Source organism: Falco biarmicus, chromosome 4, assembly GCF_023638135.1.
Source record: "Falco biarmicus isolate bFalBia1 chromosome 4, bFalBia1.pri, whole genome shotgun sequence".
Taxonomy (NCBI): Eukaryota; Metazoa; Chordata; class Aves; order Falconiformes; family Falconidae; genus Falco; species Falco biarmicus.
Window position 1 is genome coordinate 18,405,297 of NC_079291.1, and position 278,858 is coordinate 18,684,154.

At 44.3% G+C, this 278,858-nt stretch overlaps 4 protein-coding genes and 2 long non-coding RNA genes across 11 annotated transcripts; 2 read left to right on the forward strand and 4 right to left on the reverse strand.

Annotated features, from left to right (window-relative positions):
• Window positions 1-491: 491 nt before the first annotated feature.
• On the forward strand, window positions 492-81,023 carry AOAH (acyloxyacyl hydrolase). Its single transcript, XM_056335282.1, has 22 exons — window positions 492-672; window positions 1,100-1,254; window positions 15,677-15,772; window positions 20,233-20,293; window positions 21,372-21,471; window positions 30,312-30,371; window positions 36,030-36,100; window positions 38,398-38,458; window positions 38,970-39,040; window positions 40,273-40,321; window positions 40,755-40,803; window positions 41,947-42,041; window positions 50,452-50,543; window positions 52,945-53,027; window positions 59,491-59,527; window positions 60,579-60,653; window positions 66,168-66,340; window positions 69,046-69,104; window positions 69,183-69,242; window positions 70,841-70,937; window positions 74,697-74,773; window positions 80,669-81,023. Exons 2-22 carry the CDS (start codon window positions 1,101-1,103, stop codon window positions 80,795-80,797), a joined length of 1,749 nt encoding a protein of 582 aa, XP_056191257.1. The 5' UTR covers window positions 492-672; window position 1,100; the 3' UTR covers window positions 80,798-81,023.
• Window positions 70,901-80,657, reverse strand: LOC130147720 (uncharacterized). Its single transcript, XR_008821309.1, has 3 exons — window positions 76,843-80,657; window positions 74,686-76,433; window positions 70,901-73,566 (listed from the first exon to the last, which is right to left on the reverse strand). It is a non-coding gene; the product is annotated as an uncharacterized LOC130147720 (long non-coding RNA).
• A 1,318-nt stretch (window positions 81,024-82,341) lies between the features above and the next one.
• ANLN (anillin, actin binding protein) lies at window positions 82,342-112,870 on the reverse strand. Of its 2 annotated transcripts, XM_056335280.1 has the most exons (25): window positions 112,736-112,870; window positions 108,043-108,196; window positions 107,376-107,660; window positions 106,600-106,946; window positions 105,695-105,917; window positions 104,590-104,786; window positions 104,347-104,454; window positions 103,732-103,852; window positions 102,789-102,905; window positions 102,002-102,228; window positions 101,295-101,446; window positions 100,840-100,987; window positions 100,050-100,185; window positions 99,548-99,730; window positions 97,776-97,902; window positions 96,764-96,812; window positions 96,628-96,684; window positions 95,095-95,133; window positions 94,720-94,741; window positions 93,638-93,750; window positions 91,955-92,008; window positions 90,155-90,241; window positions 88,488-88,595; window positions 86,231-86,403; window positions 82,342-85,827 (listed from the first exon to the last, which is right to left on the reverse strand). In XM_056335280.1, exons 1-25 carry the CDS (start codon window positions 112,751-112,753, stop codon window positions 85,704-85,706), a joined length of 3,369 nt encoding a protein of 1,122 aa, XP_056191255.1. In that variant the 5' UTR covers window positions 112,754-112,870; the 3' UTR covers window positions 82,342-85,703. The 2 variants fall into 2 exon arrangements, with proteins under 2 accessions (XP_056191255.1, XP_056191256.1); XM_056335281.1 differs by lacking the exon at window positions 91,955-92,008 and having other exon boundaries at window positions 112,736-112,768.
• Window positions 112,871-124,402: 11,532 nt separating this feature from the next.
• On the forward strand, window positions 124,403-154,855 carry MATCAP2 (microtubule associated tyrosine carboxypeptidase 2). Of its 2 annotated transcripts, XM_056337146.1 has the most exons (7): window positions 124,403-124,695; window positions 131,596-132,278; window positions 142,589-142,732; window positions 144,858-144,990; window positions 146,170-146,475; window positions 146,988-147,085; window positions 152,395-154,855. In XM_056337146.1, the coding sequence occupies exons 1-7, from the start codon at window positions 124,671-124,673 to the stop codon at window positions 152,554-152,556; spliced, it is 1,551 nt and encodes a 516-aa protein (XP_056193121.1). In that variant the 5' UTR covers window positions 124,403-124,670; the 3' UTR covers window positions 152,557-154,855. The 2 variants fall into 2 exon arrangements, with proteins under 2 accessions (XP_056193121.1, XP_056193122.1); XM_056337147.1 differs by lacking the exons at window positions 124,403-124,695; window positions 131,596-132,278 and adding an exon at window positions 140,907-141,050.
• A 9,011-nt stretch (window positions 154,856-163,866) lies between these two features.
• EEPD1 (endonuclease/exonuclease/phosphatase family domain containing 1) lies at window positions 163,867-226,788 on the reverse strand. 2 transcript variants are annotated; one of them, XM_056336251.1, is made up of 7 exons: window positions 225,721-226,787; window positions 192,130-192,181; window positions 174,774-174,884; window positions 171,315-171,449; window positions 169,994-170,126; window positions 164,467-164,661; window positions 163,867-164,358 (listed from the first exon to the last, which is right to left on the reverse strand). In XM_056336251.1, exons 1-7 carry the CDS (start codon window positions 226,572-226,574, stop codon window positions 164,159-164,161), a joined length of 1,680 nt encoding a protein of 559 aa, XP_056192226.1. In that variant the 5' UTR covers window positions 226,575-226,787; the 3' UTR covers window positions 163,867-164,158. The 2 variants fall into 2 exon arrangements, with proteins under 2 accessions (XP_056192226.1, XP_056192227.1); XM_056336252.1 differs by lacking the exon at window positions 174,774-174,884 and having other exon boundaries at window positions 225,721-226,788.
• Window positions 226,789-242,973: 16,185 nt separating this feature from the next.
• LOC130149167 (uncharacterized) lies at window positions 242,974-261,025 on the reverse strand. Of its 3 annotated transcripts, XR_008821818.1 has the most exons (4): window positions 260,913-261,025; window positions 248,501-250,732; window positions 248,076-248,465; window positions 242,974-247,410 (listed from the first exon to the last, which is right to left on the reverse strand). It is a non-coding gene; the product is annotated as an uncharacterized LOC130149167 (long non-coding RNA). The 3 variants fall into 3 exon arrangements; XR_008821819.1 differs by having other exon boundaries at window positions 242,974-248,465; XR_008821817.1 differs by having other exon boundaries at window positions 248,427-250,732.
• Window positions 261,026-278,858: the final 17,833 nt, after the last annotated feature.

Below are 278,858 nucleotides of genomic sequence, written 5' to 3' on the forward strand. Positions count from 1 at the left end.
ACATGTTTTACTCTCTGCTTTTGCTTCAGGCTGGGGAATGACTGGTTTCTGCGTTATCTGGGGGACAAGGAGAAAACAGAAATGAGGAAACCTTTAGTTGTTGTGACTGCCGAAGCGGGAAAAGCTTAGGATTTTTCAAGCCTTGCAGGCAGCTGGGCGCTGCAAATGAACGTTCTCACAGCTGATGAGGAGAGGGGTTCAGCTCCCGCTGCTGCCCTTATGCTGGCAGCTGCCTCTGCCCCCCCTGGCTCGACCCCAGCAGAACTAAAGCCCTGGCAAAACCCCAGCATGGGAGCCCTGTCCCTCACACCCCTGTGGCTCCAGCCCAAGGGACCGCTTTCTTTTATTTTTCACACCCTGCCCTCCCAAACGGAAGCCCTGGTTGGAAAATCTTACAGAAGCTGCCGGAGAGATGTGTTTTTTTTCTTGTCTGCGGAGGAGGGCAGAGGAGCGACAGCGGCGGCGTGGGGGGAAGGGATTGTGAAGTTGGTTTGGGTTTTTTTGTTTTTGCAACACTAGTTGTTCAGGGGAGTGTCTTGCGTTATTAACGCTGAGTGGCTCCGGCAACTACCGTGGTTTAAGGTCGTTAGTCATCCGCTGCGGCCGCAGGAGGCACGGGAGCGCTGAGCCAGAGCTGTCGGTGCAACCCTCTCGGTCCTCCCAGACCGGCAGGTTGGGAAGAGCTGCAAACGGGGGGCGGGGGGGTGCGGAGAGCAGCCTGGGGCCACGGGGACATCCTCCCAGCTTGGCCACGGCATGCCCACGTGTGTGGGACTTGCCAGGTTGTAGTGGGTGACTGCATAGCACCCCGAGTGGCCTGAGAGGGGCTGAGGGGTGTGCGAAGTGCAGGGGCTGGGAGAGCACCTGCGAGGGGTGAGTGTGGGATGCTCCACGCACCCTGTGGGAGGGCATGCGTGTGTGTCCCTGCCTGGGAAGCGGTCCTTGCGTTACACACAGCTGCACACAGGCACACTGGTCTCCTTTCACCTCAAGCTGCTAATGAGACAAGGATGCAGGATGCTCCCTGAGCATTAAGGGAATACAGGTCCGCGTGCACCCTTCCCACCTGATTTCTTCCTTTTTTTTTTTCCTGCCTTAGGATGAGGAGGTCTAGGCAAACATCCCTTAATTTATTCTGCATCCTCTGGCTCCTGCTTCTGCTGAAGGCTGCCTCTTCCACCCCTCTCCCCCATGGAAACAATCCACCACCCCCTTCGCTCCTCTCCGGGCTGTACAAAGGACACACCTGCGTCGGTATGTATTCAGGTTTTGTTTGCCTGCTGGACTAGTTCATTTTTTACTCCACCAGTGAGCTGAGAATTGCTATGCACATCATAAATCACTCCTTTATCTATTTCAACAGCTGTACTGCAAAATACTCATAGTCTTTGGTGAAATAATCACTGAAGATTATGCAAGGCCAGCATGGGGTCTGGAGTTATTTTATGATTTTGTTTTTGAGTGGCTGCTTCCCAAAGTTCATGTTTTTGCTCTGTGGGGAATGGCATCTGAAAGGCTGGCTTTAACATCTGTAAGTCTGGGACCTGGAAAAAAGGTGTTACGGGGTCCCGGTGTTTGTTAGGGTTTGTGATGCATTTTGCTGAACTGCAGGAAACGCCCAGGGTGTCCTCATTGATTTCATTGCCTGGGAAACGGTTCTTAAGAATGGTTGATCCGTGCTTGGGCCAGAGAGCTTTGTGGTCTGGTTGGTCATCTCCGGACAGCCAAGTTGTGAGGGCTGTTTCCTCATGTTTCCTTTTCGTGACTGCTCATGTCTGCACAACCTGTACTAAAGTGGGGCGAGTGTATTTTGTCAACCCCACTCTGGTGTGACTTCAGTGACTGTGGTGATCTCCACAGCAGCTATAGTTGGAGGTATCCCATAGTCTCAGCTGACTAAGCGATTCCCAAAGCAAGAGCAGTATCACCAAAGTCAGTGTGAACAGGGGGTATCTCTATGCCAGAAATGCCCTTGGTGTGAGACTCTGTGTACCTAGAGAGATGTGATAGCTTGTATTTTTTAAGTGAGCAAATATTAAATGATGGGTATGTCTTATGCATTATGTTCAAAAGTTTTATTTTGTTGTCTTTTAGCTTTTCATGACACTTTTGCGCTGTAAACATAAACCCTGTCACAGTTACAAATTGCTTTCACTGGGGATCAAAGAACATAATTGTAAATAATAATCCTAAACTTGATAGAAACTTTTTTTTTTTTTGCCTCCCTTCTGAGCCATCCACAGTGTCCGGTCAGATTTGGCACCGGCGAGGCAGGGTGAGGTGGAGCGGAGCGCAGCCAGGGTGTGAGGCTTGCGCAGCCCCCGCCAGGCTTCAGCCACCAGCCTGAAAATGAAAGCAAGTTGTAAAAAGTAGAAATGGCTATTGGGGACTGGCCTTGTCTGAGCCGGCAGCCACACAAGTGGTGACCGAACAGCTGCCAGAGCAAGAGGGAAGTGGGTTTTAATGACGAGATCTTTAGGCAGGCATGGTTTCAGTGGTGCAGGAAAGGCAGTGAGAGTGCTCACCCGTAGTTTTACACTGGTGTTTTTAAAATGTCAGGTGTGAGTGTTGCATGCCCTTTCCACCCTATTGACCCAGCAAGGCTCTACATTCCTAAAGTGACTGCACATTGCATTGAAGTTGCCTTGCACCAGATAAATTGTCCTTTTTTTTTTTTTTTTTTCCCCTCCCAAAGGGAGAAAGGCTGCACCAGCCCCATCGTTGGGACCACCCAGCACCTCCCCAGCGTGGGGAGATACCAAACCCCCGCCTCCCACACAAATTTCTCTTTCTGATGTGTCCCTTCAACTAAAAGCACCCATGTGAGCTCGCCTCAGGACCAACACAGACTGTCTGTGCCTCTGTAAAGCAAAGCAGAGCGTGAGGCGGGCAGGGGCCAGGCAGGCAGGTGGCCGGTGCTCACATGCAGGCCGGCGAGGCCAGACAGCCACCTCTGCGGCTTCATGGATGAGCTCCTCTCTTGACTGACTATTGAGAACCCTTGCGAGCCATCTGCCTCTTACTTTTCACCACAGGGAAGGCACAGAGGAGCTGGTAGTTACCCCTGCCATGGCGCGGGGCAGGGGTAACACCCGCTCTTGCGGCTGACTCAGTGCCCAGCCCTGTTAGGAGCAGAAATTAAGTCGAGATCAGCCTCATCTCTAGGGGGAAGACCGTGATTTCTTCTCAGCAGCTCGCCCCCAGGCCCTGCCAGCTCAGTTTTCTGTCCAGGCAGGCACTGGGAGAGAGCCGTGACAGCTTCTGCTGGGCCTTGCCTTCTAGGCTGAGGCAGCATTTTTAACAGGAGAAATGCCTGCTGCCAAATGCATAGGAGATTTTCTTGAAGAAATAGACTTTTTCATGCAAGTTAAATGTGTGGTCAGGTGTCTAATCTTTCAAAGTTATCTTCCTCTCTTTTCTGAGGGAAATGAAGTGGCTGCACATTGAATAGCCATTCCTGATTGCCGCTGTGTGCCTACCACCTGCACCATCGAGATTGCTGTTAGCAGCCAAAGCTGGTCATGAAATGGATTCCCTTTCAGTAAGAAAACCAAGCAAACATTTTCCATTAAGCCTTTTCCCTGATAGTATCATGCTTCTTGAAGAAATATGTAGAAACAATATGACAGGAGAGCGAAATGCAGCTCTGCTACCTCCATCGAGTGCAATGCAAGTTGGTTGCTTCCTTCTTCTGTTCCCCTTCTAGCAGCACGCTCCGGGCAGGCACCATCTGCCCCAGTATATTCTGACCATACCAGGTAAGCAGCTGGCTGCTTCAAGGGACTCCCCTGCCCTTAGCATGTCCTGGGAAATGTATTTTGGGCAGGCACCCATATGCCGATATGGACCAAGGCTGGAGGAGAAGAGGGTATGCGTTCGGTGAGGTGCCACCGCAGGCTGAACAATTTGGGGTGGCTCATAGAGGGAGGCTGGCCAAAACATTTCTGCTTTCAGATTGTTACTTGTCTAAAACAGAAGGTGACTCTTTTGCAGCAAGCCTAATTGTCTTAGAAAACATTTAGACAGGAGTTTTAATCAACCGCAGTAACTACAGAAAAAGTCTCATCATTTTTGCTACATTTTCTTGAAAAATTTGGCCACTTCATTCAAGGAAAGTCTTTTTATAATTGACTTGGTGTAAAAATAAATCATCCAGAAAATGTTCCCACCTAAAAAGGGAACATTAATACTGCTGCCTTTTAGAATTACGGAAAAGAGGGAGAAAGGACCTGATGATAATCCTTGCAGCCACAAGATCAGATGTAGTATACCTAATCAGTTCCTAACCATCTCTAACCTTCTCTTAAATAGATACATGGTCTTTCTTTGGCCCTGTCAGTAGAAAAAAATTTCCCAACATCAGACAGCCTTATATCTCCATCAGTGTTTGTGCCTCCCCAGGCTGGAAAAATGCCCACCTTTTTGCATACTGTGAAATCAGCTCAGGCCCTTCCTCTGGGCCTCTGGCACATTTTGCATGTGGTATTTTCATCTGTTTTTTCCTTATGGTTGATAAAAGGGCTTTGGTATGTTTTCCTGCATGCAAAGGCCTGTGAAGCTGTTTTTCTGCATGTAAAGATGGTATGTTTTGGCTCTGCGTGATGGTTCGGGAGCTGGATGCTATGTCTGGTTTTTGCTTCTGGGTTTGTTACTGACTGGCAGTGTGGCTTAAGGGATTTGTTCAGTACGAGACCCAGAAACCCTTTTGCTAGGTGTAGCCCGACTGTTTCAGCAGGGCATCCTGAGAACAAGATGCTGTGTACTTTTCTCTCAAAAATTAAGTATGAATGAGCCCTCCAGATACTCAGGTCTTTGACTTTCCCTATCTGTTGAATGAGGAAAATACTGCCCATTTCACAGGGCAAGCAAAGTTTTACTTAAGTTAATGTTAAGGTACCCAAAGACAAGTACAGTAACACTGGTAACTGTTGACACTGGTGCTAATGGGTCATCATACCTAAAATCCTGTTCCTTATTTTTCTACTATTTCTGATAAATTTTTAAAGATTTTATTCCACATCTCCCACCGCCTTGAATTACAACAGAGCCAGCCCTTAAAGGGTCTTTGCAAATTGCCCTGTTGTCTAACAAGGGTGACTTCATCCAGAGTATATGAAACCTCGGGAAAGATGGAAGCTGCCTTGGAGAACACAGAAAGCAGGGGAGACACTGAAAGACAGGAGGGAACTACTGTATTCATCTCTCTGTAACATGGTGAAAAAAGGAAATCTGGGGAATTGTAGATTGTCAGTTAAACATCAATGCCTAGAAAAATCCTGCAATACTTAATAAAACCTTATAAAAGCACCTTTCAAAAGTAAATACACATAAAAGCCTCACTGGATTTACCAAGGAGAAAGTGTCAAATCAATCTAATTTTCTTTGCTGATAAGACAATGGCATGTAGATACAGAAGAAGCAGTAGATGTTACAGCTGGACTTTAGTAAGGCTTTTGGCACCACCTCAGCCCTCATCTAATGGCTCAGAGATACGTGACGTTGATTAAGCTTCTACAGGGCAGGACAAAACTGGTGAGTGGCCTTGTTCAGAGAACGATTATGAGTGGCTTGCTCCCTAAGCAGAAGGATGTACAAAATGAGGTCTTTCTTGGACCTAGTAACACTTCATATTTTCATTAGCCAGGATAATGAAGTAGTGTGCTATTAAATTAGCAGCTCATATAAAGCTGAAAAGGTTTGCAAGTACAATGGGAGGGCAGGATTAAATTCAAAACAGTCTTGACAGCTCTGAGTACTTTCCCCCCACACTTCAGCAGAAATAGTCAATGACACATGTAGCAAATGACCGGCTGGGTAACATCCCTAGGGAAGATCATCTGGGCTTGTAGTGGCACAATGATGGCATGCTGTCATGAAGCACACACATGCTGCATACACCAAGACATGTGAACAGAAGTTAGCTTGCAAGACATGTGAAGTAACGCACTACCTTTCTCAGCATTGACAAAGCCTCAGAGGAATCTCTGCCTTCCCTTTTGGGGCTGTGCATAAAAAATGATGCAGAGTGACAGGAGGTTTTGGAGAAAAACAAACATGAGCTATAAAGAGACCGAATAAATTAGAGTTAATTAATCTGGAGAAGAAGAGCTTGAGAAAAGACATTATATTTGTCCTCGAAAACTTTAAAGGGTTGATCCATCGTCCAGGTTCATAACAGCTATGGCAAGAAATAACAGAAATGGATACCAGTAGGGACATTCAGGTTAGGAAGAAAATTTTCTAATGGTAATGGTGAGTGAGCAGTGTCATCAGCTCCTGAGAAGGCTGTAGAAGACCTTCTTAGAGATCTTAACAGATTTGTGTCTACCCTGTCCCCTTGGAATGGCATAGATACCACATATGGGCTGCTAGGGCAGATGCCTGTGTAAGATGACTTCTTCCAGGCTGGCTTTTCAGGGGTTCTGCACGGTGACCACAAGAACCATTTGCAAATAGCAGGGTTTATTTATTTTCTCCTCAGCAGCAGGCTGCTGCGCTCTTTTGGCGATTAACTTTGGCTGCCCTTTTTGGAATGAGGCAATTAGTCAGGGAGCGCTCAATACAGCCGGACAGCAGCGCTTTCCATCTTTACTGGCAAGCGGAGATCCTGTGGGTCAGCAGCCGGGGAAGCAAATTTCCCCATCTTTGTGCTCAATATAATGCCATTCTCAACAACCTTTGTGGTTCATCTCTTCTGTTCACCCACAAGCACATAATTCCTAGCGTCTGAAGAAGCATGTTTTTGAAACATATTTTCAGCTTTGCTTACGTTAAAGAATGGATGTTTCCAAGCTTCCCAGCAGTGTTAAACACAGACCTCTACCTGGGTTGATTTGTGTGATAGTCAACGTCCTCAACAGTTTGCCTCCGTCTAGCTGTGCATGAGTGCAGGGATGAAATACACCCTGCGGAGTGGCAGCAGGACCGGTGGCCTTTGGAGTTCCCAATAACTTCACACAATGGAACATGCCAAATGGAGTTGGAGGTTTTTAATAACTGCGCTCAGACAAAGTGGCTGTGCACATATTGTCTGGGGAGGCACCATGACAGAACATATAATTTACAGCTCAGTGAGTTCTGTAAAAAGGCCATGCCCAGTATCAATGTGGCACTACAATGCATTTTACTCTGAAAGGCTGGGAATCAATTTTGATTACAGCTAAACCATCGCCAAGCCACAGCACCTCTGTTCACTTCACTGACATTGCTCAGTTCACTCAGTGGCAGAATTTGGCCTGATGATCAGTAATAAATACCAAATTTGACCATAACATTCGTTCCTATGATTATACTTTGGATAGAAAAAACACAGGCGTGTGAGTAGTACAATAGAGATACTAAAGCCACTATTAAAATAGGAATATTTTCTACAGGGATTCATATTTTTCAGCAATTGATGGTAAAAAATTTCATTTTCAAAATCACCCGAAGTCTTACTGAAAGTTTATGACTGTAAAATGCAAATATAACCATTGATCACAATAAAAAGGTGTGCTTAGCATACCGACATATCTGTGTGTGTAAATACACAATGATATATATTTATATGTGCATTTGTAGGCATGCATAGCCTCATACGTTTTACATTACTGAGGCTTGCTTTTAGTGTAAGTTTTCTCTTATAGTCTTATTTATTTAGTATTGAGTGTCTGCAGCAGTTTGGCTGCTGATTACCACAACGTGTGTGCCTTCAGCTCTTGTTGATATGGTAGCCCTATACAGAACTTCTCTATGTTTAAGGCAGTCACTTTCAGTGGTTATAGGAACTGTATATCTGAAAAAAAGTGCATTTAGAATTAAAATGGTCAAAACTTTGTGGCAAGGATGAAGTTACCCAGCTACATTAACTCCCCCTACCACCATTCAGGCTTCAGTAAATTTTTAATATCCTTTCCTGATTAGGAAAAGAAAAATATGTTAATGGAACACATACACACACAGTTGGGTTTTTTCTGTTAATTAATGCAAAAAGCATTTCGATTGGAAATGCCTGGGGTTATAGATTTTGTTAAATAGGGCTCTTTAAAGTGTGATGTGGGAAACATTAGGGATACGTTTGGCTGGCAGGTATGGATACCAGAGTCTTCCACTAGATGGAAACTGAATTTTCTGTACCGGCCTAACCATGCCAGAGTCCTCATTGGGTGTTTTAAGGAAACAGTAATGAACAGAGCTCTGAAGTCGGGGGTCTGAAGTGCCTCACTGCTACTGGGTGAGCCGCAGCAATGATAATTGGTATTCTGGGGTTTGCTGGTTTTGTTACAGAGCTACCGTGCACTCAAAATACTGCTATACTGGTATTAATATTTCAAAAAATGCCTTTATCCAGTATATTATATGTAATTTTATGCCCAGTGAAAGGTTTGGTGATAGTGTACCATTTATCATTTCTGAGGTATTTTATGGCACTTAGCAAATTTAGGGGGAAAAGGTCTTGCATATGCTAACATATTTGAATATGGATACCTATAATTATATTCCATCACTTCTGTATCTCTATAAAATACATTAACATTGTAAATGAAATGGGAAGCAAAGTCTGAGTTAAAAAACTTTTACACTCGGATTTCTTTCTAAATTACCTTTCAAAGCAACAAATCCTCTGGCTGTATATGGGAAAATAAGTATCCTAACTCTGCATATACAGTTATGTCATTTGAATATTTCCACATTGGAATGAAATCTTAAGGTTATAAAGGGCTGTTCTTTGAAAGTATCAGCTTGGCGCTGAGAAGCAGTGAAAGAAGGTACAGTGGGTATTGGGAAGTATTAGGAAAGGAATATATACTGAAAAAAAGGTTGTAACTTTGCGTTGTAACTTTGCATATCCGTGATCTGCCTGCACCTAGAATATCCACGTACATGTCCCCATCTCAGAGGAGAAAACCTTTTTTCTTATTAGGTCCCCAAGTGAATGCTCTTATTTCAAACAAGAATGTCTTATTCCAGGTTGAACTGGAACTGGACTAGATGAATTTGGAAAGAGGTGTTTTTACACCAGATCAACAGCACGTACACGAGGAGCAGCAGTATTGGCTTTTGTAGATAGGCTCTGGGGACCCCTCATCTGTAGTCTTTAAGAGTTGCATTGGAGCCTCTGATCATCTATAAATGGAAGAAGCAAAGACGGTGGTTTTGGAAAACCTTCATCTTCTGTATAAAACCTGGAATATGATAGATGGGTTCATTTATACAGGGGCTTGCTGCTGCAGACAGGTATTTGAAGCAGAGGTTTGCTGCTTTGCCAAGCGAGGCTCTGGCTCCTGCTCCACCGGGAGTGAGCGGGCTGACCACAGCCTGGCTGGCAGGGTTTGTGGAGAACTATTTGTGTCCAAGGCCACTTTTGGGGGCTTATTTCCTCCTTGTACTCCAGGGAGTAGGTTTAATTTATGGCTGGGGAATGGCTATATGGTTGGAGGGGCGAGAAAGATCTCCAGCACCCAGGACTGTGAGCAAAGGATGGCAAAAGATGTGCCAGGTGGCAGAAATCCCATTTAACAGAGTTTTACTCAGACAAATATATCTACAGATCTGAAACTTAGAGAGGCAGCTTTCACTATCCAGACACTTCTTGACATCCCTAGGTATAATTCTAATTATAGAGCCTTTCAAATGTGTGCGGCAGAAGTGGATTAAGTTAAATAGTCTGCTCAAACTGCCGGAGGCTTCACAGCTAAGAAATGAATTTCTCTAGCTCTGATTTTATTATTGGGGTATGATTTTTTTTTTTCCCCCGAGCTTATTGGAAATGTCATTTTATTATTACTATTTTCAAATGCATGGAGAGAAGTACTTCCTGACGTGTGAGTTTTCAGATTACCGCTGCTGAGCAAAATGGTTATGGTTTTCTCTTATCTCTTCAGAAATTAATAGCAGATGGGACAAACTATCACTAAAAGAGACAGGCATTTTATTAATACCACAGTCTAGTTTCTAATGGCTAGTAAGCATTATAATACCAAAGAATTTCTTCCAGAGAAAACATCCTTCAGCCTATCAAGGCATTGAAACCTATTCTTGAAGTATGACAGCACAGTCAATTTCTTTGAACTTGTTTCTAAAGAGGTGATATGCAACTATAAAAAATTTAGAGCTTTTTTTTAACCTTTAATTATGAAGCCTATCTACATTGCCTTGTACGCGCCCAGCTCATGATGAGAAATAAATCGCATCTAAATATCTACTAAATTAAAGTAAGCAATAGTTGCTAATAACTGTCAGGACCTAGAAGTGCTTTTCTACAGATGCCAGAGTATTAAGGAGTTTATGTTCTCACGCACGTTGTAAGTAATGAATGCAGTGAGATTTCTGCAGCCAAAGACAGCTGATTTCCCTCTGTCCTTTTTAGCTAACTAATTATTTTCCATTTTTAGCCAGCAGAATTAAGACCCATTAAAGGCTAGAATAACTGGTTAGCATTTCCGATTATATTTGGTGTGCAGGGAGATTTCTGTTTATTTCATTAGAGGTAGTGGCTTCTTAAGCTGCAACCACCAGTAAATTCTTTTTGTTACTAAATCCAGAGGAAGATGATTAAAAGAGAGCAGGTTTGTAGTAGGAGCAAGGGTAGTCTGAATTAACTTTAATTTATAGACACTAACCTCTTGAGGTTTTGCCTATAGCCCAACACAGGAGATAGGTTCTCCTAAAGGATGAATCTGAATTACTGGGGGACAGCAAAATTTTATCCAAAAAAACAGGGAGCCCGGGTGGGTTAGACTCCCTCAACTACAGTGAATCCCCTTAGAAACTCCTTCTCCCTCCTCCCAGGGTTCAGACTTTTTCCTGAGTAATTTACAGTCTCCATCCCAAAAGCTGCTCCCAATGTCATCAGTCTAAATGAAAGGCTTTGAGGCCAGCAGAGCCAGAACTCAAGCCGGCGATCCCTGGGACATGGCCCACGGCAGGGCGATGAGAGATGCCAGCAGACCATGAGGAGTGAAGAGAGGTGGACCAAGGACACCTGATGAAAACCCAGGTAGATGAGGGAAACAGAAAGCAGATCAGCCGACGGCACGCATTGGTGGCACGTGTTCCCAGGGAGCACCTTTCCCACCGGGGGGTGGGAAGACTCCCCAAATGCAGGTCCAGAGACTTGCATCTTGGTCCAGGACCATGGTGCCTGAGGCTAAGGATGCCCCAAGTGGAACTGCAGATCCCTTTGAAAATCAGTCAAACTTTCTTAATCAGCTTGTCCTGTGAAGCGTAGCGTTTGATCTGGAATAAGGGCATTCGTGGGGGAGCATTTGAGTAACTGAGGTGTGGTCTGTGGGTGCCCGAGGTGGGGAGGGTCTAATAGCGTGACCAGAAGCATCTTCTCTGTGATGGTAAAGACTAGTTTATGAGAGCAAACATTTAAGTTCAGCTCTGTGCGTTTTTCCCAAGTAGTCAGGCTATTACTATTGTTGTTTACATTCATATAGCATCTAGTAGCCCAAGGAACTGCATTAAGTACTGCACGAACTCAGCGATGGCTCCGTTAATTCTCATGCAAGGCAAATCTCCTTTTGGGCTTGGTTCAATAGGCACAGAAGTGTCTTACTGACTTAATCAACATGAAAAATTTCGATTTAATTGCTGGGAGACCGCTCCATGAGTAGGGTTACCTGCATGATTGTGTTTGTGATTAAGAATTCTGTTTCTATCTGGCAAAGCCGAACAAAAAATAGTTGGGTTTTTTTTGTCTTCCCTCTGTGGTACTTTGACAAACATGAGAAACACATCTTCAGTGGAGACTGTCTTCTTGCATAACAGAGAAAATGGAGCACCAGGGGTATTTTTTATCCCAAGCCCAACTTCCTGGATTTCAAGCACTCAGACCGTTTGCCCGTAAGCCCCTTTCTTTGCATTGACTCTACTGGAGGTGAGAAGACCTCACTGTGGTAATGAAAATGAGAATGATGGGGGCAATGTCTGAGGCAGAGAGAGAGGAGCCTCTTTGCACCCCCACCCTGAGATGAATCATTAGGCAGGCTGCTGAGCCTGCGCTTGGGGTGAGTAACTCTATTTCAGAGAAAAGACATGCTTTCCTCACCTGCCTCATCTGCAGCGTGGGGCCGTGTTATGAGCTGGTCTCTCCTGTTCAGAGGGGGTTGACTTGTTACATTGATGTTTTTATCAGGCCAGATTTTACACTGGAATAAAATCTCTCCTTGCAGCACTGGAGCCAATATTTTGGCACCCAAGGATGCTGCAGCTGAGAGCAGAGACATTGCAGAGGTTGATATCTGCTGGCAGCTGGAGCAGACCTGCCACGACACGGGAAGCGTGAGCTGCAGTGTGGGTGGTGAGGGCAGGCGGGCAGCATCCCGCCTCCATCGGCAGCGGTCTGCAAGTTGCATTGCAGTGGTGCCTGGCACCCCCTGGTCCCACAGTGGATGAGGGCGTGCTGGAGGCAGGAGACAGACTTAGAAACTAGAGCCAGGCAGAACCCCCTGTTCCCGTACCACTTGGTGGGGATGCTCAGCTAGCAGGCCAGGTGGAAGAAGTAGCAGGGAGGATGGGGGAGCTGGGGTCTGAGAGAGGACGACTCTGTCCTCTCTGCAAAGTGTGCTGGCAGGTCCTGACTGAAGGTGCAGGAGTGCTGGGTTACACAGCACAGGCAAAATGAGCTTCATTTCTCTGCTGCAGTTGGTGACACTGTCAGCTCCCTGGCATGACAGGTTACTGAGCCTCAGGGACATGAAATCCCATATCACCTCAGTTTTCACCCACCCCCGTGTGTCTGAGCTCACACCTCTGCTATGGGGGCTTTTCCCTTGCTTTCCACTCAGGCTTGCAATTTTGCATTCTGGTCAAGCCATGCTACTCCTCAAGCTGCATTGGTGTCTGCTCCATTGCTGTTGCCCACTTGCCCATGTGTTCAGTTCTGCGTCAGCCTGTGTTTTGGGGACTGTTTGCTCTCCCAGCGCCTCTGCCTGGTGAAGCATCATCCTCTCCTAACTTTTCTAACCTCAGTGTCTCCTGAGTTTCCTTCACTTCTCCTTATCTTCATATCTCATGGACTCCTGGAGCCCTGTCTGCTAAGAGCTGGCATATCCTCATTCATAGCTTCCTCAAGCTCCTGGTGGAAAAGAATGAGAGGTAAAACAGCAAAAGCTGTCTCCTTTAGGAAATATCAAAGGACTAGCTCCTTTCCCATCTTTCTGCTTGGACTTACTCCTTTTTGTCTTTCTGACTTCTAGACAGCAAGATTGTTAGATGAAGGTCTGACCTTGGTAACAGAAGAAAGACATCTTTTATCCACATCAAAAAGCAGTTTTTTGGTTAAGACATTATTTGGGTCATCTAATTTTTCTGAGCCTCCATCCTCATGAATAAAACAGGCACAGAAGGCAGGGGAAGGGTAGTCTCGGTTGTCTGTAGGTTGCTCAGGTGTGTTAATAATGTGGCCTTGTGAGAACCAAGTTATGCAATGGCTTTTAGGTGTGTTTCCAGTGTGTTTTAAGGATGTGCACTGCTCTCTCAGTGCTAAGCAGTGGAGTTGGTCCAGCGTGTCTCTGCTCACGCTACCCTTGCAAATAAGCCAGGGTCTGTTTTCTGTCTCTGGAGCCAGTGCAGGGCATGGCTTGCACCCAGACAGCTGAAGTCTCTTGCAGGGTGCAATTCCCCTGCTGCCTTGACTGGGTGTTCTTGTCCAAGCGTGCTCTGGGGAGTGGTCCCTAGCACAAGCACAGGCAATGTCTGGGGCATGGCATGGGATGAGACTGTGCTAAGGCACCTGCTGGTGGTTAACCAGGGACCAGATGGCCCTGGGCTGTTCTTCAAACCCAAGTCCTGTGCATGCTTTAGCCTCCAGCTTGGATGTCCTCTTTGGTTTTAGCCTGGGTCTTTATTATTCTACTTTTTTTTCCTCCTCTTTATGAGCTATCGTGTTTTAATTAACTGCTAATTCCTTGGGTTAGCCTCTGGCTATTTGGGGAGGGGGGTGGGGCAGAGAAGAGAATGGCTTGCTTCAGGGTTTTTTCTTGGTTGCATCTGTCTCCATTTATTCTCTTATTCTTCTAGGCTGACTGGAGGTAATGGCTCTTAGCATGCTTTATAAATCATTCCGCAGAGGACTTTGAGTGAGTGTTTTATTTAATAAGTATGGAGAAGTGGGCTTTTATGCTCGCAAAAGAGATGGCAAGTTCATTGTGATTTCCACTGGATTACTGTATTTGGGGTAGAAGAAGTAATAGAAGACTCAAAGGTATTGGTCTTACAGCAAGTTCCAATTGTATTACCTCCTCTATCACTTGCTACTTGATCCATAGGAGCATCAAAGTTATTTACGTTGAAAAACAGGACTTTGATTTAATAGCACATAGGCATAGGTACCTGGAAGGAATTTAAAAGCTCACTTTGAAGAGTTGTGCCAGTCTGAAAACCTGAACATTAATGCTCTTGAGCTTTGGAAAAAGGTGGATCTGCAGCGACATCCAAATGCTGCAGCTCACCTCCATTTCCAGACCGTCAGAGCAAGTCCTGAGCACTGAGATTTCTTGCAGAGGGGAGAAAACAGGGTTCAGCTACAGGGATGTCAAAGAGAAATCTTTATTCAGGGTGCTGAAAACTGGTCCTCCTGCTGAAAACCCAGCCCCTCGTCTCCTGGCTGCCTGGGATACCCACTTCTGTTATACAGGTTCTGAGTCCAGGCAGGGACCTCACCCTGGTTACCAGGTCTGACTGTATTGGTTAGACTTTGCATTACCAAATGTAGCTTCTTTATAAAATTGTGAAGCCACTGCAGAAAGAGAGAGCACAATGCTGGAGTACAGCATTTTAAAACCAACTCAATATGAACCACTTACGGTCATGATGTGGATTTTGAATGATTGCTATGTGGGGATTGCATTGAACCTGCTTAATCCCATAAACATCAGAAAAAGTGCTGCACATCCCAAGAAATGCTTCACTACGATGTGCAAGTTCTTGGGTCTCAGCCACAGCTAGTCCAAGGAGCAACTAGGCTTTAGCACTGCTTGCACCCAGGTTAGCGGTGAGAAAGACCAAGCTTCATAAGTCATAGGAAATGGTTTCTTTTCAGTCACGAAGGAGAGAAGGATGAGCTCTGAAGACAGTTTGGCTTTAGGAATTGTGTGGCTGGGCCCAGCAGCCCCGAGCATGCTGAGCAGCGCTGGGCTTCAGAGGAAAGTCTGTGAAGAAATGTAGCCACGGATGCTTTGTGGTGTTTAACACATATATCTGCTTCATGATGTCTCTTCCGCAGGCAGTCATACCCATTCGGTTTTCAGTTTCAGTAGCTCTGTGTGACTTGTGTGGAGAGGTATAAAAGCCCTATCAAGAACAGACCTGTGCCTTTTTTCTTGTGAGAAATAACAAGAGAGCAGGTGGCCAAGCCAGCAGCTGTAACAGTGGCCACCCCCCTGGCTCCTTGATTTTCATCCTTGAAAGGATGGAAAATTGTTTTTCCAGGAGCAACATCCAGTGCTGTAAAAGCCAGGATATTCTGTGCCCTCCTCTGGCATTGGCATCCTCTCTTACAGGATAACTTACAGGTTTTGAGTAAAGACAGTAAAAGACAGAAATTCATGGATTTTCCCCTTGAACGCTCATCTGCCCCAGAGTATCTCAAGAAATGAAATGCCCAACGATGCCTGAAATACTTCTGTGACATAGGGTGCTTCATCACACTTCACAGATAACCATATTCACTTTTTTTGTTTGTTTGAAGGATGTGTGCTTGTGGTGTCTGTAATCGAACAGCTTGCACAGTGGCACAACAGTACAGTAAAGGCAGCCACGGAGAGACTGTGCAACTACATACCTGGTAAGTACCAAATAATACACTATATGTTATGTTGGTACTGCTGTATTTCTCTGTTAATTAAAAACTCACATGTGGAGTCTGAAAGAGCTTTATCTACTTCTCTTGCAGCATCTCAAATGAATGTAGCTGAAAGACAGCAAGGTGCTATCCGCAGGGAAGTCAGTGTCATGGCTCACTTTGCTTCAGAGCTGAGATTTTGTCCCAGAGTTAGAGTGAAGGGGGTTGTATTAAGCCCACATACATGTGAGCACCAACACATGCAGACCTCTTCCCTCCCTGTTCCTCCGCTTTGTCTCTTTGTTAGCAGCTTAAGAATAGAGTCGCTGTATGGCCCAGCCACTCCTGTTTCTTGTTGATACAGGGTTTTATAGCAACTGTGAAGATGAAAACATTTTCAGCAGGTATAGGAAGCCACTGTTGTAGAATCTCAAAAATGAGCTGAGGTTGACAGGTGTAAGATGTGAGCATTTGGTCTGCACAGAAAAACTATTGAAATGTAACTGATGATACAAATTTCAAAAGCAATAGCTAATCCATGTGAATATATGTAGATTCCCCTTTTTCTGCCCCTTATTTTATCTGCCCAAAGGACCTTAGCTGTCCGAATACACAGCCCTAAATAGAGAACAGTTTGAATGCCAGAGTAGCTTTGTGCTTCACAGACCAATCCTATAACTATTTAACTAGATCTCACATATCTTTTTAATGTTATGAATGTAAAAGGATGGCTTAGGATTCTTCATTAAAGTCATTTTTATAGGACTTCACAAATTGTATCTCTGAGAAACCATCTTGCTTTGTAACCCTAGTTTCACAGAAGATGTGTGTAGAATATTAATCCCCTCCTTTCCAAGAGAGAATCGCCTGATGCAGGATAGGGCAGGGAGGTAATTGCTGGGATTCATTCATTGATAGAATGATGCTTATCTGATTTCTATTCCATAAGTCATATCCTCAGTGTTTTAAATTACAGGCACATAACCATGAAGTTACAATTAGAAGCACTGATCCTGCTATTAAAATACAGTCGTCTTCTTTAAAATATGACATGCTAGCTCTATGTTCGTGATTCACCTGGTGGACCTTGTTCTGCTGACGTGTCAAGATATTTCTTTTCAGCTGCCATTCTTTACACATATAAAATCCTATTATCCCTTTAGTTAAATCTGTATAATCCAGTTACCTTCTATGAGATGCATGGATACACCCAATAGAAAAGAACTGACCCTGAACTTGAAAGGAATGAAAAATCCTATGGATTGTGTGGGAGTTACAGTGTAACCCAATTTATCCTGTCCCGGGAGGTGTAGGCTTCCTCTTGCTGCTTGGAACAATAGGAAAGTTTTGGATGCTTACAAGGAGCAAACCTACCAAAGCAGGACATGCCATTTCACCTGAAGGAACAATTTCATTATTGTTACATGATTGCAAGAACTGATTGGAAGAATAACAGCGACAAATTAATAGCAATGGGGCTTTTCCTAGGGCCAAAAAAGGAATAAGAACTCATGTGGGATTTTCAAGGGCCTCCTGTAATTTCAATTGCAATCAAGTTGGGGTTGGATCAAGCCTTTGGTAAAGTTATATGATGTTCAAGAACAAAAAAAATGTTTGGAGGAAAAGAGAGAAAAGTTCAGTACCCATCGATCCCACTCAATCCCATAGGCTGTGTAGAAAACACAATCACATCCTTTTTATATGGAAATATTTGCAATGTGTGTGATTCAGGCAACATGGCCAATAAACCTATGAAAATAAGAACAGTAACACCATGAGTGAAGGAGGCTCTTGAGAAGACAGAAAGGCCATGTTTGGGGGAATGGGCAGTATTTACAGTGTAAGAGATGCTGTTAGCAAGAATGTACCTGGATACTGGCTGTCTGCCTGATGAAACAGAGGTGTCTGATATCCGAAACGTGCTTTGAGACCATCTGCCTCCGGCATTGCCTCTGAGTCATGCATTGCTTCTGTGGTGGCCACTGCTGTGTAAACACCTTAGAGCTCAAGTGGAAATGGCAACATGATTAATAACATCTTTCTTGCAAATATTTATTCTCTGGGATTCAGCCAGAATTTGTGTTTCTCAGACTGTGAAGCTATAGAGGGAAACCTTCCAGACTTTTACCACTTAAGAACAGGACAGTTAGGGGGATCTTTTTTCTGAAGCAGGGCAAAAGCAAGCATACTTTAGATTTTCTCTAAATTTTCCACCTTTTAGTTTGGTTTAAGCTCTTCCCTTGCCCCTGAACACTCAAAGTTATTCATCATTTTCTCTCTCTCTCCCCCGCTCCTTTCTGACTTGCACAGCTTCTTCCTGACAGAGCTGTCTCTCTGCAATATCCCCTCGTTGTGTGTGTTAGCAGAGCCAGAGGTTTGTGACCACATGAATGCAGGCTGGCTTAGAGGGAGACTCCTGTAACTACTGCCCGTGGCTTGGGTTTGTTTTGCTGGAAACCAAAGCCTGAATGGCATCTGTATCTTCCAAGAGGGCTCTATGGGCTCAATGATAATATTATGTTATTGCTGTTCTTCTTACCACCCATCATTTTTTACACCATAGGATAATTACATGTCAGGCTTCCTATATGCATAAGGAAATCAGTGCCTGGAAATCAGCGTGACCAGCAGACCCCACCATCAGCTCCCCAGAGCTGACAGCCAGCCAAATCCACCACTCCTCACAGCCACCAGTACAGGTTACAGCAGCCAGCTGGCTCCTTCAGGGCCAGAAATGTTATGGAAACCAGCTGGTTTGGGAAGCTCTTATGGAGACCATGGCCTGCGATGCACTGGGGACACGCTGGGGAAGCCAGCCACCTTCTCCCGTGGGCTACTGCAGGGAGCCAGGTGCCCTGCTGGCAAGCTTCATCAGACGGTGTTTTAATCAGCAATGATACCAAATGCAGGGTTATTGATGTCTGCAATGTCTTTCCTTTTAGGTGAACAAGAATAAAATCTAATTCTAGCCAGGAGACCAATTTTTAACTTGCAGATTGCTTCTAAAGAGCCAATAGAGAGAAGTTATGTGGCAAAGGAGGCAAAGAAATGAAGCTAATAATTTGATTGAAATGAAACACCTGGCATAGGATAAGAAAAATCAGCTATCGTAATTACAGAAGCTGCCTGCAACACCCTATGAGTAGGAGAGTGTTGGGGAAATTGTCTTTTCATTCCCTGCTATGTCTTTCTGGTCCCAGTCCTCCTTTCTTGGGTGCAGGTTGCCAGCCAGGTTGCCTGTAGTCCTGGCAGGAGAGCAGCTGTGGGAGTGAGTGCACACCCAGGCCCACTGATGGGGTCAGAGCTGTGAGGTGTTGTGCCCTCCCCAAAACAAAACTACCCACCTTGTATGCACCAGATCCCTGGCTCCGGGCATGAGCAGCCTGATACTGGTTAGAATTGAATATTCAGCCCAAAGTTGGAAGGGAGAGGTTGCTTTGGGGGTTTCTAAGGCTTTTCTTGGGGAAAGATGAGGACGCTGTATGTTTTCTTCCCCAAGTACAGATAGTTATCTGTCCGAGTAATAGAGACGCAAGAGAAAACAACATCTCGGGAATCTCAGAAGCTGCAAGTTTGTTGTCACTGTGCTTGTATGAGCCTGCCTCTTCACGACTTTTCCCACCACCACCCCTGCCAAAACAAGACCTGACACCTCCTTTGCAGGACACGTGCATGGTTAACCAGCTCTCATGTGTTCAGGCCAAGAAACAGTCAATTTTCCTTTGTGGGAACAATCAGACCAATGTTACCACCATGCCCTACCTGTATTCAATCTCTCCCACAAGTGTCTTTGCTCGGGTGCAGGAAGTGCTTTTTTTTACAACAGTACCTTAAAGAAATCTCTGATGAGCTGTCTTATAGCAGGCATACTTTACCCAGATTAAAGAAAGCCACCTGAGCCGTCATCCCATGTCACATGGCTACAGGCTGTGAAAAGAAGCCAGATGAAAAATGTCAAATATTTGTTTGAATGCAGTTACTCTTGCACAGCTCCTGCTCTACACAAAACATACTCTTTTAATTCTCACAACCCCCTAGAAGCTCCAAGGCAGCTCTAGCAGTAGCATCAAGCCCTACATCACCTTCTACGCTTTGAGTTATGTATTTGTTTTCTTTCTTCTTGCAAGCCTACTGAGCTGTTTGTTTAAACTGCTTAGAAGATGCTACGGCATGCATGTTTTGACTTTTCCATGATGCCATGCTCAGAACATTTGGAAAATACTAGTTATCCTTTTTAGCCTTTACCATGTGGCTTGTCAAAAGCCAAAGAAGGGCTTTAGGCAAGGTTAGAAGTTCAGGTTTTTCCATTTTCTGGTGCCGTGCTGAGGTCGGAGATTCACACACCTTCCCCTAAGGTAAAGATAAAGCAGCATTCACCTTAATGAACAACTCCTGCTGTATTTTGACTGTTACAAATCTAGTTTCACTGTGCTCAATTACTTTATAAAAATTATGTTTCCTAGAAACACTGCAAGGTTTCTGTTATGTACTTGCTGAACTTTACGGACCGCACATAGCTGAACTGTAAGTATTGCTGCATCCTCTCAGATCTTTGCTTACTTTGTTCTTGACATGTACTGATGTGCTGTCGAAGTGTAGGGGTTTCATTCTTAAAATCATGGTGTTATTATTAAAGCAGAGATTGCTTGAGAGTGATTCTGGTTTGGCATTTGGCACAGCTATTCCTGAGTGAATAAACACAGACTGTCACTGGTAACCATTTTCATACTCCATTTGAATCTCAGATCAGGCCCATCTGATGTAATTACCTTTTGAAATTCGGCTTGTTTGGCTGAGGCAGGAATTTGAATAACCCGTGTGTGTGTGCACAGGTTCTACAGAGTCACACTACTGTAATGCTTGGCTCTTACTTTCCCTTACCCTTAATGTACCTTACCCCTACATCCTCTCAGCCCCGACCTTGATGCACACTCTTGGGGAAACCTCCTAAGTAATGAAATTGAAAAAATAAAATGTAGGTCATTTTATTCCTCTTTGAAAATTCTTAGTTTAATTAACAGAGCTTTTGCTAGACCTTCTTCCTCTCTAGGGTTTTTATTTTTATTTTTAAAACTAGCCAAGGGACTGCAAAGTGCTTACAGGACTAAGAAGTGGTATAATCAAACGTTTTAATTTAATTCCTGATTAGACCAGAGGTGTGTCCCAAAAAGAAAGAAACAATGCTAACGCTTGTGCTGGGTGATTAAAGGTTAAGGATCTTTGAAGGATTTCTGGCTATTTTCTTGAGTTAATGATTGAACATTCATATGTGCCAAATTGCATATCCGTTAACTTTAACCTTTAAATCTTTGTCAGACTTACGATTGATTAAAAAACAGTCATAATGTATTTGATTCAGGTGCTGCATATAAAGCACGGTGCTTTTTCATAATCCTGGGATCCAATTTTAAACACTGAGTAGGATGCTGTGGCAGAAAATCGTTAGGACCCAACACTGTATGAGCAGCAATTATGAGCCACGGTGAAGCGAGCTAAGGTTATTGTTTGGTGTTGGGGAGATTTAGCTTCCCATGGAAATACCTTCTACTTTCAAGCACTCAGAAGAACATAACAGTCTTTGTTTATGCACCATTTCCTTCAGCATAGACAAGGAAATGAATGCCGATGTGGTCTGCCATTCCTTGAAGCTGTGTAAACCGGATCCAGGACAACCACTTTGTCATCTCTACCCTCCTCCAAAGGTGAGTTGGTTTTCCGCTTTTTTCAAAGCTACTGATTGTGGAAGGTCTTGTAAGCTGCAACTGAACAGTACAGAGGCTTCCAGAACACATGCATTGTCTGGGAAATAAATGTCAACATTGTGAGTTTGGACACTTTTAGAAAATGTCCGTTTGAATGAATGGTACATAATACGTTAGCTGTGTGGACCATCAACAACATGGTTGTTGAAAAGTGGGAATTACAGGGCCAAAGTCTCTTGTACCAGCCTGAGTCAGAGAAGAAGAGCAGGGCAAATAAAATCTTATTTTCTCCAGACTTTATTGTTAAGCAGTACAATAGCCCCAAACCAGATACTCAGCTGAGGTTCTTTGATACCACTGCTTTACCATGGCGTGACAAGTTAGACCTACGTTGCTTGATCTGCTGTAGCAGCCTGTGTAGGCACCAGTTACCCGATGCAAATGCAGGGCTATTTGACTTGGATTAGCCTCCAGTGCAAGAGGCTTAAGCTAACGTGCAGAATCTTTTGCCACAGGCTGGAAACATTTATTTACCACTGCTTTTTTGATGTACAGTTATTTGTTAGGCCACAGTAACTTGATTGCATGCCCTAGACCTTTGCTACTCAGACACATACATATCTGTGTAGGTGTCTAGTTTGTTTGGGGATTATTTTGGTTGTGGAATTTTGGTTTGTTTTTTACAAGTCATCATGCAGCCCCGGTCACACTAAAACCTGTGAGTGATGGTGGTTGTTTGGCAGTGTCGAAAAGCCAGTGATTCACTTGGCATCTATTTTTGTAAACCTTTTTCCCTGCATCTTGATGGATAAAGACATGTTCGATTTCTATAGGTTTGCATAAGAGGTTTTACACAGGGCCTCATTCAACAGCTATTGAAATCAGTCGAAGCCTTTTTATGGGCTTCGGTGAGCTGTACTTCATCTCCAAGATGGATTTAGTTCTGCTGACATTAAGACCTGGAGAAACACTTTTCTTCCAAGAATGGCAGTAACATTTGTTTTATAGCAGGTGTGTGTTCTATATGACTAGTATGCTCTGTGCTATGCCAGCATAGATATATGGGTGTGCAACCAGGCAAGGGCGAAAGAAGAAGAGTGCAGACAGCAGAGAGGACCCACACTAACTTAACTCCACCAGGATGTTGCCCAAACTTTATCAAATGGGTTGCTTCAGGAATCCTGCATCTGAACTGGTAAAACAGTTCATGGGTCTTTCCACCCTTTGCCAAGGTACATCAGAGCTACCCTACTGCAAGCTCTCCCAGAATAATTGCCAGGTCTTTACTCACCCTGCAAACATTCATGAGTCTCCAGCACTTTCTGCCCTGGTGACTGCATGGTTTTTCCCTCCCCTGCAGAGCAGCAAAGACCCTGTCTATAACTGTGGGGCCTTTTTTTTTTAAAAAAAATAATTGTTATTTAAATGAGGAATCCTGAAGGTAAAGGTACAACAAAGGCTGGCAGGTTTCCCCAGCCCCCAGTGTCACAGGTCACCCAGGAGGACAGCAGGAGCTGTAGCAATAGCAGCTGCACATACACCACACTGCCACCTGGGAATTAGATTTTCATATGGACTCACTTGGTTGTGGGGGGGAGTAAAGAGAAGTAGACACCAAGCTGCACCCTGCCTTCTCCTGGTAGCAGAAGTACAAGGTGCTTCTTGAAGTAAAAGAGGATGCAGGCAACAAACTGCAGAGAGGGATGGACTCTCCGTGGCTGCACAGTGAGCTGGGCTAACAAGTCTGGAAAGCAGAGCTGTTTAAATTGAGCTGGCTCCTGTGCAGAAATTAGAAGATCTATGATGAAACGCTTGGCCTATCAGCCAGAGGGGACAAGATGCCACTCGTGGGGTTGCTGTCAAATCTTTTGGTAGCTCTTCCCGTCTCTCAGAGCAGGTGAGAGACCAAGCTGTTGATTCCTTCCACCTCCAGCAGCAGCTCCAGTGGCTGCGCTTTCTGCAAGGAAAACAACTGAAGACGGTGGTTTTCCCTTTTGTTTTTTAAACTCGATTTGGATTCATATGCATGACCTGGAGGCTGTCCATCTGAGTGACTGGCTCAACCAAATCCTCTCCCTTCCAAGTAGTAGTTAAATCCCTTTCTGTCAAGGTGTGTTTCTTGCCAGGAATAAGGGAACTCTACCAAGAAAATGATTTTTCTGCCCTGACTGTGCCCTTCTTTATAGCTTGTCTGGTGCCCAGAGACAGCATGAGGAGGCTGGGGGAAATGGGAGAAGAAGAGCAGTGCTTAGAGTTATGCTCAAGTGGTTGATAAATTGTCGACAGTAACTCTGTGACAAGTCAGCCTGAGTAAAGATGAATTATGGGTGAAAAAATTAATATACAATCAGAGACAAAAATGCATAAAATGCAGTTTACCTCACATTTGCTTCTTTGGTTTGTAATTTGATTGATCACTTCAGTTATATGAACCTGCAAATGTTGGCGCAGTCCCCTGCCAAGTGTTTGAACAAGACTTTAATACTAATGACTGTTTTGTTCAACTCTATTGATTTTCAGGTACTTTGTTTATTCATTTAGAATTCTGGAGGCCCGTTTTCCCAGAATTAGTATCATATTTGTACTGGCAGAGGGAGTAAAATAAATATAGAGTTACATGCCCTTAGAAGGCATTATAATATTCAGGTTTTAATTGCCTTTAAGATAGTAAATATCAGCGTGTAGCTGCTTTCTCAGTCTATAGTTTATCTTGTTCTGTTTCTGTGATGTTGTTCTAGTGAGATCATTTCTTGAGGAAGAAGGAGCCCCTCCTTCAGAGGCCTTGCAAACTATCTACATAATGGAGACGCTGCAAGCCGAGTAAATGATACGTGCATTATATTACATACTTCCCTGGTCTCTGACAAATTAGCCCAAATTAATTTTTTTTTGCCAACCTGCCTGGAGCCATTAGCACTCCGCAATTATTCTAGGAGACTTGTCTCTAATTATGAATAAAAAATATTGCTCCGTTTGCACAGAGCACAAATGCTTCCAGTGTGGAGCTGGAGGAGGAGAGCACCTAACCGGAGTGAGGGCAGCCCCGTTGCGGCGGGTCCCTGGGGGCTTGGGCAAGGCAGGCTGCCCTGCGCGTGGGCAGTTTCAGGAGCAGACCCCTGACGTTGGTGGGTAAGAGTGGAAGGGGCACTCCTGGATCACCAGAAGGGCTGTACGAGCAGATGTCACTCGTAATGGGGTCCTGTGAGTCCCGAGTTGCCACCAGTGGCCTGTAGAGCAGAACCTGGGCCAGGGCTGCAAACGCAGGGAGATGCACATGTGTAGGCTCTCCCGCTGCATGTTTCTTGCCCAGTGAGAGATTCTCCTCTACCTTTGGTATGAGGGTAGCAACCTTGGGAGTCCTTCAAGTCAGGAAGCAAAATAATACTGCTCATTGGAAGTGTAGGCTTACCACAGGGAGCTGAAAACCGGGCAGTTTGTAAAGCTGTTGTGATATGCCTTGTGGTTTAAGCTGCATCAACAGCAAATACTCTAACATTGGCTTCAGCACTGCTCCAGAACAGTGACAGTGGGTACAGGTATCCAAGCTGGCTGGTTTAGGATGACTAGATGTTTTTTCAAAAAAGTTTATTAGCTCACATGGTAGAGGGCTTTCTGCACAAGGTCCTGTGATACCTTTCTCTAGCAAGTGGAAAGGGCTGAAATAGGGTGAGGTGTTTTAGGCACTGCCTACCAAGTTCCCCTTCTGGCCCCAGGAGCAAGCAGGTTTGCAGGAGATCATTCTCAGCCTGTCTGCAGATTGTTTTAAGCCAGCTGGCCGGTTCAGTTAAATGGCAGTACTTTAATTGATTTTGTTGGGGCCAGAGTAATGGCTTGACTTCACCACTGGAGTCCTGCTGCTGGCAATCTCTTAAACGGTCTGTGTTGGAAGGAACTTGTACTTCTCTTTCTGCCTTTCAGAGTGCCTCTTCTGCTCCCCATCACTTTTCTGCACCGGATTGTTAAAGACCTTGTGGCTGCAGATTTTAACTTAAGCTCCAGTAGCAGGATTTTGCTGGGAGTCATCTTACATCAGAAAAAATATACATATTTATGCTAATGACATTTTATCTTATCAAAATAAGCTTCATTGCCACAAGCACTCAAGCTGGTTCATGTCGCCTCCATCAGGTCTTTCACTGACTTTGTAGAAAGCAAAAGCCACATCCCTCACGGACATTACTGCGGCCAGCCTGTTCTTTGACAGAGTAGGAGCCAACCATGTCTGATTGGAAAGAAGAAACCCTTTGAGGTTTCATAAAATATAAATACACCCACTGTTCTCTCTCATCGCTCTCTCTCTTTCAGTGAAGATGCGAACTGCTTCCCGGGAGGTGAGGCAGAGCTGGGCTGTGGGGTGGGAGTGCTGCTGCATTCCTGGTGAGAGCACGCTGCCAGCCCAAGGCAGACCTTGTGGCTGAGACCCGTTTCCTTCTTTTGAGACCACAGGCTGCAAAGCAAGAATCTGGGAGGCAGGCTAGGTCCTGGGGAGGAAGATGCCCTCCTGTTAGCCTTTCTTTTTGGAAATAGGTAAATCTACTGAAATGTGAGTTGTTTCTGCTGCAGTCAGAACTGAGCGCTGAAGAGACAAGTTATAGATGAGTGATAGCAGAAAGCACAGTTTGAGCCACTAGTTCTTCCTTTTTCACTTGTTTCCCACCATTTCCCCTGTTCCTCTTCATTGGCACAAAATAAAATGAAAGGAAAAAAAAACCAAACCAAAAAAGCAAACAACCCCAAAAGCCAAACCACACAACCCCAAGCTTCCATCAAATAAACCCAAAGAAAACAGGGTGCCATGGGGGTTGCAGGTTGCTGTGTGCAGCTGTGTCATACCAATGCAGATGCTGCCCCAGGCATGACCTCTGAAAACAATTCTCAGAGGTGACCATTGGTCATGATGATGATGGCAAGGATGTCCTCATGATGTGAGGACAAGGAAGCATTGCTCATGGATGCTGACTGTGTTTTGCAGAGGTAAGGTAGAAAAAGTAAACCAAAATGTTGAATCCAGAACACACAGAGTCCAAGTCCAAAAGAAACAAGTGGCATAAAATGAGCAGAATGAGCAGAAGTCAGAGACTTGCCCTTTGAGAAAAAGGAACAGAGTCAGCCTTTGTGTGTTTTAGATCTGGGCTTGCAGGGAAGGTCAGTATTTTGCATCCAGACACATATCATTTGGTCCGGCTGTCCCATCTGCAGATTGAAAAGTGGGAGTCGTTGAACAAATGTGTTTTGCTAGTGGTGTTTATCAAGCTTTGCAGTGTTTTGGTACCTTGTTATGCATATTCCTAGTAAAATGATGATGAAAATGAGTTAGAAGGGAAAGCTGGGAGTGTTTTGTAAATGTCCGCTCTCCTGGGAAGGAGCTGGCTAACAAGGGTGATAAATGAGAACTGGAATTGGTTTGTGTGTTTGTTTATGATGAGAAATAGGTCTGTTTGCAAAAAATTCATTACTGGTAATACATGGGCTCTGTGGAAAGCATTGAAAGAAGGCAGTGAATGAAATCCCAGTGATCCCCCTGCCCCATCCATGATGTGGGTATCTGGTGTACGCTGGGTGGCAGGGCTATGCCCATTTGGGCAGATGGGGCTGGCTGCTCCCCATGACCTCCGCACACCCTCCGGCAGCAGCTGTGAGTTTGTCCATCAGCTGCTGGAGCCTAGGGAGCCCCTTCCTCAGCAGCGGAGGAAGCAGAGGAGCTGTAAGAAAGAGAGGAGGCTGCTTGCTTAGCAAGAGAGGTTGTGTGAGCTGCATGGCCTTTGTTGGCAGGTTTGTCATGCTGGTGTCAACCAGGGATTACAGGTGGTCCATGAAACTGAGTGTTTTCGCCTGGATGGGTGTTTCAGCTTTACAGCTGACCCTGAAGTCCTGGATGAAATAACTTTTGCAGCAGGAGAAGATCTCATCGTAAGCATTTCAGAGAGAGCATTATCTGCAGGCAGGGGGCATTCAGCCTTTCCCCCCTTGCTTTCTGCTTTCTGTGCGCAATATTGCTGTAGCTGCCCAGTGTGCATTTCTCTTGCTCTGCTGCTGAGAACAAGAGTCTCTCCTCCCCTGCCCAGCAGAAAGGGATTGATAAATCCTACTTCTCTGGAATTTTTTCATCTATCATACTCAATTCTAAGCCACTTTCTTCAGCTGTCTCCCAAGTTATTTTATTGCAGAAACTACAGCAGCTGGTAATGTACAACATAACTGTAGTAAATGCAATGTTTGGGGTTTGGAGGAAGCAATTGCCCAGGGAGAGGAAACCAGGAAACTGTCTTGGCTCATTCCTAGCATCTCTCATCTATTGGTGACGTACCCAGAATTTTATAATACTATAGACACGATGAATTAACCAGATATTAAGCACATGTATTAATGTGACACATATATTAAAAAATAATAACTTAGAAGTCTGTGTTCCTTGCTGCTTATGCTTATTCTTCCTTATCCCTTTATATTGTTCACTATACATTTCTGACCCTTGTGTACCACAGTTAATTAATCTGCTTTGATCACTGCCTAAATCATTTATAATGACATGCTAAATTTTATCCCCAGCAAAAAAATGTCAGTAATGGTTGCTTTAAATGCAAATATATGCTGCTTTAATATTCCAAGCTGGCATGCCCGCTGTTCAGTAAGGTGCCATCACTTGAGGGATATTTTCTTTTTTTCCAAATGCTTTAATGCTATCACTTGGCGAAGCATACTTTTTTTCCCCCGTGTTGAGTTGCCATAGCTCCAGCCTGATAAATATAAACTTGCGCTGAACTTTACCTCGGAGCCCTCAGTTAAGCCAGCAGTTATGTCCTTAGGCTGGGCTGTAGGAGGGACTGACGGCAGGTCATGGTCAGACAGAGCAGTTTGTCCTTGCTAACTATTTTGATCAGAAACAAGGTGCTAACGTGTTTGTGATACACCAGATTTTTCTTTCCGTTTGAAACATTTTCAAAAGTAATTAATTTCTATCTCCTTTTAAAATTTTATTTTATTTTTACTGATCCTTAAAGCCTATGGAACAAAAGCCGTTACTCCTCCTGAAAGATAGTAAATGGGCAGTATTATCAGCCGCCTTCATGCTGAGTGCTGAGGGGAAGGACAGAGGCCATCACACAGACACTGCCTCACAGATATGACTGTTTGCAACATAAATAAATGGCATAATAAATGTAGGACAGCATATGGGAATTATCACCAATGAGATGGAAAGATATTGTCCAAAAGTGAAAAAGGAGCAGCAGGGTAAGCACACTAGTGTTACCCTGACAAAAGCAAATGCTTTCACCTGAAGTTTGCACCTAAATCTGCAAGCTGAGCTCATCTCAGGGGCACTCAGCAAATGGCCACCTCATGAGCAGGGGACCCATAGTACAAACTTAAATCACCCTCCCAGACCTCTGTGGCCGTCTTTTTTCTTTTTTCCCCTATATTGAAGTTGTGAGATCTCTTCCTAGCCATAGGAAGATGTAGCTGGGTTTAGAAAGTGTTGTTCATCAGAGTTATTATACAGTTGTTGAACATTTTGGACTGCATGAGCATATCTGGAGCATCTCCTCACCTCCGTGACTGGGAAGAGTCCTTATGGCAGGCAAACCAGTGTGGTCCTTCTGTGCTGTTGTACAGGACAAATTTCTGAAGGCCAGGGGTAGACACTTAACAGCATGGTGCAGAAACAATCCCTGCTTATTCCCCATGCCTCAGCATTTAGCCAGGCAGGACGCAGGGCTGTAGACCCAGGTGGGCTGCAAAAATGCATTGGTTGAGGTTTTTGCAATGGCAGAGCCTTGAGGAAGGCTCAAGAGCAGGACCTTGGCAGTGCTTGGCAGTTCCTGGCTGTGGCAAGCGGCTGTCGGTGTGCATTTGACCACAGCCCTGCTGCACCACTCATGGTACATCTGTCCTGCTGCCAGCGATGCTGGCCCCTGGCTGTCACTCACACTCACAGATGGTGCCCCTTGCACAAAATGTCCTCTCCTCCTTCGAGGACCATATGTATAAAGGGATTTGAGGAATTATTGGGGTATCACCAGTAGCTGATTCTGTAACCCATGGCCTTATGATGGCCAACCTCTTCTCCTTTGATAAGGACGTCTTTCCAAGATCTTGCAATAGTTCTCCCACTCTTACTTTGTATTTAGGTGTAAATATCCTCATTGTGGAGGAATCCCCAAATGCTGCTTCAGCACAAGTCTTCATGGACCCAACAGAAGAACAACCTTGCCACTGTCAGTGAGAACTTGCCCTCCAGGGCAGGTATTTGCAGAGTAAAAAGCTAACCTTCCTAGACTCTAAGCATCAGATTTGCCTTCCAAACTCTATTCCCTGTTTTGTACCTTCCAGCATATCAGCTGTTCCCCTGTTGAGATGAACCTCAGCCATGTAATAACCCTTACCAGTGCAAGACCAACTGTTTCCTCTGTACCCTTCTCGGCAAGTCAGACTGACATTGCACGTGTGACCCTTTTTTTTGGCCATCTAATGAATGAGTTGTTCTTCAGGAGGAATCACTGGAGAAGTCTGTCCTCTGCAGCTCTGCAGCTCACACAGTGCAGTCAGGATATGAATCTCAGCTTTTCAGCTGATCTGGACTTTTGCTTAGGAAATAAATGATGCCCTGGAGCAAAATAAATGAACTCTTGCAACTGGAGTTTCATAAAGGGTGATTGGATAATTGATTGTTAGTTCAATAAAAAGTAACTGATGATGATTTTGTGAACTCATACATCATTTTTTGTCCTGTGACTGATATATTTAAAAAAAAAGGCAGGAAATAGGGAGAAAATTCGGTAGGATACTGTGAGGCTGACCTGTTTTGATTTTTTTGTTTTGTTTTGTTCTTGCTCTTCTAGGTGGGGCTGAGTACTGCAATAAGAAAAGCAAAAAGGATTATGAAGACTTCCATGGACTTGGTAAGAAATCAGTGGCATTAGGGTGTTTTACACTATACTTTCATTTTATCAGAAATGAGTCCTTGCTTATTTTGCCTGATTGTGAATCCACCTGATCAGGTAATTAAACTGAATGCTGGCTCACTCCTGCTTGGTGTAGGACCTGCTCTATCAGGTGACACTGGGAAGAAGGAGAGGGAGATAATAGAGAGAAAATACTAAAATATGGGGAGAGCAGAGAAAAACCTCATTAAAAATGCAGACTGCTTGTAGAGTAGGGATAACTCTCTGTATCTATCCAAGACATAAATTTATGTCTGAAACTCAGGCAGCAGCAGAGGATCTCATCTGTGAGCACCACAGTTTAGCTCCACGCTGAGATGCTTGCTTGTACTAGCCCAGTTTGCCTTTGGTGGGGCAGCCAGCCTTAAAACAAAATATAAGTAGATAGAGATTTTGTTTAGATTCTTTTACAAAAGCAGGAATTTCCCACTCAGCCTTGCCCTGTGTTTTTCCACCCAGAGAAGGTTCCTGCCTTCCTTCAAACTTCTTCTGGTGCTTATTATTGTTCCTCCTTGTTTCATGCTTCTTCCTTGTCCCTTATCATCCCTGCCTTGTCCTTGTGGGGGCATATGTAAGAGGGAGCCTCATGAATCAAGCCACTGCCTCAGAGCACAGCCACTGCACTTTGGGGTTGTCTGAACTCAAGCAATGGCCTAAATGCAAATTCTGCATATTTTTCCTTTATTTGTGAGAGGCTGCCTTTGCCTCTTGAACTTGAAAACTGGGATTTGAAATCTTCCCACCTCCGCCAGTTTTCAGATTTATAGAGAATCTCTAACGGGCAGCAGGGAAGGGAAGGGCAGCTTTTTTTCTGCTGGGTTCACTTATATGAGTCAGCTTAGCCATAGGTTTTGCTTCCAGTTGTCTTCAGGCACTTAATGCAGAGCAAACGTTTTAGCTGTTTGTGAAGAAATTATAGATATTGCTTCTTCATGAATTCTTACTTTGATGCTACTCACAAAAGTGAAAATTGAGGTGGGAAATTAGTATTTGGGTAATTGCCAAATTGCTGAGCCAGGGAAATAAATAATGCGCTGGAGAGACGGGTCTCAGCTCCTGCAGAACAGCATCCAGCAGGATCTTATTCATTTTCCTTCCTATTCGGCACTGTGCTACTGATGGCCTGAGATTTCCACTCAAATTACATGAAATGTCTAATCCCCTTGTGCTGGGTGCAAGTCCCCTTGTTGACACCTGCAGCAAGATGCCTTGAGTCGAGGAGACCCTCTCTGTTAGCCAGAGCCTGGATGCAGGTGCAGGGATGAAGAGGGATCAGCGCGCAGGTGCTGCCCCTCAGGACACAGGGCTCCTTTGCTCCCTTGTGTGTGCTTCTACCCTTGGCATATTCGGCTGCACCCCTTGCATGGCTGGGTCTGTCTGGCCTTCGTGGACCAAACATGCCGTGTCCTTTTAGGCTCTTCTGGGTAGCACGGCATGGTTGGCATCAATCTTTAGGTGCAATGGGGTCTCCTTCCAGCTTGCCTCTACTCTTCCATATCCCCAAAGCTGCTCAATGCCCTCATACCTCTCAGTCTCCATTGCAATGCCCTTGACCCCTTCCTGCTCCCAGTTGCCAATTTACCAGCGGGAGGGACAAGCAGACTGTGCCCTGGCTATATACAGCAAGGTCATAGTTGTGTTGCTCCAGTAAACGTGTTTCTAAACCTACATAACTGCACAATACAAGGTCAGCTCAAACTAAAACCAGTATCATGTGGTTGATTTGGCTTCTTCTGCAGTTATTCCTAGCATGTTTCCTCTAGTGACTCTTGCTGAAACTTATTTTAAACCTAGAAAATTAAAAATAACAACATTTCTGGAGGCATTACTGTATCTCTCAAATTCCCCTTCAACCAGTTAATTTCAAATCCAGAAAAACAATGTAATAGGAAACACAAAGGAAAGATCTCTAGGAGAGAGCACAGCATGTATCAGGCTTGAATAAGTCCCATATCCCAGAGCGGCAGCATGTGATGAAATAGTAAGAAAATCACCTGCACAACCTGAATGTTGCCAAATCAGGGTTTTTTCACCTTCCCAGGCAGATGTGTGTACCAGTGAGCAAAGGCCAAAGCAGCTGAGGTGCTCTCGCTGCTTTGGGAGAGGGTTGCCTACCTGAATGTGTGGCTGATGATCCAGAAATGCCCTGTCTGTAGTAGAACATCTCTGCATCCACACTGCTGGAGAGAGAAGAACGTTCACCTGACCTCTTTTATGCTCTGGCTGATGCTGGACAGAAATACCAAATTATATCAGTTCAATCTTCCCGTATCTGCTGCTTTTGCCCTATTGCATGTTTGGGGAAAGCCTTCTGAAGAGGTTCTTGCAAATTAGCTATCCCCATTTTTGCTTGGCAGCTGTGTGTGAGCATAAAAAAGGAGATGTGATTATGGCTGTTGGTAGAGGGAATGGGAGGTTGGTCTGGGTCCCAGGGGTTCATATTTACTGGGCGTTTCTTAGGATCATTGTGGATTTGGGAAAAAGGAAAGGTATTTTCCAGATGTAGAGATGCAGTGAAAGTGGCAACAACCCGAAAAAAGTCTAATAAATGTCTTCATTCATTGAAAGTAGTGAGCCATCTGTGAGCGACTGGCTTAAACCAAACACCAACAAGCATTAGGGACTCATAATTATTCTTTTTTGTAAAATCAATTAAAATAATTATGGAAATGCCATTAGGGAATGTTAACAGACAATTAATAAAATACTGCTGTTATCAATCACTGCGAGCACCTCTAGCTCTAAATTTTCTTATGGGTGGAGAAGATACTAAGAGGCATCTTTGGGCAACAGCAGTGAAAGAATGATTAATAGAGTCGTGGCTGTAGCATTTAATAAGAGTGAGCGCCATGTGTGCAATCCTGCCGTGACTACATGGTCCCTGCAAGTCGCGTCCTGGCAGCAGGAGAAGTGAGAAGCCACAGAGGGAGCAGAAGGGAATTGCAAGGCAGAGGGGAGCATGAACCAGTCTCCTGCTCACCCATTCACGTTACTCAGGCACAAGTAACCCATTTCTGCCCCAAAACACATACTGCAATTGTAGCCAGGCTCTCCTGGGAAGGACCCTGTAGTGCCTGCTCACCTGTGGCATCACCCATACCACTTCCAGGTTACCATCGTGCCAACTGTTCCTACCAAAGTTCGGCAGTCTCTGGGGCTACAGGATAGTTTTCCTTTAAAACTAATGGAGATCTAGTTGGCAACAATTTTCAAATGACTAGCTGAGGAAAAGGCAGGAAAGATTTTATTCTACTTACAGCAAAGGGTAGACTTTACATGCAGTCTGTGAGCAGAATGAAAGGAGGCTTTATTTATGTATATATTTCTTGCAAGCCCTGTAGTTTTTCTTTCTGGTGCACTTTCAGCTCCAGATGCCTTAACTTCAAAGACTTTGCATGCTGTGACTTAGGCTGAAGTGAAAAGCTGACAGCTCAAATGAAAACACTGCAGATCTTAGCCTGATGGAAAGCTTTAAGAGCCTCTAGTGCTGTTGTAGGTAGGATTAGTCCTACATGGAGGAGGTGGGGGGAATTGGCTTTCCTCCTCTTTCCAGGAAGGTGTACATAGGTTTGCAAAGCTCTCCGAGAAAAGCTGGCGTCCTGCTTGTGTGCCTCTCATGCTCTCTGCCTACCTGGCCTCACATGCATATGCACACACAGAGAGCAAGGAGGAGGGTTTCATCCCTACTGTGCTGCAGGACATAGCCACAAGGCAGCCAGAGGTGCAGAGGGATGGGGAAGAGTGCAGGGCAGCTGGAGCCTCAGCAGTGGGACCAGGTTGGTCTTTCCGCTCAAGGAAAGGCCCCACTCCCTGGCTGCTTTTGGCAATTTCCATCCATTTCTGTGATTGTCTGCTGGTTTCTCCTGTGACTCCACCAATACCCCTTCCACCTCATGGCCCCCTCCAAGCTGGTGAGACGCCAGCCTTGTCATTTGAGTGTGTTGGACGGCACTGAAGAGAGTTAATTAGCAGGGGGTTTTTTTGCAAGTTTCTTCTCTCTTGTCTCCTGGATTTTCCTCCTTTTTTTCCTCTGTTTTCTCTATTGCATCCTTCAGAAAGGGCACCGTTACAGCTCCATCTCCACTGTAGGTCTCCCCCACAAGGTATTACCCTTTTTCTTCTTCACCTTGCTGCTTGGTCACTTCAGCCACCACTGCAAATGTTGGCTACCATCTTTGTGCTTGGGGCTCTATCCCTTCTTCGTTACCCCAGCCCTTCTCTCCACACAGAGATCCTGGCTGTGACATATTGCTGTGGCTGAGCTCCTGCTCTGGGCAGTCTGAGACCCTTATCTCCATCACCCCTTGCTACCTGTCCAAACACACACATCTCTGCCTTCCCTGGAGCTGCAGGGCAATGCCCTGCACACGGTGGCCTCACTGCCCAGCAGTGCTGCCTTGAAGTTCTCCTTTGTCACTCAGAGTTTATATGCTGAGGTTACTGCCCCTCACGGTGAGTAATAGCCTTTCGTTGTCCTCTCCTGAGCTGTATCCAACCTTTATCTTCTCTTTTATGTTAGATTTGGGTTGTAATCTCATTAGGGCAAGGACCGTCTTAATTTTTTTCCAGTGAATATAAAGTGTGTAACACAAGGGAGTTGATCCAAGGACAGAGCTCTTAAGTGCTATGGCCATATAAATAATTACCCCTGTTTGCATAAAGTTACGAGTATGCCCATCTGCTCCTCTGCTCCATATTTACATGCTGAATGCAGCCTTCGTGAATACAGTTAATTAGACTGTGCACCGACTAGCACTCTGTATTTATAGATCACTTGAATGTCCTCAGTGTTTAAAGGCACCTGAACTTACAGTGAAGCCACCACACGAGCAGCATGTTTGTGGAATTGGCTGCCAATGCAAAATGCAATGGTTCCACAACGTGAACATTCATTGGGAAGGTCTCTTTCAGCTTCTGAAGCCACCTGGCTACCTGGAACCTCAGCTGGATTGGCCCATGGCTTTGGTCTACTAATACTGAAAACTTTAAAAATATTGAAAAAATTATTATCTTGCAGCAGCTGTCTTTCACAGCTTGCACATTTGGCCAAGATAAAATGTAGTAATGAAATTTCCAGGTAAACATCTCATTAAAAAACCAAGGCCATTCTATGCACGTGCTGGATCCTCCCATTTCTCCTCTCTTTGGAGTTGTTCCTGACCTCTGACTTATCCACCCCTCCCTGAGTGTGCAGAAACCAGCCTCATGGCTCACGATGTGTTCCTTTCACTAGTTCTGCACTAAGTGTCAGATACCATCATGTTTATTAAACATAAGAACAGTAATTTTTACAAAGAATGAAAAAAAAACCCCAGACCTTGGGTACATGAGAGGAGACAGTTTCATGGGAGCTTCTTCATTCCTTTTTAATTTGACAGCTCCTTGAAGCAAGAGTAGTTGGTTTGTAAAATGTTCAGTCAAAATCCTTAAGTTGACTGCTGTGTCAGGTCTAAATCCACTGGCATGTAGCATCCTTAATGGCATCACTGGAGTTTTCAGATGTTTCTAGGCAGAAAATACATGATTTAGCTCTGGACTTCACTGATGCTGAGTATCCAAGCCACACCACCACTATGAACTAATGCATCCATCTTCTTTTATCTTCTTCCCCTCCAGAAAAGCTTCACGGGGTTCTCAAGTGTTTGTGCATTTCCTCTTCTGGCTAACCTGTGTGAGAAGATTAAATAGTATGTATAAAATTTTCAATCCTTAACCAGAAACAGAATACGGTACATTTGTTTCTTTCAAAAATCATCCTCAGTTAACAAAGCTTCCTATACTTTACTTCTGTTGGTTTCCTTCATAAAACCACTGTCCAGGTAGCACAGAGGGAGGCTGCACAGAGTTCAGGTAAGCAAGATTCCTCAGAGGGATCCCTGTGCTTTTTCAGCACTTAAAATACTTGTGTAATTTTAGCAGGTCGCAGAGGTCAAATATATGACACACTCAAAGATACACCACCTCCAAGAGGGAACCAATTTCTCCTGAGGTTTCCTGAGCCCAAGACACTCCTCCGTTTCATTTCTCCACCCAGCTGTGGTGCCCATGGCTCAGCACAGGAAGCCACCAGCACCTATATAACTCTGTGAGGAACACGAATTAAGTGGCAGTTGCAACATGTAGGAGAATCTCAAGGTATTTAAGAAAGCCGGGTGGATGGTGGACAGGAAAAAAACTTCTGGCAGTGCTGACTTTGAGTCAGTTTCTGAGAAAGGCTGAGGGCATCAGCTGGGCTATTACTCCTAAAGCGTATTTATCAATGTACTCCAATGAGTTGGAGGATTCAAGCAAATTAAGACTAAATCAGTACTATCAGCAGTATATTTTGACTGATTTGACTTCCAAGATTAACTTGCTCACCTATTTCTGCTCATTTAATTGAAACTGCAAATATCAGGAGTTTATTTGGAATGGATTGATTAACATGAAATGTCTTGTAAGTGCCTTTGAAATGTAAGTCAGGACAAATAATCTGGTGAGTTCAGACAGTGGAAGAAGGAATCAAATTGTATAACGTGTTGGATCGAATGTATGCAACTCTTTGGATCTCTTTCTCATGGACTCTCACTTGCTTTGGTTTTCTCTTTCTTCTTTCTGTACCTACAAAAAACTGGCAGTTGGAATTTTAGCTGGTCTGGATCTGTGCCAATTCCTTGCAACCGAACCAGAGAGGTAGCCCAAAGCAGCATGTGGAAATCATTGACCACAGACAGATTAAAGGTTATAAGCCCCACCAGGAGTGCATGCCACCTGTCTTCTCTGCGTGTTTTCTTATCCTGATGCTCATGCAGTCTGAGGAATCCATCCTCATTGCACCTATTTGCTCGCTGAGACAGGTTCAACATCTCTTATGAGTTCAGGAGGTTGAAAAAACTCAGAAAAAACTTTCCAAGGAAAGGCTGACTAGCATGTCATTCAAAGAGTGCTGCCCACTGGGCCAGATATGAAAGGCTGCTCAATATAGGTGAGCTAAGCTCTGTCCTGTAGCCAAAAAGAGATGCCACGCTTGGGCAGCACCATGTGAAAGCTAATACATGTCCCAGCTAAAACAAAAGCGGCACAGAGCTGACACCATCATTTTAACACCTGCTTCGGGTACTGCTCAAACCTATAGGGTTGCTGAAAACAAAAGTCACAATGGAAAAAAAAAGATGTAATTTTCAAAGGTTAATGTAATTAAGCGCTGTGGGGGACCACTGAGGGCTCAGGTCTCCACTGCTCAATTCAAGGTAAAATACTTTTCTCAAATATGTTTGAGCATGGCGAGAAGTTTGTGGGTCTACATACATATATTGCAAGATAAGGCTCTGATCCTCAGTTAAAGCATAAGGCCACCTGTGCATTCAGTGTGTACGGTCTTTCTTCATATTGAACCCACTTTTAGCCTGTAAAATAACATTATTTTTCTTTATACGTGTAGCTGCAGCCTTGCATGCTAACTGAGTCTTCTAGACTGAACACAACAGGAGAGAGACGGTGTAAAGACTTGAGGGATGAAAATGAGAAAGGATATTTGCCATTTGTTTTTAACAAAAGAAGGAGGTTGGTCTCCATCAGCATGAGGCCCTATTGGGAGCTGTTTCCCAGGTAGAAGAACTTCCATTAGTTTTTCATATCTGGCAGATTTGCAAGATCTGCCAGGCTGAGTGTAGTATTTATTTCCAAAAAAATTATAGTTACTTTTACCACAGATTTGATGTCCTAGTTTGTTTTAGAGACTGAAGGTTTGGCATTGCAGCCATACAGGAGCCCATCAGCCTCACCTCCACAGCTCAGTCAGCAGATATTGAAATAAATCAAAATTTGCTCCTTCGGACGGAATCGCTTTGCTGAAGTACAAGCACAGAGCTAAAAGTGAACATGGAGCCATGAACAACGTGCCAGCTGTTATCTGTTCTGCACGCTTTACCATGTTTTTTTTTTCTTTCTGAATAGGTTCCCTTCCATATGTTAACACTTTGTTTGTTTGTTTTGTTTTTTACAGTGTTATAAGAAATAAACTGCCTTTTGAAGATTTTGATGGAGATAAATTTAGTACTTTCCCGGTAAGTAAAGCCTTTCCTTTGGTACAGTGATCCCATGATAATAAGAATGTCTATAGGATTCCTCCTACTTTCTGAAAAGCCTTATTCATTCATGTGAAAATAGATATAGGAATGAAGTGAATGAAGGGGTTTTTTTCTCATAAAAGGTGGGGGTTTTTTTTCTGGATGAAAAAACCAATCATTCATTTATGCCACCTGGGGACATGCACACATAAAGCTGTGCTCCCTGCAGAAACAAATTGCTCTGCTGCTGAGTGGTCTGTTTATTGAGTTAATAAGAGTTGAAGTAAATTCATATACAAAACTAAATTAAATTGCCAGCTTGTCTTATTTCTGCACCAAAGTATGCAAGGTGTCATTTATTAAAGCCTAGCAAAGGGATTCTGGAATACAACCCATTTACCGGGTTTTATTTTTACACCTCGAATTAGCGTTTCATTTTGGATATTTTAAACTGAAAACACAAGCATAGCAATGACCATCCTATCTGTGTGCTTCTCCTGGCTTTTAGACATTGAGGGGCTATCACTGGCGAGGCAGAGACTGCAATGACAAAAACTCCACCGTGTACCCTGGCAGACGGTAAAACTTTTCGTGATTTTAAAGGCTTCCTAATAATTGTGACTTCTTGAAGAATGAGCTCCAGATTTGGTTTTGGCCATAATCTAAGAGAGCATGCCACTGCTGGCTGCCTGATTTCACTGTGCTGGGGACAAGAGGGGATGATCGAGACCAGGGATGTGGTGCATTAGCAGGGGTGGTGCACAGGTTTCTTTCCTTTCTCTGAAGCATCTGCAGCCAAAATTGGTCAGACAGACCGAAGATGGGGATGGAAACCAAGCCGCTGGGGCTTACAAGCCTTATGCCAGTTGAGCTAACGCGGGCTGTGCCTGCTTTAGGGAGCAGCAGGGCGGGAGGGCAAAACAGCGGTGCTCATGGCTGGCTGCTGAGCTCCAGCATCCAATCCTCATGTTAAGTTGCTGGAAACATTGAGCTAAATATGTGCCTTTCTAAGTGAGTATCTTCCAGGTGAATACCTCCCAGCTGCCTGAGCATGGACTTCCAGGCACACCTGAAATGGAGAGACAGCCAGTTGTAATAACATGGCCTTGGTACCTCACTCTTGCTATTTCATCCTGAGCTCAAAATATTCTTTCAAAAATAGAGCTCTCCTGTACCATGGGTTTGTTAAGAAGTTGTTAAGCAGGACTGATTTTAAAGCATAGGCATTCACTGGCTTGTGACTAGATAAGTTGATTTTGAGGGCATGGGTTTGGAAGAATTGTATGCCACCAGCCTGGGCAGCACACCTGCATTAGCAGAAATGGGCTTACAGAGTCCATGTGTAGTGCCAGACTGAATAGATGGAGTCTCCCTGTAGAAGAGGCCTGAGCTAATTCTACTGTGTTACGGGCCAAAACAAATCTTCATTACGTGCACTGAATTTGGAGCGAGGGTTTTGGTGGATTTCAGCAAACACTTAAAAGCAACAAAAAGGCAGGGAAAAAGGGTCTGTTGTCTTAGACCCTTCTCGTTATCCCTGTTCACTTCATGTAAGTGAATATGCAGAATAAAAGGGTAAGTTTCATCCAGCAACTTCCAGTATCATCTTTAAATTAATTTTGCATTTTGCTACAAAAAGTTGCCTCTCCTGGATTCAAATGGGGGAAAACCCCCCACCCTTCTGTGCAGAAAGGAATTTCTAATTATTTTGTATTCTTAGTGAAAAATGGCACGAAGGATCTGATTTCCTCAAAAGTCCCTTTTGCTTCATTTTCTGTAACACTGTATATCCTTATGTAACTTTGTTTTAGTCCTGATAATTGGGATGTGAAAAGTGACTCTAACTGCAATGGCATATGGGTAAGTAAATGAATTTGCATCTTATACTTCCTTTCTGATGCTGCGTCTCTTTTTTTCCTTCTTTTGAATTAGTCTGCAAATGTTTCTTTTTTATTTATTCTGGTTTATTAACTGATTGGGAATACTCCTATTTATTTACTGCCTTTGATATTCCAAGTAATAAAACCGTATTTATTAAAAACTAAGGAAACATAGGGGAAGCAGTTATGAGCGTTTGTTTACTGATGCTTAAGATTATTTAACTACAGCTATTGTAATTAATTTAAATGTACACATACTCATTAAAATAATGTAATGGAAAGCATCGTTATTATGATGCAGTGCTTCCTGCAGGCAAACATTCAAAAAAAGCTAAATTCTCAGCCTCTGTTTTGTATTGCCATTTTCAGGCACTAGATAGATACTATCATCTGCCCCTTCTCTCCTCCAACAGGGTGTGGATCCAAAAGATGGAATTCCCTATGAGGAGAAATTTTGCAAAGGTAAATCTTTACAGTCAATACAAGAAACAATGTCTCTTTTCTTTTCATTTCATAAATGCTTCAATATTTTCATGGTCATTGCCAATGTAGGGAAAGATAATGGGCTTTACGAGTCATGAGGAATGTAAAATGGCAAAATATATTTTATTTTTTTTAATTTGGAGGATGGGCAAAGATAAAACGTAAAAAGCACAGGCTGCCGCTAATTTACTGTTAAAAGCCAGCTCAGTTATGAAGTTAAAATACATGGATCAGGGACAGCAGCCAATGGAGATATCACCTCTGCATTTTTTTGTGATGGCTGAAGCCTAACCCAGAGGGATGGCATTGAGATTCAGGAGAGCAGTTTAACATCTGTGCTTGTCCAGTTTGACCCGTTGCTGTAAATACCAGTAATCATGCTGATACTTTTCCGGAGAAGGCCTTAAAGAGGGGAAGTGATGGCATCAGCTGACCTCCCTGACAGCAACGTGGGTGCCTGTGTATACACATATGCACAAATAACACCCTCACTAAACAGCCGTGACTACAGTTGCTGCTCACCTTGCCTTACATTTAAATCAGCATCCTGGGGATGAACCATTGCCTGGCAAGATTTTTCAACAGCTTTAGATGAAAGGCAATCTACAAATGCTCAGTAACATTAATTATAAACCAGCCAGATTGTTCTAGCAGAAATATTCTTATGAGTAGCACATCCACCACCAAGTCATGTTATAAGGAGCTTTGAGCAATTTCCTGGGTAATCCGATTTCCCTAAATGTTTAAGTACTTTTTAATGCATATTCTATGGGTAGTAAAATAAATGTTGGCTGCACAGCAGAGCCTCTGCTGAAATAGCACATCCATCCTTGAATACAACCAGGATTTTTTCTGATTAGCAAGACCTCTCCCTGTTTTTCATGCCCATTCCCCAGCTGTTTCTCTAGGGTTGTTGGCAGGTGTTTCTTAGCCAGTTTTTGCTGCAGATGAAGTGAAAACCCCATTGTAGGGTCTGAATGTTTCAGCCATGTGAAGAGTGATATAGCCAGTCACCCCGTGACTCCATCAGCTGCCTCTGCTGTTGCTCTTTAAGCATTGCTCTCCATGCTTTGTTTCAGTTTGCTCTATCTGCTCATGCGACTAACAAAGTGCATTCATTAGGTGCGGACTCGCAAGGGGTCGTGCTGTTGGGAGACTCAGCCGGCGCTCACTTCCACATCCCTCCCGAGTGGATGACCGTCACACAGATGTCAGCGGTGAGGAATCATGTTCAGGTTGCCAAAACTGCTATCACGCTGGTTGCCATTGGCTTTCTCCCCTGTGCCACAGGTTGCCAAAGGGAAACTAGTGCAAAATGCTTCACTGCACTGGAATTTATCATTAAGGTCTCATGTGTGTCCGTCACCTCCTGCAGCTGCTCTTCTGAAGATAAAACCCCATAGCCCTGTGCTACTGCTGCTCCTCCGACATCTGTGCAATTGGGTCAGGGAACAGTTTGGCTCCAGCTGCGCAGCGCTGTGCCAGAGACACAAACCAGGACATCTGGCTTTCCATGCACATGCCTGTGGTTCAAGGAGGCCTGCGCTGTCTGTGGGATCAGTCCTGCTCTTGGCAGCCTTATTGGTATGGCTCCTTGCTGTGTAAGTGTTGCAGAAGTGACCCTGCTGACAGTCTGGAAACTTCTCTTTTAGGCACCTGGCTTTGAAATTACATGTCCTGGATTGTTTTCCCTCATCTGTGGCATATATGAAACAGGTCTAGTATTCCAGTATTTAAGCCCTGAGCCTTTTTGAGCAAATACGTCTGCAGGTGTTTGAGGGTCATCCAAGGGTTTATAATGGACTTGTCCTAAAGGGAAGAGTTTCTGTAGTGACCATAAAATGTCACTACCACACTGATGTCTAGCTTTGGGCAGTATCCCAGCATTTCCCATTTTCAAACAACAAAATGTGCCTGGCTGTGAATTACGCTGAGCCTCAGCTGTTGCAGTTCACTGGCATGGAATGAAATAATCGAGGGGAAAAGGTCATTCCAGCAAATAGCAATTGGAGGGTGGAGGTAAATGCACAGGTATGCTCCTGTCCTTCCCTATTGCTTCCTATCCTGAGCCAGTGTCACTCCCTACTCAGGGAGGACTGTGCGTTGTCCTTCTCTGCGTGAGGTCTGTTGCACAGGGGTAAGCAGATATATCATCATTGCCTACGTTCCCTGGTGAAAAACTACTACTCCTCCACTGGCCTCTGTAGAAGAAGGATGTGGACATTTTCTGGAGAACAATACTTATCCAAAATGTCAGTAGTTACAGTGCTGTTGGAGGTCTGAGAGTTTCATCTGTTTTCCCACTTCTGCTCCCAGAGCTGAGCTGATTTAAATGTTGCAGATTAGCAGTTGTTTTTCTTTGTTAAACGTTTATGAGCAACAGTTAGATGAATGACACTGATGACAGAACTGATGATGAGCATAATCAATTAGCACTAATGATAATTGAGATTATCTTGTCTAATAAAGATGGTAATAATACTAATGGTGATGATGATTCTGGCAGCAACGCTGGTAGCAGAGCCATGTAGGCAAGAATAGTTTTAGAGTATGTCAGCATTTTATTATCACTGTAGTGAAGGTTTAGAACACATTTGTCTTGCTTGAAGCTTGCTGGTCCACTAGCTGGATGGGCTGAGGGCTGGTAATGGTATGCAGAGGCAGAAGCTTCAAGGTTGGGAGCTGGAGTGTAGATGATAAAGTGAGTTTTGATGGCACCTTGTTGCTGTCTGATGAGTGTAGAACAACTTGCATGGGAAGGGAACTGGTGCTCTCTGTGTCAGGCTCAATATATATGTGCTTTCAGTGCTCAACTCCATCTGGCTAGTGTGTGTGGAAGATCAAGGACTGGTTGGAAAGGGAAAAGTGGGCTGCTTTCCTTTGCAGAAAAGGTGACTCCTGTTTAGAGCTGGTGCCCTGCACTGGGGCGAGGAAGGCGAAGAGAGGTGTGCTCAGTCTCTGGCGTTTTGTAGTCACCCCACTCACAGTATATAAAATAAGACGAGTTAAGACATCACTGGAATTGGAGAAGCTAAATGTAATGTATGAGTAAGTAAAAAGGAAGCCTGGACTTCACACACAGACCCAGAGCTGCCACAAGCCAGTCCCAGGAGAGACGTCTCTCCTGCACCAGTGCAAGGCACCAGGGCTGGCATCTGTTCTGAGCCTAGTAACGAAGGGATGCATTAAGGTATTGCTTAAAATACCACTTATGGACCCAGGAGAAGAAGGTACAAGAGGATAATATAGATAACCTCCTGCTGCTTCGGACGCTGGGTACCCTGAGCTGGGCAGCATCAGACAGACCCATGACGGGGGTACGGCACGGTGTGTTGGTAATGCAGAGGAACTCGGAAAATCAGTTATAGCGAGCCAGGACAGAGCACGGCTGGGCTAGTTACCTTGCAGGGAACGCAGCCCTCCTACAGCTAGCTGAGCTCTACAGAAGCATGCTGCACGGCCACCCAGGTGTCTGGGGTATGTGAGATTCGGGATAGAAAAAAACAAGTTCTTGTCTAGGACTATTTGCAAGCTTTCCTAACCAACCTGGCAAAAATACAGCAGTTAAATATTAACGCAGAGATACAGAGACTTCAGTCGTATAAAAAACCCAGTATCTGTATTTAAACTCCAGCAACAGTAAAAACTTATTTAATTTGCAGCCCACCTTAAGAAAGTAAGTTGTTGCCTGAGCACAAAAGTGCTAGCAAAAAAATTCCTGAGCTAATTCAGGCTTTGTCACTGCCTCTTCCTCTTGCTTGTCCTGTGTCTTGCTTTCTGTGTGTAGAATGACAATAGCAGCAACTGAGCTGCCTCAGGGGTGTAGAGGTGTAATACTATTGTCTCTTGGTGTGTAGTATTAAATACCACTGGCAAATATCCTTCATTCATAGGTTTAATTAGCAAATTAACTGGCTTTGATCTTTTTTCAGTGGAAAGTTTTTCTTGAGGAGAATTTCTAAGTGCGTCCATGGTTGGTTTTGCGACCAGAGAGAGTGCAGAGTCTATGTCCTAATCTCACAGAAAACATCCTTAATCTGGGACGACAGCATGACTTTGAAGTTAGGGCTCTGAGAGGGGAAGGATAAGGCATTAGCCTCGTGTACCTGCTGTTCTCCACTGTGCTGTCAAGCTCGAGATGCTTCTCCTTGATTCTGTGAAAATTTCTTTGATAAGACACATAGAAAAAATAGTTTATCAGTTGGTTTTCTCTACAGTCAATACTAGAGTCAGTTTAAAGCTTTAATTTCACTTTCAATGGAATCTCAACCCTCTACATGGAATTCCAAATAGGAATTTCCCCCACTCCATACACCTCATCCAGGATTTTCATCATGTGTACAAGGGAAAAGTTGTGTGCCTGTTAATTCAGATTTATTAATTTTATTATTTTATTACTTTCATGTTTTTCTATCTTTTTACTTACCTATTTTATATACATTATATTTTCCTATATTTCTTATCTATATTTATCCTTATACATGTTCACATATACAAGTGTAAAGTAAAATTTACACTTGGTAGCAATGCTGTGGACCCTTCTGTTAATCATCACTACATCAGTGGCAGCTGTTAATTCCCATTTTAAAGCTAATTAGGTAGGGAAATAATTTTCCAGGAGAGATGCTGAGAATTTAGTTGAGAGGCTCTGCAGAATGGTTGTTTCCCTTGATTATGCTCCACATAGTGTACCATGCCAAGGAGCAGTAACGATGAGGGAGGAAAGAAAGAACATGAATGAGAAATTTCCTCACTGAAGCAGGCTCAAGATGTCATTTGGGTAACCAGATGATTAGCATGGGGGTGCTGAGATGGATATTTGGACTGAACAGCTTTGGAATTCAGGTGCCCACGACATCATCTCAAAGACCATTGTTGGGAAGCTGTTATATACTGGATTTTGGATTTCCCAGTCTGATTGGGAGCTTACAGCCCTTGGCATTAGCCTCTCACAGGGTAGTAACTCCCCGTGTAATCCAGTGGAGGGGGACATGCTTCTGTCATACATCCCACGTCAAGAAATGCATCAAGTTGCATCATTCCCTTGTTCCATATCAAGACCCCTAGCGCCTTCCTGGTCTTCCTGTTTTCTTAAACTTAAGTGATCAAATGCAGAGACCTGAATCATGTTCCTGCATTAAGCAAGCATGCTGTTTTATGGGGGAAGCTTGCAAGCACCTGAGTGTCAGTCTGCCTGCACCAACACAGCTGCAGGCACTCCCAGCCCATTTTGTCTGTTGCCAAGCCTGAGATGTGTGCTCAGAGTGGGGACTCACTTGTTCCAGTGCTATTTCCAAAACCTTTGCTCATCCCTTTTAGAGTATGTTCTTCCCAGAAAGAGCATACGGAGACACTACTTGGTGTGGAAACTGTCCACCGCAAGGTAGACGCATCTTTGAAAGCCATAGCTCAGACATGTTATTTCTCCAGTTAAAAAAACAAACCACAAACAACAAAAAAACCCACCCCACCCTATGTAGCACTAGAGGAAGTCGCAGATACCTTGATTTTGGAGATTTTGATCAGTGTGGTACTGTTGAGTCCTAAAGTCTACCCTACCATATAGAGATCTAACTGAGGTGCAGCCACACAGAGAAAATTATGTTGGGACCGTCACTGCGTATACCTGCCTGCATGTTCCCGCAGAGGCAGCCAAGCACATGATTCTGTCCTTAACCTGCCATCACCACTCCAGTAAATCTCCAGACACCCAGAGTACAATTACAGGACAAGAATTATCCAGCTGTAATAAGGGGATGAGTCAGCTTTATTTTGGCTTTCTGCTTATCAATTGGTTTTGGGTTTGCCAGGCTTTTCGTCTTTTAAAATGTTCAACAAGAACTGAACTGAATGTTCGTTCCTTTGACCTGAAAATTCAGACACTAAAAATGAAGTGTAATGCAGTAGACACGCACTCTATGAGGTTTAGCAATGCAGAAGAAATACTGGGGTTTTTTTTTGAGGTGGATCATTTTTGCTGAAAGCTAATGTTGAAAACACTGGTGAGTCTAGCAATGGATATTGTGCTCCTGCTGCTCTGTCCATCTGTTTACAATTGACTTCCAAATAGCTACTAAATGCAGCATTTTCCTGTTATATGTCTGAGATAGAAGCTTATTTTTGAATCTCATTTTAGAGACAATTTTGTCTTGAGATAAAAGCACTGTATTTATAAATGTGCTGAAAATTATACCCTTTAGAGGAAGATGCATTTTAAAACTCTTGGATCTCTATTTCATGCTGAATAAAGAGAAAAATAAATCCCACATCTATTTATAATACAGTAAATACCTATTTGCCCACAAACTCAAAGGGTTCTCACGTTTCACTAAAGTGATTTTTTCATATTATCTTTTTCCCATTGAAAAGATTCAATATTTCTTTAAATGAGGGTTCAGGATGCCCTAAACACTTATCCCACTGACTTCTTTTTTTGCACCACTAGAAAAAACAGGAGTTTGATCTGTTAAAATCTTATTTAAAACATTCTCTAGCTTCCCTCTGTAACCAGTGAATTGCAGGCAAGTTTCTCCCAGCTAGTATCATGATGACTAAGATGCTGCATTTTGTGGGAAATAAGGTAATAATTTTGCTAATTTCAAACCTATGCCCCTTGCAGCTTTAAAGAACAGAAATGCCACACATGCTTTTTAACAAGATAGGCTGTACTTTCCTCAAGAGCTCTAAGGCTTGCTTATTTGTATACTTAGAATAAGAAAGTTATCTGTGGTACTTGATACTGTCACAAGGATTTGAACAGCATTAAAGTCAGTATAAAAACAATATATGTTGTCTGCTTCCATAGAAGTAAAAAATAGCAGGCTGATGTGAATGAGAGACTTTGCATGTTTTCTAGTAAAATAGACTGCATTGAAATCTTTTCCTTGTCCCTAGGGTGAGTCCAGATCTTCATCCATGCAATTCTATTTTCTAGAAATTATACTTTAAATCCTTTATAAAAAAATAAAATAATTTAAAAAGTAGTATAAACCCAATTCCCCTTCAGATTAAGGGATACTTCAGTGCTTTCAGGATTTCTGACACTGCATCTCTAAAGGCTTATATTAGCATTAGGTTCCCTATGCCCTTTTGTGTTCTGATTTTGAAAATCTCTTGCCATAGCAACCCTGCACCTTCTTCCATTCAAGCACAGCTTGGCATGTGTGCATTTAGCATCAGCCATGGCTTTGGCTGCCCCGTATTTCAGGCAGGACACATTTAGGAAGTGAGGATGTTCCTTCGAAAGGAAACTCATCTAGAGCATTTGAGGCTAAAATATGGCATTTGAAGCCAGGCTGGAATAACTTTCTAATCATTCTGTGCTAAAATCTGGCATGTAGGCTGAAGCATGGTTTCTCAGCCAGAATAGTCTAGAGAATGGTATTTAAACAAGGCTGTGCTCACAAGAGTTTTAAGCTAAAAGTCAACATAGATCCACCTCTATAGTGGGACACGGTTGCATGTGAGACTAAGCGAAACGCAGTCTGTTGGACCATGTTTTCCATACTACATTGCTGCAGAGTTCAAGGTCTAGCATTCTTCTGAAATTTCCATTAACTACTCATCTTCACCCTTTGGTCCTGAAATATCTTCAAAAGTCTGGCTTTAAAGTGCTTTGCTGGAACAGTGTCGATGCTAAACGTATATCAAATTTTCAAATGCAACTATAATTCTGATCTCAAATGTTCTTTTCCAAACCAATTTGCAACTCAAATAGGTTCTGGCTAATTCACATTTGAGTTAAGTTTGCAGGGGAAAAAGAAAAAAACAGTTAAAAATTATTGGGACCTGTCCAATGAAAATATTGTTTTGGAGAGCCAACAGGAAATTGTAAGAGAATTGGTCATAGAAGGATTTTTTTAAAAAATATTTAATCTTTTGGGGGCTCTTTTTATACTCTCCTATGCTGTGACTTATAAGAGATCATATCTCTAGTTTGTTCTGCACTAAGTGACTGTTTCCATATTTCTGTCACCTTTAATGCAAAGCTATGAGGAGGCAAATATTGCAAATGGCCAAGCCATGCTGTACCACTCCACTTCTCCTCGTAGCTGTGCCCTTGGATTAAGTGCTTGTTTGTACACAAAACTACCAGATTTGAGGGTGACAGATTTGGAAGTTCCCTCCAGTCTGAAAAAAATAAGATTTTTTTAATATATTTATGTATATGCAGATACACACAAGGACACACACACACAAATATATATCTGTGTGTGAGACAGAACCAACTGAAAGGTAATTAAGCCAGACCCATTTTCACCTTGGTAACTAATGCAATGTAAGTAGGTCAAATATGCTGTTATATGCTTTAAACTGGCATCTGCTCTGCATTAGGCTGCTCAGAGCCTGGCTTCAGGATTTCTTCCCCCTCACAGCCCCTCATTTTCATACATCTTCTCCCCTTTCCCTGCATCTCCCCCCATCCTCTTACAGTCAAAACCCAGCGTATACTCAAGCGTAGCTCCCATTCACTTAAACAATAATTTTCTGAGAATGAAGACTTGGTGGGAACTACAAGATTTAGATCTTCTGTGGCTCCTCAGTTATCTCTGACCCTCTTGGAGAAAGAATTACCCCCCTGCTTGATGTTTATAGCAGTGAGGGTTTAAGGAAACGCCACAATTACTTGAAAAGAAGATGAAGCTAATAATTTACATGGATTAAATCAGCCAGTAAATTATCTGGGTTTATGTTTTGACCTTCTTTTGGTTATTACCTTTTTCATCAGCAGTTTGAGCACACTGGATTTATGCATTTGTCTTTGTGAGCCTATCCTAGACTAGGAGAAGCTGAAAATTTACTCCATGTCGTCATCCTTCTGAGGTAGAACAATTTCTTGAGGCCATTTTTTTTGCCTTTCCTGATTTTTGACACATTCAGAAATCAAAGTGGAAACAAACAGGGTGCTGCGTTTTGAATGTGGAACAGAGCTTGCATCTGAATAGAGGCTTTTGAAGAGGCAGTCGCTTAAAAAAACCGTGAGGGACTAATACCAGCAAAAGCAGAGAAGGGTAAAGGTTGCATCTGTTTGCATGGGAAGGTTATGGCAGACCACGTGTGCTTTTCTCCCTCGTCCCTGCCATGTTCAGGGGCCTTTCTGACTCTGCTGCTTAGTGCTGTCCCCAAAATTTGCAGTGAGGACCAGGCAGAGGTATGTAGGGGGTCAGATGCTCTCAGTTCATCCTGCTGGAGAGTGCAAGGGAGCTTCGAGTGAATTTGATGTTGTCCTTCTGCCATATCCACTGAGGACATCATGCTGTCATCTCTCCCTGTGCCCACAGACACCCACCTTTGGACAGGACAGATGTTGCAGCAAACAGCTGCTACCTTGGTGGTCTGCACCTGCAGGACATGCTCCACGGCAGGAGAGGGTTGGGGCTATTCGAGAATGAAAGACTGCCTGGAGATGCAATTCAGATATCTCTTCTGCTTTTCCTTTTTCCATCTCTTGATATGCCCCTCTTTACAAAAGTAAACTTTCTAAGTATATGCTTAATTACCTCTACAGCTATAGTTACAATTGCTGCTGTCCGGCTAATGCTCCAGCTAACAAGTGCTCGAGTTTGCTGAAAGGATTTTCTTGTCTGTGATGGTGAAACCATGTTGATTTAAAAATTTCTCTTTCAGAAATCATTTGCTAATCTCCCAATGGCTTTCACTGACGAGCTTGACTGGCCCCAGTTCTCCGAGATCACCGGATTTCTGAACTCCACCATCGGGTAAGCCAGCAGGCGGTGGGCCAAGTCGTAGCGAGTCTCAAGGTCCCTCAAAGCATAGCAAGAAAGAACCCAAGCAGTGCTTGAAAGGAAAGATAAAAATGCTAGTCAGCTCTGCTTTTACTCTTTCTAAAATCAAGATTGGCATGGGACCTAGGGATTTTAAAAATCTTTTAAATATATAGACAATGCAGAGTACTCTAGCCCAGTCTTCCTGAAATTCAGGATAAGTTTTAGAGCTGTTTAAATGGTTATTTAGAAGGAGAAAAAAAACCCAAAGAAATAGAAAACAAACTCACTTTTTTCAATAGGCCGCAGCAGGGAGAAAGGGAGCACTGATGGAGCTAACAAAAATCGGCATTCTACTTTTCTTAAAGGTTTGGGTTTTTTTCTTTTTCCTTCTTCCTCGTGTTTCCTTTTTGCTGCTGAAACAGTGGAAGAAATGGTAATCCCAGGGTTGTTTCATGGTGTTCCCTTTTTTGGAGCAATCTTCCATCTTTCCCCCCCCCCCCTCCCCCCTTTTTTTTTTGGCCACACTTAGAAGGAAGTAGCAAAAGAAGAATTTGGAAGTGCCTGTGACATAATTTTCTGTGTTTCCACATTGGCTCATGTGGATGGGAAAGGATGCAGGTATAGTTGGAAGAAAAGAAGTCTCTGCCAGAAGGGAACGAAAATACAGTCCAGACACAAAGAAAATACCTTGAAATGCCTGCAGTTTTAACTGTGAAGTTAAAAAAAATATTCACAATTTTGTTAATCATCTTTCTGGCCAGCATTAAGAGGCCCTTGCCTCCTGCCAGAACTGAAGGATGCAATCATCAACAGTGGCCTGAGTTTCAGATAATTTTTATTTTACATGTCTAAGGTCATGAATACAGTGAAATGCCAAACCAAGCATGAGTCAAGCCTAAAGAGGCGCTCTACCAACAAAATTAAGAAGTTGGCAGAATGTATTTTTTTCCAGGAAAAATATCTGTTGCACCATACGCTTGTACTTTTTGCTTCTTTTTTTTCTCCCTGTGCAAAACCCAAGCTCAGCTACATTCACACAGTGTATGCTTGAACTTGACAAGCCAACAGAAAAGATCTATGCAGCCTCCTCTTTCAGCGTCTTTAATAATCCATTACAATGTCCAGCTACTCAAAACACAGTGTTTAACTGGGCTCCAAAGCATCTGAAGTTCACCAGTGATCAGAGCTTAGTATTCACCCTGAAGTTGTCAGTGATAGGCCTTGGGTTGGTGTTCAGTTTTTAATCTCTTTTTTTATCTCCACCACATCCGGGAAAAAAAAACAAACCAAAACAAAACAAAAACTGTCTTTGGGACTTCAAGGTGTTTTTAAGAGAAATAGCTGAAAATCCCACACTGCAATGATTAAGCTTGGTGGGGACTGGTTGGCAATGTGCATTGGGGGGCTCCCCTTCACTCTGAGCCTGTGAAAGTAGAGACACAAACTGATGCAGTCCATGCCCATCTTTCCCACCCCTGATGGGTGAATGGGGACACCGCTTTTTAACTAATATCCTCTGACCGAGAAGGTCTGTTTGCTTCTTCTTGTCCACCCACCTGCTATGCTGAAAACTGAAAAGCTCAGGCATTTCTTGTGTAGCCCATTGCATGCTGACTGACTGATGTTATCATGTGTTTCTATGTAGGTAGTTACATTTTATTGCTGGTTTCAAAACTTATTGTTGCCTTCTGTTTCTATACATCCATCCTAATTTGCTGTTCTTAAGCCATGCTATTTAAGTTATCTGATTCCTTTGGTGTCTAAGTTCAAACACAAAATCAGCAGCCCCAGTGGGTAGAGATGACCATGTATGCATGGCTGGGGAGTGGTCTTCTCCTCAGCTTCCCTTTGGGCTGCTCTCCTTTTCATTTGCATTTTCATTTTTCTCCACAGTGCAAAGTATAGGAGAGAACTAATCACAACCAAGAATAACCTGTTTTCTGATCAATCCATCCAAGATTTATGGCATTGGGAAATGGATGCCCTGCCAATATTTCTTCTCTTTTATTCACTGTTCCATAACAACTAATTGAAAAGTCAATTAGTGAGAAATCAACAAGATTGTTTTTATAAATGAAGTACAACAAAAAGGTTTTTAAACACTTTATCTGCAAGACCAGGATAAAAGTACCCTGGGTGGAACAGTTTCAAAGAAACTCTCCATCAGTTTATAGTTTCTGAGAGGATATCTTGGCTTCCATTTTAGGCCACCCTGTTCAAGATTAAAAACATTTATGACCGTAAGTAAGAGAGATGGTGAAATGGAAGGATATACATAAAGGGGCCACAGAGTTGTTCGGGGATGAGAACACACTTCATTTTTTTAATATCAGCTGTATTTTCATCAGTGTCATACGAGTTTAGCAACTTGCATTTTCTCAATTTATCTCAGAGGCTGGACAGACTCTCTGTATCTACGTTTACGCAGGAGAAATCGCTGTAATCACAGAGACTTACAGAACATTTCCCAAAATGGTATGTTAAGTTTTTTTCACTTTTTTTTAACCTTACAAGTCTGATACTTAATGTTGCATTAATTAACATCTTTCAAAAACAAAGAGAAACCCCTTCCTAATTGCATGCATTTCTTAAGGAAGAATAGAGAACAGCGCTTATTTAATTGGCGTCTCTTCTTCTGGTTCTGGGAAGGGAGGTGTATGGCTTGATCACTTTTATCCATGCACTAATAATTTCCACTGGGCTAAAAATCAATGTACCCCGCTGTAACTCTGGGGAGCGGGGGAGGGGGTTGGCCATGGCCAAAAGCAGGGATTTAGGGCGATGTCAGTAGTAGTGGTAGATCTAAAAACTGTGCCCTCCATCTCCTCTGGAGGCTGTGGCATGGTCCCCCCCTGCTCTGCACTCCCACAGAGGGATGCCAGGAGGGCCCCACGCTGCAACCCATGGTAGCACAGGGGACTCACAGGGCTGCCACACCAGCAGGCAGTCAGGGCACAACACGGTCATCAGTCTCATAGCAAGGGTGTCCATGTCATCCTGTGACATCCTTTGGAGCTGAAGACCAGCAGGTATCTTAATGTGCTATTAGAGCAGATTTTAAAGGAGTAATCAAGGATACAAAATTGCAACAAAACACTGTGAAGTTTTAACTGATTAATTAATTTTGTGAGGCTGGCTTAACAGTTCTTTCTATGAAATAACATCCTGTGTTGCCAAGGGTATATGCAGCACACCTCACCCCCCTAGAATTAAGTGTCTTGCATGGTACCTCACAGGAAATGTTTGTGTACAGTGAAGAAGAGGAAGATTAATACAAGGAATAAGAGGTGGGTAGAGAACCAGCTAAGCAGGGAAGAGCAGTGGGTTTGAGAGAGGAACCATGTCCCTCATGCATCTCTCCTGATGCTAACACTGCTTAACATTTGGAGTGGTGACCTTAGAGCAAAGACCAAGGTGCATGCTTGATGGCATCTGTGAATGATGCAAAGCTACAAAGTATTAACCGTATTGAAGCGGGTCACATCCTTACACAGGAATAATTTAGATAAGCTTGGGAACAGCAGTGACAGCAATTACAGCAAAGGCAATTGTACAAGATGTGCATGTCAGAGCTAATGAGGAGACTCTTGTCTGTAAACCAGTGGCTCATTGGCCAGAGATGGTGGAGGGAAGGCATTGGGGTGCAAAGAGAAATTTCAAGGAACAGCCAGGAGTGCAGGATAGAGCTGGAAAGAGACTAAGGAGGTTGCAAGAGGCATCATGCATGGCATTTTCTCTGAAAACAAGGAGACAGTCCTTCCTCACATAAGCCACTGATAGAGATCTCAGAATTTGGTCTCCTTTGCCTAGAGAGGACCGACTTTGGTTGGGATACAGAGAAGGGCTTTGGGGACAATCAGGGCAATAGAGTCTTCTAAAGGGTTGTTAAGACACCTTGGCAATTGAGCAAAGCAAAAACTAAAAGGGATTATGGTTTTGAATCCTTTCGAGACATAAACACCACAGAGTGGGAAGAATGGTTTCAACTAAAGGATCGTTCTCATACAAGAGCATGAGTTTTCATTAATCCCTCTGTTTGGAATGGAAATTAAAGAAAAGAAAAAGTTACTATCAAGGGGTGAAAACCTAGAATAGCCCTCAAAGTGGAGGAGTAGGGGCAAAAAAGAAACCGTGAGTTGTTTCAAGACGATTTGATTTGTCAAAAGGATTGTATGAAGGGATGACATTAACCTGTTTTAGAAACGAAGATTTATGATGTTAGCTTTTGTGTGTTGGATTAGGTGATGTCCCCAACAGCAGGTTTAAAAGATACTTGATTATTCTGTGATTATCAAATTGTGTTTCTATTGTATTTAATTAATTGTCGTGCTTCAAAAGACTGGCTGCAGGAGCTTGGGAAAATTTATCCTCCTTGAGTAGATAATTTGGCTTTATGAGACGCTCTTCCTGTCCAACGGAGGAGTCATGTCAGCTGCAAGTCAAGAGCACTGCTGCCCCTAATGCTACTTACAAACTTGTTAAATGCCTGGGAATTCCAGTGACATTTAGGATCAGAAAGGGTCTGCCTCAGCCCCTCACCTCTGGCAGACAGAGATCTTACCAGGCAGAAGTTGCACAGACAGGTAGCGTGATGGCAGGAGCACTTCCAGGCTCAGGTGGACATTTTTGCCTAAAATATTGCTTTCTGGTGCCAGCACCAATTCCACTGGCAGTGCCTTTCATATGCCTTCCTCCTTCCTGTGCCACATGTGCTGCTCCTGAGGCTTTTGGTCTTCTGCATAAGTGTTTTACAATGTGTTTGGTGTCATGGGTCGGGTGCTTCTGACTTTCTCATCTGTAAGTCACAGGGCACTGTAGTTGGTGGCTCCCATTATTGCAGTCCTCCAGATGCGCTTTCTGGTGAGAGAACAAAAAAAAAAGGCCAAACTAGATGGTTAACGGATGACTAGGTGTCAATGGTTCTTCTAATTTTATATCCAATTCACCTCAGTACCCAACACCTATTACCTTGTTCTACTCTCTTTACAGTAATATGGGTTACACTTCCTGCTCTTCCTTTTTGCTGATTCCCTCAGAGGCTTAAAAAACCCAAAACTCACTGTGTGCATCGTCCTTTTTTCTCTCCACGTATCTTCTTTCCACTTACACTACAGACGCCTGCAGGATATAAAAGGAGGTGAGGCTGTATCAGGTCAAAAGACTGAAGAAAATTGAGAAAGAAATTTTAAAAAGGGAAAAATTACAAGTGATGGAAAAATCCCAGGATATCTTCCCTCAGTATCTTCTCTTAATCATTGCACTGACACCACATTGTAAAGGCTTGCTTTTACTGTCTCTTTGGCATAGCATTTTCCCCGAATGGGAGGATTTAAATGGCCACTTCCAGTGTCAGTAAAGCAAAAAGCTGCCCGCCAATCTGACCTAGCCCCACCTGGGAAAACTTAACCTGCCTCTGAAAATGATGCTTCGCAGCCCCACATATATGCAATGAGAGGACAAGACACGAGATGCGGTTCTGACAGGGGAGGTGTGCAGCTGAGAGCCAGAGCCCAGGGATGACAAGCCGGCAGGGGGACCAAAAGTGATGCTTGTCTCCAGCATCCCTACAGAAGCACTAGCATGTGTCAGGGTTCACCACGGAGAGACTTTCCTTCATTGCCTTTCTCAGGACATGCATCTTCAGCCTGGAGGAAGTCAACCTCCGTGCTAGCAGGATTTCTGCCTTCCCTTTCTTGAAAAATCCCGTTATTCCCTGGAGATGGTGGACCCTGCCTTCCTCTGCAGCTGGCTGTGGGGTAGGGTGCTCAGCCAGGGCCAGGGAGGGTGCCCCTCAGCTCTCCGTGTATCTTACCCATGGCCCATGAATATATTCACATCAGAATTGCTGATGTTCATTTTGGGTGACCCAGCTTTGCTCACCAGGCACCCACAAGACACTTGGTATATGAGATACAGGTTAATAATTTGTAAGAAATCTGTTCTGAAGGCCACTGTTACTGCCTTCAGCTTGGGGGTGCACAACAAGCAGCTCACAATCTGATTTAATGCTTTCCATCAAAATAGTTTGCTGAACAGTTTTCTATAGGGAATTTTTATTGGTTCATTGTTTTTGGTGGGGTTTTGGGGTCTTGCCTTCCAGCAGCTTCACACAGGGTTGTAGGCCATGTGCTACTTCTGGTTTTTGGCTGGGTGAGTGGGATCCTCAGGTGTGGATAGCTGGGCATGAACACGTGGAGTTAGAAAGTTCTTCTAAATGTTTTCTAGCCCTTGTTGAAGATCCCTTGTTCTGATAGAAGCATCCTGGTAGTAAAATGTGTTGTTAAAATATACCAAGAACTCATTAGATAAACATGGGGAAAGCGAATGCCCTCAGAATTTCTAAATAATTACAGAACAATCTTGCGATTATCATCCGTGTTTTCCATTACATACTTAGATAATGTATGCTGTTTGAAAACACAGATATTGTATATTCCTTTGTCATATGTAGTCTGCTCTGTCTCTTAGGATTCTTGCCTTTGACCAGAAAAATTAGGCCATGTTTACATCGAGCCATCAAACACCAGGCATCTCAATTGGCTTCAAATTCAGTTAAGAATTATTTTTTTTTCCTTTGTCTGTCTTGGAATTTCTAGTCCACCTGGAGTTCATTTTGGGAAAACCAGAGTTTTTTCTTTGCACCATTACATTTCAAATTGCTTTTACAATTTGAGAGCAAAAGATTGGAAGCCGTTCTTGTCCACACAGCATTTTTGGCACTCTTTCAGTGCATGTTAGTGCTGCTCCCTGTCAGCCACAAAAGGTCTAAGAGCAAGAAAATCAAGAACTGCAGCTCAAGTATTCCAAGGTTTATGAAATTTGGGGTTGCTCACAAGCAGAAACAAACACAACCCTGACTCCTCAACCAAACCAAAACAAAAAAAACACCCCACTGGTCTGAAAATGTTTGGAAAGCAACAGAGAGAGGGGCAGGAGAGATCCAGGAATAGCCGACAGGATATTCAACAGTATAAGGGTAACTGCTCTGCCCTATCTCTTTCTCTCTCTTGAATGTTTTCAACACAGATTGCATCCCGTACCACAAAAACTTCCTCGAAAACTCAATTTACCCATCGAAACAGTTTTCTAAAAAAATCCCTTCATTGTCTTGATGTTTTTACTTATTCTGTAATTGTGCTAATGCTCTCTACAGAGCTGCTTATAACTACCTACGCTTGTGGAGGTAATACATACCCGAGAACAGCTTCTTACTTTTCTGTAAATACCTTTCTAATTTCTAGAGATCCCAATGGTTTATTTGTGCTGGAACTGCAGCCCCAGTCCAGGAAGCCAGGCAGCAGAATGGCTTAACAGAGGGGTGTCGAACTCTAGCTAAAAGAGGGGCTATTAAACAGAAAAAATCAACTGGCAGTAGCTATGTTCCAAGCCTTATTTTCTAAGGATTTTGTGGGGCTCTTATTCTGCTGAAAAGAGCTTCTCAACAGAAGGACTGGATTTTGAATGGACCAGCAGCCCTCAGGAGAGAAGCAGCAGACAGATATATTCGTTTTTAGCTTGGAAGAACTGGATTATTTAAAACATAAAGGATTTCTTGATATATGCGGTTGGCATCACTGTGAGTGATAATAACAAAAGCATCGCTATTAAAATGCAGTGTATTATTGCTACCTTAGGGCTTATCTCTTAGATCTTTCCTCTATACCAATCCAGCAGGGATTTAATGATGTTCTGTCCACAAGTTTGCCCCCACGAGCTGCAGGGAAGACAGGATTTGCTCCTCAAAGCAAACTTCAGAAGCACAATGCAGAAGAGGAGAAGAAAGAGACCAGGGAAGAGGGAAGAGCTGAGTGAAGAATAGAGGGACTGTGGTACAAGGGGAAAAGGAGTAAAAAAAAGAGGAGAGTGAAAATACTGAAAAATATAAGCAAGTACAACCTGTCGGGTCTGCTTCTCTGAAGTTTATGTTTCTGTACGTTACTGTGAGGTGAGCTTCTTGCAGTCACAGTCCTAGTCTCATCTTAAAGCATAAAGCCTTTTTTGGCTTCTCGTTTGCTATCACTTTTACACTGCAGGTGATGGAGTTTGATTTGTGTGCGCACAGCCTTTAAAGACCTGCTAGCAAGTTTTATGCATAAAAGCTTTCCTAATTGGGAATGCTTTTCTCATTCAAGACATAAATGAAAGATCATAGGCACTCACAGATGCTTAGGTGTAGCTAGCTCTTTTGCGGGAGGAAGAAAGATTTGCATCCAACCGTTTGGCTGCCTTGCCATTGAAATGCAAAGCTTCTCAGGAGGGGTGCAGCTGGCCTAATACTACTTTTTGTAAGTCTGCCACTCATGGGGAGAGCAATGCAGACACCCAAACGCTGGTGTCTAGTGCTATTTAAGATGCTTTACAGTATCTTTCCCACCTCCAGCTGCCTTTCCAGAAGTGCACAATCCCTCAGGCATCCTGTGATGTATCTGCCAGCGCTGCTGCAGGTGTCTTGGATACTCTGGGATGTCAAAAATGGTATTTGGTGCCTATGTTTAGGACCTGAATCAGTCCCAACATGGTATAGCTGTGAGACGCTTGCTCTCTCAGAAGAGTGAGAACAGTTCCCTTTGCAATTTATAGGGAAAGTTAAAAGTAGATCGACTGTTGACAAGTCAGGTTGGCTGGTTTACAAGAGACTACTATGTTCAACAGATGGGAAGAAGCTGCTAGATCTGGATTAAAAGCCAGAACCAAACAACGCAGCACTTAAAAGTATTTGATTTCCTGAGTCCCTTAAAGTGTGGGACTCAGGTAGATGTAGCCTTACTTCCTAATGCTGGCACTCGAGAAGGTTACAGAGACGACTTGTTGTTCCATTTTTACTTTTAATGTTTATACATTTGAGGAAATATACGATGAAGTTAGGTTTTGCACTTCATTTTGTTTGTCACTACAGTGATGTTGTACTATTTCTCTTATTCCAACTACATGTGATCAGGTGGTTCTTCAGGAAACCTCCTCTATTTAATAAAAAGGTGAGTGTTCAACGGGATTAAAATGCTGGCTGGGGATACAGAAGCATTGCTGAGGTCCTACTTCTTCAAAAGAAACAAGCAAAGTACTGTAAGGAATGCATTATCCACAAGTACCCTAAAAAAACAGTTTCCCTTGGCCACAGTGCTCTGAAGCACTGGCTGTTTCTTCTGTAGTATAAATATTTATCAACAGAAGAAAAACTGTTCTAAAGTATGGATGTCACTGTCTCCAGGGTCTTGATCTCGGCCCAGTGAAGCCAACATTAAGCCAGGATTTCAAATTATTTTAGGGACAAGACTACGCCTTTCCCTAAATCTGTGCTTCATGTCTCCTAGGTGTGTTACTCCTAATCTGTACCAATGTAGGTAGACATGGGCCGGTCCATGTGTTATCTCCATATGGATACGACTGAGTAGCTACTGGGCAGTGAGAGGCAGCAGCTCTCCTGTTCAGGCAAATTTGGGTGGGCTGTGGGGCAGTTGGGGTTTGATTTAGTTTGCTTCATGCTGATACAATTCACATCCTAAGGGATTTATTGTTCTTTTCTCTGGAAAATGCAGTAATGAATCCTTGCCCTCTAGCACTGATCTTCAAATCCCGATTTGATCCTGAGCCTCATCCTACCTACATAAACCTAATTGTTAGCCAACGTAGTCTTCCTCTCCCATCTCTGATTAAAAACTTCCCATCTTGATTTATGTCTTTGCCCCAAAATGAAACTGCTTGATTTTGCTTCTGAATAATACAAAAAAGATATAAATCCAGCAGGAAAAACAGTGGGCAAGACAAGTCCATGAGGGGCAAAATGGAGAAGTAAAACCCCCTATATTTAAGAAACTTTACTAAAATGCAAAACTATAGTAAAAAAACCCAAACAAACAAACAAAAAAAAACCCAAACAAAAAAATCCCTCTTCTAAAAGTAAAGTAGTCATCTGAGCATTGGCCAAAGCAAATCCAAATGCGATCTCATGCAAGTGTAGTGCGTGTTTGTGATTCAGACATTGAAAACGAATTTCCCCATTAATAGAACTGTGTATTTTTCTTTTAGCTTGGCCAGAAACCAGATGCTGGACAATCCGGCCATAGTTATCTACGCTACGATTGGGAATGATGTCTGCAACGGGTAAGGTGTAAACTTAATTCATATTTACAGTAACATAAATTTGGCTTCTTTAGAGTACTGCTGGCTGCTTGGACATTCATGTTCCATTACTTTGCGCTTCCCCATGATGGCATTTTTCTTTGCTATTGGTCTGTGCTTCATTCTTACTTTTCTGCTGCAAATACTGGTTGTTGCCTTATCTGTATTTGTCATAGCCACCTACCAGTCCTCATTTGGAGCTTGTCTTTCTTTCTTTCTTTCTTTTACAAGCCAGTGATAAAGTGACAAACGGTATGTCTGAAGTAGAGTATTTCTAACTTCGCAGATGAAATGAGGTATAACAACAACAGGAGGGGAAAAAAAGAGTTTAAAAGCATGTATATCTGTCTTGCCCAGTGTGTCACCTCCTGTCAGGAGGGAAAGCGTGACTGGTTTACCTTTTCTGAGGAATGACAACACCGTCCCCTGTCGAGGTCTATTTTCACCCTGCCTGTACTGTGCGCTGCCTGCAGTCTTTGCTGTGCTCTCCTGACAAGGTGTTTTGTCTTTTTGGCTTTACTCGCGTCACGAGCTCAGCAGGTGAATGAACTGAAGCTTTCAAAACTAATAGTTCTGGCATTATCCATTAGCAATGTTCGCAGGGTCACTAAGAGGTCACTAGTTGGATGCTTCTCTTCTTTCCAGTAGTGAGAAGGCAGAAAACACCTTGCTGCCAGGCCAATGCACAGCACATCTGTACCACGGTCTTGATTTTGCAGGTGGTCCGAGTGCTGTTAGTGTAACATTATTTTCACCATGATGAATCTTCAGGTTTTCTTTTAAGTGGAAGAAATAAATCTGACTTAGGCAGAGACTTTCAAAACACTCTTTTTAATCAATGACACAGTCTCAGCTAAGTCTCCTTCTAAAGCTTTTGAAAAGTCCCACCCGCAGGTTGTATAATGAAATTGGAGCTATTACACAGGCTGTCAGGCTTTGCCATTAAAATATCCTGGGTTTGGTATCCTAAAACTTTGCTTAGCAGCAAGTGCTTGGGTTGCAACTTCACACACCAGGTGTTGCACTCCAGAAGCCACGGCCAAAGGCCAGGCAGGGCTTTCCCTGCCACTGTGGTGCTTGAGAGCCCTCAGAAGTGGGCTCACACAGCAGAAGTGGGACCTCAGGGGCCACCTTTCAGGCCTTTCCCTGGCACCACCAGCTCCCTGGTCATGTGCGGGCCGCATGAAGAAATAACCTCCCATGAAACCTTCATCCTTGGCATCTCACCCCTGCCCAGAACTGCCAAATCTGCCCTCAGCACCATCCTCTTTCCTTGGGAAGGATGCACAAATCCCCAAAAGTAATGCCACCACCCTTTGACTGAGTGGGAAAAGCAGTCACAGAGCTCCTGCTACTTGCTGACCAGACTGTCCTGGGCATCTGATTATTGAGAAGCTTATGGAGGTATCATTACGACCACCCCCAGAATGATGAGCCCCTCCCCAAATAGCACCTTTGCTGAACTCTGTGGCCCCTGCCACAGGGACTTTTGAGGTGTCTTCTCCCAGGCTTGGCTCAGGATCTGTTGCACATATATTTGAATTCTGCTGTTTCACTGACTTTGCTAAAAGCACCTCTTTTTCCTTTGTTTTATTCCTCATTCTGCAGGTTATTCTTTTCACTTCCCCTGTCTCTAACTCTGTTTTCTAGTCTTGCCTGAAGCAAAAAGAATTTTTTCACAAATTTAAACCATTTTGGTCTTGCCTCGCCCATTTGTATATTTCAAAACAGTATTTATTACTTGGAACTCTGCTGTCTTTTTATCCCAGCATCCATTACCTGGCAGAGACACTTTTGTCTGCCCAAATTCTGTCTAGTGTCTGTTTTCTTCCAAAACATTTGCAGCATCACAAGAGGCTATCAGGCTGTAGCAACCCCTGTGACTGCAGCAAGGGAAGATGCTTCAGCTTCTGTAGCAACATGCTGTTTCCACTGAGTGGGAAGTACAGCAGAGAGAGATTTTTTTCAGTGTCCAGTCATTGTATGTAGCTGCCCTGGCTCTGATGTAACCACAGAGGTTACAGAGGATGCAGAGCATCCTATGGGCTTGACCTCAAATCTAGAGTTTGACAAATAAAAACCTCTTCAAGGACAGCTTTAAACTGTAGTAATAGAGCCTTTCTGGCCTTATCCTGTATTTTACCTTCAAAAGAGTGGTGTGCTGAGCACACTGGAGACGCAGCTCTTAGCCAAAGCATTGTTAAAATGCCAGTATTTCATCCCATGTGAAGAGTGGGGCAATGAGTAATATGGATATTTGTAGAGGAGAAAGATAATGAAATTGGCAGCCTGTGTTACATGTTCCCAGTAGTCTCCACACTGTGGTGTCCAAACAGAGGGGTTAGAAAAATAAGGACAGATGGCAATGGTATCTCTCAGCCCACTGAGGTGTAAATTTGGGACACAATGTGGGACACACAGACCTAGAACAAAAAAAATCAGACAAGAAAATAATGAGCACCAGCCGTTTCAAATACTGTACAATTATTGCATGTATTAGTTGAGCCTGGGCTAAGGCACTATTTCTCCAGCCTCTCTTTCCCAGCTTTGCAGTTATGACATCAGCAACAGAGAGGTGACAGCAGCAAAGTGGGGTGAGCAGGCAGCTGCCGGGAGGGAACCTGTATGAAACAGCACTGGCATCCAAGGCTACCAATACCAAAATACTGCTGCACCCCTCTGGCCCTAAAAGTAGCATGTGAGCCTGAAATACCTCTAGCTCCTTTGTCCTGGGCATACCAGCCCTCTGCAGCGTGCTGGAGCTGAACTCCTGCACTGCAGCTCCAACCCTGCGTGGACATGCATGTGGCATGTGTCAGTGTGTGCATGTGGTATGCTTGCTTGCCAGCTGGCCACCTATGCCAGTAGCCAAAACCCTGGGCATGTAACAGCATGTGGCTGGAAAGCAGATAGATGTATGGCTGAAACATTGGCTGGGGGGATATTTATTTGGGCTGGGGTCATGGGGAGGGGGCAGTCGCTGCCCCGCAGGGTGTGGCAGGCCAGGCCCATGAACTCTGTGCAGAAGGAGGGCGGAGAACTGTGTTTGGACTATGTCAGACCCTGTCACAAGGGACTGAAGGAGGTCTGTGTGGCCAAAAGAAGCTTTTCTCTCTGGAGAAGCTTTGCACACATTGCACGAGGCTGTCTGGTCCGTCTGTGTTATGTGTGTGAACAGCTAGGGTACCCGTGGTGTTAGGGCATCCCGGGAGCTGTGTGCGCATCCAAGGATATTACTGTGTATTTGTGTATTCTAGGGGGACAGGGAGTGTTAATTTCCTAGCCTTGCACAGAAAAGAAATGTGAAGAAATGCCCTGAAATATCTGCATGACTTCAGCGGAGAATGACAAGAGAAAGCAGAGTTATTAATGTCGTATTAATTTTGGCTCACACTGACATGTTTACTTGAGGCAGAGGACTTACATCAGAGCAGTATTTTGAAATCAAGTGCTGCAGCACCTGTAGGCAAAATGATGTAATTTAAGGGGAAAACCAGTCTTATCACAAAACTGCCTTGTTTGGATGGCTGTCGCAAGGATAACCTGAATCTTAATGCTGTTTTTCAGTTCTACTTAACCAGAGAGTCTCAAACGCTTCAGCAGCACGTACTGCATTAAGACATATTTCTGGGCCTAGGGAACTCATCTAATTATTATTTTGTGTGCAAAACACAGCCCACTGAAGAATCCCAAATCCTTGCCAGGGAAAGTGGTTCTCCCACATGGGACTCAGCACCCACCACAAACATTTCTAATGCTTCAAGACAGAAGAGCAATGCTTTTGAAAGCTCCTGCTTCCACAGCATTCGTTGACAAGAAAGCCTACCTGATTCCCCAGAAGCTCACCTGGCGCTGCAAGCATCGAGTTTGCCCTTCTCTTACCCCTGGGACGCCGTGAAAGAGATTTAAAGGCCTTTCCAATGGAAAGGACCTGGATGGATCCTCCTGGCTTCCTACCACTTTCCTACCGGCCCATGAGAGAGATGGGAGCCACTAAAGCCATAAGGATGGACATTAGTACAACCTCATGCGCTACTTGGAAGGACATCCCCTGTCTTTTTTCTTGAGCAAGGAGATCAACTCCTCGGTGGGTGTTGAGGCTTTCTCTTTGACCACCTTGGTCCAGCTGAGCTGCACCACCAAGGCAGGCCCGAAACTGTCACAAGAGCCTGCTTCCCAAGGTGCATGGTCCACACATTGATGTGCTCCAAATCCTGGCTATGGTGTCCTTGCTGCTATTTCTGGGGGCTCTTTTTAGAGCTTATGCTGCAAAATGCATGTCTTTATTGTCTTTCCCAATTCAAAAAAAGCAACTTCAGGACTTAAACGCTCTGCTCCTTGTGTCCCAGGGAGGGCCAGGGAACCCTGGAGCTGCCTGGGGTTTGTGGAAGCATCCTTATTTCCATCCCACTGACTCGTCACTCTGAGAGAGGGCAATGGGGCATCTCTGGACAACAAGAGGCTTTTACCCAGAGCTGGCTCCCCTTTGCCTTCTAGATGTTGCCGGAGCAGGGCCTTGTGGAGCTGGGGTCTCCTCCATGCCAGAGACCTGTGGATCCTCTCTTACTGGGATGGGACAGCCTTCTTGGGGCTGTGTTCACCTGCTTGCTTATAGCCCCTGTTATGGACCTGTGCACCATGAGAGCGTGGCGATGGCTCTCAGGCAGAGAGCTGGTGGATGGTTTTTCTGTAATAAGTGGTTGTTTTAATAACATAACTAAAGCAGTGTTCTCTAGGCAGCCTGGGGTGGTTTTGCTTGCTTGTTTTTCTTATGTAAGTTAAATTCTATTTCAGCTTCAGCATTCCACATCCCCACCCCCCACCCCTGTGGCTTTTACAGAAAAATGCAAGAGCTTGGGAGGGGACACAGCCAGGCAGATGACCCAAACTGACCGAAGAGGTAGTCCATGCCAAGCAATGTCATGCTCAGGAACAAAAAGGGAGAGGAAGGGATTTCAGGGGCATTGGCCATCTTTTGCTCAGGAACTGGCTGGGCATTGGTCTCGTTATGGGAGGTGATGAGTTGTTGCCTTTGTGTTACTTCTTTTGCTTGCTTTCTCTCTTCTTCTACTTCTCCCTTGCTTATTGAACAATAACTTTTTTTTTATCTTGACCTCCAAGTTTTCTTGCTTTTGCTCTTCCTTTTCTCTTGCCCTTTCTCACTCACCAGGGGTGAGGGAGAAGCACACAAATGTCTGTGTGATGCTTAGCTGCCCACCAGGGCTAACCCACAACAGGAGGCCACTCTAAAAAAGGGATGCAGCTGTCTGTTTATAGCAGGGACAAGGGTTGCACTGAGGGAGGTTTCTGTATCGTTTCTGATTTTAGCAATAACACTGAAAGACTAAAAGAAATGGCAACATTTTTATAAGGTTTTACTTAGCTAACTTAATGTGAAAGAGCAGCAAAGAAGAAAATGCAGCTGGTTCAGGTGCCTTTTTGGGGGCACATTATTACCTGAACACAATGTCCTCTTGGCACCCTCTTTTTCTGCAGGAACCGTGACACGCTGGCTCACATGACTACACCCAAAGAAATGCTCTCCAACGTGATGCAAGCTCTGCGATACCTGGACTCCCGTCTTCCAAACGGCAGCCATGTGATTTTGACAGGCTTGGTAGATGGCCGCTTTCTCTGGGATAACCTGCATGACCGATACCATCCTCTAGGTAAATATGAGGTATTGTGGGGCTCCTCCTGGTTACCTGCCTGCTTGTGTTGTCTTCTCTCCCTAAATAATGTATTACTCCATTGACAATTTCAAGAAAACCTGATAAAGTGGAGTAAATCTGAGAAATATGAGACAGATATTGGCTGTGCAGTAGAAGTAGGAGAGCCAGTTTACCATCCTGCCTGGTTGCCCCTCTAGCCAGACCCACTCAGCTCCAAATCAGGCTCAGCACATGTTGTAGATGTGGAAACAAGCTGTTCTGCCTCAGCCTTGGCCAAACATTGTGGCTGGCCGGCTTGCACTTCATCCTGGTTGCTGTTACAGGTGGAGCTGGACATTTGGTGAACACCTCCACTCACTGACTGGTGGATGTCTTGGTAAAACTGGATGTGGATCAGGACAGAAGGTTTAAGTCAGGGGATTGTGAAAGACTGGTTAGATATTAGAGAAATAAATTTTCTGCCAGCACTGGGTGCCTGCCACCTCCTATGCCACCTACAGGTGTGATGACTGAAACTTCACACCACGTGCAGGCATGTTTTGGGGCATTCCCTCAGACTCCAGTTGCCGTAAGTACTTTCAGGCAGTGTTCTCAGAGATTTGGAGGCTGCCTTTGGGAGCCTGTAATCTCAGAGCATGCATGAAACTGTATGTGTGACCACTGATGGACCACTTGCTCCTTGGCTTCATCCTGTGCCAAGCAGTGGGGAGGAATGTCATCACAGGGAGCTGCATTCACATGCAATGGTGTGTGACGTCCATCCTTGGTGAGTCTGACAGCTATGCCTCTGATTTCGCTGGGGATGTGGGATGTTGTGGGGTGAAGAAGCTGGGACGTTAGTTGCAGAACCCCTTATCTACAAGTTCATACCACCCGGCAGTGGATAAAGAACGTGAAATACTTTATGCAGATAGCAAAGAAAGGTTTTATGCAAACAGCTGAAGTCAGTCAAGTATATATACAAGGAACAATTGTGGACATTCTGCTGCCAAATTTTAGACCTAAAGCATGTTCTTATTTGTATTAGATAAGGGAATCTCTTTTGCATCTGAGCAAGTGGGAAGTTGTTGTCATCTTTGTGCCCATCAGCAAAGAGAGAGAGAAGTTAAAACACATAGTTAGAATGGTCGATCACAGCTTCAGATGATTTTGGCAACCACTGGGTACTAAAGCTTTCAGCAAACTCTGTGCTGTGGTTTCCCCAGGGTTCCCCAATCATTGCCAGTATCCCCACAGCTTCTGCGCAATCTACTCTGGGTTATTTTGCCCCTCAAAAAGTACTCAACTCTTCTCAGGAAGCCTGAGGTCTTAATTTCTATTCCTGATACCCGGTTACATTTTTCTCTAATAAGCACTATACTGCTACCAATGAAAGCAGAAAAAGTAAAGAAAAATCTTGTCCCTTTCAGGGCAGGGGGAGCTTGTCATAATTATTTTTTAGCCACACAAACACATTTCTTTCCTTGAGTGCACGCTTATCACAGGGATGGTTCCTCTACTGGATATCTAATTATCAGAGAGAACACGTAGAGTTTTTTGGCACAAGCCAAATCGGGAGTGATCAGCTATATGACAAGTTGGAAATTTTCCAGAGGGGCTGATTTGCCTTGGAGGGACCCAATTAATCCTAAACAACACATTTTGCAGCAAGAGATCACTTCTGGCAGATCCTCCGATAGGTTGCAAGCAGGCTTCCCCACTTGGCTGCCAGTCAGGCGTGACCAGACGTTGGTCTGGCTTTCTGCCGAGTCCCTGGTCCCCTCGACAGCCCATCCCAGGGCCTGATGCTTTCAGGCTACATGGGTCTGGGATATCCCACTATCCAGGAGGGACACTAGATCTTTGAGTTCCCCATTTGTCGCTGCCCAGGCAGCTGATACTGCTGCTGGGTGATGGGTGGCTGTGAGACACACAGGATTCACATCTAGATCAGGGAGCTGCTGCGAGGCATCCTGAGGAGCCCATTTCACTTGGGAGAGTTCCCAAAACAACAATAAAATCAGCGCTGCAAAAACAGCGAGGCCTGATGGAATCATCAGTACACTACAAACTCAGAGAACTGAGCGGCCATCTAATTTCCATCTTGGTTGTCGCTACTAAGGAAGTAAAAACATAATGAAATGAGTGGTTTCCTTGGCAAGCCAGGCTATTGCATAGTGCATTGAATTTTAGGGAATGTCAGCTGGGTTTTTGACTTCATGTTTGAATTTGCTCACCCACACAAGCATAACCACTCTCCTCCATGACAGCAAAATTGTTCCTCCCTTTTAAGGCTAACCTCTCCGAGGTAAATGTGAAACTCAGAGTATATACAGGCATCTTCAATCTTCCCTCCAGCGTTGCAACCTCTGCCTTTGGAGAGCGAGGGACACGTTAATGGATAAAATATCAGTCACGCACTTCAGAGGTTGGGGCAGGCTGTGATAACTAAACCCATGTGTGAGACGAATCACCCGTAAAAGGCCAGAGGGAGATGCAGGAGAAGCGAAAGTAGCCCTGCGTGCTGTAGGGACACGGGCGCCTTAGCAGGAAGGGTGCATCGGTGCCACCTCTGTTGCACCCTGGCTCTGGTGGTGGAAGGATTACCAGGGGGCAGTTGGGGCTCCTGGGGAGGGGGGTCTAATGCATGGGAACACAGACCTGCAAAACAAAATTACATTTGGCCATCAGACATGTGACGTTTCCCTCTCTGTGCTTTGCAGGGCAATTGAACAGGGATGTCACGTACAGTCAACTTTATTCTTTCCTCGACTGTCTCCAGGTAAGGTGGCTGGCTGTAGCTTACCAGCTCCCCTTTCCTCTTGGCGTGCTGCTAACCCTGCTCCTCGTGCCTGCCCAGGTGAGCCCCTGCAGCGGCTGGCTGACCCCCAATGAGACCCTCAGGAATTTGACCTCCGAGGTAAGTCTCGATGAGGCTGCAGCGGGACCACCCTCTTGCACAGACACTCTTCCAGTTTGTCCCTGTGTCTGAGGATATAAGCCTAATATCTCAAAGACAAAGTGTCAGCACACTTTTCCAAACGTGGAGGTAAGATGCAGAAACATCCGCACCCACGTAGCCGTCCTTCCCAATGCTGTCAGGCTCTGGGAAGCAGCATGGAATTCATAAATGTATTCCTTTTCCAGCCTCTCAGCTGCCCAAATTTATTCTCAGGGGATGTGATCTCCCTGAGACAAAACCATTCAGGTTCATGTTCTTTAAGGAGAAAATGTACCTGAAAAGAAAGAGAAAGCTTGCAAATCAAGTAGCTGTGAGTATGAAAAGCCAACTGCATAGATTTCGCTGGCAGTTGGAACAGACCTTGAGAGCAAGAGCCTTACCCTGTCTTCATTTGGGATTTGTGCTAATCTTCCTCAGACACATTTCTGTGGACTTAATCGCCAGATGGTGTGACCAAGGAGCATCCAGGCTGAGTGCAGGAATGGGAAAAGACAGAACAGAGATGTCTTAAAACTCACCCTAAAAATCTGGCTGCAGAAATGAATGTCACATAATATCAGCCACTTATTCCCTTATGGTACAAGCTGATTTTTAATCCCACCACCACCCACCGCAGGCACATAAAAGAGACAGTAACCAAATATTGTCAAAGATGTCATCTCTGTTTATAGTCATATTAATGTTTGCATTCACTAAACAAAAAATATGGCCTTAATTTTACCAAGGCTTACATACGTGTTTCTTTTTATGTCCTGTCCCCCTTGACTTCAGAGAAGGCACTTAAGCGCTTTCCTAAATCTTTGCAGGATTGCATCTTATATATTCGTACCAACAATACAGAACATACAGTACCCGTAACTTCTGTCCATGAACAATGCGTATGTCTGCGGGGTATGAATTAATCTTCTTTGTGAGCCCCTGTCTGAAACTAATTGTCTATGTTATTATCCAAACTGCATGATTTAAATATTTAGGAGATTCCGATCTCTGTTACAGCTGTAGAAATCACACAGGATATATCAGTTAGTAGACACTCAATGGAGGTAATTGAGTCTGCTGAAAGTAGGGGCAGAATTTGATCTGAATAGATAAACGTTAGCATCCGTAACACAGTAATGGGAAGGATAATGGGAAAGGAGAACATTTTTCCTGTAGGAAAGTTTCAGTTTTCTTTAAGCAGCATGAAAATGACTGGGCTGCCACTCATCAAGAGGCCTCCAAACCCAAGAAATTCAGAACATTTATATAGGCATAAAGACACTACTCAAAGTCATCCACAATAAAATAACCATGTGCTGTATTAAACATATTATGTCAGCTGAGGCCTCCGTGCAACCTGCAGTGACATATTACATGGTGAGCTGGGTAGCCCCAAGGCTGCTGGCACTCATGCGAGACTATGTTATGATGCAGAATCCCATCTCACCTCCTTTTCCCCAGCTAAAAGGGCAACATTAGCTTTCAAATTCCTGACAGCGCATTGGTGACAAAAGCTGAATCCACGCAAAACAGCGTGAGCCTCAATGACTCATCATTCAATTGCTTGATTTTTGCAGAGAGCTTTACAACTTTCCAACGTCCTGAAAGAAATAGCGAGATCTGAGAAATTTGCCAACTTTGATATTTTCTACATGGATTTCCCACTGAGACAAAGTAAGCTGTTTTTTCCTTGTCTGTTTCATGCAGCATTTAGTCACGTGCTGGGCAGCTAACACTCTCTTTATGTTTTAGCTCTGTACTGGGAGAAGGGTGGCATAGCCAGCCAGCCGAGGTGACCCTGCTGTCAGGGCTGGGGCCAAAGGGGGACCCTTAACACCATCTCCAGCTTCCCTGGTTGGGGTAACCGCAGACCTCTGCCGAGACAAGACCCCACCACCAGCCTTGGGACCACAGCTGCCTCGCTGCTCCCAGCCACCGGCACCCACCACCCTGGTGCACAGCGACCCGACTATTTGCACTTGGGTGGCAGTGGGTGTTGGTGGCGAGGTGATAGGGATGGCAGCTAAAAATGCTTCCTGCTGGTCCACTGCAGTTTCTCAGATTGATGAAGAAACAAAGAAATCTCAAACCTATCTCGGTCCATAAGATTTGAGTTTATTTTTGATCATTGCTTTTATAAGCAGATCGTCTAGGCTAGAGATGGCATATCTGCAATGGGGAAGGTAGTTTTCATGAGCTGTAGTTCACTACATCACTGCCCAGGCCTCATACTGCCTCCTCCGGGATGAGCAGTGCCTCAGGAAGGTGAACTTTTCTCAGCCACTTTTCCTGCCTGAATAAGCCGTCTTCTCTTAACTCACTGGTTTTGAAAGTAGAAGTGCTTTTCCCAGGAAGCACCTTCATGTGGCTGTAACTTTTGACTTGAAGTGGCTACAAAACTCATCCTTCTCTGACCTTAAGTGACATTAGGTAAGCACTTTACCTAAGTCACTTCCTTCTGCAACTCTCTCTCTCTCTCACACACTCACACACTCACACACACAAAAAAAAAGAACTGGAAATATTTCCTCATGAGCATGAGTGGACAGTGTCCTTGGGAGTCTCGGGACAGGTTCCTGGATCCCTCTCAGCTCCCCTTCCCTCACAAGATGTGCCCGAGTCCAGCTTGAGGCACCACCCATCACCAGCCCAGCTCCATCGCAAGGAGAAACACACTCGCTCTTTCTTTTCCAAAAAAGGATCAGCATGCTGTGATCATGACTGAGGTGGGCAACATAGTCAAGTAGTTAGAAGGTGATGGAAAAGTAGGAAAACAGCTTTTACCCTGTATCCAGGCTGAACCTGCCATGTTTCAGCTTATGCCCACTGTCTCTCCCCCTCCCTCTGGGTGCTGCTGTGAAGAGATTGGCCCCGTCCTCATCCGCTCCCTGCAGGCTCTTCCCCGGGGTGGACCATCCCCATCCCTCAGCCACTTGTGGGCCCTCCCAGATAGCAGGAATTTTTATGTTCCAAAAATAGTGTATAACAACTGGGGAAAAAACCCTGATCTGTATTTCCTTACTTTTATAGTCACATAAAGAGGTAGTTCTGTGTTGCTCCTCCTTGATAAAATTTTGCCTGGGGACTGTATTTAAATCCCAGCACGCAGATAGCTAACAGCAAAGCCACGAAGGGGCAGAAGCACCCTGGCAGTACTTTAAAGTGTACATCTCTAACATCTCTCCTCTTCAGTGCCTGGCTGTCCTTGGAAGCACAAAGCTGCTGAGGCACCTAAGATTATTGCAAAAATCTCATGTCGCAGCCAAATCCTATCAAAATTCATGAACTTATTTTATCCTACGTGATCCGATTCAGGCAGCTGGTTCTGGGCCTCACACAGACCATACTGAGGAGGAGGTAAAGAAGGGAGGACGGGAGAGGGAGCCTTTCTGTCCAAAAGTATCTCAGAGAGGTGGGCTCCACTGTCAAATATCATAGCACAGAGTTTCAGGATGTCCACATCTCTTTGTGGCTTTTGCCTCAGCTTCTTAATATTTCACAAGTCATTAGGATTTGGAACAAACTACCTGCTGGGTAGGCAAATTACTTTAATAAGTTAAATGACTAACTTTAGGTAATTTATTTGCTTTCACGAAAAGAAACAGCTTAATATAATTTGCTGTTCTTGATTACATCGTGTTAAATAAATGAGGTAAACAAAATCACACATGCACATACAAACACCAGCTCTGAAAGACACTTTGCAAAGTTTCCTGCAGCCCTGGAGCCAACAATTTGAGCTTGCCATCAAGAAAGCTGTCAGTTCATCAGTGTGCTCAAAAGCCAGCTAAGGCTGCTGACCTACTTTTCTGGTGTTTCTGAAGCAAGCATAAATCCTCCTCTAAACTCTCCAGACATCAAATATTTAGCAGTGGTTGCGCACTCTGATGAGTACATTGATTTCAGGCTGGCCTGGGCATATATACACACAGCAGCTCCCAGCTTTCTTAGGGTAAAATTTGAGTACACTAGCATTTATTCTAGGTTTAGAGGGGTATTCAAGCTCCAGCGTTGCCTTTGGCTGAAGAACTTTGCGATTCCTTTACAAAGCAGTGCAATAAATAGGATAGGGGTTGTTTGTTTTGGCTTTTTCTTGGTGTGGATGGGAGCAAGCTCTAGTCTAGTCTAGCCAAGGCAACAGGCATTTTTAAGACAAAGTCTGGACATACTCAGTTGGTGGGTATTTGTTCAACTGCTCTAGGATTCTTGAAGGTCAAGTATAATGGTCTAAATTCATCTGTCTTGATATAAACCTTACCTATCTTGCTCCTTTGTTGTTTCTGGCACCGGAATAGTAGTCCATCTACAAATGAAAACACAACCACAAATTAAAACACAATAATCAGCCTTATACTCAGCATATAACATCATACATGAAGAGTTAGGCAAGCTCACTCTGTGCATCTATATTTGCACTCCGTGGTGTAAGCTAAGGTGAGTATGTGTTGTGCCCAACGCACTGCAACTTTGAAACAGAGCTTCAAGCCCTGTGTCTTGAAACAGGTGACTTGGGGTGTTGACTCAAGCATCTCGGGTATGTTTCTATAGTCAAAGCAGGAATATCGCCCTTCTGTGAGTACTAAGTTAGCACGGGGACCCAGACATCACTTTTTGACACGATAGCCAGGGTCCAGCCAACAACAGTGAGTCTAGGTCAGAACTGTGGTGCTTGAACGGGGAACATTTCCCTCCTGACAGGATGCTTGCATAATGCTATTAAGAATTCTTAGTCTGTCATTATAAAAGAAATTATTGAATTTACAGTCTGTTAATGCCACATCCACGAGTCCCATGTTTGATCACTCCACCGCCCTTTTGAAGAGAGAGAGCTTTTTACTTCTCTAATGGCTCTGGGGCTTACAGCACAGCATCATTTGCATTGAATGTCATGCCTGTGTAATTCAAAAGGTTATTTTGTTGGAGTTGAAAAAGACCGCTCAGAAGAGAAGTAACTGAAAATGACAGTCTATTCCTGCAGACATCAGCCCATGTGAATATTATGTTACCATCTCTTTCTCTAAAAGGCACTGTTTTCTTTACCTTTTTTTTTTTTTCACTGCTGAAGATGCAACTAAAATGGGAAATGCAAAAGTATTAAATCAGTATTAAATAATTTACAGCTTTCCTCGCTACAGCATCCATCTTAGTTGGGAGGGAAAGTGAATTGCTTTACGATTATTTATGTTCAAAGCGCTTCCTTGCATAAATATTGCAGAGAAAAAAATTAACAATAAAGGCTTAAATACTGCCCTGAGGAGAGGGGATTGTACACAATATTGGCTCTGACAACTTTATATGAATTATCATAATCTTCATGCAGAGCTGTGGTCTGCTTAAAAATACCAGCAGTGCTTTGAGGTAGAGAGGGGTACCTCTCCGGGCGGGTACCTACGTGCTCACTGGTGATAACCCCTCTATTTACATTATTTGCAGCGGCAGAGGAGTGGCACAAGATGGGAGGTGAGCCCTGGCAGCTGATTGAACCAGTCGATGGCTTCCACCCCAGCCAGGTAAAAATCCAGCCCCCGGAGATGGGTTGGAGCAGGCGGGATGCCAGCGCCCATTGCTGCTCCAGACACCCGGTCAGCACACCGCAGGGATGCAGGTTTGGGGGATTTCTCTTCTGAAAGAGAGGATGGCTTTAGCCCCAGAGCAGACATCTCCGTGTCAGCTGGCTGCTTTTTAACTCCTGCAAGATCTTCTGCTGCTTTCTTTCACTCACTGCCCAGTACAGTGGCCAAACAAGTCTTCAGCCACAAAAACAGACCCTTGCCACATAGGCTGGCTACCCACCTGGTCAAACACCTGCAGAAGTTTTGCAGGGTCAGGGCAGTGATACAGCACTGCGAGGACCTGAGAGGTCCCCTCCGAGGCCACGGGTTTCCCCGTCACAACCCAGAACAAAGCTTTCCTTTTGAAGCCATACACTTAAATTGCTTCATGCTTTGCAGCTACATGTTATGAAGTTTTCTCCCACTTGCCTGGCCTCCAAGGACAGGTAGCAGGGGAAGGTTTACACTCAGAAATAAATGAAAGGGAAGGAGAAGCAGCTGTTCTCTAAGTCCTTGCTTGGGTTCGGTAACCTAGTGTGAGGTTGCCTGGTTCCCACCACATTAATTTCAAAGCAGTTTTTTTCTAACTCTGTAAAACGCATGGAGAGAACATGTTTGCAATCAGCTACAAACAAAGCCAACTGGTTTTCTATACACTAGCTGCAGATTTCAAACACATATGCAAAGCAGAGCAGCAGCCAGTCTTCCCCATACCACCCTGAGAAAAGCTGCGTGTGAGCTGAAATCCCATGCGCAGCCTGTAGCAGCCATGGCTTGCACCAGCAGGCACAGCCTGGCCAGGGCTCTGCCGGCCACAGTACGGTCATCCCCAGCCGCCAAGTCAACACAGAGCAGTGGACAGGTCCCCCCAAAATAAGACCACTCCTGCTTCCCATGCTTTTCAATCTTGACGCTTCAGAGCAAGAATTAAGCTGGGCTAAATTTCGAGGGGACAAATTGCAAGAGGTGGACGAGATGGACAGCACCAGCAGAGCTGATTTCCCCCCTCCTCTGCCAGAGGGCTCTGGCAGCAGCAGCGGCTGCTCGCCATCCCATATACTTAGCAATGGGTCCAGAAGTTTCTTGCTGCCTGCTGCTATGAAGGAAATGCGCTCCAAGCAGCTGGCTGCACTTCCAACATCCCTGTCCTGCCCAGGGGCACAGGTCTGGGCAGTGGCTGGGAGGAGGAGTGATGTTCCTCAGTGACGTTTTTGTGGTGCATGGTACTAGCTCTGTGCCACGGCAAGAGCAGTTTGGAGAAAGCTGCTGTCTAGGGCACCACTGCCTTCCTCACACTCCTGGCTATGAGCTCTCGTCCACCCCGGTATGACCAAGCCATGCAAGCGAACCCCACCACGCTGCCCAGCCACTTGGCAGCTCCCCCTGCTCAAATGCACAGGGTGAATGTATGGACTGGCTTTATATTGCGAGCTAACACCCTGCATATATTCAATCCCACACCCCCATCACCAAATAACCTGATGCGCTGCTGTCTTGCGTGTTGAGAAAGAACTGTCCATGGAGAAACTCTCTGATGGCATGCACTGCAAGTACTGATGGATTCCAACATTTCAGCAGCTTCCCCATTGACTGTGCTGTCCGTTGAGCCACGGCACACCTGCAGGGGGAAGTCCAAAGGCAAAACACATGCTTTAGTTTCTATCTTTTACACCCATGCTGGTCAGCTGGAGCAATACAGTGGCTTGCTTAGCCTTGCCATGTCGAAAGAGCCTCCTGTTCGAAGAGGGACTCCGGGGCATAAATTCCTGCCTGGCTAACACACAGTACCAGGAGATGGATGCGTGAAAGTATGAACTCACAGCCTGGGGACGTGGAGAAAGTGTGTCTGGATTTTTTGCTGCAGCCCTTTTGCAAGGAAGCAATTAGAGAAAACTTGGCAAATGAAATGAGAGTGAGAACAGCGATGAAACGAACCCCATTCCCAACCCTGCCATCTGGGGAAACTGTGCAATAGGAAGAGTCTGGAGTGAAGAAGAAAAGATCTTTGCGTTATTTTTATGTCTTACCCTGAGGCTGGCCTGAGGCTTCTTATAACCCCCAGCAACAGCCCACCGTGGGAGCCAGGCTCGCTAGGTCACAGCTTTTCATCCAGGCTCTTGCCCACAGCCTGTATCCCACCAGCAGCTGGAAGGTAGCGCAGAGGTGAAGGCAGCAAATATTTATCTTAAAAGGAATCCTGCCTAAGCCGAAAGAAAATTACAAAAGGGCATTGAAGGGCAGCTGCAAACCCACACACAGCCCCCGGAGTCCCGAGCTGCAGGATCCAGCCAAGCGCTGCCATATTTCACTCCCGCTGGACCTGGCATCCTGCAGTGGTTATGATCTCCCCCTCCTGCTCTTAGGATGACGTTAATGCTTTTATAGGTACATTTTCCCTTACAGTCAAGGTGCCAGCTGTAGATATGTCTCACTTCAAGTGAGTTATTGCCCTTCTAGGATTTATTAATTAGCCTTATCCAAACATCCACTCTTTAAATCCATTTTTCTTTTCCTTCTAGTATAGAGAAGTCTGTTATCAACATACCACTATTTGGACTGAGACGTAGCACTCTGCTCTGAAAGAGTGGCTCTCAATAAAAAGAAGAGGAAGTGTGAGCAAAGAGTGATATTTAACAGTACGCTTGAGAGAGATGATAAACAATTCACTTATTCCTCGTACTAGTTTTATTTAAAGTTTTACTTTCTACCAAGGTGAATGCCTCTGGGCAGGTACAGCTATCATGCCATGTAGAGCTGCCTAGCAGGAGAGGACTGATGCTGTGCAGCTCATCAAGTGAATGAGGGCTCTTACTTCAGTCTCTGCAGCTATTCCCCACACCGCACATTCCAGCTGACAAATAAATACAAGAGAGAAGATCTAGCCTCGGCATTTCTACTGAATTTTTTCTCTGAAGATCTCAAAGCACTTGACAAATACTCACAACTTTTTGAATTGAGCAGCACTCCAAGGCAGGCACAAACATTTCAGTTCTTACCTTCAGATGTGGAGAAACTTTGGAGTCTGGCATACAAGAACCGCAGTGCCCCTCTCTGCCAAGGATGAGCTGGAAGTGTACCACAGTCCCTCGTTGTTATGGTACAGCAGTGGGCAGGATGAGCCCGTGTCTGATGTCAGCCCCTGCATTTCACCTGCCATTTATCTGTTGTCACCTTAATTTAAAAAAAAAATAAAAATCTATTGGCATAAACATGGCAGAAGCAGGTATCAGCATGTCTATCTGGTGGTCCAGTGGTCCAGCCGTGCAGCAGGGATGTGGGAGGGAATGGAACGTTTCTGAGGCTTGTGTACTGATCATTGCAAGAAGGAAAAGAAAACATGGAAAGAGGCAACACTCCCCTGTCCCATTACAGCTATTCTGGTCTCCCATGGTTGGAAAAAGCTAGGTTAGGACACTCAGGCGGGAGCAACTAGTCCCTATAGTCCCCACTCCAGGCAGTGTTTTATATTTAAAAACCCTTGAAAGAAGGGATAAACACCAAGTGCTCATTTGTTTAGCCAGGCCCAGAACCACATTCTCTTAGTGAAATATTTTTGGTGGGGAAGGGGGGTTTCTTGCATGTTTTTGTTAAGTTACAAAACAGAAGGCTGCAAACAAAACACTAATTCTTAGGGTAACTGCATTACTCTTAAGTTTCAAAGCCAACATGTGGCTCTATGAGGGTTTTTTTTCCAAAACACCCAGCTCAGGCCATAGGTGAAAGAAATTCACACCGTTTACTTTTACCACCTAAAATCAAAGTACATCCCTCAGTCCTCTTAGGTTCCCTCTAGAGCTGACTTTGAGACAACATACCCCAAAGTCCAGCTTGATTATCCTTGGAAGAAGTCTTTCTTTTCCCATTGACTATAGAGGGAGCCCAGGGATTTTCTTCAGCATCTCTTCCTTACTACAAAATCTCACTGCAAATCCCCATGAATGCCAGATGGCTTCAAAGACATAATTTCTCTCTAGAACAGCTCATTGCTTTGTTTGGATGACAGGGCCATGCATTTCAACAGGATGCTGCATAAACGGCTTAATTTCTTGCTTTTATGAACTTACTAGGGAGAACACGAAAGCCCTGAGCATCACAAACTGGAACCTGAGATGCTCGGAATATTCTTAATGATTATGTACTGGCAGGAAAGCACAGCTTGAGCATGATTAGCTTCTCCCTTTTTTTTCCTTAAGTCATAGCAAAGCACATTCCAGCCAGAAAAAAAAAAAAAGAGAAAAAGCTGAAGTGACGCATATCAGATCAGTTGGGTATTTACACTTTGCTGAGAAGCATGCCCATCGCCAGTTTGGTGCAGAAGGGGAAAACAGATAGCCAGAAGCTACCGAAATAACACAGCTACCTCCCAGCCAGTCACCCAGAGTGCTATGAGGAATGGCTTATATTTCCTTTAAAAAATTAGCTTGCTTAGGCATTGTCATCTTCACTAAACATTAATTGCAAAACCCATATGAATTGCAGCAGGTCTCAAAGCATAGTGGCTTTGGAATTTAATAAAGATCTGTAAGAGAAGTGATTTCTAGAATCATTAACCTTTCTCTGCTGCATGACTTACCCACAGTAAATTATCGAAATCCTCAGGATCACTTGAAACGGTGTCTGAGCAGGAACTATAGAATTTAGGGCAGTCTAAGCATATATGCCTTGAAGTGCAGTCAAGAGCAGTCTGAACACTGCAGAGCATACCTCCGGGGCTACCTTTGCAAGAGGGTGCACCATGTAAAGATGGTAGGGTTTTTTAAGCAAACCAACCAACCCTGCTAAATTTTCTTGAGTATTATTATTTTAATTATATTAACTGTATATTTAATATATATTAATTATAATAATACAGTCACCGCTGTTAGAAAACCAAAACAGCTACTCTTAATGGAGACCCTAAAAGGTCAGGGTATGACATCAAAAGTGTCATGGAGAAACTGGTCAGATTAATTTCTACTGATGGGTGCTTAAGTGTAAACATATCAAATATACCTCTGACAAGATCATTTTACTCTTTTTAAAACAACTTGTAATAAAGAATTTCATCTTTCTAAATGAAGAACAGTCTGTTATCTTAAACATACACAATATTAAACAAGACTCTTGTTTTACTTCAGACTGGAAAAATATGCCAGGGACAGTCAAAGTCAACACAAGGCTTAGGGACTGGTGAAGTAGATCTGGGGACTTCCATGCCAGAATGGACCACTCTGAGACGGGTCTCAGCTCTCTGGCAGCCACAGGGTGTCCCAGAATAACCAGCTTTGGTCACATCAGAAACTGTGACCAGGAGTAAACACCCTATTGCACAATCTTCCTTACCCTTCTCCCCTGCCTCAGTTCCTCTATTAGCTTAACAAGATATCCAGGGACCAGAGCCCAAGAGCTTCCACTCCATAATGTGTCTCTTTGCACATAAGCTCTGAATAAAAGAAAGTTTTTGTCTCCCGGCCCATCACTACAGCTTTTTCCAAAAACACAGAATTAAAAAACAGCACATAAACATTCCCCAAAGGTTCCAGTCTGTTCCCAAACTCCAAAACAACCGCATTGTAAGAGTTAAACCTTATAATTACAATAAATGTCAGAGTGAGTTTTAGAGTTGAAAGTAAAGTTACCATATAAGCCAAATAAGCTGAAGGTGTAGGGTCCTCACCTTATTTTTACTGTTCAGAAGGATTTTCCCTTGTTCGAGCAGCTGGAACAGGGTATGTTCTTTGGTTAGATAGAGGTTACGGTCCATCACGTGGCTATACAGGTGAGTCTTCTTTACGGTGGTGTCCCCTAAATGGAGGCATGAAACAACTACACCACAGAGACACAAGAAAGTGATATTACTTGTCCTGTTTGCAGATTGCTGCTGCTCTCGGAACAAGCATTACCTGGCAGAAGGCGCTGCACGAATGGCCTCAAGTGCTCGGAAAGGAGAATCCATTCAATGACCAGATTGAAGCTATATTCAAAGATCAAGGTGGACACTGACTTTCCAACTGCTGGACCCCTATCACGGATAACGGTGATGCTTCCCAGTGCATTCCAGGAAACAAGATGATTAAAGACAGACACAAAAAAAGGGAGAGGGCAAGTTATCAGAGCCAGTAGCAGCAGGCGTAACACAACAGCGTTCTTTTCAGTTTGTATCTCACCTGCACAAGTAGGCTATGCTTTTTCTGTGGAGCTACAAAAATAAAAATCAAATGATACGTGCCAGCTAGACTGTTTGCTGTACTGGTTTGCGAATCTGTATGATTTTTTCCCACATATAGCAAACTCCTACCCCCCCCCCCCCTTTTTTTTTTTTTCCCACTGTAGAACATTATTTCTGGGCTTTCCATTTGTACTGTTTCAACTGTTAATTTGACCCCAAAACGGGGTGGGGGTGACCCCCAAACTCATTACTTTGCTATAAATTGTGCGTATGTGATCACCTTGACTGTCAATACATTATTTAGCTGCCATTTGCTAATTAATACGTGCCAGGAATAACAAGGCACTAGAATTTCGGTTTGCCTGAGAGCATTAGCACAGGCTGGCTGAGCACAGGTTCTCTTCCCCCCCATTAACAAGATTGTAACATGACCACCCTTCACGTATTTAAAACAGGTTGCCTTTTCAACCTTTAATACACCTTTGCTCTTTTGCTTCTGAACAAATATGATATACCCAGTCCCGTATCTTTTACAGGCACGACCCGGGGAATCACTGAAGATACTGGGCAGCCCTTATCTGCTCTACTTCGTACACAGTCTTGAAGGTTGAGAATTACTAGTATTATTTTTTTTAGCAGCTTATGCAATGCTCTTAGCAAATTAAATAAATAAATCTTTAAAAAATAAGAGACAGCTTTACCTACTCACAACCTTACTGGTGAGGAAGGGATCAGACCACATAAAATGTCATTAATTACAGGTGGGAAAAAAAATCTGGTGAATAGAAAGTGTTAACGCCACCCGAAGCTGCGGGCCAAACTACAGCAGATGTCCTGGCTCCGTACGGACCTGGGACCACTGGCCACGGCTCTGCATCTTCTCAGCATTTTGAGCAGGTAGAGGATGACTTGGCTAACGCTATTTTGATTGAAGCGTGTATTATTGCTATCCTAGATCCTTTTCCTTCTTTTAGAGTACAGTCAGTACCACTGCTTTTATTAAGATAGAATTCCTTTGGGACAACCGCTAACATTTAAGTAAATATTCAAGTCATCTACTTTAGGAAACCAAAAGGGAATACATTCCTTAATTGAATGATACTTACTAATAAGGCCCCAATACGTTCAAAGCGTTTAGACGTTACCAAAATATCCGGTCTCCCAAGAAACTGTTTCAATTCCACAGAGGCATGCCTGAGGAAGGCTATTTAGCATTAGAAGGAAAAGGAAATATCCCTGCTTCCTACACAAATTCTCTCCACCAAACAGCACAACATTTGATGCACACCACGCCAGGCAGAACACCTTCTAACTATTTTTTTATTGCCTAGTCAGGCTTCCTATCTTTCATTAAAAACAACACCAGGACAGAAACAAGTGCATCCGCATGTTTTTACTACACACCAAGTACAGCACAGACAATAATTACAGAATATCAGATAATTTCCTCTACACCAAAATGCAGAAATATAGCAATTAAAAGGGGGAAGGGAACAGTATGTGTTTAGAAGCCAAATTTTCAGGCAATCTTGTTGCAAATTATATTTCATTTGAGTTTCGGATTTAATAACACCAATTAGGAGTTTTACAAGCCAGTAAAACTGAAATTTCCTCAGCTAAAATAAGCTTCGTTGCCCAGAGCATTTTCCATTTATAGACTTTCTTATTAGTGAACATCCTGAATTTCTGAACAATCAAAAAAAGCTTTCTTGTAAAATTAGAACATCTTCCCAAAGAGGACCTGAAACCCCCACAGCCGAATCCCAAAGAAAAGCGCTTTGCCCAGCATCATTGCTCCGTGCTGGATAGGGGGTCTCTGAGGGACTCCGTGAGATGGGCTTGCCACCAGCTGAAGGAGCATAACCAAACCACATACCCTCGTGCTTCAGAGGCGAGCTTTGCATTCAGAATTAGGCTGCACGCAGACACTTGATTTGTAACTAATGCAGTAACTATTTGCAAATAAAGATGAATTTTAGGTCTGTTAAGCCATCAGCCTTTACAACCACTATGTCACTCCATTATTTCCAAGAATGCAAAAAGCAGCTGAAGATCTGCAACCCCAACCATCAATCACTTACCAGTACCGCTCTAAAAATAAGTGTCCTATATTTAAAAAAATGCCTCTGAAAAAGCTTACTTATTCTACAGTAGTAATGAACCATGAATCCTAGTCTGTTCCATTAGTTTAACTGTCTCCTGGTGCTTAGATCAGTTGAAGGTGATAAATGCATGGGAAAGAGAGAAATAAGCAGGGGAAAAAAGAAAAAAAAAAAAGGTTATCTTGGAAAGCTAAGTATAATTCCATGAAATTCAAGCTTTATGGCAGTACAGATTTCAATAACTGGTCTATCAAGGTCTTTTTGCAGGGAGAGTTAGAGCACATGAATATGGGAGGGATTATGTCACCAGCTAGTTCCAACGCACTGTACATGAAAAGAGGGGTTTTGATGCTATTCCGTCTATAAACTGTTTTTACAAAACTTAAAGCTTTGTTTGAAATCAGACAGTAGTAACTATTTTTGAGGTATAGAACATCTATATCTACCAGAAGCTATTTGAATTCACACAGTCCAGCCTCTTCAAAAAGTATCCGCTACAAACATGGAAAAAAAAAATACGTTTGCCAACATTTTTGAAAATTTTTCCACAGCTCACCCTTAAAAGAGCAGGGGAATTTGGGAGGGGCAGGAGGACACAGCCATGCAAGTCAGTAAAGCTGTAAATGCAGGCTTGGTGCCAAGCTAGTGTCACACACTGCTGTTGGCTGCAGTAGCACATCATCACTGACAGCTTGTGCCTAGAACCCACAACTCAGGTCAGTTTTTCTAACTTACATCACCTGTTGTACACTTCATCTTTCCTTGACGAGGGTAATTTTTCCATCTTGGACAATGAACACACACAGATTAGTTTCTACAATGGAGAGCAGTCCAGTTGGCCTAAATAAAAATGTCATTGCCTTGTATAGATCCTGTTCCATTCTTAACACCTTTCTGTGGACTCATTTCATAATTAATGATTTTTATTAACATACACTTGGAAGGTTAAGCAGGCAGCCTACTGTGTATCCACAAAGGTTACTCTTCCACTGTCCATGTTGTATTGCTGCTCTGCTGCCACAACTCTTCTCTATCACAAGAGAAAACAACCACCTCTCCTCTTCATACTTGATTAACTGCTCATCTCCAGCAGCTTCTACATTCACATACATTCCATGAAGTTCATGGTAACCACACATGGGCAATCTGGCCTCCCACTATAAAATTTAGTACTGCTACCCCTGAGGCATCACATTACATTCCTAAATCAAGGGGTATTTTGGGACACACATACTGAATAGAATCTTTTCTTAAGCATAGCCTGGAGCTCAGCTTTTCTTCTTCAGCCTAAAACTAGTATTTCAAATGCATAGGTGACATTATGGGGGGAAAAAAAAAAAAAAAGCGCAGAAATGTTTTATTCTTTATTTTAAATGAATAAAATAAATCTCAATACAGAAGTTTAAAAATATTTCTAAAGACAGACAAAGGAAACTAGATTTAAAAGCAAGTACAGAAGTGGCAGGATGAAAACAGTACAACCTAACAGAATTTAGTGTTTCAAGTGTGAATATTTAACAGCAATAGCAATTTTAAGTATGCCACTATTGCATTTGCAACAGTGAAGTAATGAGACAGTATTTCACTAAGCCCACTGAAAAGCTGTGAAAATTGCAAGTTTTAACTGCAAAGTTTTGCCATATTAATAATGGATCAGAAGTACTGTTATCTGCATTTATGGACATGTCTACGGGGGGGGAGGAAGACCCATACTTTTGGCCAGCAGAGTATTAGTTGGTACATAGCAGCTTTATAGTGTCTTATTAAAAAAAAAAAAATTTAAAAAAGCACTTTTACAACCTATTCCTGGTTCTCAAATGGAGAATTCTAGCTTGTACAATCCAGGACTACCAGGAAATACTGACATATACAACCCTAAACCTAATTTCTTTTATATAGCCATCCTAAGAAGAATATTCAAGACCTTTCATTTCTATCAAAGTGCAATATACTGCATATGTAATCCCTGTAAATCACATAGTATACATGTCATGCACTTATCCATACTAGTTTGTATAAGAAGTTGCAAGAGTATGAATATATTGTGCATGTCTTTTGTTCTGACCACAAGGACACTGTGCAAGCAAGAAATACCTATGCTGCATGTGGTAGAATAAAATTTACTAGTAACTTCTATGCCTGATCATTACAAAAAAACCCCTCCAAACCCTCCAATATTAAATTTTGTGCTTCAGCGCCATCCTTCCTAGAAAACTCTGAGCTATTGTTTCTTTCAGGGAGTTACCTAGTAAGCTTGGGTTTTAGCTCTAGTTTGTCCCCCCTTCCTGCCCTGAAGCGTGATTTCCTGCAATAATTTAGTTGTTTAAAGAAGAGAATGTACTTAGCTAAAAAAAAAACCAAACCCTTCCAAATAAAGAATTATATAAATATTTAACATATTTAGAAACAGCTAATCTCTTCAAACCATACTCAAAAGCTAGGAAGTGACAAAGTTTTAAAATTCTTAAAGTGAAATAAAAACACTGCATAACATAGTCCTATATAATGTTAAATACTGTCTCAAATTTAAAGCATAAGTGACCCAGAGGACTTCCCACATTTTCATTTAAGTTGTTTTTGTGTAGTTCACATGCAGGGTTTTGCATATGTATTTTCTTTGCTATTTCCCTTCTGGAGTTTAAAGCTTTCCAATAGGTTTGTAGCAGGCATCAGGCTGCCACATGCGAAGGTCAACAAGGACTTGGTTGAGCTTTTGCATCCAAAGGTTACGCTCTTCTTTAGTATCAGCAGACAGCCAGTTCCTAAAAGGCAAAGAACCCAATGGTTTAAGTACATCTTCTCCACTTCTACTTAGTTGTTCTGAAAAATGTCAAATTGATCATCTATGGAAGCCCAAACAGCAGGGGAATAATTAAAGTCAAGCATGCCACAACCTCACTACCAAGATACCTGGCATTTCCACTTCTGGAAGGGTTGAGTTCTTTACCCTCAGAAGACTGAAATAGGACAGCAAGACAAAATAGGACTAAAAGTGAACCAGACAGTTCAAGTATGGTCCCAAAGTCTTAGCATTTAAATGAGCTTTGCATTGGCATGTCAAACTCGTAAAGCTCCGATGTTATTAAAACTATCACCTGAGGCAGAACACCCCTCCCCACACACGTCCCATAACCTCCCACAAGTTTCACAATTTTACCCACTCACTTTGTAACACAGAGCGTGTCTCTGCATTGGCTGACAAGAGTCTCTCTGTCATCTTCCCTTTGAGGTCGGACAGTTACTAGTTCAAAAGTGTTGGGACGGGCACAGAACTCCCTGTTGGCAGGTTCAATCTGATGATTAGTGCAGTTAGCCAAGTTTATCCGGCCCAAAGGATGCTGGAAGTGAAGTTAGTCTATCAGTCAAGATTACTGCAATCAAGAGTAATTCTTAACAATGTTTTGACAATTTTTGCCATGTGAGGTGACAAGTCCCCCCAGTCAATTACTTCATACAAAAAGAGGGATTCCACTTTCTGTGTTTAAGAGCCATAGCTGAAGGAAGCTAATATAGTCAATGGAACATTCCCTGCTCAGCCATGTGCAATACAGCTAACAAATCTATCCCCTACCAAAGGCTTAGGCTTTAGAAAGATATATCCCCCCCCCTTCTCTTTACTCCTTAAAAAAGGCTTTTTCATTCTCAAATTTGAGAGAACTTCATAATAAAATCCAGATACGTTATCAGTATCAGACAGATACTGATAAAAATGATAGAATAAACCCAGTCAAAGCCTACAGAAAACCAGCACTTTAGGCATGCTTGCATCATTCTTTTCAAAACCTATAAACATATGGATTAGTCTTCAAACATTCAACTAAGGTACCTATGGGCTGAGTCCAGCTGCTTTAGCTCCCTCTATAGTCAATACCTAGACCCCCTCAAAGAACATTCAAGGCAGTTATCTCTTTCTGCTGACTACAGACAGAGGCTCAGCTGCATGCCTAAAGTTAGTTACAGACTTTGGCTCTAATTCTTCACACCTACAGAATACCTCATCAGAGAAACATCACAAGCTGCTCTTGGCTTGGAAGAGAGTTTGCTATTTGTTGGGCATGTTCACTATACTATTCATAGATAGTTAAAACAACATGCAGTTACAGGAAAAAGGATAGCTCCATTTTAGGAAACATTAGGAAATGGGTTGCATGTTGGCAATATATGTACAGCCATGGGAAATTTATTTTAAAAACACGTCGTGATTTCAAGCAATCAATGTCCAATAATGATAATTCTGAGCTACAGCTATCCCTGCAGTGATAGATCAGATATAGGAGAGGTAGGGAAAACATTTAGTAAGGGTAGAGTTTAATATTACTGCAGAGGACAGCATATCAAAAGAATACAGCTGACCCTTTCTCAGAATGGTAGCAAAACAAGCTAGAAGTTTTTCAAGAACAGAATCTAGAAAACAAACCAATGCTTCTTGCAGACGAAAGCAGAATAAGAACCTTTTTCTTGCTTAACACCATTTTTTTGCCTATCTTCTATTACAGTAGGCACAGATTTTTTTCCTCTCTCCTGGCAGGGAAAGAAAGTACATTGATATATTTTGGCAATGTCAGCTATCAGCATATGGTCTTCCCCTGTTAGCGGGGAAAAAACTAAACTCAGGCATCTGGATTGGCATAGAAGACCCAAAAGGACCAGAGTTTGCCACAGAGTTTGGGAAAGAAAGTGTTCTGCCAACAAACAAGCAAGTGTTTAATGGTAAATTGCTTAAGTGAGTCAGAGAAACCCTCTCTAAAGCAGTCTTTAGAAGGACCTGGAATTATTTTGGTACATACTACAAGAACAGGCTAAGGAGACAAGATGGTTCACCTCAATGACAGATGAACCTCTCTGACTGGTCTCATTAGCCAGGCAACAACTTAGGTTTCCATGAAAACCATTTAAAAAGTACTAGTTTCAGCTATGATGTGAAGCTGCAAGAAAACAATGCCTGCAGCTAAGAGAGTCCATAATTACAGCTATGCTTTTGCAATATAGAAAGATTGCCCACTCTAATCCTTTACTGTATTAAGCATTAGAGTCATCATTTTGTCTAAATCTTAACACAACTAGATACAGTTTGCTTATTAAGCTGTACAAGTCTGATCAATTTCAATTAAATAGTCATCTGACAAGCACAATGGAAAGCCTTAAGACTAAAGGGGAAATTACATACAGATCTTCCTCTGCTTTTTCCCTTTCCCTTACCTATTACTAGATAAAGCAGTCAGTTTCTAGGTTTGCCCTGATTTAGGTCAGATTTATGAAGAGAAGTCCCCTCCATTCCCCCAGAAAATGTTATAAGCTTGAATCTCATGCTTTGAATATACTTACCTGTTGTAAGCCTGAACATTACTGTCATTAAAAATGAACAGCTCGTTGTGTAGGGCACTACAGAACTTTTGACTTCAGCTTCATAAACCAGCATTACCTTTCTTTTTTCATCATCAGGATATGTCCAGTAAGATATACAATTTCCAGACAGCACACACCAGCGACGATGCCACGCTCCGAATCCACTAACATCTTCGAACATAGTCTTAAAAAAATATTTTAAATTAAAAATGAGGTAACGTTATACCTTGAGCTTGCTCTGTACTGAACTATTTTTCTACTGGAATGGTTCTGCAAGTACAACCCTTCATAGGAGTAAACATTAGAGAAGGAAAAAATATATACTGGCAGAGACTTCTATTAGTATATTTATTTTCCAGATGGCACAGAAACAGGCTTACACTATCATTGTCAAGTTTGTAGCCTTTTGCTCAAAATGCACTTATCACTGCTACTTCAAGTTACCATATTTTCATGTTGACAGCGGTAAGCGTTGCCATTATTTTAAGGTAACGGAGATATAAGAACTTATAGCAGATACAGGATGAATGGTACACAGAACATGTATTAGTATAACAATTTATTATGATTAGGTATTTAAGTCTTCTTTGACTTACAATTCAGAATTACAAAATGTTTGGCTGTTCTACAGGCCACACTCAGGAGTCCAGTCAGTTTAAAAGAAATTAAAAATTGATTTTTAAATGTTTGTGTTGGCAGTTATTTTACTGGATGCAGGATTATGCCAATTTCAAGCCCCATTTCCTTAGCACTGGAATGGAAAGTTTAGTATTTGACTTCTATTCCCGATCCCTCTTGAACTTCTACAGAACTTTTATCTCCAATCCATTTGTGTGTTGTGTTTTTTACTTTTCACAACTGGGTTTATATTTTTTAACGGCACAGGGAGTTTCCAAACCGTTATTCTGAAAAAATATTTAATATGCATGTACACCATTCTACAGGCTTTACGTATTGCACAGCAGAAGTAAACAAGGACATTCTTAAATTAGTACATAAAAATATGCGGTAACAAATATCATAAGCATGTGAAATGTTTACATCTAACAAAATCTGTTCAACTTCAATTAAGTAAAGGGAAAGAAGACAAAGAACTGCTTGAAAAGAGTCTGAAGAAATTCCGATTTCTGAAAGCACCAAAACAGTAGCAAATGTTCATGTTTTGCTGAAGCATTTTCATAGCACATTTACTGCCATCTGCTGGGCACCATCTCACCAGCTCCAACTATTAGACCCAAGTATCAGCTGCATTTTCTAAATCCAATTTTAGAGAGAGAAACTGCTCAAGATGTTTCTCAAAAAAACACCATCGCTTCCAAAGTCTGTGAACGTGGGCAAGGGGGAAATAATATTTTGCTAGCGAGAATTTGGTTTTACTAGACAAAAAAAAAAAAAATCCAAGATGTCCTCTAGAAGTTCCTGGCAGAGAAATTACAATCTCATCTCACATCAGATTATTGCAAGAGACTTAACTGAAGTTCAGAAGAACAAATTAACAGTTTAGAAGAAAGATATACAAACTCCTAAAGGGTAGTTTTAATTTTGGGTGAGTTTAGAAGATAAACTGGGAAAGCTTTGAGGTCTGGTTCAGAGAAGGGAACAAAAAAAAAAAACAAACCCAAAAAACCTCAAGCAAGTTTTAAACTTCACAATTACTACAAATACATGTGTGAAGTTGAAAAAGCGTCTACATTTAATAGGACCTGTAATTTCCAAGGAAGGAATCTGAAGTGAATACCTTACCAAGAATCCTTTCTCCTCCACAGAAGAGTCCACTTGGCATTTTAACTTCAGATATATATGACCTTCCAAAGGAGACAAAAAGGGAACCTGCAAAGAAGTAAAACAATTAGTAATAATTTTGACACCTCTCAACTCTACCATTTCAAGCAAGCCACCTGCACCAGGATGTTAGCACTGTCTTGCTCTTAGGATCTCCAACCAGAAAGAAGCAGTCAGTCTCAGGCAAGACAGTAATAATCACTTTTTGTTTTGAGTTCATTTAGAAGCTTTTCAAGACTTATTTGCTTATTAGTTTGCTCAGGACTTATGCACAAACATGCTTCTGTCTAGAAAAACAGGCACCCCAAGCATGGTTAAAAATAACACAAAGCACCAGTTCACAACCTGCAAGTTTCTGTCTCAGTTTGACATCAAGCTCTTTGGAAAATACCAAAGTGGACTTAAACAGGATTGGTACCTGGATGCGATAAGCACTTCAGGTTTGTGGGTTTTGCATTCTTTTCAGATTTATGTCAGGAGAGAAGAATCTACTTTGTGGATTATAAGGTTTACCAGTGAAGAGCTGTGTGCCAGTACAGAAAAAAAATAAAACAAATGGAACACAGCAGTTACACAGAGCCTACACCACTATTACAAAATAAGCAGGTCTCAAAACAGCCTCCTGTATACATAATGATAAAATATTACATTTTAGCTAACAAAATATGTCCCTTTCAAAGGCTAGCGGGGTGGAGGTGATAGAAAGAAAGCAATTGTTGAATATCCAGCTAGATGAAGAGAAAACTAAGACCCATGATTAGTGTAGCTTGCATTCTGGAGTGGTCATTCAGGTATCTACCATAAGAAGTTGGCTTACTGTCACAGAAGATCATCTGTAAAGACAATCAAGGTAACTCCCAGGAATTTGCAAAATAATTAAAAAAAAACCAATCTGTTTCTTCAGAGACTTTTGATTACAAATAAGAAGTTACAGGTGCTAAAATTAACACCTGCTTAATTTTGAGAGAAAACATGTAAAAGTAACCTAAAACACTTTCTTCTGAGGGATCTCAGTTAATAGTCTATATTAACTAGATAAAACTATTTTCACACATTAAAGACCAAATGATTTTAAGTATATCGATTTACATAATTCCTAAAGCCAGAAATTTATACACCAAGCAAAACATTTAATTGCACATTTGTGTACAAATAAGAATGTCACATTTTGATATGTTTAGTACTTTGAAAACTTTAGTTCTTTATGATCACTTTTTGCTTAAAAATCAAAGTCTTAATAGGTCTCGACAGAATATGGTCTCAACAGAATAAGAAACAAGATCCTGTGCGATTTTAATTTTCTTCAGTGGCAAGAAGTAGAGTTAAACCAATATTGAGGCCACCAGTCTTTTTTCCTGTTTCTCTATCAGCAGAGTAGCTGGTTCTGTGCAGTTCATCAAGAAGCTGACTCAAATTTCCTAACTAGTAATCTTTAGGACACAATGATTGTTTTGAAGTAAGATTGCTAGAGGAGAAGGATTTTTCTAGGAAGACAAGAGACACACCCTAGTTAAGGAAAAACCTGAGATGGACTAAATAAGTTTGAGTTTTAGCAGCATGCTTATTACTGCAAAAGACAGGAAGTACAATTCTGCAAGTCTTAAAGGCTCCTAACAATTACGTTTAGTTAGTAAATCTTTGTAAGCATTTTCTTAGAAGAATCAAAAAAATAAATACTGCAAAAAGGCCAGACAGATGTAAGCAACATGCATTACCAAGCAGTTTCCTATTTTATGTTATAAACTAAAGGATCATAGAAACCTTGTCCTGGAACATATAGCCCAGCAGGTCTTTTTCCTCCCCTTCAAAATTTATCTAGGGAAAAAAGAAACATGCTCAATGCGATTAGTGTAGAGTTAAATTTTACAAAAAAAAGGATACTTTGGTCCTTTGTATTCTGAATTTTAACAGGGCATATAAAAGGGAAGAATGAAACTCAAAAAACCACTGTGGCAGCCATTTGTTCCGTATTAGAAATGCATGGAGCAAGTTAAAAAGCAGCTGTTTGGTACAACCACAGACCAAGTCAAAACTGAAGCTTTACAGAGACAGTAACTTTTTTGTTAAATTATCTGACAAAAAGAGGAATTATTCTAACTGTTGAAGTTTGGACCTGGAAAAAGTTAACCAAGTGACTGTTTCCCCAGAATTCTTTTTGAACCTTGTGCTTATGCTACAGTTTACTAGTTTAGTCCAGTGTTCTGCCCTAAAGAGTAAACTAAAAATGTTCAAACCCAGACTGCTGAATGTAATCTAAAAGCTGATTCCCATAACTCCAAGAACAAGCAGTTTCCACTAACCAAGCCATACACAAAATAACTAGAATTCTGAAGATGAACAGTTATGCTGAAGAACCACCGCCGGTACTTCTGAAGTTCAGTCAACAGTTGAATTGCACTGATGTCATTAAGTTCTGCAATCTGGGCCAGTAAAGGAGTCTGTTTCTACCCACACAGAGTAAAACTTCTAAAAAGCAAGCTGGGATTATTGCAATATTTTGTTTGTAATCTTATGCACAAACACAACCAATTCTTATTATCTCATCTCTCACCAGAAGCTATAATTGCAATACTACTATCATCACAATAAGACTTAATTAGCCAAGAATAAAATTCATTCTCACACTGCTGTTTGAATAGATAAAGCTGTAATTTAGTACTATCATAAGCTGCAGTAACTTTTGAATTAATTTGTTAGCTTAGGATAGCTACTGGCATAAACACCTATTAAAACAGGTTTTAGGTATAATGTATTACAAGGTTAGAGATTACAATGAATGTAAGAATGTATCTTTTTAACTTCTAACAGTAAGAGCCAATAAACATACTCTGTTTAGACAAGAAACCAATAGTATAAAACTCAATAGCAGCTCTGAAAAATATTAAGATAGTTTGCTTCTACAAATTTAATTGGGATATGAAAGGAAATTCATACTCCTGACTATATCCAAATGGCAATTTTTAAGTCAATTAAATACAGATTTGAAACCTCATTATCATTAAAACACACTTAATGTCTTATTTAGAGATAACTGCAAGACTGTAAGAGCAATGAACAATATAAAGACCACACACAGAGATGCCAATTGCATACATCAGTTTTTTCATCAGTGAACGCAAATCAGTAACCAAATGCCTTCATTATCTTTGCATAACCATACCTTACATTGAGCTACAGAAAAGAAAGAACATCTGGCATAATAACAGAAGCCTTTTTCTTTTGTATCTCAAAACTACATTTCAGTCATTCAAACTTAAATTAGTAAGAACTATACACAATTTTTTTAATATATAAAGTAAAAGCATATATATATATATAAAAACCTGTATGTTCCATTTTTAGGATGGTAATGTCACCTGAAAACAGTAAACCCTGACTTATTTTTTCTAGCAGTATACACAGTATACAATTACCTTTGGATTAGTAATCAATAATTTCCATTACCTTGTCCAATACAAATTTAGTATTTCCTACAGAAGACAGCGATAGCTTGTGCGATCCAACAAGGATGAAATTAGTACTGCGAATAGCGTTGGGGCCACCTGGACTGGCCATGGCTATGGAGAAAGAAGTTAAAGTCAATTCATAACACAATAAACAATCAGGATGCTGCAAGGCTTAAAAAGGCTTTATTTGTACTACTGCATGCGTGCCCTACTCAGTGCTCCAGGAGAAGCACTCTGCAGCACAGCCCAGCAGCACGTTCAGACAGGATTTCGATGCACAATAGTCCTTCTCAACAGATCTTTTCTTTCAGAAAGTTTTGAAATATCCACAAAGAAGGAAACAAAGCAGTCTAAGAAGTGTCAGAGGGACTGAGAGCACTCTAGGGCACACTACAAAGCACACATGCTCTGCAGTAGGAACTAGACTTTCAAATCTCAGCTTCAAGTAACACACTGCAAACTTCCAGAACCTGTATGCCTGTATTCTGCTCTGCACTTGTATCAACAAAACAAGCACTATAGCTCTGGCACTGGAATCCGACTAGTTGCAGCAGCACGATAGACATTCCAGAGTTAGTTCATGAGCTCCTTATTGCTGCAATTTGTGCTAAAGGTAGCTCAAGTGCCTCATTCTCTAGGCAGACAAGCATATAATACATTTCTACGTAGTTCGAAAAACACTCAGAGATGCTGCTGTTCTCCCCCAAGAGTCAGAAATATATAAACATTTTAAAACACTAGACAAGCAATACTTCAGAATCTGTTCATGTTTTCAGGTTTACTCTGTATCATTTTGTTGACATCAGACTATCTTAAAATTAGTTTGAGTCCATCTTTTCACAAAAAGAATGAAAAACACAGTCATCTAATTCCACGTACTAATTTTGATTTTGTGAACAGATCTTCCATTAAACATAATGATAACTCAGATATAAACACAGGGTCACTTTCTGGGCTGGAAAACTGACATAACTGTTTATTACTCCCAAATTATCATCTATTACAAGTATTATTTATTAATATACTGTTTTAGGCAGCAAGTGTAGGTTATTCTTCTTGGCACGTTTAGATTTTACTTACCTGGAGTAAGAAGGGTGCTTTTCTAGAAAGAGAAAGAAATAAAAGCTTAGTGGAAAAGTAATTTCTGACAATTTCTACAGACCAAGCTAGGTTAGAAAGAAACTAGATGTGAAGTACTTAAATTAACCCAAACACATACAACTTGAAAAGAAAGTCCAAATAAATGCATAGTAACTGCATATTTCCAGCATTACATATTTAGAGCTATGTCTTGAGCTGATGACTGAATAGTTTGGCAGAAAGCTCGACAGTTTACAGAGTTTCAAGTAAGGGTCACAAAGAGCCTACTATGGGCACAGCCTTATTCAGAGTAAGAATATGGCCTTTAGAAGTGGTCATAACCAGATCTTGTTCCAATACTGCATTCATACTTACAGAGGTAATAGATGTTAACAATCTCTTTGGAGTAATAACCTACAAAAGAATATAAGAAGATAAATACATTTGCTACTGAATTTGTCCACCACATTAGCATGAAAATTAGACAGTGAAACTAACAAAGGCTTATCTAAATAAATTTTGAATGGGTACTAGTTGCTGTAAGGAGTAAGTCTTGGTTTTTGCCTGGATGTATTTCTAGTGAAGTATGTTTCACTAGAAGGAATGCTACATATCAAATATTTAGTGCAGAAAAGTTTAAGCATGCTTTAGCTTGGGACGGAGAGCATGCATTTGAAAAAACAATCTTCATGGACTTTTTTCCTTCATGTAACAGTGCTTCAAAGTTACATTTGTTAACTCTCGTCTTTAACACACAATACAAGTACAGAGATGTTCAATGTGCTGCTGTCATACATTATCTATATGTCAGGTAAAATTCTGGAAGTATAAGTGAGACTGTATATTAAACATGAACTGGAACTATGTACTAAACTATTCTTGAAACTGAAAGACAAGTATAAGAAGCTTGTCAAAGCAGATACAGGATGCTATCACATCAACCTATAACCTCACATCAGTGATTTGCCTACAATGTCACAAAAACATTCAGTTTGAAGTAAAGATTTCTCTAAACTACAGCACAGGAGAGAAATAAATCCTGGACTTCAAACTGGTTTTATGGGGGGATAGGTGGAAGCGTGCTTTCATTGTGCCAAATCAAAGTAAAGATTAAAGAAGTTCCCATTTCTGTTTGCAAAGACAGGATTTAAGTACTCATTCCAACTGTTCTGGAAGACAGTCAAGTTCCTTGTTTTTATTAAGTAATAGATACCTTGACAACGAGGAAGTCAGACCTAAAAATCATTAAAACACTGTATGCCCAGCTATTGGAATGAAAGACAAGAAAAAACAAACAAACAAGACACTAAACCACCAGAACAAAAACCAAACCACCTCCAGAAAGCTACTGGCTTGTTTGGGGTCACAAAGCCTTAATAAAGCACAAACACTTGAAATGCACACTCTGTCCAAACTGAAATGTTCATGTCCAAGGAGTTACTAAAACAATATTTGCTTTATAAAATAAGTATCTAGATTTTTTACTTAACACTCGTAAGAAAGAAGTGTTGCAGTTTATCAATAGAACTTTTAAGCCAAATCAAACTGCAGGGTAGGGCATATTGACTGGTGTAGTTAAATCAAGTGGAGAATAAGGGCATTAAATCACTATCAGAGGCGTCACACCTAATAAATAAGTTTGCAAAGGATAGCATTTTGCAGAACTAGTAAGACTTCTCCTTCCCCTCCAATATATTTCAGACTCAACCAAGCACTGCAGGTCCAATATACTAATAGCTTCAGGACTCTACAATCCATCTGTCATTGCAGATGTTCCAAGAAAGAACAAGACGAGTAAAAGTAAGCAACAGATTGTCTAAAGCTATTAGTCAGTTCTCCCTGAATACTGCAGTCTTCCTAGTGTACCTTCTGTTGAAATACAACATACTGATTTCACGTTTCATTTACCTTAGATTTATTTGACTTTTTCCTTTTATCAGTGCTTGTAACTTCTTTTCTCTGCACCTGTAAGGCAAGAGGGTATTAAGTACATACAACACATCATTCTCCCTTACACATCCTCTTGACAGGAAGAGATACATACCAAACTGTAAACTTCTAGATTTATTTCAAAGTCATTTGACACATCGCGCCTAAGAGGGAGGAGGGGGGAAAAAAAAAAGAAAAAGTTACACAGACTGAAGCAAAAATGATTTTTTGTTTTGTGGGATTTTTTGGGGTTGATTTTAAAGTTACTCTTTACATCCTCCCTCCTTCCATTCCTTAAAACTGTCCCGAGAGCTAGGTTCTATGCAAAAGAAGCTTAGCCATAGTGCCAATAGCCAATCTCTTATCAGTAAGTCATTGTTTGTTCCTGTAGGCCAATAGGGCTGTTTGGGATCCTTTCACTTCTACGACAGTACTCTTCAGTGCAAGCAGCACTGCTGTTTTTAAGACTTAAGTGTATTACTATTTCAAGATACTTTCTAGACCTTAAAGACCAAAAGAGGAAGGAAAAGGGGCAGATAGAGTGCATCTACCATTGCTTAGATTGCACCCTTCAGTCAGTCCACTGCTGGCACATTTCTAGAAGCAGAGGTTGTTTTTAATTTTATTTTTTTTTAAATAGCTTTAAGTAAAAATCCCAGTTGCGCTGGACTTCAAGAACGAGTTTGTTAGCAAAACTCTAATAAATAAGCAAACAGCCATTTTAGCTCACAACACTTAACAAATAAGAGTTGAAGTTTTAGGTTTAAAAAGTACTTTCTTCCAGATACCAAAACGGTTATATAAAATGTTAGTTGCTGCAAAAGAGAAAGACACATCATCTCAGGCAGAGCAATCCATTTGTCACTGCAGGTGTTCCAGGAAAGAACAAAAAGTAGAAAAAGCAAAAGAGAAATCACCTGATGGATGGTAGAGTAAGTCTAAACTGCTTTTTGAGCAAAGTGCATTCCAGCTATTTCTTGAAGCAGGAAATACTCGATTTCATCATACAAGATTTCATCATATTAGCTTACAGAATATGACATCCTTATACAAAAGTTTTACATATTTTTATGCATGTTCCACCATCAGAGCTGAAACCGGTTCCAAAACAGTTTCTTTATACTTACATATTAAATGTCGTAGTAAAAGTAAGAGCATCTCCGTTCAGGGAGCTAGCAGTACTTGCTAGTGGAGTTGCAACCATGTTTTCTGCTCCAGATCTCAGTATTATTACATAATAGTAATTTGCTGCATCTGTAAGTACATATCAGATGGTTTTCTTAGCCAGAGGTGTCCAAATACCTAAAACTCCTCAAGTACTGCATTGCCATTGAATGCATCTCTGTTTCAGCCCACTTAAAACACTTTGTTACAGTCAAGATTTGCTTATAGATTTACTCTTAAAAGAAGGTTTTACCCTCTACTGTGTCCACTAGTAAGACTGTCTCCACAGGATTCCCAATTGCATTGCTGCCTGGGGCATCTCAGGCCAGAGCTACACTACCCAGTGCGTGAGAGGAGAGAGGAAGAACTCTCAGGCAGATTCAGCGCTTAATCTTGGTTCCTCACACTCTGTTATTCTCTAGGCCCACCAGCTTAACTGTCTATCAGCTTTCGCTACTGCCCATTCTCATGCTTTTTTCAGTCCTACGAAGGAAATTGTTTATCCAGGCAACTCATTTCGCTAACTTTTCACATCAGGGGAAAAGATGACCACAAGCACACATCTCAATAGTGTCATGAGATAATTCCGAGTTTGTGCAGCAAACTGCATAACAGTAAAGCAAGAGCATTGTATGCTATCATACCATGTTAAAAAACAAAGCCGCCCACCAAAACAGTTTCAGTACTCTGCTGTACAGGAAAAGTCACAGCTTTCTGAACAACTGTTGAAGACTCCAACAAGTAGTGACTTGTACTCTTTATATTTTATGCTCTCTTCACAGACGAAAGCGATTAATAGAACTTCTAGGGCACAATATATAGCAAATACTGCACTTCCAGAAATAACTTTTGATGACAAGTAATTCTTAGTTGTTTGTTTAGACAATTTGGTTTTAAGAATTACTGCTAGCAACTAAACTTATATTTTTGTAACAGTTAGAGAGGCTTTCCTATAACAGAGATGAATTTTCTCAAGCAACAAGAACTGTAACGTGTCCGGAGTAGGGTGGGGGTGGTAAATTAGGTCAGATATTTACATTTATACTATTGGCTGTGGTTTTATTTGAAGATTTAAAAAAACCACACTTTACGTTTCATAGGACTGTTAAAATGTAGTAGCCTTTTGTATTTTGTTTAATTCATTAGAAGTTTTGCAACCAATGTTAAACAAGACTCTGTCCAAGGACTTTTGTCCTCAAGTTTCAGTGACAACTGTCCAGCTACAAGCATATATAATGGAAAGCTAATCTTTGTAAATTAAGTATTTTGGGATATTAAAAGTCAAACTAAATAAAAGAGGCTTAATGAGCATCTCACAACACTACAGAGGTCAGAATCTATGTAATGATATTTAGTACTAGACTTGCATCCATCAAAAAAAAAAATTCCAAAGCACAAAGAGAGAAGCCAGTCTGAGATACAGAATTCTGCTTCTTCTCCAAAAGGTTACAAAGGACCACAAAGATCTTTAAGACTGGCTGGGAAAGTCTTGATAAGTTTCTTGAACCTCACAAACCAGAAAAGGATGCAGCTAAAACGACCATGGATAATATTGAAGGCTTAGCCAAAAATCAGATCAATTAAACCTAATTGTGAAATTTTCATTGCGCCCAGATTTCTGAGAAACATCAACCAAGAAGACAAGTCTGAGAAGACAACCAAGGAGAATGAACCATAAATATATGTAGCAGGGATGGGGGAGGGAAGGGGTAAAGCTTTCAGTTGCTAGTTTTACCTGGCTTGTGAATTGTACCACAAACAAAGTCTGCTTTTAGGGGTAGACGCATTTCTGAAATGGAGACAGAACCCCTGGATGGAGCAAATTCAGTGGATGAAGAAGCAGCTTTATTTCTTTTATCATGAGGTCCCTCACTCTTCAGTTTATTCAGTTCTTCCAATAAAGCAGTTCTCTTCTCAGCTGCATAGAGAAATTAAAGTTTTAACAGGAGAAAAAATTAGTATTGAACAATTTTGGGGTTCTGCCTTAAGTATGTGAAATGCAACAGAAATATTATCTTCCAGCAGTAGGAATATTAGGGACAAGAAAGATACCAAAAATACCCTCTACCCTATAGAAGCTGAAACAGAACAGGTATTGTCATCTCCCATTTTCCAGGCGAAGAACTATAACTAAGCAGCTATAAGGTAGCACAATAAATGGATTGTGAGAGTTCATCAATTATTCCCCAAAGTCTTCATGGCAAAGAACTGAACTGGAGTCTAAAAAAGCCACCTACTTGCAAAGAGAAGAAGTCTCTCTGCTTCTGCTTCTTCTTGTGACCCTTTTCCATGTTCCTCATCAAAACAGCAGTTCAGAGCTTGACTGGCTTGATATATCACCGTCTGCTGCATGTTGATCTCATTATTCAGCTCCTAGTAAACCAGTAGTAAAAATAGTTAGCAAGAAGAGAAAAATTTAGTGTTACATTCAAATAAGGAAATGTCTTGAGATCAGCATTTCCAGGGCTATGCATCAGAAAAAAAGAAAATCAGAACATTTAGATAGCAAGCTACAAAACTCTTGCAGTTTACAAGCATATTGCAGCACAGCTTTTTTTTTTTATTTTTACTTCAGAGACAATGTAAACTGTCTCTGTGTGTGTGAAGTGAATTACTTCTGTGTCTGAACACTCCATATCCAGTCTAGTCTTCCCTTCACCAGAGAAAGCAGCAGTTAACCAGAAATTCAGCAATGTAGGTGAACAAGGCACTAGTACAGATCAGAATATTGCCTACTGGAAGTATGTAGTTATGAATCCTGCCTAATTCAAAGTCAGCAATTAGACTGAAATTCCCTGTCCCCTTCTCAAAACGATGGCTTGCTCTCTCCAGACTTACCCTATAGCATGATCCTTCCAAGAGATCATTAGCTGTTCAAATTATGCAGTATCATTCCCTACCATTAGGTATTTATGCTAAACAACCTAATTTTGCAGTTCTAAGCAGCATGTTAATGTCTTGGACATTCACAAGGGAAATTAAGCAAGGAATTAGTAGATCAGAAAAAGGATTTTAAGTATTAGATACCTGCATTTTCTTTTTTATATTGACTTGATCAGATGGGCCATTCTTTTTCATTTCTAATTTGGAAGAAACATCTTCTTTGCGAACAATTATTTGCTTTATTGAAGGACGATCTGTTTCTTTAAATCTTTGAGATCTGTAGGTATCAACGCTTTTAAAAGAGAAAACCCCATTAAATGTTTCAGAGGAGTGCCAAGCTTTTCTTTTTTTAAATATACATACACACGTATCAGGTATTGATGTTTTCCAACTTGCCTAAATGGCTTTTAAAAGGCATTCTATCAGCCCGCTTTAAGTTTAAGCAACAATGACTACACATAGACAATACTTGATAAAGCCCAAGATCTTGGAAAAAAGCTCTGTTGGTAGTTTAAGCAGTGTGCATCATTAGAAGAGTTAAAAAGGCCAGCGTCTTGAATTTGCACACTTACAGAATCAAGGTTTTTTATGTTTGTTACCTGTATGGAAGGTTGCGATCTTCTGACACAGAGCCAATACTGTCTGCAGATTCTGCCCGGGGAACTTTCGTCCTTTGGAACTTTTCAGACTTCAAACTTACATCACTGATACTGCTACCTTCACCAGTTGACTTACAAGGAGAAACAAAGGCCTGGGGAGAAGAAAAGGTTTTATTACAGATACCTGTCCACATTAATCATTACCCGTTTCGCTCACTTTTACTTGATCTGCATATAAACAGTAAATTTGGAAGCTGCTCAATACTATTTAACAGACATTTTTCAAGTATTTCCTAGGACATGGAACAAGCTAATTAATTTATTTTAAAGATACATAATTACTTCTCTTCAATGATCTTTGGTAACTGTGCCAATTTGGAACCTAAGGGTGAAAACTCCTTGAGTTCAATGAAGTAGTTTCTGATGAAAATCTGAATACACATATACAACTAGAAGACCAGCACAAGCAACAGATGTATATATTCAACCTTCATTTAGCAGAAGTTAAACCACTTGTTTAGCAGAGCATCCAACATGCTATTTGCATAGGAAAATAACTTTACTTCATCATGTTTTCATTAGCAAAATGTCATTTGTAAGTTCTCTATTTGCCCAGGTATCACAATACAACAGAATACTAATGTTCACAAGCAAATTGCACATCTCTGTGATAAAGTAGCCCTTCACCACCTCCCAAAAACTCTCACCTCTGGACCAACGGATTCCACTAGGGGGGTTAACAGAGACATTGATGAAATATTCAGTGACTCTTCCTGCTCATCCTCATCACTTTCACCTTCCAGGCTTATGCTCATTTCTTTCTTCAGCTTTTCTATGTCTGGACCATCCTCTTGAAGAACTTCAAAAATTTCATTTATCACTTTCGAGCTGTTCATATCACCATCCATATTCATTTCGATTTCATATACTTCATCTGAAGGGTGATGTTTTAAAAATATTAGCAGCATCAAGACTAAACTCTTCATTCTTATTAAATTAACAGAGATATCTGTTAACAGATAAGCCAACTATTTCTGCTTTTTGAACAAGATTGATTAAAAAGCACTACTTACAGTCAGGCATATAGAACCCTAAAGTATACTTCCAGCCTTTTCTTGAGGTATTATAATTGATGCATAATTGATACAGAGAGGGAATAAAAAAATGCACTTGTTTGAACCAAAATGTTGAAATTTGTCTAACAGATCTGAAATTTAATTGCAAGTACCCATAGTAGAGCAGTCATTTCTGTCCTTTCCCAATAAACTTTTAATATCAGCATCTTAATATTCCTTGAAGACTTTAATATCAAAAGAAACTTCTTTGATCATAATCCTTTTCTCAATTTGTTTTATACAAACTTCATTACAAAACACACGAGTGTCAGCAGATGTATGATGAATTCATTGTTCAGGCTTGAAGGATATTAACACTCTGCTGGACAAGTGGCAACAGATAGCTAAGTACGTTACCATACATCTACTCAATACAAACCTTTTGGTTTCTCCACAAGTTGTTCAAGTTTTGAGACAGACATCTCTTTTACAGGACTCTTTGGGTCAGTGATCTTCAGAGGACTGGGTTTATCAACCTCTTCACGCTTAGGAGCATCTAAGTAGTTTATAAAAAAAAAGAAGTCATTGAAGATTATGTCTAGCCAACAAAAAAAAAAAATTATTGAATTTTGGAAGTTTGATAACACAGCTGACAACTTACAAAAAGCCTGCTAAATGAAGTACTCCAGTTAGCTTGCTGTCAAAAAAAAAAATATCAGAATACTCTCCATAACTCATACAACTAGACTTCTGTCTTACAATCAGAAAATTGATAGCACAAGAAACAATGTTGAAACCATAAGAGTGTAGCCACTCAAGAGCAAAAAGGAAAAGTTTAAAACACAAACAAGAAAACCACCACATCCAAACCTGACCCCAGAGCAGGATACAATCTTGCCTTTCTAGACACACATTTGATATATAAGAAGCATTAAGTTCACTTTCACAGAGAACTGGAGCCTCTTCCACTCAGTAAGAACCAGAAAGGATGACGCTAGCATCTCAGAATTCTTTTCATGTCCACTGTTAGAAGAATTAATATTGTAAGGGGATACTGATAAGAGAAGAGTTCCATCCCGTGAAAGATTGGATATTTAGGTACAGTATAGATTAAAACTATAACCAATGATTCTCATTCACTCTCCCTACATTTAATATATGTGAAAGTATGAAACACAGGAAAACCCACTGAGAAATGAAAAGGCAGTCTTGCCTTGCCAATCTTTCAAGTGATATAGGAGCGCAGAATATTATCGTATGAGAAGATTTAGACAAATCAGTAACCAAGTAAGAGGTCTAGCTATATATGTCAGTGCTACTAGCCTCTTTGTCAAGCACAGTGCTTCAGTATTTAGCCACAGGCAAACAGTGACAGTTCTTACCTGAAGACTCCACACTGGGAGACTCTGCTGGCGTATCACCTGCTGGTGTGTCTTCTGCTGATCCAAAAACAGTGACATCTGAACTAGGAGGACGTTTTGGACTAGCCTGAGATTGGCTTTCCTGGTAAGAATGAAAACATAGTACATTCCGGAGGTCACATTCAAAGTAACTAAAAAACTGCCAGAAAGAAATACATTTTAGCACCTGCTGCGAGAAAGAGGTTGTCTATCCAAAATAAATAGGATCCTTCTTGATATATGTAAGAAATTCAGCTGAGTACTAAATACTAAATTGAATCTTTATGCAAGAAGCTTTGTTTTGCTTTTAAAGTTATAGAATATAAAAACCCACATACTTAACATTATCAAAAATAAATCAATCAATTGGCTCAAAGCAGTATCACTTGTCTCCTTAGTTGATTCTGCATGAGGAAAAAAGTAATAATTTGCTAATAATCATACAAACCACTTGCCGAGTAGTCTTGCACAGCCTGGGCATTCACAAAGTACATGTTTTTGTCTTTTATTTACAACTGCACATCTATCCCTGTGTTCAGAGCATAGTAAAGCAAATCACAGACGGTCTTCTTTTGATACATGGAGGTAACACATTACCATTTTAGGTTCTGGAAGTTTTTTCTTCGAACTTTCACTTTTTTCTGCACTCCACAGATTGCCCCTATCAAACCGGCCACGAAGGCATGCAAGTTCTCGTTCACGTTCCTAAGCAAATAAAGGAGAATGAGGGAAAGCTGACAGCTTTAAGATGTCAAAACACTTCAGATTCCGCAGTTAAGTGTGTAACAGTAAGAATATTCCCCAAGCTTATAAGCAAGCTATGAATGTAGCAAGTCATACCTGCTTAAGCTGAAGCGCTAAACTGGCAGTAGAGGAATTTTCATTTTGTTTGAGAAGCCTTTCCTGGATTGTCCTTGTATTTGGGGTAACAGTGGGTGTTCTGCACCTTGGAGTATTCGTACTCTGTACACTCTGTGTGCTACGCTCTTGACAGCGCTCCCCAAAGCGTTCCAGGAAGGGCTTAATTCCCGATCCCCCTACAAGAACAATTATTTTGCCTTGAAAGAAACTCTCAAAAACACAGAAAGAGATCAATGCAGTTTTGCGTCCTGCTGAAGTTTCTCAACGAAGCAATTAAGCTGTCTGCTTTACAGCTCTTACTCCGTTATACTTTATTACACACTAAACCTGAAGTGCAAATCACCACAGTAACAGAACACTGAAGTTAATAAAGCAGCAAATCAGAACCAGTAGATGTCCTTTTCTTAATGTCCATATGTGATCTACCAGCTATTTAAACTAGTTTACTTTTTCAACATTTCCTCTACAACCAGTCTCACTTGCATCCTTCATGTAAATAAGCATTGTAGTACATAAGGCGGGTACATTGTTTGACATCCACTCTGCTTTATTGAGTTTGTCTTTATTGTCAGAGACACAACTCCTGGCCATCATTTCAGAATTCAAGCTATTAGTCCAACTTTCTAGCCCAACAAGCAGTTGAACTCAAAACTGGGGATGATCAGTGCTACCACTGAAAAGACAGACACTATAGCATTTCTATAGCATTTAGCTCCAATTTCTTCTAACACATGCAGACTCTTTATCTGATATTGACTGGATACACGTAGTATCCAACATTTTGAAAGAAGCTTTGAATAGTCTCAACTGATGTTAGCAGGATATGTTTTTACATAGAGAGAAAAGTTACATTGATTTTGCTCTCAAGAGTTGCTAAAACCACATCCAAGAAAATACCCTTGCAAAATATGGAAGCTGTACATTTAGGATAATTATCTTCAGCTCTTCAGGACCTTACTCAAGTTACAGCAGAAAATAGGCATTATCTGATACATTACTTCAAATGCTTAACTAATATGTAGTTTTCAACACAGGACAAGCCTAATTTGAGCAAACATTTTATTGAAGCTGAAAAACAGCTTACCTGGTGTTGTGGGTTTACCCTTGGGTTCAAGTTGCACATGTGTTCCTTTGACTGGCTCTTCTTTGGACTGAACTGGTTGAGGCAAAGTTGATTTTGCTGTTTGTGTATGCTCTTCAGTTTTCTGAGGGCTGCAGGGATTCTCTGTTAGTGGCTGTCGTACTTCAGATTGTTTAGAACAGGGAACAGTGACTCTTGAGTGTTGTGTTAAAAAATTGTTTGGATCCTTAACAAGGGAAAGGGGAATAACATTAAGATGGGACTGTCTCTCAAGAAGAAAAAGAATGAAAGCATTCTGCACAGCATACCACAATGTAACACACCTATTCCATCAACAATAGAAAAAGCTGAGAATGAGCATTATAAGCTTTTTGCAGATTTTTTTAATCCAGTATGTCAGATACTTTCAGCATCTGATTCCAGATGCTTTTGCCAGCCACTTTAACTATTTTCCCACGTTTCACTGAGACTGAACATGGCAGATATTGTTCAATTTACACTTTTTATGAAATGACAATAGGCATTTAGTAATACTAATTTCAGCATTCTGACTGAATTTTTATAGAGCAATAATATACACAATTTAAGTCAATCAACTATATTAAATTACAGAGTGGAACCCAATATCTCTGTAAGAAGCGCCCTTCAGATGGTCAAGAGCAGCAGTCGATTACTTCAGCACCAACTTTTACAAGACTTCTAAGCACACTCATGTTTATGTCTCACGAAAAGCTGTTTCAGGCCTGCTATTAAAAAAGGACATGGGGGATTGCAATAAAGCAAAATTCATAAACAGGCTAAGACTGCTCACACCAAATCTTTACATCCAGATTAAACAGTTATGACTTAATATTTGTCCCCCCAACACTCAAATCAATTTTTAATCAGCAATTAAATCAGACACTCACCGCTAGCTTTGAGTTTGCTGGTTTATTAATAGAAGCCTCAACAAGCCTTTGAGAACAGGATGCAGCTTCCTGCTTTACACTGCTACTATTGATTCTAGCAGATGCTCCACTTGTAGTGGACAATTTGGATAAACAAGTAGTGCCAGGCTGTTCTTGTGCATTGTTTTGCTTTGCAGATGGATGACTTAGGTCATCTTCCCAGGAGCCAATTGTAGCAGCAAGGTTAGCTAAACGGCCTCTTCTCCCAATAGGGGTATCACTTGCCAGGGCATTAGATGTCTGCTTAGGTGGAGAAACAGACAGATCTTTTGACTGGAGAGGAGACAGAGGAACACATTCAGAGGGATCTGGAAAAAAGAAAACACATTTATTTTGCTAATAAAATATATTGAGTTATATTTGCATCTTAAACTATATATTAAGTGTATCAACAGCTAGGTGTTCTTGCCATCAAGAGAATCACGCTACTAGCTCTGAAGGCATTGAGACTAATCACATTAAAGCTCATTGCAAAGCCAATACATTTTTAAACCAAGCAGTTTCCCAGTTTTATGCCACTGCTGTGATAAGCAAGACATCACATTAGCAGAGAAAAAAAAAAAACAAACTTATAAAATTAAACTGCAGTCAACAGTTTCATTATTTTAGGCCTTCCCCAGTGCTAATAGTTCTTTATGAAAACTTTAGCATTCACCCACAAAATTATCTTCTGCTAGCAAACAATCATCAACACAAACACTGAAAAACACCAATACTGTTTAGCAAGTGAAAGATACCCTCGCTATCCCAGCAGCGTCTCTGTTCCACCAATTTCTGCATACGCGTCTTGACTGAAAGGGCTGCAGGAGTTTCTGACTTCATGTCTACTTTTCCTTTCTCAACAGGCTGAACTAATGAAGGCCCATTAGAAGCAGGTACATGCAACTCTGAAGTCTTCTCAAGTGAATGACAGCTCATGGAACTTGAAGGAACTGGCTGTAGGTTCTCTGAACTGGAAGCTTGAATCTCCATATTGTCAGGGCAGAGCCTCTTTGATGGCGAAGGCTTTGTACCAGGTTTCACTGTACAGGTCAGAGTATTCAAGCAAATTAGCATTCAAATAACCTAAAATATTTTCAGAGATGGTACAAAACTTTAACACAAATAAGAGTATGATTTATGAATACCCTGATACACCTCCCAAAAACTGCCCTTCCAAAATCTACCAAGCACAAGGCACTATCTTTGGCATTATACAATCATTTTTAAATAGCCTACTAATTACTTAGAGCATCTGCTCTCAGGTTAAGCTAAACATTAGCCATATTCAGTTCTAGTGGTCAGGTAAACTAAGCAGCGATGGATGCAGTTAAGATAAACACTGAGGGTTTTCACTTGCCCTTAGGAAAAAGGAGTTGGGACTTGTATCAAAATACAATCTTTATTAAAGTTGTTGAAAAATACCTTCTTCACCAGGAAGAGGTGCCTGGTTACCAGTTTCCAACAAAGGTTCTCTGACCCTCTTGGTCTGCATTGTGGGTCTTGCTCCCATCTTGGGCCGCTCAGCCATTTTCTTCTGCAGGTTCTCTCGCCTGGCACGGGTTCTTTCAAGGAGTTTCTGAGTAGTCAATAAATCAAGTGTCACTATATATTGCAATAAGCATGTTAACTAGGAATAGTTCAAGTTAAAAACATTTGAATTTTATATAGCATATACTAAGATCCACAATACCAGAAATTATAGCGAAGGCTACATTATGGCAAACACAGCTCTCAGATGATGCTAACTGATCTACTATACTGCAATGTGATAGAAATATTCAAAGTTGGGTTTTCCGACTGGCTATCCCTTCTGAAAGCAGAACGAACAAAATATGTTTTCTGCACTGCCAACTACGTGGGTTTTCTGTCTCCTTTTTCTCACTGTAATAGCCCCTGATCACCCTACTTGGATTTTATCCTTGCAACACTCACAGCTACTTGCATTTTCAACAAATACCTGATAGAAAAAGGTAGCTCACACTGTAGCAAGTTCCAAGCTACCTTCTTGCTATCTGGCTAGTCAGTACATGTTTGCAGGTTAACTGAAGTTCTTTGGCCTACCAGACAGACAACAGGCTGCAGCGTTTTCTTCACAGAGGCAATGGTTTGGGTCTTTTCACCTAGCCACAAACTTACAGGAAAATTGTAGAAACAGTTAAGTTTGAGACACCTACTCTTTTATTATGAAAAGGTGAAGCTACCCAGAAAACAAACTTTGGTTCCAAAGTTCCAATCATTAAATCAACTAGTGTCTCCCATTAGCTTGGCTTTCAAAGGAAATCAGGCTAAAGAGACACAAGCAATAGCAAAATTAAAATGGGGGGGGGGGGGGGGGAGGTGAGGAGAGGAATCTTTCTGTGGAGCCTGAAGTAGTCAGAAATGTTTGAAAGTAATTCTGTTTTTTACTGAACCACCACATGACAGTCTTGAACTGTCAAGTCTTGCTAGTAGGCCTTTTTGACACATTGCTAAGGCCTATGGCCAAGCCACCTGATTGGTACTAACCCTCTAAGAAAATACACATCGACGTGGTTGCCAGGCAGTTATAAAAGAAAATTCAAAATTAAATACATGGCTGTTAATATTAAAAAATAGTTGTTGCCATTACATCTTCTAAATCAAAAGGTGAATTTCTCTTCCTCAAGCCTAAATTTTAAGGCTATTTATCACACTATTATCTGTATACAGAACATGCAAGGAGATACCAATTAAGCTACCAACAGCATCCTATTTCATTCCCTATCCACTGGAAATTTGAGTACTATGATCATATTCCATAAAAAATAATGTTTTAGTAAATATCCCACACTAGTTAGAAAGTGATTCCTTACAGCATCTGTTAGAAATAGGTTGTGGGTTTGTTCAAGTACTGCATTCATAAACCATTATCACTCAGTTTGATCACATCGAAAGGATACTCACCTACTCCTTTGATCTAGGTTTTAAGATACTATGAGACAAGCAATTGTGTGATTGAACTAATGGCCTTTGAAGGCAAGCATATAAACTGCACTTGTTTGGTGGCACATAAATTATCGTGAGAACTGTGCCAGCCATTATCTGTCCTGTTGCACAGCAATTAAATACACATTTCACATTTTTAACTGTCTAAGGCTGAAGTCTTAAACAATGTTCCATTGTAGGGCAACACAGGACAAATGGAATGCTAATCTCAACAGTTTTTTGTGAAAGCAAAAATCAGCTTCTCTAATTTCCATGGAAGAGGAGGATTTTTGGGGAAAGGGGAGTTGGCAAGACATGTCACAGATGAAATGCCAGGAGTGTTTGCAATGTAAGTTTTCATGCTAGTTGCATCCACAAGTCAAGTTTCCTTATGTCGACCTACAAAAGGCAGAGCTACAAAGTGCATGTAATAACCACATAAATAAAATCTTGAGGGCTATATAAATTAACTGTTCTTCTTGCCCAAAGTTGAGTATATCTTCCACAACAGCATTTCTACAGTTCTATTCAAACACAGTCACATTCCTTTGTTTTGTTAGTACAGTGAAATGGAGTTTCAGTTGTTACAAATAGGATGTCACTTCCCAAGAATGCACATGTCTGTTGCTGAGCTCCAACTCCTATTGGCTTTTTGTATCTCAAGTTTTCCATGCAACTGCCGCAATTCAAACTCTGCTATTACACACGATGAGTAAGCCAGTCATCATAACTTGAGGCTTACTTTTCAAGTTCATCAACAGGGTGTTTGCTACAAGTACATTCTCCTAATCAGGAAAGACCTTCCCACTTTAACTGTCGATGGACAATCTTGGTTTTTAAAAAGTATGTTTTAAAGTATATATTTAGCAGCATTAGAGAAGATACTCAGACCCATGTGTGACGGCAAGAATGTGTTCTTAACTACCCTGCTTTACTAGCAGAGTGCAGCAAAGGGAGCAAGTCTATCCACCACATTGAAGGAACAATTAGCTTCAAGTTTCACATATGCAAACTGTCCTGAGCAACTGCATCACTTATTTCGCTTTGGTCATCTTCCATACCAGCAAACCGCACTTTGCTCTATGAATGTCATTAAGCACTTTGAAGTACAAAATAACCTAGACTATTTCTAACATTCTGTAGTACCAAACAAAGCCTTTGCACAAGAAAGGAATTATACAATCAGCAATACACTGAAAGTCACGATTAGTACATTCATTGTGATCCCAAAAAGGTATACACTGCACCATCTCCTCAGTGCGCCCTGCATTAATAGTCTGGTTGAGATTCAGAAGGTTATTAGTTTTTACTTGCAAAATGAATCAAAATAAACATTATTTCAGAACTGTCTGATTTGAAAGCATTCCATTGAATCTCACAGCAAGATTTATTTGAGGTTAAATTCAGTGAGACCAGGACAAAATTTGTTACTGAAAAAGTGATCAGCAAACATTGAACTAACAGCATGTTTTGGCCAAATAAAGCTTGAATTACAATGCTTTATATAATCAACACTTACAATGTCTCACCAGTTCCCTGCAACTAACAAAGCATGGTAATTTGTAGATAAATATTACCTGAAAATAGTTAAGTATTAAAATGAAAAAAAAAAAAAAAAACCCAAAACAAAACCAAAAAAACCCACAACACTTCCTAGGAGGTGGTAAAACGCTTTCATTTCAGAAAGCTATTTTGAGCAAAGTTATTAAGCTTCAACACTAATATGGGTCAAATTTGTACACAACAGCAGAATACATATTTGTTTTAGTTTTTGTTGGATATGGATACCTCCGCAGCATAAACATTCTTGGCAAGTCAAGATTTTTAGGCACTCCACAGTACTAGCCAACATTGGAATGAAGTTTACTCTGAGGAGTGGCCTCACCGTTGATCACAGCTTTTGAAAGTCAGCTATCTACAAGAAGGGTGTGTTGAGGCTGGACTAACTCCCAGCACGCAAAACCATTTTCAACTTTGTGCAATAGTCTGGACTTGAAATTTATTTAAGACTAGTTGGATCATGTCACTTACTACCAATTAAGGAAAGAGGTTTCGAATGTTTATACTTAGCAAGCCTTTACATGGGGATATGTTAAATCTGCCTTGGCATAACACATTCAGTTGGTATATTCAGACCGACACATTAGGCTCGGCTTTTTAGATCAGATCTGTGCAGTCACCTGTTTTGGGCACTCTATTTGAAGTATGTCAGTTTGATATACAGATCAGTTTCAAGGGGAGAAGAGACTATTTCACCAAAGTATTTTATTTGGATGTTTTTTTAAAGTAGTTCAGGTTTTGTTTAGGCAGACTGTGGACTGAAGGTCATTTTTACTATGAGATTTCTCAAAGCAGTTACAGAACAGCTCCACAGCTTTACATCTGTCAAACACAGTCAGAGTACAGCACAGCATCTCCAAGAAACCTCTAACCTTCACACAGGTTTAAGATGGTCAATTCCATTCAATTTCACCTCAGGCACACCACACACAAATCCACCCTGACAAATTACTTCCTTTTTTTAAAGGAAAAGGAGGAACTGTGCCTGCCGATGAAAGCAGCCAACCATAGCTTGCAATCATGTCATATAGGGTGCACTTTTAATCAGATAATCACTGCTTTGGCCAGACTTCACACTCAACCTTTAGATAGGGCAGGCTCAAAGCATGTCACTCCCGTTAGCTCCCGGGGTCCCTTCTGTGTCAGCCGAAAATCTTATCGGCCAGACACAGGCGAAGGACAAACAGTAAGGCGCTGGGAAACTCAGTCAGCTCTCAGCTCGGTTTAGCTGAGGCCCTCTCCTCCGCAAAGCCTGCCGTGACAAACCGCTGTCCCCAGAGCGCTGGCGGCCCACAAGCGCCCGGGCGGCTCCAGCAGGGCAAGCCCCAGCACCAGCACGCCGAGCGGCCAGGCCGAGCCTCCCCAGCGCAAATCAAACGGCCCTCCACAAGCAGACGAACGCCCGGAGTAACGTGAACGGGGCCGAGGGACGCTGACAGGCCGGAGCCAGGGCTGGGCGACACTATTCCGCCCCAAGGGCACGTTCACAAGGAGCCGCGGACCCCGCCGCCGCTGACAGCTCGCCCCCGCCCCCTGCCCGGATCGAGCCCCAGCTGCGCCCCCTCCGCAGCTCACGACGCGGGGGCCGGGCCGGCCCACCCCGCGCCCTCACCTCCGTGAACGGGTCCATCGCCGCCGCCGCCCGAGTAGCAGAACTGCCGCCCCAACCGCTCCGCGGATTTGAATTTCAGCGCGCGCCTGAGCTGCGCAGGCGCGAGGCGGTGCGCGGCGGGGGCGTGGCGGGAAGCCGCGCGCCCGCGTGACAGCAACCAGGGCCGTCACCGGCAGAGGGAGGTGCTCGCGCTTGCGCACAACCTCCCGCCCGGCGCCGCCGCGGCCATTGATTGACGGGAAACCTATCCAATCCGACGACAGCCTGCCCGCTCACCCCCGCGCGCTGCCCGCCCCCTGAGGGCGCCGTGTGCGGCCGGGGGTGCCCCGGGGCCGGCGGGCCGCCCTGCTCTCTGCAGCGGGCCGGCTCTGTCCTTGCGGGCTGCGGGAGCGGGCCCGGCCCGGCCTGGGCTGCAGCACCCCGGGGCCGGGTCTGGCCCCTGCGTGCCGTCGTGCCGCCCAAGGTGCCCATGCGGTGGGAGTGCCTCCAGCCATGGCAGCCCTGCGCCGCCTTTCCCACCTTGCCAGCCCGGCCGTGTGCAATCTCTGAGCTTTTTTAAAAGAAAGCTGAGGATTTTACCTCCTTTACGGGCAAGGAGAGCAATACTGCCTGGTGGACCCCACATCTTGCCGCTCAGTAGGAGTGGCCCCCGAGCCCTTTTCATTTGAAGTTTCATCTTTCAGCCGGCATTGACAGAAAAACGTGATTTCAGTGTTACTTTCTGAAGGGAAAGGGCACTCACCTCAGTGCTGTTGTGAAGGTCGCAGCTCCAGCTCACGTCTTTGACGTTCCTCCTTGAGTTACAGCCCATGGTCTCCCCAAACCTCACCTGCCAGTTCGTCCTGCCGTCCCCTTCACCGTTTCACTGATGGTTCTTAACGTGCAGGTGTTGGGGATGCTGAATTGGCAGAGTCCCATGGGGTGCTCAGATTCAGGTGCCACCTCAAAACCCCATAACTGTGTTGAATGCGGTGGCAAACACAGCTTGGGTTTTCCCTCTGCTGTTCCCCCTATGAGGCTGCTATAGGCCTGACTGCCCAAATGACTAGGCCTTGTCAAATTTCCAGTCTTATCCATACATATCGCCTCCCTTTATACCTTTTTGCATGTGTGCAAATTGTGTGAATGCCTTTCTTACCTACTGCTGTGCTTCTCGCCTCTTGGATTATTTATAAGCAGCAGTGATTTCTTCTTCCAACCCCTACTCTGCCTTGCTAAACAAATTGTACTCTTCTAATTGTCCCCCATGAGCAAATCTTTCCAATGCCTTATTTGCAAACAGCATAGCACCAACATTCAGCAGAATCTAAAGATATAACACAAAATAATCTTTTTTCTGAAGAAATCTTCAAGATTGGACACCCTGGCCAACAAATGTCCTTGCACTGTTCTCGGATAATTGTGGGTTGGAGCAGCCCGAGATCCAGTGTCAGAACTTGCTGGCACACCAGGCTGAAAACTGGGACTTAACCTGATGGGACTTATCACTCATTCATAGTCCATGAACCAACCTGTACACTGGTAAGAAGGCACAGGCATTGCTTCCTTCAAGAGGAGCTAGGTACAGCTATCACCGGGAAATAACGGAAACATTCCTTTAATGGAGCAGTAGAGAATCAATGCGGGCAGATGCCAGAAGACAAAATAGCCAATATGGACCTCAAAGTCATCGGCAGAAAATAAAAAGAATTACCATCAAATCTGTTCTTTCTCCTGCCATCCCAAAGGACAAAAAATCATGCACAATTTGAGCCCTTTAAATATTACAGAATTACTGCAATTTAAACATGCTTTCTGCTTTTACATGTGGATCTATGACATTTATACAGTGCAGCCTCAGCTATTGTTGGTGCATTTCCAAACATGGCTCCATCCATTGCTGTCGTCTTTCAAATGACATGGGATAGTTCATGATGCTCAGCCTAGGGGCCAACCAAAATGGTGTTAGCTGCACTGTTAGTGCACATAATAATCTCATCTGCTATTTAACATTTAAAAAGAGGGAAATAATAATGCTTTTTTTCTGTAGAGTAAATTTCTTGTAAAAATGTTTCTAAAAAGTATATTCTGAAAAATGAAATTGAAATTCCTAGGTGTGTATAACTGCTTAAAGCATCAATGCAACGTGCATATGATAAATGTCCTTTCCTTTTTTGTCTCTGCAGAGCCACTAATTTCCTCATCATTTTGATCCAGACTCTATGTGGCCCTGCTAGAAATAAATTGAATACTTGGTTTCTCATCTTCTCAAGGGGTTATCTGTCTTCAAGAAAAGCAATGGACAGTAAATATATCTTATCCTTTTAGCACTCCAAAGAGCCAAAAAATAGTCAGTCTTTTTTAAGAATGGTGCTATAAAATGGCTACAAAATCCACTGTCTGTCTAATTGTGGGGGGTACAGCCCACAGCAATTGGATTTCCAGAGTTATGTTTTTCTTAATAAATTAATAAAACTATTTTCAATTTATGGGGAAAAAAAAATCAACTGATGTTTCACAATCTGAAAGCATAAAGAAAAAGAGAGGGAAAGAAAGGAATGCCATGTTGAAACCAGCAGCACCATGAGCCAGCTCTGCCTGTGGAAGAGCATTGTATAACGTGCCAGCCTTTTGCATTCAAAAATTATGAATCACACCCTTCACTGTCTGCTTACTCCACGTGATATGGTTTAAGAATTCTTCATGCCAGGGGTAAGCTAACGAAAAGTAATCCTTTCTGTAACGATAAATAACACAATACAAAGCACTTGAGGAACAGCTTTTGCTGGCTTGCAGTTTTCATGGGAATTGACAGCATAGGCATGGAAGCCAGTCATTTGTCTTTTAACATGGCAAGGAAAAATTTTTACTTTCCCAAGTATTCCTTCAAAAATTTTTAGAGCCTATTGACTGTTTTCAGGGATGTATTTTCATTTTCAGCACATTATAGAAGTTTGCATTAGCACTTTAACAAGAATGGAGCACTTTTTAACTAATAAGGAGAGCACTAGCCAAAGTTTATGTAGCTCTGGCTTCCTTACAATATCAATACAATCGTAAATGTAAAATATTGAAGGCGAAAATGCTGATCCCAATGTAGTCCGCTGTACAGCTCCATTCTGTAATCCTCAGAGAATGTTGCCTAAAACTTTCTGCAGAGAGACTGAGTCCATGATTCTGATTCCAAAGGAAAGATAAGCAAGATACTTCCTTAGACTCACAGAAAAATCTCAGTAATCCTGTCATTTAGAGAAAAACACCATTTTCCAACTTGTAATTTCCTTTTATTCACAATTAAGTAATTAAAAGTGAAAGTTGATGCTCATCTATCTTGCCCTTGCAAGCAAATTCAATCTATTGCACAATAATACAGTGCATTATAATGCAGTACGTTGTAGTGTTCCTTGTAGTTTAGATTTACCTTCAAAGTGCATTTTTTAACAGAATATTCACTCTTCTGCTAATCAGTTGGAGAACTGCCATGATTCTGTTACTCATTTCACAGTTAGTATGATTGCATAGGATGCCATAGTGAGGAGAAGCAAATGTATAGTCTAGTACACAGTGTTGTACATCATTATTTCTAGACCGTAGTACCATTAGAATTCATTTTTCCCAGTGACTTCAGGCAAAGGATTTAACCATGGGGAAGAGGCAAGGAGACAGCCCTTGCAGAGCTTCTTGAGGACTGCGCCACCAACGTTGGCATCCCTTCCCTGAGCCCACCACCTTTTTGCCTCCAGTGGATCCTGGAGGATGCATGGTGCAGGTCTGACTCTCTGTGTCTGGGTGCCTAAGATGGAGCCAGGCTGTAAGAAATTCCCCTCTTCACAAGCCCCACACCAGGACCCTTGTTATAAGGGAATCTGCACTACAGAAGAGCAGTAAGAAATATAATATCCATCCTTTCCTCAGTGATTCTGAACTGAAGAGAAAATTATGCCCTCAGATCCTTTTGAGTATCCTAGCATGCCAGAGATTTGGTTTGGGAAAAGGCAGTTTTGCCCCCAAACAATGAATAGAAGGGCTGGTCCACAGTATGGAAAAACACAGCAGTTGGATTAAACTATGTTTTCTATTGCAAATACTACATAATCGGACAGGTTTTGATGAGCAGCATTTAGGGTCTGTTCTTTGTGCCAAGCCAAAGGTGATTATACTGCTTTTGTCAGCTCCTATGATAATCATAGATGCAACTTAGGCTGACATTATCCAGTAAAAGAATATATTTATGTCAGGAATAAGACAGGTTTCGTGAGTCAGTAACCCAATGTGGGACATGGATTTAAATTAAAAATGCTCAGACCACAGGTCTCTCTTCTAGTAGCCCGAGTAGGGAATTGATAACCAGCTCAACCAGGCTAAAAGAATGTGAGACCCCACAGCCAATATAGTCTAAACTTTCAGCTGGGACTGTGCTTTATCGTACTAAAAAGCTGCATTTATTACTCTGCCTTGGTAAGTGTAGCTGGGGGAGAAATCCTTTAACATTTGCTGGGGGAAATATACTACATTTTCAGAATGTACAGAATTTATTTCAAACAGTATGAATTATTTTTGCTCCCTCACTTCTCATTTAAAAATATGGGAGGTTCTCAAGAAAATGCAGGCTCACTGAAGACACCATTTATATTAAAGGTTGGAAAAACACACCATCATTTCTGTTCTACACTACATTACTGTGTGATGACAAGGATGGATTAGTATTAACTGCTGTTAGAGCTGTCTTATATGAGGAGTGATTGAGGGAAAATCACATAAATTGAAGCTGGAGGGAAAAGCAAAAGCATTACAGGGAGAAAGAATAAAAAAAAAAGAGTGGAGAATGGCAAATAACAAGGGAGGATAACAGCAATCAGGAGGAAAAGCGAGAAGAGAAAATACATTCTAATGGAAAAATAGTGAAACAAGGAATGAGAGAAAACTCTTATTTCATAGACAATAAGAGATGGCTGTCAAGTGAACTCAGTTTCAGAAAAAAACTCTGGATGGTCGAGCTCTGCATTTTTTACAAGGCTGTGGGAGTTAAGAAACATTTGCCTGTCATGCACTCTGAAAAGATTTATTGTGTTCACAGTTTTCTCTAGTATAATATTGCATTTGTATCACTAAATCACGGAAAGTTTCTAAGTTTCTCAGGACCTTTCATTTAGATCTCCTGACTGATTTACACAAGAGAAAGGGAATTCCTTCTTTTGTGTCTCAGTTATAAAACACCTGCTTTTCTTTCTTTATGTATACGTACAGCTGTACTATTTGCTGACATAGAAATTCTGACATAGAAAGGGCCTGAGAGTACTTAAGTGCCATTACGTTATTTTAGACCATGATGTTAATTTATGGTACCTGAGACTTCTTGCAACTCTGCAGCATAATGCAAACACACACATCAGCAATTTCACCAGCGAAATTCTATCACATTTTATATTCTTGAAAAAAAATATTAATTTTATTTATTTAATCAATAAATAAACATTATTTGTAATAAAAATAATTAATTTTCTGAAAGATGGAGAAATTAGGAGATTCTTGTCAAAAAAACCACTTCATCAAAAATGTTTTCGATCAGCACTAGTTTCTTTTTTTCAAGACTCAGTATGCTGTAAGCTCAACAGGTGATAATTTTCTGACCTCATTCTTGCCATCTTATTCTTATATTTTAAATAAATAAAAACTATAGGACACACAAAATAAGTCATAAATGATGCAAAGGAAGGCCAAGAATGTTACCTACAAATTTACGTTAAAGTTTTTAAAACTGAAGTAGGTGCTCCACGTTAAGCATAGCCTAATAGCTTTACTAAACAAGGAAAGACCTAAGAATATGAAATGTTTTTTACATGAGTTCAGGATATTAATTTTTTTCCACATTACTTTTCATTCCTCTGAAAGAAATCTATACAGTAACATGAAATATTTTCTGCAGTATGAGCATGTCTACACCAGAGGGTGTTACGTAGATAGGATTTTAGACTGCTTAGTGTTTTCCTTTGGAAATCTTTCAGTATTTGTGGGGAAAAAAAAAAAAAAAAAAAAAGCACATCTGAAATAAGAAGCAGCTGGGTTTAGAGAGAGAATTTCTACTGACATTTGAACAAATGCAATTAAAATGTAACGGTGATGATCTTTTCCACACACATACCCATGAGGGACACTGGTAATACAGTCATCTCAGCTTCAGTAGAAACTACATATATAACTACACTGAGACACAAGTAAATATCCCTAATCTTTCAGTCTGCTTTTGCTTAAAAACTGTTATGACATGGAAAATCGATTAACTAAAGGAATAGGAAAATAAGATCATGACTCACTGTTAATGAGAGGGACAGAAACATCTGATGCAGTAGAACATAAAGTAGCAGTCTATAGTACAAGTACAGTGTCACTGAATGTCTGGGTGGAATACAATGGAGGGTTGCCTCACCTTGCAATAAAGCATGAAAGAAGGCAAAGGGAATAGAAATGGCCAAGAGGTTATTGTAAATAATTTTTCCCTTGTCATTCCAGTGGTGGTGAGGATTGTCAGAGCCCCGAACATGTCTCTCCACATCTCCAGGGGCTTTGGCTGCCTGGAATCAAAGTGTACAATGAGATGGTGGAGGTCTTGAGCCGTGAAGAGAGCTGCTGCTCCCTGACAACAGTTTGCAAGTGGCTTGGTATGGGCAGCTTGTCTTCTATGTCTCATCCCAAAATGTCTTCTGAACTCAGTGGATCTGTAGGGAGGAAAGACCAGGTGTGCTGTGCACTGCCTCCCACTCAGAGGCTCTGGAGCTCCAACTCTGGGACTCTATGATAAACTGGTACCCGGATACCCAGGGAATATCTAAAACCATGCATGAGATGGAGGAGAATAAAGTCTGAAAAGAACTTTGTCTTGGCTTATGCTTCTTCCAAGCTTGAACACTACTTCCATCAGCTGAATTTGTCACTGGTACTATTTGATAGGGTTTATTCACTATGGAGTAAATAAAGTAGTCCCAGCTGTTTTATAGTTCCATCTAACCCCACAAACTATGCAGGAACCTGCAAGGTAAAGCTAGGTAGCAGTGCCAGGCACATACTTGGAAAAGAGAGGAGGCTTACACCTGGGGTTCTGCCTCCCATTAGGTCCAGTGCTTTTCCTTGAAAACAGGACTTGATAGAAGACCACCATCTCCAGGCCAGGCAAAGCCCCTTCTGCTCTACAGATCCTGTCCTAAGTGAGAGGATCTAGATGTCCATGAAATTAAATGCTCTGATGAAGAAGCAGGTTACTGCTTTTTCCCCAGCTGCTGGGACTTTTGCCTACTGAGGTCAACTGCGAAGGGTCCCCTGCTCCCAGCCCTGGCACACCAGCTCTAGGAGAGCGCTAGCCCACGCATGCAGGTGAGGGCTCCTTCTCCAAAGCACCATGCAGTCAGACCTATTACTGCACAAGTTGCAGCTTGTAAAAAGCTGCTAAGGCAGTGGTTTGTGTTTTTTAGATATCCCCTTTTCATTTTCTAAGTCTGCTGTACAGCCTGGACCAACAAAAAATAGGGGATCAGGTAGGCGGTGTGGAAGAGGAAGGGATAAGGAAATGAATGGCAATAGGAAGAGGAACATCGTAGTTTTCTCAGGTTGGTTAAGAAACAAGTGAAGCCCCTGCCTGACCAGCCAAAAAGGGTGATGCATTGCTATGACAACATTTGCTTTCAATTGGAATTACCCTAGCACCGCAAAACAGTTCGAAAGGAGGCAGACTTCAAAAGGCCCAAAGGCAAAATACGAACATTTAAAAATATCTCATTATTTGGGGGCAGACTGTTGTTAGCCTTACCTGCTATTTGTGTTGCCACAGCAGGGTACCTGTGACTCATCTGCAGGTGTTTGCAGTTCCTGCAGGATGGCTGCCTGCCAGTCCTGCCTGCCACTGCCGAAAGCAACACCCTGCCATTCCCAGAGGGACCCCTGTAGCGACAAGACACTGCTGCAGAACTGTGCAGACTGTTAGACAGGTCAAGAGGGGTGTATCAGTCCATCAGTTCATACTGTGAGCAGGTGTATGCTTTACTGAGACTAATGTATTTATATAAAGCAGTTCTTTGCCATAGAAATGCAGCCTCTTTTATCTTGGTAGGTATAAGGGCATTTGTAAGTGTACAATAGACCTCTCTGATTTTTTTCCCCATGTGATAATGGATGTCAGATACGTTTGTAGGTTCACATCATGAGGATCTTATACTGCTTTGACTTCTCTGAACTGTACTGCAACTTTTGCCTGCATTTTGTTTCCCTGTGTTGGTCAGGGTTTATGGTATTGAGCCTCCTTAACATAAAGCAGGAACAAATTCAGTGGATAAATCAATTTGAATACTGGAGCTGTATCAAGTTGTGCTCTTCAAGGCATCTTAAAATAGCAGTCCCATTGAGCAAGACTATGAGTAAGCAGCTCCCACAAGCATGTGCTGCCTTTTCTGTGTACTAGAAACGTGGGGCCCAGCTGGAATCAGACGGCAATGTCAGACATTTCTGAAGGAGCCCCTAGAAAAAATAGGTCTGGAAGGACGGTCAGTTGGAGTCACATAGTCAATGAAATTGTATGGTCAGAAGATACTCAGCTAGCTATGAGTCATTAAGTCGGGGACAGGAGGCTAACCTTGCCCTGTGATAGCCCTGAGGCCGTGCCAAATTATGCAGAGTTAGTTAAGGACTCTCATTCTCAGCTTTCCCAGTTCCTCAAGGATTCTTTCTTGTCAGCACAGAGAAGCGGAAGAAAGATGTTTGTGTGAATATGGGGGAGGAACCAAATAAAACCAATGTTAAAAAAAGTGTGTGTATATATATGTATATGCATATTTAAAATCCAAATGCAGATATACACATATATATTTATATGTGTGTGTGTGTGTGTATTTTGCAGTGTTAGCTTGCGACAGATGTAGAGATGAATAAAATGTATCACTGCTCTTCCAGACTGTACATGTGGAAGACCTTATTAATGCTAATATTCCTATATTCTTCTGCATGCAAGATATTGCAGTATTTTTAACGAGGTGAATATGAGATCATCTCTGAAGACATGACCAGGTAAATCTGAAATTGTCTCTGGAAGTAGTGTTATGTTGAAGCTGAAAGACAAGATGCATGTCAGCTTTAATTCTGTCTCCTAACAATGGATACGTGATACCAAGATACAGACCTATTTGCATTGTGGAACTGTATTATTTAAGCTGCATTCCACCATGTGGCTCATCTAAACCTTACCATTTGTCCCCATGTCCTCTCACCTTGCTACAATAGGATCCGTGCCAGTTGCACCAATAGCTTCCAGGATTTTTTTCATGACAGAGTAGCTTGACTTTTTCCCACTGTCTGTCTGGACAGACTTGCAAGCTAAAATGCTTTTAAGGTCAGAACTGCTAGAGGTACATTAAACATATATACAGCATTCTTGTCATATTGAGATACTTAGTAATGTCTTTCTTCACTGAGCTTTCCATGTTATGCTTTTAATCAACAAATGTGACAAATCTTGCTCAGAGCCAAAGCAGAAAACAAGGGCAGGTGGCCTTTTAGCATCCCTCCTCTGCGCCTTCTGCTACTGCCTTTGGCATCCTCTTGCTAGAGCCAGGCACTAGCATGATCTAACAAAACCTTCAAGCCATCCTCCAAAGGAAAAAGACTATTAGGAAAAGAAAACAAAAAGCAGAGGCAGCAGTTTCAATGGCGACCAAATGCCCAAGCGCTTGGCGAAAAAGGACTTACAGACACCAGGAAGAAGCAGGCAGATTAGAAACATGGAGAGAAGGCATCCACTGGAGTGAGCAAGGAGAGGGGATAGATGTGTAGAATACACATCAAAAGCTGGAGTTACCCATTTAATTCCTCTGGCTTCCAAGCATATTTAAAGTACCACCTTGTTACAGGAGAATTTATGGTCTAGACAGCAAAACCACTGGGGAGTTATGGTAAAATGGTACATTGACTTTACATTGCAGCAGCCCTCTATTGTTCCTTCATCTGCTGTGCTGATTATTTGCAGCATTTGAACTGATTTGCTGTTCTGGTTTTGAGATTTTTTTGTAATTGCCATGTATCACAAGCAAACAGTAACCCATTAGTGATAGCTTTGTCTCTCTAAATTTAGAAGTGTTTATTCAGTTCCTGCAATTTGAGATTTGGAGACAAGCCTGAGGGTTCCAGAAACTACACCGTTTGCAAAGTCCTTTAAAGGATATTTTTGGTTAAACTTAGACAATGTTGGCAGAGCACGTATCTTCTCTGTTCCTCAAAGAATTCAAGTTAAAAGAGATATCAAATCTGTCAGCTAGGTAGAAGTGTGTTTCAGCACTAGCTCTTCATTAGCAAACTGAGAAAAATGACACTTCAGTCTTTTCATAGCTAGTCTTTAAGAATGCCTGTCTTTGACTCTGTGTGAGGCAGTAGTAAATAAAATGAAAATATGTTCTTTAAGCTTTTTTTTTTTAAAAAAAAATATTGCCTGTGAAGAGTGACATGAAAGCAGACAGAACTATCTCATCTACATCCGCCTAGTCGCATGATTGCATACGTACAGGTGTCTACAAGGATTCATGAAGTTCAGTAAACTTTTCCAGGTAGGACTCAGAAAGAGGTTCTCAGAAGTACCGACAATCTGTGATCTGGTGGAATTTCCATCCCTGCAAAGTCATGGTACAGCTAGGTCTTATACCTTACAGGACAATGTTATGGAGGGAGTCTGTGTACAGTGCATCGCAGGTATGAATTTATTGATAGGAGGGAAGGTGGCAGACATTTAAGCTATTCAACCAAAGCAGTGCACAACTTCCCAGCTCTCCTCTCCCTGGCATATCACTACATTCACATAATGTACGTTGAGCACTATTGCACTGTTGAGTCACTTGCAATTCAATTGCTTTCTCCATTAAGTATTTACCATTTAGAAGAATCAAGGCATTAACACACTCAAATCTGTTCTTGTGCAATCTGGCTTCAGTGATGCCCTTAAGTCTGCATGAAGAGTACAAAATCTTCCTACACTATACCTACGTTAAATGATTACACAACTGTAATTGCTAAGGTAGAATAACTTGTTTCTATTTGCTGTTCAACAGGCATTCTAAAAGATGCAGGTTAGATTTCAAGGAGCGGAAGGTTTCACAAGCAAAGCAAGAGGTTGCACAACAAGAGCAGAAGGTGCAATATAAAGTCTATCTTCTGCTTTAAATTCTGTTGATTAGCAGCGTACGGTAACCTTGTTGATTACTAAAATGAGTTACTGCCCCCAACTGTTGCCTCTGATCCAGTTCCTCCGTTCTCTTTAGCATGAGACAACAGCTCCTTGTGCCCTCCCGGGGAGAAACAGTCCCTGCTGAGCACCCCTGGCCCCTGCGGCCCCCGGCCCCTGCTGAGCACCCCTGGCCCCTGCAGCCCTTCCTCCGCCTGCCTCAGGCCCAGCAGATGAGCAGCGATCACCCCGCTGTTACCAGTCACGCCAAAGGTGACAGCTGGCAGTGACCCATGGATTCAGCGCAAGCGACACCCCCCAGGCTCCTGCCACCCCGCCGGCGCCTGAGGCCGGGCCCGGCCGCGCCGCCGCGGTGCTCCCGGCGGTGCCTGCGGGGGCAGCTGGGCGCCCGCCCCGCCGCCCGCCCCTGCACTACAGCCCCCGGGATGCAGCGCGGCCCCCGCCCCGGCCACGCCAGCGCCGGGCGGCCCGCGGCCCGCCGGGACTTGTGGTCTGCGGGGCCCGGGCGGGCGCCGGGCCGGGGCTCCCTCAGCCTCCGCGCGGCGGGGCCAGGCGGGCTGCCGTGAGGCGTCGGGGCCCCGGCACGGCCCTCGCCGCCTCCGGCGCCGCTCGCTGCCCTTCTCCCCGCCTCCTCCCGGGGCTCCCCGCCCAGGAGGCGGGAGCCTGCGGCCCGCCCCGGCCGGGCCCGCCGCGCAGGGGGAAGCCGGCGGGGCAAGAGCGGCGGCGACTGCCCGGCGGAGCACGATGCTGGAGTCCATCCGTGTCACCGGTGAGTACCGCCCCCGGGGACGCGGCCTGAGGCGGGACCGGGCACCGGCTGCGCCTCGGGGGCGGCTGGGGCGTCGCCGGCTTGGCGAGGGGCTTGGGGCGGCGGGAGGGGGCAAGGTGGGGCCGCTTTCGCGCGGCCCCTCAGGCGCCCCCGGCCCGCTGAGGCAGCGGCCCGCTGGCACCGGCTCCCCCGCGGGGAAAGCGACGCCCGGGGCGGCGCCACGGGGCTCCCGTGAGCGTACGGCGCCGCGGGGACGAGGGACGGCGCCTCGTCCCTACCTGCCCGGCAGGGAGGCGACCGCAGCTCCGCCGGTGGCCGGGCCCGGCCCCTGCGCGGCGAGGGGGCGACACCCGCCCGCCGTCGGTGGGGCGAGGGGCCGCAGATGCGGCTGAGAACGCTAATAAAACTCTTCCTAATTATATCTGGTGTCTCTGGCTCTTTGGCTCGCCTCTTGGCCGTGTTTTCTGGGAAGTTAACAAGCCTTTGTCATGCATGTGTATAAAGACCTGTATTACGGCTGTATAAGGGTAATATGGAAAAGTGTTGGTTACCACACAGAACTGCCCTCCCCAGTGCTGCCTGTATGTGGTATGTAGGAAAACCTACAATACAGCTGCTGCAAAACAGTTTTTTCACGCCGATGTTTACCTTGTTTAAATTTGACGTCTTTTCATGTGTCATTATTTCAGCTGCTTCAAGCCACTGTTACTACAGGGAAATCTATGTAGAAGAGATCTGGTGGAGAGATGGCTTAGCGTCCCCTCACACAATACTGTTACAATCATTATTAAGATTTCTTACAAGTGCTCTTTCTCTGCGTAATTTATATGCCACTCCATCTGCCCACAGATATGAGTAGGGTCTTATTTCTGGTAATGGGACAAGAAATAAAGTTCATGGAATTGGAGCATCCCTAGACATGTACAACAGCAACTGTAATAATAAAGGATGGAGATTTCTTAAAAGGAAAGGTCGTTATTTTGGGTCCATGCTTCTCCATCAAATATTCCTGAACACACCTGTGCTGCAGTAGAGCAAGCTAGAGATCTGCTTGGATGGGAGTTTCATCCTGGGCAGGTCTATCTGTAAATCAGTGTTTTGTGATGATGTCCTGAGTCTATTAAGTCAGTGGCAGTTTGTTACTTGATTTCATTAGGTCCAGGTCTTCACTTTTGCTGATTATTACTGCACTCACATAATTTAATTTGAAGAACCTGAATTTGGAGTCAGTTACATAAGACCGTATCACAGTGTGGAAACATGCAAGAAACTGCTTGCCAGTCAGTCCATACTTTTTGTGTTTTTTGAGTAGAAACGGTGCATCTTACATATCTTGTAATTTTAACAAAGAAAAAACCAAACTGTAAAGTCCAAAATCATGCCAATGAGTCCTATAAGTGCTGGATCTTTCAGAGTTATTTACAGACATTGGCAGTTAATGAATCAGACACAGAAACTGGCTCATAGTTGAAACTTGCGCTTGGTTTTGGAGCTTAGAATTAAAGCTGAATGACTAATATTGTTACAGGAGGAAAGTAAATAGGTGGGTAATTTTTTTTGGAAAAAAAAAAGCACCTTAGATTAAATGTCAAAGTTCCCAACATCATACAGGCTCTAGTTAATAATCAACATGCAGAGAAAATAGAAAATAGCTCAGCGTTAGTCTTTTTACAGATCACTGGCTAATTCTACAGCAAAACCATTTTCAGTCATTATAGATGGTACTTCCAGTGCTGTGTAATTCAGGTTGCTTGATGCTTCCTGTTCAAAGCTTGAGTGTTTGCAAACTTTAAGGGTGTTTATAGTGGTGAGGAAATAGACTACAGGATTCTGATCAGATTCTGTTACACCACAGACATCAGCCTGAAGTAGCTGAGACAGTGGAATGTCACAGGTTCATATACAACATGCTCTGTTGCCTGTTTTATGCAGAATATTATTTACACACCCCTCTGTGCACACAAACCATACAGTCTAGAGCTCATAATGACAGGTAGTTGTTAATCTGTTCATATTACCTGAATATCAAAGATGAATATTTTTTTGTAATGTACACATTTTTTTGTAATTTGCAAAATGTGTCAAAGGAGGAATCTTACTTGTCACATCTGTATGCTTTCTTCTCATTTCTTAGTTTCAAACTTCACTGTTTTCTTACTTGTAGACAGATCACAGCCATTATTTGCATTTCTCTAAATTCAGAAACTCAAGTCAAGCTATTGGGAGTGGTTTCTGATTGTGAATAAAAAGAAAATCAAGCATATTCTAAGATGGTAATGGTGAATTAAATGGTCACTAAAAGCAGTGGCTCAGACCATTATAGAGTAGGAGGAACTACTCCCAAGAACATCTTTGCTAAGCACCTTAAGAATCATACCTGTGGTTTGGAAAGGATTTGTCCATTATGCATATATAACCTGAGTGACAGCTGCTTGAAAACCGCAGGAGCTCTCTTTTTTAGATCAAGGCTAGCTGGACAGAGAGAGATCTGTGCCCACAAATATCTGTCATTAACCTCATTCCACCTGTGGAACAGGTGTTTAAGAAGCTGCCTGGATAGTAGCTACCCAGTAACCTAAAGGAAGATTTTTCTACAATAGTCTCCAAAGTCTGGAAGAGTTCTTACATTTTACCACACATATGATTAACATATAAAAGATTAGCTCAATGTGTCAATTTCTAAAGGATGGAAACCAATAATATAACCTAGCTCCTGAATATAACATCTTTTTCCTAACTAATAATCTCTGACAAGATTAGGCAGTGTCTGCGGTGCTACAAGACTCAAAGCTAGTGACTGGGGTGCAATTTAGACATGGAAAGCATTTCATTAGTGCAGATTTATAATTAGATTTGTGGTTCCCACATATCCTCTGTTAGCAGTCTTGGGGTACATCCCTTCTCCAGTACTGCTGTGATAGTGGAATAGCTACACGCATATAAATGAAGTTACACTGGGGTAAAACTCCCCTGTTGGCAAAACCAAGCCTGTGGCATTTTGTATTGTGCTGTGACATGTAGTACATTTGTATCTGCACAACGAAGTGAAGCCAGTCCTGCCAATTCTAGCAGGTATCTTGAAAGCAATGGGATTTTGGCTAGGGCACAGCCTGCTCCTGTGGGGAGAGCCTGTAGACACATGGTGGGGTTGCCTCTGGCGGGCTGCCCTGCTAACCCACCTTACAGGGCAGCAGAAACCAAACACAGCAGCTCCAAAGAGCGGCAGAGCTCTACTCTGGCCCAGGACAGACCAAGTTTCCATTGAACAGGAGGGGTTTCTGCCCTTTGGTACCCTAATGATGTCAAAATGGGGACAGGCAGCTCTTTTGCCCCCTCCTTCTTGCTTCTTTCTACATCACCTTCCGCTCCAAACCTGTCAGATTGTTTCATTTAGAAATTCACCCATGTCTCTAGGACCTATGCTTTTTTATTACAGTGTTGTTGCTGAGAGTAACAAAATATAAATAATGATGGGAAATCTTTTGGGGGGAGGCTGTGCTAGTTTTGTTGTGGATTTTTTAAATTGTTGAAAGGCTTGGGGCTTTGTGACTGAGTGTTTGAAAGCGAGAGTAACGCAGGGGATCTTTGTACATAAATTACATGTGTTAGGCTCTCAAAGGTAACTGGAGGCTTGGGCATATGTTCTTTGAAAGTTTGCTGCTGCAAAAACTGAAAAATGTAAAGTCAGGAAGTTCAAATTTGTACTTCTCAGAGCACATGTGGATGAGACACAAAAGATAAAATCTGTATGATATGTAGCGTGATACGCAGGATAGAGTTATGCCATAGCATGGTGATTTTCAGTTTGCCTTTTCTATACCTTTAAGAAGTAATCTATTGATGTCTGTTCTATGGTACCCAGAGTTTAAACGATGGAGATCACTGCTAGCAATCTGTGTAATTAATGTGAGTTGATAATCCATTCTCTGACTGGCTGCTTTATAGCAGTATGGTATCTCAGTACACTGAAGTGTGTTTTCAGAACACAGGCTGTGCAATGAATTGGTTTTATAGTGAGGATACTAGACCTCTGTTTCAATCGCCAGACACTGCTAATTCTTGGAAACTCTTACATACAGTTTAGTAAGTCAAGTTACCTAGAAGACATATTTTAATTTGATTGATGCTGTCTAACTTACAGCTGTGAGTTTAAAATTATAACTATTACAGATTAAACAAATGTACTAGAGAAAGAACTTTAAAATTTGGCGTTTTGCAACATGATTTTGATGTCTCAAATATTATTTTCTAATTTATTTTGTAAAATAGTGGTGGTCACAGGGCCAATCAAAACATTTAGATCAGCAGTTAAATGACTTCTGTGAAAACTGAAGTGTTATCTAATATAATCTTCTAAATCTGCTGGATTATCTGTTTATTCTAGGTTTCCAACACAAATATGCATCAAACAGTATTATTCTTTAATCAGAAGAAAACTAAGGACAGCCAGACTTTGTTTGGCAGCTGAAAAATCACTTTTCTATGAGATGGCACATACAAAGTAACTACAGAATTGGGGACAACTATTTTTGATATCAGCCATGTGTATGTGAAACCTGCCAGTGTATATTCAGCACTCAACCATCATTTGTGACACTTGCAGTAGAATTGACTCGTGATTTTCAGAAATTAACTAGATATAAATACACTTATTACTGGCTAACTGTACTACTTAGCTCTGAAAGCTTACTCTCATAAGTTTTTGGTATTGGATTAACACAAAATCTTGGAGGGGATTAAGGTAATTTTGAGTTATTTAAATTCTGTTTCTGGTGGGTTTTTTTTCTTTTCTATTTATCGCTTCTTACATACATGTGTGGTATTAATTCAAATTATTCTCTGTGTAGTAGCAATTTATGGCATCTCTGCTCTTTGTGGCTTTTGATAATTGATCAGTAGAGAAGATGAAGCATTACTGCCACTAGCATTACATTATTATCTTGTCTGTATTTTAACAAGTAGCTGTGTAATTTTCAACTTCAATTTTGTCTACATAAGCAAATTCACATGCTCAGAAATGGGTTCAGACATTCTGGAAACCTTGCTTTTCATTTATCCTTGTAAAAAGTAACGGTACAGGTCTGAAGTCAATCTCAAATATTTGCCAAGAAATATGTGAGAGTGGTCATCCTATTCTGTTGTCCAAAAAAATGCAACACATTTTATGGTAGTTGTTCTGATGTTGTTTTCCTTGTGGTGGGAACTACAGTTTCTCATCACAACAAGCAAGAGAAGCCACGTAGGCAGGTTGTCACGTATGCGATAAGAATGATCTGACAGAATTTGAACAGGAATGCCAAGGAGCGTGTTCCTGCACCAAGAGCAGAAAGGGAATTTGCAAATTTACTGTGAAACAAAACTGAGCTTGCATAAGTTACACATGCTTTAGTAGAACAAAATAAATCTAATGCTTTTGTCTTTCTCTTCCCAGTAGAGGAAACACCCAGGCTGCATATTTTCCATTGTATGTTCATGCAAATAGGACCTCAGTCTTTTTGTTTTTTAGGAAGCATCTTCAGGAGAACTGAGGAGCACAGATTGACATGGAACTCACAGAGGTCCAACAGCATGAAATAAGTTGTCATGGTGCTTATGTTGGGAGCAAAACCTAATTTTATTGTGAAAACAAAGCTGAAATTAAACTACATCAAATTTTTTCCCCTTGGAGGCATTTAATGATCTCTTGCTAATGTCCCATTCAGAATATAATTACTGTATGTAAAGTAATTACAGCTCAGCTATGTATTACTGTGGGCTGAAGCTCAAATCCCTTTTGCAGGCTTTAATCAAGCTCCGGCCGATCTCCTGTTCTGTGAATCCTTTCATTTTAGGTGCAGAAGTAGGAAGCATTTCTCTGTGACAGCATTTATTTGTGTGCTTACTTTCTGCTCACCTAATGTTCTAGGATGAACTGGTTGGCAAGAGAAGGGGATGGTTAGAACCAGTGAAGAGAGGTCACTTCTCTCCAACAAGCCAGCTCAAATTACAGTTTCAGTCCTCAATCACTTTTCCTTGCAGCTGCTCTGCACCAGGGACCTCCCCTGAAAGCTATGCTTAGGTGTTAAGAGCAAGAAAGGAGGATTCATTCATTAAAGGAACATTATTTGCTTCTTGCATTCATTTTCTTCTCAAGTGTTTTCTTAAAGCTAGCAACTTTGACTAGATGAAATGACAGCGTTGTCTTAAGGATACTCAGAGGTGTGTTTGTAACTATCTGGTTTCTCCTCTTTATATATAGCTTACTGTCTGTATTAAGAAGGAATATGTGAAACTGAAGTCTTCTTATACTACTATTCATATGGTGGTGTAAAATGTTCACAGTGGCAGGCCCATTCTGATGTTCTCTTCTTTTCTGAGAGTAAATTCTGTGAATCAGATTTTGCAGATGAGACCATACCAGACTGCTTATATCACAGCACAGATCCCTGTGGGACTGCACTGTAAATACTGCTCACATACTCCTATACAGTTTCCTTTTTTTTAGGTTATTCTTTACCCATACAGAAAGCCTTCCTTGCATGATACAGGTCAATCAGATTTGTTGATACGACAGTACACATTCATAAAGTCCTCCACAGGGTCTTGTTTTAAACAGGCTAGTTCTTAGCTGCAAACGGTGCACTCATGCATGGAGATGCAACCATAAAATACTTGCTTAGCTGGATCTTGCAAGTCCCAGTCTAGTTGTTCAAAAGTGATATATACACACAATTCTCCCATATGTCTAGAAGTCAAGATTAACTTGATGTGACTGCAGTTAAAACAAGTTCTGTGTTTCATTGATGTTGCAGTTTTGAGTCCTTAAGATTAGTATTGCTGTATGAAACAATCACATTTGTCCTCAGCTTTTCCTTTTTTCTTTTCCCACCCACACCCCACCCCACCCCGTCCTCAATGCAGAAAAACTTCACTGGCGTAAGACAGAGCTTTCCAAGAAATCAGTCCTGAGTCCAGAAGAACATAAGCTGAACATTAATAATGAAAACAGCCTCCAGCACCCACCATCTGGGATCCTTAAGGACATTTTCACGACAGGAACCAGTAGCTACAATGTCCTTCTGCAGAGCAAAGAGGAGAAAAAACACCACGCTCAAAAGCAGTCATCTGCTCACCACAAGAAACACAGAAAAACTACAAAGTCTTCTACCACCTTGCGAGGCAATGAGCACCGCCGAATCAAAGTCCCACTACCCTTGCTCAGCGGCGGGTGGTACCACACAAACAGACAGCCCTCCATCATTGTCACTAGCCCAGTGTCTCCCAGCATGAAGTTTACAAACAGTATTTCAGTTGCAGGGAGCAGCATAGGACTGCCATCTCGACCCAGAAGTAGAACTATGAGGCATTTTAATCTAACAAAGCCAAAACAGTCACAGTCCTCAAAAAGCCATGGAAAAGAAGGTGATGGCTCCAGCCGAAAACTCTGTTTACTGACTGCAATCAAGCCTTCCAACGTGGAGAAAGAGAAGATGAAATTCTTCAACTCAGATTTCACATACAATCCTCAGTTTGAATATGCAAACCCTGCTCTGCCAAACGTGTTAGCTAAGCACAGCCATGCATCTGACAGATTTCTTAAGCAGGTATAGTTACTTTTTTCCCTCCTTTTCCACTGTTTATTTTTTTCTACGCCTATTAAGATGGTGTTTGACTTTGTTTGTATCAAGTTGTTTGTCCTTATCATCCTCCCCTACTGTTTGAAAAGCGCATCAAAGATGAGAATACAATAGTAGAACCAAAAGAAAATATTTGTGATTAAAAAACAAAAGCCTTCCTAATATTTACCAGATTCTATAGGATAAAGGCACTCTTCCTTATAAGTTATTTAAGAATTTAATTTTAGGCAATGAAGCAGCGTCAAATACAGGAAAAATACAACGCCTACGTAGGCTTTAATAAACAGAGGAAAAAAGCAGTGTAGAAATCCTGCCAATCCTCTTGGTGACACAGGAATTGGGAGGGAATAGCAATTATTTGAGGTCATGGTTATTGAATAAGCATATGTTGATGTTCCCTGTTTTAATTAACTTTGAAAGGATATTTGCATATACATCAGGCTTTATCAAGCAGCAGAAAAATTCCATTCTGGAGAGAGGTAAAATTTAAAAAGACAGCCCCCACCCCCTTTGTTTTTTTTATACTATGCAGCCACACTGCTAACATAGCTACAGATGTTCCCATTCTGTGTAACTACCCTGTCTTCCTACCTGCCTTTGAGTCACAAATACCAGAACCCAACCAGAACAAAAACCTGGTTTCAACTTTGACCTAAGTGACAAAACCCAGTGCTTATCTATATAATAACAGAAGCAGTCCTGTTCCCACTTTTGCTATTTTAAAATGGTTTAGAGAGATCCCATAAGCTTTTTTAAATAAAATATGTCGTTTCAAGTGATACTTAACTTGAGAAGAAATCCTGCTATTCCATAAGTTTCATTTATTTGTGTTATGAATATTTCACTGACATACACATACACCACACCATCTCAATTCCTGGTGAAAAGGATACATGAATTAAAGTACCATGGATTAGAATAACTGACCCTTGACTTCTGAAGTATCTGGTTTTTTGGTTTTGTGGGGTTTTTTTTCCCTCCAAATCAAAAAATGCACATGGGTGTTATTACCCATTAAGTCATTGGATTGTAAGGTTTGGTCTGCTTTTCATATTAAAATATATAGATATTTTAAAAACTCAGTAGTTGGGTTTTCATGAAGAGTTTATTTTCATTACGAGAACAGCTGTTCTGTTCTCAAAATCAGCTTCCACATTTCTAAACTAAATCATACTGACACCAAATAAAACTACTCCTTGACTAGCACTTTTTAGCAAGTTTTCTTTATTTTTCATAGCAATATTAGCAACATTAATCATAGATTAGAGCAAATCAACAATAACTAATTTGCCAAACTGAATTTAATACAAGTGATCCCTTTCAGTGTGAGTTAGCAAAGCCTTAAAAATCATTTTATGCATGATTATTTTACAGAGGAGGCCTGTCATTGATTTACTTTAAACAAAACCCCCCACACTTAAATAATGAATTTTTTAATAGTGAATGATTCCTCAGTTTTACTCCAATTTGTAACTTTTTTCCCCTTTATCTTCAAACCGTGGGAAAATAAAGGCTTTATAACACCTCTATGAAAAGCAGGGAAGGATTTAATATTCAATGAAGTATGATATGTCTGAAACTTACCAAGGAGGATGTAAATCTTTTCATAAGATTTAGAAGCTCTTAGGAAGAAAAGTATTTCTTCAGAGTTCTGTTCCTAAAAATACTGAACAATATATTGCACTTCATATAAATGACTGAAAAAACAGCTTTAACACAGCTCCAAGCCCAGCAGGTGGCACACTTTCTTTTTTTATCTGCAACTGGCTTTAAAATTTTTCATCTCCATGCAGATTTGAGTTTCACTGCATGCAAATTTGCTATCCAGAAAAAGCAGCATTAATCAAAATTTTAATCAGCACATATTGTATGAGCACTTGCTTTTTCTCAGTATTTTTTTTTCCTCTATGCAGATTTTACTTGTCAGAAGAAACAGATAGGTATCTTATAGGAAGTATGAAGTTCAGGAAAGATGACTTCAGTTGCAAAAAAAGTATTTACAGTTACAGTATAAAGATTTGGGTCTTCAGTGTACAACTGCATGTAGTTATCCTTTATCCTGCAACAAGGATAAATTCAGTTTTGTTTTCTAAAACATTTTTGGCTTTCGTTTGTTGCTGCACTTATTTTAGGAAGCTTTGCTTTCTGTGAACATAATTATTCCTGTTTTATTCTGTAAAAGGTGCTTATAGCAACTTAGATTTGCTTGCTCTTCTATGACTAATATCTCTGTAAAACCAGCTTTTTACTGACAGAACTCACCAATTTTATAGGGGACTTTTAGGATATTTCAGTGAATTGAGCTCCAAACCCGACATTTCAGAATTATAGAGGATTTTTAATAATGTAAAAAATATTTTTACCCACAGCTGTGCATAGCCTGCTAGGACTTTAAAACAGATTGTGTTTTCTTGTTGCCCTTTCTGCTTTTGTGCATGTCTGTGGAATTGGTTAATACAGCATTACAGCAACATATCTAGAAGATGAATCACACCCTGCCCCACTTATTTATGTATTTATTTATTTAAGGCAAAGAAAACTGTGGATTTCCAAACCAGTAACACAGCAATGCTGCAATGGGGAACACGCAGGCTTGTAAGCACCCACTTTACCTCCCAGTCCTCTAGTCAGATAAAGATTTTAAACCTTGGGCACAGCCCAACACTTCTATTGATTGACTTTTCACAGACAAAGAGTAAACATTTTTGAATTATTAATACACTTGAAAATAATGTTTTTAGCGTCTCTTCTCGTACTTTGTTCTGTTTCTTTTTTTCTCTCTTCTACTTTATCTTGCTTTCTTTATAATTAAGTTCTTTCATGAGTCACACAATGTGTGGCTTTAGGGAAGAGAGCTTGAGAATAAAAAATATTATGCAGACTTGCAGCTTTTCACATTGATTGACATATCTAATATTACATAAATTAATTCTCTCATTCCTGTGTTTCAAGGTCAGCGCAGCAACTGCACGCTCTAAGTGCTATGAAAGCTTTCATATTAGCACTCCTTCTGGCTCAAACTACTCATCCTTCATTGTTAAGTTCTCTTTACACTTAGAGTATTTGTTATTTTTGCAAAGATGATAGAAGTGGCAATACTTAGCTAGAAGTAATCGTCCGTAGTGTTTGCAGAGCAGATGACTTAACCGTTGCAATTTGGTGAACTAAAATCATCAAGGAAGTTGCAACTTCAAGTAACCTGCGTGTTAACACCTGTTTGTTTGAACTGTACATGAAGGCAGGAAACCTATTTGTATATACATATCTATTTAAAAAAAATCATTTGGTTGATTTTCCTGTGAAGGAGTTGTACATCCTTTTCCCTTGTACTCATAAAAATATAATATTTTTTTTAGTTAATAAATAAATAAATCAGTTGTGCCACATTGAAGTGTTTGTATTATACAACTTTTAAGTCATTAAATCAAGTACCCTACAATTAGCAAATTTATTAGATGTTGGAAAAATAGGTGGAGCAGGAAGAGCTAAAAACATGACATTCAACACTGAGTAATTCTTTGCAACATTCAGGTGACATCACAGTTTAGGCATGTTGAAGATTCAAGAACATGTCACTGGCTACTAAGAGCAATTAATTGTAAAACAGCTTGTTCTCCACTACTAAAAAATTCCCTCCAAAATAAGATTATAGATAAAGTATGTTAATATATGACAAAAAGCACATCAAGCCATTCCAGCAGCGTTTTCAGGGTCCTATGCAAACTCTGTCTTCCACTAGAAGAGTCTATAGACCACAGGCCTATTTCAAGACAGTTTCATACAAAAACCAAATGAGTATTAATTTTTAATTCCTTACGAAGTATTTAAAAAGTTTTTAATTAAAAATATTTCTACAAGCTTTTAATTACTTAAACATGTTCTTTATCACACCAAGAACAAACACGCAAAAGAAAAAACACTGCGAACACTGAAATACCACAGCCTAAGTAGTCTGTCCTCAAAAATCTGCTCTTACCTTTCTCCCAGCTTTCCACTTGACCCAAAAAGGAGGGCAGCCACCATTTTATGGCTGTTGATTAGACTAACAAGTTCCATCTGGTACATCTTTGTGTTACCTGAAGATGCACCTAGGGAGCTTTTGCCCCTAGTGACTTAAGCTATGCAGTGAGGAACACAATGGTGCCTGCAAGCCTTGTCTGGCTTACAAATCTCAGCAGAGACTGCAGCCCTTTTGTAGCAGAGCTGCTTCTGAATGTAGGATGACCTGACTGAATGCAGGGGGCTGACGCCTATGTCACTGAGCCCATTTTCTAATTTGGTTGTCTCAAATAATTCAAAAGTATGGCTTACCAGCATATGTATCTACAATAACTCTCAGGTAACTAAGCTGTGTTGCTGCACACGGGTGACTTGGGATTCAGAGACCTACTTGGCTGTAAGTTATTTGTTTAAAAATGCCAACACCACCACAACCTAAACCTGTCAATTAAACAGAGCATTGTCTTGCTCTTCTTAGTGCTTCTGTGTCGTTAACTTTCTTGAGCATCAGCAGAGTTTGCTGTGCAAGGGGACTTGGGACCACTACTTCTATTGGCACTCTTTGGTAGTAATAAGAGGGGTTAAATGAGACCTTTCAGGTAATAATCAAAAGGAATTACTTCTCCTAACCAGTAACCTCGTACAGCCACGTCGTCCTCCTTTTCTTCCGTTCTTTTACCTGTTGCTGAAGAGTTTACAGTTTGGCCTTAGGAACTGTGGCACTATAAGTGTTCTACTGGCCCAGAGGCTGGAAAATAAGCTCACAGTTGGATGCTGGAATAGGCAAGAGCTGGCATGCTGGTCTGGATTTTCCCTTTCCCAGTAACTTCTTGCAACACCTGACTTTGAGTCATCTCACCTCAGAGGCAGGTGCAGAACCCCAAATGAAGGGTTCAGTGTTGTATTTGGTGCCTGGGATCTAAAAATATCCCAAACCTTTTCCCTTCAGGAGCCACCACCAACTGGATTGGTTGTGGCCAGAAGTGTCAAAACCAGCAGGTGTGTAATGACTCAACCTGTTGTTTCAGTGCTTCCAGAGTCACACCTGCCCACTTGGAAAGAATTATCGGGACTTCTTCTGTTTTGCTTGAAACAGTCATGGGAGAGCTGATAGTGCTGAGCACTGTTAGTAATTTCCTAACCAAGAGGCTGTTTTCAGCAATGAGGAGGCTTAAGCTTAATGGCTTTCTCAATATGCATGAATTTAGGCTTGCAACATCTGTCTGGAGGTGGCTGAACTGCCAGGGTATGGGTTACTCAGCATGGCACGTAAGGCAGTGGCAGCACCCTTCAGTACCCTTCCCCTTGCAGCTGCAAGCCATGCATCGGGTTGAACTGGGAGAGGCCAGTGCGGTCTGTGCTTCTGGGGGTGTATTTCTGAAAACCTGCTACTCATATTGTGCTGTTGATTCAAGTGTCTGGTGGCGTTTTAGGAAAAGCCTTGAGCAGCCCAGGAGGAGTGCAGAAGGGTGCGGGCAGACGGGCAGGAGGAGCTAGAACTTGGGCTAGTTGTGCTGCCTGCCTTGGCACACACGGGTCTCAGCTCCAGGGAGCCTGCTGTTAGGCTGCCAAACGGGAAGCTTGACGTGCATTCAGTGCTCGTTTTCACATTGCTGTGATAAGGTGGTTTGAAAAAATACCCTGCACTCTGACGAAGCTAGGAGAGCCCTCTGAGATAACACCACCAAATAAACCTATGTAGTGCTGCATCTCGTAGTAGTGGTGTGTTTATAAACAGCGTCAAAACAGAGAACTGGTTAATAAAGTTTACAAGCCCTTCTCAAACACCCTTATTTTTTTGAGCTTTCACATTGAGAAGAAATGTGCTCTGAAAACACCCTTGCTCTGAAACAGTTTTGGCAGTCCTTTGTGTCATCAAACATCTCATCTACCCCTACTCGACTTTGATCACCACTCTAGGTTTGTCCTATTCTTTTCAAAAAGTATGTAAAGTATCTTTGCTGTTCTTCAAGTCTGCTTCTTATCCTTTGCTACCTTTATTGGCTTCCTCCAGTCTGTGAATTTCACATGCCTGTTCTTCTCCAGCCAAAGGCTTTGCTTTGTTGTCGGACCTTAACATTTGGTTTGCTGAGAGGCAGGATTGGCATCAAAATGCAGTGGCCCGCTTCTGCTGGGAGCCCAACAACCACATGATCCTTTGGCTATGGCCAAATGTTGCCTGAGAGAGGAGTGCCGGTTCACCTGAGGTGACACTGTGCCTGGGGGCCTACCAAGCCATTCAGGTCCATGGGTAGACCCCTTCCAGAGCTTGAGCCAATATCCTGGTCTTGCCCGATTTACTTGCAGAGAGATGCAGCCCAAGTGCTGGGTGCTTTCTGAAAGGTGCCTTAAAAAGGAAAGGACCAAATCCTGGTGGCTTCTGGAAATAAATCCATCCCTGATTCAGTTCCTGCAGTAAATAACTTTCAGAGAATTTAAAGCCAAACTATTCCACCCACAGGACCTGGTGTGTTTTAAATCACGTGATTGAAAACATTTGAGGGGAACTGCTGTTCTATACAACCATATATTTGAACATAGGAAGACTTATCTCAGGAAGTGAGGGTCTGGGGGATGCCATGTAGCGTACCTGCTCCACGGATTGAGGTTCTCTGGCAAGCCCTGTTGCATCTTAATTCTTCATACCGCTGTGATTTTTCTAAAATGCTATTAATTATCATGATTTTTTCCTCAGAATTTATAACTGAGGGATAGAATTGGCCATGGGAAGAGACAGGGGGAAGAGGAACAGAAGGAACAGATTCAGGAGACAAAACATGGTGCTGCTGGGCAGCAGGTCTCTCTAGGAATGGAAGTCACTGGTGTACATTCAAAGGATTTAAGCATCCAAGAATTTAAGTGGGTACTTAATGTGTTTAATCTAATAAACTTAATTTAAATTTAATATCAACAAGTTGTGAAGACAAATTTCATGCCAGAAGATTAATTCAGAGACAGCTGCTTTCAGAGTGAGCAAATAAAGTTAATTAAATGCTCAGAGAAATCAGATACACCAAACAACTAGTAGGTAACAAATATCTTAAGGATTTGGCACCTTGCAGAGGAAAATGAAGAACTGTTATCATGAGTTACTCAGGCTGCTGGCTGAGAATTAACTTCCTGGGACAAGGGGCAGGAATTTTTGGGTTGCTTCTTTAACCAAGGATTTTGTGTGAGGCAGGAAAATACCCCAGCCTTTACAGACACTGAGAAACTTATACATCAGCCAATATTTTTAGAAGTTAAAAACTCACATGTAATTAAAAAAAAGCAGAAAAAAGGCTTTGGGAAAATATACAAGCTATTAAACAAGAAGTAGGTTTTGCTCTGATTTGTTCTTTACATCTAGCCCTTGGTCAAAAGTTTTGCTAGAAACAATTATTATTAGTTTCCAGAAACATTAGGCTTTGCATGAGGGACTCATGTATTGCTTCTTTTAATACTTAGACACTAACCTCGTTTCATTTATCTGAGGTCATTTTTAAATGACAAGCGATATTAAGAATTGACACAAGAAAAGATATTATTTACTGGCATAGAAAGACCTCCCCAATATCTTTTTATAATCTTTTAGGCCTTGCCACACCTATGCATTTGTACAAGAAAGACCTAATGTATGGGGAAGTTGCTGGGAACCAAAACCCCATTTACCTCGTAGGTCACCAGTACAGATGTGTAGTTGTCCTTACTCATATTTCTGTGCAATAAGGTAATGGAGGTAACAGCACTGAACCCCTGTCAAATACCTACAGCAGTGGGTCAGCAACATGATGCTGGAGCTACCCGTTTTGCACCAGATGAGGGTGTATCCTCTATTTTAAATACATGAATCCTGAAAAATACGATTTGTTTTTAAGTTGCAGAATGATGCTGCAGTTTTCACAGCAGCAGTCCCAATGCCTCCTGTCTTTAGGAGCAGTAGGATTTATTTTCTTTGCAAGCAATCAAGCCAAAGGTCTGCAAAGGTGCCTGTTGATTCTCCTGGGAGTTACCGATTTCACTGCTTTGGTCACCCACTTTCAGTGCCTCAGAGGGGCTGCGTAACATACAATGTGGAGCTGTGCTGCCGTCTGTGCTCATTGCAGTGTTGTAACAGGGAGAGGCAAAGCCAAACCATTTGCCATGGCTCAGGTGGTGGCACAGCATTCCTCTTTTTATGATACCTCTCTTCAGACAGCCTGACACCTGATCTTTTAAAGAAAACTGGAAAAAGAAAAGATAGCGTGGTCCTCTGCGGTGCCTTTCTTCATACCATACACTCTTCTTACTCATGCTAGCTTCAGCAAGTGCAGGGACACAGCTGCCCAAACGGGTCAGATCCTGGGAACCAGCTAAATGTCACCAGGTCCCCAGTGGGTCCAGTATAAGTCCTGTCAAGCCTGAACCTACTGCTGGATTACCGTGGTGGCTAAGGGAGTTTTGGCCACACAGGAGGCAGTGAGAGGAGTCAGGGTTCATGTAACAGCGCTGGGTGGTTTTATGGTGACCCTGTTTCTACCAGAGTCGTTCTTGTAAGGCCACGCACACTGACTTTTTGGCCCAGTTCTGTGGGTAATGTATTGCAGTCCTGCTGTTCCTGGTGGTATAGATTTTGGAGTAACCAGTAACAGATCTCTGTTCACGCTTCACTTTCTGATTTGCTATTATGCGAATGGCACATGCTTTTTGCTCTCACCTAAATAAAAACTTAATGTGGAGACTCAGGTGCAGTGGGAATAGAAACCACAACAGTGGCACACAGTAAGTAAATTCTTTGCTTCCCAAAACAACAGCTTTCATTAAACTAATCCCCCTTTTTTCCATAATCTGTGCTAAGGTAGAAAATTATGCTGCTTTCTTCATTCTTGAAAAAGAAATTCAGATATAACCAGGAGGCCCTTCAAATTTAATAACAAGCATTGGAGGCAGACAAAGAAATACTAAACATTAGGTGCATTCAGGTAAGTGATCTTTCTCTCGTCAAAGAGCTACAGGACTTTAAGAATACATTTAGCTTGCATTTATGGCTTTCAGTAGCAATTACTCAGGGTTGCTTAGTTTCAACCTGAAAAAAATTAGAACAGGTTTTTTAGTAGCTGTGAGAGATACAAAATGAATCCTACTTTTGTGGAAAATAAGCCAATCTGACAATGTCAGAATCACATCGCTGCAAATAACAAGCATGTTATCAGCTTCATGCGTGGATGTAAGTGTACAATGTAAAAAGAGATTCAGTCTGCAAGATTTCCGCTTTCATCATTAGTGGTATTAGCAAGAACATTCATTCTTTAAGGTAATATTTTTTCTCTTAGGAGATTCTTGGGAGCTCCTGCTCTATCTATGAAAAAAGCCCTTCCCTGTAGCGGGGCAAGAATTTATTCTATGCCGTATATTCTTTCAAGGGTATGAAATGACCCGTTGGGAAGTAGATTACTGGGGATGAGCATTTCACACCCCACTAGTAACATCTTCAACACGCAGTGTTCAGATCACGTTACAGGCATCGTGCTCTGCTTTCCACCCACACGGGACTTCTAGCAGCAATACGTAAAAGAATTGATACCACTTTGTTTGTGTAATGAAACATGCCTCCTTCATTTTGGGGGGTTATAAAGAAATACTGTGATTCAAATGGAAGTTCTGTGAATAAAGTTCCTGTTCTCTCTCCTCCTTGCTGAAAGCCATGGTACAGAGCATTTCTTTGTAAGAAGATGTTTTTGGTAGAAATATTATTATTAAAATTATAGTTACACATCTGCTAATCACGGTTCAGCATTCCTGAATTAGAAAATAACAAGAAATGAAGCAAGATGACAGTGATAGCTGATCTTTGTAAAATTCTTTGGAAAACCAAAAAAAAATAAACATGCTGACAACTTAAACTGCAAATGTCCTTGTGACCTGTTACGTCTGATTTACAAAGCGGTTGTACAACATTCCCAGAATTAAAGGGGAAAATGGCTATTATTTCACTAGACTGATAAACATCTGTGTCATGCTGGTGTATGTAGGTCCAAGATGAGTTGATCGGAATCTTTTTTCAGTACTTTGACATTAATGTATGTCTGAAGACGGTATAAATTGATTACGGAGTATGTCAGCCTGTATCTAATGACTGCAGTTTGATAGCAACTCCCAATATGTTAAAATAAGAAGAAAGATTAAATTAAAAAGTTATTAACTTAAAATAAATTAAGTTAAAAAGAGAGAGTGATTGAGAGGGAGAGAAAGAAGACACATGCTAGTCTGACACGGGGGTCTTACTGCATTCGTATTTGCTATGCTTTTGTATTTTATAGTCCATTAACATTATGCAGCGGACATTGCAGAAATACGGAAGCTACGAAAAATTTGAACAGGCCACTGGAGGCAGCTTGCTGACCAAAAGTCGCATCTGGAATCACGTCAGGAAATATATGGTGAAAGAAGGCTGTCTTGGTGAGGTAAGTTGTACACTGGATCAGGAAGGAAACATTTGCCTGTATCTTAGAAATTACACATGGATGGACTTGAGAGACTACTCGGGAGACCTTTCCTCCATAACAACGATATTCCTTACATGACATTTTTCTCATGGTTGTGCCTAGTTTAATTTTTGAACAATTGAAATGATGCAAATTCCTTGTGAATGCTTCAGCCATCTCTCTGAATGTGTTTCCTGATTCATAGATGCTTGTTCTTAAATTCACCTCTTTTGGGAGTACCCTAAACCGACACCCTTCCTTCCCTCCTTTTTTCAGCTACTTGGAGACTAGCGCATTTCCATTTATTCATCAGTTCTGCCATCTGTTCTCTTGTATCAAATTATTTACACCAAAGGAAAGAGTTAAGAAAAGGCCAAGAAAAATAAGCAGCAGCCCAAGAGACTGATTTATAAGAAACAACACAAATTAAAGTGACATAAGTGAATAAAAACGTCTGAAAGAGGTTGGCTTGTTGAGTTGGTTCAAATGCTGTTTTTTCCTGACTTTAACCATCTAATCTTTTAGAGTCCTGTGCAAAAGTGTGATTTCCTATATGCAGGATTTTAAAAGTCCAGTTTGACTGAGTTACATAGAATTGCTTGCAAGAGTCAGATGAAATTGAATGTATAAAAATAGATTTATTCCAAATGAAAACACTAGCTGACACAGTCCAAGACTTGGATGAGATCACTGACAGTGAACAAGAAGAGTCTGGAATGGGAGATCAAGACATGAAAATTAGTTTCCCAGAAACTGTGTTTAATTAGTAAACATCATATTATTAGAAGAAACCATTAAACTCATCACACCTTTTTGGAAGACTGTAATTTAACACTGGTACCAGACTTTATCTGTGTTTCTGAGAGTGAGGTTATAAAACTGCAGTTTGGGGCAAGCAGAAAAGAATTGTATTTTTGGCCTCAGCCATGCTTTTATCTCCCTTTGTGTTTGTTTTTGTCTTGGTTTATCTTCATGGAAGCAGGATCCTAGACCCTCATCAAATATCTCATGTCCTTCTTAATGAAATGCTTTTTCTGCAAAAATAGGGTTAATACATCATGCTTAGTATGGTCTAAAATATTATGAAAATACTGTCTCCTGTTGGCGAGATGTTAAAGCTAAGTGGCACCTTTGCTTTAAATCTAAATTTGGGATTTACCTATCTTTCCAGCATCTTAAGTAAGAGTTTTATAGGACTGATAGTTTGCTGTTGAACTTGAAGCTGAACAATAGGTTTTGAATACAGGGAAATGTCACGTTCTTGCCTTTGATCCTTTTTCGTTAACTTTGATATTAAAAAAAACCCCTATGTCTCTTGTAGGTACTCTCCCTTGTACTCTTCTGTTTCTTTAGCCATTACATGAAGAGGGAAAAGTGCTTAATCTTCAACGAAGAGTTTCCCTTTTCCCTCCCAGTCACTTGTTTAAAAAGTCTTTTTGAACTCAAATAACAAAATATATCAATATGCATTAATTTCCTTTTCTGGCAGTTTTTGTTTTGATGACCAGTTTTCCAAGAGAAAACAGGAAAACTAGAACTACATTCCTGGTTAAACCCAAACAAAACGATATCAGTATTCTAATAATATTTCAAGTCTGCATCATGTATCAGGAAACAAACTACACAGTGCTTCCCCCGTCATTCATGTGGCTTTAGAATTGCAACTAAAAATGTTTCAGACAGTTAAGTGTATAGATACCTAGTCAGTTTATGTGTGCTTATCTATATTTTTCAGTTCTCAGTAATAGTAAGATAATTAGACACAGTTAAAAAAATGGAATTTTCTCGAATTTACTCTGCATAAGATTGCTCCCCGCCCCCCAGATCTAGTCAGTGTTACCATATAAATTTTTTTCCGTCTCATGTCTGTCTATCTTAACCCTCCTGCTGGGTCCCACTGAAGTCTGAGGTTTTGTCAGCAGCACAGGGGTCTAGGGTAGCTCTGTGGAGTCAGAATTGTCTCTCATAGGTGATTGCGGGTAGCAAGGAAGAGCTGTGAAGGGCAAGGCACCAAAGAGAAATGAAATCATGAAAGGGCCAAAGCAAAAAGTAGGAACAGGAGTGAGAAGAGAGCTCTTTGCTATCTGAACTCTCTCATCTTCAGATTGTGGTCCATCTCACGGAGGACCTGCTATCTCGAGCCTCAATGACAGTGGTGAATGGCCGCCCCACTCTCACTATCAATATCTCCACTGCGCGAGAGCACTGGCTGGAAGGGATGCTGAGACATGAAATTGGTATGAGCATGACATCAGTTCTTCAGGCACAGGGGAGTACTTGCATGCGTTCTTATTTATTTTGCAATGATGGGCCAGGCACTGTACATACACGGAAGGAGGAAGCGTTCCTGTCTAAAGAACCTGTGCTGTAGGTGTGCTGAAGGGAAGAAGAAACATATTTATCACTGCAGCATGCAGTAAAAGGATTCCAAGGGTTCATGTACATTAGCATTTTAGGTCAGATCAGGAGCGAGCTTTTGAAGTGAGTCTACAGCTGCTTCCACTTGCTGCACTGAGATTCACATGCCAAAGGAATCTTGGAGCAGGCAAAGTATAATCCTTTCAGATGATGCTAGCCCAGAGGCTGTGCTCCAGGGCGTACCTTCTGTGTTGTCACTGCTCAGGGACATTTTGCTCATGAGAGCAATTCAGAGCTAGTCTGGAGTAAAAAATAGGGAAATAAAAATAGGGCAACTGTTCAGCCTCAGCACCAACCATTTCACTTTGCAAATCTGCTTCTGTTATGCTGCACGTCTTGCAAATGTAGCATGCTTTAGGTATGAAGAATTTACCCGGCAAATCCTAAACTGTTGTAAGGTTGCCTTTATTTTGCATTAACACGGTTGGCCCAGCCCTGTGGAAAATTTCTAAAACTTTTCAGTGAATCCGTTTTAATGAATTACATTAAAACTGGTTAAACTTGGCTAATGCCTGAAATTCAACTGAAGAATAAGCCCTGCAGTTGTCTCGAACCACTGTTACTCACATTGTAAAGGCACATAGCCTCTTCCAAGGCAGCAGCAGGGCTGTTTAACCACCTTCAAGAGGCAACATTTCTGCCCCCTTTGGTTCTCCTTCCTTCTGTTCGCTGCAATGCCTAGCCTATGCTAGAGACATTCAGCATGTAAGACACACTTGAAAATTCCTTTCCATGGATTTGGGAACTCCAGTCCTGCTGACATTTGTATTCCGTAGGCATTTTTGGGAGTCCTACTTGCAGTCAGCAGGTGAACAGTTGTACCATATATCTACCTCTGACAAAGTTCTCTGTTGTAGACAAGGCTAGAGCTGGCACTTTTCCCAGTGCTCAATTCTGTCTGTTCAGAGTTCTGAAATGTGCATCTCCTTCCATATTTTGTAATTTTTTTTCAATCATTAGATGCTACTGTTCTAAGTCTCATATTCCTTTCTTTTCAGGAACTCATTATTTTCGGGGTTTTAACAACAACAGCCAGCCTTGGTGCAACTGGAACGGACGTAGAAAACATGGGTTAAAACCAATCAACCCTACAGAAGAGGGGCTAGCGAGCATTCACAGTGTCCTGTTCCGCAAAGACCCTTTTCTTTGGAGAGCTGCCCTGCTCTACTACACAGTGTATCAGGCTAGCCAAATGTCCTTCAGTCAGCTTTTCCAGGACGTGGGGAAATTTGTCAAGGACCCCAATACTAGGTGGGATTACTGCGTACGAGCCAAGAGAGGGTGGACTGACACATCACAACCAGGTGGGTTCCCTGCATGTCTTCTCTATTTTTGTACTTCAGAGAGGTTTTCAGAACATGCACAGAGCCCCTTCATCATTTCACACAGTAAAACCTTTGCAAAAGGGAGAAATGGGATTGCACTTTCTGAAATGAGGCAGCATGATTTCTGCTATCGAAAAGAAGGCTGAAAATGCACATCTGTGAGACTTTCAAATGGAATCCGTAATGGAGGGTTTTTTTGGAAATGGGAATGTAAATTGTGAAGCCATAAAAAAGTTCGTACTCAGTTTGACCTTCTTTTACGTTTATTACAAAAGGTGTAATGCTGCTGTGGATATTCAGAGATGCCATCTTCTGTGTTTGATTTCTTTGGCTAGTGGGTTTAGCCTCTTAGTTAGTTTTTGGGAAGGTTTTCAAAGTCTGGGATATAAATACCCAGTTTTTAAAAATAGAATTGTTCTGCTCATAATGGCTTCTGAGAATATGCCTTGAACAAACCCTGACAGAGTCCAGCGTATCTTGATTCCTTTTAGGCTGCTTCAATAAGGATCAGGTATACTTGGATGGCATCCTCCGAATCCTGAGATACAGGGAGTCCATTGATTTCCATCTTCTGACAGCCCTGGGGAAGGTGAGTGGTCTCATTCTTACCAAAGGGTACAGTTTTATTGTTTCAGCAAGCCTGCCTGTAAAGAGCTATGAGTCATTGCGCTCTGGTTTACTTTGATCTAGACCTCTGTTCTGTACAGCACCTTGTATGACACAGTGCAAGTTACAAATATTTTGAGGTCCTAAAAATTTCTACCAGTTTTTCCTCATTCCTCACTTATCAGATTAAGATTTTATGATCATGTTTTTTCACAGACTTTCCTTTCCTCCCTTTACAGGGTACTACTATCTGACTTGCAGTACAAGGGACTGCCTTGGGCAAGCGGGGCAGGTGCTAGATAGGGTGGTGGTCCTAGCAGAAAACAAAAATAACCATTTGATGCTAATGCATCCCCTTCCACCACAGAGTTTTTCATCTCAAATTTCTCTCACTGATGGCACCTCTGATGTTCTTAAAAAAACCGGGTGGGGTTTTTTTTTTCCCTAAAATACATGGTATTTCTATATTGACAGTACATATTTTATGTCCATTCTAACTGTCATTGCTTTTTTGTTCTCAAAATTATACTAAGAAGTGCAGAAACTTTGTCACACTTCCTAAACCAAATCCTTGGATTGCTAAGTTTCCACAGTTTATAAAGCAGGGCTCATACTCACATAAACTAGGATTCAAATTGACGTTGTTACACTTGCCTTTAGAGCTGGTATACCAATATTTCTGCCTACTTGGCAATCAATGGGTGATAAAGGGAAGTGGCATGTTATAACAGAGGGGTTTGATCCACATTTAAGAAGTTTTGCCTTTAGTGTCAGAAATATCCATACTGGTGAGCAGAGCTATTTAGGTAACTGAACCAAGTTAGGAGGCTTTGAAAATAAAATCTCACTGTCAGATAAGTCTCTGCAACTTTATTCTCCAAAACTTCCTTGTGCTTTAAGCCTGCTTAACTTCACACAGCTTCTGCCTGCTAAATTACTGAACACATACTGTTCCTGTGCTGCTTTATGCATTTCTCTCTTCAGGGAGCCTGAAGAATTGTCAAGCCACCTCAAAAACATATAAGTCATTCCTCATATAATTACAGATCCCACCATAATCCACATGGCAAGGCATCCACATTAAGGGTCTACAAAGCAATTTAATTCTAGCAGTATGATAATTTATAAGTGCTTGACTTTACAACTTATAAAATCAAGGGATCTTAAAGTCTGCTCTGAATGTTTTTGCTGCACACATCTGCAATCAAACTGGAAATTTGTGTATAAGAGCAGTATCTGCTCTCAGCATCACAGATTGGTTGAGGTCTGCAAGGACCTCTCAAGATCATCTAGTCTAACACCCATGCTTCAGCAGGGTGAGCTAGAGTAGGTTGCACAGGATCATGTCCAGTGGGGCTTTGAATATCTCCACTGATGGAGATTCTACAACCTCTCTGGGCAGCCTGTGCCGGTGTTTTACTACCATCAAAAAGTGGTTTGTGTTTGGTCACAGTTTTGTGTGTGGATTGCCTCATGCCCTGCCAGTGGGCACTGCTGAGAAGAGCCTGACTTCCTTGTCATTCCTTCCCATCAGGTGTTTATACACATTGGTAAAATCCCCCTGAGCTTTCCCTTCCCCAGGCTGAACAGTCCCAGCTTCTCAGCCTTTCCTCATAGGAGAGATGCTCCAGTGCCTTAATCATCTTGGTGACCCTTCACTGGACCTGCTCCAATATCTCCAATCTACTCTCAGGAAAAACAGGTTCTGTGAATGTAGAGAAATAGGAAACTTACACTGAGATCTATCCTGTGGTTATTAAGAGTTTATCACTACTCTAAATGGTGATTTATTTGTTTGTTTAGGTTAGAATAGGAGGATCAGGTTGTTCCAAAGGGAGTATTAAGCTCAGCTGCCATGTCTTCCAAGTTAGAATTAAAAGCACAGCATTTATAAACATAGGGAAACTCAGCATTTAGTGTGAAAATTTCATTGCCTTTTGAAAGATTTTCAGTGTTGTATTGTAACAAGTGAGCTCAACTTTCTCAGCATGCATATTTTCATTGCAAATATAATAAAGGTATGAACATAATAGGAAGTGAAAGCAGTCAACTATAATACTGACAACAAATTGCTTCTGTGCTTTAGTGGGTAGTTAACACAGTTGTAAAACCAGAGCACTGCTTTCTCATGTGAATGTATTTAAGACAGAACCGTGCTGAACTTTGTCTTCTGTGCTCATCTGAGTGCTAGAAATAGAACTATAGAATGGTTTGGGTTGGAAGGGACCATAAAGATCATCTAGTTCCAACCCCCTGCCATGGGCAGGGACACCATCTGCTATACCACGTTGCTCCAAGCCCCATCCAGCCTGGCCTTGAACACTGCCAGGGATGGGGCACCCACAGCTTCTCTGGGCAACCTGTGCCAGTGCCTCACCACCCTCACAGTAAAGAATTTCTTCCTAGTATCTAATCTAAAAATACCCTCCTTTTGTTTAAAGACATTACCCCTTGTCCGAACTCTATGGTCCCTTGTAAAAAGTCCCTCTCCAGCTTTCCTGTAGGCCCCCTTTAGGTACCAGAAGCTGCTATAAGGCCTCCCCAGAACTTTTATCTTCTCCAGGCTGAACAACCCCAACCCTCAGCCTGTCTTCGCAGGAGAGGTGCTCCAGCCCCCTGATCATCTTTGTGGCCCTCCTCTGGACTTGCTCCAGCAGGTCTGTGTCTTTATGTGGTGGCCCCAGAGCTGAACACAGCACTCCAGGTGAGGTCTCACAAGAGCAGAGTAGAAGAGGAGAATCACCTCCCTCAACCTGCTGGCTATGCTTCTTTGGATGCAGCCCAGGATAGGGTTGGCTTTCTGGGCTGCAAGCGCACATTGTTGGGCCATGTTGAACTTTTCATCCACCAGTACCCCCAAGTCCCTCTCCTCAGGGCTGCTCTCAATCCATTCTCCACCCAGCCTGTATTGATGCTGGGAGTTGCCCTGAACCAGGTGCAGGACCTTGCACTTGGCCTTGTAGAAGTTCACGAGGTTCGCATGGGCCCACCTCTCAAGGTCCCTCTGGATGGCATCCCTTCCCTCCAGAATGTCAACTGCACCACTGAGCTTGATCTGACTGGTGGAGGCAGCTGTGCCTTGCTGGTGCTTCTGACATTACTTACAGTGTAGAAGAGAGCGGTGCATGGAAACAGAACACGTGCAAGCTGTTTGGCATACCTAGAAGTAACTAAGGAAAGAGCTTGAAGCCTGAGCAAAGATGCTTTTTAGAAGGAGCAGTTTTAAAATTCTACAGGAAAGAATCAAATATGGGAAGCACTGTAAAACATTCATGTAGGAACTGCATGCAAGTAATAATAAAGAGAAATAGAATGCAGGTATTGGGTGCATTTCGATATGGCGTAACCAGAGTTTTAAAAAGCAAAAGCAGCAATATGTCACCTTCTATTGTGTTTCCCAAGAACATGAACACATTACAAAGAGCCTAAGTTAGCCTGGTTTAGCCTCAGTCTTTTTTACCTAGTACAATGATTTTTAGCTGCATGTGGTAATGAGGACAACCTGTTGCCACAGTAGGATGAGGTTATGTTTTTGATCTCAGAATGTCAGCTTTTGTCATTCTTTAGCAATTGCAGGGACTGAGGAAATACATCCCATTCAAAGCATACCTCAGATCACAGATACTTGTTTCTTGGTTGCAGCTGTAACAGAAACCCCTGAACATAAATACAAGGGGGAGAGGGTCCTTTTGCTTTCCTTTGTTTGGGAGCAAAAGAGGTGGAATTTCAACTTGGGACAGGAGGGAAGGTCAATATTTAATCTCATTTGGTGCTGTGTCTCCAGACTGAGAGGAGATGCTAAGATTTTGTATAGCTCCTCTGTAACTACTTCTAAATACATTAATCAGGCATAATGCCACACCATATTCAAACAGCAGTACCTTAGTGACTTGAGTAAACCTGGGCATGGGTGTGTGTTCATTTTGTTAATCAGGATGCATCTTGTCATGACGGCTAGAAAAGCACATGTACACAGACGAAGATCCCTTCTTTTTGTGGACTTTGTTCCCATTATCAACAGTGATAATGCACCTATCTCTGACTGCCTTTATGGATCAGGTTTAGCATTACACTGTCCTATCTTTCTTACACATGGGTGGATCATTCATGCTCACTTTAATCTTTTCTGAATAGAAACCATCACCTGCTAAGAGAGCAGGCTGTTTCCAGGGAACCCTGACTGTGCAGCACTCAGCTCCTTAGAAGAAATGTGGGGTAAAAAGGTTGGAAGGAGCAGGCTCAGCTCTCGAGCCACCTGGCACAAACCTGCTGTGAGGAAATAGGATGTACCAGTTAGCAAGCACAGCCAGGCTTGTGGGTTTTGCCAGTACATATGCTTCTTTCTGTAGGGTATCCAGAACATGTAGCTTGTAGACAAAGCAGCTACCACAGAATTTTCATCACACTGGATAGCCCCAAGGAGTCCTGCTTTGTGCAGGGAGCTTACATAGCTATCGCACAGCCAAGTATTCATCCTTTCTGGACCATTATTCACAGCATCTTGAGCTACTGCAAGCTCAAGACTTTAAGTCCTAGCTTGTAGAATCATAAGGCTAAAGAGAAAAATCTTGGATTTCATTAGAATAAAATGTAATAGGCCCTGTAGTAGCTGGAAAATGTTGGAGAGTTTCATACCTATACCCAGAAGGCTCTGATGCCAAGAGGCAAAACCAATCTCCACCCTGCTATTGAATGGGAAACAAACAAACAAACAAAAAGAAATTGGGATGCTTAAGGGTTGCCCGTGCTGTAGTTAGTTACCAGAAGTGCACTTTAATTTAGCTTTGCATAAGCACATTTGCTAGCGAAAATGAAAACATCAGAGTTAAGTTCAGCTGGCAGCATTCCTTTCCCAAAGCTGGAGCCTGCCTGCTTCCTGTGCCATGCCTGTCCCACACTCCCTTTCTAGTTCCCCAGTCTTTGGCACAGTGTTTCGTCCATTCTCATATCAATCTTCCCACCTCTTTGAGAAAAGACTCTGAGAATCACATGTGCTCCATCCTTTCTCTCTCTTTCCTGCAACTGCTGTAGGTCATTCTCATTCAGCTTCCTACGAGTCTGTTCACTGACTGAATCAAAAGCAGAATCAGGAAGTATGGAGGCATTTGCTAAAATTACATTTTTTTGCATCTTCCACTGAGGCACATGGTTACTCATGTTTTCAAAGGATTCTCACAAGCTTTTAAATCCCCCTGCTCTGATATCTTTTCTCACCTACAAGAGAGGATTTAGAGCCACAGCGGAGAAGTAACAGGACTATAGTGGAAAATTAACGCATCTCCTTCCTTACAGATCTCCTATGAGGATGTGGATCGCTTGAAAGGATTAGCTGTGATTGAGAACATGAGAGTACCGCACTTTTTGCAAGACCATGCCCGGTATATGGAGCACTTAGAAAAGATCATGGAAGTCAATGAACTGACTGATGAGGAGCTCCAGGATCTCATAAATTAACAGTATTAGCCCACCATTCACTTACTCTGTGAGGATGTAGAACTGGACTTTGCAGAGCTTGCAAAATGACTTATGAGGGGTGGGACAGGAGGGAAGGGTGGCCAGAATATGTGGTATTCAGAAAAAGCCCCTTTATGTTCTTTGTGCATTGTGATTGTATACTGATTATTATTTTTAAGGGTTTGTGCATTTCTTAAAATTTGGCTTAGGAATTCCTTTGGAGTGATCTGTCCAATCATCTGCTCTGTTCTGTATGCTAGGTATAGTGCTTGACACTGTCTTTTGTAACATACTGCCTTTTCTCACCCAGGTTTAGAGGTGGAGGAAGAAAGGAGAAAGAGGAGAAATTCCCCCTTAGTTCACTTGTGTTTGCCCTGTCTTTGGTCATAGGTTTCACAGTTCAGAGCAATAGAACTGCTGTAGGTTATGCTGCATCACTGTCTGTGTAACTTGTTCCTGTTTGTTCATCATTGCGATGAAAAAAGAAAGTTTAAAAACACAGGGCACAGAAGCAGGTCTTTGTGCCATAGGGTCAGAGCTCTGTAATGTTATAAAATGTTTTGTTGTTGTTTTCTTTTTTACTGGGAGACTTAACATTTAAAAAAAAAAAAAAAGTATTGCTGTTTTAATGACTGTCAAAGTTATCTCCCTTTATCCCCTCAAAAAGTTACATTGTTCTACATCTTTATCTGTAAAGTATATATTTCAGGAAGCTGAATTCTGGGAAGGGTCTCCCTCCTTTGAGAACAAGCATAGCATGTCTAGGAAGTACCAACACGGCAGCGTTTTGGAAGAAGGATCGGGCAGAACTGTGATTTCATGACTTATGTGTTTTAAATAAATTCAGGAACACAGGGACATGATTCAGCACAGCAGGCAACACCCACTTCTTCTCTGGGTCACCTGAGCCTACTTTTAAGTCAACTTTTCAAGCAGTACCTCCATGCTACAGCAAGCAAGATCTTGAAGAGCTCATTGAAGAAACAAGATGTGAGTAGGGGGAAAAGACGACTCACAAGTGCCCTATTCCTGCATTCCAGGAGATGTGCTGCACTGCTCTGAAGCGACCTTACCTCTGTTATAACTGCTGGTGCTAGATCCAGAAGCAAGAAGAGAAAGCACCTTACTGCAAGGCATGGCTAGCCGCGTCATAAACAGCTTAGATGGTGTGGGAGGACTTACTACATAAACTGCATATTCTGATTCCAGACTATTATGGAATTACCTAGGCAAATTGAGTTTTGCACCTATAAGTATTCTGACCAAGGGTTTTGTTTTAGTAGAAAACATTTTACCAGGGCTCCTCTAAACTCCTGGGAAGCAGCTATGGTAGGAGAGGCTGGGCAGAAACTAGCGAGAGCCTTGGCCAGGGTAACAAGCCTAGTATTGGGTAAGGGGACTAGAGGGAGCCAAGGTTTCCTCCACACCACATCTGCGTGGACTTGAGCCCTGGTATCCCTCCCTCCCCACTTATCCTGTTCTTTAATGAAATGAATGGAATAACCTCCCACCTTATTTTACACCCAGGGCGTTACCAAACATGACGGCAAAGTCTTGAGCACACATTTTCTGATCTATAAGAAAATCTGTGAGGAAAAGCTCTCAGCTGGTTAAGAGGTCTGAAGGTTTTTGGATAACCCCATAAAAGCAGCTGCCTTTCAGATAGTACTGCAGGTGCATTTGCAGCAGCTTTCTGGCTGAGTACTTAAAAAAAAAGTGCACAACAAGCATAAATTTACTAAATTTGGTTACATTCAAGGCAGGGACCTGCAGCAGCCTTAATTTTGGATTGCCAGTATTGTTCAGGAGCTGAAAGCGATTCAGCCTCTGTATGCTGAAATAAAAGCCCTTTTTCTCGCCTGCCCCCCTTCAGGCTGGCTAGTTTGAACACTGGTGACTTTGCCTGCCCAGCTTTGGTTTTTGTGTTAGAGCTGCTCCGAGCAGGCACAGTGTTCCAGCAGCCTGACAGGAACCATTTGCAGTCACATACTCGTGTGCTCCAGGTTTTGGTTCCTTTGCCAGAAGCAGCAAGAAAATCACACGTGGCTGAGGGTGAGTCAAAGACTGCAGTCAAAAGCTGGCTTCGGAGGAAGTTGGGCAGAGATCATTTGGGCTACACCACGGAAGAATCTGGCTTACTTTGCTGACCAAGGGGTACGCAAAAGGGCCAGTCCTTTACGAAAGGGACAACTTTGAACTGATCTTTTTCTTACAGTAGAGACCCCTGCCTTCCTCCAGTGACTTCTATGTAAGCAAAGTGCTTTTCCTTGTCCCCCAGTAATAAAGTCTTATAATCTAAGTGTACATGCACAATGTGTCCTTGAAACCAGGAGGCTGTGCTCGTCACCCTGCTTTGCCACAAAAGGCCATGCTTACAGCCCTTCGTCCAACAGCCAGTTGACTCTTACCATTTTGTAGCCCTACGTACTACTACAGGCCTTTTTACTTTACTTGAAGACCCACGTCCCATTTTCTTCAAAGCAGTAGGTGCCATTAAACTTCTGTCCTTCGTTGTTCTAGAAACAGATTTGCCTTGTGTAAGGTTGGAGTCTGGAAGTGCTCACTGTCAAGTAATACAGTAGCAATTGATGAAGCTGTCAGCTTCTGTTCTCAGCACCACCTTTGTCCCTTCTCCTTTGTAAAAAGTGTTTCAAATTTTGAAGCGTAGCTTTTGTAAATTTTCCCGATTTGTTCCCCCCCTGTGAAGAGGCTGGTTACTAATTCATGATACTGAAGTTCTGTAATAAAGCGTATGGACAGCAGCGCACGTGAGCTGATGTCACTGCTAGTTTCACGATGTCAATGATGCGATGACAGCCTTTCCTAGCAGTCTGGCTTAGTTGCTTTGCTGTGTATCCAAGTCTTACTACTTCTACATTATTCCTATACAGAAACCTGGTTAACATTGGAAAAGCCTCCCTGTTTCACCAGACAAGTTTTAAAAGGCATTTTATACAACTTTTGCAAATAAAGGTAAATCAAACAGTGGCAGAGACGAGTACTGAAGTGTTACATCATGTTGCATGAGAGCGTTACGTCTCTTTTGACGGCATTGGCTCTATGGCTGGGCAGACATCACAAGCTGTGCATGGAAGAGGTGGCTTTCTGATGCAGTTTTGAAAAACATCGCTCGGGGTTGGAGTCATGAAGGATCTGTTGAAGGCTTACACTGGGTGAAACTCCCTCTGCTCGGTCAGAAGGCCTGGCTGCTCATGAGAAAACTACACACCCTCCCTTCTTCCAGGATATGGTCTGAGGCATCATTGGAGCCACTTTGCTGCAATGGGTATCTCAGCACCATCCATGTGGGAAAAAGCAACTGCAAATGTTCTGCTTTAACATTTTGGTCCACCCCCTGCCTCCCCCTGCTGATTCATTTCAGGGTTTCTTGTCCCCTCTCATTATAAAATATGCTTGCTTATCTCCAGGGAGTCCTCTCATCTCCTTATGGTTCAGCTCCCTCACGTATAAGGATAACATTTAAGAATTGTGGGTTCTTTTTAATGGAAATACTTTAAAAGTCATTAGCTGATGTGCCTTGCAAGACAGTTTATTATTGCATTACATTCCCCCTCCCTTGCTAGCTAGTTCAGAAAACTCAGCCTGAAATCTCCCCCCTCTTCAGGCTCCTGAATCACCACAGTTCTCCCTTGCCCAGTGCATCCCAGTTACCCTCTCCACAGCATCAGCAGCATGAAACATAATGCTTGAGCTGTGCTGGGCAGGTATATTTCAGTACTGACTAAATACCACATTTGTTGCAGGTGATCTGCGGGACTACTGCAATTCTGAGATCTTTTCCAGCGCTTGAGTGCCAGGCTCATGAGGCTAGATGCCCTGCAAGCAGCTTCAGGAGCAACTCGGGCACCGAGGGTCTCAGTGGGGCTCCTGCCTGCCTGGTGAGGAGGGAAAGCTGGAAATCATATATGCTGGAAACCAGGATGGAAGTCTGACAGCACATGAGTCAGTGTAGATGTTGAGAGAAGCACTGTCTAAGCCAAGAGAAAAGCAAAAGAAAACAGCTAGAACGATTTTTTTCTTTTAAGGAAGTGTTCATGTAGAAGTGTCTTAGTAGTTTTCATAATATATTAACACCAAATTAAGAAGTTCTTTGATTTCTTTTCAGTTTGCAGTTTAAAATGAGATTGTGTGTCTTTAATATAAAGAGGGCAGAATCTATTTTGGTTTTGTTGAATGATTATGGACTTTGAACAACTGGAAGTCTATATTAGGTTAAATCTGGAAAATCTGGATATTGCATTTTAAGCCCATTCATATACATTGATTCTATAATAAAAAAGATGACACCACAATTATCTTTCAAGGCACAGCCACACCCTTCCCATTAAAAAATTGGCTATATTCATTTTTTATGGTGCTGCTGAAATATTCTGTATCTTCCCCAGTCGCGTGGTGCCTCTGAGACACTTGGAAGCTTCTTTTCCTGAAGTGTCTGTGGACACGCAGGACAAAGTACAGCATTATTTCAGCTCTTGAGATAATGAAGAAACCAAGGGTGAAGTTACAACTACTCTGGCCACTGTATGAAGCACGAAAGAACATGGATGGAGACCACACAGTCAAGGCTCACGTGAATGAGCAGGACTGGGTTGGACAGACATGGTTTGGGAGAGGAAAAAGTTGCTAAGAAAATTTGGTGGTGGGAGAAATGTGGCTGGTGATGTAGGAGTGGCTAGCTCCAGGCCACGGTGCTCCTCTGGCTCCACAGGGTCAGAACGGTGCGGACACCTACCCAAAGGGACCCTCTCCGCTGGCCTGGGTGATGCTGTGGGGCTTTGGAGGAGAAACAGAGGGCACACGCCAGCACCAGCCCCCTGCACAGCTGCCCTGACACAGCAGAGTTGGGATCATGTTCAGCCCCTGTCCCAGCAGCGCCCTGAAAACTGCGCTTGGAGGGTCTCACATACATCCACCAGGGCCTGGTTTCCATCTCACACCACACCCCAAGCAAATCCTGGTCAGGCTGTCTCCTCCAGCTTATTTGCTTATTTCTCCTGCTTGGATTTTGCCCTGGTCTCTAGCACTTATCCTTTCAGGCTGTGTTTATTTCATTCCAGTCCTTCACCTTCCTTTTTAACTCAAGAATGCATTCGCTACAGCATCATCCATCTCTGAGCCTAGGAAGTCAGTCAATTCACTCCCACCCACCAGAAAAATCCATACGTGATCTATGAGTCAACCTCTTCTCCTTCCTCTCCACCCAGTAATATTTTAAAGCTGAGGTCCCCTGTATTTTTGATCTTCCTTTACAGCTTGCAGAAAAGAAGCTTTTCCAGGTTTGGGCAAGATTTGTCACCAGACACACATAACCATGTGGAGAAGCCTCCAGTCATGAGTCACTTCTCCATCTGCTCTCCCATCTCCATCCTCCCTCCTTTCCCAGCCCCTCTCTGCCCCACACTCCTCCAACTCCCAGTGTCCTTGCTCAGGCATTTCTCCACCCTTCTCCTTAGGGCCCTCCATGCTGCGGCGATACCCTAGATGTGCACCACTTTGGGGAGCCCCCCACCATTCCTGCCCGTCTGTTGGCATGCTGCCACTATCCCCCTGCTGCCGGTGCATTCGCAATCTCTCACACATTCCCCCCCACCCCTCACCCTGACTCTTTGAGGCTCCTTGACAGTCCCAAGAGCAAAAGAAATCTTCCTGCTGTTCTGAAGTTAAAACATGGTGAAGTGTCACTCTGGTCACACCTTCCCCATCCAGAGCCCTGCCTGTTGCATCGCTGCCTTCCTACTGCAGACAGAACGGGGCAATGGCAGGTCCCCAGCCCGGTGGGACAGGCTTATTTCTAAGCACAAAGCAAAGCACAGTGCTACAAGCAGATGCACTACTCTCTCTGTTGCAGAAGTAACAGACAGGAAAAGCACGGCGTGTATCAGCTGACTAGTATTGCCACCCTGCAGGTCACCACATAGACCTCCGTACGTGCTCCCAGGTGCAGCACAGAAGGCAGGCAGGAGACCTAGCACCTCCTCCTCCGGCACCTTACTGAGCATCTGGGGAAGCATCACGTGCAAAGAGTAGCATGACCACAAAATTACTAGGAAAATGAATAACAGAATCAGGTTAAGGCTCCCCTAAACGAGAGTACACAGGAGTACCAAGGTGCCCAGCCAGGCACACACTGCGAGCAATCTCCGCGGGAGCACGCCGGCAACCTGGCGCAGTACGACAAGTGGGGGCATAAGCAACCACCCAGCTGTGAGGCAGCCCCTCTTGTCTGCCAGCGTGCCAAGGGATGAAGGAGGTCTGAAGGGGTGGTCTGGAGAACAAAGAGCCTCCTTGAAGGCAGCTCCCTCAAGGCTGGTGGGAAAGTGCTCCGAGAGCTCAGTGCTGGAGCTTCTCGTGTTGTCTCTTCACACAGGTTTGAGCAATATTGCAATTCAGGTCTGTGCACATTCCATTTTATTTTCTTTTTAAACAAGGCCAGTGCTTTCACGCACCTCATAAAGAGACACCTTTGGACATCCCTTGGGCTGAGAACATCTCATCAGGCAGGGTTATGAGATGGCCAGAAGGACAGGTCATCAAAGGGTCACCTAGATATGTATTTCCTAAGCGTATGTGTAACCTGTGGGTACTCTGGAGTAAATCCTTTTAGCTACTTTGATTCTATGCAGGAGCTTTTTTACTTGCAGGTACGGAGGTAAGAACGACTTAAGACTTCAAAACCTAAAAACCTAAACAAACAAAAATCTTACCTTCTGTTATAACCTGATGAGAAAAGGGTTTGCCTAAACATGCACGTGTTTTTATATTATATACCATCCGATATACGTGTGGCGTCTCACAAGAGGCACCTCCCTGCAGCGTTGCAGCCTCCTGACGTTACTTACAGCCAAAGCAGTAACCAGCGGCAGCCGACACGTTGCTGAGAGTGGAGAAAGTTTGTACCAACACCTCTGTGAGGGTACCGGCCATTCCCTCCTCCAAGGTGTGTTCTCAGCGGCTCCAAAGCCATACGCTGTTCAGCCTCATTATCTCCTGGGGCGTTTTAAGGGGAGGGAGGGAACAACCCAAAGGCATGTGAAGGAGCAGAGGAGCCGGGCAGTGACACAGGCTGGGTAAGGAGCCAAGGGCTCCGTCTGCACTTGCAGTCACGTCCTGCTCTGCAGAACATGGGGCACAGCCCAGAACTGCCGAGAGGTGACAGGGAGAGCTGTGCAGCCTGCTGGCAAGGGACTTCAGTCGTGCCCCGAGAGCAGCGCATTCACAGAGCCACTGCTGCATCTCTCCTGAGGATGAGGAAAGCTGTTGCAGGCTACACTTACCGTGACAGCCCGGCTTCACAGTCAATGTGACTTCTTGCACAACGGACAACTTTGCCTTTTGCTTCAGAAAAACAAATGAACACAAGCCTCCTAAGAATTTTTTCCCCGTTTAGAAACTCTGTATGAAAGCGTGAAATCCAGGAAGTCAAAGGCCAGGAAATACCTTGCATGGCTTTGCCTTGATTCCTACAGCTAAGGAAAAGCTCATAACCTAAATATGGGACATTTCCAGGCAATTTCTGAGTGCTTGAATTTATGACCTGAAGTGCCGCCAGGGAACAGCAGCTGCTGCCCCAGGAGCTCTGCTTCCCATTGTGTCCGGCACCTGCCCATGGCCAGCATGCTCCTTTAAGACACCAGTTTTAAAACCCAAAATCAAATAATTCTCAAGAAAAGGCATTTAGATATCGAGGAAAACCTTGAAATCCTCTGGGCTGACCCTTTTCTGTCCTTTTCTAGGAACACTGAGCACTGATTCCCACAAGGGCTCAAGAGTGCCAAGACCAAGGCTGGTTATTTTTTGTGATCAAACTTCCACCCCTGCTGCACCAGGATTCATTCAACGTGCTGCTGCCACAACCCGGGTCCTGGAAATTCAGTTAAATTCAGGAGTTATTTCACTATGCCTGCTCCTCAGAGGTTCTTAGCAGCTCTCCAAATTATTCCTCCTGTATTGCAACTCCTTTGTTTAGATGGTTTGCACCACTGCTTCATGCAACACCATGGCAAAGCCAAATAAATCCTCCTGAAAAGCCCACAGGACAAAGCAGAGGCTTCGCCCTAAAGCGAGCAGATCAGACCAAATACGAAAGGAGACTAATTTGTCTGTGCATATTTTAAAAGCCTTCACAATGAGAGGAGACCAAACACCAGGCGTGCCCCCCTCAGCCTCAGTGAGCTTTAAGCTTTTATTCCAGCAGGTGCTAAAAGGTAGAAACTCAACTTGAAAATCCCACCATGCCCCACCAGGAGCCACCTCTCCTCTCGGAGGTTACCAGTGGGAGGACAGAGCTGTCCTGCAGAAGCCACCGCTGCAGGGTCTCACCAGCCACAGCCACCACAGGGACCATGGGCTGTACATCAGCTGTCACCATGTCACCTGGCCAGGGGAGATCTGAGGCTGGCACGTGTCAGGAGGAGGTAAGAGGCAGTGCTTTGTTGTAAGAAAGCAGCCAGACTCCACGCACATGAGCGGAGAACTCCACCACCCTTTGCCATGCACAGGTAAGCCAAGTTGCCTCCCAGAAGTGACCACCTGGACCAAATCAGTCTGTAGCCATTGGTGACATTACTTATGAAGCAGAGCCCAGCCTCACAAAATTTGGGCTCCTGAGAGTATCCCAAAATATGCAAGGCACAGAGCCTGTATCAGGCATTTTGCAAGAAAGACTCACTGTTTCTGTGCCGTTTCCATTGTTTCTGCCTCCCTTGATGCTCCCAGGACAATACAGCCACAGGCAGCTGGGCTAGACTAGCTTCTACTACAGGTGTCTTCAAATAAAATTGCTATACGGGCTTTCTCCTGCAGTCCCAGGGGGAAGCCAGCCACCACTTCAGCTTCTGAACCACCGTAACATGACAAATGCTCTTGGGATCTCCAAAAATCCATCACACTCACAAGTACCTTATCATTCTCCAAGGATGGATACCACATGCAAAAAGCAAAGCAAGCTTTTTAAAACCAGTGAAGTCATCAAGATGGTCAGACGCTCCTGATTCCCAGCACGATGTAACCAGGCACGTACCTTGTACTGATGCTCCATGCAAGGCAGAGCTCCACCTGTAGGTACCAAACTCCTCTTTCCTCCTCCTTCTGACCCTGTAGGGCCCATCTTATTCCAAGGCATCTTTCTACTCACCAGATAATCACCTCTCCAGGCTACAGACCAGCCTCATTAATCTTTGCTACACTCACACCTGACTCACGGGAGGGGCTCAGCTCCTTTCCCCACTGGCAGCCCATGCTAACAGGCAACTCATCAGCCAAAGCAAGGGCCCCTCCTGCAACTGCGAGTGCTGCTGCATGCAGACCACCACCCACGCAGGAGACTGCAGGTGCTTCTCTAGGCTTTGGTGCCTCTGCATTTGTTTACATCTGCAGCAGATTAAATGGGATCTGGCCCTTCTGAGTTTTATTTCTAGAGCTATAAAGTCATTTCAGCCTCCAAACATATTTATTATGGGTAGGGAAACACTACCGAACACTGGATGGTACAAGAGAGTGAGTGCGTTCTTGGGAATTTCATTGTTGCTCACATCATGTGATATTCATTTGACTGAGGCAACTCTATTGCACCCTCACCTATTTTTTGCAGTGGTTCAGTGAGAGTTTCTTGGGGGATCTGGTGCTGCTCAGATTAAGCAAGGGGCAGAAAAATTGTGCATGGTGGAAAAGGACAAAGCAGCAAGAATATGGAATGAAAGCTGGAGCCAAGCTCTACCACTGGTTTCTTTAATGACAGGGACAAATGCCTGCACATCCCATTTTCAACAGAGAGTGCTAAGCAAGTAAAGATACGTTATCGGTCTGATGCTCTGAACTGTTAGTCATTCACTTAACCTCTTGAAATGTCAATGAAACCTCCCTCAGTCTGAGTCACACCCAGGCTACTCCACCTTCCTCCAGGTTTGTTTTTTGTGTATAAGAAAAGCTGTCTGAAGTATTCAGCTGTGTGTGTTTGCATGTGAATTTATTCATTTATTCATCTACCCGAAATGAGATACTACTTCAGAAAGTAAAATAATGAAAATTTTACAAGAATAGGACACTTTTTTGCTCTAAACCCCTCAGTTATCACATCTCCTATCACATCACAGTTATCATTCTCAGGAGTAGTTTTCCCTTTGTTGCCTAATGAGTCATGCCAGAGAGCTTTCCTTTCCGCTCAGCAGCAGAATGTGTGGCCATCTGCAGCCCAGAGCAGAAGGTGCCAGGCTAGCAGGCAGCTCAGCACCTTTCACAGTCAACTGATTTCTTCTGCAGATGCTGAATTGCTTTTTCCAGTCCTTATATGTTCCTCTTCTAGGTCTCTGTTCATTAGTTGCTACTTGAAAACATTTTATGTAGGTGGCAAATCTAATGCTCCATCCCTGGCACTGTCTGCCTAAAGTCCTCCCTGCCCAGGACACACAGAGAAACAAACCTCCTCAGAAGCAGACCCCACCCCTGCCATATGCATGCTGTAGTCAGACTCCCTGTTGCGGTGCCCGGACCAGGCTTATGCAGCAATGAAGCTCAGGAAAATGATGCATAGCTGCCTGGTCTTCCAGAGGGAGACACTGAAAACCCTTAAAAAAAAAAAAAATCAATGGGCAGAGGCTGGTGCAACTCATGCACGAGCCTTTGCAGTGATCACAGGAATGTGGTCTCGCCTATACGCTTCCCACCGATGTATGACCTATTTCTCCTTGATGCAGAGCCCTGCTCAGAACACCAGCTCCTCGGCAAAGATTCAGGGCTGCATCTCCTCTCTGATGCCGGCTGCAGGCTCAGAGGGCAAGGGCTTTCCCTGTGAGATCCCCAACAGGGAGCAAAGCAAAGGGCACCGGAGAAGTGCATTAGGTTCTGCAGAAAGACCAGTCAGTGGTTTCCTATCTCCTGAAGGCTGGCGTGCAGGGAAAAACCAACACTGAATGCTGCACGCCAAACAAAACGTCAAAGCTGAGCTGCAGGAAGCCTTTCTGGGGCAAAATGCACCCTGCTGGGAACATGGGGAGAGAAGCAGGGAAGGACAAGAGGCAGCCACGTCCCCATGGGGCTGTGGAGGAACAGAGCCTCTCCAGGCTGAGCTGCAGGGACCACTCGGGCCTCTTTTCAGGTCATGTAGGGACCAGCTCCAGCAGCTTTTGCAAGTGCTGAACGGCATTTGCAACTTGTCAAGAATTCCCATGGTCTCTCTCTTTCTGGGGCCTCTCTTATTCCCTCGGTTTACAAGGAGGCAAAGGAAAATAACCATGACTCCCCCTCACCCCCACAGCAAAGCCCTGCTCGGTTGCGTTTTTAGCGAAGATCCCATACAGTATTAAAAGTACACTTTATTTTCTGTACAATTCTCATCCACATCACCAGGCATGGAAATGGCCACTGTGTCCCCAGCAAAAGTTGCAGATTGCTCCACTGCCATGAGACACTCCACAACTGTCCAGGAGGAACACAAAGCCCCCCAAATTCAAGTGCTGCTGCTTCCTAGGTGTGGGGAGGAGAGCGGGAAGGAGGGAGAGGGCCGTCCTGCCCCGCCGCTGAGCCGCCAGCGAGCAGAGCCTCCAACTGCGCCCTGGGGAGCAGAAGAGGCATCCCCAAGCTCACATCATCGTTCGTGCTTAGCGTGGGAGTCGTTGCGTTCTACTGTCACCCCATTCCCATTCCGTGTCACCTCCTTCCTGTTCCAGTCCTTTTCCAGGTAAAATTCAGCCAGCACGGGGCAGTGGTCCGAAGCCACCCCACCCCAGGACCAGTTATCAGGGATCCACGGGTTTGTAAGACCTTCTCGCACAACAGCCCAGTGGCCTGCATGCAAAAGAATCACAGAGATAAAGGTAAGTAAAGTCACCCGAATTTGACATGCACCACTAACCTAGGCAACGGTTATGTGATCTCGTTAAAAAGCAGCTTTACCTGTGAAAACCTTTTTCAAGCTCCGACTGATCCAGATGTTATCCAGCGACTTGCACCCTTGTGGGTTCTTTGTGCTGATGTTGGTGAAGGTGCTGGAAGGGACCAGGTGATGGAACTTCTCCTTCCTCAGGATGTCGTGGTCACTGCTGTCTGGGGCCTGGTTAAAATCTCCAAGGATGATTACGTCTTTTTCTCCTAGAAAACAGGAAAAGTAGAAATGGATGGGAGGAATGGACATCCACCCATCGCTTAAGTACAAGTGGGAGTGAGGATAAATGGGAGGAGAAATAGAAATACTGAGTAGCAAAGCTGTCTTCACTCTGAACGCCTGGAAGAAATGCTCTTTAAAGGCTTTTTCACTGGCTGTTTACTCATGGCCTTTCTCCTCATGACAATGAAAAAGAGCCACTATGCATTTCATGCTTGTTTTTAAATATTATCTCATTTATATTGGCCTCCTTTGCTTGCTATTCACTGATAGCAACAAACTCAAAGACCAGCAGTTCTGGTCTTAGAGGTTTTTAGAAATCTGTGATTGTAAGCTTACTTTTTTCTTTTTCTGCAAGAAACACATGAGCTTTAACTTGTCCTAACATTGTCTTTCTGTAGATTTCCTTTAAGTCAAGGACACTTTAGTGAGGATCCCAGGAAGACACAGCCTTAAGCTGGTATAGACCAGAGTCCCAAAAGTGCAGTGCTTATTCTAACCTTCTGCATGTAAGACATCCCAAAGAACAAGCCTGTGGAGCAGCCTGCAAGCCTGACGGCAGAAGGTGAATTCACAAACCACACGGACACTCCCTGACTACAGCAGCTTTCCTTTGCCTGGCCAGCTGAAGGGATACCGCTGAACTTGGGATGTCTTAGATTTTGTCTAAGGCTGAATTAAAAAAAAAAAAAAAAAGAAAAAGAAGGGAATGAATTGAAATGCTCACCGAACAATCCTACCTTCATGTGAATAGAAAATTACCTCGGTTACATCTTCCTTCCAACCCTAATGAAGTGAGAAAAGAAACTCTGGACCCTAATTTCATATCCACAACATGTGCTCTCCTAGCTCCACAGCTGCAGATGGAGACATCCCAGCTGTGCACTGGGGAACGAGGACAATGCACATGTCCCAGTGCCCATCTCAAACCACTGCCAGATTTTTCATCAAACAAAACAAACTCCAGAACGTTGATAGCTGAACGGAGACGTTGCTGAGTTATACCTTGGTACTGGAGGAGGAGGATGTTAAAAGGAGGCGCAAATGCACCAAAAGCTATCCCAAAACTGACTTCAGGGTAGCGATGAGAGTCTGGAAGCTTTTTCCTTCCCGGGATTGAGGTGTGGGTGGAGATGGTGGAGATGGGGTGGGCTGACAGATTGCTTTACCATAGCTAGTGCTCACCGATAAACCTCCTCGTTTTGCATTGCTGCTGCAGAAATAGCTAGCCAGGAGAGGGAGCGCAAGTTCAACAGCAAAATCTGTTCCACTCCTGTCTCGCACTGCATGAAAGATGATTTGGGAAAGGGCAGGAGAGCAGCGAGACTGATAGTGTATGACTTACAAAAACAAATACTTCAAAGCATGCTGCTTATTAAGATGCAAAGAGGCGATGAAAAAATAGTGAAACTGTGGTTTCTCTACCCTTTGCAATTCACAGATCATATTGTAAATGACATGAGGTTTAAGTATTAGTTTATAAAGTGTTCCTGACAGTGGCCTTCCCACCTTTAAAAAGAAGCAAAAAACCCCAGATCTGAACCTGAGCTATTTTAAGCTCCATCAGAACCCAAAAGAAAACTCAGCGCTTGCCTAATAGGACAATAGTTAGTGCTTGCTGGGAGCTGGTGGTTTCGCACACATCTCATTGCAAAATCCCAAGATCTGTTTGCCAGGACCAGGAAGCCTGAAACGTGACCTCACCAGCTTGGACCTTCAGGACTAATGCTTGCTTAATGGCCCAGGCAGCACTCGGCTTCTTCCATGCTTTCAGTTCAGCCGGAGTGAGTGAGGAAAGGCCGTTACAGAAACCTCTGGAGCACATCCTTGGGGCGCAGTGCTTGCAAACGACAGAGAGGCAAGGATCTTAACAGCAGTATCTTGATCCCACACAAAACAGATTCTATTCTATTCTTAAAATACTGACACTTTTTTTAGCAAATCCTCAAGCCTATTTCCCTTATATGAAAAATCTGTGGAAAAAAATTCTCACAAGTGAAAATTTTAACTGACTGCTCCATTCTGGACAGATTAGAAGTAACAGAGGCTAAAAGACCCAGCACTTGAACATGTGCTCAGAAGGAGGGAAGGAGTCAGCCTGCAGCACGCCCAGGGAAGGAATCGCTGCATTCCTCACCCGTTTAAACTTTTGCGTGCAGAATAACTAAGCGTAGAATCCTAATGCAGTGTAAAGTGGACAGATGGAGTAGGCTGGGGCATGTCAAAGAAGCTGAAACCCCATTTACCACCGGGGAGGGAAAGGGTTGCTTCTGGTCCTCTCTCACAGGAACTCCTGGGGTCCCCCATGACTGCGAATCACCGGGGAAAAGGCCAGGCAGCCCTGCGCTCAGCAGGAAAAGCAGGCAACACCAATTTTCGAGATAACCACCAACTTTATTTCCTTGTCCTGGCGCGCTCTCAGCCCTGCTCCTGCCTCTGCCAGCTCCTGCGACAGCCATGCCATGTGTGATGGCACAGCAATCCTGCATCTTGTCTGCCTCCTGAGACCCCGACAGACGTCAAGCCCCAACAGCTCTTGGCAAACTTAGCAAAAGGTCCAGAAGAATTCATGCCCTTGCCCATAATGAGGGATAACTGATAAAAAACTGTGGTCGCAATGTCCACAGTTACAATCAGCTGGGGGGAGAAGGAAAACAGAGGCAATGCTACTGGTGCTGTGCTGTGATTTTGAGATTTTGAGACTGGCAGGGCTTGTTCCTCCTCAGGACCAGGGCAGCAGAGGCTGCCTGACCCAGAGGCTCCTCAGCTGATGCAATCTGGTCCCTCCTTCTCCTCCCACAGGACAGAGCAGCAAGCGCTCCCTTGCCAACCCAACTTTTACTGTAAAGGTCCCACACTCAGGCTGCAACCTCCCACAAAGACCCAGAGCCTCCAGCTGGTGGGACACGGTGGGATACAGCCCGCAGCAGACAGGCATGCGTCCCATTACCCCTCAGGGGTGCCCCCCCCCATCCCTCGCCTTCACACCCATCAGGCTCTAAACAACCTTGCCCTTGTCAACAGAGAACTCTTCAGATGAGGAAAAAAAAGCCTGGTCTGTTTTCAAACGCATCTGCAGATTCACTGCAGCACCAGCGACTTTTAGCACTGCCCGCGGGGGGCTCCCGGCCAGCAAAGCAAAGCGCTGCCACAATTTAGCCCTGCTGTGCCAGCAGGCAGCTGAGGGATTTCCAGTGCCTGCAGAAAGTCTGCAGTGTTGAAATCTGCTCTCCTGCAGCAACCAGGAAACGCTCCTTTGCTTCGTGGCAGTCCCAAGTAGGACGCTCTCCCCAACTTTCCCATGCCCTGAAAGAGTCCCCTTGTAAAGTAAACAGACCCCTAAACCTCTAAATCCTTCCTGGAGACAAGGAGAAGCAGACGATGCGAAGGATGTGAGGCTCCCTACCACCATTCAAAGGTCCAAGCCTAGTGCCTGGTGCATGGGTAACCCACGGAATATGGCCAAGTCAGATGGGAGAAGATGACCAAGCCAACACCCTGGTCCCTGGGTCCAAGCACTACCAGCACACCCAAAACAGCATCTGTGTGCTGCCATGGTCACCACGCTGAAGATGAACTGGTGGAGATCTTAAATGAAGGCAGAAAGGCTGCTGCAAAGAGTTAGCTATGAGCAGCCAACAGCCACCGCATCTCTCTGGTACTGCTGAAGGGAAAGAATGAGGGGGGGGAAAGGAACAAGCACCCGCTGCTCTGATGGGAGAAATATGGGGACACCAGTGCTCGGCATTACAGCAGGCTGTGGGTAGTGACCAGATTTCCTTAGATGTTCATGTGCCTCTTCATAAGAATGGAAGATCACAGAGTAGGTGTCTGTTAGCAAAATGGGAGCAGAAACTCAAATCACTGCAGTACCCACAAACAAATCAGTTCTTATCACCCGTATTTTATGGATTGACTGGGAAGAGATTGAAGGATGGTGGTAATTTTAGGTAGGACATTCATTTTGGTGGGGTAATTCAGTACTTCAAAGTAACATATATGCACTACCATTTGTTTAGAAAACAAGACCTGCATCCCACAAGTTTGGAGGAATCTGAATCTCTTCTTTTGTGAAAGGCTAAGCCAAGAGCAAGCATGCACTAGCATGCCTATTGTATGAAAATAAAAACATGAAATAAAGGGAAGGCCTAACGCCAACAGTCTAAATTTAGATGCAGTGGAAATGCACCTTCGTTGACTTCAGAAGAGCTACACATTTATCTGTGTCTCAGTTCAGCCTTTGGGGATCAAACAAACAATCCTTTTGTTTACCTTCATCCTTCCCAGTTTCAAGGTACTTGGACAAATACTTCAATCAGTAGCACGTAAAAATAGCTCTGACTGACTTCTTGCAGCTTAAAAAGAAAAACAATAGTACACACCTAAAAACTGCAAATACCTCGTGTTATAGAAGAGGGACATTAATGCTTCCAAGTGACCAACCTTGCTAAACTTGGCCAAGCTGAAAATCATCACACATAGCCTTGTAACCCTTATGCATCTTTGTTAAGCAGTAAACAAAAGGCTAGATTTTTCTGTTCCTCTAACAAGATCAGCAACATTTAGAATCTGAACCATGCTGCTCTGCTTCATAGGAAATTGAATTTAATTTGCAAGCTTCAAAGTAAGAAACAAATTCTCAGAAATGAAGTAAGGAAATTCAGCTGCCTATTACAATTCTCATGTTCAGATCTGCATTCTGATGTCCTGCATCCTGGTGTAAAACCAGAGCAACTTACCTGAAATCAGCAAAATTATCCTGAATGCTACACCCAGGTACCAAAGCAGGATTTGCTCTCTTTTCTCATTAGCAGCCATCTCCTGATTTGCATTGGGTTTTCCCAAGTGCTTCCAATTATCCAAAAAGTAAATATATACAACCTATTGCTTTTGGAAATAAAGCCATTAAACTTTGTTCTGACAGCAGGTAGGTGTAATTTCCACAAAGCACTTGGAATAGGTCTTAACCCTGGTGTCGTGTCTTTTTCTTTTTTTTCTTTTTTTTTTTTTTTTTGGCTGAACTTGCTCTTACACTAGGGTAAAACAGAAGGAACTTTGTTTGAAAAAGTAGTGTCAAATCCAGCAGGATCCCCCATGCTGTTTGTGTTAAGTAGGAAAGACTATAAGATGACGAGCAAGGGAAAAGCACGTTTGCTACGCTGTGCACCATTCAGATACAAATACCGGTGAAGACAGTTGCTGACAAGGATATTTGTGCAACTCGCACTGAGACAGATTTTAGTTGTTTAAAAATTCCTTTTGACTACATAAACTGGCCAGCATGTGTGTGAGAGCTGGCAGGAAAAAAACCTGCCCTACCTTTCAGAGTCTCCTGCAAAGTCTGTGCAAAGGCTGCCAGTTTGTGGCTGTCGTGGTTCTTGCCGGTATTCTCTCCCGTGGAGGACAACAAGGCCAGGTGAAGGTTAACCAGCGTTAGCTCGTTCATCCCAACCTGGGGGAGGAAGGAGGAGAAATTGATGCCATGCAGACAGGGCACAGAAGGTCACAAAGCAAAACCACGCGCCTCTTCCCAGTACTTTTGGTAGTAAGACTGGGTGACTAGGACTCGCTTCACTGTGTATGTGGTGTGCTTTGGTTTGTCTCGTTTTTGGGAGGAAGAGCATTTTGCAGCTTTGTTTTTAATAATGTGATACCCTTTCAGTTCTGGGGAAACTGGTTTGATAAGCAAACAGCTTCGTTCGACCACAGTTGCAGAAAGAAGTTGGCTGCTTATGAAAATCAGTTTATGCAAAACCAGTTGTTAATAAGCTACAAATAATGTCATGGTCATTACATGGGCTAATTACTACTCTCTTGTGATTAGCCCTGGCTCGTCACAGAGACTAACCAAGAAACTTAATGTACCTTGAAAGGAGCTGTTGACTCCCTGCAACCTTCTGCTTACCCTCTGGGACTCATTTGGCACAAGTAATACTTACTCCTGTCATTGGCCTGTTTACCTTATTAATTAATAAATATTAATAATCAATAATTTATTTATCCGTAATTATTTTATTAAGGCTTCTCTCAAAGCATTACCAGACCCCACCATCACAGCCTGTGCAGAGATGGGCTCTCTCCCTTTGCACGTTCGCTTAAGCATGTGTACAAGAACAGCTTCCAAAACACATGTTCTTTTAGATGGGTTCAGCCTAGTGAAAAAGCTTTAAAATGGAAACTGCAGGATGCCAGCGACATAAGATAGATCAGCTCGAGTCTCCCAGGAGCACTGTGCCTTCTACATATACATCTATCTCATCTGGGTATGCACCTCGTCCTTGCTGTGGTAATTTGGTAGAAGCAGAACAAGGTGACTGGTGACTTCTGCCACACTCTCAGTGGGTGTGGATGCTACTGAAGATCCACTAACCCTCACGTGCCCAATGCTCCCTTAGGGTAGGGTTTGCTCCCGCAGCAGCAAAGGCAAGGACTGATTTTGCTGATCTGCCACACATATTAAGGCTCACTAAGCACCTTCCTATAATCAAGTCATGACACAGTGCTGAAGTGATGAGATGGGTTAAAGCCTCATTACAAATTTTTATCTGTTAGAAGACTGTGTCTCTTTCCATCTTATCTTTTTTTTTTTTTTTTTTTTTTTTTTTTTTAACAAAAGATGAACCCTGCAAGGGTCGATTACCTTGAAATGTGCAAGATATGGGTGAGGGTATGAGTGCTTCCCATTGCCATTAGTCTGTGCATTCTCCTGAAATGAGGCATCTTTCAGTTCAATGCCAGCTGTTGTATCCCAGAGGAAGCCAGAATATTCAACCCCCTGGAATTTAATAAAAAATAAAATAAAAAAAAAAAGAGAAAGAAAAACTAGTAGCAAGAAGGTAAAACCAAAACATTCTGCCCAAATGCAGCCCCCTGGTTGAAACTTTGACCCACAAGTTTCAGTACCACCGTTTCTGTTGGCAGTGGCATACATCACTCCCAAAACACGCAGTGGCAGTAAAATATGATGCAGGTTTATATCTGGGCTTAGCGCCTGCTGAGGGCAAGAAGCCCAACTCACTGTGCACAAGTGTAAAGGAGAAACAGCATCCTGGGCTATCAGCAGGAGATAAAAAGAGCAGGTGGAAAGGCTTCTTTGGCCCACCCCGGGCAAACCCCCCTGAGATGTGGAAGGTGTGCTTCCCAGGCAGCTCCACTGACTTCACTGCAAACTGAGTGCACCGAGCTGAAACACACTGTTCTGCTCCTCACAGCTCCTTGCGCCTGCAGGCTGGCCATCACACACCCAGGGAACTTCAGCACTGCTCGGGCCAGCCAAGGATTTTATAAATTGTATTATCTTACACAGGTGGAGTGCATTCAGGACCGCCGCAGGGGTGACAGATAAAGATGCTGCCTCTTGTGCGTGTGTTTGGGCTGGTAGTGTCCTCGGTCCCCTCCTAGTCCAGGCAAGCCACCAGATTCTTCTGAGCGTGCTCAGTAATGAGGTAGTTTGTTACCCATTTGTCTGACCCTGAGCTCAGTGCCTCGTGGTCTCAATGGGTGACTGCTAGGACTTGCAGTAGACGATGCTGCATGCTTTGTTCTGTCCCGCCATGCCGTATGCCACCTTGCAGCCTTCTGTCACCCACAAGCTAAAAATACCTGAGCTCATTCAGTCTCTTGGTGTGAAATATGGTCTAGACCTCTCAGTCCTTCTCTATCTCTTTTCCAGCTCAAACATTTCATGCTCAGCTCTTCACTCCTTTCAGCTCTATCATCCTGCATGGTTGTTTTTGGTTTTGGTTTTTTTTTTATTACTTTGGGATGTGGAATTAGCATTTTCAGAAAGCTTCCCACCCCAATCACACCAGCAGCAGTATTTAATTCAAAGCCTGACAGCCTCTCCTCCCACCACCCAAACACCATTTTCTTTGGTATTACTCAAACCCTCTTCCCTTAGCGAATGGTAATTAAATCCATCACAAGGAAGAGGGGTTTTTCTATTTCAGCTGCAATAAACAAGTGCTCTGCTGACTTCCCATAAGCCTTGAAAGAAAACATTAAGGTTGCCTAAAATCCTTTGCTAGCTCCTTTGAATAACTCACCTTCAAAATACCGACAAAATTATTCCACCAGCTGGAAGTCTAAGGTCTGAAACTGCTATAGGAAAAGATGTGGAAGAGTAAGCCTGCTGTCAACAGCTGTTTGGTATTTCCTGGCTGCAGCCTTCACGTCCACATGGTGATCAAAAGGCATTGCTTGGTTGAAGGCCAAATGCCCACGGACGGGTGGAAGCACCAGCCTGAAGCACCATCCACCACTATTTAACCCTGCAGAGTGTCCCGAGACCAGCTGGTGCCAAAGACACTACGTACTCAGGGTGACACCGTGTTACTTCACTGCATTGCATTTGTGTCCCCGGTGTTCAAACCGGACAGACTCATTAACCAACCCAAGGGGTAAAGAGACTTCTTGGCTTAGTGGAGGGTTCTCCAGCACAGCCGGATTTTTGTTACAGCAGCTAAAAGGAACAGCCACACTTCTTACCTTGGCCACAGATGTCTCCCATATTTTTGGGAACCATTCATGCTTACATCTCTACCAGTAAAACAAGACAGATGATGATTTTTATTTACTCGGCCCACAGTTATCTTTGGAAACATACTTTATCTTTTCCAAAAGAAATATCTTTTGGAAACAAAAAAAGGAGAGAACCGACTAAAGATTCTGGATATAGAAACTCTGAGACAATTATTCATAATTCTTGGAGGGGAAAAAAAGAGCAGAGGGAACAACTTCGACCACTTTACACAACTTTTTAAATTCAGTGTTTTAACGATCTGGCCTAACAAGAGATTCCAAAGGAAAATTGTAGCCAGGAATAAAAATGTCCTGAAGGGGATTTACACTCTGCATCAGAATTAAATGTAAATTGCATTAAACCTCAGACAATTCGCACCCTCTGTGTCTTTCTAGTGGCAGCCAGAGTCCAGTCCTTGCACTGCTCACATGGTGGGTTTTGCTTTGGTGGTTTTTGGGTTTTTTTCCTCATTCTTGGATTTTACTCAGAAGGGCAATGAAAGGAGATGCACCTCCAAAAACATCAGTCTAAAAACAGTGAATCGTGATGCAACCTGATTTGGAAAAGTCAAATTAAGGAAATGCAGATTCTGAGCAGCGATTACGGGAGACAACTGTAGCCACATGTTTAATAATGACAGTGCTCAGAACAGATAGAGACAGTCCTATGTACTGCTGGGCACTATTCATTACATGACAGGTCTCGGTTCCTGCTTCTGCCGAACAACAACATCCACACTGCAATAACTTCATCATCAGAATGATCCCATTCAGCAGCAAGCCCTAGGAGGACCTTGCTCTGAAAACTCATTAGCACCCTTAAAGGGAAAAAAAAGAAACATCCCTTGGGAGAAACTGCTTTTGGGCACCGTTAGTGGTGTCCAGCCCGATGTAGCTATACCTTGAATACTGTCATGGGTAGCAGGTGCAGCTGTCACCACCTTATAAATGAGGACCTCACTGCAGCACATTTCTATATTCCCACAGCAGAAGATGCTGCAGGGAAAAGCACAGAGCAGCACGGTGCAGATTTCAAAGGGAGTCTAGCATTTTAAACACCTGCGCAGAGCTCTTTGGGGAACACATAAGATAAACTCCTCTTTCAGATGAGGATGGCAGGCTGCACAGCTCCTCTGCGGGGTCTTCACTTGCAAACTAGGAAAATGGGGAGCCCTTCTGAATGCCAGCCTGCGAGGGGCTAGGGAACAAGCTCAGGTGCCCAGCACAAAAAAATTCAGAAGTACTGCAGCCTGCCAGGGGCAAAACCAAGGACTCTTTCCTTCTCCTAACATGTAGCCTTTCTTCTGTATTTCTATGCTGCTTTTATCCACCATACCTCCCCCAAACACACACACACCTTCCTCCGCAGAAGTGTGCCACAGGCTGAGGAAAACAATTCTTCCAAAAAATCAATCGCACAGCCAAATTGAAAGCTATAAGAGCAGCTTAAAACACAAGAGATGCAAACACTGTCAAAAAAAAATTTGCAAAATGTTTTGCCTTAAACATTCAAAATACGCCCTTGGTTAAAGGGGACAAAAAAAACAAAGCCACAGTTCAGACTTGGGGATTAATGTACCTTGTGTAGCTGGCCTGAGGGTTTTTCGGAAACAACACCCTTCCAACATCCTCTAGGGCCCTTCCACTTGCGGATGTTTGGCAGCGTTGGCTGGTTCAGCTCCATACAAAACTAGAGAGAGAGGAAAGGGGTAAAAAAAAAAATCAGCTTGGTAGGGTTTTAAAAAAATTGCAAAATAAAGCATGTAGCAAGGCATTGGTATGAGATGGGGGGACAGGGTGCACTCTCTGCCCTCCCTGAAGGTTCACAAAGGAAATGGTCACACCCCAGGCTGACTCACCCCCAGCTGGAAGTTACATGAAGATAAATAAAAATTAAAATAATTCAGTGAAAATGCCACGAATAAATAATTTCTCCCTCAGACTCTTTTTTTTTTTTTTTTTTTCCCCTCCAAAGCCATTTGTTTGACTGGAAAGGAGGCTCCTCTGTGCCACCTCCAAAGATGCTGACTGCACCGCATCCCACCCCCCTAGGGGCTTCACCAACAGCTGCTGAATCCTCCCGGGGGGCAGGAAGCCCCCGTGGTGTGGCTGGATCCACTCCAACACTGAAGCCAAGGTGCAACACAAGAAGAGTAACCAAGCTCAATAGCTGGCGTTTGGGGTTAAGGCTCCTCTGACTTTACACCAGGGACACATGCTTGAGACTCACCGTGCACAAAAGGATCAGCTGCACATTTGCACCTGGATCCAGCAGATCCTTCTGACACCATCGTGTGTCCAAGCACACGGTCAGAGCTATAGAGGCTGCGCCCTAATGGCCAACACAGCAGGGATGCTGTAACTGTGGACACCACGGAAAGCCCTCAAGTCCACCTGGGTAACATCTTGGGATTGAAATAATAATACAGCTACTACGAATAAAAATAATAACAGCAACAACAACAATAATAAAACCAGCAACAATAATGAGAAGAATAACAACAACAACAACTATGCCCTGGAAATTCTGGAATCTGAAACCCCTTGATAAGGGCAATATAGAAGACTTTTTGCCAGGAGTTTCAAAATAAAGGGGTTTTTTTTGAAGGCAGGAAGAGCTACAGCCTTTTGCAAAGCTGCTGTCAGGACCAGCAGCCTGGAGCTGGCAGCCCAGCACCCCAGCCACGCAGCAGCTCTGGCTGAGGAGAAAGGGGCTGGTGTAAAGTAAATCGCTGTAGAAGGGCAACGGGGGCTTCCACTGTGCCTTGTTTTGTTATACCTGACGCTGGAGTACCTGCGTTGAAACACAGAGGTTTTTCACAATGAAAGAGTATCCTCAGACAAAATCTTGTATCCAGCGTGTCCCTCCAAATCAAGCAGCAGTTTAATGCAGAGAGGTTTTCAAGGCGAATGGTAACCTCCCCTAGACAGTGTCTCTTTGCAGTAGGACATGCCAATGTTCATATTGCCAGAGTGATAAACTGCATGGATGTAAGTGCTTCCTACATGGGTATCAGCAAAATGATGGGACAGCTATTCTCACGTTTATTATATCTTTTGACTCAAAAATAAAAACCAAACCCTGCTCTTTTCCTAACTGCCTTGTCTGCAAGTTCCTGGAGGCTGAAGCTGTAAGCTTCTCAGATACGCGTAACCCCTTTTTGCCTCGAAAGGCTGAGTCATTTTGGTTGCACACCCAAAGTGAAAGTGCTTGGCACATGTTTGAAAACGGTTTTCTGAAATGCAGAGATCAGATGGGGCTTCTTATTCAAGATGCCACTTTAACATACCGCGTTATTGTCTGCTATATACCTTCAGGCAGCACTAGGGCTGGGCTGATTTATGAAGTGAGAAGGCACACCGGGTGTCTGCACAACCTGGGAACACAGCTCTGCTCTCAACCGATTACCAGGTGCTGCCCTAATAGACACAATAAATCACAGCAGCAACAACTTTTCATTCCTGATGTAATTCGGATGACTTTGAACAGCATGAATTCGGTGAATGAGTTTTCTAACATTTAAATAACTTAAATGAGAGAAAAAAAAAATGGTTGAACTGTAACCCAAAAAAAGAGTTAACTTATCTCTGGGTTGCAGCTGCCTAAAAAGTCCAGCCAGCATAAAGTATACAACAGAGCTAAACAAATCCTACAGAAACAATCACCTTATTAAAAAGAGCATCTGCAGTCAACTAGTTTGAATATTTTGTTTCTGCCAAATTGACTTTTTGTTTGTTGTTTGGGTTTGTTGGGGTTTTTTTAGGTCTTGATTTAACTTTGCTCATACAAAAAGATGAAAAATAAGATTACACGCTTTGCTCAGAAAAAAAGCCATCAGCCCATTCTGGGTATGGTTGCATCAAACGGAGAACTTGGCCTACAGCAGCTGACTTTAATCTGTGCCCATTTTCCAGGGTTTACAGGCACACAGATTTTTAAGCCGTGACAGCATACTTGCTTAGGTCATGTTTTTTTGCTGAAGTGAGAAGGGCATTTCTCAAATCATGTTGTTCTGCTCACAAAACCCAATGTCAAACAACATTACACTTTCCCTCATACGGTAAAAATATACAGACAAGCTCCTAGCCCACATTGGAAATAAAAAAAATGCCCTTCCTCCTCTGCAAAGTTGAGTTAGAGCTATGCCAATCCCTTTGAGAAGCAGTTCTTCGAGTGTAAAGAAAAATCAAAATTAAAATCTCAGTCAGTCAAAACAACCTTTTTTCCCCCCCAAATCCTCCTAAGGAAAAAGTTCTGGTTTTCTTTTTCTCTAGAGCCTTTCAGGCTGCAAGTTAATCAGCTTCTTCATTAAGTCCTACACATACTGAGTCAAAACGCACACACATAGTAATCTACCAACAGCACCAGCGCTTATTTACAAGGATGCCCTGGACTACGCCTATGCCATGGCCGCCTTTCTTGCTGGGTGCTGGTTTTTGTTGGGTAGGCCGTGCTGCTGGCGAGCGGGAACTCGGCAGCGCCGGGCCCCAGGCACGCTCTAAGCAAAGAGCCGCCTGTGCTCTTGAGGGGTCAACCCCCTTGTGCCAGGTACCTGCCCATTGCCCCCATGTGGCCTGCAAGATGCCAGCATGGGCCCACCACCCCAGGAACTGGGACAAACCCTGTCGCCTTCGCTCATCAGCAACACATCACTTTCCCAAGCAGGGAGGATCCAAAGATGTAATTACCCTTTGTCTACCCTGATAAGAAGCCAGTGCCTGTTGCTCCCAGCCGCTCCAGAAGCGGAGACAGGTACAGGAATGAGCTTGTGACTGATGCTGGAAAAGAACAGAGGGCAGCTGGAAGAAGCTGGGAAAACACATTTGAGGAGGGACTGGAGCGTGGAAGGCAAGGGGTCTTGGACTTGGGAGCAGGGAGAAGAATGTATCCTGGGCAGGCACATGCTAGAGGTTATAACAGAGTTACAGACTCCCTAACACACCCACCTGCCTCCCCAAGACGCTCCAAGCACTGCCAGCAAGAGCATCTAATTTATGCACTAAGCTAAATCCTTTCCAGTGCAGTAACTGCCCCGCTAGGAGAGATGCCAGTGAGCACCCTGCAGCAGCCCATGAGCAGACCTCACCACCTCTTGTTCAGGATGCGACTCCCAGGTTAATCTTTGTTTCAGGTTGTGTTTGTGCAGCCAGTCCCAAACCAGGCGCAGCAGGGTCACCTCTCCCAGATGCTGACATCGTTCCGTGCTGTGTCACGTTATTCCTGTAACACCAGCACTGGGGACCACACCGAGCCAGCGACCTCCCTTGAGGTGAGTACCTCTGCTCAGAATGAGGGTGCACTGCCTCTAAACCCTAAGGAAACTAAATGTGACCCAGAAAAATAATGTCTTAGGGCTTAATATATTACACATTTCTTACTAGACAGTGATTCCTCGTTTGAGGATGCTTTCACACCAGACCTGGAGTCAGAGCAGAGGCTGTAAGGAGGGTGAGGAGAGAAGGGACAGTGAGGAGGAGATTCCAGGGTGAGCCTGCTGTTATGACATGGTACGACTCAGTGCAGTAATCATTGCCTGAACTTTAGAAAGCCACTCAAAGCAATTAACTGTTCATTTCAGTTAATTACCGCAGAAGCTTTCAGGCCAAAAGGGCACTGCAGTAAACGTAAACAACAACTTCATTGAAGCAAAGGTGATTTTGATTTCTCTTAACTAGGAGGAGAGATGAGAGCTAGGGAATAAATATTACATTTCTAGATGTCACATACACACAGTTCCTTTATTTTTAAGTAGAGGGGCATGAAAGGTGAGAGGGAGCAGCCTTTAATGAGTATCAGAGATGCACACCAAACAAAGGAAAGGTCAAAGGCTTCAGGACTGTTGTCCTGGTGCAGCCACACATGGCAATGCAAAGCAAGCCAAGAGGGGATGCAGGACACAGCATGGCCAGGATGCTCAACGTGCTTCTGCAGTTGAACAACACTGCATCCACTTCCCACAGGCAGAAGCAACTAGGAAGGGGACACAGAGGAGCACCAGACCTTTCAGTTCCATCTGGATTCTTCCATAACCAAATATAACAGCAGGGAAAGGAAGCGTTATTATGGCTAAAGCCTGAAACAGAGACTCACTGTTGGATCCCACTTCCCACCGACAACAGTGTTGGCCTCAGGCCTTCGCTGCCTGTTTGCCTTTCCCCCAAGTGCATCCCTTTCCTGTTTGCAAAAGTAGCCAAAAAATACACACACAAGAAATATATGCATGCACTGGCATGGGGGATGCACTCACGAACACTATTCAGAGGAACCATACAAATAACATGAGAGAAAATTGGTGTGGCCCTCTGTTAAGACAAAACATTTTTCACCCATTCAACCAGTCCCTTCTAAAAAGGTTTCATTAAAGACTGCATAATATTTACTGTTTGTGTTGCTCAAGCATTGATATTACATAAAGGCAAATGAAACTTGGCAGGTGGATGGGGGTCTGATAGACAGATAATTATGAGTGTTTTCAAAGGAGAACCACCCCCCTCCAGGGAATCAGTTTCAGTCTCAGCCATATCTGCACATTTGTGTTGGAAAAAGTTTTCTACTTCTCCCTCTTGGGTCATACTTGGCCAACACCATGAAGTTAGAGCTGAAAAGACAAGTAACCCATCTACTGAAAGTGTAACAGCCACAGAACTAGTCTTGGAAAACTCATCTGTCCCTTCTGCCACGCTAGAGTGTCCTCTTTGCACTGGGTCATCGAGACCTGGAGCAATACTTTCCCATCCTTTATGTACTGGTTTGTTGTTCCTAGAGCTGAACCAAACCATCCAGACCAATGTCCAAATAAATGCTTGCCATCCTCCATGTTATTCACAAACATTACCTAATGCATCCTTCAAAGAGCTCTATGAACTCATTGTCAGCAGTGAAATCAAGGCAGAGCCCCTCAGCAGCAGCCAAATCCTCAGAAATGATACAGTACCTATAGGCACAGTCACCACCTCTATGTGCCTTTGCACGTGACGGACATACAGAGCTCATTTGTTGGACTCACGTGCATGCATATTGGGAGCCCGAGCCCTGGTCCATCTGAAGGCACCTACAGCTTTTTCATCAGCTTGAACAGGAGTCATTTCTTATGGAAAATGTGCTGCTTCTGCTTGTTAGAGTGCATCCCAGCAATTCAGACGGACAGAAATCCTTCCTTTGGTAATCAGATTCTCGCTCAGCTCCTAAATGACTCCTCCAGGCACCACGTTACGGACTGGAGAGCAAACATGCACTGCAGCCTCACCGCCTGGCAGCCCCGTGGCGATCCCAATTCCCGGCTTTGCACTAAAGACCACTTCTAAGCTTAACACTTCAAAAAGGCAACTTCTGGGACTGAGCTCCTCCAAGGAGACAGGATGAGAAAGGCTTATTTTTCAAGCCCAGCTATACATAACTAACTAACTATATATACATATACACACACATATATATACACACATAAATAACTAGAAACTAAGTCGTCCAAGCCCGCTCTGCCTGCTTCGGACGGGGGTAATTCTGGGTCCACAGAGAGGCACCAGGAGCCTGAAAGCAAAGCACCAGAGGACTCCATCATTCAGGCACCCCTGGGGTGAGGTAGCAGCTACATGATGCACGGCAGGATTGGAAAGCTTTTCAAACGGAAGGCATCGCTTCCTGCGTCAGGTACCTGAGCCCCTGCATCAGCCTGGTCCTGTTTTGAACCAGCCCGTGGATGCAAATCCAGCTGGACAGGTGCCTCTCTTCCCACCACTGCTGTGTTACTCACCCATTGTACTTCATGACTGTGCGGGAAATAATTATGCTGATAAGCTTAACATTGTGCATGTAATGATTTGTTTCCATATACGAACTTGTTTGAATCAAATTAGATATTTATTTTTTTAAGTCAGGCTTTACAGAATCAGTTGGGGAGTGGTAGTAGCCTAAGTTTGCACTCCCAAGTTATTTGTTTTCTTTTTTGAGTGCTTATTTTGGAAAAATTTAGCGGTGAGTTTCTACACTGCCCTCCCAGATGAGTTACAGCTCACCACAGCCACCCAACTGCTTAATTCTTTGTAATATCTAAGAGGAAATTACTTTCTTTATCTTTGAATATATGATTAAAAAAACAGATTTAGCCCATAAAATCAATTCTCTGCTTGCCTTTAATCTTAGTGTTCCCAGGACAACAATGCAGATCATTCACGGGTGTGTTCTCCTACCTTCATCCTAAACAAAAGTGATTATTTATATAAACAATGTCTTTTTATAGATCTTCAAAAGGAAGACGCGGAAACCTTTGGTGCAGAACAGCAAAACAACTGAAAGAAGAAATGCCATAACTCCCCTAACACATTTTAAGTGCTGGGTCCACTGCTGAAGAATTACGGGATGCTCAGCCACCTACAATCAAAATGGGACACACAACATCTTTCAGTCAGTTTGCCGTTTAATGGGAAGTTGTCTTCACAGATGCTTGGTAGAAACCTGTGCTGCCCTTCCCCTGTGGAAAAGAGCACCCACATTTGCCAACCTCCATGTAGGAGTTTTGTGGGTTTTTAATTTTTCATGTTTCCATTCACAAGCCGAGCTTTTTCCTTGTACTTCATGGGACAGACTCATTTTGCAGAAGATATTTCCTGACTACTTCTTTTTGTACCCTTAAGGACTTCTTTTATTTTTAAATATAATACAAGACTGAAGGCTCAAGAAGTTGGCAGGGATGGTCACAAATCTTTGCAATCTATTCTTGAAGCCTTTGCAAAAGAGTGTTTTGTTCTGCATAAGTAGGCGGTGTAATCATTAGCAGCAATAATGGCATGCTAAGGGAACCGGTGTGATATAAAGAAGAATAAGAAGCAGCCTCATGACTATGAGGTTACCTTTTTCATCAAGCTGCTTTTAGGAGAGATGAATGGTTGAATTCAAACACTTTTGCTACACTTTTGTTGTCATAAAACAGCCTGCTCAGCTGGTTAGCGGTGCTACCATCATAGCCACTCCAAGACTGAATTATTTACTTAGTACAATGTTGTCTGTTATAAATACGCAGGTGCTTTTCCAAGTTTTTTCCCCCAACTCATTATTTCCAAAGGAAGAAGAGTAGCTTCATTTTGCCACTTCTGCCACCAGAGATAGACCTCTCTGGGAACACAGCTATATGCTTAGGGAAGGTATCACTGAGATCAGCAGAGCGGTGCGGCATCAGATATTTCAGAAATACTGCTGCAAGTGTATTACTACAGCTACTGCTTCAAGCAGTGACCGACACAAGGAGATTGCACAAAGTGAGCTACTGCACTTTTAGGCAGAGCCCATGTACTTCGCTTTGACCTGTTCTGCCACTGCTCTGCACGGCCAGGGACTGTGCAGATGCTCAGAGACCAAAGCGGCATGCTCACGTGCACTAGATATAAGGCACCGGGCAACCAGGAGTCGGTGCCTTTCTGGGAACCCCTCATTATTTTGGTTTTTTTTCCTGCTTAATTCCCAGGCCAATTCTTTTCTCATGAAATGTGAAACTCAGGAACCGATTTCTGCGGTGTGGTGTAAAACCATAGCACCGCCAGTATGACCTTACTCACCTAGGAACTGCTCACACTACATGAGGTGAAAATCAGTTTATCAGAACCTAGCCCTTAATATGGAAAGCAAACGGGAAATCATCCTATGAAACATTAGACCCAAATAGTCTTGTTCATAACAATAATAACCAAAAAAACCCCAAATAAAAACAAACCAACAAAAAAGAAACCATCCAGTGAGCTGTATCGAATTGCCACGATCAAAATCTCCTTACCCGTACATTGCCTTCAGCCAGAGGAAAAGAGGAGGGGAAAAAAATGTGCTAATACAAAAGAAGAACAAACAAACCCAAAAGGGAAAAGGGAGATTACAGCTTTGAATGTTATTAATCAAGGAAAGCTGCTTGAGCATGTAAAATAACTAGGTCTCCCTCTCCACTCCCATGATAAAAATTTACTAATTTCCAGAGGTGCTGGAAAGTGACTTGGGATTTTTTTTTTGGTGGGTTTTTTTATTTATTTAAAAAATTGTGCCCTCCTGACATGTGCATGGTGGTAAAGACAGATGGGACCGTGCTGATGTGCAGTATGAGAAGGAATAAAAGTAGGTGTTAAGAAAACTGCTGTGACACAAGAAAAAGGCACAGCCCTCATTATTACAAGGTCCCCATTTGGCTGCCTCTACAGTGCCTTGCATCAAAAATAGTTATTCACTGGGCATTTTACTTCCATCCATTTCTTTTCTACTGTTAGTATAACTGTTTTCCCCAACAGATTTACATCTCTGCTTAGAGCAAGCATTCTTTCCTGTGGTACGAACACAAAAACAAGGAAGAGAAAAATATAAAATATGACTCACAACCATTGCCAGTCTCAAATATTTATTCTTACTTTGGGCATTGGTTATGCCACTGTACAGAACACTGTGCCACCTTCTGTAAAGTTATTTAAATCTATCTCACATCCTATTCCATTACTTTTTTTAGAAGGATCTCTTCCAGGCTGCTAGCATTAGGACATGTCATCTCACCCTTTTTAAAAAAATCTCATACACATCTCAGACTGTTTTCCACACCTCTAGCCCCTAATTTAAAGAGCCTGATTTGATACTGATTCCCCTCTGAAGTTGCACATTCTTTACTTATAGGTCTGCATGAGTAACAGATGGTTTTCTGTCTTCATGCACTACCGCACCCTCCACAGAGTCTACGGGACTGTCCTCCAGCCCTGACCAAAGTTCTGCTCTAACAAATGCCATGGGCTCTGGCTCCCCACAGAAAGCATATGCATTACTTAACGATTTGGGCTGACATTAAAACACCCTTGCTGCTATGTTGGCCTATTAAAAAGGAAAAAAACCCAACCCACTCTTCCCCAAAGTTGCTGATAATTCTTAGAAGTGGTCCTGTTCTATGAACTTGCTTTGCCATCTGCCATCTTCTCGAAGAAAGCCAGAAAAAGGACTGACTAAGGACCTCTATTACTTCTACCACCCACAAACAAAACTTAAACACATACCAGCATTTGTAAACACATTATTTTCTCTTTCTCCTTGTTCCAGAAGTGCAGAGAATTACTTTACTAATGGGTGAGGTTTGCTTCTGTTCAGGGACAAGATTAGATGCCTCACAAGAGCATGCCAAGCTAGTGCACCAAGCAATCTCCACACCACCACTTCTCAGAGAGGTACGGCCATGCTCTAGGGGGGCGGAGGGCATCTCCTAAAGGACAACATTTTAAGAGCAATCTGTGCTCTCCACGGCTCCCTGTGATGTCTACAGCACGGCTTCTAGTGTTTTGTTTATCGAAGTCCACAAGATCATCAGAACATTGACGGACAATGCAACTCAAGATTAAAAATTCCAGCCAAGACCAAAGATGCCAGAGATATTAGTAGATGAGGGCCTGTGCTTCCAGCACCACTGACCACTTGATGGTAGTTTGCAGCAGAGGGGCCTGGAAAGACAAGGTCCCATACCAAGAGATACTGAAATCATCACGGAGCTGGCCAGAGCTATAAGGTCCACCAACACATCTCCTTAAGCTTCTAGCCATCTAGATGCCTCCTAGAGGACAGAATGGAGGAGAAGAATTGAAAAGCCAGAGGCAAACACTATATAGCTGCAGGGTTCCCAAGTCAATTTAGTGGGTAGGATAATCCCAAACAAGCCTCCTGTATTGCAAGAAACGGTGTCAACACTGTTTTCAGGTCCACCCAGCCAAAAATGGTTCCTTCACAATAACAGCTATACTTCCCTTCGCCCTGAGATTTCTTGACCTCAGGGGGTGAAGTCTGCGAAAAAGACTTTGCACCCCAGAGTCCCACCTGCACTCAGATAAACAAGCAAGCCAAGGGAAAGAGATAGGGGGAAATACAGGAAGGGTGCGGGAGAGCAAAAGGGTAAGTAATAGGGAATAAGATAAGAAAAAGAATTAAAACAAAATCAGTTGGACAATTTGTAATAATCTCCTTTTGCTCTGAGCGGTCAATCATGGACTACATGATGGCTTTGAAGGAACAGGGCAACCTTCTTCAGCTGATGAATTATGCAGAAGTCCATCCCAAGGGTTAAAAAGGCAAAGGAGACAGTGAGAGACTGGACTCTACCTCTCCTCTCTAGAAATGGGGAACAGAAAAATAAGGCAGCAACAGGGCTGGAAGAGACTGATGAAAGGTCCCGACTGAGCCAGTGGCCACGTCTACACCTCCTTTTTCTGTTCTCTGAAAGCAAGACTGCCATTTCCTTAGCTGACTCTAGAGGACATCCACATGCACTTAAGTTTCAAATGAGTCAACCTCTTTCTGGAAAGGATAGTTCTAAGAACAGGCAGTAAATATAACTCATTTACAGCAACTAATTCTTTCACTGCCAATTGCCTTATCATTTTTTAACAGCTCTGAAGTGAAGCAAGATTGCAAGATGGGCCGGCTCACAGTGTACGGGGAGCTCATGGCATTTAAAAATACGCACACACTCAGTGCTGAACTAACTGCAGTTCTGGGGTACACGCCTACTGCAGTAAAAGCAATTCACATCAAAGAGGAAGGACTGTCTTGGCGTTAGAAGAGTGCCTGGGACTCAGGAGAGTGAGGTTCACTTCCTGACTCGGCTCGGAGTCGGTCATCTTAGGTGATTCTGCCAAGATCATGTGATTTCCTTGCAACTCCAGCACGCCTCCATAAATCAAGGATAACAATTCGTCCCTACCTCTCCGGGATGGCTCTGTGACTGCACTCTCCAAAAAACTAATGGCAGCAACAGGGCAGGACATTTTGGCTGCAGGGGCAACAGATACATCCCAGCAGCTGCAGAGCTCAAACAGCAGTGGTAGACCCTCGCCCTGAAGTGGGGTGTCAACAGCCCTTCACCACTCTTCCTCCAGGAGACATGGATGGCAGCTCCCATGCCAATGCCAGCTTATACACAGGGCACGATGCTTGCCTGCAAGGGCAGCACTGACTGCACGACCAGCCACTGGGGGTTTTCACTGAGGACACGGTGACGGGCCATCAAATGGCCTCAGGTGACCAGCTGCTCCATGTCAAGGCATGTTACAGCTCACTTCCAACCGCCCTAGCAAGTGCATACACAAACATATTTATATCCTTGCCAACAAGAAGTGATGTGCCTACACTCGCCACTGCAAAGGGAAACAGCACCTCTCTTCCAAACGCCGACGAGCTCCTAGGGGTAACCGTTCACAAATAAACAACCTGCTCCGAGAGGGATTTTATAAAGAGCAGAGATTACAATGGGCTTAATCATGATTAAACACTGATCTGGCTCAATCTACTCAAATAGCAGACAAAAGATAAATAAAAACCTCCAGCAGATGCATTTCATACTGGAAATTCTGGAACCTCAATTGACGTCATACTTTTTATGTTCAGATAATATCTGGAGGAAACAGTACACTGGATCGAGAAAACAAAAGCAGATTTTTAGTTAAAATTCTCTGTGTGCTGCGTAGAAAGTAGAAGGCTGCAGCAGGGAACGCACAGGGCAGCTCAGCATTTTACAAACCCGTTTTTGACTGCCGCTGAAATGGCACTGTTAGAGCGATGCCACTAGAAAGAAACAAGCATTCCCTTTTGTCCTCATCTCCCGGGTCCTACCCTGGAAAAGCGGGCAACATTTGTCATTGTGTTTCCCCTCAGAAAAAAAGCTGCTTCTGATCAATGATGGGCAGGTTAATTTTGTTAATTTTCCTTTACTAAAATAATGCCAGCTCCTCAGTATCACCCCAGTTGTGGCTCCTCGACTCCTCAGGCACAGTATGGATATTCTGCACAAATGGGAAGGGGTTGCATCTAGCAAACACCTCCCAAATACAGATACCTGGGCTTTCCTATGGGCGCAGAAACCTGGGAAGCAGATTCCACATCATGGGAGACAAATCCAGCCATCAGTACTGCTGAGGGAGGTAGAAAAAATAAAAAGAGCACAGATCATAGGGATTGCTTGCTTAACAGTGCTAAGCTTTACATTTTATTCCACAGGGTAAAGATGTTCTCTTTGAGGAAAGAGATATAACTCTTCATATGGGGCAGTGGGGGGGAAATCTATGTGGAGGAGGAGGCTGATCAGAATTTTCTCATTCTGTCATCTCAACTCTTCATGTCCACACCAGTAGAAATGCCCATGTAACGTCTGGCCAGCTGACAGAAGAGACCCCTTCCTGTACTAAGAAGGCTGGAAGCTATGTCGCTGCCTCTCCCAGTGCCCAGCAAATGTATCCTGTGATTCACAGCTACAGAACCTCTACTTCTGAATGCCAGGTGAAAGACTTCCAATCCCTTTTGATTTGTGACCTCCAAGACTTCTCCAGTGAAGGTAAAAACCCCTGTACAGGCAATGTAAGCCCACTGGTCATTGCTTTGTCCTTCTCACTTTCCTTTCACTGACCTCTTGGATGGACGTAGCTCACGGTGCATAAATTTGCCATCACCGGCACAGACTCGACAGCAAAACCAATGTTACCGACCCTGATTTTCAAGCTGCAAGTTATCATCAACTTCAGAAAAATCATCCCTGAACCAAACCACAGTTCTCACCCCAACTCCCTACCGTGCTTCAGCCCACCCAGCATATCCCTCATGCCAGCCTAGACAGATCACTTCCAACTTCAAGCAGAATAATCATCACTTCGCAGATGAATTCCACACTTCCACAAACTGTGGATCAGAGTTACATGATCTGCATTTCCTAGATGAGAAGCCAAACCGCTCTGCCTGTGGAGTCAAGCGGACAGCCCTTTCTCATCTCAAGTAACAGCAGATGCACTTGCTTATTAATACTCAAATAGGAAAATAATGGGTTCCTGTTGCTTGCTCACAAAGCAGGCATACCTTATAAAAAGCTGTCAGGGGGTTACTAAATATAACATTGTTGTACAGATTATTTAACTTGTCTCGGTAGCCTACCTCTGAAGGAGAAATGAGCTCAAGAGCCTGTGTTAATGCCTGAAAAGTGCAGCGGGGAACATTTGGCAGAATGCAAAGAATATTTTTATTTTTCTTACAATACAGATGACCCTTCCTGCACATCCTACTGGCACCAAGCACCAATGAGAACAATCATTTTGGCATACTTGTTGCCTATGGAAAAGGATACAGATTTAAATGTTAAACCAGCAACCAATGTGAAATGTCACCTGGCTAGGCAGTTCAATCTGCTAATTACTTAAACAGATTTATTTTTAAACTATAAAAACAGCATGTCCCTCAGGACAATTATTTTCTTCCCCTTTCCCAATACAATTAACACTTGCCAAGTAGAATTCTTCATGTGCAATTAAGGACTTCCCCAAATTAGACTCAGTAAAGTACTCAAAAACATGCTGGGGCAAGAGCGTCCCTGGGGGTCTCCCCCAGAGCTGTGCTTCTGCAAAAGGAAGAGATGCTTCACACAGGACACAGCGCCAACAGACCTGCGTGACCGAGATACTTCATTCTAAAGCCTGAGAGGCCTTGAACCCTTGTGGGGACAAGGCTGTCAGGACCGCAAGCCGTCCCCTGACATCTTGCCATCTGTATTTGTCGCTGCCCTTGGCAAACGGCAGCGGCACTTCTGAAGGAAAGGCACAGCAGCAAGGCAACCCCCCAGCCCCAGGGCAAGCTCAGCGAGGAGGCTGGGGGGTGGAAACAGATCGATTTGAAGGTTCAAGGTAAGCTTAGTTTTAAGCTGACAGTGAGAGCGCTCACACTGAGTACGTGCTGGAACAGGTCTGATGGGCTATGGCCAAAACAAACGCAAACAAGCCTGTCTCTGACCCAGAAATTTCTTCAGGTAAAGATTTGTGTTCTTATATGACCTAGTCCTGTTTCACAGAGATAAATTACTACTTTTCCGTTCCTCTTAATGACAGCAAGCACAGTGCTGGGGTCCAGCTCCACAAGCAACAACCCCTTCTGCAGTGCTTACAGGCGCCCGTGGCACCCCAGAGAAACAAACCAGTTGATGAGCAGCATCCAAGGGTCACACAAGCTTGTCCCAAGCCAGGATGAGCTGTAATGAAACCCTGCCAATTACTCCTCCTGTCTCAGCAACCCAGGCATAAATGCAGCCAGGTGTGGTAGATCTTTGGCATAAAGGGTCACATTGGCCAAATTTGCCAGAGCATTAGGATTTAGGAAATTAAACAAAGACACAATTGTATCTTTGCATGACACAAAGCTTCTCACGGCATGATCAATTTATTTTTGATGGCCAAGGTGGGAAAAACATTTAAAGATAACAAATTATCCAAGACAGTCAGAATGGCATTAAACCCCTCTGCTGTAAGCAATCAGTAAATAACTGATGTGAGGCTTTTGAAGCACAGTGGCACTCTGCTACACGAGGGCAAAGCTTACTGCAACATGCCCACAGGGGGTTGCCATCTTCTCAAGACCCCAACAGTTCAAGTGGGTTCTCCCATCCTGCTCTAACAGCCTGCTGCTTCATATGCCTTGTCTCCCAGACCGTCAACCCATTTCAAATATGTGATGGTAAACTGCGCTTTGCAGTGCAAGATAATTTTCTGATATTGTCTCAAGGTCCTGGTTCTCAAGAGACTCGCTACACGTGCCCTTAACTTCAATGTGATTTGATTTAATGGAGCTAGTCTGCAGCACAAACACCAGTGTGTGCCCCTAAGCCATTTCAGGGGGCACTGCTGTTCACCAGTGTGCTGCTGCTCAATCTGGGTTCCCATGCAAATGTCAAAAAGATATAATAAGACTTTCAAAGCTAAGCACTGAATTTTAGAAATAAGGTTACAAAAGTTCAAAACCATCTATGAGAGACTAGAAAGTATTCTATAGAAAAACACTTTCAGGTTATCATGTCCATAGCTACTTTAAAGAAAACTCCCCTTCAAAAACCAGAAAAAAATCAGTCTTGCAATGAACATTAAAATATTATTATTTAATAATATTCTGTATTCCTGCAATATAACGTAGATACATAATGATTTACAAATGCACAACCCAGCACGTGTTCACAAAACCTGACTCTGCAAGCAGGCAGGACAAGGGATTTTGTTCTAGTCTACTATTTTTTTCCCTCCTGTACTTAAAAAATAAAGAGCAAATGTCTTTGAACTTACATAATTCCAACCTTGTTATTTTCCAGAGGGCTAAACTGGCCTTTTAAATTCTTTAAGCTTGGCATTGTATGAAAGCAGATATCAAATATTCAGAGAGCTCAATTTAGAAAGATCATTTTTTCTGAGGCTGAGCCTTTCTGAGGAGCTTCCTGCAGAGCTCCAGAAGATGCCTCAAACAGCCATTCCCACTAGGCTGAGGTCACTCACCCATGCCAGGCTGTGCTTTAGGAGGCATCGTGCTGAAGGGAGTTGCAAGCTCAACAGCAAGGTGAGCAGTGTACAGGGCTAGAGGTGCCAGAGAAACCAACTGCTGCAAATGACAACAGTTTGTGAATATTCACCAGTTTTGCACAACGAGCAGTTGAGAACTGTGTCTTCTACTCATGCAGAAAACTACAGTATCACCTGCCTAGTCCTTAGTCTCTGTCTTTTAAGAAAAGCCACCTCTTTGGGTCAAAATCTGAGTTCATGAAAGCCAATGAAGAGATGCCCCTCTTGAATTATCTGGGTTGTACGTAGGACCTCTGTGAAACGCATCTCCAGTCAGGGGCAAAGCACGAGGCTGAAGCACCCACTACTGCTGGATTTCGTTTTACCCAGTATGTTGAGAGCACCTAGCAGACGCAGCCCTTAACGCAGTGCTGCAGAACCTGCGCTTTCATCACACAGGCAGGATGTGCTCAAGGCAGGAGAAGGTCTCCTCCTTCCTCCCCGAGCCTTGCCAGGTCACTATAGGTACAGAGGGGCAGCACCAGCTCAGTGACCACCACAAGGCAGCAGTTTTCCCAGCAGGGCTCTGGATCCAGTCATTTTCTTTGAATCCTACCAAGCCTCTCCTATCGCCATGCTGCCTCCCGGCTGGCTCCTTGGTCATCTAGATTAAGGAGCTGCTGCAGAAAGTAAAGGGAACCCGCCGGTCTCAACATGGGCACTGGGAGTCCAGTCCTACCCTCCAGGCCAGAAAAATCATAAACTAATAAGAAATACATTTGGTTCTTCACGCAGCAGGAAATATTTAATCTATAGGGTACTCCTGTGTTTGCAACAGCCTTGGCTGAAGGGCAACAACAGGTTTTATTATTTACAAACCCTCCAGCCTTTTGAGGCTACTGGTATTGCTGGGGCTCTGCAGGTGGGACGTCAGGCTGCTGAGGCACCGGTGGCTTGGCTAAGCCAACGGGAGGTCTCAGGCGCTGGACCAGGGGGATGCTCCCCCTGTGTGGGAGCACATTGCTTGGACGCAGCAAGCCCCGGGCTCGGCACAGCTCCTGCTCTCTGCCCCCCCACAGCCCAGCATGGGCTGTTTGTAAACCCCGCCGTCCCTGGGGTGGTCGGTGGATGGCATGCCCCTCGGATCCCTGGAAAGCAGGGCTTAAAGGCGGGACCACCCCCGTGCAAGGCAGGCAGGAGAGCTCAGGCTGGCAGGCACCACACGCGCTTTGATCCTTTCATCACTAAACAAAACCACACTTCTGCCAAGGCATCTCCTGCTGTTCTCCTGAGCTGGATGTTCAAAAGAGGCTCCTCAGACACGCTTTCTGCTTCGGAAGGTCATCTTTGTTGGTTCAAATCATCTACTTATTCTAGCTGCTAGCAAGGAACTGATTCTGCAAAAGCTAATATGGGCAGTCTAGAGACATCGCTTACCCCGAGCCCACTGCAAAATCAGAAAACATCAAAAGCATGCAGTCAACTTGGACAAAACATTGCCCCTCTGATTCACATACTATGTAGCTAGGAAGATGCCCTGTTTTATCCTGCATGATTTCCTATAAAGTTAGGAAGCCTGACTAACACTAAGGACTTTAAGAACTTAGATGTATTATGACAGTTGTATAAGATATATTTTTAAATACCTTTTCCAATGCTTCTCTATCGACCAGCTCCTGCACAGCCAAAAGCTTGATGCTGTAAGAAAAAAACAGAGAGGAAAAAATAATGAATCACTCCATTGCAAGCATTACAGAAACACAAGTAACAGCAGAACTGAAGCTCTCTTTTTAACTTCTCACTTCAAAAAAGAGTCTATAAAGGTACAGATACAAAAAATGTACAAAAAAGCAAGAGAGAACCCGTGTTACTTTCTTCGCTTTGAATTAGCTGTCCGAGAGATTTTCTGGTTTCCAACTTACAAGCATACCCGAATTCACCTTACAGAGAAACTGCATTAATTGTTACATTTTTAATACCTTAAATTTACACTGAAGGATCTTCTGAATGACAGAGAAAGACTCTAAACATTTCTATCATTTCTATTCAGCCTTGTTCCTCAGTATCAACAGGTTTCTATGAGTCCCACGACAGTCATTCCCAGGGATTTTCTGTATTATATATGAGGTACAGTAACTAAGACAACCCAGCTCAAGAAAATTGAGGGAGGTATGAGGGAAATGTGCATAACTGTTTGAAAGTAGGGCAGAGAGATAATCCATAACTATTATTCCTGTAATGCCATTTGCTAATCAAAACCAAATTTCTTCATCTACTGAACCTTTTCTAAGTTTACTTCTAGGAGCTAAATCCTGCACATGGAATTTCATTCACTTCAAGATTATGAGAGTTACTCAAACAGGATTTTGCCCTGTAAGACAGCTAAAATCACAGCTAAAGTCAAGGTACATAAGAGAACCTTATATACACATCTATACTTCCATGATCTGTTTAATGAGTAATTTGAAATTATCCATTCTCCTTCTGCTTCAGTTACTTGCACATTTCCCCACATAGTGGAAAAGCCCAATCCTTTCTACACTAAGGAATTTCAGGAAAGGATCTTGTTGCATCCCCAGGGAGCTGCAGGGCTCACAGGACAGGTATGAAGCTGAGGAGTACTGACAAAGCATGGCCGGCAGGTCTGAGGAGGTGATGCTCCCCTGGCAGCAGCGCTGGTGAGGCCACACCTCACATCTCCCCATCCCTGGGCACTTGCCATCAACGGTCCACAGCAGCTGCCTTGGCCAGGGAGTAGAAGGGATCAACAACACATTCACTTACAGAGCCGGGCATCTGCTTTAGGATGGTGTGGTTACAATTCAGCCCACCTAAACTTTAGCTCTCTACAGCTTTGGTGCCTAACGAAGCTAATGTTTAGGTTCACTATATGGTTAATGAAATGAGGGGGGAACCTCATTTCCTCAGGGCAGTTCAACCCACCTGTCCTGGCATCATCCCCTATGTCCTCCCATGACGGCAGAAGCTGCTGCCACACCATGCTGCCCCAAGCCAGGCTTGCAGAACACTGGCGGGCTTTTTACTGTGCACTAGACCATTATTGCAACTCTGACTGCTCACCTTCCTTACCCAGTCTTGAAACCAGTCGCTTAATATATTATCCTTGGGCTCCAGGGGGTAATTTCCCTTACCTAGGGGTACAATAAAATTTGTGCAGCAGTAGAAGAGTCAAACTATACATATAAATATTGTTTAAAAGACTCTTAAGACTGTAGACAGACACAGCAGAGAGCCAGTGTAGTTAAATGCGCATATTCAAGACTCTGCGAACAGTCAACATAGAGGTCTGCCAAAGGATATAATTTGCCATGTACTACAAGAAGTTTTATTAGTCTTTGAAAACCTCAGAACAGCATTGCATAATTCTTGAGCCTCCATTGACTTCTTATACATTAATTATGTACACCCATCCAGTAACAGCCACTGGCAAAATGCAGCTTTAGTCCTGTCCTTCCACTCTGTTACAATTCCTTCTGCTACAGGTACTCACAGCCTAACCCCTAAACACAAATGTATTTCTATTAATGTATTTCTAGTTTTCAGATGTCTTCAAAGCGTCATAAAAAGCCTAAATCCAATGAATTATAAAACAGCCCCAGACCACGCATTTCCAGTCTGCAGAGGCCACCACTCCCAAGACAGAGAGGGTGGAGATGCTTCAGAAAACAACGGGATAATCAGGAAAAAGAAAAAAGTATTCCATTAAAGCCCAACCACTACAGTAGCAGGGGGCACACGGTTTTCTGTTACCATGTGGTGAACACACTAGCCTGCACACAAGCATTCAGCTGAACTGGAGGCAACTGGGATGCTCACAGCCAGCTGGGTCACTGCAAAGATCGGTTCAAGTCTGTGTGTACCTTCTGCAATCTAACATTTTGCCATTCCCTTCGGCAAGCTGTACAACAATGTGGATTTTGTTATGCAAATTACTTTGGTCTTTTTCCTTTTGAAGCCAGCGACTTTTCCATTGCTTAATCATCAAAAGGTAGAATTTATCAATCCAGGCTGCTGATGCTTCTACCAATTGACTGATTTATTTCTAGAACATTAATCGTGGATTATCTGACACTCAACACCCGCAGAAGAAAGACACAGACTGACCCAGATGCAAGTGCTGTTTTCATCAGAGATTATCATCCTTCTGTACAAACCTACCCTCCTTCCCATTTACACCAGTAAAGCCCCACAACAACTCCCTCAACTGGTATGCTTTTATTTAAAACAAAGTGTACAGAGTTGCACAGAAGCAAGCAATAAAACAGGGAGCAGGAATCTTTTTGCTTTACCTCATTATATTTACAGGAATGCTGTACTCTTGTTCAGAGGTGAAAAACCCATACAAAACGTTTACGTCCTGTAGAGATACTGCATATGCCGGGCCAGAAGCAAATCTGAATTCAGTGTTACATGATGTCTATCAACATGGGTTTGACTCTTGGTGAGAAAAAGACTTCCCTCCACTGTTACAAATATTCAGAGGTCAATGTTTGCCCAGTACTTCACTCTTTCCTCCTCAGGTGACTCCAGTATTTTTTCTGGGTCAAAAGGAATCAGCAAATTCGAACATCAGCCTTCATACAGCCAGCTGCACGATATTTCTCCCCTTGAAGCACCATCACAGATGCTGTCTCTGCCCACTGGATTACAGTCCACTACCTGGAAAACTGCTCTTGATAGCCAGTTATTTACTGCTATTTCTTCCAGCAATTCCAAGCAACATTAGTATGTGCTACCTCATACAATGGTGGCTTGGAAATGCAGCTTCTTTCAAGGCTGCTGCTTTGGAGGTTTGACGCTTTGAAAATAAATCAGGCTGCTTATTCAGGCACTACATCAGCAATCCTACAAACACTGAAAGCAGTTCCTAACTATGTATGCTGTTTGTAGCTTGTGTGTTCACAAAGGATTTCAGAGTAAATGGGAATATAATCAGCAACTGAGAGAGCAGGGGAAAAAAAACCTCTGATAAAGCAGAAATGCAAAGTGAGTTACCAAAAGCCAAAGCTGAAGCCCAAGCTCTTGCCATCTACAACACAACATTTAAGTACTCTGTTTATATGTCGTGGCGTCACTGCTTTCATCCTCACCTGTGGTATGCAAACACTAACTTATGAACAAAGTTGTAGAAAAATCATATTTCCTGACAAAATCTTTTGGTTCCTGGAGCACCTGCTCTATCTGCCAGCTTTAAAGTACACTGGTAGGAAACCCGTAATACAAGTAACTACACTGACTTGCTGAAAATGGCCCTGCTTGTATCTAAAGCCCTATTAAAAATAGTCACTGACTCAATTACTTACATGATCTACTTAAACAAAGCTATTGACATTAATATCCTGGCACCCCAGGCACACTCAAAATACTTGAAAACATGCAGTGATCAGGATGAAGGACTCTCCTCCAGCAATAAAAATATGCAAACATGATGTGCTGTCAAGGAAACTCATGACTCCCTCTTTTTCTGGCTGCGGGTGGTGCACAGCATTCTCCTCTAAGGGAATTCCTTTTGGTTTCCAGATTAGTCACAGTGCTGAGCAAACGCCTATAGCTACAGCACAACTCTATGCCTCAGGGTAGCATTGCAATCCTTTCCTCAAAGTCTTCTTACTTAAAAACATGTAGCACTGGGTTCCTCGCTGTAATCCCACATAGCCAGGAATAATTTAAGCCTTTTTAGCAACCTTTTGCAATACTGCAAACTTGCCAATAAGGCCCCTTACTGGTTGGTGCATCCCCATTCACCATGAGCCATCATTGTGTTTTATTCGCATTGAGCTTCGCTTCCCAGCTTGAGATCACATTGCCCACAAAATCCCAGCTGCTCCTGCGACAGGGGATGCCAGGGCCTTGCTAAGAACCACTGCAGGGTCACCTGCCTGCAAACCAGCAAACCTATGGTTCTGCAGCAAGGCACACAGGATAGACAGCAACTGCCATGCAAGGCAGATCCAAGATGTCTCCATACAGAATGAACCGAGGTCTTCACCTGAGGGAGAGAAGCTGCTTCCTCCAAAACCAGCTTGGAGGGTGCTCTGCTATAGGGGTAGAGAGGATTTAGGATTACAGCCCGCTTCTGGACCATCCCTGCACAGCAGTAGAATTCCAGCCATTAGGGACACCGGTCACTTGGTGACCACTATCAAGGGAGAAGGTCTCCAGAGCAGCGCCCTGTATCAACAAGTACAGTGACCTGCATCTAGGGTGCGGCTGAGGATCCCATCCAGTGCAGAACCTGGTGATTTTGAGAAAATGGGAAAGAGGAGGAAATGAGGAAAATGTGAAGCATTAAGTTCAGTGCTCAGAAAGTCGGTGAAGCAGTTAAGCCAACGCTTGGCTTCACGATGGCATCCCACAGAAGCTGCTCGGTGCTGTGACGCAGGGTGGCTGCAAAGGTAGAGCAGCAAGACCCTGGCTGGAAGGTGGAATTCCCAGCACCTATGCCTCAGCTCTCCACACCTTGTTAGCCTGCAAACACCTGGTGCACGGTGAGTCTCCAGGCATGCCAGCACAGCCAGATTTACTACCACTTTGGTCTTCCTTCCTGCAGCCAGCCTCCCTCCGCAGCCTGGAAGAGCAGAGCTCCCCAGACAGCCAGCGCTGCCTGGCTCCGACCTGCAGGCTGGGATGGCACAGGGCTCATTGCCAGTCATGACCAACTCGGGGCTGTCAGCCAGCAGTGACCTGAACTGAGCATCAGTCTCAGTTTGCTTTGCAAACTTGTACATATTTGCTTGAGGCCCGAGTTTTTTCCCCCCAAAATCATGCTTTCTATCAGTCAGCGCACAAGCCTGACTAAAGTTAACAACATCAAGAAATGTCATTTGACTTCTCTTAGTTTTCTGGCTCTGTCTTCAGCATACAGCTGTACCGAATCACGCTTCAGCTAGGCTCACAGACATTATTATAAATAGCCTGTGCAAAAACCACTCAACTCCAAACAGTTATTTTGAATATCATTAAATCATTCCCTCCTCACTCCCTTTCAGTCCATAAACTTTCCCTCTTTGTTCTTGAGATAAGATCCCGTAACCATGTTACGGCCCACAGCGAAGTTTTGTGGATGATTTACATATCCAAGAGTAGAGCACGGATGCACGTGACTGGAGTGCTTGATGACAGGCTCACATTGGGGTTAGTTAGCAAAAAGAACAGGACAAGACCCCTTGGGTCATCAAATCTGTGTGCTAAAGCTATATTGCATATCCACACAAACTTCCCTCACTCACAAATCAGTTCTGCTTTAAAGAGATAGGCATGAAACACGAGTGTTGGAAGCAAAAAAGCCCAAAAGAAATGCAGCTGAGCTGTGCTGATGGGCCTTGGCACCTAGGTGGGAGCACTCCCCACCAGCTGCCCACTCTCCTCACACCTGACCTCGGTCCCCAGCTCTCCCACCGAAAGGGCACACGCCGTTTCATCGCCATTCACACCGCAACCCACAGCCCCTGCTTCTCCCTTGGCGCTTGCCAGGGGACAGGGTGAGCAACGACAAGGATGGGGCAGCAACCGGCGCAGGTCCGTGTTCACCAGGAGGGCTGTGGCACCGCTCCGCTGCGGCCAGCTGTTGACCGTCTGAGGCTCAGGGCTGTGATTAGCTGCTTGCTAATTGTTTTAAGCCCAGGCAGAAGCTTAGGCACTGAGCACGTGCAAGTACCTGGAGGGTGGGGAAAGAGCCAAAAAGTGACAAACACAGAAAAACTTGCTGCTTAAGCAAATGGGGAGGAGACACCTGGGGGATGGTGTCGTGGTGTTTGTGGGGTTTTTTGTTTGCTTGTTTGTTTTTAATTCCACATTTGGAATTGTCCCTTGCTGCTAATGTCTAATGAGACCTGAGGTTTGGTTTCTTGGCACTGTTTGCCCCAGTGATTCCATCATCGATGCATGCACTGTGAAAAACCATCTCATTTTTGCTGTCGTATCCCATTTACCAAGTTGTCTTTCCCTGCAAGACCCTGTCCATTCAAACCCCAGCAAAAACAAAAGCAGACAGAAGAAAGAAAAAAAAGCATGCTTAACGACTTTCAGCCTCATAAACTTTCTGCATCTACCCCTATGAATTCTGACAAGGAAATAAAATCAGTTTCTCCCTTTTCCACTAAAAGCATCTGCGTCTTCTCAATCACTCCTTAAATGGAAGGAAAAATCGTGTCCGCTGCCACGTCTTAACGGCTGCTGGAAGCCACCAGAGAGCTTATGAAGTAAGCTGACGGGCTTGGATGGGAATACCATGCCATATTGCTTTGGGACTAGCTGCCAGCTAATGACACAACAAAATGATTTGGAAGATTCTCAGGAAAAATACATCTACAGTAAGTGCAAATTAAGATAAAACTAGGGGGCTGTATTTCCTTTTTTTTAAAAAACCCGGTATTTATATTTACTTTATATATATGCATATATATATTTTACATATATATTTCTATAAAGACATTATATATACTTGCATGTTAAATAGCTATTATAAATCTTATAAGTAATTTTCAAAACATATATATTTATATATAACTATATGTATATATGTACGTTTTTATTAGGCCACTTTTTTGCAGTTTTCTAGTTCGGATGAAAGCAGCTGTTCTTCGATGTCTAGTCATCATTGATTTGCCTGCAGAATGGTTTGAAACTCAAAAGCGGATCAAGGCACTGCAGCTGCGAAGGGAACCAGGAGTAAATGGAAGGAGCAGAGAAGCTGAAATCCATCAGGCAAATTGGCGGTGCAGCACAGGCCAGGCGAACACTGTTCCCCCGATGTTTGCATTCACGCCTCCTATTACATTATGTGAGTGATTGAAGTATTTTTCTCGGGGAGAAAGGAAACTGTAATGGAACTAAAAGGGGGAAAACATGAATTATGGATGGTTACTACTGAGAGCGGATGGGGGGAAACAGCAGCATTACCCAGGCTAACAGGCAGGAGGCAACTGAAATAGTTCTCTGCTCTCTTCTTCCATTTCAGCACTTCCCTGGGTCCAGGGATGCTCTCTCAATCCTCTCTCACATGCAGCTCTCTCCTTGCTGCTCTCTTTCCTATCCCTGTGCATCGTTTTGCAGGACCTAAGAACTTTGCATTGAGGGCCTGATTTATGTTCAGCTGATAGTGTGGTTTCAGCACAGCTATATCATGGCAGGAACAGAACGATGATTCATAAACCCTGGACGCTGTGTATTCCCAATGCATGACTGCAAAACCAAAAAGGGAGGTTGCAAGAACAGCAGACTTCTTCCTAGCATTCTGACAGGAGTAAGAAATGCTCACAAAATTACCCAAGCCACAGCCAGCTGCAGAAAGCATGTGAATGCCCATGCATAATGAGACCTGGAAGCCACCTTGGCCTTCTCCTTGGGAACACTTGTTCCAAGCTCTTTCCAAAGGGATAAAATCCACACTGCTGTGCATAGAGACATTTCCTACATCAGTAAGCAGAGCAGGTCACGCACAGTGAATTTAAGAGAGGAGCTGCTCAAAATTCCCAAAGTGTCTGAGTGAAGGAACTGAATTATTTTATTTTGTTATACTTTTTTTAGCAGAAGGAACATCATTCTTTTCTTGTCCATCTACCTGGAAAAGGTGTCTCCTGGGTTGTGAGGCACTGATGCTGAACAGGACACTTGTGCAATTTCTGGGGGGTTCCATCATAAGAGAGGATAAGAACAGCAGGGAAGGAGCCTGTGTAGCTCCTCCTACACATAGAGGATCACGTCTCAGGCCTAATTCTTTCCTTCTCCAGGTAAGAGGGAAGAACTCCGGACATTGTCTACTCATTTCCACTTGCATAAAGTTTCCCTTTCTGAAGATTGCCTCTAACTTTTAAGCCAGAGAAGCTGCAGAAGGGGCACACTTACGGGTGCATGCCATGTGCGCATAAATCCTTTCATTCATGATTATGTTCATAACGATTTGCTAACCCTTCTCAATTTGGGATGCAGAGTACTGAAGACATGAGCCCTGAGCTAACTGCACTTTTTAGAAGCACTTTGCTAAGTGTTATAGGCCATCCTACGGACTTTTCTCTAGGTGTCCTCTTATTATTCTTTCCTGCCCTTCCCCAAGTCTCCTTCTGCAAACAGGTGCAATGCCAACAGAGTGGTAGCAGTTAGAAAAGTAAAAGTCATGGAAGACTTCCAAGATTCTCAGAAGAAATGCTGGTTATTAAAGGCTGGGATACATTGCACTTGATTGAACAGAACCAAAGCTGATTCCTGAGAGGCAAAGGTTAATTAGACAAATGGCTCAAAAGGATCAATCTGTTCTAACTCATTATTTGTTGATTTAAAAAAATAAAATAAAATTAAAAGAGAGTCTGAAATAGACTAGGCATCTGAAAATAATCCCCAAGTTCCCAAATGGATGAGACGAAACCACAGAAGACCTGAGACTGCCAGTAACAGAAGATTATAGAGTCATAGCCTAATGAATAAAACAGAAGCAAACCAAATACCTATATTAAAGTATCTTGAACACAGCAACCTTGCCTTGTCTCTGCTAACAGGGACCAGGTACAGGCAGTGGCAATGCAGCTTAACTTCCAACACCATGCAAAACTCAGGGTGACAATCCAGGAGACCTCCTTGTCACCACTTCCACCTACTCCTTCACTGATTACTTCTGTGCCAAGCACTTCACTATATGATAATTCAGGAAGCAGAAGAGAATACTACTACAAGGTGGTGAGGGGGATGACGAGCGATACATGACAATAATCTGATGACAGTTATATTCACTCACAAAAAACACACAAGTTGTTTCAACTCACTTTTGACAGACAGCAAACCAAACCCAGCTGCCCATATTAGAAAAGGGGGAGGGAGGGGAGTGGGCCTTTAGTATAACTTCTAACATGATAAAATGTACTTTCTTTCTTCCATGTTGCATTTCTTACTATATTTATCTAAAAGTAATAATGTCTCACTTCAAACCGGTTCACCTTATGTTTAGTAGTTTTGAAATGGGGAAAATGCTCTGTATAATGTTCAGTCTTAAGATTTTTTTTTTTTAATTTTTCACAGGATGCCTGTTTCCTTATAATTCTGCAGGAACAGAGAGGCTCACAAAGAGTATTGTGTTTGCAGCAACGTTGATTTCTTCTGAGTCATTAAAACGGGACATGGGCAAGTTATTTAACTTGCACCGAATTACTCAAATCTGTCCAACAAGGGAGGAGAACAAGACCAAAAGCAAAAATTTAGAAGCTCATAAAAATCAAAGGTGACTTGGAGCTTCCAAATATAGGCATTATGTTATAGTGTAAGTGGTCTCTGTCATTTGGCTCTTTTTCCGGATTTTCTGAATCATTCCCTGCTGGGGTAGGGCTTCTTAGTTCCAGAAACGGCACATTCTCCAATCCAACCCTGCCCTACTGCAGCAATGGCAAAACTGAGTAGTCCTTAATTAGATCAAATGGGCATGTTTGGAAAAGGGCACACCACCACACTATAGTTCTGCCATAAAGAACGAAGCCGGCAATAAAATTATGAGGCCTTAGAAGGCAAAGTGATTAACAGGGACTCTAATTGAAGAATTTACCTCTGTGTCCCTGCAAAACAGACTTGAACTTGGGAAGCAATAAAACATGACTTGAAATAGTTTGCTTCGCTTTCTCCGTCAGGTATGTGAACCATAAGCTATCAAGCTTTTGTGTGAAAGCTCCTCAAGCCTCCTTATTCACCATCAGAAACTTAATGCAATATTACTGTGTCATACATGCACATCTTCCTCTCAGACAAGTGGGTTTGCCCAGTTAAAAACCTTACAAAGGCATACATACAGTGGAAACCAGTTTGTTTTGTTAAACACAGGGCCAAGAGCAATGCTGCAGTTTGTTGGTGGGAGAACCACAATCAGCTGGCGGCATCTGAGTGACAGTACCATTTATCCTGGCATTATGCAAAGAGTGCCGAAGCTTCCTGACTGAATCTGGATACAGAACTTCAAAGTCTTTTATAGTACGCTCTTAACAGAGATTGACCCTCAAAAGTTGGCTCCTGCTTGCTTGGAAGAGGCTGGCAGAGTGCCACAGCAATTGTGCATTTCATACCAGCATCTTCTGCAGAAGACTTCATGCCAAGGTGGAATTGTTTAAATGGAGGAGGAGGCTGAACATTGAGGATTAAAATAGGAGAACATAAACAAGAGGTGCTCAGACACTATGAAATTGTTGAGGAGAGGCACTGCGACGAGGGGACAGGAACGCTACAGAAATCAAGAGCAGTGCTTGGTCAAGTGTACTTTACAGCTATTTCATAAGCAGCTTATGCTGTCTCCCAAATTCAAAGACATTTGGACGGAAAGGATAAAATGAAGCGCATCATTACAAAAGGTAGAGAATGAAGCAGAAACCGCATTAGCAGACAGCCTGACCATTTTAAGGACTTCCCACCGTGTGGTCAGAAGCCAGCCCCACCACACTTCTAGAATGAAGCTGGTGGCAAGACCTTGATGCTGTGGTGCTCTGCAAGAGCAAGGAGCAAGCATCAAAGGACGAAGAGAAGACTTTCCCAAGGTGACTGAGGTCTTGTAACCATGAAGGGGAAAACCAGGGGGGGTTGACAAGATAACATTCCTGCATTACTACTCCAGCAAAGGTCGCCAGCACAGGCTGAGCCTCATGTCGAGTTTGCACATCAACAGAGCTGAGCGTATCAGTCAGCACAGCCGTCTACTGCACCATAAACAGGAATGGCAGCAGGATCCACTGCCAACAGCTGGGTCTTTTTGCAGCATCTATACAATATGGCAAAGGAAAGGCCGCAGTAAATGAGACTTCCTCAAAACAGTCACTTGGCTAGCCTGCTTTCGAGATTACAGAAAATGGAACAATTTGATGCCTGAGCTTTGAAGGAATGCAAGCATCCATCCATCCTTCTAAAACCAAGGTCAACTGCACTTTCCAAAATGTGAAGTAAAGAAATGGAAAACAGTGAAAAGAAGCGGGCCAGAGGGAGCAAAGGCAGAAAACCGGAGTTTCACATACCAGTGAAGATGGCGCTCCTCTGTCTTTCATGCACCCAAGTCTTCAGCTGTCAGATATACCACTGAAGACAACTGAGTAAGGCTACTCACAAGTGGAGTTGATGTCAAGCCATAAAAAAATTTTTTTTTACACTGATGCTACACTCTTAGGTCACCAGAAATGCAAAGCATATTGTAGTCGGAAAATAACAACCAGCCAATACTGAGGTCGCATCTGCAAGAGCCCGCAGAAAGCACAAATTAGATAAGAAAACCACCTGCCACATAAGGATAAAAAGTTAAAAGCCTCCTTTCCAAGAGTTAATTACAAAAGTATCCTACCAGTTTCACCTACAACATCACAAGATACTGCATTAGAATAGGGAATTCAGCTTATGGGGCACCTGGAGTGCCATTTATATAACTTCAACCCAAACGGCAGACCAGCTAGTCTTTCTATCAGTCCAGTTGTCTTTTACTTTAATAATGAATTCGAAGTGTGGTGGGTGCTACACGAAGCTTAAGCCTCTGATGAGCAAAAAGCCACAACCTCATATAGCCTTTGCTCTGAGTATCAAAATAACACGGAAAGTTTTTGATTTAAACCTCCAGGGGATGCATCACATAGCTGCAACTGTAATCCGGGAGAGAACGTAATCCTTCCTGAATTCTCAAAGTCAGAAAAACCAGCTGAGTCGGCACTCTCCCAGCCAACGGCTGTCCTCGAACCAGCCTCCGCTCAGTTTGCTGGCAGAGTTTTCCAGCACAGCTATACTAAGCAGAAGGGACAGAGCACTCAAAGAAAGTATGCAACGCAAACATATAGCAGAGCAGACTAAGCCTATTTCCACAGGCTGCTACCATTCATCTTTTCTGCCACATCCCAGAAAATTCCTAGGGACTGCATGGTAAGGAGAAGAATCCTACATCAACCAAATTCTGGGTGTCTGTCTCTAGGAGTACTACAGAACCACAAACACAGAAACATTGGTCGAAAGAGACGGTGCGATGCAACAACCACCTCAACACGGCACTATCATGAGGTCCGCTGTGGCTTCACCCAGCTGAGACCTGAAAACCTCCAAAACACTAAGTCTCCACGGCCTCAAGATAACCTCTTCCAGTGCTGCACCAACTTATGATTGAGGAAGCTTCTTCTAATGTCTCTTCTGAAGATCTCAAACCAGCCAGCTGTCCACTTGTACTACAGCAAGGGGTCATTCACCCTGCAGTGTGAGGTTACGTGCTTCCTTTTGAACCTCATAAAGCTTCTGTTGACTCAGCCGAGTTTCTCCAGGATCTTCTGGATTGAAGGGCTACCATCTGCCACAGCAGCCACTCCCCCAGATTACATACTGTTACAGAGTGCAATAACTTATTACCCATCATAAAGGAGAATTACCCTGTGTGGCAAATACGTTCTACCACAATGGTCTTTGTTGACATAGGAATAGGTTTATCTGACTAGACACATGGGGTCAAGTAATGGTTTTTTCCTCCCACCCCGACAATAGCTTGTGCCAGATTCTTCAGAGGACACAGTAAGACACATTGTAAAGAAGGCAAACAGCTTCTCTGCTTTTCCCCCAGCTCTCATCTCACATAATGGGATGTCACCACTGTCCATACAAGCATCTCATTTGGTGGTTCCCAAACTTTCTGGGCTCCAAGCTGCTGTCAAGATGGAAGCCGCTCTCCATAGAAGGACACACACCGTTGTGAAACATCTGACCAAAAGGTACAACAGAAGGGATGTCTCACCCACCACAAAACCACGGTCACGCAGTCACACCTCAGGAATGGGGGAGGCAGAGGGCGACTAATCCTTTACTTGAGTTTCTGCTGAGCTCCTACCCAGTGTGGCATTTTCTGGCATGGGCTTATTAATGTGCCATTTTAAAAATTCCCTTGAAGCAAGAACAGCAGAAGGTTTTTCCCTTGTTCTAATAAGTACTTAGAAAATAGCACAGTTCATTTATTTTACATTCACTTGTCACAGCAGCCTTTTTGTTCTAGTATCTCATGACTTGGAGTTCAGAACAAATCTCACCAGTTAAGGAACCTCATTAAAATAATCTATTTCTTCTACAGAAGAGGAGAAATATGAAGTCCTTATTGTGGAAGATATCACTGGAAGTTTTAAATTGTGGAATACTTACATATGGAGTAACAAGTTCCAAACCAAGAGCATCATATGGGTTACATACACAGAAGCTTATGTTGCTAGCAATAGTCGGCACTGTTGCAAAAGCAGATTAACCATCTTTCAGTCAATGTTTGCAAAAATCCCTTGTACAATGGGACTTCCCTGTAGCTGAGGACTGTACACAGCAGCAATGCAGCTCACAGTTTCTTCTCGGTCGCAAGGGCCAGCAATGCACTGTGGAAGCTCAAGAAGGCTGCCATCAAAGTGGAGCCTCCTGAACCTCCGGGTGAAGGGGCAGAACAGCCATGGACCCAGGACCCACGTCATTTCTAGAACAACTCCTGCAAGCTTAAGGGCATCAGTCATGACTTTCTCACTTCTTTATGACAAATACAACCACTGCATTTATCAGAGTAATAAAAAAAACCCACAAACCAAACAAATGCACCGCAGTGCCAGTCTCCAAGTGCTCCAATTTGATAAGGGATAACATGGCGTGGCTGGACATTGTCAGGCAGAGCATTGTCACGCTGAAACACAACAGCACCACCCAGGCACCCACTCCCAGTGCCGGCACCACAACCATGCTGGCTGCCTCCATCCTCCTGGGATGGCTGCACGGCCGAGCTCCGTCCTCCCCCGACAGGCAGCAGTGCCGACCAGATGCCATAAGTGACCACCCTGTGGACCTCTGCCCATGCCACATCCCCACCATGCAGCAACTCTCCTGCATGTGTATTTTAAAGTCAGGGTCTTCATACACTATTCCCTTTGGATCTCCAGGTGCTTTACAGAGGCGGCAAGCGGCGCTGCCCCAAACACGTACAGCCTGGCTTTCTCTTGCAACTGCGGACCGAGCGGTCTGAGCAGTCACCGCTCTCATTCAGCAAGCCGCATTCAGCAGCTATTTAAGTGAAGAAAATTTACTTGGCAGACAAGAAGCTCCCAGATTAACCTGGGTAAGCTCTGGGTGTTGAGGAAGAGTAACAAGCAGCCAGCGGGAGGATCTCAGAAACACGTGCTTCTTACGCAGCGATGGGAATACGCCTGAAGCTGCTGAGAAGTGACAACACTCATCCAACACGATGTCAGAGATGGAGATGGTACAGAGCTATAGCCTTCTCCTCTTAGACCATTTTAATGCCTCATGTAGACATTTAACAGTGCATGAAAGCATTCACACGACTCATTACTTCACTGTTTACTCTTTGCTGTTTGGAGCATTGCTCTGATTTCTGTAGAGCACACCCCTTCTTTTTTCCTTTTTTTTTTTTTTTTTAATTTGCCCAAATTGTTCCTAGCTATAATTTTTATTACAATCTGCAAATGCTGGTTTGTGCTAATGATGGTGGTGGAGGCAGGGGAAAAAACTGATGGGTGACCAGTGCTAGCTTAGCAATGGGAAGCATCACAGCCGCCTCCTCAGCAAGACTCTGTCAAGCAGCAGCAGCAGTTGTAGGCTGCCTCTTTCTCAAAGCACGTCAAATAAATCCCCAAACACTGTGAACAGCTACAGCTTAGTCTTAAAAGCCATATGCTCTTTAAAAAACAAATTAAAATAAATAAAAATTCAAAACGAAAGCAGAGCGCTAAGGAATCAGACAGGTGGAGAGGATGGAAAGGGTCATTAATTTCATTACACAGCTCTCAGTAAACACAGATACCTGCAAACTGCCACAGCTGTCGCAGTGCACAGCCAGTACGCAGGTACATAAACAGTTACTATAGAAAGTTATCGAAATGACCATTACATAAATTGCAGAGGGTTGTGTCTATGGAGGAATTTATTTTTTTTTTTACCCAGTCTGCTAGTATCCATTAAGCTCCAAAGCAAGGCTTAAGATCTAAAGCAAGGAGGACTTGTCCTATCTGTTTCACCAGATGTGTAACAGGGGACAATAAACACGTTTCTGTTTCCAGCTCTGTCACCAATGGTTTTCCTGTAGAGAGGACACAGGTAAACTTATAAGCAAACCCCCAAATCCTTCTAATTTTAAAAGGCTGTGAACTCGTTGGGGATTAAAAAAAATAAATATCTTCTTAAAGCCTTTCAAAATGCCATGAAAAGGAGATTTTGTTAAACACATGATTCTCGCCATCTTCTTATTTGTGCTACGCAGCACAAGTAGGGCAAAGATGTAAGGTGCTTTGCCTGCGAGTGGATGCAGCCTGCCACAAGCCGCGGGCAGCATGAATTCCCTGAACTGAAGTAACCCTGTGCAGGCAGAGATCCAGCCAGACATCTTAGGGGTTACTAGGATTCATGTAGTCAGAAACACTGACTCTGACTCTCTCTCGCGCTAATAAAAATAAAAATTGCCAAAGGCAGATGTCTCCGCGTGCTTAAATTCAGTCGCGTAATATGTGGTTGGGATTGCATTGCCACAGGATTTAATAAGAGGAAGTTCTCTTATCTCCCTTGGTTAGGCAAAAAAAACCCCATGGGTGTTTTTTTTTTTGCTTTATAGAGAAAAGAGAAAAATAGCATCCCACCACACAGCCTCTGTACTAGTGTAAGAGAAGGAAAAAACCAGCTGATATTATGCAAGCCTTAGCAGTGTAAGAAAGGTTAATAGAGTTTAACGGACTTCTAATAGGGCATAACTAGCATATCTTCACAGCCTGCACACATCAAAAAGGTGATTTCATTTGTTTTCTTGTTTATTTCTCCATGACTAAACTCCAGGTCTCTGCCTCCAAACTCATTCTCCTTTCTGAGCCAACGACCAACTCCCCTTGCCATTCACCTTGGCCAGGCAGAGCATCTTTACACCGCTGTGCAGCACACGTAAGAGTACTAAAGCTTCTAGGCACCACGTTAATTCATTCCTCCAATGGGACTGATTCTGGTCTGCAGTGCAGGGGGCCAGGATATCCAGCGAGAAGGAAAGCCTCCACGCCTTCTCCTGATGAAGGGGAGCCCATGGAGTGGCATCTCAGAAGGCTCCTGTCCCCCCATCAAGCTGGCCACTCCCCCGGAGTGGTGCCAGCCAGGCACCTGGGGCTTCCAGAACACAGCAGCAACCTTGACCTACAACAGACTTGCCTATGGCCCCTTGGATGTTCACCAATCTTTCACTAGTTTAAGCAATCCAATACTATTCAAATGGTAACTCTACTATGGCATATACATATAAGACGATAAAGAAAATCACACACACACCCCCCCCAGTGCCTCAAACCCCAGTGCTCAGGAAAAGACCAGCTGTGTCACGGATGATGACAAGGAAGAAGCAAGCACAGCAGCATTCACCAGCACCTCATAGCAGAAAAAAGCTGGGTGTGAGATTGCAGTTTGGCACCTCATGCTCAGTAAGGAGACCATGAAGCAGCACCGTCTTCAGGGGAAGGAGCTCAAGGAAAAAAAAGTGAGTCCTAACGGAGCAGCGGGGTAATGAGGAGTCTTTTGGTGACACTATAGGGCAAAGCCAACCTATTACTGAGCCCACAGGATGCTCAGTGAGGCAATGAAGGCAAGGCTGGGTGGTCCCGCTTGGGACAGCGCTGCACGGACAGCACTGCATGTGCAAATGACCACGTAGTAACACAGGAGGATGAGGAAACCTGGGGACGAAAGGCTACAAACAAGAAGAAGCAGCAGTCATGCCTTCCTCTTTTAAGAGAGCCCAGGGAGGAGATGGCAACTTATGTAACACCTCATGACACAACTGCACAGAAAAATGCTAAGGACAGCTTTCAAAGAAAAGCAGGGTAGAAGAAAGGAGCAGAAAGAGGAATTTGAGATTTTCCTTCTCCTCTTCAGAGGAAAGCACAAATAGTTCAGGCAAAAAGTTTACTGTTAGGGCTGAAGCACGGTTTAATACTCGGGATGGAGAAGAAAAGAGGCTAAGCAATCGCTGGAGCAGATCCTCAGCTGTGATGCTCTTCCTTTCGCTGCAAAAGGAGGGCCCTGGGTGGGATGGCAGGGTCCTCTCTTCCCACAGCCCCAAAGAGCAGAGTGAGGACCACTATGATCCCCACCGCCCTTGCACTCACCGAAGCCTGGCAGGCCAGGCAGTGAGAGCAGGCACACACGGGCAGTCAGCACCAAGCGGTACAACTTCTGCCTCTGCAAAGAAACCCGGGCGATGGGACACCAGTTGCTACTTTATGAAAGACAAAGACAACTCAGCTTGTTACCAGCTTTGTAAGAGGCCGTTATCTGTGTGCATACATGGTAACGATGGTGGAACTTCTGCTCAGTCATAAAACACCCAAATAAATGCACGTTGCCCTGACACGGAGCAAGAAAGCCAGTGCCGGGGAGACAACCTCTCCTGATGAGTAAGCAGGGGTGACACAGGCATGCACAGGCATAAAGTCAGCATACAAAGGGAGTTTGGTAACACCACGAGGTGAGCCAACACTTCGCTGTAATCAGCCCCCACGCTCCTGGCAGAAAAACACTGCTGTCACAAATTAGTCAACATTGCCATGAACCACCACACCGCTAGCTCCATGCTGAAGAAACCTCTCACGTGCCATGCAAACCATCTTTTTTCCTAAGCCAGAGGAACCAGGGTGTTGGGCTTTTGCTTTCCTCTCTCCCCTCCCCCACCCCAAAGCACAATAACGCTCCGAAACACTCTTTCAAGAAGGGAAACACCCATCATGTCTACAGGATGTGAGAGGCAAAAGGGATGTGGGTTAGCTGGAGAAGGTGCAGCAACACACCTCTGACTGCTGTGCCCTTCAAGTCAAGGACATGCCCCAAAGTCACAGCAGACCATGTGTATCAGCGTGGGATCTGGCTGTGGAGCATCCCACCCACCTCCCGGCTTATCTTTCCTTTCTCCGGTGCATGCAGCCTTTTCCACAGGGCACGGCTCTGAGGGATGAATGCAAAAAATGTGAGATTATGGATCGCAACAGTCTGCAAAATTTGTAAGTGTTGCTCTGAATTAATCCTGTCGTTTTTTTAGAGATTATCTTCACCATTTGTGGACATTCAGAACAGGAGATACTTGAACGTTAGGCCCGACCCTGCAAAGGGGGCTCCTACATCCATGCACCATTGGTTTAGGGATCCCAGTCGAGCTGGCTGGTGCTCACGGCTAAAGCTCTTTGCAGGTTCTCATAAACAGGAGACACCCTGAAGAAAAACCAGGCTATTAAACTGCACATATGAGCTCCTCTATCACACCTCCGTGTGCCTCAGACTACAGCTTGAACTCTGCCCCAGCTTCCCTCTCCTCAAATCAACTCCTTTAGCATTCCAAACACCCACAGCTAATAATACCAGAAGGAGCAGCAGAGCAAAAAGCAGCACAGCCAGGTGTGCCAGGAGAAGTTCTCACTTCACCTGAGCTCCTGACCTGCTAGAAGGCAGGAAAAGGTGAAGTAACTTAGCTGGAATAAATTAGCTTTTTGTCCTTCATTTGCTCTTTCTCCTTGTGCCTGTGAATGCCTCCAGAGCTGCACAGTCTTCTGGAGCAGCACCTTCAGGTATCAGGTGAGTTGACCTCAAGGCCACCATCTTATCAATGATGCAATCCAAATGTCCAAGGTCAAATCCCTGCACTGGAAGATGTCCTTGTAAAGACATTTGAATGTATCTATATATTCATTAGCTGTTCTCTCTCTCTCCCCTTGTTCCTGGGCCTGGGAAGAAAAAAGGCTGGTTCAGTAGAAAACACCCTCCTCCCTGTCCCATTAACCTGCTTTTATTTCCCCTGGCTACCTGCACGTGGAAAGCAACAGCAAACCAGAAGCAAATCACCACCCACCCCCCCAAGCGACTGCAGGCAGGGTCAAGAGGGAGGCATCGCTTCTTCCTGCTGAAACCCCAGAGCCCCACTGCGCTGAACATTTGTGCTTCTTGATGGCGGGCCAGCACGCAGATAAATGGGAGCATCACCATGAGCCAGCCCGGCTAGCTGGGCACCCTCGCTAGCGTGCCGTAGAGCCGAGGGCTCGTACCACCGTCACACCATATAGCTGCCCTCCGCCTTGGCTCATCGCTAATTCGGGGTTACATTATTCCCATGAACCGCTGCTTGTGTTCCTGCGTGGAAAGCCAACAAGGGAACATGCTAGCCTCCTGAAAAACCATACTCTGCGAGGAGGAGGGGATTAGAAGGGAACAATGTCGGAGTGTCTTCAGTGAGCTGGAAGCAATCCCAGCTTCCAGCTGCACAATGACATGCAGGAAGGAGTTTTGAAAGCTTCCCAGTCACTGAGCACCCCTGCTTGCCAAGCTCGGAGACGTCTGGACATAAGAATGGCCTTTAAAGCATAAGGATGCAAGAGGACTGCAGAGCCCCACGCACAGACCAGCCCTGGCAAAGCAGGGAACGGTGGCTCAAGCTTTGCTTTTTTTTTTCCCTGGCACTGGGTGCTAATTGTGTAGTCCAGATCCTTAATCTTATTTAGGTCAGAGGCTTCCACACAAAACGGTCTTAGAAACACCAGTCTCCTGTGGGAACGAGAAAGCCTGCTTGTCCAAACCCAGGGATCTCCAAAAACTGGAGCTGAAGGGCAATCGTATGTTAGAAAGGGATGACAGGAGAAAATTGTGTTTGATGGGTGGCACACAGTGGTGCAAAATTATGCCTCGTGCAGCTTTCAACATGATTCACATGGTTTGTAACAAGCTCTGAGGTGGACAAAGCAGTTCTTAACAAACTGCGTGCAGGGCATGAAACAGGATTGTGCAGATGCTCATGGAGATGTTCCTCACCAGTTCGCCCTGATGCCCTGGCAGCCACTGCAATGCCATGCCTCCCTCTGGTCTGCCACAGACCTTCTCCAGCTTGAACAGGGGTTAACCCCGCAAAACTGATGGAGAAACAGTGAAGGCAGCAATGCGGGCACCCCAGGGAGCAGAAGTGAGAACACTGCGTGCTGAGTCCTGCTGGCTACTTTACTGGCTTCGATATCGGACATAAAGCAACATAAAGACGGCTCCAGTGATGCTTCTTGAAGGTGCTTACGTACCTGCAGGCCTGCAAAGTCCATGGAGCAGAAATTATAACCCTTTCACAACACTGACCTCATTCCTGTTTCTTGCTTATTCTGAGAATAAAGCAATCCTTTCTCCACAGAAAGCATTTCATTATTTGAAGAGGCGTGCCTTGCACAGGTTTTGTTAGCATGACTGCCTCCTAAAGCTATGCCACAGAAACAATCTATAAAAACAATCGTACCAATGATTTAATACCTATAGGCAAAAGCACCAGGCTTGCCACTCATTGCACCCGTAAGGCAAAACATCCGTATGGAAAACAGGATGTAAAAATAGGGTGACAGGGAAACATGCAGAAATGTTTGAGTGGATGCAGCATCCAGGAGGATGGAAACAAGGAATAAGCAAACTGCCCAAAATTTAACCACCAACTCAACGGGAACAAACTTCTGGATTTGGCAGCATTTCCAGGAGCATCCCAGTTCTGAGGAGCAGACCCGGGAGATGAAACTTGAGCCAAGCACTCGGAATAATAAAAATGGAAGCAACAATCTCTGTGCTTTCTTTGGATGGTGGATTCAAGCTGTTGTTAAGACCCATACTTCCCGATAACATCAAATTGCCCTGCAGTGAATAAATACAGGTGCAAAGTTTATGAACAACATTTGATCGAGTCTTTAGGTTATAATGACCCTGGGAAGGTCTTATGAGCAGGAAAAATTGAAAAAAATTCCCCAAACCCCAGAACAACAGTATAGTCACCCGGCAAATCTCTGCTCTGGAAGAACTGAAGTTTTCAGAGCACCATACTTTAATTCGTGGCAGAAACAACACTTATGTACTAAGAGGGGACCCACGTTTAGCGCTGATCTGGCTGTAGACTCCTAACAGTCCCCCAGAACACACCAGTAAGTTCTTTAAAAACTGTAGCACAGGGAGCCTTGCATGGGCATCTCAGGCTTTCTCCGATAAAGCCCAGGGTTCAGCCAAACCAGGTTGTACCTGGGCTCTGAAGACAAACGACACTGCCGTGACAAAGCTGATCTCCCTCCAGTACTTTCTATTTTTAAGAGATATTCTGAACAGCACGCCGTGTTGAAGAGCTGCTAGACAAAAAGATTCTTCTGATACAAATTCATCAGTCTCTCCTCATAGAGCTGACGTCTCCAGACGCTATCTTTAGGAAGATGAGATGCATATGGAAGAGACACCGTAAACTGTCGGTGCAGCATGCACCCATACAGTGTAATCAGATAGGCTCAACTGAAGATGGCAAAAAAAAATGCCAAGCGCTTGTGCCGCTAAGCTCCTAACGGACATACAAACTCCTTTTAAACAACTGCTCTTGCAAGTTAAAAATAATGCCACGTCCAACACATCAGGAAGTTAACAAGGTATGTGCCTCTGGGGAACAGAAATCAAAAAAATACTTTTTTCCTTTAAAGCAATGGTGCAGGAGCCTCCTCTGTTTGCCACAATTCCTAACACCACCTGAAATTCAGTGTAAGGCTGCAGTTTTCCAGCAGGTTTTGTCTGAAACTTGAGATATCTTAAAAGCTAATGATTTTCAAACTGCTTGGCAAGAGGCTTTAGTGGAGGAGAAAGAAAGCTGCAGCACATCTTGGAAGAAGACAGCGTTAGAATGATTTTTGGGGAAATATCATGGATGAGCCAAGGAAACTGAAGTCCTTGGCCTCGCAGGGGAGAGATGATACCATTCAACCCTCATGGTGTGAAAGCAAAGGCTTAATCAAGCAGCACTTACAGTAACTGGAAGAACTCAAGGTGTGGCAATATAACTTAAAAGCCAAGCGAAGCCCACGAAAAGTTTTTAGGTTCAGTAGGAGTGGAAAGAGGACAAGGAAGGGGGTCATGTTCAGTTTAGGAGAGCAAGCTTCAAAGGCCAGGTCAAAGACAGAGGCAATTTGTGAGGCCATTTCCTTTCAACATATGGACAATCATTACACAGGAATCTGCCCATCTTCTTACTTTCACTTTCATTTTGCCAAATCTGAGTGCACAGCTGGGCAGTATGGAGGGCCACCATCATCCTTGCACAGAGCTCCTCAGAAAAGCTGCTGTACTCTATGCACACACAAACACAAAAAAGTCAAAAATAGGTGGAGAAGCAAGTCAAACCACAGCCAAGTCCAAGCAGTTTTGGTTTAAAAGAGAAATGGGAAACACCACATGCTTAGCGGTGGCGTTTGCTTGTGCAGCACAACTTTCCTCTACTGACAGCGCTTCCAGAATTTTTACTGCCAACAGCTCTGCATGAAAAACATCCACATATCTGTTAAATCCATGAGCTGCTGACTGAGGACTGTTCAATCCCTGAACCTCTATCTTGTCCTCTAAGCTACATCTTCCTTTTCTGCGGCACCAGTTTGCACTGGAGAACTCTGAAGCAATTAAAACAAGAAATCCTAGTGGGTTTTGGGTTTGGGTTTTTTTGCTGCCCAAAGGGCAACGTTTACCAAGATATCCCTCCGAGACATGTTGGAAATAAGGCTGAGCTATCTGCCAGAGCCACCAACCCCTTTGCCCTCACATGGGCCACATGCTGTTCATTGCTCAATGCTGTGCTTTCAGGAGGGTGGCCAGCGGCGGAGGACAGCGGGCAGCCTGGTAGTGCAGTCTCCACTGGTTATGAAAGAGGAGTGTAAACACAGCTGGAGATAAGGAAAGGAGCTGTACAAAGGACTAGCAGGAAGATATAGACAGATAACCAAAAACTGCACTGCCATTGCTGCCGAAATCATAGGTAAACTTGGGCTGGTCAGTATAAAGGTTGCAAAGGCATTTTCCTGCCAGTAACATTTATTTTAACGCTTAATTTAGCAGCAGCTCTGATGTTTTATACACGGTGGAGATCTCCTGCCGACAGTGTTACTTCCTCTCCCATGTGTTGTGGTGCCAGTATGTGCCTCACCATCAGCCCCACACGCTGCAAGAGGGGAACAACTCTAAGACTTCCCTAAGGTGGTCCTCATGCAGGTGGGATCCCACCACTGCCTCCAGCGGAAGAGCCACAACTACATTAGCTTAAGATGATACTGCCACTGGAAAACTGCAGCCCTGGTTAAAATGCAAACTGTTTTAAATTAATTAATATGGGTTCTTCCCAGCTAAGACTATCCTCCGTGACAGGGGTTCACACTTTTCCATACTTTTGCCTGCATAGATGGAGAAAAAAAAGAGTAAGATAAACTTTTTATATGCTATGAGCAGTAGGTTTGACAGCAAACATATGGAACTGACCTTGCACGCATAAAAGCAACAAACTCGTTTGAATTCTACAGTTCATATTTCAAGACCAAATTAGAGCTGCTTCTGCCACTATACCCTGCAACTCAGTGTCACTGAGCTGGAGCTGCACTCAATCTTATTTGCTTAGATGGAGTAGATAAAAAACCAAACACAGGGTTTCAATGTTCACGTCCAGTGCATATCCAACAGCATGCTGCTTCCAGTTTGGGAGAAAGCTGGCTAACCTTTCCGCCAGCCGAGCCGGAGCGAGGGAGCGAGGGCACTGACCAGCACTTACCCTGAGCAAGGCTGGAGCCAGCCCTCGGCGGCCAGCGGGAACACGCCTGTGCCTCCGCACCCACGGGCAGGCAAGGGACGGACCGACAAGGAAGCAGAGGGGAAGAATGGAGTCATAGATATAAAGGAGTCAAAGGACAGGTCTGAAAGCAAAAGTGGCGGCCTCCCTACGCTGCAGCTGGGAGCGGTTTATGCTTTCCCCCTGCCTTGTGAAGCAAAGGGCACGGTGGTTTTGCAGGACTGGCAGGGTGTCGTGAGCAGGAGGGATACAGGGCAGGAAGGCTGCCGCCGCCGCACACAGCAAAACTCTTGTTGATCAATTAGCTGTTCAGTAACCCATTAAAAACCTGTTCAGCCGTGAACGGCTTGGACAGCTGTTGTAGCTAAATTTGCACAGAGGCTCGAGCACGTTACCTGAAACGCCTATAAAAACACAGCAAAAAATAGCCACACCAAAGAAAAAGGAAATTTTCCAGTTCCTCCTCCTCATTCATATCCATAAACCTATGGCATGAACTACTCCCAGAAATAGCTTTGTCCCATGGGATGTTCCCCGCAGAGAGCAGGAGGGCATTACTGTGCTCCCCCCAGCCCCATGACAGACACGGAGCGCGACAGACAGCCTGCATAGCCACCAGGCTCCCTTCCAGACAGCACCGGACAGAGGGACTCCAACCCACTCTGCACAAGGTGTCTGCGCTTACTCCACAGCAAACAGTGCATTTAGTAACCACAGTATTCCTAGCCATCCTTATCATAATGACAACATAATCCCCAACGTATTTTTCCATAGGAATTACTTTTTTTAAAAAAAAAAAAATATTTTTATATACAGTTCAGCTTTTGGAATGTGCATACACATGGGGCACAAGCAGGGTGAATGTATTTCTCTTACTCACTGGCCTTTAATAATTTTACCACCGGCACTGAAAGTAACAGATGGGCGCCGATGCTGGGCTCCTGCCTGCACAAGCCCCCCAGAAGCGGGGATGGAAAGGAGGTCAGCAGCGCTGATCCTCCCCAGTAGCGATCAAGCACTTCCAAACATTCTATCTGAAAATGCCACACGGTTTGACTGGGATGTGAATATGCTGCATATGCCAAGGGGGAGACGGAACAGTTTCTCGACAGAAAACACCTGTTTTACCACACCTACATATTCCCTTCACTAGTTATTTGCTGTTGATATGATGCCCACCCTGCTCTTGGCTCCTTATAGAGCATTTCAGAACCCTCCATGAACCACCCAGGCCTGAGAGGAGGGAGTGGACAGGACCGAAGCCTGGTGGAAAGCACATACACACCTCCACCATAGGAGTGGAGGTCTTCGGTAGATCTCACCCTCCCCTCAGCAAAGCCACCATGTGCTTTTATCATCTGATAAATCACTGGGGACTGCCAGCTATTACACAAACAAAGCGAAGTCCCTCCTGTAAAATAATAAATAAGACAATCTGGAAAGCAAGAAAAAAGGAAGAAGCTACTGAGTTCCTATTTTTAAGCACTGTTATTAATAACGTGCCACGGTTCTTGTCTCCATCACCACGCCATAGAACAGTGCTCAGAAATTACTGCAGCATATTGTAATTATGCCGTAAGGACGCCGTGCCTCCGTCTGTCAGTTTATACCTGCTTGACAATGAAGAACAATGCGACTTAAAAATAAGTTACATGCACACTGTAATCTGTGTCCTATCAACTTGTCTCTGCTCATCCAGCCAAACCTTGAAATTGTTTGGGCAAGACTCCCAGAGAAGCGCTAATTAGGAACTGAAGAAGCAGGGTCCTCCTAACAATGCAGCTGTAGGGAACACACTGAAGCCCAGCTTCATCAAGACGGATACAGCTAAATCTGTAAAACCAGATTCTCTCTTAAATGTCCCTGTTTAACACAGCTGCAAACCCGTATTCATGGTGAGCCAGACCAGCACTCTGTTGCACAGACAGTGTTTTCTTCTAGTTAAGAGGGACTGACCGAGTTTCTGCTCACATCTTCTCAGGAACCTGGAGTATTTTTGTAACCCCTTGGTCTTTCTTTCCTGGTAAGAACAGCAGCAGCATCATCTTCTGCCTTCAAGAACAATCCTATTGCTCTTTTTAAAGCCAAAGCTAGAAAACTGTCCTTCCTGCAGCTGTACGGCAAGTTCCCAAACCACAGAAGAATCACAGAGCATTAAAGACTTCTGCTTACAGGATGGACCCCTATGTGTAGATACCTGGTCTGTTGTCTACAGTTGTGTGGCACAAGCTTTCTGAAAAGTCTGGATCCTGAAAAGGCAGGATGAGGTTATAGTCTCATGGCTCATGCTCACGATTCAGGAGCAGGCAGTACAGCATCACTCACCAATTCACCGATGTGTTACTGTACATCAGCCAACCCATTTAATCGTTGCCACGTGGAACACAGCAAACCCTGAAGGATCTGCAGGAGTAAACTGGCAGCTCTGGTTTACCAAAATACCTGCAATCTGCAACATCAATCCAGTGACAAGAAATAAATGTGCAGAATAGCCCAGCAGGCATGGATTGAAACTATGCAGTCATTAAGTGCTGCCAGATGTATCGAGTGCACACGTTAGGAGAAAAAATAATATATGAACAAATGTTTTACCCATTGGTCTGCTCCATTTTGGTCAGGCAAAAGTAACAGTGATGGGGTACAATTATGATTTTTAAAATAAGAAAAATAAGGTTTATGTTATATGGTTAAACTGGCTTTTAACTATACCGTTCTTCCAGCCACGTTCTCAACTTAAAAGCAGATAAAAATGGCTGGTTAGATACAGCCTCTCACCCTGGTCAAGGAATACACTGAGGCAGTTGTTCAAAGTCAACAAGATGCCCAGATCTCCCTTTACATGGGAAAATCCCTGGGAAGGTTACTCAGGGGTGATTTCAAGGGCCTGCCTGACATTCCTGTGTCACGTCCGAGGGAGGAAAGCTGTGGGGGCTGTGGCAAGCTCACCAGATCCACAGCTATAGGCAGAGACCGGCAGGATCAGAAGCTCAGTACATCCACCTCCGAGATCTGCTGTGGAGCACAGGGCTCCAGACACCTTCTCGAAGAGTCTGGGCACGCGGATGGTGTACACCCTTCATGATCTTGCTGTAGGTCCACCCACTGCTTGTGATCCCTCCTGCAAAGACTCTGGAGTTGCAAAGTATCCTGAGTGAGCAACCCACCTCCTACAGGAGAAGCAGTAGGTCCCAGTACCACACCCATATGAAGCAGAGGCTTGGAAACTGAACTTAATTTAATTAATTGACATCTCCTGTTCCCCCAGCAGCAGTCCTGAGAGTGGCTGGGATCCCTGCCCAAGATGGGAGCAGGACTGCAGAGGAGCCCTAACCCCCAGCAAGCCAGTCATGCTGTGTAGCACTGAGCTCCGCAGCCCTCAGGCGATTTCACATAGACAAAGGAATGGGCCAAATCCTGAACAGGAGTAAATCCGTAGAGTTTCATTTCACCAGAAAACCATGTAATTCAGGGTCTGACCTGAGAAGATCTCGCTGCTTTCCCCTGCCAGATGGTATGCAGAAGGCAGTTTTAGTCTACCATTAGTTTCCAGCAAGTAAAATATTGTTGATCTTATACAGGTGGAGGCCAAAATAAACCACCCCAAAGCCAAAAAAAACCCCAACAAACCAACCCCAAAACCCCAAACGCAACAGCCCTTCCATCACCCCATTCTTTCTGTCCTCAGAGATATCAGAAAGTGCAACTTAACGGTGGCTTTACATGCATCTGCATTTCCATGGCTCATAAAAATCCCTTTGTGAGGGGCACGTAGAAGGTATCATGTAACAATTCCTTTTTTCTGAAGTTTTTCCTGAAGTTGCAGGAGGCAGGATTTCCTCCGTATTACATAAGAAGAGGGTGTATTTGTTCTTTTGCCGTTTAAGACTTATTAGCACGGTCAGGTTACTCAAGCCAGGCTCTCTTTCCTGATCTTTTCTTGCAGAGGAATTATTCTTGGCAAGGCTCCAGCCTAGTATTAACCCCACGGAGAGAAACTGAGTGGCTGTATAAAGCAAGAGACATAAAACAGACACACCTCAGGGCTTTGCCAGGCCACCGAGAGCTGCAGTAGAAATAACAAATACGAGCTGGTGCTGAGCCTCCAAAGCATGCAAGTACAACCATTGCTACTACTACGAGACACTACTATGATGTCCATTCTGGAGGAGTGCGATCCTTTTCCGTCATTCCACCAGGAAACACGGCTACAAACCAGCAGGCAAGGTACCACACCGCACCCCTTCCCAAACAAAGCATCGAGCCCCAGTAGTAAATCATTACCCCGCATAATGACCCCACCTCTCAGTCCAGACTAAGAGATTGGAGAGGAAAACAAAACCCCAACCCCAGTATTTACTGTAGGGGAGTAATGGGAACGTGGTTCTCCTGCCTCCAGCACTTAGTGCAGGGATCTGAATGAGATGGCTTTTTCCTCATCTTTTAATAAGAGGCTCCTCTGGAGGGCGATTCAGGAGCTTGCCTTTTTTTTAGGTGACAAGAGGATCTGCTGAGGGTGACCGCTCCCCTGGGACACCCAGCTGGGGTATGTCAGAGTAGGAAGAAGAGCTCCTGAGTATGGTGGCACAGTGAGGGCTCCCCTGTCCACCTGCTGCCTCCCAGGAGGCAATTTTGGGCTGAGGTTTACCTACCCTTCCCCCAGAACACCAATTTGGGTCTCTGAGCCATGGAAGCTGAGGTTAATTCTTACCTTTGAGAGACCTCTACACTTCTATCGGAACCCAGGTGAAACCAGCTAACCGGTTACAAAGCGAGGGTGGGAGGAAGGAGGGCTGGCATGTGCCTAAAGGAAGCTTTCTGTCTGAGAAACTAAGCCCAAAAGAGAAAAAGACGAATTATTAGTGCTCAGTACAAACCTTATATTGGTACTTGTTACTCTACAGACACGTAAGAGAATTTTTTTACAGGGAGAACAGTCAGTCGCTGGAACAACCTCCCCAGGGATGTAGGAAAGCCCCCACCATTGGAGGTTTTCAAAGCGCGACTGGACAGGGTGCTCGATGATTTCATCTAGGTTCTCTTTTCCATGAAATGTTGGACCAGATGGTCTTTTGAGACCCCTTCCAGCCTGGCCTCTTCTATGGCTCTGTGATTGCTGCAGCAACTGTTAAGGCTTTGTTACTTACACTTTTTGTATCTGAAAGATGTAACTGCACCATGAAGCTGACCAAAGCAAGCACAAGAGGGAAAAAGCAGTCTGAACTGCTCGACATCTGGAAGGAAAGAGCTGGCTCAACCCCTGACACACACACACACACACCCTCCTGCCCCGCCCCCCCCCCCCCTTTTTTTTTCCCCCCTGAGAATGCAAGTTCTGGCTTTTGGACCCTGTATCAATTTTCATTTACACAAACTGCAAAGTGTGCTTACAAGACAAAAAATAAATTAAAAGGTCTTCACAAAGTTACCAGTCAGTGTTATAAAGCATAACAAAAGCCAGTGGGAAAACCCCCACTGCAAACCGTGCTGTCAAAGGTGCGCAACCGATCACTGCCCATGGCTACTAGTGAACTTTCAAGCAAGCAATTAAAACTCGAGCAATTAAAACATGCTCTGTGTATCAGTCAGCGCTACACACGCCTGTGTCACGCTTCTTGATGCGGTCACCCCAGCATGTAACAGCTGGGGAGAGCAGTCATGAGGTGTCATGAACTTGGTTCACAGCCAGAAGGGAGAGGCCTGAGGCAGGTATGGATGAGGAGCGGAAAGAGTGCCCTTCCCTACGGACCTGGGGTACAGGATACCTCTGAGGTACCTCCACCAGCCTCGGCCAGAGGAAACATCTCCACTTGGGGCTACTTATCCACCCCATGAAAACTCCTGCTGCCTTTGACCTGAACTAGCTTGCCTTTGGATTGTTCCACCCAAACCCTTCATTCTTTTTGGTGAGTAGTTGTTGGTTTCTTCATTCCTTCCACTGAGAATGGGGAGGCCATGGAGGTCAACTGGAGGGGACTGGAGGGGAATGGAGGTCAACTGGAGGGGACTGGAGGGGGGATGACCTGCAGCCCCAGAGACAGTTCTGATGCCCCACCAACAAATCCCAGATTCGCTGAACCACACCTGCAAGAAACGTCGCAAGTTTGGGCAAATTCACCCCACATTTGATACTTTAATCCAATCATGCATCATGCTCGCCTACACATTCATCATGTTAATCTCTTCTAAAATTACCCTCTAGTCCTCTGAATGAAAACACCTCGTTCCTCCACTCCAAAACACTGTGATAAACATAGAACTTTGTAATACGAGAAAGAGGGTGAGGACCTTGCTGTATTTCATTATTTTTGTACTGCAGCAACAAATTTCAAAATAGCTTAGCAGTGCTAGTCATGCTTACTGATTTGGTACACATTCCCTTTGCTGCTCTTCAGAAATTTAGCACTTCTGGGCATGAGTGTGTAGGTTTGGGGTTGTTCCCCCCCGCCCCCCCCCTCCCCACTTCAGCAGATTACATGACTACATTTTCTTGCTTCTTGTTTGTTTTGAATGAAGGCACTGCCCTCTTTCCTTCCTGCACAGCTTTTCCCTCGGTGCAAAAGGCTCTGCAGGGCTGGAAGAAGGAGGACCTTCATCTTCTATCCATCACCTGGAAATAAGCAGTAGTTATCCCCGTTGTTAATGCCTGAATGAGCCTGAAGAGCCTCAAAGCTACTCACTGAGAACCGGTCATGGCAAAAATAAATAAACAAACCAAAACTAAACAAAAAACAAACCTCAAAGCAGCCTTTCAACTGACATGAAAGTCCCCAAGATCTCAAATTAAGATTCTTTATTGCTCTTTACCCAGTTTTAATACAGTCTTCTTGACTTGCTGTGCTTTATCCCTGGACTTAAAAAGCTAGGTTAGACAGGTCCTCCAAGAGAAGTACTGCAACAAGGCAGTACTCCAGCTCCTGAGACCACCCCAGATCATGAGGGACTGGCATGCAGGAGCATGGTTACGTATACGAGGGTGGCTGTGCACAAAGTGCATCAGCAAGCCGGTGTCCATCAGCATAGCTCATGAGAGCATCTGCCTGCTGTCAGACTAAATAGCCTTCAGATCCACCTGACAACAGCTTGGGTCATAGCTGGAGGCTTCAACACCACATGTGGGACATCCACCAAGCACACAAAGCATCCTGAAAACACACCCCATGAGGCTGAAGTGCTGGTGAGCCCTGGGCCGTGGTGTATTCTTGCTTGCGGAAGCAAGAGATGAATTTCTCCAGCTGATTATCAACTGAAGTTGATTTACCTGGGCAAAGATTAGTTTGCAAGGCATTTTATCAGTTCCCAGGGTACATGACCGGAGCTGGGAGGGAGACCGTGGAGTTCACACACACAAAGATGGCAGTTTCTGGCCTCAGCTGAGGCCGTTTTACAGCTGCAAAGCTCCGCTGACCTCAGCAATGCAATGCTAGCACAAGCAAGGGAAAATTCCTCCCTGAGCTGCTGAGTACGACTTTTCCCAACGTATACTTTTTCCCTGCATCGTGTTGATTTTTTCTGTTCCCACAGTGCTTTTCCCAGGAAAGTTTTGCAGGCTTGTCTGTGGATGGACATTACTCCCTTTCCAGCTTCTAATGTTATCACAAATAAGATCAAGTCCAGAAAACAATTGCATCGTACTTTTCCTGTGTGATTGATGGCAGGCATATGTGCAATAAAACAGAACAAAAACAAGTGCTTGTATCAGACTCCTTTTAAACTTCAAAGGGTCAGAGGGACCTTTCACACCACCCGGTACAACCAAGTACCTCTTTGCTAAACCGGATGGAAACAGAGTACCATGCTGTTTAACAGCAAAAATAAAACAAACTTTACTTTATGAGGTCCTTAAAAGAAACTCACATTTTTTATATATATATATATATGTGTGTGTGTAAATAAAGAAAAATAAATCACCAAAGTCACTTTCCTTCCAAACTGGATTATTACAATAATCCTGAGACTAGCAATAATCACAGATGTTTCTTTCCTCAGCAGGTCTGTCTGCCTCTGCTCCCACCCCGATGCCCGACTCCACCAGGTTTCATCCTGAGGTCTGCTCCAGACAACCAACTGCCCATAAAAAATGAGAGCGGTGGCAAAGGAGGAAGCATGGGGCACCTGAACTAGCAGAGCAGTTGAGGAATACTGAAAGATGCTAAGCCCATCAGCGTAACATCTGAATACCCCCGCTGGGCTAGCATCTCCATTTTGGCTACCGAACAGCAATGGCTGTGAGATGACAGATGTTTCCTATGCGGCAGCATCAGGCTCCCAAGCAGTGCACAGCAGAGGTATCCCCGACCACAAATACTGTACCGCAGAGCAGGACGCCACATCACTGTCACCGTCTTTCTCGTGTGCCTGACCTTCTGCAACCACACCGACAAGAGCCATTATTCAGCATATTGCTGGAAAAGGATAGAGCTCTCGGCACTGCCAGAGATAACAGTTCATCAGCGCTTCCTCTCCCCGTAGCATCCCTTCTGCAGAAGTTCAGGAGTCCCCTGCCCCTACTCACTTCCAGCTGGAAGTTTGAATGGCAGCCAGAGAGGAAAGTTAGTTTCTCAATGCTGTAAACTAAATGCCAGATCAGCTGGGACAGATTTCACACACAGAAAGGAAAGGGCGAGAGTTATTCCAAAATCCTTATTGCATTCTTACATTTCTGTATCAAGCAGAAAGTTCAGCAAGAGAGGCATCCCCAGCACTGTTGTCTGATTACCTTACCAAAAAAAAAAAAAAAAGATAATACAGCTGCCAGCCATTAGCACCAGAAGTACCATTCCACTCTCCTGCACCACAAGCAGACCTTGCTCCGTGCCCACCAGGTCAGTGAAATCAGGGGCCTGCCTGGCACCGGGACAGCACAGCCTCCCTGGGCAGCTGTCCCATGTCTCGCACCCCAAGGATGAATGGTCCCTCCAGCTCAGCAGATGACCCATGACCACTTGTTAATGAGCAGTGTCACCCCTGCAGGATGAGCTGTGGCATTCCATGCTTGTTACACAGCCCAAACCATCCTGATTGTGCTCTCAAGCCTTTTTTTTATTTGAGGAGCAGATGTGAGGGAGAGCAGACCAGAGCCCTAATGCTGATGTTAAGGGGGTCACCACCCAACAAGACTTTCCGGAGAAGAGGCACTGGCAGGTCTCGGCAGCTCTGAGGGAAGGTGCATGTAGCACCCGCATCCATCCTGCTTTCCAAAGTGCCACTAAGATGCTCTGGGAAACACTGTAAGAAACAAGGCACATACTGAGCATCCCCTCCCCTGCTATTATCCCCAGCTTCTGGCAGGAAGGATAGTCTTCCACAACTTGTTCAAAAGGCTTTTGAGGGAAAAAGAGTTCCTCACCAACCGTTAACAGGCCCAACATGACCGACTAACAGCTCGGTCTCCTCCACCCCCCAGGTGTGTGTAGACACATACCTCCTCAGGAGGTTCACCACCTTTCAAGGACTAGAGCAGCCTTATCAAGGGACAGTCACTACAGTCCCAGCATTAAGACTCAACCAGGGTTCCATGCAAGAAGCGGGAAATATTTAATAATTCCTGGGAAGGCAGGAGTTCCCACTAGGATCACAGCGGGACTCTAGAGCATCATTATCCTACAATCCTGCATGGAGCTGGGCCTACAGGTGTGGTGCTGCCTCTTACCTGTTCTCCAGCAGCGTCATGCACACGACCTCCCGCACACCCGGGTTGTTGGCTTTCTCGATGGAGCAGCTTTGCAGATTCCAGGTAGCCACCCTCAGGACGGGTCTGCCATCTCTCAGCCCCCCGAACATCTCCACAGAGGGACGCGTGGATATGATCTGGGTTGGACCTCCAGGAGGAAAGTCCAAGTCCTCGCTCTGGAGGCTCAGCGAAGTGGGGCTGGGATGAGGCTTGGCGGTGAAGTTGAGGCCGCCGTTGGTGTTGGTCGAAGGGGGCCGGGACCGCTCCGCGAAGATCTGATGCCTGATTTTGTCCAGAAAGGAGGAATTGATGCAGTCCATCCTCACCAGGTCCTCAATACTTTTGAAGGGCCCGTGCTCTTTCCGGTAGTCCACGATGCTGTTGGCGATCTTCTCGGTGATGCCACGGATGCTCATGAGCTGGGCCGGGGTGGCGGTGTTGATGTTGATCTTGGTGGCGGAGAGGTGATGCTCAGAGGGCACGTCCTTGCGCAGGGAGCTGGGCGAGTGCTGCGCCGAGCTGCCCTTGCTGCTCACGCAGATCTCAAACTTCACCTGCTCCAGCTTGGCCGCCCCCACCCCGCTCACCAACGCCAGGTCCTCCACTTTCTTGAAGCCACCGATGTACTCCCGGTACTCCACGATGTTCTGGGCCACCACCCGGGTGACCCCGGGCAGAGTCATCAGCTCCTCCTCCGTGGCCGTGTTGATGTTGAGCCTCTCCTGGTTAACCAGGATGTTGCTGAAGTTGCACGCCGCGCTGAACTTGCGGCTGTGGCACAGATCCGCCGGGTCGCGGGGGATGGAGCGGTGGCAGCCCAGGCTGCCCCCCATCTCACCGCCGCGCCAACGCCGGAGCCGGGGGAGCGGCCGGGGGGCGCTGCCCGCCCGCCGCTCATGGACCCCCGCGGGACACCGGCGACGCCCCGCGGCTCCGCGCCAGGGGGACCCTGCGGCCAGACCCGAGCCCACACGCCGGATCAGGCACACCCCAGCGCCCCCGTGCCCTTCCTCCTCCTCCTCCTCCTCCTCCTCCTCCTCCTCCTCCTCCTCCTGCTCCGGGGGGCTCCGCCGCACCGCTCCGCTCCAGCCCCCGGCGGCTCCTGCCGCTGCCCCGCGTCCGCCGCCGGTAGTAGTAGCTCGGCGGGAGCTCCCGCCCCCTCGGCCGGTCGAGGCGGGGCCGCCCGCCGCCACCGCCCCCCCGGGGCGGCACCGGCGTCGTGACCGCCCCTGTCCCCGCCCGGCGGCGCTGGGGACCGGCCCGGGCTGCCACCGCCCCCCCGCCGCGGCGGCGGGGCGGCGGTGGCAGCCCGGGCCGGTCCCCAGCGCCGCCTCGTCGGGCTGCTGGCCACCAGCTTTCGGGGGTGGGGGTCGCGGGCACAGTGGGACCCATGCAGGCGACAGGGGCGCCGGGGTCTGGGGTGCTCAGGCGCTCGCTGCAGCTTTCCCACCCCTCAGGTTCCCTGGGCGGGCAGCAGCGTGTCTGCAAACCCCCTGAAACCCGCATCAGTCCCCTCCACTGGCTTTCTCCTGCTTGTTGCCGGCAGCACGCTTTCATACATCTACAAAACCCCTTCCCCCCCGCCCCACCCCCCTTTAATTTTTCCCTTTTATCCCCCACCCTCATTCTCAAGCAATTGTGAGAGTGCACGACAAACTGCAACTCCCCGCAGAACGATGCTTTTGCATCTGTTCAATCTGCTTACTTGGCCCATGGTCCCTGGTCTACCAGCCTTTCCCTGCGACAGCGTGCCATGATCCAGCACAAAATCGTGGTTGTGTATCACCCGTGAACCTGAGCTGGCTTGAACATCACCCCTGTGTGCCCTTGGGGGCCACAGCAGCCCACCACAGCCTGTGTTGCTAAAAGCCACTGAAGTTATTTGCCCGGTTTCTACTGCATCGAGTCCCATGCTGCGCTGCCTGCAGTGCTTTCTGTAGCCAAATGAGCTCATTTGGAAGGAGCTTGACTGTGCCCACACAGGAGCGACTGCAATGTCAATGAATCCAAAATATAATCTGTGGGTGTAATCGAAAGGAAGGGGGAGGAAAACCAAAAGAAAGAGCAACGTATGCTTGCAGATGCCAGCTATGCGCCCTGATGCTGACAGCACATGTGTGTTTCTTTTAGAATATGGTGCATGTATCTTTTCAGCACCAAGACTCACGGTTGGCCCTCTGATGAAAATTAAACAGCTTGTAATAGTGGCTTATACATGTATTTTCCATGGCAAGTTAATGGAAGTTCTTTGAGTTCACCTCAAACAAAAGGTTGAATTTGTTCGGCTTCTTAGGGAAAGAGAATTGGATGTCCGTAAGTGGGTGCAGGCTGCGCCAGGCTTTCCGATTGCACAGGGGCACTGCTGCTTTAACATCTGCGCTAGGTGCTCTGCTGCGGATCACACATTTCTCTTCTGTTCGCCCGAGCAGTACAGTTAGCAAATTACCATTACGGGAATGGGTACTGGCTGCATTAGGGTATTGGCTCTCTGCTGACTATTGGAGTGGAGAAAGTGCCTGCTTAGGTGATTAAATGCTTCCACGTCTACTGGAAAGTGCTCTCTGTGCTGCAGTAACAGTGGCCGATGCAGCAGAAGTCATGCTGGGCCTAATCCTGCTGGGATGATACCAGCACAGAGCTGGAAACAATTAACCACTGAAACGAGTATTCTTGGCAAGGAAAATATTATTACGGTAATAGCTCCACAAGCTGTTATCTCGACGGAGAATGTACCCTTCTGCTTTCTACAGCAGGTTGTTTCAAATTGACGCAGGCTCATTAAGTAAGTTTGGAGGCTGAAAAGCACCAAAATCTATCCAAGGCATCATCTATGTTGCAGGCAGCACCGGCTTTTCTGTGTTTCAGAGAGAAGGCAGGAGCATTTCCCGAAAGAAAATAACAGATGTCCTTCTCACCCAGCACTTTCTATTGTCAGCAGCTACTCAAAATTTTTTGAACCTGCAGCACCAAGATAACTTGTGAGACTGGATGCAGCTGAGGAAGCAGAGCTCAGAGGGATGCAACGGGTGTCCCGCCACCTAAACTGGAGTATGGCACATCCTAATGTGAGGTGCAGGGGGAAGAAGGGGGTCTGTCACTCCATTAGCCCCTTACCATTATTTTTTTTGTCAGCACTATGAAAATAACAGCTACAGGGAGCTTACTGAGCTCTGAGTCAACTTTTGACACATCTTGGTATCTGGGGAAGTGCAAAAGATGTGAAAAAGCACAGGCTTGGTTTATATTTTAAAAGGTTAAAAAAAAAAAAGATTAGTTACTGGCTTGACATCAGTGTTAGGCAATCCATTAACATGAGAAAGCTAAAAAAGGGGTGCAGTCAGTAAATGATTGAAAAAACAATGGCAAAATTATTGACAGCCAGTATAGGCAACAGAAAATAAATCTTGTGAAACCCAGGTAGATACTGGATTTTATCTTCGATCCAACCCCAAGCTCAGTATATTTAAATTTATTCAAGAAGTGATCGATCATGGTCTGCTGGTACTCGCTGGCTGGCACGTAGCCTCCCCGGGCTGCTCGGCACCTAACATGGCAAGTGGCCAGAAATCCAGGTTTCCTGGATCTCTGTCAGCCCCAACAGGTTAGAGGGCTCCCAGACACCACGGGTGGCTTATTCCCCAGGATCCCGCAGCTCACCGCCTACGGAGCAGCTGGCTGCCTGCCAAGGCTGGCTTAAAAACCTCTCAGCAAAGGCAAAATTGCAGTTTGCCACTCTGAGGGTGCGAATCCGGGGAGGACCTTGCAGGACCAGGCAGGCTCCGGCAGCGGGTGGAGAAAGGAGGACACCTCCCAGGGCCCTTGGGAGCAGCCATCACCCACCATGCAGAATGTTTTTGTCTATCTCTGGGTAGCATTATGAAGCAAGCGGCCTGGAGACCGGTCGTTTTGTCACTGCCCAGCAGCCATTTGTTGATCTGGGACTTGCTCTGCCACTGTCTAGAGCTCTCCTAGGCTGACCAGCTTGCATGGTGTCCCCCCAGGCAGCTAGTGACACAGGCTCCTTGGCGTCTGGGTGGCACTGGGATGAGCAGCCAGCCACGTGAGGGACACAAGGGCAGGGTAGAATCATGTACTTTCCAGCTCCAGGGGCCTCAAACTCTTCTTTCCCTGCAGGCGTTCTCCAAAGAGGAAGGAAGAGAACTAAACTTCTTCCCTAGGAAGGAGGTTCTGTGGTACTTTAAATGCAGTGTTTAAGGAGGATATGGAATTGCTCGAACCCATAACGACGGCCTGGGTGCAGATGCTGCTGAGCAATGCCTTTTGGCTTAATTCATGCAAAGAATCAGCCTACAGGCCACTACATTTTAAAGGCGTCACTTCTCAGCATTTGAAGATGGTCTTTAAAAAAAAATCTATTTATCTATTTTCACATTTTCCAAAATGCACCAGCTACATTGCAGAGACTCTAAACAAAACCTCTGTTTCATGATGAGGGCTAGAAGGAGCCAGGAGATGTTGCTCAACAAAATACCACAGAGTCTGCCTCTTCAGACAGCAGTTGCAATTCCTACCAGCCAGCCCACCATGTGATAGCAGCGCCTTTTCCAGCTTTTGCTTCCATCGCCTTTGGGAGCCAGGGGCTCAGGGCTGAGGAGCAGCCGTGCTCCTAGGGGCAATGCTCTCAGACCTGCTGCACGGGGCCCTTAGCGGGCGAGGACTTGAAAAGGCAGCTCTTTAACTGCAGTGCCAGTATTTTTATTTAAAGAAGCTATTAAAATAATTATTTTCCTTCTGAGAGGACATCTTCAGTAACACTTCTAACAGATGCCCGAGGCAGAAGACATGCAGTGTTTTTACAAACACAAGTAATAACAAGTAGGAGTTAGAAATTTCAGGAGCGGTGGGATTTACAAAGTCTGATTTCTGGTGTCTCTTTCCTCTGTTGATTTTCTGCTGTATAACAATAATGCTGGGTATCCATTAGTATCAGTGGGGCAACTAGTTTGGATGTCTCTGTTCTACATGTCCATCAGTTTTTGTGGCACTTGTAGGAACTCTGTATTTTTGAGACATTTAACCTCTGTCAGATTTATGTAAAATTAGCCCACATGCCTATCAAATTCCTGGGGAGGGGATGATAAGCAGCGCAGCAGAGCACATGATTGCATGAGTTTTTTCTTAGGAATCCAGTGCCTATGGCATGAACTCTTTTTCCTGTAAGGCATTTTATATGGCTGCCAGTCTTGTTGCAGAAAGATTAAGTGATGTCACCGGTGCTGGGTTGCCAAGTTACCAGTGTCACATCCTACAGAGTAACACAGTCAGAAGGGTGAGCAGGAGTGACTCATCCTCATGCCTGGATTAGGGCTTCATTTGGGTCGGTGTTGGGTCTGAAACCCAGACCTCTCCCTCCCACAGGAGATCCCAACCACTGGCCTGCCATTCTGCCTCATCAGTGCGTGGTGGGACAGCTCATCCCAGAGGGAAATGAGAGGAACCCACGCTAGGGGAGACATTCTCCAGCAGAGCTTGGGATGTGGTTTCCAGTTTCCTTAGACAGCAGGGGGATTTGATTCCCATCTGCCACATCTGAGGTGACACTTAATTACTCGTATATCCCATGGGTCACAGGGCTGGAAAGGAATTAAACAATCCAGTCCCTCCTTCATGCCAGGCAGAGTCACCAAGGCCACATTTACAGAAGCTCACCTGCTGTGGGCTTCCAGTGGTGGCATCTCTGAACTTCCCAGATAAGAAACATGGGATACAGCAGACCTGTGTCACAACTAATATTTTCTTTGAGGCCTAGTCTGGCAAACCTCTAGTAAAAATGCCTGCAAATCAGCACTTTGTGTATTTGGCAACAGGGAGTCAGAATTTGTGACTTGCGAGCTAGGCGTCCAAGCTCTCACCCTGCGTAACCTTTCCATGGTGCCACCCAGAAGCAAGCATCAAATGGATTTTTCTGAAAAAGATATGGGTGATGAGATTTTAGGCCCCCCAGGGGCCAAGCAAAAGGAGAGGGAAAGTAAGCCAACAAGCTGGACGTTCAGTATGGCATTCAGCACTTCATCCAGCACTTTGCTTATCAACAGCTGGACAGCCAGCCTCTCCACTGTCACCTCTCATGTGGACCTCTTACCCTTCACATGTCTTTAGGTGTTGCCTCTTGGTGGCAGGACTGAAGATGCAAGTCAGCTCGCTTATAGTGAAGCATGGACTTCACAGGGAGTGTGCTTCACTAGCCCATTCTGAACATTTGCATTTCAAAAGCAGTATAACAACTCGTTGATGTTTAGTGCCAGAAATAATGATTAATATTGAGGCCTATCTCCTGATCATTCTGTTGTTTCAATGAATAAATTATTATTTTGCATCATTTGTCATTTATACCTTATTTGTAGTTCGCTGGTTATCTTCTGTTACCTGAGGAGTTACACATAATTGATTTTCTTGTTAACAAATTTTAAAGAAATGTGAAAAAAAAAACCTTTTTGTGTTTACTTTTGACTTCTCAAAGAGTTTCATCAACATTAGTGAACTCATGCATACAGCTTTTTAACTCAAAGTGATTCTGCAATTACTGTAGCAGCCAATGCCATTCTGCCCCGACTTACAGATTACTTACAACTTCTGCTGTTGGAGGGTTTTGCTTTTGGGGGAGGTTTTTCTTGAGTTTGGTTTTGTTGTTGTTGTTGTTGTGGTGGGTTTTTTTTATAAAAACTTGAGAGTTCAGTCTCTATTTCTCATTCACATGAACAGTTGTGCTTCAGACCCTGAAATTATTCAGAGAGACAAAACTTGGACTCTTCTAATTTTCTGAGCTGTAAGGAGAGGTCAGTCAGGCCTCTGTGTTGTTTACTTGTGCTAAGATGTTATAATGTTACAATGTTTCCCTTTTTTGCCTCTTCATGTATAAACTTCTGTTTGTTAAGAAGAAAATAAACCACAGAGTCAAAGTTTCCCTCAGCCCCAAGTTCTCAGGGGAGATCTGCAGAGGACAGAGCCTCAGTGTAAAGCTAGAGCTCTGTGGAAGATCCCATCATTGGTTTATAAAACAGTAAATGTTTTGTTTGAGACTTTTTGCACAAACCGTAGCATCTTGCTTAAACGAGCATCTCTACGCTACTCTCTTGAGAAAATCTGTTTCTCGTATTTCAAGTCCTGCACCAACAATTAAAAGGGTTTCATGACTTTAACCACTCCCGGCAGACTTTGAACTTCCCTGCGGAGCCTCCCTGAGAAGCGACACCTAGCTGCCTAGTTATTACCACATCTTCTGTGGAGGTTTGATCCCACTAAAGGCAGAGGAAGGATGCCCAGAATGGTTCAAGAGGGTGCTCCGCTGATACACACGAGTGGACGGACCTGCGCTGTTGATGGAATTGCCTCGCGTGGTTCTCCATTTGAAAGCCAGGTTTGTCCAAATGAAAGCATAAAGGAGGTAGGAAAGGAGGACAGTGTAGGGGTCTTCCTATAGAACCAGGGCCTGCAGGATGGCTGCTTGGAGGAGACAGGTGAGCTCAGGTCAGCAGCATCTGAGGGACTGGGCAGCAGAGCATCTGAGTGATGCTGGACCAGTGGAGGACAAGCAAGCCCCTAAGGACCTGCAGGTGAACAGCACTGAGCTATTTCAAACCAAAAATAAAGGACCCATTAAACCTAGCTTTGATCCCTGGAAAAAGCCTGACACAAAGAAGGATTGCAAGTTCTTGGAAGATACTTAGGTCTCCAAAAAACCCACCAGCACGGTTTTACCAGACTCACTCCTTTCTTTGATAGGGCAACTGGCTTGAGGGATAGGACAGAAACAGCTGATTACTGACAGAGGGTGTGGAAGAGAGTGTACTTAGAGTGCTTGTGGGTGGCACCGAGCCAGAGGGCCTGCAAGGATTTGGCTCGGTGAGATCAAAATTCAAAACAGTCTTCACAGGTCAGGGGGACATGCCAAAACCGACAAGATGAGTTTTGGTAAATACCTAAGGAAGAGAAATCCACGGCATCTGTTCAAACTGAGGAATAACCGAGCTGCAGGTGGGGCAGGAAAAGCTCAATAACATCAACAGGAATCAGCAGGTGACCCATGAGGCAGAGACCAAAGGCTGTTTCTAGCTGTTCCTGTGAATCCTAACAACACAATTAGGAAGATAGTTATGCAGTGACACAGTTACAGTCAAGAACATGATGCTTAAAGCCACCATACCAAAGTACTGATGAATTACTGCCAGATGTTGTACAAGCTGCAAAACCCAAACAGTTCCCCCAAAACAAAACTGACAGCCCTGGAGTGCTTACTGTTTTAAGCCTAGATCCTAGTCCTTGCTTATGTCAAGTAATATACACTCTGATAAACAGTCAATTGGAACCACAGGCACTATGAAGTACTGTTGGATGGGAATAAAGCTTGCATAGCCTGGGGTGTGGAGTTTGCTGCCTAAATATGGGCTTAAATTACATGAGATGCCAGCATTCTTTTTACTCTGTGGAACGTTATGGCTGAGGTCATGTCCACAGCTCCAAACCTTGTTCTAGACAAGTAGCATCTGCTTTGGAGAGGCTTTCCCAAAGTTTGAAGAGCCAGGAGGAGAATTAGCTGTCACTGTCTTACACAAGCTTGAGTGTTATGTCAGTAGCACGAGCTCCCCGTGCTCTGTGGGACCTTCATTCCTATTCACCTGGTGTATTTGTTCGTGTGACTCAGTATGAAAACAGCACAGCAGCTACTGGTTGGCTGTAATTTCTATGCAAACACTGTTTGAATATTGTGGGACTGCTGTTTTTCCTCCGATGGATTCTCAGACTTTGCTGTGGTTCGGGAGCAGCTCTCAGCACCTCCTGCTTCAAAAGCAATCTCACTATGTATCTTGAAGTCAGGTTTCCATCCTTCTCCCAAGTGTCCTGAAGCATACAGTTGATTAATTCTGATTTCATGCTGCAGACAACCATGTCACACCCACCCACCCTTGGCAGCCGGTACAGGAGCCACATTCTTCCCACGTTAGTCATGGACCATGCCTGCCTTTAACCTACACAGTGACAGGCAATTATGGGACACGGGGCACTCCTTCTGTGACTTAGGAGAAGTTCTTGTTTCCTGATGCTGCAAGGTGCCAGGCATCCCTGTCCTGCCACCTACCAAGTGACATCAGGGACTGCTGGTATCTCACCAGTGTGACTCCTGAGATAGGACAGAAGAAAGGCTGGATGCTCAGTGGGGAAGGTAAGCTCAGATAAATGGTTGGATGAATGTCTCACTTAAGCTGACTAAGGCCCCATCCCAAAGGTGCCGGTTGCTGAATCTGGCTTTTCCTCATGCACACACACACGCAAGCTGTGGCGGTTAAACACCTCCAGGAAGACAAATGTTGCTCCTTCAGTATATACATACCGTACCACCATCCCAAACTGGACGTGAACTCACTCCATACTTAACATAGGGCTGACTGCAGTGACCTCCATGCCTTGGGCTTCAAGGTGTCAGGGACATCTTTCAGATACGCTGAATCCCTTGGCCTGCCTGACGTCCAGCACTCCAAGGCAAAGCCATCAGGCTGCCCACAGCTCACCTCTCAGACTGCTACATTTGCCAGGTAGGAGTTACCCAAACCAAGCAAGCAGTTGCTATTAGGTACACCATCACCTTCATGCTGCACAGGGATGGGGAGACTGATTTTCAGCAAACCAAGGCATCACTTATGCTATTACTCCCCACCCCCCACCCCAACCCCCGCAGCTTTTGTCATTGCGTTCCATTGTTTGCAGGCATTACTCCTAATAGCATAGGATAGTAGGGTTTTAGAAAGGCAGGTTAAAAAAAGAACCTGGAATAGTCTCCCTTTATTTTAGAGAACTTGAATATAGTCATTATCTATCATATCAATAGGGATTTGCAGGTTTCTAATGGCTGCTGGCCCAGCTCTGTGAAGTCTTTGGACCTGAGCCTGCCATTGCATGCTGTGCATGAGCATCTGCCATCTGCACTGCCCTCACCAAATCCAGCTTTCTCTAGCATGATTACAGCTAGCTGGTGAGCTGGGGATTGCCCAACGTGAGGAAGGGTATCAGCACGTGGCCTTCATGGGGTGTGTTTGAGATAGGCACCATGTGCCCTGATGGTTGGCAGGGCCACTGGGCTGCGTTCACATCAATCGATCTCGATACCATCTGGTTCTGAAAGGGCTAATTCTGCCAAAGACAAACACTCGAGGGCTCACGCTGTCTTTGTGGTAGATTGAAAAGAAAAGGGGAAGGAGTTTTGCTCTGTCTGTATTCTTTTGTCCTCGCTGCTTTTAGATAAAGTGACACAAATTAGCAGATTCCCTTTGGATTTAAGCTGGTAATTGTTGAAGGCACAATGACGACTCTGTATCACAAGCACAAGTCATGAAAGAAACATTGTTAGAGAAGAAATCACTTGAAGGGAAGGCACTGTATTTTCACCTTCATTGAGTTCTGAATTTCATTTCGTTTTGCTGGGCAGAGGTTCTGACAGGTGTGATGGGGGGGGCACTGCCCAGCAGAAACATCCTACCACCTTACTGCAGGGCTGTAAGCCGAAGTAAAGACTCAGAGTCAAGTTCTCTGAGGTGTTTGCAAGTCCCTCAGCAGTGGCAGAGGCATTCTTCCCCTTGGATTTCAGGAAGGGCTGGAGATTCCCAGATCAGGCTGAGCACGGTGCATGAAAAAAACCCACCCAACGACAAAAAAGACAAGACAAAAATTGTCATTACTTTAAATCACGTAGGAAAAAAAACCCAACTAAAAAGAAAAAAACCCAACCAAACAACAATAAAAACTAGTACCTGGTTATATAAAGGTCAAATTAGGTCTCTTCCTATGCTCCAGGGAGTTCTCGGTGCATTCTCTAACTCACATTTTAAAATCAAAATGTTCAAAAAGTTTCCCTTTCCATCAAGCAGTTTCCCTTTCCAGAATGGGAACATTCAATAAAAAGTCAACTATAATCTTGATTTTAAGTGTTAAATTAAGCTTTATAAAAAAATTCTTAGAAAAATTGAATATCAAAACAAAATTTCCTTGATTAGAAAAGGTGCTCTTGCCAGAAGTTTTGGACATTTGAGATGTCAAACGATTGTTCCAAGTTCACTGTTAAAAACAAAACAAGCCCCAGACCTTTCAGGTTTTTTTGGAAAAAGGCTTGGAAAACCTGCAATTTTTGACCAATCTACATTGTTGAAGGAACCAGCCCTAAAGGGGTTCACCTCACTATGCTGAGTCATTTTGTAGGGTCAGATATTGAACGTTCACCTGTTTTAATCTTTGGATAAAGCACAGGGGCTGCCCACAGGTAAGATACCGAATGCTCTCCATGCTGTCTTCTAAGTTGCCTACAGCTTCGCTTAGCAGCTCCCAGACTCACGTGATGCTGTCACAAGAGATGGTCGTAGTCAGGCCCACTGAGAAGCATTTAAGACCCAGCAACAAATTCTCCAGGAGAAGCTATTTTCTTCATTTCCCACCTTCTGTGCCACCTACTTGCCTTTCTCTTGGCATCCAGCCGTGCACTTCAGAGCTGTTCAGGACTCAGAGCGAGCAGCAGCAGAGGGAGAGCTGGGCAAGGAAGCGCCGGATGGTGCCAGGGTTTCTCTCGGCACCCCAGCATCCTCACAGCTTTATCTCCTCTCCACAGTTCTAGTCATAAAGCAATGCCAGCCCACTGCTGTGGGATTTTTGTTCCCTCCGTCAACCATGCGCCCCTTGCCCATGCCTCTGAGATGTTAAAGCTGTGTTAAGATTCAAACTCAGTGCTGGGATTGCTGAGATAGAAGACAGGGGCTCTCATGCCGGGATGCAAATGGAGAAAGTCTGTCACTCCTAACCATGCCCTAGTTATTATTATTAAGGCTAATTAGGTTAATTTTAATAATATCAAACAAAGTCTGGAAAAGTATTCAATTTCAGCAGAAAACTCCGAGCAATCTTTCCCCCTCCCAGGTATCCCCATGAGAGTGGTGCAGCCCTGGGGCAGGAGTCCAGAGAAGCTGAGAAATCGCCAGCCTTGGAGGTACTTCGAACTCAGCTGTACATGGCCCTGAGCAGCTTTGACCAGGAAATCAGACTAGACGATCTCCCTTCCAACAGAAATTATTCTGCAGCTTTGTAGAAGATGGTCACCTTGGACTTGTTGCCTTGGTAAACAGGAGCTGGGGGAGAATTTGGTGAGCTGCAGAAGCTATGATAGAGAGGAACAGAGGATGGATAGTATGGGACTGGTAGTTTCATATCCATTCTTGGCAGTTCTCTTGGGATAACCATCCCATTTTAAACTGATGAAGTAGTTTACAGCGTATGTTATTTTTGATACTTAAAGATGATACGTGATCTAAACTGGATCAAAAAGCCAAGCAAAAAATCCTCATTCTTCTGCTCTCAAATAATTAAGATTTCTTTTCTGATTCTGCAGCGATGGTGATACAGGTTTGTTAATACTGTACGAGTAAATCCACAAATCCCGAGTCAAAGCTCTGTTGAAAAGGTCCAGCAGAGAGACTCCCTAGTGAAGGAGAGATGCCTTCTGTGGGAAAGGAGAAGCAAGGCAGCCTTCAACCAGCAACATCACTGGGCTTTTATTCTGCTATCACTCTGCATGATGTATGGGGTTAATTTTAAGAGAGAAAAAACGGGTGGGCTTCTTTTGCCAAATAGGGAGAAGTTCGATCTCTTCAGAACAATGGAAGCCAAGAGAACTCAAGGGAATTATTAATCTTGTAAATGCAATTTGATTTTCTAATGCAAAGAGCAGGCTTTAATTACAGAAAAATTGAAACAATAGAACGTTTCCTTACTAAAAAGGTTTGAGGGCTTTTTTGTTGCTATGATTACTATGCAAAGGGGTGTGTGTGCTTAGGAGTCCTAGCAATTATAGTTGGGTTTAACTTCAGCCAACTACTTTTTACAAAGTACCACAATTGAGCACCCAAATGTTTTCCCTTAGCCTGATTCTCAAGGTCCAAACACGGACACCATGATGTCCCCATCGTTATTGTGTGATATACTACTTTGGCACAGAAAGGGACAATTGGCTCTGCCTCAGGAAAAGGGACCCTTTCTTCATTTGAGCAAAGCCCAGAAGAGAAGTAACCCAAATGGATCACCATCTCCTACAGTAAATAGGATCTACCATCCCTCAGAAGACAGACTTCAAACACTAAAGTTACCTTAAGATTCTACTCAGTACTGAATGAAACCATCCTTGCTGGCCTGTGGTCATTATATTTGGTAGCATCTATAAGAAATGATCAGATTGTGACTAATTGCATGAATAGGATAGCCCAGGGGTCAACACACATCATATGATACATCACTCTGGCCAGGTTTTCAGGTTTAAAATAGCCACAGTTTGTCCCACAGCTATGCTCTTCTTCATTGTCATGGTCACATCACGGGCTGGGTACATATGCACCCAGTGCCTGATACACTTTTGGAAACAGAGGTTCCAAAACTTGAGGAAACTGAAGGAAAAGAAGTAAACTCCCACACTCTTGCGAGGCTTTCTGTGCATGAAAAAAAATGCATGCTGTGTTTGTTAGAGTCTGAAGTCAAATTAGCATTTAATGACATTAACATTTAATGCTTAAAAATGTCAGGAAAGGACGGGGGGGGGGGGGGGGGAGGGAATCAATCAGAACTCATATAGAGGCAGATGAGATGCACACAAGTTTAAATCCCAATTTGGATTCCCAGTGAAGAACCACCTCCATTTTTCTTGCCTCATGCCACACTGTAAACAAAAATTCAGTGTGTTTGATCTTAAAATGCCCCTGCCTCCAGCTTTCTAAACTAGTTGAAGCTAATAAAATTTAACTACTGCTTCAAATTCATTTTGTTCCCTGGAATGTTTTTTGATAATGAAAACCATGATGGGGATAAAACAGATCATGCTTTTCAGAGGTCTGGGGACTATCAGCCATGCTCAATTTAACCTTAGCGCTCATCTGAGCAGGAGTCTCAATCTTTTGCTATTCTTTTGCATTTAAACTAATGCTGTGCCTGTACAAGGAGTGATTCTAGAGAGCTGCTGCTCACCTTCAGCACCTTTTTTTCTTGAGCTACGTAGCTCAGAAGCTTGCACCTTGGGGAGACTAGCGACCAGTCAGACTGAGAACAGACTAGACACTAGTCAGTGCGTCCAGCTGAGAGAATTCAGAAGCTGGATACATGGACAGTCCCTGCTAATAGAAGAATCCCTATGCTGTCTTCCTTTTAATCATGAGATTTCTCTGAGCAGCAGCTGTACAGAAGGCTTTGGTCCTGGTTATCTCCTACATAAAGGCCAGATGGAATATTTTTCAAGGCTCTTCTTGAGGAATTCTTTTTTAAAAAACTTTATTATTTTTTTAATTATTATCCCTTCCAACCCCAGTGGGGTTTCCTACAAAGTATAAGCTGCACAATCCTAGGAGGTCCAATAAAAGCCTGTGCCTTTGTGTTGCTTGGGGAATGATACTCCAGGGGGTTCACATTGCTGAGAACTTGGGATTCATAGCAAAGTGAAATTACACATAGAAGAGAACGTTCATAAAATGCATTCATTTTTAATGAAGACATTAAACACTCGGAGCTTTGTCTCTTCACCTCTGTACCCAGCCTACTGCCTCTGTAATGAGCCCTCAGCCTTGGAAGAACAGAGATGCCTCAAGTATCTCTCTGCTAGAGAGATTTCAGGTTTTCAGTTTCTTCACTTAAGAAATTATTTGACAGTAATGAATAATAATGAAACTAAACTACCTGGAAGATTTGAGAATAAATGTTTTCCTGAGTGGGGCTGAGGACTGTATGGCCTTAATGAGTCTTCTCACCATATAGAAAGCCCCCAGAAGGATCCCTCACAGACTGTGGCAAGCAGGGCAGTGGCCAGGGAATTGGAGCAACAGAAGCAAGGGATGATGGATCTCTGAAAATGGTCAGCATCACACAAAGCCTTTCATGTTTCCTTTCTCCCAGCAGTGAGGTTCAAACCTACTACATGCATCTCCTGTACTTCCAAGATAGGACACGCAGGGAGGGAACCCTTTGGGAAAATCCCAGCCAAAGTATTTCCTTGGAGACTTCTGATGATCCTAGGTCACAGAACAAAAATCTCAGAGGTACTTGCTCTACCACGCTTTAAAATGAGCAGATCTGAAAAATGAAAAACTAACAACATGGGATTGGAAGTCATCTGCTGAGGTCCTTTCCCCAGTCTTTCTAATCAAAGCACCTCAGGAACATCACAGAAATCTTTCCTCGTAGCATCTTTGTTACAGCTGGAAGCGCCATTAACATCTTTGTACAACTGAAAAACTAGGGAATAAAATGCAATGCCTGGAATCACAGAGCCTGATCCGTCCCAGGCTTTCCCCTGGAACTATTCCATTACATATGTGACATATAGACAATTCTGTAAAGTCAAGCCAGACAGGATAGAAAACTGGGAGACCAATTTGTTTCGAGAAATATCATCCAGATGCTGCATTTATCCTGCATGAGTCAAAGCAAATATTTTCTTCCTCCACTACCCTCTCCTGCCAGCTCACCAGTTTTCCAAGGCAATATCCATAGACTGAAATTTCTGTATGGACATGAAAATGAAACATTACTGTACTGGCTTTTGGCATGACATGTATTGCATTTGAATCACTGCTCACGATGTTTTTATTTTTGAACTGTGAAGTCTTGGCCACCTGGCTCAGATTATTATATTAACAAGATAAAACTATATACCATAAGGCTTCTTAAATAAAAAGCTTAGCTACGCAAGGTCTTCCTATTATCCTTTCTATCCTTCACTGTGTTAGAGTAAACTGTAGCATCTAACTCTTCAGCTAAAACCCCTATTCAATACTTAATGCTCAACAGATAGGATAATACTTATTTTATTTTGGAGTTTAATTTTAGATGAGGTGACATGCAACAGAATGGAGCACAGGTGCTGAGAAATGATCTCCTGCAGTGTGATAAATGACAGAGTACAACTGAGTAATGCAGAGGCAATTAAAAAAAGGAATATACCCCTGGAAGCTGGTACCCTATAACCCCATAACTGAGTATCTAAGCAACCAAGTGAATGCCAACATCCTCAGCTATGTTTATGTGGCATGCTGCTCATATCCAACCATACTGCAGAGCATGAGGAGTAGTCCAAACGTGGAGAACTTTGGTCTAGTTCTGTGGCAGCGGTCATTTTTCTGCCCAAAGCAAAGGGACCCTCTGTACACCAGCCTTCCCTTCCTGTGCCGTTACCTGTGGAGTCATTCAAGATCATGCAGCGCAGCCGAATGAGTTGGAAGACCTCATATTAGATGAGACATCACTCTCCATGCAGTAAAGCTCTCAAGCAACTGCTCATCTTGCAGAATGTGCATAGTCCCTTTGGCTTTACTGGCTGAGTGGTCCTGTGTGTGCAATTGGGGTTTTTTTGGCTGGAAGAAGTCCTCTTCAGATGTCTCCATTTACCTGGCTTTTAAGAGCCTGCATGACCTACTGAGTTACAGGAGCTGGGATTTTCACCAGGATACTTTAAGCTGAGCTGTTGGCGCTGTCCTCAGGGAGAGATACCCCACACTGCAGCTGCAAAAGGCAGTGAGAACTGCGGGACAGACGGGTTAAAATAAATAAATAATACTTTTTAAATGGCCGTGATGATAGAGCAGGGAAAATGTTAGATCTCCTCCTACTTAGACTACAGGGTGGAAGAGACATTTGGCAAAGCCCATTTCAGACACACAAATTGCTAAGATAAGCCTAGCTCTGAGTTTCATATCTATCACCAAGGCACTGTAGTCTTAACTGTGACAGCATCTAAGTTATCACACCAAGGCACTGAAATTAGTCACAAAACAGAGCACCACAATTCCTACTGTCAAAGCTATTTTTGTTCACTTGGAGATGTTTTTGCGAGACTGACATAATTGGACACAGGTATGACAAGCCGTTACCGTGATGTTATCTTCACCGAGCCAGGCACTGTTGTACGACAGGATGAAAAACAGGGCTCAGCCAAACAACACAGCACAGAGAAAGCCTACTAACCCAGGGACGCCAGGAGGTCTGTTTTTCTTTCTCTGAAGCTAATACCATTCCCACCAAAGCTACCCCATGGTAAGACTCAAGACCTGTAGCAATGGTTCATGCTGGCAATTTCCTAGAAACCAGCTATAAACAGGCAGTGTGAGCAATAGGGGGAAAGAAAGAGAAATTAAAAAAAAGAGAAAAGAAGACACATTTCTGATCTAAATATTCACCTTTTGGCAGACTCCTGCCCTAGGTAGAAAGCTTCTGTTTCCACATTCCCCTTCATAATCCCACCTGCAGACCTGACTGTACACAGCTGCACATCTTCAGAGCACACAGGGCATTAGGTACCAGCATGATGGGATACAATCATCCCGTTACCTTATCACCAAAGGAGAACATATATCATAGCCCACACAGCTCTTCAGTGAGCCAAGCAATACCCCAAAAGAACAAGGACTTGCCTGTACTTCGTTATTATCAGCATGCTTTAGTAGTAACTTTTCCATAGTGCTTCCCACCTTGCAGACAGACTGACACCTTGTATTGCCCTCATCATGGAAATCATTAGCACTCAGCCTCATCCCACCACGTGGGCAGCTCGAGCAGAGAAATGAAGCTAAAGCTTTGCAGCCACACAAAGCTACAGACCCTGCTGCTTAGCACAATAGACTGTATCTCAGCAAAGCAGCACCTACACAGACAGAAGACAACCAAAACAAAATTAAATATTTACCTCATCCTGACTTCAGCCTGCTCTGTGCTAAAAAAGCCTCTGCAAACCATTCCCAGCTTTGCTCTCAGAGGCTCTGCTCAAAAGCAGCTGACAGCTGAGGCTTAAAAAACACATTGATTAGAGGTGGCCTGTGCTGAGTTAGAAAACCTGATGCTTAAAAAAAGCAGCAAGTAGCTAGCATCCCATGTCATTAGGGGATGTTTTCCCCATAATGCCTAACAAGCTGGCTTTCAGTGGGAGCTCCTCATCTTGCTGAGATTGCCTGACAAGCTTCCCCAAGCACAGACTACTTTTTTGTCATCCTTCCTGTAGTGTTTAACCCCAGCTAGAAATAACAGTGGCTGCTATAAAATGAATGATAATAAGAAAAAAAACACCCTACTGTGCTGCTGAAACTAGGAGAGCTCATTGGCTTGTGGCAAACAAGGTGATAATAATTCCTCCAGCCCTGATGGGGATCACTGAAATATCAAGGCTGGTAGCTGCCCTTTCCCTTCTGACATGATAGTTAGCCTCTGGGAAGGAAATAAACTACTGAGCCACTTAACACCTCATTAGGAGTTAAATCTATATTTTCAGCATCTCCGAGCAGATTTTTAAAGCAGCTTGGATGTTTAATAGCAAGCTGTGAAGTTAGTTTTGATGGTATACAGCACCATTTCCTTGAAGGAAGCTTTTCCTTTAAATGAATCCCAAATCCCAGGCAAATAATTGTTCCCATTCTCTCTACTTAGCTGTCCTGGTTTGGGTTGTGTGGTCTGTCTGTATTTATAAATAACCCACTTTGTTTACCAATTATTTTAAGGAAAGGGAAGGAAGAAAACTCTGGGAATACTGCAATTGCCTGTCTGCCCTCATTAGCCCAGTAATTATTTTACTGTAATTCAGTTGTTTCTTGTACTGGGTTTGAGATATGAAGACTGCAGTGGCAATAACAGCTTAAGAAGTTCCTCTTTTTTTTTTTTTTCTTTTTTTTTTCCCTGCTCTTTTCTCCAAGCCTGTTTGTCCCTGCCTCTGCATCACTCCTCCCTCCTAGTTATGATGTACAGGGGGGGTTGCTGCTGTGCATTGAATCAGAGTTAAAAATACGTATCTTCCTTTCTTTTTTTTTGGTAGGTTTTGTTTGTTTTTAAATGCAGATTGGTTGGCATTTGCATGGTGGGTACATCATGAAAGCTAAATAAGATTTATCTTACTTTGTTCAAGTTAATAAAATCTGCAAACATAGTGTGACTTATTACTGAAAAGAAAGAGACTTTAATACCCAAATCCATGCAGACTCAAGACTGCGTCAAAGCAAATGCTTTGAACTATACACCAGCTTTTGATGCTCTTTACCATAGCAATGGAAGTAGGAGTCAGAAACTTGGATCCCATGTGTACAAGGCTTCCCATCAGAGGTATGAAAGGTGCAAAATATTCACATAAGTTTGGAGTTTCTGGATTGGACCAGTTTTCATCTGCTTGGGGCTTGGCCTCACTGGGTGAGATGAACAGACAGCCTGGGCTGGATTGTGGAGGTGCGGTGGTTTAGGCTGAACATCACCCGCCATCCTCGTGCATTTGCTGTGACCAGAGCTTCAACCAGTGTTACCTCTGCGGCAGAGGGTGCAGAGCTCTCCTTCACTGCAGGTTCACTGTGATGTCTCAGCCGTCCCTGCCGTAACCCCAAGGCTTTGGCTTGATTGTGAAAACACAGTTGTCATCCCCAACAGGGTGTTTTTCTGTCACCCACAACATTCCCTGGCTTGAGAGGGTGTAATTTGCTCTCCGTTCAGCTTCGCTAGCAAGTTGGATCATCTCCAAAGACTGTCACCCAGTTCATTTGCTAAGGGGGTCTCCTTTCGCTGACAGATCCGAGAACAGATTTGGCTTGAAGAAAGGTGACTTTAACGTGCTACTAAGGAGGGGTGGATAGGAGGGGTGTTTCAATACAGCTCCTCCTTTTTTAAAAAGCAAGTCAGTCTAAACTTGGTTGATGCAATTTTCTCAGCCAGGATACGCTGGACCAAACTGGTTTAGAACTGTATCTTAGCTCAATTGTAAAGCTAAAATGAGTAATCCTGCTGCTGCTTGACCCAGAACTGCATTTCAGAGCTGAAGGAGCTTTCTTTATGTGGGGAAGAGTTGTATATTCCTCCTCATGACACTTGTACTCCCACTTACGCCTCATCTCAGAGCAACAGTGTGGAGCTGCCATGCCAGAATCTTGCTTTTTCAACCATATAACCAAATGGCAGCCACCATCCTTCCTCTGCTGGATGTTCAAGTGTGTCATTCAAGTTATTCTTTGGTGAGCTGTGAGTGCCTGAGCCCACCGTGACAGCCAGGTGCTAAGATTTAACCTGTGAAGGGCGAGGCACCGGAACAGATAGAGCATCAGTGCCTGCAGATCAGCTCCAAAATGGGGAAAATAGCTCCGGCTTCACACAGACTAGGTGCATGTAAGGAGCTCTGAACTTTGCTTGAGTTTCTCAAAATGCCCATGAGTTTATCTTGTTCACCAGCCCTGCCCTTCTGGGAGAAGCCAGGATGCTTTGGGAAGTGCAGAGGATGGGTGACTTCCTGCCTGATCTCACTGATGTCTGCCAGATGGGAACAATGCGCATTTTGGTGGCCCATTTAAGGATTCCTGATTTGCCAAATGGCAACTGTCTTACCTCTCATAAACACTCCAGATCCAAAAGGGTGGAGGAAGAAGAAGAAGAGGAAAACATCAGGAAATATCTGGGGTGGGGGGTGGGGGGGAAAGACCGGGAGGCCTCTCCAGCTCCCAAGAGTGAATAAGAACTGGTTGAAGATACTCAGTCTCTGTGCCAAATCTGCCATTAGCCTCTCTCCCCACAGGCTTTTCTTGGAGGGTATTTTTAGCCCCTGTCACTGTTACAAGTGAGTAACCCGTGTCCTTGCCAGCAGTGTCACCATCCTCTCCAAGAGGGCATGGGGGAAGTGTAACACAGAAGAGGGGGAACGGTGGATGCTGCTGAGCCTGGCTTAAGCAGGCTGGGCCACCAGGATGGACATCCAAAAGGGGATGGAAATGCTTCTTTAAGAGAGTATTCAGAAAGTACCAGGACCCTCTGAGCCAGGCTCAGCCCTAACTCTGTGCATATGCACCCAACGTCAAGGTCTGTTCCAGCCAGTGCATGTGTCTTATTGCTGCATTGCTTCAGGTGCAGTATGATGCTCTCCTCAGTGCTACTTATTTTCTTAAGGGAAGGACTGGACCTTGTTAGCATATTGCAGTTGTCCTTTGACACTCCAGAAGGAGTTAACAGCCAGCATCAGGAATGGGAACGGCTTATGTCGCAAAGGAACAAGAGGGACAAACACCGGCTGGTGTCCTTGGCTGGGGAGAGCCAGCTCCTTGCCTTCAGTCCTGCCTTGGCAACAGTGAAGGAAATTACTCTTCATGTTCTGAAACCACAAACATCGACTTACTTTGCAGATTTTCCTTCATGCTTGGTGGCAAGCACCGAGGCCCATCATGTAGAAGAGAAACGAGCTCCAACAGCAGCATCCTGTGCCTTTGAAGCAGGGAGAGCTGCTTTTCCCCATCTGTCACCAGTGACTTTGTGAATGACCTTGGCATGCAGCAGTGTGACAATCATTAAGGCCCATCTGACTGGTTTGCTACAGCGATGTCCTTTCCAGTTTTACTGCAAGGAAACCAGAGAGGTCCAACACGGTGTCCTTCCCAGAGAGGGGATGACCGATGCGCATATCCCCAGCAGCAGGATTGCTGATTTTCCTGTGCATGGTCTGTCTCTGTTTAATATATCCCCAGTTCTCTTCTCAGTCCTGCAAGTATGCATCCTCTCCAACAGGAACTTGTAGCATTTGGAGCAATGTGGTAGAGCAGCAGGATTATCCTGTAGGGATGGGTGAACTTGTCTGACCTCGTTTCAGATTCCCTCAGGTATGATGGGTTGGAAAGTTCAGCTCACATTCATGCATTTCTAGGTGCAGAGTGAAAGAAACATAACCAGAGAGAAAACAATGCAGCCTATGAAGCAAACAGTTTAAAAATGATTATGAAATTAGAAGCTGAGAAGGGAAAGAGAAACAGTCTAATAAATCCTTAACAGCCTGTGCCTTCTGGAAAATATCGGCTCTCAGAAGGAAAAAGGAAGGTTATTTCATCCCCAGACCAGTCTGTCCTCTAGCTAGAGCAGGCTTTCAATCTAGATTAATCGACCACCATAGAAATCCTAAAACATAACATTTTGAAAGCTAGGTAGATTTGCAAACGTCTTCAAAAAGCATATTGAGCAGATGTAAAGCCTGTGTTCCTAAATATCTACTTCCAGTACCAGGATTTTGGGAGACCAGAGCCAATGAAATCATGCTACTATGCTGTCACCATAGAAGACTTACTCCTTTTTTTTTTTTTTTTAAATGTTTTTTAATCAGTTTTCCTGAGACAATTCCCCAGCAATACCTGCAGTCCCAGGCCAGCCTGCTTCCCTGTGGTGTCCTGAGTCAGGGCAGTGCTGGCTGGTGACCTGCTCTCAGGTCACAGGTACCTTCTGGGCAATTCTTCACCCCCACCAAGGGATGCAAAACTCAGTCAGGGAGATTTTGCAGGTGGGAAACTGAGTCACAGGGAAGTGAAACCACTTACCTAAAGATAGGCAGCAGGTCCGTGACAGAACTGGATGTCAAATCCCAGGTTTTCAAGTCCAGGTCAGTGCTTTTTGCTATGAAATGGAGCTTGCTTCAAGAGAGCCAGCTGCGTGCATCCCTTGGGACCCTTTGATGGGGACCTCATGGGAGCACAGCCCTTTCCATCTCACACCAACCCCAGGGCTACACAGCCCATGCAGGGACAGAGAGGGACCTCAGAGCCGCTTCTCTTCCCCAAAGCCACAATCTAGCCTGACACCCTGGCACAAAGACCCCCCTATCCGCTGGTGCAGAATAGTGCTGGTTTATGTTCCTGGATAGTGGGAAATTCACACACTGCCAAACTCACCAGCTAAGCAGGCATCCAGCTCCTCGCACAGGAGATGCTCTGCAGATGTAGCAGCACATGCTGCTCCGGACTACCTGGTGGCTTTGGTGAGGCTGTGACGATGGGCTTTAGTGGTTCCCTGAACCTCCTCCTCCTCTGAGAAGAAACCTGCTCGTTCTGTTCAAAGACATCCATTAAATTCCCATTTAAATCGGACGTAATTCAACATTATCTGTAAACACGGATTACTGACTTTGTGAATATTTTATGATTTCTATTAGTCTTCTATATTTTTAGAAACATAGGCCATAAAAAATTGAAGTAATTTTGCTTCAGTTCTGCCATACCAGAGATCTTTTTCTCCAAAATATATTTTGTTAGAGCCTTGTATGTCTGATGAGAGAAACTGGAGTGAAGTTAGAAGGGAGATCTGTCTGGTCTCTAACACTTCCCTGAAATATGGGTCTACCTGCGTAGATGGCAGTGTATAAAGTTTCATCAGGCAGGGAGAAAATTCTCCTCTCCAGATCTCTTCCCAGCACCGACTGTCCTAAATACCTCCTTTTTCACTAAGTTAATTTCCCCAGGGCTTACCCTTTTTCTAGATAAAACCATACCTTTTCATTTTAAGCCATACATCTGTTCTCTGTTATATTTAAAATGACCCACAGTTCTCCGATGGCTAAATGCATCCTCCTCTAGCCACTTGTAGCCTTATGCTTGGCCCAGGGGCTCTGTGACACTGCTCCAGCTATGCAGCAGGACCGCAGGCTGCCTTCCTCCTATGTGGGCACCATGCCCATCAGCTCCTATATGGAGTCCAAGAAGCCAGCCTGCTACAGGCTCGAAGGGGCTGTAGGGGTTGGGTTGTGATTTGGGGAGCTCAGCAAGAATCCAAAGAGCAGGACTAGGCTCTCTGGGGCCAGGATGATCCCTCGGCAAATCTCTCTCCAGCACCTGATCACCCAGATTCTGATGATGATAGGCTCTGAGCAAAAGGACAACTGGTGGCGGTATTTGGGTCAGCTGTGGCTCCGCGCAGATAACACACCCTGGAAAGCACAAGCAGCATTAACAATGGAGGCCGAGGGCACAGCATCCCTCTGTGCAAGCCCTGCAGATGAGCTACGTTTGAGCTCACTGTAATGTCCTCAACGCCAGAAACGTTCACTTCACACTAAGTAAAATAAAGCCCTGCGTTATGTGTGGCTGGCAGCCAGGTGGTGTTGGAACTGATGCTGCCCATCGCTTGCCACAACAGGGGTGGGGAGGCAGGAAAGCACGAAAGCAGGAGCCGAGGGTACTGCTGCACAGGGCTGGGGGTTGCTTTCAGGCAAACCAGACCAATTGGTTTCATCATAACCTACTCAAATACAATGTATTGTATTTAATTTATTTATTCTCCCCCCATGTGCACACACTCCAGAGCCATTCCTCTATTCTTTTGTAACTAGGGTTTGGCTCCCCAGAGGTCTTGGGTTCCTAACACCATCAGGCATCCCAACACTTACGGCCGTCTCTGGCATGGTAGGTATCATGAGGTCACCCCAGACCTGGCCCCACGAGCAACACCTCAACATGCCAGATTGCCATCCCCCAGAAATACACACTCCTCCTTTTCCTGTTAGTATTGTGCCTCCTGAACTTTTAAGGTATGGCAGGTCACAGTGGGAACAGAAAACTTGCTTTCCAAGAGAGGGAACAAACCCAACGCTGCTAAAGTTGTCTTAAAATCCGTTAATCACAGATGCAAGAACAGGCTCAGCACAGAACTGTGGCAGCAGCAAACACTGCCGATGTCGCTGCCCCAGGGGTGAACGAAGACTTTCCGACAGCAATTCCTTGAAGGGGTGGTCGATACTTCTGGTAGCACATGGCTGTAGATTTTCAGTACATCTCATGAATTTCCAGCTGGCCCCTGGCTTATAAATGAGATTTCGGAACCACTGCAATTCGTACCCTGGGCTGTTCAAAAGCCTGGTGGCACCACAGATGGGCTGGAACCTATTAGGCCCTTTTTTCCCTTGTAATTACTTGCAGCTGCTGGGAGTGCACATACTCTTATTTCCAAATATAGAAAGCTGGGTAGCTTCCACCTCACTCCTGTTTTTCCACAGCTTGCTTTAGATCTTTCAGACCCACATTCTTCTTTGAGCTTTACACGAATTTCTGAATCCAACTGAAAGACCCAGGAGGCCCGTGATGGAAAAGTCATCACTTCTTAAGCTGAGCATGTGTAAGGTGAAGGAAGACTCAAACCACTGCCGGTTTTTCCCCTGGAGGGCTCCTGTTCCTTTTGTTTGGCGCTGGTAGCCCAGTGAAAGTGGCTGGAAGAGAAAATATTTAATGTAAGAACAAAGGGAAATGAAAAAAACCCACCGGGTTGTAAATCTTTGCTGGCTTTGCCCAATCTGGCAGATCCTTTCCTTTTTTAAACCCTTTACAGCTTACGCTGTTTTAAAGGGAACCTGATCTACAAACTGTGGAATGGCAGCTGATTTTAAGACTCACGTTCCGCCTGTAGACCTCAACCTCATGGTGCAGTATGAGGGGATCAAAGGCAGGCCAGCAGTGTGGGCAGGTTAAGATCTCCAGCCACGCGTCTCTCCCTCCTGTAACTCCAAGCATCAGATTCAGAAATGTGCCAAAAAGCAGAAAGCCCCACTCCGTTGATGTCTTTGCAGTCTTTTTTCTATGAAGCCCTATGAAGTGATCTCCCAAGGCAGATATTGGTTCTGTCGTGCAGCTACAGCAGCCAGACAAGAAAAGGACAGTAACATGGCCATTGATGTCAGCACTGTGGGGCAGATGCAGTGGGACCATCCCCACCACTCTGGGTGCATTTTTCAACTCTCTCCCTGCTCTCCTTTGCACATTTTTATAGTCACAAGGGACAAGGGCAAGAAAGCTACTCATTTTTTTTGTTCTTTTTAATCTCCTGAGTACTGCCCCATGCATCCATGAACTAGATTTTACAAATTCCCTTACATCTGACAGAAACTACACAAAAAAATATTCCTGCACTTAATGAGAAGCCTGAATGCTGCTTTCCCATCAGAGCTGAAAAGTATCTGCTGGCTTCCCTGCACTCAGGTTTACTCCCATAATCCGTGCCAAAAAAATATAGTTTCAAGCCATTGAGGTTAGCTGGTCAAAGCCACAGGGTCAGTCCTTTCAGCCTCTGCCAGGAAAGGTCAGCCTGATAACAGAGTTTCTCCATCTTCTTCTTTTCATCATAGTTTCACTGGTGGCCCAAAACATTTGTGTGTCAGCTTTGAATTAAAAAAATACAAACCACAAAAACCTGAAGGGTAGCATCGGGGAGGAATACACCAAAGGCTCAGCCTTCTGGGAAAGTTTTGCTACTTATATATGTTCCATTCTATGGATAAATGTTATACTGGTATAGCTGTGGAAGAATACTTATTCTATGTGTTTTAGAGCAGTTCATTTATGGTTTATCTTAACCCCCTTCCAAAACAACACAGACTGGAAAAAAGCAGCCTCAGGTACCTACCAAAGTAAGGCTGCGTAGCTACCTACGTAGGTATGCACATCGCTTCCCTAGCCTGAGAAAGGTGCTAAATACTGTCCAGGAAGAAAGCACCCTTATGGAATATGGGCAGATGAAAATATTTGGATCATATAGGAACTGGGACAAAAGGACACAATGAATGAACACTTCAAGCCCAATTCATTACTTGCATAAAGTGGCAAACCTTCCCTGGAGCTGAAGTAGCAGTAGCTGTGTACACAAGAGATTGGAACCAGTGGGTCACCTGGGTAAATTTTAACGGTAATTTTCTAGTTGCAAAGGCCAAGGTGTATTTCATGATTCAGCTGGCCATAAAGGCATCCCTCCCTCTTGGGCTGAAATGGGAGGAAGAACATTCCGCCTCCTGCAGCGGTGGGTCCAGCACTGCCCAGGGCTGCAGCGGGGCAGGCATTAGGGCTCCTTCCCATTAGGATGTGTTCATTTGGCCCACCTTGCACCCACCCGTGCTTTTTTTAAAGGAAAATTAAAGACCTTCCTCATTTTTATCCAATGCTTATTAATTCCTTGAATATTGAATTTTAATTCTCCTTGTTATTTTGTTTTTCATTAAGACCTTTCTTTAATTCTTCAAAGATTTTGCACAAAAATAAAACAGCTCATTTTATTCTTTTGGGTTTAATTCAGCCTGCTCACCCCGTAACAGCTCACTTTCTACCCTAGCAAACCTGAATCCTTCTCCTCAGCCACAGTCCACAATGACTATCAGAGATTACCCGGTTGGGGCTGATGGAGTGTCCCTTGCCTCTGAAATTCAGCAGCAAAAAGATCCCACCAGAAACTTTCAGTTCCTTGAAGCGGGGACCTTTCTAAATCACTGGAGATTAAGTTCAAGGACCAGGCCTGTGCTACAGCAAACTGCTGCTGCTGCCAGGCTGAAATCTCAGCGCTTTTTCTCTCCAAATCTGTCCATTGGAGTATTTTGGTGTATGTTGGATGCACCCCGTGCCCAGAGTCCCATGCACCACGTGGGACCCTATGTCCTGCCTAGCATGAAGTTCAGGTGGGACCGGTAAGCCCTGCAACATTTGTCCCAAGGTTATATTTTCCAGATACATGTGACAATGTTTTTTTCTGCCTAAGGGACTGTCCTTACTCATACCTTTCTTTTAACATCTCATAAAGCTGCACAGTGGAAGTGGGAAGCATCTAACAGAGCTGGAGCTGCTGTGCTGGCCCCACTAAAAGCATCTGGAAAGCCTTGGTCAAAATTCATTGCCTTGTCCTGCTTCAAAGCAGAAAGTATCAGAGAAACCACCTGTTCCCAATTCCTACATGTGCTCCATGACCTTAGCAAAGGCATTTCACTTTTTACTGCCTCTATGTCCACATCTGTGGAGATAAACGATAAAGAAACACACGGCATATGAACACGGAGTACCGTAGGAAACTGAAATATCACATCAGGGAGGCACTAGTGATATCAGTCAGCAAATGAAGGTTGAACAAGAAGTGACTGTCTCTGCAGGACTGTTATGTTTTGCAGTGATGTTCTGTTATTTTTCTTCTCTTCTTCCTACATTTTCTCTCTCAAGCAGCTGTGGTTCTAGCAGGGAAGTTTGCAGCCCTCTCCCTGCCTTTCCCAGAGAGAAATCGCATGTCTCCAGCAGCAGCCCAGAGCTGCCACAGGCAGAATGCTCACACTTTGCTCTGTGCCTGCATGACCTTTAAAAATATAACCTACCAGCGATGGGAAAAAAGGTAAAGGAAAGGCACGTTCAGCTCAAAGCACAGGTTATCATAGCAGCACAACTTCTGTGGGACACACGGTGGTGACCAAGCATGGAAGGGCTACCACGACAAGCATTGAGAACAGCTGTGCTGTGTTCCCATAGCTGGAAAGACAGCCTGACACAGACCCTGAGGGTGCAGAGCCCAAACACTCTCACTGTCATGTAGGTCGCCAGCTCTGCCTTGACTGACAGCCCGTTATAAAAGAGGATCGGCAGTGGGTGGGGTGGCATTAGTCAGAAATTAATGAGCAGGAAGAGGGAACATTTGATCACATGCCAAAGCACAGCCAGCCTGGAAACCTAGATTTATAGCTAAAAACGTCACCTACTATTAATCCTCCTGATGTGCAGGAACTTTTTAGCAGAGAAATCCACCACATTGCAGGACTTTCACCTGCTGGCTTCTCCACTGCATCCAACAACAGCAGATAAAAATAGGAAGGTGGTCCAGGAGAGATAATTCAGACTGTTAATTTTCACTATAATCTATTCAGATGAGCAGCAACCGCTTCATTCATTATAGAGCATCTTTAAGGAAAGAAATTTAACTCAAAGCCTAAGGAGGAAAACCAGAAGGATAAGCACACCATAACGCTTCTGATGTCCTCTGAGTGACACTCAGGGAATTATGATAAACTGCCACATGGCCCAATGCAATGTTCTCAGGGGTGTTATCTATTTCAGTAGATGTTACAATGCTTTTGAGAATCCCAGAAGTCAGTTTTTTCACACGTGAGAGATCTTCAAGCCTTAGAAAAGCTGTCCTGTAATCACAGGCTCCTGGTTTTCTCTCTTCACCATTGGGTGCTATGAGAATTAAGTTGGGAAAGTATCCGTCTGGACAGTGCTCAAGCTGCAATGGGCAGAGCAGCTGGGTACCAACTGGCTATTTTATTCCAATGGACCAGAGGAGAAGGATGATAATAAATCTATTCCATTTTGCGTTGGCTTAATACATACCCATTTAACCAGAAATGCTGGAGATGTTTTAATCAGCAAGAACAACATTTTCCACTTATGAAAAATCCAATTTCACACTACGTGAAAAAAAATTGGAAGAAAACACACCTTGAGTGTTTTCACAAATTATTCTGGGATTTTTAATTTTGAAAGTAGACATTTTAAAAAAGTAGGATGTTGCATGAAAAGTCCAAATCGCCTGTAATTGAATCCAGCAGTGGGACTGATAAAAAACCCTTGAAAAGAGCTTGCCAAATATGTGTATCCTATTATATTTTCAGTTTATTGCTAGCACGTTTAAGAAATGGAAAGTAAGCAATTACTGCCATTGCATTTGACAGACAATACTTGTGAGATGTAAATTAACATCCCGTGTTTCTGGGATCTGCATCCTTCTGATGCCATTTCATAATGCAGGGGAAGTGTGTCTCGTGCAATGCTGGCAATAAAATACTATGAAGCACCCAGTGGAAAATTGACGTGTCTCATCTTCCAGCTTTGGCTCCAGTTTAGACACTAGTAGGAGAAACTAATTTTCCTGACAGGGCCAGTCTGGAGAGCAAAACTTGGTCATTGACAGCTGAAGAGAGCATCGCTTTGAATTCTGTTGAGCCAGATGAGCCTTTACTACATTTTTCTGGATGTTAAGTGAAGGTGGCAGGTTTAAAATAATAAAATTTTATTATTTTAATAATAATTACTAGTAACATTTTATTTAAAATATTTTTTAAAAGAAAAAGGTCATGCACACAAAACCTCAGTCAAGCTACATCGCTTCTTGGTGCCTAATGGTACAAACCCCGTTCGTTCAATAAGAACTCAAGGGATTGCTAAAATATGACACAGATCAGTTGAGAGCCACGAACTACACAGAAAACACCCATGTGTACCCTATCCTTAAACTTGTTGATGGACACTCACACCAGAGATGGGATAGCACAACGGGGGATGGTACCAGTAGCTGGCCACTGGCATGGGTGCAAGGAGAGCAAGGCAAGCCCATCACCGAAACGCACACAGCAGGACATAAATGGTTAAACGGATGCTAGAACTGCCTGCAGATCAGCCCTGAGCTTATCAGGGGAGCAAGAGCTGCCAGGCAGCTGCGGCTCCCGGAGCTGTTCAGGCCAGAGTGACACTGACCGAAAAGACATTTGATTGAATTTTGCCTCGGTGACCCGATTACCTGGCTGCTGCCCAGCTTTTGATATCTTATCAGCCTTTCTCGAGCCAGAAGGGAAATGCTGACCCATGGCCAAAAAGCGGGGGACAGATTATTTTGGACAGACATTAAAATATATATATATTTTAAAGAGAGTCTTAAAAGCTACTGGATTAAGAGACCAGGGGGCTTTCATATTTAATTGAAGAATTCCGTATTTCCTCAGTGACAAACAGGCAGATGCTGGGTCAGGATTATTCTCTGTTTTGCAGTCTAATTTCAATGTTTTACTGCTGCCTTCAGCTGGTAAGGAGCTAAAGGTATCAGCCAAGCACTGGGATCCTTCTCTGCAGAAGGGAGTGTAGAATCAGAACCCAGGTTTGTAACAAGAAAACAAAACAAACAAGAACCGCCCCCCCGCCAGAAAAAAAAAAAAAAAAAAAAAAGGAAAAGTCCTCAGAATGTTTCATTGTAAAGAGACAAAGCAAAACCAAATCAAATCGTAGGGCATACGCCGCTGCAGATGACACCTGTGCTCCAGTACAGGCTTCTCCCTCTGTAGGGGACCCCCAGCCTCTACTTCAGGCACTGCTGTGACTTGTGTGTGAAACCACTTGGTTAAAACAAAGAATCCAAGTCCCTGGGGCACATAGTTTCCATAGCCCAGAAAGTGAGACTTACAGAAAACTTATAGAAAAACTTTTTGTTTCCTGTAGCATCTGACTCTGTGCACAGTCGGATTAAACTTCTCTGGAGGTTCATGTCTCTCTGCAGGTGATGTTGCATATGGCAGTAAGTTTTACTCCCCAGATAAGCTCTTGGAGGTATAAACCATCTTTTTCTTCTGCTTGCTGAAAGCCTCGGCATAGTTCCAACATCTTACTGTGACAGATGCAATAAATAATAAACCTTTGAAATTTTGAGTAGTAATTCAGTGGTGGCTTGGGAGTTTAGCTGGATCCTGTGAAAAGGACTCAAATCACACTGAATTTACTGTCCTTTGATTACAAATGGATGTCTGCCCCAGTGCAGCATGTCCCCCCCCCGGTAAGGGATGCCTTTGCCCCTGCTGCAGGGATCTCTCTGCAAAGCATGCACCCCATGCAAGTACTGGGGCTCCTAACATCACTCCTTCAGCAAACACCAGAGAATATCTGAAAATTGTGTTCAGCCTAGCTAGCACTTCAGTGCTTTTTTCTGGGTTTGCTGGTCCCCGTCCCCCGCCCCCCCCCCCCCCCCCCCCTTGCAGGTTTTGTAATTTCTCTAATCCCTGGGGATGTTCAGGTGAACAAGGTGTGCTGCCAGAGAACAGATTTCAGTGAGGAAGACTAAAGTGCCCAGCTCATGTTTTAAATGGGTCCTTCCCTCACAAAGTGTTTGATGCAATTAGAGACCTCATCTTCAGAGCGTCCAGAGGTAGAGAGTTGCAAGCACTGAGTTCCCTCCAGCACATGCCCTGTAGGGCACCATTTATCTCTCTTCCTATGCAATTTTCTTCACTCACCTACATTACATTTTGTCTCCTGATTTTTGCAAAAGTTACACAGGGGCAAAATAAGAGGCTATTCAGAGAACAAAGGATCTGTTGTGCTGAATTTGCAGATCAGTGCTGATACGAGCACTGACAAGTACAGATTTCAGAAGTTATCTGTTGTTAGATGATGTGTGCATATATAGATATATTTTGCTCATATCATTTATAAACTCTTAAGAGACATGTTTACCCGTGTGCATCTGTAGGTGTGTCTATATATAGTTCTCTGCATATATCTGTCTGCTTGGCACCTCCATCAGCCTCTTCTTAAAAGCATGGCATGCAGCTCCAAGGTCCCCGTTTCTTTATCCTCCCAGTCACATCTCCTTCCTTTTTGCTTCATCTACCTGTTCTCATCCCCTGGTTTCTCTCTTCCTCTTCATCCCTGCCTAGGCTTCTGCCTATTCACCTCCAGTATCCCTTTGCATACAGCCCTCAGTGATGCTGTGTGTCCAAAAGCAGCTCCATACACCTGTGGCAGAGGCGGCAGCCACAGAATAAAAGGAAAATAAAGACATTGCCTCCTGCCAGCTTGCTGCAGCAGAGCAGTTAACCCGCTTCTCACTGGTCAGGTCGAAGTACAGCTGGTTCAGAAACCCTAGAGAAAGCTATAGTTTGCTGTTTATTTCCCCGTGTACCAAGCACGTATTCTCAGAAAGGCAAATAAAAGCAGACTGGACAATCACAGACATTCTAAGCCAAGCCAAAAATACAGTTGAGCCAAATAAACCCCCAAACCCAGCAACAACATAAGGAATTTATTTTTTTCCCAGTCATTCTGACTTCAAAATGCCTGCCATCATTTTTAATAAAAACCACAGATTAACCTGCGTGGGCAAACTAAAGAGAAAGAACATGTCTATTATTGGCAGGCAGCTTTGACTTCAACAATGGAAGAGCTCGTGTCTCTTCTTAACACCTCCCAAAGTGGTCACCGAGGGTGCAGAGAAGGGGGGAGCAAAACAGCTCTGGATCTGCTCCCACATGACTCACCGATTAATTTTTTTTTTCCCCCCTTCTGCACCAGCGGTGGTGGGGACACGTGGTCTCCCCTTCTGCCACCGCTTCCCTCTTCAGGCACCTCAAAAGCCACATCCCAGGGAGAAGCCGGGTGTGTAGGAAGGCAGCATAGCTTCAGTCTTTGCTTCTAAAACTTGGCAAGCTTTAAATGTAACAGACCCTTGCTGGCATAGTGCAGCTGGAGCCAGCCATGCACTAGGATGAAGTCCTGGCACTTGATGGAAACAGATACCGGTAAACCTTACCAGCGGCTCACTGGGAGGACAGGCATAGCTCAGCAGGGCAGGAGGGGAAAGGTCTGCCTCCCAGCTATAATTAGCAAGTAACTCAGCATGATAGGAATGGGTCAATGGACCAAAGCAGCTGGTGCCCCCATGCTATAAGCAGTTCAGAGGTTTTATTTCAGATGAGGTCTGGTATAGTCCCCCAGACTGGGAGTCCCTGCCACAAGGACTGAGAATTGGTCTGGGCCACCCCAGATGGGTGCGGACCAGTTTTGATATGCACGTACAGCCAGCTTCTGGTTTGGTTTTCTCCCCAGGCCCCTGGGTCACGTATACCAAAACACTCCGTCGGCACATCCAGCGCCTGCATCCTGACACACAGCTGCTCCAAACCACAGGGCAAGACGGAGGCAAGGAGACCCAGCACCAGGCTCTTGGGCTTGCACCTCTGCACTGGGGGGAAATGAGAGCTGAGCACAAAGCCAGCAGCCCTGGCTCCATCCTGTTGCTAACACAGAGCACGGGCAGATAACGGTGCCTGCATCCACAGAGCTGCCCTCTGCCAGCAACTGGTCCCTCAGCCCGCCCATCTCCCAGACAGAGCAGGTGTCACTGGGGTGGTCCCACTGCTCTCCGCACCCTCCGTGCATGAGCCCAGCTGACACTGTCAGTACAGAGACAGGGATTGCTACAGACCATCACATCCTTAAACTGGAAATGGGGCAAAGAAAAAAGAAAAGGCAGGCAAATTGCACACTGCATCATGAACCTAGGACTTCCTATTGACTTCTACCAGGGAAATGTCACAGCTCTGGATAGCCTCATGCTCGAGGTGACAAATGGACACATTCATCACAGCTTCTGGTGTCGCTTGACCTTTGGGGGATTTTTCTCCCTACCCCCCCTTTTTTTTTTCCTTCTTGCTTATCTGCATGAGAGGGTTTTAATTAGCTCTGAAATGCCATTAAGAAATAAAGCAGGCCAAGTTCATCAAGGAGTTAAGCCCCCTAGGGTCAGCCATGTTACTCAGGGGGTCAATATTCTCCCACATACTTTTTGTAGTCACGTTATGAAATATGCAGAGCAACAAATAGATGTTTTGACTTGAAATAGATTTCACCAAGGAAACATTCCCCAATCTTAGCACCCATTTGACCTAGCACAAAACCAGCAGCAGCCACAGCTCCCCGTCAGCCACAGAGCAAAGCAAAGCCTGAGCAAATTCTTGTAGCGGTTTGCATAGCTGAGGCCCCAGATGGCTGCTGCCATCCCTGTGCTATTAATAAGGACTATTTTGGAACAAATGATCATTTCGCAAGCAACCGGTCTATTTATTAGCCTTATTATCGTTACCACCAGCTGCAAGGTGTTTCAAATCCTCATGCGTTGCAGATGTAGCCTGACCAAGAGACACAATGGTGCAAGCGATGTGATGAGCTGGCCTCTTTGTGCAGTTTTAGCACTTGGAAAGCTGATGGCACCTGTCTGCCTCTTGGCTCTTTACAGTAATGACCTGCAGCAGCTATTTTTTTCATTGCTAGTAGCAAAAGTGCTGTTCAAATTATCTGGGTTAGTCCTCTCAGGTATTGCTGCTTCCCTTCCCAAGTGCGTGCTCTGCAAACAGAGTTTGATAACTTGGAGTGGCAGAGCCGTTCCCAGCTGAGGCAAGGCCTCAGTGTACTTGTTGCTTTTTATAGATTAAGCTCTTGCAAAATAATGTATTCTGCATGTTGAAGAATAAAACCACATTAAAAAAAAAGGGAAAGCAGGAAGGATGATGAGGCAGCATCAGCCCACAATACGGTACCCTGAGGGCATCCCTGCTTGGAAGCCATCCTGAAACTTTTACTTCTTCAACTTTCTGACACATGAAAAGGCAGCAACGGGATGGGGCTTTTTTTGCTATATGCTTTTGACTAAATGCTAATGCTGTCATTGATTTCTATTCCCAATTAAGCATCTTCTACAAAAGGGTGTTTGGACCCACCTTCACCAGCATTAGGAAGACAAAGGTATGACAAAAAGCTTTGGTAGAACAAAGCCCAGTTTTCAGGTGAGTTTTCCTCCCATCATAGTTCTGCACAGCAAGAGATGTAACGGGGGATGGGCAAAACCCATCTGTCATTCCAGTGACAACAAGCTCTCCCCAGCCAAGGTGGCTGGCAGCAGTCTGTCCCCCATCCAGCATCTACCGGGAAGGCACACAACAGGGTACAATGCTCCCTGTAGTCAGCCTGCCACAGGCACCCAGCTTCAAACTTTAGCTACAGAAAGCAAAGCAACTCCCACACACCAACCCCTTCATCCTAAAGACTGCCTACCTGTGGATTTTGCAGCATCTATGAAGTTTTTCACAGTTTTGAGGAGAAGCCAAAAATCAGACTTATAATGGAAACTGAAGCGCAGCCTTTGGCATAGTTTGGCAGCTCTAATCCTATAATAAACCCAAAGCACACGTGAGTCTGCAAAACAGTGCAGTGAATTCTCTATTCCTTTCCACAGTATTTTTAGCAACCAAAAGAATCGTTTTTAGCCTGGGTTGTTTTTTGGTTTTTTGGCTTTTTTTTTTTTCTTCTTCTTCTTTTTTTTCCCCCCTCTTTCAGTGTAAAAATGCTATTAAAATACAGGCATTGCTTGCAGTGCAAGCAGCAATCATTAGATTCAGACAGACATGCCTGACATTTCAAAACAAGAAATGCTCAGCAATCACATTCCTGGCATGCTATAAAAATGCAAAAATGTGAAACTGTTACCTATGGCAAACATTTCTCCATGGAATGTATCACAGGACCACAGTGAGGAAATCACTGGAAGAGGAGGGAAAAAGTCAGAGTTTGTGTTTTGCAGATAGCTTAAGGGACAGCAAACCTAAGTCTTGAGCAAATGTTTTGGTTTGCATTGTGGCAAAAGTGTTTGTTTCCTTAACACAGGGTGATTACAATGCGATCTGCATTTTTGTTTAAAAATACTTCTCCTGCTGTCTGGGCTGCAGTGTAAACAGGATGTACTGAAATGTCAGCCCATCCGCAGGCTCTGCTGTGGCAGACGCACACGGGGAACCTACACACTGGTGCTCAGATGTGACCGGCATCCCCAGGATAAATCTGTTGCCCTTTTGTTTTGTTGTTTGCCCAAATGTCATCGTCATTTGATTTTCAGTTTGATGGGCACGGGGGAACACAGGGATGAGTGACTCTATTGTTGCAATTAGTGGGACTGAAGGCAAAGGCTGGGGGATGCACAGCCAGAGCTGTGCAAGAGGAGGGTCCTTAGTGAAGAGCCCAAACCTCACTATCTGTGTTACCTCCCCTTCCCATCGGATTAAACCCATCCTGGCCAGCTCCCAGCAGTTACCGGTACCTGGCTGCCTGTGCAGTGTTAGCTGACAGGGCTGGCCCATTCCTTGGGTGGCTCATCACCATAAATATCAGGAGACACCAAACTGTTGTCTTTGGATGCTATTCATATCAGTACAAAGCTAAGAGATAACTAAGGACTGTCCTATTTGCTAATTTTTCTCCATTTAAAAAAAAAAAAAAAAGACAGGAAACCTGCAAAACCTGCGGGCATAAGCACAGTCTTTGCCAGCCTCTAGGCAACAGTTAAAACACTGGTAGTTTCCAAGAATCAAGTAAATTAAAATTTACACAGTGAAATGCTGCTAGTGCTGGATCCAACCTTTTCCTTTCTGCTTTCCTCCATCAAAAGTTGCCCATGTTTAATCTTCTTAAAAGACAGATAAGTGTGGTCTACGAGAAGCCTCTGGTACTGTACAATCGGTATTGAACTGTCTGGCCTGCAAGAACAAACATTTTCTTTACCATACCTGTAAGCTTCATACAACATACATTGCACCTTCCCTGCACAAACTACTGCAGCAGGTCTTCAGTAATAAAAATATTCTGCATTTTCCTGAGCCCTGATCCAATGCAGCACTTGAGCACCAGGTTACCTTTAAGGATGCCTGTGACCACGCCGAAACCAAGAGGACTGCAGTGGCCTCCCCACAGACAGGGACTCTGTGTTTCCAAAGGTCCCTAAGCAGATTCCTCAGAAATCAATATTTCTTGGAGACCAACTTGACATTAAACACAGCCTTACATATTTTAGCTAGTAAAACTGGGGTCAATGAACACGTTCAAGTGCTTCAGCACTCCAAGACCTTACTCACAGTGCACGAGTTACACACAGATCAACAAACGCCAGATCTTTTCCCACATCCCAAAGGTCTGACAAGAATAGCAGTAGGTAGCCCAGGGAGGTGCAGCCACATTAAACTGAATTACTCATTATCCCACAGTCTCGTGTGTCTGCAGGGATCCTTAGACCCCTAATGAAGAAATTTCTTGTCTCTAGTAATGCTGTCCAACCAAGCTAAAACTGGAAAAAAAGGTTTAGGGGAACACATGTTACTTGACTGTCATCTCTTCACAAAAGAAGAATCCCGGAAGACCAGCTGGGTTTTTATGGAAAAGCCATTTGCCATTACCTGGGCTGTGGGAAAATATTTGTCAGCATATCGCAGCTACAAGGGCTAAGGATGAAAATAATTGCTTAGAAAATTACTTCACAAAATGAAATAAAGACATTTGTTTCAACTCTGTGAGCACAAACCACCTCTTGAATGAACGATCTTCTATTTTGTTTGTTTATTTTTGGTTAATGAATGACCAAATAGGCTTGTTTTTCAGTACATAGCCAACAGCTATAAACGTCATGGTCCCTTGAACCAAATCCTTCCTCTCCATATTTCAGCCCAGAAATTAGTAAGGAACATAAGGCTACCACTGATTTTCTTACAGGTGGCTGTAAATCCTTTACAAAATAGGTTTATCACAGAGATATTCTTGGTGTCTCTCCTCTCGAATGGTATGAGTATCTGCATAACAGATCTGTTACGTTGTCTGCAGCTCAGTTCTGTATACAAAGGCGGTCTGTAAAAAACACACATCTGCTAAAACACAGCGCGTATCGAAGGAGGTGAAGAGGAACAAAACCCATAGACAAACAGCTGTGACATCAATGAATTTTTAGGTGTAGGTGGGACCTAGATCACACATGAGAGCCCTCTTACCTTGTCCCTGCTGGCAGGGAGTGGGAAAAGGTGGTGACAGACGCTGTTAACAGCTCTTTTCTGGGGGCACAAAATTGACCATTGATGCCTTTTCCAAATGGAGAGCGTTGCAATGTTGGATTGTTCCTGGAATTACCAAGAAACCTCTCCTTTCCCAGTGGCCAACATATTTTTTTTTTCCTAATAGTTTTTAAGGCACACACAGGTTTCCCATATAGACATAGATGCCCTGTCATCAACGGAAAGACATTTATCTGCTCTGGTAAGCCCTGGGTAAAGGTCAAGGAAAGCCAGCTGGAAGGGCTAGGATGTTTTGGGTCAGGAAGTCACTTGGACTTGTGCTGACAGATTTTGGCTGAGCTGGCAGGTGCTAGAAACATAAGATGAGGAGGCGGTGGCAGCAGGTGGGAACGGTTGAACAAGCACAGTGTTTACTGCTAAGAAACAAAATACAACAGGGTAGGTAGGCCCAAACACATGAAAACCCCGGTCCTCTTCTCTTTAGCTTTCATTGAGAGCAAAGAGAAGTCTTAATACATAAAAAAAACACAACTCACTCCGAACTTGCGTTGGTGTTACTAGCGCAGAAGTAAAGCAACATTTCTTCTGCTCTGCCCAGCTGGAGTACGTCTATACATGACGGAAGTTTTACTGTGTCAGACTTTTGGGTTGGGGCCATCCAAACCCAAGAAATCCAAAGGAAAGGTGGAGGATCTGGACACCAATGCAAATATACTGCCTAAAATCTGCGCTGCCTTGCTGGCCGACAGGCAGCTTCCCAGCAGGGGGGCTGGGTCCCCACAACCGCTCTGGCGGGGCTTCATCTCTTGCTCATCATCCCTGCATCTCTGGCCCTCCTGCTTGCAGAGCAGCACTTGAAAATGTGCCCTTACCCCTACCCCAGGAAGAGCCAGGCATTTACTATTGCTTTTATGCTGAGGAGATTAGGAAGATTTTATGGTGTGAAAACGTCTCATGGTTTCAGGCAAAGGATAGGCTGCCTCACGACTTTGAATGCTGAGAGCTGGCAAGGCAGAGAAGGAGAAGAAGCTGGCAGCTAACTCTGAGAAATCAGGCTGCCTTTTTCCCTCCTCCCCTCCCACTCTTTCCCTGCACCAGATGTCAACTGGGACACACCGAAATGCCTGCCACCCTCCCAGCTCCCTGCTCACGGCACGGTGCACCATGCAGCAAGCCTCTCGCCAGCTTCCCAGCACTACCTGCCAGCCCATCCCCTCCAGCAGAACCAGCCACCCGGTGCACGCTGAAAAGGCATCTCTGCTCATACCTCTCCATCCTCCTCCTCCTCATCTCCCCTCCTCTTTCATTCACCTGTTAGTTATACATTGCCAAGGTGCCTTTCTGGTGTGGATAGCAGATATACAAAGAGCGCATCAAAAACATGCTAGATGGAAACCAAGGCAGGAAGGAATAGCCCCAGAGAAACTATAGCAGCAGGGGAATATTAATAATTTCCAATTAAATAAACCCCGGTAAATGTCTGCCTTCCTTTAACATAGGCAGGCTTTCCCCTTTTGTCCTTCCTGCTCTAGACATGGTGTGGTTGGATTGGTTTGCTGCTGGTAGAAACGCCATGTCAAAGGACACCTTCAGACCATCCCCATCCCATGTGAAAGCAGGCGTGTTCAGCACCAGCACAGGTCAACCCACTGCCATGAGAGCCTGATGCTTCCTGGGAAGATTTTGGCCACACAACAAGCTCTCCGTGCTCCTTTGGGCACAGAGAGTCTCAGCAGCGACGCCGTGGAGAGCCTGTTCAGCTCCACCAGCCATGCAGCACCCAGGGCTGAGCTCTTGCTGCACTGTGCGGAGATGAGTACATAAGCTCACCAGCCTCAAGCATTCCATGACTGTGGGGACCACATGTTGCTCACCACTCAAGATTGGAAAGGCTCAAATGACTTTCCGTGATGACCAGAGTCAAGACAACCCTTTGTGCTTTCTAGACTCTTTCCCTGAATTTAGAAACATGCTACCCTCCCGTCTTTACACCTCAAAGAGCATGGCACTTAGAGGATGGAGGTTTATTCCCTCCCTCTGAGGCAGCAAGAAGAGAAGTTAAACCGGTGAAGTCTTCCAGGACCAAAGCCTAGATGGAAGGAAGCTTTGGCTTGTGAACCAGACCAAGCCCTGGACTAGAAATATCAGCAAGGGAAAAGCTGAGTTTGACAGACCCTGTACATGGCCTGTGGCTTAGGAGCTTTAGTTTCTTTGTCCTTTTGTCTTAAGGGAGCAAACCAGACCTTGTGCACAGCTCTGAAGAGACAAAGGAAGAATGCAACCTGAGCGTGCTGGTGTTCTGCCTGCAGGGAGTGCAAAAAAGCCCCAAAAGGCAGAGCAGGGGGAAAAAGTCCATCTTGGCTCACCTGAGATGGGGGTTATGCTAAGGAGCCTCTCAGAATTTCGTCTAGGTTTCCTACTCGCGTTTGAAGTCTGAGCCAAATTAAGTTTGAAGTCCAGTGGCAGTACAGGCTGGGTGAAGAAATTTCTTCCCCATCAGATGTCAGGTAGTGACAGAATCACACAGAAGAGCCCAGCGCTTTCTCTCCAGGTACCATCACTGCTGCCTACAAACAAAACTTCCCTGCGCTCCGCAAGAAGTTTTCAGCGGCCACACAACCAACCTCCACCTCCAGGTTCTTCGGTCTTTCTTGCCATACAATTTTACCTGCATATCAGCACACCTGCCACCCTGTACCAGAAGCAGCCAAGTGGCTCTGCTCCGTGTCACAGCCTCTGTTACGGTGGCTTCCCACCAGGGCTGAGTTACTAAAGGTCACCTCCTGAATATATGGAGACAAATTTAGCCCAGGAGACCAAGGCAATGATTTAATCATTCTTGTTTAGAGATTATCTTTAGTCATTATTATTAAAGATTTAATTTGTGAAGAGAAAAAAAAAAATCAGAGCATGATTTTGAGTGGGAGTTGTGTGCAGGAGGAACATCTCTCCACCAGCTACGGAGAGGACCCGGGTATGCTCCATGGCTGAAGGCAGCCTGCAACAAAACCACTTGCCTGGGAAATGTTTGCATGGGATGAGCGACAGCTACATTCACTCACATATAAGGTGTCAAGATCTGCCAGACACAAAAAGCATCAAGGCCAGCAACGCTGAAGAATTATCGTATGCTGTTTGCTCCCAAGAAATCAAAATCCCTCAGGAAGAAAAAGAACAAGAGAGGGAGGGGGAAGACCCATCTGGGTTTTGCCATTCTGGTCTGAAAGAGACAGCACAGCCTCGCTCCTAGGGTTGCTTTTCCCCACGAGCTGCAGCTCAAGGGCTTTGCAAGGTGGCACCTTCCACACAACACAAGCCCGGGTCCCACCTTGCAGGGACACAGCACACAGACATGGCCACCCTTCCCCACACGACTCTTCCTTTTGCCAAGAGCAATTCATGGCATCGGAGAGTCACTTGGAGCACGGAGGTAAGATTAAAGGGGTTACAACCAGTTCCCCCTACCTCCACCCCTCTGTGCAGCCGCTGATGGAACAGAACAAGGAGAAAGTGGGAGAAGCAGAGGGGCCACGGGGGCTCCAGAGGGAGGTTGGCACCGGTTACTGTGCCTGCTGCCAGCCACCACAGCTTGGCCTCCACTTCCCAAAGAGAGCAACGATTTAAGATGGTGCCATCTTGGGAAGTCCCCAGCACAAACACTGCAAAAAGATCAAAGTTTCAAGGGGTGCTAAATATTTTGAGAAAGCCTCCAGACGGCTGCCCAAATGGAAAACTGCAGCATTTTCTCTTTTCTTGCTTCATCCTCGCTCCTGGCTATGCAGTGAGATCAGGCGAGGAGCAGATGCACAGAAAGAAAAAAAAAAAAAAGAAAAAAAAAGAAAAGAAAAACTGTTAGGAAAACACATATAAAAATAGCTGCAGCAACCATTTTGCAATGCAGAGAGCACAGCTATGTGAAGAATACATTTCAATGCCAGCAAAGAAACTCAGACAAGCCTGTTAAGAAGCACCAGTACCCTGCCCCACTTTCCTGCTCCCATGACAGGCAGCAGCTGCTCCCGCTTTGGAACAACGGTGGGGCCCAGCAGGCAGAGCCCAGGATGGAGTCACGGAAGAGATGAGTTTAGCGACCCTTGAGCACCAGCATTCCACCCTGCTACGGCTTCCCCAGCTGTGCAACGCGCCTCTTCTCTTTTGCAGCATCCCCAAGGACTGCTGCTGCACAGCTACGCGCAGCTTGTAACTATGGAGGATGATCATAGTAGCAGTGATAACATAGGTGGGTCTTCCTCGCAAGGGTCTGGTGCATTCCTTGTTGCTCAGGCAGGGTAGACCTTGAGACAAGGTCTCCTGAAACACAAGCTCACTAAACTGTATGGTAACACGGGCATCTGGCTTCTCTTCTAAGCTTAGTCAGCTTAGAAGGGCCTTTGGCCCCCCATATCTTGTTTGCTGATCCAGTATCGCTGGATCCAGTATCTGATGCAGTCCTTCAGGAAGCACGAGCTGCCCGAGCGCTGCCAGCTGCACCGGGCAGAGCCAGCGGCTGTCGGCTATGCTCTGCGGGGCTGGCTGGCCCTGCGCTTTTGGCTACGCCAGTCATGCACCACCTTTCTGTGGTGCTGAACTTGGCCCACATAAATGCGAAGTAATGCTTTGGCTGGTCACCAAATGGCCACATTTATCTCCTGAACAGCTCATCCATCATCGGCAGCTGACCACCAACACCGGGCAGCAACCTCCCAGGTTACTGCAAGAGTATAAGTTCTCTCTTCACTGTAGGGAAGCTCAAGCATGGGCATGTATGAAGTAGGAAGCACATTCCCTGCAAATCCTGGTGTCCCTATGACGGCCTGAGCAACCACCTTCAGACTCCCCACCTCAGCCATTGATGGAACACATACCCCAACATCTGGAGGCTTTGGTCCTGGGCAGAGGGGACAGCATGGGCTGGCCCTTGCTGCTGCTGGTGGGCACCAGGCTCCCAGATGCTTCACTGCATGTGACCTCTCCCTTTTTATTTTTTTCCTCCTTTTCTTTAAATCGTGTGAGTTTTCCCCTCCGAAGCAGCACTTTGGGAACCCACTCCCTTTCCTGCTCTGCTGAAGTAGCAAACCACACTGTGTGGTGCTGGCTGGACACCAGCAACTCTGCAATACTTACCTGAGAAATGTCCAATTCCTCGTCCCAGAACACATCACAGCTGGCTTTTGCCATATGATTACACACAGGGGAATCTGAAGGACTGGACGGCAGCTTGTTTCACCACCGCTGCCACAGTGCAGGAGGGAGCAGAAGCAGCAATTTGCCCCAAGCGGAGCAAGCCTGGTGGTGCTTGCTAGTAAACCCCACACAAGCAAACCAGCCTCAGCCAGCACATTGCCCCACACACCGCCCCACGCTCCCTGCCAGGGCTGTCTGTGGGGCAGGATGGGCGCGTGCATGTCCCTGCACGGGGCTGGAGGCGGACAGATGTACCCAGCTCCCTCTCCCTTTTCCTAGAAAGGTTTCTAGAAACCCACAAACTGGCTTTTGACTGGAATGATCCAGGGAATGATGTGAAAGAGTCAACAAATGAGAATAAAAGGAGTAAACAAGATTTTTCAAGCCAAGGCAGAAAGACGGGGGCAAAGGGCTCTATACAACTCACGATGGGGGAAGAGGAAGGAGTAAGGAGAAAACCTCAGATCAAAAAATGAAATGGTAAATGAGGCACAAAGGACAAGTGAGAAGAGCGCTTAGCCTGTTGCTGCTCATCCAGCTGCAGTTTCCAAAGCAGGATCATGAGTCACCAACCAGCCCCACCAGATCTGGAACAGAAACCGCAGGTTGCAACAGCAGAGCATCCTGGGTTTTGGCACAGCCAAAGGCTCCCATTTGTGGCATGTGGGAGGCTGGAGATCTGGAATCAGGTGCTGCGGGTACGTGTCCATGGCACAGAGGCTGCAGGAAGGCTGCCTGGCTGGACTGCTCACCTGCATGGAGCAGGGACGCTCTGGGGGAGCGGGGCTCTCCTGCCAGTCCAGGGTCACCAAATACACCACTGCGCAATGTACCAGGCTGGGGCTGTGCTCTGCTTATTCGAGTTTTAGACTTGCTAGAAAGATAAAAAACGGGACTTTTTTCTGGGGGTTTTAATGTTAGTGTTGTTTCCTTCTTGACACAGCGCAGTCGAAGCTCCCACCCAGCCAGTGGTCTGGGCTATTGCCACACTGGAGGCTCCGATCCTGCTGCCAGTGGCATGGGGAGCTCTGTGTACTTACCAGCACTGTCATGGCCCTCCCACAGGAGTCAGCAACACCTCCCCGGTTCCTCTTTACCCATCACAGGCATCTTGCAAGCACTTCCAGGGAGCACACAGCCCTAGCAAAGAGGCACCTGCAGAGCTGCTGCCACAACACTGCTTCGTGACCCCAAAGAGGAGCTGAACTGCAAGCAAAGAGCATCAGCCAGCCAGGAGGGGTTTACAGCCTTTGGGTTTGTTTCTCCCCTGCCATGCACCTCAGGTTTTGGACGCCCAAGCAGTACAGTTGAGCAGTGGTACCCAACACAGTACAAAGCAGAAATTTGGGCTGGCCCCAACAGAAAGCTAGAGACCCAGCTCCAGCCTTCACACAGCCCAGGCTGCTGTGGTGCTCACTGTTGTAGTGGGCAGGAGGCATGTATGCACATCTATGTACACATGTGAAAGTGTAGGTGTCTGAGAAAGGTTTCATTTCCCTGCAGTGGCTACTGAGAGATGCATGGAAAGGTATTTTTGGGAAGCCTAACGTCCCCTTGGCATGCAAATCAGCTGAGCAGCCCATCAATGGTCAGGCCAGTCTTTTACTTTTCTGCCACAGAGCATAACCCCCGAACTGGGCTCTGCAGCAGGGCTGGGATGCACAGGGGCTGCCAACCTGGCAAACACGTCTCTGGCCAGCCAGCAAGGTGTCCTGCACCATCACAGCTGCAGAGCTCACCACCCGGCACAGCCTGCTAGCTTCAGGTGCTGCCCTCTTATTTCAAGCCCAGAAGTCATCATCATCAGGGTTCCACTAGTGATAAACCGCAAGCAAACAGGAGCCTTGGCTGCATGCTCTAAGACATGCTGTCAAGCTGAGGCAGCTCTTTCTGGTGAAACAGCAAGGACTTTGCTGATCCTAAAGCTGCCTGGACCTCTAGGAAGTAGTAATAGCGCTCCGCAACATTAGCAATGATTTATGTGTCTATAAATGGTGAACACCCTTGTGCTAGTTGATGATATTTCCATCTCATGGATAAAGATATCTTGCCTGGTCTCTCACCCTAGGTCTCAGAAAAAGCCCCATCATGAGTCTATGCACATAGGAGAGGTTTTATTTCTGGCCTGGAGGATGAGATAAAAGAGATTTCCTCCAGATTTTAAAGGCTGCTGGTGAGACAAGGAGGGTCACAAGACCTAGAGAAAATCAGCCTCTCCACCAAGGAGGGAGATGCTCCGGTCCTGGCTCTGGCACAAGGCTCTCCTGCCTACAAGTGCCCAACAGTGCTGTTCATTGCCATCTCTAAAGCAGCCTTATTTAGAATAAAAAGCAGCCATTACAGGACCTCTGGGGACAGGTCACCACACAACCTTTTCTCTCCCTGGGACACAGGGCCAGGCTCTCTGTTTGCCCCACTGGTGCTCCTGCACCCCTGGGATGGGCAGGCCAGGGAGACCGGCCTTCATTTTAAAGGTCACCGCAGAAGTCAGGAGAGATATGGGGTTCATTGACTCATTAAGCAAATAGGGTGATGCTAAGCTCATCTCACATCACCCACAACCAACCAATACCTGGGTGGAGGCAAGACCAGAGCGGCTGACAGCTATTCTCCTACCCCACAGCTATTCACGTTTGGGCAAACGACCCCTCCCAAAGGACACGGCTGTAAATTGCTTAAACAAATGCAAAGTTCAGACAACTGCAAATAACTTGTCTCGCTTGCCAAAAAAAATATAAAAAAATCAGTGTTTTCAAAAAAACCCCAAGCCTGTGCAGCTTGCTTCCAAGAAAGGTGACAAGATGCCAGGAGCCAGTGAGCATGGCAGGTGACTCCAGTTCTTCCCCAGACAAGATTTTTTTTTTTTTTTTTTTTTGGGGGGGGTGGGTTGTTTTGCTGTTATTGCTCCTAAGAAAAGATGCGAGGTCACCTGCAGCCCTGCACTTGTTTGCAGGGAGGGGGACACAGGGCACAGTGGGTGAGGCAATGTTTGATCGCAGCTCCCCGAGCAGGCTGGAGGGCAGCTCGTTGCAACACCCGCTCGGTCAGGAGGTGGCTCACCTCAGCACAGGGGCTTTCACTGTCCCTTGTCCTCAGATCAGCAGGAACTTCACACACAGTGATCCCAAACCACTTCAAGGAAAGGGAGCAACCCAGCCAGCATCTCCCACCGAACCAACCCTTACATGCCCTTGCCCCTCAGTGCGTGGGGCAGGCACACCAGCGTTGCCTACAGTGCAGCAGCCAGCTCGGCCATGGCAATGCTTGGACAACTGACAGGCTGCTGCTGCCCTTTCTCTCCTTGAAGGCTGGGCAAGATGTTTTTTTTCCACTCTGTGCAATATCACAAGTAACTAGTAGTTGTTGCTCTTCCAAAAGCTTAAAATCACCACCAAAACCCAGCACCTAGGAGATGGACTCAAGCCTACAGAATGAAAACCTCAACAGCCGAAGGGACACAGCTGCCAACAGCAACACAACTGCTTGCGTCCAAAGGCTCAGGCTGGTCAGAGGATCTTTTGTGCTGAACGCTGCAGGCATACCCTGTGACTTGCACAAGTGTCACATCATTCATGACGTGAAGACACGACCGTGCCTTCCTCACACAATCTGTCCAGAGATAAGAGACAAGGAGCACAGATAACTCTCACTCCAATATCCCACCTAGGACCCCTCACTCACGCTTTGCCACACAAAGCACTGTGCTAGAAGCTGTTGTTTTACTGGTTTACTAGGGGGGAAGGTAGAAAGAAAAAAGCCTCCAGAGGACAGAAAGCCACCAGGAGTTTGCACAGCCACATGAACCAGCTGGGCCAGGTCGCTGGAGCAGAGGAACCGGTGCTTCCCGAGTTCAGCTGCACAGAAGTAGGTGTCCGGTATGCAGCTCCTCGCACACCCCTTGCTAGGGAGTGCTGCCCAACCCTCTTCAAAGGCTCCTCCAACCACACCGCATTCCTACACGTGGTCTGGTGCATGAAGAAACCTCTCATCCATCCCCAAAGGCTGTTTTCTGAACAATTATTTTCAGCCCCTCTCACAGGCAGAATTGTTACCCTTGTGACTTCTGTCTGAAACAGCTTCATGGCAAGCCCCAGAGCATCTTATCACAACCTTCCCCTGTTCCTCCTTCCCGATGGCTGCCCAGGCAAACCCTTTTGCTCCTCGCAAGCCAGGCACCGCGAGGCGTGCCAGCTGCCCCACAGAGGGGGGATTTAACACCTTAGACCTCACTTCTTTGTTTTACCATCAGGCCCTGTGGTTTTGTTTCCATTGCAGGGATAACAAGCCCCAGGCACATTTAGGAGGTAAAACATGCTATGTGGCCAGCTTTAACGCAACAGTTTAGATCCCACATCTTTCACAAAGAAGCATGTGATGCTGGAACATAAACATCTAAAATTTTAGGGTTTGGCATACAGGGAATCAAAAAAGTTGCTTCTTTACATTTGTCTAAAATCTTACCTTTTTCTCCTCCACTATCATTTGCTGCAGCACGACTTACACTGTCAGATGCTGAAATACCTTTTCTGAGGTCTCCAGTACAACAACATGCTGAGCAAACTGGACTTGTCTACAGCACCAAAACAACCTCCAACTCCTCTTCCTCCTCCCCTGGAGGGAGCCTTCAGGTACCTATATAACCTGACCCCGCAGCTGGCAGCTGTTGGGGATTCAGTTCCAGCTGGTGGAGGTCAGCAGTAATTCACAGTTACCACCCCAGAAAGGTGCTGGTGTCTCTGTGCCAGGAGGGGATGACCCTGAGCCAGAGGGCAGTGGGGGAGCACCCTGGCCCCAGAGGGATGGGACTTCTTCTTGCTGTAACTCTGCCCACCTCCTCTGCAGCAGCTGGAGCAAAGCCTAGCAGGAGGCATGGTTAGTCTACGTTACCTGATCAGTAAAACCAAGTAGATAGGATGGCAAACCATGACCGGCACTGCGCAGGGACGTGGGTGCTGGGCTGGGAGCAGGGCTGCTGTGCTTTGCCAGGCTCATGGGTAGGTGTGGAGCAGCTGTGGGTGGGTTTCCAGAGCAGCCTCACCTCCGCAGTGGCTCTGCTGAAGGGTCTGTGCCCTTTGGGCTTGAATGTCCTGTCATGCTAGGGGTGTGTGTGTGGGGTTTCTACTGGGGCAAGGCTCCCCCAGAAAGCAAAGGAAGGGGGGGAGAGGGAGGGGCTGGCAGAGGGGGGGGCAAGGCTTGCTATTGCCTGATGGGGAGGGGAAAGCAGGAACGTCATCCTGCTGCGGGACAGAGGGTGGGATGCTGCCTGCTGTGCTCCCTGCCGGCTCTCGTGCCTGAAGGATTTGCAGAGCTCCTGCCCCGTTTAGATCGGGAAAGCTGTTGTACAAAGCTTGGGAATGCCATCCGTTTCCCACTGCTGAGCAGGTGGGCTAATTAAATAGGCTGTGCCATTAAACGGTAATGAAGATGCATGGACTAGAGCAGCGTGATAGCCTCCCAGCAGGGCCCAACACATCAGAAACTGCAAGCGCTTTTCCACTTGCGCCCAGAGAGAGCATCCTCACAGAGCATCCCCTGCTGCCACCTGCCACCGGTGACCGACGGCCAGCGCATGAGCAGCTTCTGCTGCCAGCGCTCGCTTTGGCTCACTGCCTCTTGCAGGCTGGTGGGGATGGAGATCTGGGGACATGTGCGGTTTCAGGAGGACAATTTGAACTCTTAGCAAGGTCTGATCTGAGGAAGGCTGTGATCAGCCTCACTGAGGATTAAGCCCTTCAGGCTAAGCATGGACACCTGAAGGATGGAAGCACTCCCATGTCAGTAGCCACACCAGAGCCCCCATCCCCCACCTCCCTGTGGCCAGGCAAGGGCTTGTTCCTTACTTTTCATCTGCCTGCAGGTCATGCTGACCAAAGCTGTAACATAACCAAGAAGGAAGTCAACAGAATCATGGGGGAAGAAGAAGAAATTTCCGTAAACACCACTGGCTGCTGCTAAAATTAAATGGGAAGGGTGCTGGTTCCTAATTTACTATTCCTTCTGTGATTTCCCGTCTGCTGGGCTCGTGGCTCCCTGGGATGGACGGCTTTCCGCAGCAGCTGTTCCCAGAGAGTGGTGAGCTGACATTGCATGGCATGTATTTTCAAAGTTATTTGGTTTCCCCCGTCCTTGCACGCTATTTAAGATAACACAGGCGAGCACTGCTGAGAAACCTCATGTCTAAGCACAGAGCAGGGTTGGGATGCTCTCTCCCCTCGCCCTGTTATGGCTGTCTCGGCCACCTCAGCTGGGAGAATAGACTTTTCCCCTGCCTGAGGAGCAGCCAGCTCGGCTCATGAGGTGATGGAGGAGGACAGCAGAGCACCCCGGAGAGCTGTGCACCCCGCAGCGGTGCCAGCTATGCCACCAGCTCTCCCAGGGGGAGCTGCACATTTGCTGGGCAAGGGTCGGCAGAGGAGAGCAGCCCTGCTACTAAACCCAAAGGCAGGTGACCCAACCTACATCTTGCTTCACTCGATGGTTATCTGGCAAGTGGATTTCAAAGGCATTTTTCACAGGCTGTTGCCTCCCTGAGGTAGTAACTCAAAATCCAGAGCTGCCAAGGACATGGCGTTCATCGCGTTGTTCCCTTGGCTGCAGCCCTGCTGCCTTCCCTGCTGAAGGGGCCAAGCTCCTCTTCCAGGAGTTAACGAGAAGCTGACTACTAATAAATCAGCCTCCCAGTGCTTCTCAGTGCTCCGTGCTCCTTGTTGGGCCTGGGCAAGTGGCTGCAGGATTTGCACCAGCATCACTGTGGGGGTTCAACCTGCACTGCTGGTTTGGGGCAGCACTGGGGAGACACCACACTGGGGAGACCACCGCTGCAGTCTCAGCACAACCCAACTGCTTCAGCACGGATTTGGTGGAGCACCTACCAAATCCATTCACATTTATAGCAGGGAGAAGCACGGCCACTGCAGGGCTCTGAGCACCTGCAGGACGCGTTTGCAGGAAGCCGGGCTCAAGAAAAGCCAAGCCCACAGTGGGGTTTCTGCTCTATTTATGGGACTCAACTTACTCAACACAGGTTCCCAGCCTCCCCGCCACTTCTAGCCCCTGGCCAAAGGCAGCTGCCTGGAGATGCTGCCCACAGCTGGGCTCCTGCAAGCCCCCCAGCACAGGGATGCTCCGGGAGAGCCGGGGAGCTGTGGCTGGGGCCAGGGGCTGTGGGACAGCCTGTCTGCCTCTGACAGCTCCTGCAACCCATCAGAGTGGGACTGTGCCAATGCTTCCACCTGCTCATAGTCCCTGTTTATTTCAGAGACTGGCTTTCCTTCTCCTGCCATCTTCATTTTACTACTGTTAGTAGTTACAACCGAAATAGACACGGATGAAGCTCGTGGCTTACGGAAGCCTATTTATGCTACAGGAAGGAAATCCCGCAGTTGTCTCAGTTTCCCATGCAAAAGATTTTTCCCGAGCTTCTACTCTAGGTTTGCCTGTAATGGGTATAACATCCCCCATTTTTCCTCATTTTAGGAAGTACCCCAGAAATGTGCAACCTCTGCGTTTGCTGAACATCTTTCCTCCTGGGCAGGGTAAGCTCCCCCTCACCCTCAGGCATCTCCTTGGGGGGTCCCGGACTGATGTGGTGCTTCAGAAAACTGCAAAGCACCAGCAGCTGTGGGAGGGCAGAGACTCCCCCCTCCCCCACCCCCTAGGGAAAAAACAACAGCTTGTTCTCTACCGTATCATTTGCTTGGAAGTTTCCTTTTGGCCTATGTGTGGGACGAGTCTGTTCAGACCATTTCTGACCATTAAAATTTCTCATATAAAGCATTGGTGTCCTGGACCAGTGGGGACTGGTCCAGCCCTGCCACTGCTCTGCTCCTGGCCAGCCTCCTGATTTCAGGGCACCTTTTTTGGCCACAAAGATCCCCTGATGGGATGCATTAAGACAAGAAGAAAGCTGTAAAAAGGCATGTCTTCCAGCGTTGGTCCTGGCACACAGCCCCCAGGCAGTGCTGCTTTCCCCCAGCCCTAACCCCACACCTCCATGTGGATGCAAAGCCAGGAGAAAGACTAATTGCAGACAGTGTTGCCAAGAGACCAAACCTGCCCCAAACTGTGCTGTTTTTAACATCTTCCATCCAAGAATCTTGCATGTGTGTGACCGAGGAAGGATTTTTACCTTCCTCTCTCGGTGTTCCAGGTGGGATAGCAGGTGACCCACAGCGTGAGCCAGTCACTGGGGGCTGCCATGAGCCGGGAACAGCAGCCGGGCTTGCCACCAGGATTGCTGATTTCCAGCTCCCAACACCCAGGGACCTTGCGGCTTGAACCAGCCACAGCATTTCTCCACAGCGTTTAGTCTTCAGGGTCAGAAGAAGCCGGGTGCTTGAAATCCCCTCCCAGTGCTTCTGTAAACAACAGCAGAGAAGATTAGGAGGGACAGAAAATGTGGATTGAGGACAAAAATAAAGCAAAATCATAAAGAGTTGGGGTTATTTTGGATAAACAATATGTGAAGGCTGGCCACAGCTCTTCTGCTGTGCAGAGTCCTTTCCCATGCATGCCTGAGCTGCCCCTCCCCGAGCTGGGCTCTTGAAGACCCAGCCAGATGCAGAGCTGGCCAAAAACCATCAAATGAGAGGTGGGTAAAAGGACCCCGGCTGCACTCAGCACCCAAACCCAGCCTCCAGCTCCCCATGCTGCTGCCCTCCCGGGGGTGACAGAGAAAGCCAGGACTTGGGGGGTGTTGCTGCAGGACTGACCCCTCCCAGCCAGCCACTGGGACCCTCACATGCATCTCCCTCGTCCGATTTGGTTTTATGCAGAAAAACCTCTGCGGGCATCCCTGGCATGCTGGCATCAATATTTAGAGGTCATCAGGGGTTTGGCATGCCTGGAAAAGGCAGGCAGGAATATGTGGAAGCTGCAACACCTTCCAGGACAACCCATGACCCAATTTAGCCAAGCCTTTGGTGAAAATCACTGGGTGTTTTTATCCAGAGGCATTTCTGGACCTGGGCAATCTGGTCTGAAGCGACTTGCTCTGGTGACACAGAAAAGGAAGCGATTGAAACAGTGAGACGTGATGTGGCAGCAGTACCCTGCCTTAGTACTGAAGTTAAAAATACCTTCAGCTGACTCCCCACGCAGGTAGAAGAGACATCATTGAGACTGGGACTGGGCCAAGGCAATAGTTCACTCCTCCTCTCCTGAGAAAATTAAATGAATGGCAGTCATAGGAGAGCCCAGAGCAGGCAGAGCCTTTAGCTTTTCACTCAACAGGTGATTTTGCACGTGACGGAGACTTAATTTCCATGCACTGGTTCAGCCCAGTGTCAGAGGAGACATCTGAAGGTCTGGAGCAACCTGAAGGACACTAGCTCTTCTGCTGCTTCAGAGCCGGTGACAGCCCTCCCCCAGCCCCCTGCACCCTGGCAGCGCCTCAGAGAGTGAGCTGGCGATGCTGGGTGCAGTTTGGGCAGAGAGGACAGGCAGCACTTCGTGCACAACTTGTTCACTGACCTCTTGCCATGTGGCAGCAGCCCTGGTCTGAAGCCCACCCGCACACCTGTTCCTTGGCAGGTGCCACCCGCCACCCACCCATTCAGACTGGCATGCAAGGGAACAGAGGGATGCAGCTCAGCAACTTTCTGGAGAGGTGTCAAGAGAAAGCCAAGGTGTGTGAAATCCCCCGGAGTTTCAACGAGCCCAAACTCTCCCTTGACCAAGTGATGGTCCTGAGGAAAAGGGACTCAACCTCCTGACTCCCCTTTGGACAAAGCCCCACACCAGCGAGGCCGTGGTAGAAAGGATGGTGCTGGGTGCACGGGTGATGACTTATTTTGCTGGAGAACAAGGACCTTTTCAGTCTTTGGGATATGTTCATAAGGATGTAGCTCTGTTTTTAAGATGACGGTGAGAGCCGCTCAAAGCGCTCAGCTTGAACCAGCAGGGAATTAATATCCCTGACAGAAATTCCTCCCCTGGGAAAGCCGCCCTCAATGAAAACCCAGCTTGCTGTCGTTTCACGGTGTGCAGC

Bases quoted from the DNA above. Each gene is read 5' to 3' on its own strand.
- MATCAP2 (XM_056337146.1), top strand. From the start codon at position 124,671: ATGCTGGAGTCCATCCGTGTCACCG. The intron at 142,733-144,857 runs GTAAGTTGTACA...TCTCATCTTCAG, and splicing joins AAGAAGGCTGTCTTGGTGAG to ATTGTGGTCCATCTCACGGA. The intron at 146,476-146,987 runs GTGGGTTCCCTG...GATTCCTTTTAG, and splicing joins GACTGACACATCACAACCAG to GCTGCTTCAATAAGGATCAG.
- AOAH (XM_056335282.1), top strand. From the start codon at position 1,101: ATGAGGAGGTCTAGGCAAACATCCCTTAATTTATTCTGCATCCTCTGG. The intron at 39,041-40,272 runs GTAAAACTTTTC...ACTTTGTTTTAG, and splicing joins ACCGTGTACCCTGGCAGACG to TCCTGATAATTGGGATGTGA. The intron at 59,528-60,578 runs GTGAGTGTTCAA...TTTTTCTTTTAG, and splicing joins CTCCTCTATTTAATAAAAAG to CTTGGCCAGAAACCAGATGC.
- EEPD1 (XM_056336251.1), bottom strand. From the start codon at position 226,574: ATGGGGGGCAGCCTGGGCTGCCACCGCTCCATCCCCCGCGACCCGGCG. The intron at 171,450-174,773 runs GTACATTAATCC...ATTAAATTCCAG, and splicing joins CCTCAGGCCAGCTACACAAG to GGGGTTGAATATTCTGGCTT. The intron at 164,662-169,993 runs GTAGGGCAGGTT...CCTGTTTTCTAG, and splicing joins TTTGCAGGAGACTCTGAAAG to GAGAAAAAGACGTAATCATC.
- ANLN (XM_056335280.1), bottom strand. The intron at 102,229-102,788 runs GTTTGTATTGAG...ATCACCCTTCAG, and splicing joins ACTTGTGGAGAAACCAAAAG to ATGAAGTATATGAAATCGAA. The intron at 94,742-95,094 runs GTAAGTATGAAT...TTCTCTTTCTAG, and splicing joins TGTTAACATCTATTACCTCT to AAAAGCACCCTTCTTACTCC.